The 234,552-nt window shown below is 39.5% G+C and overlaps 2 protein-coding genes and 1 long non-coding RNA gene across 5 annotated transcripts; 1 reads left to right on the forward strand and 2 right to left on the reverse strand.

Annotated features, from left to right (window-relative positions):
- The first annotated feature begins 39,508 nt into the window (after positions 1-39,508).
- LOC149312222 (protein phosphatase 1H) lies at positions 39,509-139,718 on the forward strand. Its single transcript, XM_089524216.1, has 10 exons — positions 39,509-39,768; positions 89,661-89,829; positions 90,645-90,989; positions 96,173-96,285; positions 105,073-105,157; positions 111,925-112,043; positions 127,216-127,279; positions 129,125-129,232; positions 132,454-132,605; positions 134,207-139,718. The coding sequence occupies exons 1-10, from the start codon at positions 39,521-39,523 to the stop codon at positions 134,352-134,354; spliced, it is 1,551 nt and encodes a 516-aa protein (XP_089380342.1). The 5' UTR covers positions 39,509-39,520; the 3' UTR covers positions 134,355-139,718.
- An 8,926-nt stretch (positions 139,719-148,644) lies between these two features.
- Positions 148,645-152,501, reverse strand: LOC149312223 (uncharacterized). Its single transcript, XR_016281233.1, has 2 exons — positions 152,256-152,501; positions 148,645-151,388 (listed from the first exon to the last, which is right to left on the reverse strand). It is a non-coding gene; the product is annotated as an uncharacterized LOC149312223 (long non-coding RNA).
- A 7,516-nt stretch (positions 152,502-160,017) lies between these two features.
- Positions 160,018-226,326, reverse strand: MON2 (MON2 regulator of endosome-to-Golgi trafficking). Of its 3 annotated transcripts, XM_089524218.1 has the most exons (35): positions 226,067-226,326; positions 214,285-214,348; positions 208,785-208,912; positions 204,890-205,021; positions 201,934-202,063; positions 200,370-200,467; positions 198,601-198,726; positions 198,121-198,315; positions 195,555-195,679; positions 195,180-195,319; positions 193,463-193,616; positions 192,254-192,489; positions 190,500-190,581; positions 189,496-189,677; positions 188,487-188,599; positions 185,145-185,249; positions 184,111-184,191; positions 183,943-184,016; positions 183,763-183,853; positions 181,888-181,989; positions 179,745-179,855; positions 178,339-178,514; positions 177,228-177,390; positions 174,791-175,084; positions 173,615-173,813; positions 172,710-173,338; positions 170,741-170,884; positions 170,225-170,242; positions 169,662-169,790; positions 168,244-168,434; positions 166,303-166,363; positions 165,241-165,364; positions 163,850-164,057; positions 163,095-163,177; positions 160,018-161,834 (listed from the first exon to the last, which is right to left on the reverse strand). In XM_089524218.1, exons 1-35 carry the CDS (start codon positions 226,175-226,177, stop codon positions 161,671-161,673), a joined length of 5,163 nt encoding a protein of 1,720 aa, XP_089380344.1. In that variant the 5' UTR covers positions 226,178-226,326; the 3' UTR covers positions 160,018-161,670. The 3 variants fall into 3 exon arrangements, with proteins under 3 accessions (XP_089380344.1, XP_089380345.1, XP_089380346.1); XM_089524219.1 differs by lacking the exon at positions 170,225-170,242; XM_089524220.1 differs by lacking the exons at positions 214,285-214,348; positions 226,067-226,326 and adding an exon at positions 210,673-210,689 and having other exon boundaries at positions 160,019-161,834.
- Between the last annotated feature and the right edge of the window lie 8,226 nt (positions 226,327-234,552).

Here is a 234,552-nt window from a genome sequence, read left to right on the forward strand (position 1 = left end):
GCAGTAGGCAGCCTGTATCCAACCTGAGCTTCACCAACAGCTCCAGGCAGTACGATAAGATCTGTTCCAGATAGTTACAACCTGTGTCTATCCCAGCGTGGATTTTTCATGCAATGATCTCCTGTATCTTTGTGTATGAACTGGCTTGGGTCACCAGGAGAGGCCCTTCTCTCAGGCTCACCACTATCGTAAGCATGGTTGCTGGGAACAAGAAGAAGAGCCTTTTTGGTGACTGCCTGTGAACTCCAGAACTCCCTTCCAAGGGAGGCCAAAATGGTTCTCTCTTTGTTGTCCTTCTGTTGGCAAGCTAAAGCCTTTTTATTCAGACAGACCATTAAAACAGAAAGTTTTTTTAAAATCATTACAATATTATGCTCTGACATCAAGGGCAGGAGTTATACTATGATGATATTGTGACAGTACTGCTCAGTGCTTTTAATTTTAGAATGGAAGCACACTACAGTAGTGTGAGAGATAAAATACATGCAAGAAGATGTGCATGGTGCCCTCAGTACTACTCCATATCCACAGACATCTGTAACACTCCCCAAATGGCTTCTGAATCAGATAACTTCAAGGGGGTAATGACCTAAAAAGCTTTTTTCATTCAGAAATTAAGCACTGTGTGTAAGTACGTGGCACCCCTGACTCCTTTGCAACATATGTGAATGTGGGGATGACAAATGAGATAATCTCAATCAATGTGACTCTTATTCGGTGCCAAGCAATCATGATTGCATGAAAGAAAGATTTCATCTCTTTGAGAGCTTATAGAAAATGCAATAATAAGAAAGAGGGCATGGTGTTCTTTTTCAGGAACTGAAATGTTAAAGGGTGAGATTAAGAGTGTATTATCTTGATGGAGGATTATGGAAAAAATCCACTTACACAGCTGCTGCACTTTATGTGAGGAAGAGATCTGAGCTGTTGTTCAACATTCATGGTATGATCATGCTAGTTCACATACTCTGGCGTAAATGGTGGGATAAATCTTTCTCTTATTGCTCTGCTCAAGTCACCTGTCAAGGCAACCCATGAATTACATAGGGCTTTCTAAATCAAGGAGTACTCAGAGGTGGTTTTGCCAGTTCCTCCCTCTGAAATACAGCCTACATCACCAGGTATTCATTTGCAGTTTTTCATCCAAGTACTAAGCAGAGCTTACCCTGCTTAGCTTCCAAAATCAGATGGGATCTGGTGTCTTTAGGATATATAGACAAATTGTTGTTATCAAGTGCCCTTGAATCATCCTCAACTCAAGACCTCCTGACTTTAACTGCTCTGCCCAGGTCCTGCAGCCTTAAGGTCTCGTTAATTGAGTCTGTCCATCTTGTATGTGTCTTTTCTGGTGAGTCATCTCTTCTCACGATGTGGCCAGCCTCAATTTAGTCATCTTGGCTTCCAGGAAGAGTTCAGGATTGATCTGTTTTAGGACCCACTTGTTTGTCTTTGCAGCCATCCATGGGGGTTTTTAGCACTCTTCTCCAGCACCACATCTTAAATGAGTTGAGTTTCTTTCTATCAGTTTTCTTCACTGTTCAGCTCTCACATCCATACATGAGAAATATGATGGCTTGGGCAATCCTAACTTTGGTGTTCAGTTTAATATCTTTGTACCTTAAGATCTTGTCTAGTTCTTTCATAGCTGCCCTTCCCAATTCTAATCTTCTAAATTTTTTTTACTACAATCCCCATTCTGATCAATGATTGATCCAAGGTGTGGGGAATCTTTATCTACTTCAATTTCTTCTTTGTCCATATTCCTGTAGCTCTTCTGTAGTCATTATTTTTGTTTTCTTAATGTTCAACAGCAAGTCTGCCTTAGCACTTTTCTCTCTGACTTTCTTTAGTAATTGTTTCCAAGTCTTTGATGTCTTCTGGTCCTCTGGGAGGAATCTATTGCAGCCTTTAAAAACCAGACTAACTGCTACCTCCCAGAGGGCCTTCTCTGCAATTGCTCCCAAACTATGGAACGGTCTGCCAGACGAGATCCGTCAAATTGCCAGCTTAGACAGCTTTAAAAAAGCTGTCAAGATGGATCTCTTCCGGCAGGCCTTTCCTGAATAAAAGTGCCCGGCCACAGAATGACTGCCCCCCACATCACGTATCAGCCCACCGTTCTGTCCTTGCTGTATTTTATTGTGTTTTTAATAGATGTTTTAATTGTAATTTGTTTACTCCTGTTTTAAGGGGGGGATTTGGGACATAAATTTGTAAATGTGGATTTTAACATGTTGTAGCCGCTTTGATTGTCCTGTCACAGAAAAGCGGGATATAAATAAAAGTTTTATTTTTTATTATTTATTCTGCTAGTAGTATGGTGTCATAATCATAATTTAGATTGCTGATATTCTTCCTCTGATCTTCACACCTCCTTCTTCCATGTCTAGACCTGCTCTGCATATGATATTTTCTACATAAAAAGCATATTTAAGCATACTTGCTACTTATAATAGAGGTATAAGATAGCCTAAACTCTATCACCTCCTGATATCCAGCTCTCATTAGGTTGTTAGGGTAGGTCAGTACACCCGATTTCCACAGACCACACTTGTGCACATACCAAGCAGAACATGAGCCACAGTGCCTAGGACTTAATATACTAACTTAAGGGCTAAACATGCCGCCCCTTTCAGTGCCAGATCGGGCCATGGCAACTACATGCTGTGGCCCAGATCTGGCCTTTCCATGGCGCAAAAAGGAGCTGCAAAAAAGAGGCTCCTTTTTGTGCTGCGGAAAGGGCGCCATAGCCATCGGCACTTCAGCTTTTCAGCACTCCTTTGGTGATGTGTCATCTTGATTCAGCACCAGAGGAGTGCCATGATGCTGCCCACCATGTGACACATGGTGTGACAGCAGCATCAGGACAGCGTTGAGGTGTGTGTCATCTGTTGAGGCCCTTAGTAACTAAAAACTATTCATCATATGTTTAGATATGCATGTGTTCCTCTGTCGTACAATACAATGTCTGTTTAAAATGGGATCTAATAAGGAGTCAGGATGTCAGGAGAGCCAGTGTAGTGTAGTGGTTTGGGCATTAGACTACAGCCCTGGAAATCAGGGTTCAATTCCTTGCTTGGCCATGGAAACCCACTGGGTGACCTTTGGTGAGTCACACACTCAGCCCTAGAAAACCTTGTGATAGATTTGTTGTTGTTGATGATGATGATGATGTTAATAAGTATATACAAAACTAGCAGGGTACAGGGACAGAAACAACCAATGAAAAACCAAAAAACCTTATTTGGACTATCAACTTCCATTCAAAATAAATATATGAATTAGGAGTGGGTCTTCACTGATGTTGCACATGCAACTGTCCTAGAGTTGCAATAAGTTGGAAATGACCTGAAGGCACACAACAACAACATCATCATCATCATCAACAACAACAACAACAGATGTCAAAGATTACAGGCTAACTGTGCAACGCTGTTTCTGTTTCCTAGGTTTCAAGGGCCTCAAACGGATGGCCCAAAGGGCCGCAGTCAGCCTGATCTGGGGATGGGGTGTGCACAGGACACCCCCCCCCCCCAGATCACAATGCCGGGGCTGCCAATCATGACCCAAAACCAACTGTAAAAGAGCAGTTTCTTACCACTCCTTTGTACAACCATGATAATGGGCACCCTCAGGACTGCGGTGTCTGGTTGCCATAGTCCTATGGTGGTTCCAGAGCGATCGAGGTGGGAGCAGTCTCCAGCTGCTCCTTTAGCCCCATCTGCTTGAGTCCAATGTTATTATAAACTAACATGTCTGTCTGTCTGTCTGATTGGCATGGTAAACAGTTGATTATTATGCTGGAATGAACCTAGCTTCCTGGCAAACTCATACTCTCCAATCTTTATCTAACATATGAGAGAAAGACTGGAATATTTTGCTTTTTCTTTCAGTCACTCACCATTTAGTGTGACCTGAGAATCGTAAATAATGGTTTATTCAAACATACTCACTTCATAAACTATGGTTTCATAAAAACCATAGTTAAGATTAGGCAGAATATGTTGGGTTCAGACAATACAGGATGTTGTGCAAATTTTCCCAAACATCTGGCATCCATACTGTAAAAGGAGGAGGAAAGGTCATAATAAGTGAATGGAGAAGTCTAGGTTCATGTTTGTCATGATAAACCACATGATAAACTGCAATGTTCAAGTTCAGTTACTCTGTTGAATAGGTCTGTAGCCTTAGAGTGATTGCTGAAACCTAAATGTGTTAGGGCTGTAACTCTACTCTTTGCTTGGTGTAAGTCTGATTGAATCAGTATGATTTACTTGTAAAAAACACGCACAAGATTGTACTATAAAGCTCTTTTGTATTATACTGCTTAATTTGCTTAAACCTTCAAAAAATTTGTGGAACCCTACCAAGGATTACTACTTATTCACTGGATTTTCTGAGGGAGAAATATACATAATTATGAATGAGATCTTAGCTGCTTTCTCAGATAGATTATTCTAATATGCATACTGACTTGTTTGATTTTGAGTTGCAGTTGCTTCTACAAATATTGTGTAAAATGAAAAGTGATGGAACAAAAAGGATATTTGAACTAAACTGATGCTTGGAGCATAAGTGTTTAGAAGATATGTGACATTACATATCTGTGTATATTTTAAACATCCTGCAACTATGTATAACCTTTGGTGATTGCCACATTATCATTCACCAGCTTGTAGATTTCCAGCAAAATCCATTTCGATGTCTAGGTACCCATGAAAAATTATTGATTGAATCTGGAAAGCATACAGCATTCATTCCTATAATGTGTGTAAAATCAAATGCTATGATTTTATGGGCAGCATCCATGTGGGAATCATTCATAGGAAGTATTTCCACACAGAAAAAATAGCATACATATTAAACTGGTTTCAGTGATGAAATAAACAACAGGAATTAATGGTTAATCGTTATTTTGTCAATTCCAGAGCTCTGCTACCACAACTGAAGTCTAAAGAAAAAAAGAAGACATCAGGGGGGAAAATTAAAGGAACTAAAGGTAATCTCAAATAGCGAGGGGCAGGGGAAGAAGAGAACACTGACACCACATGACTTAAAATTGTGCAACTGCCCCAAGAGTGATGTTTTGCACCTGGGGACTTACAGATTTCCAGGGCATTGATGGGTTTTCCCTGTTAATGGAAAGGTAAGGGGACAGCACAGTTACAGTTCGGAGGTGGTGGCATGTAATGATGGTCAGTGCTGCTTCTTTCAAATGAAAGGCAGTGTGTATTAATGTAACTAAACTGAGGTGGAGAAAGATGAGCCTGTGAACTATATGTGGACCATGGAGGCCACATTTTTCATTCTTTGAACACCAAATAAACTGAAGAGGACTGTACTGCTGTACTGCCTAGCCAGGTTTTTGTTTTTATCTGTTGTTTCATAGAATCATAGACTCATAGAGAAGAGACCAGAAAGGCCATGAAGTCTAACCCCCTGCCATGCAGGAAGTCATAATCAGATGGCCATCCAGCCTCTGTTTAAAGACCTCCAAAGAAGGAGACTCCACCACTCTCCAAGGGAGTATGTTCCACTGTCAAACAGCTCTCACTGTCAGGAACTTCCTCCTAATGTTGAGGTGGAATTTCTTTTTCCTAATGTTGAGGTGGAATCTCTTTTCCTGTAGCTTGCAATTGTTAAGTTTTTTGGTTTTTTTTAAAAATGGTTTCAATTTTATGGCTAGTTAATTTTGGTCCAAACCACACTGCAGAAATAATCCAGTTTGAGACAACTTTAACTACCCTGGCTCAGTGCTAAGGAATTCTAGGACCTGTAGTTTTCTGAGGCATTTAGCCTTCTTTGTCAGAGAGCTTTGGTGCCACAATAAACTACAATACTCAGGATTCCCTAACACTGAGCCAGGGCAGTTAAAGCAGTCACAAAATGAATTATTTCTGCAGTGTGTTCTGGACCTATTATTATTATTATTATTATTATTATTATTATTATTATTCTATGACTCCTATAACATTTTGTAAGTCTCTTTGAGTCTGAAACTGGGAAAAGACTGGGTTATAAATAAATAGAGGAAGAGATTAAAATAATTTTATCTTCTTGCATACTTTCTTTTTATTAGCCATGTTCTGGCATTAACACCTCCATAGTAAAGTTTTATTCATTAATATGAAGTTCATATCACCTAAGAGTTCCCAGAAAGGGTATATAATAAAGAAGGCATCAGTGAAGAAACAATAGCTGGATGAAGTCATATATATATATATATATATATATAGAGAGAGAGAGAGAGAGAGAGAGAAAGAGTTCTTTGACATCATAATGGATCATGATTTAAGGCATTCAGAAGAAGGTGTCACATAATACATTCTTGTCAGAACCCTTGAGTAACCATCATGAATGCCAAAATGACAGCTGTGAAATACTTAATGTGACTATTGCTAAGACACAGACACACATACCCTTCCATGTCACAAGAAACATGTTGCCTCCTTGTTAAATTCTTGTTGTACACTGTAATTGTAGTGGCAGCTCATAGATGTGCTAAGCATTGCTCTCACTGTGTATCCCCCAAGATATAGCTGTCATCCTTAATGCAGTTTCCAATTAAGACTCAGTGCTCCCTTCCACTTTTCTCCCCTGATCAAGCAAGTTCATTATTTTTATGAGCTTAGCTTGTTTTGTAACTGAAATTAAATTAACGAGGAAATGAGCTGATGAGTCACAGCTCTGGAGGAGCAGTTCATATTCATATTTGATATCTGACAGGTGAAAAAAATCCTTTTGCCAAGAGTTTGCAAATGGAACCTCACATATAAACTGTGTGATGCTCTTTCCTGGGTACTATGGCCTCTCTTTGAAATGATGGGTCATTTTTGTCATTCTTTCCAGAGGAAAAAGAAAAAGAGAAAATGTGGGCCCAATGGAAGAATCGGAGGTCATCTTCAGTGCCTTCTGAACTTTGAGATGCGGTACCACCTTTTTTTTTCAGAACTAGATACTAATACTAATATTAGTATTACTAGTATTAGTGTTTCAGGAACTGAAAGTGACTTCCAGATGATCACTTTTCACTTGTTTCAGGGCAGATCTCTAGAAACAGAACTAAAATGCAAAATGGCATCCCCTAGATGCAAAGGGATCTTGTAGCACATTTAAGACTAATTGTACAATCTAAGGTATTCTGTAAAAAGGACGGAAGAAAAAACTGTATGGCCCAGCTATAATCTTGCATTTATCCTGTTCTAGTATCTGGCTGTTGGATGAGATTGCCGCAGAACTCTGTTCCACAAAATTGTGTATTACTGTTTCCACTGAATTCCATGACAGATAAATTTTCAGTATGATGGACATGGAAATTCAACATAGCTAAGATGTCTTCCCATTCATTATTCCATTCAGTAATCTCAGAAGAGCACTTAGCATTTCCCCCCCTTTCACTGTAACATATGTGGGTCTTCACTAGGATTCTGCCAGTTCTGAAAGGAAACAGAGTATAACAAGGCATTGATAAGTTTTACCTTGCTTTGCAATTCAAATTATTCTCTTTATTTATTTGCAATTCAAAATCAACAAAAAATAATATAATTTTTAATTTAAGTTGGGTTGCAACTTGGGATTTCTGAATGTCAAGTATTCTCCCTCTCTTCTCTTATGATTTCTCTACTTTTATTTACATTTATTTTCCATACATCCAATACGTTTAAATTAAGAAATTATCTTCTGTTCTATTTCACTCACTTCTAAAGCTAGTTTCTTTTTCTAAAAATGAAAACCCACATGGTGTAGTGGTCTGAATGCTGAATTATGAATGCAGGACAACATGTTTCAAATACCAGGTCAGCCATGGAAGCCCATTGAACAAGTCACAGTCTGAGAGGAAGGCAATGATAAATCTCCTCTAAATAAATCTTGCCAAGAAAACTCTATGCTAGGGCCAGCATAAGTCAGAGTCAATTTGAAGGCACTTAACACATTCTGACTCAGAGTTGGAAAGTTACTTTGAGAAAGAATGAATGTACTGTCCTGATGGTGCCCTCCATAAGTAGTGGTAGAATGATGTTGCAGGTTTCAGAATGTCATCCTGCCACTCCTCAGCTATGGAGGACTTTGACATGCCTGTCATGCAGCCCTGAATAACAGAGCTGTAAAAGACTTGTAGAAGACTATCCTTCACAATTCAGAATTATTGCAAAGTATAAACTATTGTGTGTGGACACTTTGCAAAGTACAGTATAAAGGAAAGATCCCTGCACAAAAGGAGCTAAATGGCCAACGTAGCTCCCCCTGCATGTTTTCCAGAAGTCTATATATTTATGTTTGCACTTATCTCATCAATGCTCTTTCTATATCATAGAATACAGATGTGGAGCCTTCCAATTTCTGATTATGACAATTCACTTGTCTACCAGATCACTCAAGGCTATTTGAGTAGCACTCCCTTTTAGTGAAAAGTCTAATAATTAAAATCACTTAAGAAGATACACAGGTCATTTGACCAATCATGGTTTGACCAGCATTTCACCGAATTCTTTTAATTTTCCTTTTCTCCACACACTGGAATGACTATGTAAAGGCACCACACAGAGAAGATGGGAAACCAGCAAATGAAGAGTATTTGCTGATAAAAGAGAAGGGTGGGCAGAGAAGAGAGTTATGTGAGCTCAGTCTACCCTACCCTCTACTAACTCCACTTTAATTTCTTCTTGGCCAGCAACAATTGTTCATTTTGCCCGGGGTAAATGAAGGGGCTCAGATGAGACCTCAGCTTCATGCCTCCAGTATGTGGACGCACTGGATGGTGACCCTAGTTATTTACTTTGTTCTTCAGTTTTAGTAATACTCCAACTTTGGAAGAGAGCCAGCATGGTGTAATGGTTGGAGTATTGGAGTAGGGTCTGGCTCACCAGGGTTTGAATCACTGCTCAGCCATGGAAAGTCATTGGGTGACCATGGGCAAATCACACTCCCTCAGCCTTAGAAGAAGCCAATGGCAAACCACCTCTGAATAAATCTTGCCAAGAAATCCCTTTTATGGATTTCCCTTAGGGTCTGTATAAGTTGGTAGTGACTTGAATGCACACAATGACTTTAGAACTAGCAGTGTGGTTGGGAGGCATTTCAATCTGGTTGTTTAATGTCTCACATTTTCCATGAAGAGAAGGGAAAAAAATGAGATTAAGATTTATTGGTACTCTCCTTGTGTTCATCTAGATGTCTAGATCTATTCATTGTAACCTTTAAAATGTACACCCAGGTGTAAGATATATGAGATTTGTGTGCTGCTCTTGCAGCTTCAAAACAGGTACTAGAGCACTGTGATGTCAAAATTCCCTTTTTAGTTAACCTGTGTAAGGAGAGATAGTACTCACTTGTACTCCCCGGTGAACCCTTTATACAAAGTTTTGTTAGTATCTGAAATTTTTCAAAGAAGAAAACTATTTCCTGAACAGGAAAGTTTTGACTGACAAATAATGACTTTCCCTCGGGTTTCAGCTCTTCTTGATCTTTGTTTTACATGGTGAGCCAGACATTTGGGTGATAGAAGCTATAAATAATTCATACACATACTCTTCACCATTCAGGTTAGCAAGAAACCTCTGAAGTAGTCTCAAACCCTGTTTCCCTTGGGGCACCCCCCACAATTAACTAGAAGATAGACACATACAACCATACGTAAACTAACCTGAGAGTATGTCTATAGTGCTTGTTTCCTAACACAGTAAACTCTTATTGAATTACTTGGGAAGAGAATATACTTCTTATCTTTTAAAAATACTCCTTTATCCATTTTATTTATTTATTTATTATTTAATAATTTTTAATACAGACAGTCTAATTTACAACCAAAGTAAGAAGAAAAGAAAAAAGAGGAAAATGAGAAAAGGTATACATATATACAGATATAGATGCACATACACACACACACAGATACTAAAACTAAACTAAAATAGTAAACACAAACTAATACACTAAATACTAACCAGCAAAAACACAAAAGGGCTCTGACCCACCTACTCTGCATCCAAACTATAATTAAAGAAAAAATCTGAAAGAAGAAATGTATTATTCTACTATTAGATCTAACAAAATAAAGTTATTAAAGTTACTAGTAACTGTAACCACAGGTTATTACATTGTTAGATTTATTATTGCTCAAAAATCCTTAATTGTTTTCCAGTTTTTCAGTCTTCATTATTCATTTACCCATTTTAGAAGCCTTCTAGACTACTTCTCTTATATGTACAGTGCCTGGTTTATTTTGATTATGTATTCTACAGTGGTTTTCTTGACAAGTAAAACAGCACGAAGCAGCTTAGCCTTAGATCCAACTTGTCATTAAGGAGCCAAACAAAACTTTCTGTTTCTCATATCAAAACAGCTTGCAGCTGATAATTACTAGCTGCAACAGGGTACTCTCAATAATAATATTTTGCTTCATTTATTGATGGAGTGTTAACGTCTCACATGGTGAAGACTACAGTTACAGAAAGGGTAACATTGGTCCAAAACACACTGCAGAAATAATCCAATTTGAGACCGCTTTAACTGCCCTGGCTCAGTGCTAGGGAATCCTGGGAATTGTACTTTATTGTGACATCAGAGTTCACTGACAGAGAAGGCTAAATGTCTCACAGAACTACAGTTCCCAGAATTCTCTAGCATTGAGTGAGGACAGTTCAAGAAGTCTCAAACTGAATCATTTCTGCAATGTGTTTTGAACCATTTTTTCAGATACAAAGGGCCAGAATAGTTCTCCTGAAAAGGGCAGATTGGGGCTACTTGAGTGCTGCGGCAACCACAAGCCATGGCCACAATCTGCCCTGGAGCCAGCCCAAATTGGAACAGAAAAGATCAGCTCCTATTTGGGCTAGTAAAAAGCTGCCTTAGGGAGCCTGGCCGCAAACCAAGGGCAGCTTCCAGCTGCTCCAGCGGGCATTCAGTGTCTTGAAGCCACCCACATCTGGTCAGCCAGGGCAGCTTCCAGACATCTTGGAGGCGTGCTGCATCTAAATGCCATGCCTCCAAGCCATACAGAAGCTGGCTTTTCAGGGCTGTCTGTTCAGCCCCAGAGTTATTCAAAATACCTCAGAGCCATTTTTACATCTAAAGACAGGATGAATTACAAAGAGTCACATTATGTGCTAATAAACTGTCAAAACATTTTTTTATTCTCAAGACAAAATACAACCATAGGAAAAAAATACAATAATTAGCTAAGAGCTATCAGATTTATTTGGCTTTTTAAACACAACAGGTGAGGCAGAAGTAGGCATGTATTAGGTAAATTATTACTTCCCCTTGTATGAAAGGTCTTTATTTGAAAGGAATCAATATTAGAGTCCAAATGTAGTGAAAGGAGGTAGCATTTTGTTCCAAATAAGTACTTAGTCTTAACTGAGAGCATTTGAACTAATCTTTGAATTGTATGTGAGCATTAGTATTCATTGTTCGTTTCTAGTAATTTGTAGTAATAAACCTTATCGACTGTAGCAGCTTTCTCTTTATGTCCTTGAATGGTATCAGGTACATAAAAATGATCTACCAGATAGGTACAGACTTTTTGGCTTTAGAAATCTGATTGGTTGGGAAAGTGGTGCTTGTCTGTATGGCGAAACCAAACCACCTCATACTACAGAGAGGACTGTGGTCTCCTCACAAAGAGCATCAGTAGTGAAAAGGTGACTTGGCCAGCATGCACCAACAAATAAAAGTACAATATCAAGAGTGTGTTCCAATATTTGGAGCACTCCAGTCTTAGAGGCCCTGTTCCATCCAAAGGTCTGCTGAGCTTTTGTCATCAGAGTAGAACTATCAATTGAGCCAACAGGAAACTGACATCCTCTCCCTCTCTGTTCAATCACTAAACCCCAAACACACCCCTTTTTGTCCATTTTATAAGGTTGGCAGATTCAGCCACAGACATATGGCTGAATCAGGAAACGTCCACAATGTTTGAAAGGAGATTTCTAAATCACGTGAAAGGCAAGGGGCACAACCCTGGGATTATACGCAACCTTTTAAAATGTGCTAATTCAATAGAAAATAAATTTTCTCAAGAAGGGATAGGTCTGGCTGTACAGAAAAAGTGATCCCTTTAATCCCATAAAATAATTTGTGAGTTTTCTAAGAGCATAATTTATAAGTGCCATCTGCCTGAATTTAAAATTATGCAATCATAATGGCACATTCTTAATGCTTGCTTACTGTTATACACAGAAACCTTTGCATTGATGGTATTAACACATTGTCTGGAAAGGCCCACAAATAATTATAGTAAGAACCCGTAACTGTATTACACCATCCATAACCTCCACAAAACCAGAGAGCATTCTATATATGCTTAGGCTGTTTCATCACATTTGATTTAAGGCAGGTGTTTTGTTTTTTTGCATAGATTAGATTTCCCATCCCTTCACACTGAAGGCTTGAAGTAAAACTTTAGCCTGTCTAAGCCTGTCAGTCATGAAAATGTTTATTTTATTACTGGAAATACATTTTAGTAAGCTAGTAGACATTGTGTTTCATAAAACACCAGTCAAAGAAAATAGATATTAAGGGGGGAAAGCTGAACATTATGGCTGGCAGGCATATATTTTGACAGTGTATGCAGAAATTGTGAAAGGCTATTATAGACTGAAATATCAGTAGTTCTGCTCTCCTTAGTGTCCCTTGCCCCGTCATTTCAAGATATAATATAGCTGGAAAATGGGTTGTACAAAGCCTCTTCTCAGCATGCTTCAAAAGGTAAGTATACTTTCATAGATTCATCCTGCAAGTTGTGATTCCACAAACTGCGACAACCTTACACAATGGAGACGCACTGAAAAGTAGCTGTAATGCTTGGCAATTTGAACTATTTATACAAATAAATGGTGCAATTGGAAAGCCACTTTCATAGGCTGGCTGGTGCCTACCTCATATTTCTTGACAACTATCATAATGGAAGTAGCGGCAGCTGGTGATTCCCATGCCACTGGGACAGTGAATCCACTCTGGGTTTTATTTGGAGCATGGAATTCAGCACCTTGGATAACTCCTTTACAATATGTAGAGAGATCTTGTAGCACCTTTGAGACTAACTGAAATAAAGAAGTTGCCAGCATGAGCTTTCTTAGACTTCAGTCTACTTTCTCAGATGCATATAGAGGAAGTAGACTGAAGTCTATGAAAGCTCATGCTGCCTACTTCTTTATTTCAGTTAGTCACAAACGTGCTACAAGATCTCACTACGTACTGATTCTACTAACTAACACAGCTATATCTTTGAATTCCACCACTATGGAAAGCTCCTTTACAATATAGACTAAACCCCTGACCAGATTCATTGTCTCACTCTCATGAAAGACATTGGCTGCCACTGATAGGAAGTGTAATCAATCCCCATCTAGAATATGTCCTTTCATGCACATTTTCCAGACAGAGACAGATATAAATGTATTATCTATGTTGAAGATACAGGTATCTTTACCCTCTTATATATCCATATTATTCTGCAGCAGCAGCATATCTGATATTACTCTCTTTCAGAAAGAAAAGGATGAGTATATAGTTATTCCATTATGTTCCTTTTCAGGAGAGAGGCAAGAGGATTAACACTGCTTCTCTTCCTCCCAAGATGCTTTAAAATTAACTTTAGAGTCACAAGACATATATTGACTCCTCTCAGAGGGATGCATTTGCATCGGGCCTCCATGGAAGCTGGCAGTGGGGGGGGGGGGTAGGGGTTGTTGCTATTGCAAGTGGATGCTTGGAGTAATGAGGCTGAAGTCTTGCAATGGCCCCCAACCATTGTGAGACTTTGTGGGAGATCGGAGCAAAAGTTCACTCCAGATCTAGCTCAGATCTTGGGACTTCAAGATCCTGGGAGATTTGATGTGAGACTGAGCAGACCTATATAGGAAACCTGTGGAGCAATTAGTTTGTTGTCATCCGAAGGTCAGGGTTTCTTACAATGACATTATTCCACTGAATTGCTTGGAGGCAATGGTGGTAAAGAGGCTGACTGGTCCAAACAAATCACTGGTGGAGAAAAAGTCACCCAGCTGTGCAGAGAAAACTTGAGGCCAGATGTTCCTCTGTGGGGAAAGAGCATTTCTTATCCCACCACGGGATGTAGATTTTATAAAAACTTCTCATGTTGGGTTGTCTTCACCATCCTCACTGCTTGAGATAGTGGGCATTTTTCGGTTGCTTCAGGCTTCAAAGCAGCCCCATGAATCCCAGAAAAGAAGAGAGTCCTGTAAGAGCCAACATGTTGTAGTGGTATGAATGTTGGACTGGGACTCAGTTAAGTTCGCCAATTGCCTAAGAGGTAGTAGTGTCTCCTTCTCTGGATGTCTTCAAAACAAACTACTGGAGATCTGGAGCTGGAGATCCTGTACTGAGCAATGGGCTGGAATTGATAGCTCATTAGGCCACTTCCAACTTATGACTCCAGAAGAGTAGAGGTCACATCCCTGCTCAGCCACAGAGTGACCCTGGGAAGCCACACTGTAATCCTTTTCTGCATAAAATTCACCAGGAAAACTCTATGATAGTGTTGTCATATGTTGGAGTTGACTTGAAGGCACACATAAAAAGAAGTGATTACTGTGCTGCACTGGGCTGGGCTCCTCTGCAATCCTGGACCTCCAAATCTTGGTAACATGTACCCTCTCCCCCATTTGGGGACTCTGGTGGGTTCTTTGGCTACTGCTATGGCTGGTGCTACTTGATTGCTACATAGCAATAGCAAGTACATTTCTATACTTCTCATCGATGCACTTAAGCACTCCCTAAGTGGTTTACAATGTGTACGCTAATCCCTAAGTGGTTTACAATGTGTACGCTAATTGTCCGCAACAAGCTGAGTAGTCAGTTTAGTGACCTATGGAAGGATGCAAGGCTGAGTTGACCCAGGAGCCCTGCCTGGGATCAAACTCACAACCTTGTGATTGTGAATGGCTGCAGTACAGGCATTGAAACACTGCACCACTAGTCATTAAAACAAATGACCCCACTCATCTACTCATAGATCTCTTAGCATGAAATTTATAGCATGAAACAACAGCACATCACTTTTTTCCCCAGGGCACAGAAAAATGTATGTATGTATGTATGTTTTTACAACAGCTCCCACAATCCCTCAGACACTGACCATGCCTGCTGTAAGATTCTGTGAACTGTCACCCTCAAAAGTAACCTTTCCACTCTGATATTCTTTGGTCTAAAACTGTGGGGGGCAGGGGTCCCAGCATATCTTTTCATGGGTGTATCTACACTAGAAATATCGCAGTTTGACACCACTTTAATTGCCACGGTCCCATCCTACAGAATCCTGGGATTTGTAGTTCTGTGAGGCACCAGCACTCTTTGGCAGAGAGGGCTAAAACCTTATAGAGCTACAAATCCCAAGATTCAATGGGATGGAGCTACAGCACTTAAAGTGCTGACAAAGTGCATTATTTCTATAATGCAGATGCACTCCATGACATAGGTTAACCCTGTCCTTCAGCCTTCAGCTGGTTTGGATAGGTGAATGTGCAATGGATGTGCTGTTTTTTAAATATGTGTTTATGTCTTTTTAACTGTTTTAAATGAATGCCTTCAAAGTTATGTTCTAATTGGATTGATTGTTTAATGCTTTAGCTACTATGTTTCACTGTGCACCTCCCATTTTGTGAGAAAAATAGCATGTAAATCAAATGAAATCAAAACAATTGATCAGTCAAACAAACAGCCCTCAGAACTACCTGATCTACGAATGAATAAGCTTCCCATTATGCAGCTTTACATCTTCTCCCAAAATTAATGGGGAATGAACATCACTTCATGGGAATGATATACTGTTTGGACAACCTTTTGAATACTCAGTGAAGAATAGTCAAAAGAGTACTGAGACAGATGTACAAACCCTGAGTATCAATTCATACATACATAAAACAACTTAATGGTAAATAAAAATGAAACTGATTTGATTGTTTCCTTGCTTGTGGAACAGAGCTTTAGACCTTCACTTAATTATAAACATGATGGTACAAAGTCCATCCAGGAGGACAACCATCCATTGCAATTTATGTAATCTAAATGGGTTTGGATTCAGAAAATTGGATTGTAATTGCTCTCAGGAAACTGCTTATTATGAGCTGCAGAGTTTTAAAAAACATGAAAAGTATAAATAGATTCAGTTAATGCAGCCAGCTTGAGGCCAGCCTTCAGAAGAAAGCAGAGACTGAACTTGTCCTTGCAAGCTACATCTATTGAGAGGCACTATACATATATAAGAGCCAGCATGGCGTAATGGTTTCAGTGTTGGACTGTGTCTCTGGAGACCAGGGTTCAATTTCCAGCTTGGCCATGTAAATCCACTGGCTGACCTTGGGCAGGTCACACTCTCTCAGCCTCAGGAGAAGGCAATGGCAAACCTCCTCTGAACAAATCTTGCCAAGAAAACCCCATGATAAGTTTGCCTTAGGATTGCCATAAGTCAGAAATGACTTGAAGGTACACAACACACACACACACACACACACACACACACGACCAACAATCCAATAAAGAAATAACATTGGACTTCATTCATTAATTGGTGGCATGGAAGCCAACATACATATAGCTGAACAAGTACATTCATGTACATTTACCTACTGTGTGTAAAACATTTCATATACCTTAGGTTTTCCAATTTCCCTTGTGAAGAATTTAATAGAAAAAATAAGCCATAGGCTTAACTGTGGAAAAAAAATGAGAGGAACTGAGGGTAAAATGGATGGAATGAAAATATATATTCTCATTAGACACAGTGAAAATAATAATAAAAAAAGGATATTATTCATTATTATACAGCCCCATCTGTTTTTACCAAGAGAGCAACTGGACCGATTATAGCTTAATGCAGTGGTAATCAAACTTTTTACCCTTGGGACCCCCATTACTTCTACATACAGGTGTTGTGTCCATCCTTGATGCAGTATATGAATAAAATATTTTATTTAGTGTGTGTATTTTCATTTGCATGTTCATTTATATTCCTAGTTTAACTTTTTATAAGGAAATAACATCATTCAAATTAGAACACATTTAAGTAAATTCAATATTTAAATCAATGCATGTGTAAATTTTAGACATTAAAGAAGAATAAGAGCCCTCCCTCCAGTCCATCTGCCTTGGTCCAGGCCTCAGAGGGAGAGAATAACCACTGGACCTCATCCCTTTTCCCACCACCATTCCCTTCTCCTTTTGTGTCATGTCTTTTAGATTGTAAGCCTGAGGACAGGGAACCATCTAATTAAAAATAATAATTGTAAGCCGCTCTGATAGCCTTTAGGGCTGAAGGGTGGGGTATAAATACCATAAATAAATAAATAAATAAATACATACATACATACATACATACATACATACATACTTGGGAGGAGGAGGAGGAATCAGAACCTCCAAGTCTCATGCTCCCCCTTGAGCGATTCTTGCACCTCTCCTGGGGGTCCACCCCATCATTTGTGAGCCACTGGTTTAATGGTACCATTTAAGAGGTTAATCACATTGTAAAAATAATCCAGGATGAATCTGGATTTGATCTCCATTGTTCACACACATCCTGAATACACCCAATTAAGTTGGGGGGACTGATAGAAAACCCACTTAATCCAAGATAATCGATAACGGGTTTTCCCCTGAATTTTTTGAAAAAGATCTGCATCATTGGTAGTGTGAACAACTGGTGCAAACAGACCAAAATAGACTCAGGATTAAAAGCTGTATGCCTTGAATGTGTTCCAAATGCATTCGCATCATCGTCTCCATGTTTATTAGAATGCTTGCACATATGAGCATCCAAACTGGCAGAGATGCACATTGATGTGGATCAATGCAGTTCCATAGTGTGAATAACAAATCCAGAATGCGTGAGTGAGATGATTTGCATCATCACCCTTAAAAAAAAAGTCCGAATGAGCCCTAAGCATTTCAGCACCAGTCAGTTAATTTCTACGAAACTAATTTGACATCAGAGGATTAAGTTCTATTTTAAAACATTTAAAAGGTGCCCTTGCATAATTTAGAATTAAAAAGAGCAATAAGTACAAATTTCTTCCAGAGGTATATAAATAAATAAAAATTAAAAAGGTATCTCAGTCCTTTACATGAATGATATAGTTTAATGAAATGTGACATTTTGTTTCATAACAATAATCTGAAAACAGATGGCATGATAAAGATAATGAATGAGAGTTTCCACATCAGCTTTATCTATATAATACAATATAGAAGCTAATCAGTGTTACTCTTGAGAGGTGATACTATAATGTCAACCAGTATTTTGGAATGAAGTGTTTCTTCTTACTGGCACATAAAGTGTCCATAAAAAGATATCTGCATTAATTTTATTCCATAGTATCAGAGTGATAATAGAATGATAGAATCTTAGAGCTGAAAGAGACCACAAGGGCCCTGCAGGTATACACAATTGAATCATCCCTGAAAGAAGCCCATCCAACCTCTGTTAGATAACCTCCAAAGATGGAAAGTCCAACAGTCTCTGAAGCAATCTATTCCGCTGCTGGACAGCTCTCCCAGTAAAACAGTTATTTCCAATGTTTAGGTGGAATCTCTTTTCTTGTTATTTGGTCTTGAAAATAAGTCCAATGGGATCTCCTCCAAGAAGCATGCTTTGGTTGAATTATGAACTGCAGACTGAACTGGGCAGATTTGGGCAGATTCAGAAGATGTATGAATCATTTGTGTCTGTGTATCTTCAAGATATCACAGGATTTTCTTAAGCAAAGAATACTCAGAGGTGGTTTTGCCAGTTCCTTCCTCTGAAATATAGCCAATAGCACCTGGAATTCATTGGTGGTCTCCCATCCAAATACTAACCAGGGCTAAAATCATGAAATCATCTTCATGAGTCTTTTTATTTTTTTCAAGACAACCTCAGATTAGATCTCCAAAACCCTGCCATCCAAGACCACCCCTACTGCTAGGGAATGGGCAAAACGACACCAAACATGTCCTTATAATATAAGTTTCCCTGCAAAGAAAAGAACAACTTTCTCCTTTTTTAAATCCCAGGAGTGTAATAGATCGATGCAGGGCAGAAGAGTATGACAATGCAGATTGGAATTTTGCAGGCTCTGTGCCATGGCTCTGTTCCCAAAGCAACCTTTTTAAAGTACTTTTGGAAGAAAAGGAGGAAGAGGACAAAGTGCTCTGAGACTGTCAGTATAATGCATAAATATCAGATTTTTTGTCTGAACCCATTTGTTTTTATAAGATTTCTGGGTCATGAGATTGATGGGCCTTGTGTACATGGAACTGTGGAAAGGAGGGGGGTTGTACACCTCTACCACACTGGCTCCCACATAAACAGAAAATGATGGGCATTTTCACCATGTTTTGGGGTCTTCCTGGGCTATATTAGGCCCAGGAGAGGCCTTTTTTAACAACAGGAAATGATCAGAAATCACCTCCTGTTCAATTCCCGATTCAAAGGAGGATTCTCTTGGGATTAAATTGGTGGCAAAACATGGTGGGACATTTGGAGGCAAAAAAAATTGTTTGAAAAAATGTGCACAAATTGTTTTTGACCCCCTAGGGAGTCAGGGAGCTTCCAGTCAAGGTGGAATTGCACTCCATGCCCCCAAGCAAGCATTTGGGAGCAATTTATTTTTATCCTAGGGGGGCTCGAGATCACTTTGCACTATACACAGCAGGAAGGTTGGTCACTTCCATGTCACAAAGCAGCTATCCAAGCTGCTGACCTCTACCCCCCAAATAAGTTTCTGCGAACTGATAACCACATGCTAAAATAAACCAGTTAGTCTCTACAGTGCTACTGGATTCCTTTATGACCTTCGTATTTTAAAATATGGAATAAATCTTGAAAGAGTTTCACTGTGCCCCTCACTTGGAAGTCTTCTGGCCACCCTGAGATAACAGTGGACAGCTGATGATCCTCCAGATATTGCTGGGCTGTAGCTTCCATTGGCCTAAGCCATCTTGGCCAATGGGTCGAACCACATCTAGAAAGCTAAGAGGTTTCCAATCTTGTGCTAGAGTCTAAAGTCAATTTAGTTTTTGCATACTGTACACATAGTGCTACAAATTAGACATACACAGTCATCAATGAAGTAAATGAAGGGTCTACTTTAGTTTTTAACTCCTTGGTATCATGGGAAATTTCTTTCAATAATATCAATATAAAATAGTCTAATCATTGATTAAAATATATATTTTGATTTTGTAAAAATAAGGAAAGGACCTTAGTGCTGTACTGAGCAGGGTGTTGGACCCAGTGGCCTATGATGCCACTTCCAATTCTATGTGTCTATGCTTTCAGTTTCATATTTCTCGTTGCTTTCTAAATTTTTGGAAATGCTAATGCAAGTGTGTGTTTTTTAAAACCCAGTTATTTCCAGTCAGCTATGTTGTATTGCTACAAATTTCACTTAGGTTTTTCTATAAATATGTAACCTGAAGGAGACAGATAAAACATTTAAAAGCATGGTGAAGCAATCATCAAGGTTTGCTACTGTTATGTACAGTATACATTGTACAGATAATAGCTTTCCTGGCAACAAAACCTGGTCTTAGGCTTCCATGGTGGTTTAATTTTATTTCCGTGTACAGTATTCAAAACATACTAATCCAAAATTCAATCCTGCCAGTATTTCAAAGAAATGTTACTATTTTAATGTAATAAAATGCACTCAGCATCTACCTTGCTGTATCTGATTTCATGAGTAACTAGAGACTGATATCCTTTCCAGACACTTGTTTTCTTCCTGTTCTGCTGTCTTAGCAGCTACATGGTCAGTAACAGACAGTCAGTGCTGATAGATAGGATTCAACAGATCTTGTTTCAGTAATAGCAGCATTACTTGAGACAGGTTTCCCCTGCTCATATTTTCAATGGATCATTTCCCCCACAAGTAATATTTAGGAGATGCATGTGTACAAATGCCCAATCTAATGCGACCTAATGCTTTGTCTAGTCTTGGATATGTAAATTTATGAGGAACCAATTCTGAGTTATCACATCTCTGGGGCTCATATGCTGTGTTTACTCAACACCAATGACAATGTCTATGCATTGCTATCTGCTCGCCTCTTCCCCAAATACATTCCACATAATTGGGAGGTAGGTAGGATATTAAATATAGACATATGTAGGTTTTCTTAAGGAGAAGATATCACTGAGAAAGTGTGAGTCATCATCGTCGTCATCGTCATCCTGTCTTTTCCTAGTTAGCTTACAAATGTTTAAACAGATACAGCTAAAGAATTTGCATCATACAAAAGTTAAAAATATAATTAAACTATCAATAACATTTAAAGCAGCTACAAGAATAACCACTGAAAAGAAGAAAAACAAAAGGTAAACAGTGCAGCACATAAAAGTCCTGTTCTGCCTGATCAGTCAGAGCTCAAAGGCCCACTGAAACAAAAAAGGTCTTTATTTGCCTATGAAAGGATAGCAAGAAAGATGCCATCCTAAATTCCCCAGGGAGGGAGTTCCTAACTGTGAGAGCAGCCACCAAGAAGGCCCTCTTCTGCATTCTCACCAGGTGTATCTATGAAGGTGATGGGACAGTGAGATGGGTCTCCCTAGAAGATCTTAACACATGAACAAGTCATATGTATAGGGAGATAATGGTCCTCTAGATAACATGTAGATCATAACCAACAAATTGAAATGCGCCCACAAATGAAGTACCGACCACTTTTGCAACAAGAGAGCCATATGCTCTCCGAGCCTACCTGAGTTAATAATCTTGCTGCAGCTATATGCATCAATTGAAATTTCCAAATACACTGCAAAGGTGCTGTGTGCTGCCAGAGAGGGCAGTTCCCTCACTCTGTTGCTTGACCATCTCCTCATCCATGGCTTCTGGGGGGCAGCTGGGCAAGTGCAACAGCAGAAGAGGACAGAAGGGTCTCTTTTGCCTCTACCAGCCTTCTTCCTGAGCAGAGAGCCTGGCTGTTGAAGTCAGGAGGGGTGCACTTGCCCCTTCTCCTTCACCACTGCCAGCCTGCCTCCCGAGAAAGGAGCATGGTGGGGACAAAACTAGGAGAGACATGCTCGCCCCTTCTCCCTCATTGCTGCTGGTCTTCCTTCTGGAGAAGGAGTCTGCCAGGGGTGAAATCAGAAGGGGCACAAATATGGGTTTTTCTGCCTTTGTAGACATGCAGTCAGTTTACAGCAACTGAACTAAGCTGAGGACAAAGTGGGAATGTAGGAAAAGGCAAGAGAAACTGGAAGATGGTAAATGCAGTTGCAGATACTGTAAATGCAAGAAGTCCTTTGTATCCCTCCTTTTTCAGTATCAGATTGGTATCAAAAATATGTTTTAGACATGTAGCTGTATCCCTAGTGCAGAAAACTAGCCATGCCCTATATGGACATCTCTGTCAATATAAGGAGATCTGACTGGCTCAGCAAAGGGGAAGCTCAAGAGCACATGGCCAGGATAGTTCAATCAAGATCAGAATCTTTATAATCCCTTCATTGATAGGAGTGATGGTGGATGATAGACTTGGAGTTTGCAAAAAATCCAAAAATCTGTGTATAATAACCTCTGGATGTCCAGAGACATTTGCACTGATTGTTCAGTCATTTACAAGTTCCCTTCTCATTCTTTTCTCCTGTAAATGTCATTTTAATCCTAAAATCTGCCCCAAGATACATTTTGCCCAATAAATATGCCTGCCAAGGCACTCCCAATTTGGTTTTGCCTGAGATTCAGATGCACACTGTTGGTATCTTGCTTGACTTCTCAGCATTGCTGGCATATGTTGAGCCATTTCACTTTACAGTGTTTGACTGGAGCCCCACTTCTGGAATCAGTACAGTATTATGCTCTGCAATCCCTAAAGCCACTATCTGCTACACCTTTTATATTGTCAGTTCTTGTGAATGTGTGAGCGTGCTTTTGTGTGAGTGGTGATTCCCTGGAGTTCTGTTTCTTGAAATCAGTAAATATAGGCTTGATTCATGATTTTAGTTGCCCAGGTCCTCCCAACAGTTTTAATTAGGTTAATACTGGCCCCATATAGACAGGCCAAAATAAACCTGCTTCAGATCACTTTGGACATATGCTGTTTAAATGATGCATGTGTCCAAAGAGGCCGGAAGCCATGCCAAAGCCACGATCCAGTCCTAAGGACTGGAATGCAGCTTTGGTGCAACTTCCGGACTCTTAGAACACATGCATCATTTAAACAGCATACCTCCAAAGTGACTTGAAGCAGCTTTATTTTGGCCTGTCTGTATGGGGCGACTATTTCCTTATTGAATATTGATTGTGGGTGCCATCATGGGACCCTGGCATTTCAGGTAACACAGCTGAAAAATCAGATGACATAAGGTTAAGTGGGACCATCTCTGCCACATCAGGACAGTTGGAAAGTATGCTATATTGCTTGTTTCTTTTTGTGACTCTTGTATTTGTCTTTGGGTGGCTATGTTTCACTCAGAGAGTTGGGAAGATACTTTTTTGGAATACAACTCAGAAAATCCCTCTGCTAACCACTGGATTTGTTTATTTTATTTTATTTTGAAATTGTAGTAAAAAGAGAGAAACTTCAAAACTCTTATTTTGTGTGTGTGTGTGTGTGTGTGCGTGCGCGCGCATGTGTGTGTGTGCTGGAGCATTTGATTGTATAGTTCTGTGAGCACCACCATTTTACGTTTAGTGAAATGAGCATTTTGTTCTGCGTTGAGGTAATAAATATTTGTCATATGTGGTTTGACCTGTTCTCTGCCTTGCATTCAGTTTCTTTGTAAAATTATTTGGATCTGAGCTTTATCAGATTTCCATCTGTGAAATAACTATTGGAACAAAAGAATTGGTAGGTTCAAATATTGGGTTTTTGTTTGTTTGTTTGTTTGTTTTTTGCTGAGATTCAATTTCTTATTTGTATTTAAGTGTTTTGGGACATTACTTTCTTTTAACCTCACTGGTTTAACTTCTCGGATTTTTTTTAACCCTGACCATTCTCACCACAGCAGGCATTTTGTGAATAAACAAGCCTCTTTCCCCTACCAGCTATTTTTAAAACATTCTCCCCAAATTCCAGATTTGCTTATTGGCCCCAATGGGTTAGGGACCCGGGCTTCGATACAACCATTTTGTATGATGGTCTGTATGCAGTTACAATTCTCTCTTCAAAATCTCCAGATCCCTGTCTTTGGGTAAAATGGGCCATCATCATCAAGGACAGGCAAGTGAGGGAAAGCTTTCCACACTGGGTGGATGAGTGTGATGACATTTAAAAACCGAAAGGCATAATTTGTCAACAGTGGTAATAGCAGAGATTATTACTTAAGCAGCCAATTATTCCTGAAGCAAGGCCAAAGTGATCATTAAAGAGCTTGAAAACATGGGTGTGATTTCACTCTACAAAATTCCCTGCAAAGCTGTCTGGATCTTTTGATAGGCCATAATTAACTACGTTGAGACTGAAAAAGTCAATGGGAAAGACAGTGACCTACACTTTGATTTCCTATATGTGACACCAAAAGCATATACTTTTGCTTATTTTAAATCTTAGAATGATCAATCTAGCAAAGAAACATTAATAATCAGAACAAGTATAGCCGTACTTTGTCACTTATAAAAGATAGGCAAAAGAGGTTGAATCCACCTCAGACCACATTCTAGAGGATGTTATACACATACTATGCAATTTCCACAAAGGCATACTCTCCAACATTTCACAGATGAAAATCCAAGACCTCTGTGGCCAAACAACACCAGAGTGTGGTCAAGATGCTAAAATCATTAATGAAAAAGAACATTATTTATATTTATTTCATTTTTATCCTGCCTTTCTCCCAAAAAGGGACCCAATGCGGCTACCAGTAATGAAAGGCTGAAGCAGTTTGTTTTGCTGTAAGCCTACTTGGAAGGCCAGATTCTAACCCCTTCTCTCCTCTGCTACCACTGAGTTAATGGAGTGCAAACAATTTTTGAACTCGGTTTTCAGCAACTGAAAGTAAGCTGAGGGGGGAAAGTGAGAGGAGGAGAGATAGATGGCAATATTTTTAAAGTTGAGCAACAGATAATTAACTGGAACTGTCCCTGCCAATTTCGGACAATTGGAGGGTATGGAAAGGTCATATGACTGTAATATCAAAGTTTGAAAAATGGCCTCATATATCAATCACCTGATGAGGCTTGTTATATTACTGGATTTTTAAAAAAAAGAACCATTATTTACACACAGATAATCAATACTTAAAGTAGCAATAGGTTGTCAGCAGCATAACTGCTTTTAATAATTACCTTTAAGAAGCATAAACTATAAGTACTCTCAAAGACTTTTTTTTATAATTAATCAGATTGCCAACTTGATGTATGGGGATTTAAACACTATCCTGCCCTTGCTGCTGTCAAAAGTTACAGAAATGTATTAATTATCTTGAACATTGAAAGTAAAGCAGTCTTTTCCACCTGACTATTTTATGATTCCATTTTCTTTTTGCCTGCTAAGATATATGATCATCATTATGCCCTAATGATAAATGGAATAGAGAGATTTTTGCATGCATAGTTAGGGATCCACCTTTATTTTTCTGGGTGTTTTCAACAGAACTGCTCTTTACCTTTCATTATATATCTTTTGAAATAACAAGCCCTTCAACTTCTTCAGTATATTTTCCTGTTTTGCTGACATTCATTAAAGATGACCTGAACATGTTTTGTCTTGAAGAAAACTAAATAAACACTTGTCCATGGAAAATTAGATGGAGGAGGATTAAATCATGCAGCTGTTTTTTTTAAAAAAAAGAAGCTAAGGGTGTCTTTTTACGAACTTAACTCTCTAAAGTATGTATGCAAAGGGATCTTGTAGCACCTTTGAGACTAAGGGGCTAAACAGACTGGCATTATATGCCAGCATGGGGGCAGCATGGGGGCATGGCATATGCACGCTGTCTGCCTCCATGCCGCCCTCACCCCAATGTTACACCACACACCCAACTACATGGTGGGGGGGGGGGGGTGTCACGGTGCTCCATTGGTGCAGAGTTTAGACATGCTGTGCCAAAGGAGCACCAAAAAGCTGCGGCAGCAAAGGTGCCTTTTCACCAGTGCTAAAAGGAGTGGCATGTACCGTTCCTTTTAGCGTCAGCAAAGCTCTGGATCGGGGCCACAGCATGCGGTTGCTGTGGCCCAAATCCAGTGCTGAAAGAGGCAGCAGGGCACCATTCCAACGGGCAGTCTGTCGAGCCCCTGACTGAAAGAAAAAAGTTGCATGCATCTGAGGAAATAGACTCAAGTATATGAAAGCTCATGCTGCCAGCTTTTCTTTTTGTCTCAAAGGTGCTTCAAATCCCTTTGCATTCTAATTTTCTAGAATAACACAGCTATGTCTTTGAAGTCTCATGTGGGCATAGTGTACATGTAACCCTATAGAGCCTTCTTTCAGTCCATTAAATAAAAAACTGAAACCCTGAAATTTTGGCAGCAAATGACACCACAAAATTTTAACAGCAAACCTCCAAAACCCATTAAAGCAAGCTGGAAATGTGCAGTTGGCCTCACCAAACTTCCCCATCTTTGCTTTTAAATTCACCCTTGCTTCAAACTTGAGGATCTTGAAATATAAGGTTAGTGTTTCTGCCCTAAAGTGAGTGAACTATGTAAGTCAAAGAGGAGTGCTGCTTAATTTGGGCAAGCAAACCGGTGGCTATGCCAGCAATATATTATGATGTGCTAACTGCTTGACAACCCCTTGTCTTGCTGTTCTATGCCAGCTGGTTTATTCAGTGTCTAAATGGCTGCCAGAGATGGCCAAGGGATGGCTAGTAAACTAGCTTTAATTTAGCTAGTTGTGCATAGGCTGGGAAGGCCTGCCCAACACCACCAACACATTGGCACATGTAATCTCTCTTGCAAAAGTCCAGTTAACAACAAGAAGATACATATTAGTTGTCCAAGAAGTGTACTTAAGGGTAGCTATGTTGGCCATGAAGCAAAATACAACAAAATTCACCTGCAGAAGAGTGATACCTTTATTGGCCAAAATGCATCAGGCAAGCTTTTGAAGCTTCACCCTCACCAGGCAAAGATGTTAAAAATCATACGAGAAGAAAATTTGCTTCCGATGTTACTCTCTGCAGAGCCCTACCTCACCACTTGGTCTTCTGTACCACTTCCTCCACTAACTCTGTTTGCTTCTTGCACACAACTCTTTCATCTCTCTGTCTGCTGCCACCATCACTCTGTCCACAAAGCCACTCCAGCTCCAACTGATGGAGCACCTCTTTGGAGGCTAGCTCTATTCTCACCAGGCAGACCTGACTGAAAACTACTTGGTGAAACTGCTTTAGCCAAATTCTTTACTGATTGGCCAACCATTCCTGCTGACTCCAAGTTTCCATTTATTCAATAGGGATGCAGTGACTCAGTGGTTATAATGCTGACTCTGGCAAGGTCAGTGGTTCAAGGCCCAAGCACCAAATAACAGAGTGAGCTCCCATCACTAATCCTACCTTCTGCCAATTTAGCAGTTTGAAAACATGTAAAAGTGCAAGTAGATAAATACGTACCACTTCAGTGGGAAGGTAACAGCGTTCTGTACAATCATTCTGACCACAGAGTCATCTGTGACAGTGTTGGCTCTTCGGCTTAGTAACAGAGATGAGCACCGCCCGCTACAGTCAATCACAAGACAAACCTTTACTTTAAACCTTTAACCTTTATTAATTCATGGGGTGATCATAAGGCACATGCACATGCACACTAGTTGGGACTAGCAATTGGATTTAGCCTTTGTCACTCAGCAATTCATGTTATTAATCAGCTTTGTAATAGGCCAGTTATTCACCTCTCCTGTACTGCAGTGGATTGGATGAGAATCATTGGGCCCACCAAAGCCATGCTCCAGTCCTAAGGACTGGACCACAGTTTTGGCACAGCTTCTGGCTTCTTAGGGCACATGCATAATTTAAACAGCATACCTTCAAAGTGACCCGAAGCATCTTTATTTTGGCTTGTCTCTACTGGCCCATAGCCAAGGAACAATAAAGATACTCTTAAAGAGCAATTAGTTACAGTCCCAAGGCTCCATAAAGTAGCTACCATTATAATTAAAATTTTAAAAATATCTCTTTATGTTTATGTTATCTACAAATGAAGGGAATTCACTTTTTAGTTACCTTTTAAAAATATCAGAGTGCTGGAAGTGTACACACAATACAAAGCATACTGAACTAGTGGGGCTATTCTCTATAAAAAGTAACTTTACAGCACAATATGTTTTGTTTGTTTGTGTCATTAAAGAATTTATGTCATCTCTCGCTATATTACAATTATAAACTAATTTAGCTAAGATACACCCTAGAATGTATCCCTATTGCACCACTACAGCAGTTGGTACCATCCTATGAAATTCTGGGTCCTATTATGTAATTATAGCACTATCATTCTTCTTTAACTGCTCTGGTTTTATCCTATTAAATCCTGGGAGTGGAAGTCCAGTGAGGCACTGGAGAACTCTGGCTGAGAATTCTCTCCCAGGAGTCCACAAGACAGAACCCTGGCAATTACAGAGGCAAAAGAGTACTATAATTCTTAAGCATGAATGAGCCCCAGGGAGTTTAATGATGTAGTCAGAATTCCCTGCCTGAGAATTCTCCACCAAACTACAGATCCCAGGATTCCAAAGGATGGAACCATAATAACTGAAGTGGAATTAAAGTGCTGTAATTATGTAATATGAATATTATTGTAAAAGGAATCTAATCTGTAGTAACTTGTTATTTATAAGGAGTTGCTTCCAAGCTTTTATCATGGTGTATTAGCTTAATCATTAAAGCATAGAATCATTCCTTGCTTGTGACAATAGGAACAAATGAATTATTGTAAAGAATGGAAGTTTTTGAGCCAGGTATTACATGGTAGTTTGTGGCCATTAAAAAAAATGCTAAGAGGAAATATGACCTATTTTAGCTTGTTTTCAAATGAAAGCCTTCATTGTGTTATGTTGCAATTAGCAATTTGATATGCAGCTCATGTCCATATTCTTCTAAACAAAGACACTTATATCATGCAATGAAACATTATACGCTTTGAGGAAAAACAGCTAAAAACAGCTCAGGGTATTGGAGAAAAGAAGAAACAATATTTTGGCACTCATTACATTTATGACGCCTACTGCTTAGTACAGTCTTTTTAATGTAGTATTGGGCATGTGAAAGCCAAGTTAAATTTTCAAATGATACAACACTTGCTCTGGAATATGTATGGGAAGCAACCAGCTTTTAGAAAATTATGATGCACTTCAGTCTGTTGCTTCATATGTTGCACATTCTGCCTGCTTTTCTCCCACTTATTCCCACTTGTATCATAAATGGTCTTTCTCTAGCATGAAATGTAGCTGAATTACATTTGCAATTGTCCCAAAGCACCCTAACTGTGAGGCTGCATCTTAAATCTGTGTGGAGTTTTCCATCTAAATGTTTTTTTCCCCCTTTACCGGAACTACTCTAAGATTTTAATATTTTTCCCCTAAGTGAGAGTCAGCATGGTGTAGTGGTTTGAGTGTTTGACAACAGCTCTGGAGACCAGGGTTCAAAGCCCCCACTTGACCATGGAAATTCACTGGGTGAATTTGGGCAAGTCACACTCTCTCAGCCTCAGAGAAATGGAAAGGCAAACCCCCTCTGAAGAAATCTTACCAAGAAAACTCTGTGATAGGTTTACTTTGGCATTGCCATACATTGGAAATGACTTGAAGGCACACAACAATGTCAAATACACCCTCGTGAGAGTTATAGGGTCTCTCCTAGCCCTGTTTATTCAGAGATCAGCTCCACTGTGTACAAAATTGCAAAGGGCATTGAGACACACAATGGTGGAGGTTTGCAAGGGAACTGTTTCTGCATGTTCCAGCTTGGTATATGAAAGCCTTTGCATTTTAATTTTGTTGCGTTTCTCTGAATCCCACTTTCATTTTATTCCTGTCTTTGTTTCATAGCAGATTGCAAGATGTATGTGTATAGGGGAGAGTTTTCACTGAAGTTCATGCACATTTTAAACATATTTTGCCCCCAATGATTAAAGCATTTTGTGTGTATGCTTTTTCACTTCTGTGCATTTTACCTGTCCCTATTTTGAACAGTGCTCATTGCTTCCTGTGTACTTCATTTCTCCCCCAAACCCCATAAGCCTTTGCAAATGTGAAGATTACTAAACAAGGTTTATTCCCCCTTGCAATGAGTCCTGAAAAGAGCAAAAAGATTTTCATCAAGACTGAGGAATCCAACAAAAGTAATTTCCGTCTGTAGTTACAGCCAGACAGGGATTCTCCTGGCACTATCTGCCTCTGGGAAAGTTTTCACTCTTTCAAAAGGCCTGTGGCACTCTTGTCTTGATTGTGCAGACAGCCTTCTCTTCAACATCTGCCAAGACTAATGTGTCTAAGATAACCCTTATGTTTTTAGAAGGGCCATAGGGCATCCTCTGAGCATAATCTTAGAAAGAACTTCCACCATCACAGTACCCTGGGAAGTATGATGAATCACATTTCTTATAGTATCACATTATCCTCACAGGCAGCAGCTGGACAGACCTTTTGTGGATTGTTTTATGAGATGTGGCATGTTGCAGCTTAGGGACATATTGTCAGATCTCTTTTATAAATATAGAGAACCCTATTTTTAAAAAATTTAAATGGAGGGAAGGGGAGGGGGGAAGGGAAGGGAAGATGGATTTTTTCTTCTTCTGGTGCTTCTAAATTTTGCAATAGTATATTCGTTTTCGGCAGCACCTACAAGCAATGTGTGTTATCATCTCTTTTTAGAACAGAAAAAAATAGTTTTAGTTTTGTTACTCCCATGCCAGCAAGCTGGTGAATCTATTCTAGGTTTTACAGCAGACTTTAAAGAAACCGTTCAAAGTGCTGAACCCTATTGTGACCACAATAAGTTCAGTACCTTGGATAGCACCTTTACAGTTGAGACTAAAATGAGGAGTGGATTCAACGCCCCACTGACACAGAAACTACAAGCTACCACTGTTCCAGAGTATATTACAAGGTATTTTTAAACAAAATCATATACAGTGTATATGAATGGGTTATTTAAAACATTAGCACTATGCCTTTTGGTTGCCTACTGTGGTCCTTGGCTCTGCTGTTCTTGAAAAGAGCAGCTTGCTCAGCCTTGTATGTGTAATGTGCATAAGAGACAGGTTCAGGGAATGACATTTAGAAACCCCATTTGCCTAGAATTCAGAATTATCAAGCAAAAAGTAGAATGATAGAATCTTAGAGCTGAAAGGGACCACAGGAGTCATCAAGTTCAACTCTTTGCCAAGCAGGAATATCCAACTAAGATGACCCTGAAGATGCCCATTCAACCTCTGTTTAAAGACCTCTAAGGATCAAGAATTCAACACCCTCCAAGGCATTATCTAGCAAAAATATTTATCTCTACATTATGATGGATTAAAAATATTAGATTAACAGATGCATAGATCTATTAATTAACTCATAGATCTATTAACTTGTAGATATACAGATAGATAGATCAGGATTTATTTATCAAACATTTGAAATCACTTGACTAACATTGCCATTAGATCGTATCTGGCTGTTATTAAAAATTACAATGCAACCAACATGAATCCTGTTCTGGGTTGGGGGGATACACAGCTGAGTTGAGGTGTACTTTGTTGTGTGTGTAGAGTGTATATAGAACCAGAAATATGAACAGGAGAGCAGACCCAGACTGTTGGGGGCAAATTAGCTTACTTGCTAATTAGCTTACTTGCTGTTCACCGCTATGATCTTTGGAATAGCGGTATATAAATAAAACAAATTATTATTATTATTATTATTATTATTATCAAAAGCTTGATGTTTGTTTCTGCTATAATAATAAACTTTAGTCCAGTTTTCAGTTGTGAGCCTCATATAAAAATTGTTGGCCATTTGGGAAAAGTGGGGGTATGGTTGGCATCAGGTGAAAATAATTTTTTGTTTTTAATTACTGTCAAGCTGGATCCAGCCTCTGGCGATGCTATAGGCGAGAAACCTCCAAGACATCCTGTTATTAAGTGCCCTGCTAAGGTGTTGCAAACTCAAGACTGTAGCTTCCTTGATTGTGTCAATCTGCATATAATGTAGACTTCCTTTTTTTCCTACTGCCTCCCACTTTATCAAGCATTGTAATCTTTTCTAATGAGTCATGCCAACTGATGATATTGCCAAAGTGTGATAGCTTCATTTGGGTCACTCTAGCTTCTAGTAAGAATCAATTTAATCAAGGACCCATTTATTTGACTTTTTGGTAGTCCTTGGTACCTTTACAACTCTCCTGCAACACCACATTTCAAATGAGCTGATTCTCTTTCTGTCAGCTTCACTGGCTAACATTCCCAATCATACATAGAAACCAGAAATGCTACCGCATGAACGATTGTGGTATTGAATGGCAGATTTTTACACTTGAGGATCTTATCGAGTTCTTTCATACTATTCTTCCAACTACTACGGTTTAATTTCAATTTATCTATCTGCTGGCTCTTTCCTGTTTACAATCCATGCAGTGACTTATCAAGCATTGCAATAGATGTATTTGAATCCTACATGCCATGGGTCTTTGTTACCTGAGGGAACATATCTACCTGTATTATTATTATTATTATTATTATTATTATTATTAACTTTTATTTATAAAGCACTGTAAATTTACACAGCACTGTACATACAATCTTTTAGTTAGATGGTTCCCTGCCCTCAGGCTTACAATCTAAGAAGACACGACACAAAAGGAGAGGGGAGTGGTGGTAGGGAATGGGATCAGGTCCAGCAGTTCTTCTCCACCTCCGAGGCCTGGACCAAGGCAGATGGACTGGAGGAAGGGCTTGGCTTCTTAATGGATGCCTGTACTTGCCTATAGGGCTGCCAGGAGACCTCCCAATGTTGGGAGTACTACAATGTGTGGACAGCAGAGTTAAGAGTAGACCTTCTTGACTATGACTTCAGCATGTCCCTCTCTGGAGTACTGACTATGGCCTCAGTGCAATGCCAAGTTACATGGCTGGGTACCCATGGTTTTCATGATCAATGGTCATAGCTTGGTCCTGGCTTACTTGATTATGAGTATTATTCTGATGATGTTGAACTTTTTAAAACAATTTAAATGGTTTTAAATTTGTTTTACATTGACTGTAAACATTTTATTAATTCCAAAATCAATAAAACATATCCTTGGAATATGAATGAATTTGTGAGCTAGATCAAACTTTAATTTCTGTAACCTAGACTGATTTCATAAATGTTTTATGTAATCCTTCCAGGCTGCAGTCTTGCACAAACACTGTTGTAAAATGTCCATTTGACTAAATGCTTTGGTGAGGTAAAATGCTAATGACAGACACCTGGGACTGGAAGACACCAACAAGGGACATGTTTTCCAAAGACACTGGGCATTTATTTATACCTCTGTAACACACAATAATCATAGGTAACATTACTCTGTTGGGCTACTTTTTAAAATATATATGTGTGTATATTTTATGGTATTGGAATGCTTTTACTGGAATCAAGTAACATTTTGGAAAAGTTGTGAGCAAGATTTATAGTATTCTAGAAGTTACATGGCCACCTCTGTCTTGAGGCAAATTAAGGCTTTTGGGAGAGGTGGTGCATTTGGAGATGTCCTGTTACCTGGTGTTGCCTCTCCATTCCTACAAGTGGCCATTATGGTGCTATTGAGAAGGCTTAGTTATGTCTGAACATACCAACCATCATCAATTGCCACTGCCTATGAATGCTACTATCACTTGCCATGGTTAAATAACCCTTTAAAAAGCTGCTCTTCCCTTGAACCTTTGTGGATTGATAAAGAGGTGTGATAAGAATTACAGAGTAATTCAGGATTCCAGATACAGAGGGAATTATAAATCACAGCTAAAGGAATCACATTTTGTCAATCAGTTTCATACCATGGCTTCAAATTGGAAGTTGTTGGTCCAAAACTCACTGCAGAAATAATCAAGTTTGAGACTGCTTTAACTGCCCTGGTTCAGGAATTCTGGGAATTGTGGTTTATTGTGACACCAGAGCTCTCTGACAGGGAAGGCTAAATGTCTTGCAAAACTACAGTTCCCAGAATTCCCTAGCATTGAGCCAGGGCAGTTAAAGCTGTCTCAAATTGGCTTGTTTCTGCAGTATATTTTGGAACTAAGGCTGCAGTCCAAACATATGCCTATCTATCCATTCATCCTGTTCATAATGTTTACTCCATGGCTGCCTCTTGGCAATAAAAAGCAAGTTGATGTTCACTACCCTTCACCTGTGGTACTTTAAGAATATGTAGAAAGCCTACATGTGTACAAGCTGTGCCCAGATAAGCCTTATGAATGAAGTTCCTTCCCATGAGGTTAACAGACCTGGCATTTTGCAAGGAACATACTGTGCATGCAGAGCCCACTTATGTACAGCTTGCAAGGGAGCATCTGATCGACAGATGGAGACTGTGGGAGGGGGCCAGTGGATGCACAGACCCACTCCATCTCCATCAACTACTTATCCACAGACTTATTATCCACACAGGTGCCTTTGATTCAGTAACAGCAAACCACAATGAATCAAAGGAGAAAGAATGAATGCAGAATTTTTTTGCAATAAAAATGATCTTTTGGGTTTGTTGATTTAACCAATGATGAATGAATGAATGAATGAAAGAAAGTTTATTTCTAGACTGCTATTCCTTAGAGATCATAGCGGTTTACAAAATTTAACATCAAAAGACAATACAAAGTGAAAGGAATGATATATGACTAAATACATTTGAGTTACTTCCAAGGTCTGTTTTTCCAGCAATCCTAACAGTCCCTCCAGACATATGGAAGGGTATTTATTCCATGTGCTCAGTGACAAGACTATCCTTTTTATTGAACCTTTATTGCTCAAAAGTAATTATCAGCTCTTCCACACTGCAGAAATAAAGCCATTTGACACCACTTTAACAGTTTTGGCTTCATCCTGTGTAATCCTGGGATTTGTAGTTTGGTGAGATATGCAAGCTGGCCTGCCAGAGCAGTCTGATGCCTTACCAAATTATAAATCCCAGGAACACACACTGGGGAATCTGAAGAATTAGGAGATCTCAAAATATCTAGTTTCAAAAGTTGTTTCAGCTAATCTCAAAACAGAACTTGGCACATGTTTTCTGGAGTTCCCAGTAGCTCCAGTCCCTGATGTACTGCATTAGTGTGGTGACTCTGCAAAACTGGTTTTACTCCAAATTAAAAAAAGAGAGCTTTCCAAGGGGCTGATCCTATTTTAGGGATAGAGCTCAACAACATCGATAACTTCTTTGAAGATCAAATCAAAGCCCAGAGGAGATTCATATAGACAGAGGAATTAATTTCTGTGGCTCTGCCTGCTATAATTCACAGTCTGTTCCCCATCTGCGAGAAATATTTCCTGTACAGGAAACTGAATTTGCCCACTTTTAGTTCAACAGACTGTTTGTGCCTGTGGTTTTTAATGTACATATGTGTGCAGGGAAGAGGACACAAAAATATGGAACTGGTCAGGTTAAGTTGTCTGAGCTTTCAAAATGTAGATAATTGCCATCATAGATGTTGCTTCTCAATATGTTAGCCACAAACTTAAGAAAAATAAATTAATATTTTTATAAACAAGGAAAAAATCCCCTAGAACAAAACATTAATATTTCAGTCCCCAGTAAGGGGCCTGTGTGGGGCAGTAGTTTGAGTTTTGGACTGTATCTCTGGAGACCAAGGTTCAAATCCCCACTCAGCCATGGAAGCCCACTGGGCAACCTTGGCCAAGTCACAATCTCTCATCCTCAGAGGATGGCAATGGCAACCCCATTCTCAAGAAAATTACCAAGGAAACACCATGATAGGTTTGCCATAAGATTGCCCTAAATCGGAAATGACTTGAAGGCACACAACAATAAACCCAGTAAGATCCCATTTTTAAAAATCCAGTGGCTTTTCTAAACTCAAATACTTTCTGAAGCCCATGACTTTCTAAGACTTTCTAAGACCACCCCCAAAGCCTGTTCAAAATGAACCCCCCATTTTGTGTGTGTGTGTGAAAAATATTGCCACCTGTCAGGATCATAGGTCCCGCCATGCTTTCTAGTCATATAATATGGATATGCTTTGTATTACTGGATAATGAGTTGTGTGTTACAATAGTGATGCTGGGTGGAAGGAACGGTATCTGTTGAGGTTGGCTAATGGACAGAGGTGAGGGGGAAAGAATGTCCTTTAAACTGTCAAGGTTGGGTCGATGGGCAGGCTTGGTATGAAGGGGGAAAGTTAGGGCACCCCAGGAACAAGATTGTTTTGATCTTAAGACAAACGGGGTACAAGCACACAAAACAGTTTGAATTGCAATAAGCATTTAATATACTTTGTAAGCAAATATGCTTCTGTCCTGTCAATCACACCATGCTGTGAACACCTTTAAGTTCATGAATCAAGCTTTCTGTTTTACTGAAACTTTTATCTCTGGACTTGACATTGTCCCTAGGTTGGACTATGCCATATGAGCTCCAACATAAAGTCCCAGAGGGCTGCAACACATCATCCCAGCCACCATTTTGAATGATCAGAAGTAATGCCACACCACTCCTGGCCAGTTTGCTGAAGGTTGAAGGCAGTGGTGTGAGTTTTTTTTGGGGGGGTTGCTTTTAAAATGTTTGGTGATGAAGCAGAAAACAGCTGTAATTATTGTAGGCTACATATAAGTGAATTTTCCACTAAAAAACTTTTTAGGTGGTGCTGGAGAGGTGGTCAAGGAAGAAAGCGCAAAGGCGGGCTTACTACTGAACATAAGGAAAACAAAAATAATGACCATGGAAGATCTACACAAATTCAGCCTAGAGAATGAAGAAAAGAAATAGTAAGAGTTCCCATACCTTGGGTTAAACATTGATCAGAATAGGGACTACAGTTCAGAAATCAAAAGACTGGGAATGGGGAGGGCAGCTATGAAAGAACTAAAGATCCTAAAGATATACAACTGAGCATGAATGTAGGAACTGTACAAGGTAGTGTATTTCCTATTACCATGTACAAATGTGAGCGCTGGACAGTGAAGAAAGCAGATAAGAAAAAACTCAGTTCTTTTGAGATGTGGTGCTGGAAAAGAGTGCTAAGGGCATTGTGGATAGCCAAAAAGACAAACAAATGGGTCCTAGAACAGATCAAGACAGAAGGCTCTCTGGAAGGCAAGGTGATTAAACTGAGGCTGTCATACTTTGGCCACATCATGAGAAGGCATGATTAACTGGAAAAGACAATGATGCTGGAGAAGGTAGAGGGAAGTAGAAAGAAAGGAAGACCACATGCCAGATGGATGGACTCTATTAAAGAGGCCATGGGTATGAATTTATAGGACAGGGGGTCTTGGAGATGTCTCATCCACAGGGTCGCCATGAGTCAAGATTGACTCAATGTCACTTAACAACAACGAGAGGTTGTGGGACTGTCAAGGGCTGGCCTAGGGAGTGTACAGCCTGAACACACAGGTCTGTCCTTCAGTTCAACTTGCTGCTGCTTCTCAACTCCAAGCCCCCTCTGAATCTGCTTGTCACCTCATACTTCTTGAGGGATTTGAGCAACTCCTACGCATGCAGCACAGAAGACACTCAGTAGGCAGCATCAGAAAGAGCTATTCCTAACTCCACTCCATGGTTTCCAAGCAGTTTTACTGTACAGAACTGTACTAGAAATAATCTGGGGAAGATCCAACCCAGGTTTTATTAAGGACTCTGGCTATCTCTGTACAGGTTAAAAGAGCAGCCATGAGAGAGGCCTCTGTTTACTGGTATCAAGCAGGGCATGCTCTTATGATTTGGTATTATTTATTACAGTGTATTTTTTACTATTATTAAAAGGATATGGTCTGCTCAGACCATTCCTCTGCATTTTTCCCTTGAATCCCTCACAAGTCTTAAGAGGAATTTGAAAGGTGGGATACACTATATATACATACAATTGAGCACGATATATAGATCGTGCTCAATTGTATGTGTGTATGTGTGTATATATATATATATATATATATATATATAATTACAGATGCTTTGCCTGCCCAAAGGCTCTGGCACCTCCATTTGAAAAAGGTCAGTGGATGGGGATAAGAAAGCCCTTGGTTAAATTTTTTAAAGGAAGAAAAAGGTTACTTTGTATTACTTTTGGTTGAAAGGGAGGAGAATGATCTATATAGTAACTATATATGATACGCAGAGACAATCCTGAGGTAGAGGGACATAGAGGCTGCATCCACACTGGAGAAATAGCACAGTTTGGCACCGCTTTGGCTCCACAACAAACTCCAGCTCCCAGAATTCCATAGCCTTTAGACAGGGCAGTTAAAGCGGGGCCAAACTAGGTTATTTCTCCAATGTGGATGCAGCCTAAGTATATAAAGGAGAGGGATTTTTCAAAAGCCCCAGGACAACTGCTCCTCAAGGGAGAGATTTTAGAGCAAAACCAAAAGCTCGCCTGATCTCTCTGGAAGCCTGAAGGGAAAGGTCAGGGAGGAAGAGCCAAGAGGGGCCTCAGAGCAGGAGCCCCAAGGGCCAAAGAAGCTCCTGGGGACTGCTAGGGAGGGAGAGAGAGAGAGAGAGAGAGAGAGAGAGAGAGAGAGAGAGACTACCCCAGCTGGGCCATGATGGCCTTGGGCAGGTCACACTCTCTCGGCCTCAGGGCGAAGGCAGGGTCAAACCTCCCCAGGAGAGTTGCACACAACAACAAGAAGAAGAAGAAGAAGAAGAAGAAGAACCCCAACAGCAAAGCCTGCTGGGCTGAAGAGGGGGCTCGTCTCCTTATGGGCAGCCATTGGGGAGAGGGGAGAGGGAGAAGCCTGTCCCGCCCCCCTGAAGCCAACCTGTGTCCCTCCTCCACCTGGGCGAAGGGAGGGAGGGAGGGAAGAGGCCCCTGTCTGGCCGGTGCCCGCTCCCTCCTGCTCTCCGGCCCCTTCCTCTCGTGGGCACGATCTTGCAGCAGCAGGAGGCGGAGGAGGAGAGAGGAGGGCCGGTGCCCGGCTGGGGCGGTTGGCATCCTCCTCCTCCTCCTCCTGGTCGTCACATGACGCAGGAGGAGGCCAGGGCCAGCAGGGCCCGGCCCAGGCGCCCCGCTTGAGTCCGGCTGGGGAAGAAGGAGGCAGCCAGGCAGCGCCCTCCTCCTCCTCCTCCTGCTGCTGCCCCACACTGAGCTCTAGCTCCAAATCCAGCTGCAGCTCTCGACTCCAGCTCCATCGCCATCTCTAAGCCTAGCTCCAGCTCTAGCTCCGTCTCTGACTCCAGCTCCAGCTGCCTTTCCTCCTGGCAATCTCCCTCTGAGTCTAGTCCTGGCTCCACCTCCAGCGTCGCCTTTCAGCTCCAGCTCCAGCTCTCCTGCTCGGCTGCCTTGGTCCTGGGGCCCCGGGGACCGTCGCCCTGCGCGCCTGCCTGCCCTCCCTCCGCCCCAGCCCCAGCCCCAGCCCCCTGGATGCTGCCGCCTCGCCCTCCGGAGCCCCGGCAGCAGCAGCAGCAGCGGCGGCGGCAGCAGGAGGAGGAGGCGGAGGACGGCGGAGGAATAGCATGCTGACGCGGGTCAAGTCTGCGGTGGCCAATTTCATGGGCGGCATCATGGCTGGAGGCTCAGGGATGGAGCCCGGAGGAGGAGGAGGGGGCTCCCTGGAGCTGCCCCTGCGCTTCCCCTACGGCCGCCCGGCCTTCCTGGGCCTCTCCCCGGACGAGGTGGAGTGCTCCGCCGACCACATCGCCCGCCCCATCCTCATCCTGGGCAAGGAGAGCCACCGCCTGCCCTGGAGCACCGGATACGCCGAGTGAGTGGCTGCAGGGGCCCTGGGGATGCCAGGCAGGGAGGGCGCCCTCCATTTCCCGGACTCAAGGCTAGGGAATTCTGGGAGTTGGAGCTCTGCTCCGCTCTGGGCCCCACAACCAACTCCAGCTCCCAGAATTCCCTAGCCTTGAGCCAGGAAGACAGCTAAAGGTCTGAACATGCTCAGAAGTGGTACCCAAACCAGTGCCCTTTAAAGCAGTTTAGGACTTCTGCTCCCAGAATCCCTGACTATTGGCCCACGTGGCTGAGGCTTCTGGGAGATGAAGTCCAAAAGCTCTTCTGAAAAGGCACGGTTTGGGGAACCACTGCTCTAGTCCTCTCCAGATATTCAAGCAAAATCTTGGTTCAAGTCAGTGATATTTGTTCAGATTTTTTAGTCCAAGCCTCTACTTTCAAGTCCTTGCAAGATACCTTCAGGTCAAGCCAAGTTCAAGTCTGGGAACCAAGTTGTAACAGATAAACCGGAGGCCGGGTGCATTTCTTGGCGGGAGCCACCATGTGAGGCAATGGGTCTGAGGCATTGGTCAGCAGCCTGTCCCTGCTGCGCTTCAGAGGAGCCTTGTAAAGCGTTTCCAAAGCTTCAGAAGGAGCCTTTCCCTCTCAGGCCCATTGCCCAACACATTTGCTGTTCCCTCCCAAGAAATGCAGCCCACACTTTGGGGCCAGGCCTTGCCCACTGCACAAAACGAACGGCAACAGCAAGGCAGTCACTAAAAAGATACAAGTCTCAAGCCAAGTCAGGGGCTCATTTTTTGCCAAGTTCAGTCACAGGAGCGATTTGAGTCCAACTTAAGTCTGAGTCTGTCGACTCAAGTCTTGTTCAGGGTACATCTCCCCAGCGGCCTCCTTGAATAGTTGGGTGCAGGCTCCCTTTCGTGTTTACCCTCGTAGTCCCTTTCCCTAAATAGGAAGCCCTAAATGAGTTTCTAAGGGCCCAAACAGACAAGCCAAAATAAACCTGCTTTGGGTGACTTTGGAAGTATGCTGTTTAAATGCTGCATGCATCCTAAGAGGCCAGAAGCCACGCCAAAGCCATGCTCCAGAGTGCAGCTTTGGCGCAGCTTCTGGCCTCTTAAGATGCATGTGTCATTTAAACAGCACACCTCCAAAGTGACCCAAAGCAGCTTTATTTTGGCTTGTCTGTTCAGGCCCTGAGTCTGTCCTGAATGTGTGCAAAGTTTCAGCAGTTTTTAAGTCATTTCTCTCTTGGGGGTGGGGGTCTGGGGAGGTTTGTTACACCCTCCTTGAATTCCTCTTGAACTCTTTGAGTTTCCCCCTCCCCATGGAGCATGCTCAAGTTTGCAGCCTTACAACCTGACCCCTATATACGAGTGTATGTAGAAGAAATGCCCTTGGATTTAAAGCAACCTCTTGTCAAGTGACTGCACCTAATATTGAAGCCATAACCTGCTTACATTTGGCAGTAGGTTTTTGCAATGTCCCTCAGTGCCAAGCCAGTCAAGTTTTCAAATCTAGTTCTGCAAATGGTGTTTTAAAAGGGGAGGTCACACTCATGCAAGGAGGAGAAGAAACCAAAGTGAACACCCCCTCTACCAATGGGCTATGTTGCATTTCTTCTTGCTGAGTGGTATTTAGGAGAGTGGCTGTTTGAGTCCAAGCCTTTGGCTTGTGCCTTGTTACTGATGGATAAGGGCTTAAGGAGGTGCTGCCTGTGTATGGGGATGGGAATTGAGAGATCTAAAATAGACTTCTTGTAGAGGTTTCAGTAATGGAAGAACGACATTTCGCTAAGAGGCAAACTGGCACACACGCCCCCCTTTCAGGCCTGTGCTGCAAAAATGATGATGGGAGTGTTTGCGGGTGATCCATTCATTCTCAAAATTTTCCATCCTCCTTGCCTGCAGTCGCTCTCTTGCCACAGAAACAGGGCTCAGAAGGTGGAATGAAGGAGACTACAGTAGTTTTCATGCATCTCTGCCTGTACCCTTCCTTTCTTTTTAATGCCACGTTGTATTTCATCATGCTTTTCTTTATGTTTTGATTTCACTACAGGCTTTTAGAGCCGAGTGGTTGGAACTGGCAAAAGTGCTTCCCTGCATCAAATCCCTGTTAATTTGTGGCACGTATCAGTGTTTGGATACGATGGGAGTGATGTGTCCCTTTTGAACTGATAGCAAAATGCTTTTTTACCTGCAGGGTTTCTGGATGGATTAAGTTGCTGCAGCTCAGGAAACATTTTGAACAGATTAAAAAGAGAGAGAGAGAACAACCAGAGATCAGTGATAAAGCTTTTGCAAGTGAAGAGAAGGCGATAAGGGAGACATCTTTGTCACTCTTGTTCAACTCCCTCCTGGTCTAGTCTAGCTTATACTCTCAATGAGAACTACTGTATATGCTCATGTATAAGTCTAGAAATTTAGTTTAAAATTGACCCAAAAACCTGAGTCAGCTTAGTCAATACACACACACACACACACACACACACACACACACACATATATATATATGGAAAGGCAAGAGTTTAATCTGCCTTGGAAGCACTGACCCCCCTTCTACTCTCTCATCCATCCAGCCTTTAGTATGTTATGCCTGCTGGAATCTTGTAAGTTCTTTGGCATTGTTTTCCTTTACTTCATCATTACATGCCTCTAAGTTTTACCCTCAACTTATCCATGGGTCATATCAAAATTCATAACTTTGGCCCCAAAACTTGCCCTTATATATGAGGTTGACTTATAGTCAAGTATATAAGGTAAACTGAATCTGCCTGATATGTGTGTGTGTGGTTTCTCTTCATAATGCATATGAGCAGATTTAAGGCTTTTGAATGGTAAACTAGTAGAAAGAAAACATACCCTGAAGATCCAGTGGTCAAATTGAGACAAATACAGTGTTTCATAAAGTTAGTAGCAAATCTCTTTTTCTGCTTGTAATGAGACCTGATAAAACTCCCAAGAACTTTCTGGTTACTCAGCAGTTGCTTGCAGGTTTATTACCTTGTATCATGCCATGGAGGGGGCGGGGGGGGGGGTAGCTTAAAATATAGTGGTGATGATGTCCAAAAATACCATCTTCAGCATCTATGGAATAAAGAACCACATAAGTGCTCTTCCGCATATGTATATTTAAATATGTGGTTTATTTCACTGGAATGTCATGTGACAGTTCTGTTTAAGCATGGAATCAAAACTCCTTGTTTCTCCTCACAAAGGAACTATGTTGATGAGGATATTTGAAAAGCTCAGAGAATATTTATCAAGATGGGAGTTGTTGTGGAGATGGGAAGCATCATTATACTCTCTCTGGAGAATTCCTTGGTCCATGTTCTTGAATGCATTTACTGATTCACTTTATCTACTGAAAAATATATTCAGTGCACCTATTCAGCTCAATGTGTTTGTATGTGTGCATCTGTCACACTACTGCTTTTGTTAATATTGGTGTATATGAAAGTAGGAACTGTTCATTTATGGCAAAGTTTTAGAAGTGTTGCCCAAGGGACTTATCTTTATGGTTGCCAGCCCACTGTCTCAATTTTTAAATACTGAGGTGAAGTTTGCCTCAAAACTGTGTCAACCTCCCTAACACTGGAAAGTGTGCAACAACACTCTCCTCCCCAGAAGCCTCCAGGGAGGCCCCAGTCAAAATGGCAACAAGAAGGAATGTGAGGACATTTCTGGTCACTATTTTGACCAGGAGACTGTTGCATGCTGTCAGGGGAATTGATCCATGATCTCACATTTTTAATCCTTTCTGATTTATAGTCTAGATAAGATTGATTGGGATTGGTATGACGTCTTAAGGGGAAGTGAAAACTAGCCCCGGAAGCATTTAGGAAGTGTTTTTCTCCTCACTTTTTCATTGCAGACTGGGAATAAATAGAACGGCAGTTGGAACCTAATGTATGCTTACACAGAAGTAAGTTACCACTCATTTAAGTGGAATGAACTTCTTTGTAGATGCATATATAGGATTGCAATACAGTCTAACTGTATGGAAAGGACTGTTGTCAGTTCTTGAAAAAATGCTCATACCAATGTTATTATGAACAACGCTGCATAGTTGGTACACGCAGCCTTTTCATTCCCTCTTTGCTCTTTCTTGTAAGTGCAGCCACTAAATAACCTCCCCATATTGTCTGCAAAGCATAAGTCCTCCCACCAAGATGAGTGCCTCTTTCTTATGTTGAGCTTTTCTACAACCACTTTAACCTCACAGTTTCCTATTCTCTTATGCATTCATGAACTGTTAATAGCTCTCCATAGTTTATTTCGTTCTGACTATAGTTAATCACAAATATAAATACACTTTATATAATTTTTATATAAATGAGTTGGAATGTACTGTATTCCTTTGAATAAGTGCTTGTATTCTGAAAGCTAGTTCCTTGACAGTTGGAAATGTGAAATGTTTTTGCATAGCTTTTTGATAAATCTTTGCAGATTAAGCCCAAAGATTTCTCAGTGATTTTATCTGACTGAACTGTTCTTCTCTGTAATTTTTTTGAGTCTGCTGTCTTTCATATTCTGTTTAAAACTGAAATCCCTTGTCTTCAGATTTTTTTTTTTTAAAAAAAGACTATTGTACAGGAGCCTTTGTTTCTCTTATCAGTATGAGATCTGAGAAGGTTCTTGCTGCACATGTGACTTTATTATGCAGAATACTTTTTCCTTGGTGACCAACTTCTCTTGTAGTTATTCTGTCAGCTGATAGAATTGAGTGAGTTGAGCTTTGGCAGTCTGTCCGCCCCTTCCAGTATAGTAACAAAAAGGGATTGTTATTTACTTGCCGTTAGACATTCTGTTTTATTTCAAAGGTGACTTGGTGACTTGTAATATTCATTCAGTTTTATAGCCCAGAACAGTAAACTCTTTGTTCCATATCTTATCTGTTCTGCAGAAAAATAACCTTTTCCTATATGTATCCTAGAAGTATTATTGAAGGCAAGAAACTAATATTTCCCTGCAGAATCACTTTGTAGTGTATGTTTGTCTTTATAAGTTTTCCTAGTACATTTTTGTCCCATATCTTAAGGTAACACTGCTCTTCATGTTGCTTCATGCATTCAAGTAATTTCTGACTTATGGTGACCCTAAGGCGAACCTATCAAAGGGATCTTTTGGTAAGATTTATTCAGTGGGGGTGTGCCTGGGCTTCCCTGAGGCTGAGAGGGTGTGACTTGGCAAAGGTCACTCAGGTGGCTGAGCAGGAATTTGAATGCTAGTTTCCTGGAGTCCTAGTCCAGTGCTCAAACAGCTTCATACAACTCTCCAAAGATACAACAATTAGTAAACAGATTACAGTCTGAAGCATGACAGCCCATTGCTCAGTTTCATTAAAACCAGCAACACATGAGAGCGACTGCTATGGCTGGGACAAAGGCCTACTACTTCCTAGTTTCACACTTACTTTTCTCAGAGCTTGGGAGAAGTTGCTTTTGTAAAAACTACAGTGAGTCCAAAAAGGTAACACCTGCTTTCCCTACAGGTGGAATTTCTGTATCCCACCTGTCTTCCTGAAAATTGAAAGCCTTCAAGGTATTCAGCAAAGGAAAAATATGTATTTTAAAAAAAATCTCCCAGGAAAACTTTTTTCCCTCGTTTAGTATGCAAACCATAATTTTTCTATTCTTTCAAATTTGGTATGTTCTTTGAAAGCCCTCTATTTATATAAAGCCACACACACACACAATATCAGCAGTTTTTCTGTTGTCTGGTGTAGCTCGACAACATGGGGTTTCTGGTATTTGAGAAAGTTCACTTATCCTTCATGCTTTATATTGTACATAGTCCTATTGTAGATGAAGTAAACATCCTTTCTGCATCAAGGGAAAATGGACCTTGAGAAACTGATTTTCTCATACTTTCCTTGTACCTGGTAATAAACAAGAAAGCTAATTCTAGGCCTAAAACTCTATGTAATTTCTTCTGTATATCCACTCTTTGAAAAACACCACCTCCGTGCGTCTGTTCAAATGTACAGAATTTCAGATCTAGCTGTTGGAAGGACCATCCCTATTATTATAGACAGCTAAATGCCTCAGGCAGCAGGTCATAAAAGGACAGCAAATTCTTATCTTATTTATTATGACTGACTTCTTTACTTTTAAGAAGGGAGAGAATGTTTTAAAGGTTTTTCTGTCTGATGAGTAAAAGTTATCTTGCCAGGTTTAAGGAAGTGTGCCCCTTGATGCTGAAAGATGGAAGCAGCATTTTCTTCTTTGATTTAGCTGGTAAAATAATATAGTGTGGTCTTGGGTTATGCGAAGATGACTGAATAATGCAGATCCATACAGTTGCAATATGGGATTATTCTTGGATTCAGCCCTAAGCCTGGTGACTTGGGTTTCAGCAGTGATCAAGGAGTACATTTGCACAATTAAAGCATATGCACCAGCTGTGTCTGTTTCTAGAGATATCTGCTCTGGCCAGATTGACTTGGTTACTTCTCATTTGGATTACTGTAATGTGTTCTCTATAGGGCTGCCTTTGAAAAGTGGTCAGAACTTCAATGCAGCCAGATTGTTCAGATTGCTACAGGAACACACAAGCCCCTTGTTACAACAGCTCCATTTGCTGCTGCTCCATTTCTGTGTGTAATTCAAAGCCATATATCTAAAGGACTGTCCCTTGCTGTTTGAGCCTGCATGAGTTTTAGGATGATCAGGGGAGGTCCTTCTCTTAGACCAGTGGTTCCCAACCTGTGGGTCGGGACCCCTTTGGGGGTCAAATGACCATTTCATGGGGGTCGCCTAAGCCCATTAGAAAACACCTATTTAATTACAGTTATGAAGAAGCAACAAAAATAATTTCATGGGTTTGGGTCACTACAATATGAAGAACTGTATTAAAGGGTCACGGCATTAGGAAGGTTGGGAACCACTGTCTTAGACCCATCTTCCTGGGTATGATTGGTAGGAGCAAAACAGAGGGCCTTCTTGGTGGTTGCTCCTAGACTTTGGAACTCTTTCCCTAAGTAGGGTAGGATAGCTCCCTCTTTGCTATCCTTCCACTGGTAATTGAAAGCTTTCCTAATCCAATGAGTTTACAGGAATTTACTGCAATAGGAGTAACATTCTGGGTTTAATATTCTGTATACCACATTGAGTTCCAGTATTTAGGGAAAAGAGGGATATAAATGAATAATGTCATCATCATCATCATCATCATCATCATCATCACCACCACCACAAATGAGTCCTATACATCAACATTTTCTATTCCTAAAGGCACTGAATGTTGATGAGTAACTGAGAGAGAAATATTCTGTTAGAGGTACAAAAACAAAAGTGTAATTTTTGCTAACTCTAAAAATAAAAAAATCCATGGCATTCAAGCAACCATCATTACTAATTTGTTTAGAAATGACAGGTGCTTGAACACACATAAACACACTCACACAAACATAGCAACCAAAACCAGTGGGGGGTATCAATTTCCATTTCCCTCTAACAGTGACATTTGGGTTGATGCTAATAAAGGTATTGCCTACGTGTGATTCTGGATTCCCACCTCCCAATTATGGAATTTTTTAAACACATGGAGCAGTGTAGGTTTTTTTTCTTCAAAAAGTGATCTCAGAATTAATAACTAAGCAGTACGATGCTTTAGAAGCCTACAGTTATGCAATTCCTCACCTACAGATCTGCATCCATTAAAAACTGACAGTTGTCACGCTCCAAGGCCACAGTTGGAAAAAAAATATTTTCCAGACATCTGTTGTATACATGGCACTGAAAGCCGAAAATTCAGTTTAAACCACGGTCAATACAGTATTTAATTCCCCATATAACTTCAAAAGAAGAAACAAGGGCTACAGTATTTCAACTATCCAAAGCCATCCTAGAATGAAGAGTTACAACATAGGCACATGCTTGGAACATCCCAAATGCTCAGAAAATGCTAATAAAATTATCATCATTTTCCCAGTCTACCAGGTGTTACCTACTGGAGTTTTGGACCATCAGTGATTCAGATTCTATCCAAGAGTCTATGAATCAGTGAGGTATCATCAGATAATGTGGCACATTCCAAGCAGTTTTACTTTTGAAAAAGTTGTACTATTGTGATCCTATCTATGGCAATTTCATTCAAATGTTTGTCAGCCCATTTGGAACCACAGTGATTTTCTATTCCTATTCCAGTGGAGGTTTGACTTGTGCTGCCCTTCAAGTGACCTTGTGATGTTGCAGCATTCTGCATCACTAAATGATGTCATCCTGGTTACTGCATGAATCTGCCTGGGTAGAGCCATATAGTCTCATACTTGTGCAAGATAAAGTGGCACCATGTGGGCAAAAAGGGTTGCATGTGTTCCATGGGAAGTGCTATGGAAAAGAGAGATTCAATTTCTTTCAAGCAAAACCTATTTTAAAGCACTATTTAACTCCCTTTTCAGTTAAAGTACCATACTATCCAGATTTCAGTTTCTCTACAAATGTGGAGAAAACCAGAAAGTTGAGTTTAGACACACGGAAACCCACTAATTTGAACAGCGCCTAGTATTTAAACAGGCTTATTATGGTTTTCAAATAAGAAATCAATTAATACTTTCCTCTACAGTCACCACACTCCAGGCAAACATGTGGAAAACAGACATATATAATTCAGGCAGATTACATTTATGAGTCTCCGGGTTCTGTATTTGCAGATATAATTGGTCTTTTTCTCCATAATGATTTTATGAATTTTAGAACGTTAGACCACTAGCCCTTAATACAGATATATAAAGTACTGTATCAGTTTTGATGAATAATGTTTATCAAAACTTAGCTGTTAAGGATGCAGTCCTGTGCCCATGTACCTGGGAGTAATGAGGCTTAGACATGTATAGGATTGTACCCTAAATGTGATCCTTCTGCTGGGCATGCTGGGGACAGCCTCTCTCCTCTTTTTGTAATTTTTTTTCTAGCCTCAAGATCAGGGTTATTATGCACCAAAGCACTTCTAATCTTCCACTTTTATTTTAAATTGGTTCACTTTTGTGGCAGTTTGCCACCTGAAACCACGAAGAGCTGCCCAAAACTGTTTATGGGAATGGGGGTAGTCATTGTATTCTTCAAAAGCCAATTGGCTTGTTTTGTTTTTGGGGTTTTTTTGGCAGACAGTGATGGCTGGAAGTTATATTTCTGGTGCACTGGGATATGCTGGTGTGGCCTGTAGGGTGGAATTGGCCCCTGGATCTGCTTTAGACCAGCATTTTCCAACATTTGTCAGATGTGACAGGGTGATAACTGATACCTTCCTTCACCATTGGCCACACTGGTAGGGATGAGATCAACCCAAAGTCTTATGACAGCTGTTTTTCCTGTCAATCACATAAATTGCAAATCAGTAATTTCATTGTCATTCATATTGTGAAGTCAAAAGCTTTCATGGCTGGTATCCATAGTTTGTTGTGGGTTTTTCGGTCTATGTGGCCATGTTCTAGAAGAGTTTATTCCTGATGTTTCACCTGCAGTTGAAACATCAGGAATAACTTCTTCTAGAACATGGCCACATAGACCGAAAAACCCACAACAAACTATGTCATTCATATTATTTCATTCAAAGGTCAGTTTTAGTAATCAAAATAAAATATATATATGAGACATAGTAGCCAGATATTAACTTTGATCTTCAACCATTTGAATACACATAAACGACTGCATTTGATTTACATTGTAAGAGACAATGAATTCCTCACATTGTACTCAGCCAATCTCTTGGCTGTGGTGAGCAATGTTTCTTGATTTCTTTTTCAAGCAAAGACTCATTGTGATCATAGATTTACTCAGGAGGGTGGAAGTGTATGTGTGTGTGAGACAGACAGAGTGGGAAACACAGACAATAAAAAGTTAAAGCTGTAGAATATAACTTCTAACATAATTTATAGCTGTGATACATTGCCACTTCTCACTATATATTCTTCAGTCAAGACTATAAGCCAATGATATAATTCACCTGTTTTTTCTTCATTTTTTAAAAATATGTTTCAATTTTATCACTGAGAATTGCTATGTTAACTGAAATTGGTATCATTACTTATGCTTAAACAAAAGGGAATGTTGATATTAATGTGATGCTGGAGATGTTAGATTGGAACTTCTATTTATTTGATCTCCATCATGTCTTTCAGATAAATCTCCAAAGTAGCTTGCATAAAATAACTGCAAAGCAACTACACTGGGGAGCCTGTTTCCTTCCCAACTCTCCCTCACAGAAGGCTGCCCAATTTCTAATATTCACTGTTGTTATTCTATCAACTTGCATCCTTTTGTACTCTTCCACGAGTTGACAATTAGCTCTCCTACTTGGGTTTAGAAGGGATAGTCAATCAGTGTTGGACACAGCTCTGCAAAGCCCATTAGAGAAAATTCCTTTTTTGGCCATACTTCTTCCTCTTTATGCATTGTTCAGATGAAGGAGCTCCACAAAGTTAAAAGGATAGTAGGATGCCTAAAGGAACCAGATGCCTTTAGTTTTACATTTATCTATAAAATCAGTATTTTTCTAGGGGATCTGGGATCACAGAATCATAAAGGCACCAGTTCCCATCTGATCTTGAAAGCTAAGCATAATCTGACTGACTGTTTAGCTTACAAGATCAGATGGGATATGGTGCCTTTAGGGTAGGTAGGTCCTAAAGATATAGTCTATTAAGATATACTTTATTGTATATCTTTGCATTTTAAGACCTTTTCTAGTTCTTTCACAGCCTCCCTCCCCATTCTTAATCTTCTGGTTTCCTGGCTGCAGTCCCCATTCCTATTAAGACTATGTTTATTGTTGTTATTGATAACTGCCCTTGAGTCGATCTCAGCTCGTGGCGACTCTGGATAAGACATCTCCAAGACTCTCTGTCCTCCACTGCTATACTTAGTTCCTCTAAACTCATACTCGTGACCTCCTCCTTAATTGAGTTCATCCATCTAGCATGTATCCTTCCTCTTTTTCTGCTTTCCTTCACCTTTCCTAGCATTATTGTTTTTTCTAATGAGTTGTGCCTCCTCATGATGTGTCTGAATTACAACAGCCTCAGTTTGGTCATCTTGGCTTCCAGGGAAGTTTCTGGCTTGATCTGCTCTAGGACCCATCTGTTTGTCCTTTTGGCTGTCCATGGGATCCTCAGTACTCTTCTTCAGCACTACATCTCAAATGAATTTTCTTCCTATCTTCCTTCTTGACTGTCTAGCTCTCTCATCCATACATGGTAATAGGGAATACAATGGCTTGTATGATTCTAACTTTTGTGCTGAGTTGTATATCTTTGCATTTTATGATCTTTTCTAGTTCTTTCATAGGTGCCCTCCCCATTCTTAATCTTCTTCTGATTTCCTGGCTGCAGTCCCTGTTCCTATCAATGTTTGATCCCAGGTACAAGAATTCTTTTACTATTTCTATTTTCTCATTGTCTAGGTTGAATTTGTGTAGATTCTCTGTGGCCATTATTTTTTTAAATGTTCAACAGTAAGCTTGCCTTTGCATTTTCTTCCTTAGTAATTGATCCAGCTAGTATTATATACTATTTACAAAATTATGAACAGTATTTTAAATCATTGCAATTGCTGGTCTTGGTTTCCTTTCCTCACTTTTTTTTATGAGAGCAATGCATTATATCTGTTTGGCACTATGGAGGACTAAAGGAGGCAAAATAATTTTATTTTCTTTATTAATATTGATGGTCTCATTTGTTTTTGTTGGGCTGATGTTTTGTTTTATTTTTTGGCCTACTCCTCTTAAACTGTCATAACTAAAGAGATTGTTCATTGTTCAGATGTTCCTTACAGCTGAGGTCCTCATAGCTCCATAGCTCCAATAACATAAAGTAAAATAAAATATATAAAAAATTCAATTTGTAATTATTTCCTAAATAAATCATACTTTTATGATATCAATCAAAATATTATTATTTGCCAAGCCAAGTTTTAAGTAATGAATTTTATATTCTTAAAGTAACAAGGGACTTTCAGTCTGGGCTAATACTGCATTTTTCAATTTTTCCAAAAAATTCTCAGCTCCCCCCCTTCTCCCCACAACTTCAAAATTTCCAGAAATTTTACATCTCTAGGTATGTCAGTAGGTACATGGAACTGGCTTACACTCTCCACAGAGTAATCTGCCTGATGTAGGAAACACTTTCCTGTGATAGTGGTCATAATACTCCTAAGTGATTTAACATTTCCTAACTAACTGGGTAACACTCTGGCAGAGGATTGGAGACTTCTGCTGCCACAAGATGGACACTGTTGCACTCCGTGGATTTGATTATTGGATTACATTCACATACAATTAAAGAAGACTTCCACAATTTAGAGGAGGGATGGCCAACTTATGGCCCTCCTGATTTGGTGCACTATAGTTCCCATCAGCTCTCAATCATTGATCGTGCTGTCTTGGGCTGATGAGAGTTACAGTCCAGTCATTTCTGGGGGAGAGCCGGCGTGGCAAAGTGATTTGAGTGTTGGACTATGACTCTGGAAACTAGGGTTCGATTCCCATCTTGGCCATGAAACCCTCAGTTTCAGGGCAAGGCAAAGGCAAACCTCTGAACAAATCTTGCCAAGAAAACCCCATGACAGATTTGCATTATGATTGCCACAACTTGAAGGCACACAATCACAACAACAAGAACTTCTGGGGGAGTGAGTGCAAATTACTCAGCCTTGCTTTAGGCTTAGATGGACAGATTTTTTTTTCTTGTTAAATTTCAATAATTAAAGCTCCAGGCAGATTCCAATACAGACACCGTTTGTTTGTTTGTTTACATATTTCTCTCTCCCCCAATATCATAAGATCTCTGGGTGGCTTATAATAAATTTAATTGGAACAGTTTTAAATGTATCCTGTCCTTAATTAGATTCCAAAAACACCCGGGTTCCAAATTTCAAATTAGCCTCCATTTGAATTCCAAATACTGTATCTTCTGTACAAAGAACAGAGAAATTCCTTGTGTGGATTTTTGAATGTTATGGTACTAGAATGACTGGAGAGAATTCATCCTAATGATAAACTGAGATGGTTTTGTACCAACATGAATGGAACTAAAATTAAGCTATTGAGCAAGTGATGTTTTGGTGAACTCCTTGGTGAGCATGAATTAGCCAGCATCAGGTCCTTGCTGCTGTTGCTGCTGCTGCTGTATGTCCTCAAGTCATTTCCAACTTACAGCAACCCTAATGTGAACCTATTGCAAAGTTTTCTTGATAAATTTCTTGAGAGCGGATTTGCCATTGCCATCCTCTGAGGCCAAGAGTGTGGCTCACCCAAGGTCACCCAGTGGGTGTTTATGGCTAAACAGGGATTCAACCCCTGGTCTTCAGAGTTATAGTCCACACTCAATCCACTACACCATGCTGGCTCTCCATTGCATTAGTTTCTTACAACTTTATAATATTCTGGATCTGGAAGATAGTGTAGTTGGCAGGAACTTTAAACAGAGCCATTTCTGGGGAGTGGGAATAAGTGCCAAGAATATATTGCAACAGCTTCTTCTAGCAAAAACAGCCAAGACAGAGTTTTGATGGCATCCACAAAAGCTGATGCAAATAAAATTTATTAATCTTTAAGGTATCACAAAACATTTTCTTTTAGCTGCAACAAGCTAACATGACTGCATTTTTCCTGCTCCCCAGGTTTGTTGCAGGTTCACATGTTATTTATTTGGGTTAATATTTAAATATGATGGAAAACATGAGTAACAATGCCAGTATCTTTTCTGTTTACATTTAATACAGGGGCCTTCATCCATGTCTGTACATTATAAAATAGTAAAAATGGAAATACTGTTACGGAGCATCAGACAAAGACACAAAGGCTAATGGGGTCAATTAAAGTTCCTATAAAAAGCTGAAAGTGTTTGCGCAGTGGCTTTGGTGGGCAGAAAATGCTTCTTCAATCAGTGCCAGTGGTTGTTAAAAGCTTCAGACAAAAAACAACAACAACTGCTTTTAAAGGTGTAGCTGGAAAATTATGCCTACCTTTCCTTTCTCAATAGGAAGTGTAAGGCCTGTGTCTGGACTGACACCCTAGCAAGGGAATGGCAGGCAGGTGGGATGGGGCTTTTAACCTTTTGTCTCCTGTCATGGCCCCAATGTGGATCAGGGGCCTGCTGCTGCAGTTTGGATGACCAAAATATGGATCCCATCCATTTTAGTGGATCATTTCGGGGCAATGCAGATTGCAGGCCCATCATCGTAGTACAGACTAGAACTGTGGTGGGAAAGGAAAGGATTTAAAACCCTGTTCTAACTCCACAGTTGGATCCCAGTCCAGAACCCCTTCCTGAAATTATTTTGGAATATTGGGAGAAAGGATTTGACTACTAGCTATATTTTAGAAGTAATGTGTGGTTTGACTCTTGCATGGGAGATTAGAAAGCAGTTGGGATTTGCAATGTAGGAGTTTATCAAACGGGAGGAATTTCTCTTAAATTCAAATGAAAAGAAAGTGGGGCCAGAACGCATTCACTTAAAGTCGCTAGTTTCGTGCAATTATGTGAATGCGCATTGCGTTCGGACTGGTTCCCCATTGCCCGAAAATAGCATGCCATTGCCCGAATTTGCATGTGGCAGTCTATCATGCAATAACGTGAAACCACATGATTGCGTTTGGACTGACTTCCCATTGCCTGAATTTGCGTGTGGCGGTCAATTACGCAATAACCTTAAACCCCATGATTGCGTTCAGATTGCCGTCGGATTTTACTTCCAATTCCCCTTGTCTGATAAATTCCATAGTCTCAGAGAGAATGGCTAAACTAAAGGCTGTTAAAGTAAGGGGGTGCTGTACCTATTGTCTTCTGTAAGGGTGCTGTTTTATGTACTCCCTTAATGCTTGCCTGCTCATCTGTGGTGAAGATGTATTTACCAGTATAAACAAACTGATACCACCCAAGAGCTAGACATCCTCAGTGTGTTCATCTCACAAGGAAGTGGATTCTGTGAAACACTGTTATCTCTGATCTTCCTACCACTCAAGGAAATGATGATCTATAGTAAGGATACAGTGGGAAGACTGGCTGATGCATAATACAGTATAGGTAGTCATAGGTCTCTTTCTATATGACCCATTTACCATATACCTCACGTATCTTTATCTGTAAAAATCAGGGCTGGGGAGTAGTGGTGATTTGGGGGTTACTCTTTGTCCTACTCTACAATAAGATATTTTTTCTTAATGTTACTCCTACTCCTGTAAAAACCTCTTACTCCTTACTCCTACTCCTATGCCCCAGCCCTGGGGAAAAGCCCCGGTTGCTTTGCCAGGCTGGTTGGTGTGTGTGTGTGTGTGTGTGTGTGTGTGTAAGTAAATAAGTAAATAAGTAAGTGTCTCTCTTTTCCTCCCAGTCCCTTCTCCAGTCCAATATAATAAAATTGTTTTTGGTGTTTGCATGTACAATAACAGGATTAAGGAGTTACAAATATATACTCCTATGCCTGTAAACCCTCTTACTCCTTTACTCATACTCCCCAGTCCTGGTAAAAACAAAGCAACTAAAGAGAAGGGATTCTCTAATGGTTTTACCTAATTATCCAAAGAGTCCTACTCTTAAAAAAAATAGAGAAAGCTGCAGGGAGAAAATTTTGTCCTTCATTCGAAGTTCAGCAAACCCTTCAACATGTCAATATTTCTATAGATTTCTAGCCAATACTGTACAAAAATTTTCAAGGAATCATCTGAAGTCCATGATGGCTATTAGTCTATAGAAGAGATTGCTAGATATGCATAACTTGACTTGTGGCACATTTCATGGCAACATTTGTGATGATCTTTCATCAGTGAGGATTATGTTTGGGCCAGTCACACACTCAGTCTGATCTGTCTCATGGGACTGCTGTGAAGACAAAGGTGGAAGGAGGAAATCTATGTCCCTCTTACCTTAAGCAAGGTGGAAGCAAGGTGATGTTGTTGTGTACTGTACCTTCAAGTCATTTTCTACTTCTGGTGACCCTAAGGCAACCCCACTACAAGATTTTCTTGGAAAGATTTGTTCAGAGGGGGTTTACCTTTGCCTTCCTCTGAAACTGAGAGGTGTGACTTGCCCAAGATGGGTCTCCATAGTTGTGTGGCGATTTGAACCCTGATCTCCGGTGTCTTACTGCAGCACTCTTAACACCTACTCCATGCTAGTATAGGTGATATGTAAATGTAATAAATCAGATGTGAAATGTGTAACCTCCAGAGGCTGTTTGTGAAAGTGATATGCTAATGAAATATTGGCTTTAGTTGTGTGTGTGTGTGTGTGTGTGTGTGTGTGTGTGTGTGTGTGTTTATCATTAACACAATAAGATGTTAAAATATACTCTGCCTTGCTGCTTCATTTGGAAATGAGTTGTTCAGCAATTCATTGAGGGGGATGAAGTTGGTTGCCAGCTATCCTGCTGAGTCACTCGCTCACTTTGCAGTGCACTGTGAGTTGCTCACAAGGGGATAGCATTTCCATCTGTCAGATGGAGGAGGTTATATAAGTGTGGTTGTGGAACTTGGCCCACCAAGAAAGGTCTTTAATTGAGTTCTGTTTTCTGAAAATGCAGAGGAGACCAATTTAATGCTGCATTGCTAGGGGTAAGAGAAGAAGTAATCAGTATAAATTGCAAGAAGATAGATGTAGGCTCTTTTCAAAACAGTGTGTTGTAGGATTGGATTGCCAGATATCATAGCTATATAATACAATATTTATATAAATTGTCACTTTCAGCAGACCATTATCTGCCAAGAACTTGTTTGACAGAACAGCATAATGCTTAGTAAGGGTTGTGCATAGTTTTGCCAACAAACTCTTGTTTGGGTTTTAAAGAAGGCTTGGGACAGATAAGCAACAAACAACTCTGAAGAACCTTTAAAAAGCTGCTGCTGTTTGGAAATTTTTACTTTTGTGGAGAGAGAAATAAGTGGCAAAATCCACACATTGACGTACACTTCTCTGGCCTGTGAATTCTCCCATTTTTTTAAAAAATGTATCACTCGGTTTGATTTTAAACCATAGTAGCAGTTCACATCATTTCTTGAAGAAGTTCCCCTTGTTGCCAGTACTTCAGTTTCACACGTCTTTAAATTATTCTGGTCCTTGGTGAGCAATTAAATGTGCCATTATTACACTGGATGTGCCACTATCAGGTTTGCTCAAATCCTTTCTCCCCAGATTGTCATTACATCCAATCTGCACAATGCCTGACTAGTTTGATACAGTCTTTCATATTTAGAATAAAAACCCACTTTCCTCCATTTCACTATTAAGTGCTTTTAAAAAAAATGAACCCTAGTCTTCTAAAGCTTTAAACAATCCAATAGCAGTCTCCTCAGAAGCTAACCTTACTTACTTTCATTTTTCAGCGCTCCTGGAGAAGTGTAGGTCTAAGAAGAGTTCCTGGATTGGGACAGGAAAAAAAGTTTCCTTTCCTTTGTCTCATTCTTCAATGCTTTGGAGACAAAACCCAATGGGTCTACTCAGAAGTAAATGTCTCCAATATCTATATGAACATATTCCACATCTACATGAAACAATTAGGAGAGGTTATCTGGAATGTTGGCTTTTGTGTCACCCATATCCTGATGACAACCAACTCTTATCTCTCCTTTCCATATGTCTCAAAGGAAGTTGTTTCACTACTTAACCAGTGTCAATTGTCAGTAATGGACTGAATGAGGGCAAACAAATTGAAGCTTAATCAAGGCAAGGCAAAGCTGAAAGGCATATTGTGGAGTAAGGATATAGCCTGTGGATGGTGTCCCAATCCTACTGGAACTCAGGTCTATACCTTGGGCGTACTCTTGGACTCATCCTTGAGTCTGGAGACCCAAGTCACAGCAATGAGCAGAAGTGCATTTGCAGTTAAAGCTAGTGCCCCAGAAGCTCCCATTGCCTAAGATGTCAGATCTGGCCATGGTGACACATGCCTTGATTATCTACCATTTGGATTACTGCAATGCACTCTTTGTGGAGCTGCCTTTGGGAACTATTCTGAAATTCTGCAGAGAGGCTGCTGATTGGGACCCACACAGGGAACAAACAACTTTCCTGTTGAAACAGCTTCACTGGTTACAACTGTGGCTATGGCTACAGCTTTTTTCTTGGCACAATTCGGAATGTGGGTTGTGACCCATAAAGCTCTACATGGGTTGGGTTTGGACTATCTGAAAGACGGTATTTCCAAGTATGAGCCTCCTTGAGTTTTAAGATCTCCAAGGATGGGCTTACTCTTGGTCCTATTGACATTACAGACACTTTTGCTGAGGATGTTGGAGAAAGCTTTCTTGATGGCTGTTCCCAGACTCAGGAATCCTCTCCCATGTGTAGCTACATTGGCTCCCTCTCTGTTTGCTTTTTGCCAACAGTTTGCCCAGGCCTTTGAGTGTGTCCACTATCTTTTTCAGAAGCTCTTTTAATTGGGATGTTGTATTTTTGACATAGGCTGTTGCCATACTGCAGAATTAATGCAGTATGACACTCTTTTTAACTATCATGGCTCTATCCTATGGAATCCTGGGATTTGTAGTTTATTGTTGCACTAGAGCTCTCTGACAGAGAATAATAATAATAATAATAATAATAATAATAGGATTTATTTATATGCCGCCCAATCACTGGGAATCTGGGCGGCTTACAACAGAAGGGATAATAGATGGTTCCCTGCCCTCAGGCTTACAATCTAAAAAGACACGACACAAAAGGAGAAGGGAATGGTGGGAGCGGAAGGGATCAGGTCCAGCATTCTTCTCTCCCTCTGAGGCCTGGACCAAGGCAGATGGACAGGAGGGAGGGCTCTTCTTCTTCAGGCTAGCCCTGATGGAGCTGGGCCTGCCTGGTCATCTCCCTCGCAGGCCGGAAGATGAAGAGAAAACTAAATTTCTCACAAAACCACAAGTTGTGCAGTGTGGTAGCAGCCTTAAACTAATATGCAAACTGGAACGAATAACTTTATCTGTATTTTTAAGCAAACGGACCTAACACATTCTTCTCAGACTAATATGTACACTGGAATGCAATTAACCTTTGGATCACACATTTCCCAGAATTTTAGAATTCAAATATGCATACTAGGAGCATACAACAATGCTTAGAACAGGAACAGATGTATACAAAAGAGAAATACAAATTTTATGTGTGTTTTTTAAAATTGGGAACTAATGATACAGAAGCAGAATCAAATTGACTTATCACTGAATGTATAAAAAGGCAGGGTTTGTCCCTAGCTGTTGGTAAATGATGAAGTGAAAATAAGATTTGGCCTCAGACATGCAGAAATGACACAAATTGCAAAGAGACAAATCCATCCACACCCGCCTAGTTGTGCTTTTGCATGAAACAAATAGGTCACATCCAGAAAAGAATGAGTTCTTGCTCAAATGCAAATTTTATGTGGATGCAAATGTTACAATATCACATCCATTTTGTACTTAGGAATTAGCCTCCAGTACATATTGTGACTTACTATGTGGGAGGCATGGAATTCAGTTCAAAGCACACAATGACAACATAAACCCCAGTTCACTGTGACCAGGTAACAATGTTACAGTCATATGCAAACAAAGCTAAATGGTAGAAGACACCAGCCAAAATTGATGTTTTAGAATTTTTAAAGAAGCCAGCAGTTCCTATCTTTTCTAATAAGTCAATGCAGTTTGGAAAGATAACCCATCCAAGCAGCTTATATAGAACTATCTACTTTGATGATTCAAAATAAATATAATTTTCTGAATGTTGTTCAACCCTAGAGAAAATGTCATAGTATTGAGATATTTCCAAATTCCTCAAAGACTATGTTAGGTCATCCAAAAAGCAGAAATGATTCACATGATAGCTACAGGAATCTTTCAGCATTTAAATACTAAAAGCCAACAGCTAAGGCTGGATCTGAACTAAAAGCCAAGGCTGGATCTGAACTGCAGAGATAATCAGTTTGACACCACTTTAACTGTGATGGCTCACTGCTATGGAATTCTGGGATTTGTAGTTTGTTTTGGCACCAGAGCTCTCTGACAGAGGTGGTCAAACATCTCACAAAACTACAGATTCCAGAATTCCACAGCACTGAGCCATGGCAGTTGTAGTGCTGTCAAACGGCATGATTTCTGCAATGCAAATGTAACTTATTACAGCCTCCCCTGACCTGATGTCCAGATGTGCTGCACTACAACTCCCATCTTCCTCAATCAATCTAAGAAGATGCAAATAAGAGAAGACTGTTTCTGATACATGACTAGACTAAGTGGAGTCAAACTGCATTAATTCTGCAGTGTAGATGCAGACTAATATGGAGCAAGGAATCTCACATAGCAGTGGCAGGAAAGTGGTAGGGGTCAAATTTTCTTCTTCCAGGATCCTCTGGGTTGCATCTTCCCATAAAACCCATGCAGTTGCTTGAAAACCATAGGGGAGAGAACAAGAGACAAGGGCCTGCATCTTTTAAAGAATAATCATATTTCTCTGGAAGCTTCCATTACAGACCTTTTCTAATGAAGAAATAATTTTGGGTGGCTGTGGTAAAGTCTGGAGGCAGAAAATTCAAACTGGGACCCATGTGTGACTGAGGGCTGTGTGTTTCCAACCCCATAATACAGGAGTTCACAAAGACTGAATTCCTCAAGCTTCCTTACAATCTACAATAGTAGAATATTAACACACTAACTGTGGAAATGTTCTGAATTTTCAATGGGATCTCAATGTGTGCTTCAAATTGCTCCAGATGGGGTTATAATTTGGAAGCTGTCTAAATAAAAATAATGACATTTCATGCCTTTCCTGAAAAAAGGGAGTAAACAAATATGATGATGGCAGTTTTTAACAAACACACATTGAAACAGCAGTCATCAACTAGGTGTCATTAAAAAGGGAGGTGATTACTGCAGTCCTTAAAATACATTCACTCTCCCCAGCTTGCCAAAATGAATATGTGCTGTTGAAGAGAAAATCACTATTCTTTGCCTTTTCCATTTTAGACAGTGAAGAAACTGTCATTCTAAACAATTAGGGAAAGTTTTAAAAGTCATATGCATTTTTGCCTCAGTTTATAAATGAGAAAAGATTTGGATGTTCAACCTGCTTTCAAGGTCTATTCAGTCCTTGAGCTGATAAACTTGAGATGCCTGGTTCCAGGTGATGACCTGAAGACCTCTTCATGCATTCCTTCAAGGTGTACATCTGTAAAATTTAAAGCATAGAGTCTTGGAACATTTATTTATTTGATTTATATCCCATTTGTCTCCCCAGGTGGAATATGTGGTACAAAAGTTTTAAAAGAATTGAACAATAAAATTATAATACTACTTTTAAGACATTAATTTAAAACAATAACACATAAAGCATGTTGGATATTTTTTAAAAATAACTATGTGTGTTCCATTGTTATTAAAAAATAATTAGTATTAACGTCTTTTTACAAGCATATTTGTTGTGCAAGTAGAGCTTGGAAAAGTTTGAATTATAGTTCCCAGAATCCCCAAGATAGCATGGGGATTCTGGGAATTACAATTCAAAAAAGTAAATTTTCTGGATAAGTACACTTCAGATGTCAGGATTGAGATGGTATGGGCAAAGATCCTTACAGAATTAAACAAAAGATGTGTCATCCCAGCACCCTCTTTTCTATCAGATGTCTATGGAAAGCACATGAGCAGGATGTCAAAGCAGTTACCTCCTTTCAGTGTTGTTTCTCACCAATTATATTTAGAAAGAAGTTGCCTCTGATCAGAGGTGTAGCTGTGGGATGTAGGCATTGTTCCCCCAAATAGGAACTTGTTCCCCAAAATGAAAATTTCCTCCATTTCCAAAATTTCTTGCATTTTAGAGAGTGGGACCTTGAAAATTCTTCACCCCTAGAACTCTTCTGTTTGCTGTTTTCACACACCCTTGGTAATGTTGCCTTTTTTCTTTGGATGCCTAAACTGTATTTCATAGAATCATAGAATCGTAGAGTTGGAAGAGACCACAAGGTTTCAGTCTAACCCCCTGCCATGCAGGAAATCACAAAGCATCCCCGACAGATGGCCATCCAGCCTCTGTTTGAAGACCTCTAAGGAAGAAGACTCCACTACACTCCGAGGGAGTTTGTTCCACTGTCGAACAGCCCTTACTGTCAGGAAGTTCCTCCTAATGTTGAGGTGGAATCTCTTTTCCTGTAGCTTGCATCCATTGCTCCGGGTCCTAAGCTCTGGAGCAGCAGAAAACAAGCTTGCTTCCTCCTCAATATGATATCCCTTCAAGTATTTAAACAGGGCTATCATATCACCCCTTAACCTGCTCTTCTCCAGGCTAAACATCCCCAGCTCCCTAAGTCGTTCCTCATAGGACATGGTTTTCAGAACCTTCACCTAAATGGTCAACCAAAATTTTAAGCCACTGCTATGTTAAATATTGGGAAAATGAAGAAAGATTGTATCTGGGAGACAGAATTCTTATTTAGAGAGGTAATATCCTTATTTTGCCTCTTTCCTGAGCTGGACTCTTGCCTCTGATCCTGGAGGTAGCATATACCCACTGCATCTAGTAGACATTGGTAGCCTTAACCCACATGAATCTGTCTAATCCATCTTAATGCCATCCATACTGATAGCCATCACTACATTTTAGGGTAGCAAATTCCACACTTAGAACTATGTTCTTTTATCTGTCATGTATTGTCCACTGTTCACCTTCACAGTGTAAACCCAGTTCAGATATTGCATATGATAAAAGAAAAATATTACTCACTTGCTCCACATCTGATTATCTACATTTCTGTCATGTTCTTTTCTGTCCCTACCATTATCTAACAGAATAATAAAAATATTGTAACCTTTCTCCATAGGGGTATTTTGTCATTCCATCAATCATTTGGCTTCCCCTTTCTGCACCTTTTTGAAATCTACTGGGCCTTTTGTAGCACATAGGAACTTTGCAGACTTTTTACACTTCCTGTATTTTCCATGTTCCTGCTTAATTTATATTTTAAATGTTAAAAGTGCTATTTTTTCTTTAAAATGTTCTACAGAAATACAGGCCATATGTTCTGTTATATCAGTATTTGCATATATCTTTGAGCTATTTGCCGTTAGTAGTACATTTGTTCTCTTTCCCTCCCTCCTCTTCATCTTGCACACAATAAAAATAGACTGCTCACTTTCACACATGAAGGAAAGCTTTCGTACTTCAAGTTTTGTTAATATGTAGTTCAGTTCTTAGTTCTGTGTCCATCTTGTTTATGTCCTTGTGAGGTTTCCTAGGTAAAAAAATAGCAATGTGGAACAACTCCATGGGCCTCAAACTTTGGTCCACCAGATATTTGGGGCATCAGTTCCCAGATTCCTGACCATTGATCATGCAAGTCCAAAACGTCTGGAAGACCAATGTTTGGGAACCATTGGAATAAATGAAGATAGGATAAGACTGGTGACAATGGAAAGTAACTTGTCTAAGAAAACCTTTTTGCTGTGTGTCTTCAAGTCATTTCTGACCCTTTGGTAACCCTGTCATGGGGTTTTCTTGGCAAGATTTGTTCAGAGGATGTTTTGCCATTACCTTCCTCAGAGGCTGAGAGCATGTAACTTGCCCAAGTGAGAAAAACAACTTAGTGGGACGTATTTTTGAGTAGACATGTACATGACTGCACTGTCAATCCTGCACAATGGTCAGGCACCTAAGTGGGTCCCAACATTAGGCCAAAATAGCCTAAAGGCACTAGATCCTGTCTGATCTTTGAAGTTAAGCAGAGTCAGCTCTGGTTACTACTTGAATAGGAGACCACCAACAAATACCATGTACAATGGGCTATATTTCAGATGAGGGAACTGTCAAAACCACCTCTGAGTATTCTTTGCTTAAGAAAATCCTGTGAAATTCATGGGCTCACTGTAGATCAACTGGCAATTTGAAGGCACATACACAAGTGGGGTCTAAATAGGCAACAAGAGATGCATCTGTGCTATAGAAATGATACAGTTTGACACCATTTTAACTGCTATGGTTCCATTCTACAGAAATCTGCAGTGTGTATAGTATCAGTTACAATGTCCAAATGTATTCATTGTCTTCCAACCCAACAGTGTTCCTGTAGAAAATGAAAGCCACAGTACAGTGGGAGTGAGGAGATAAACCGGTTCCTTTAAAAGCTCATGTGACAAAGCCTCCAAAAGAAAGCAAGTCATCAGCTTGTGACTAGTTTATGTGAGTACATATTTAGAGATTCCAGGTCTTCAGTTTTTCAGCCAGTTAGCAAGATAGGCCTTTAGTTTAAACCAACATTGTTTTTCTTGTGTTGTTACTGTGGAATTTTGAAAATTGATGCAAAATCTATGAATGTCTTATTCTTCTTAGTCGTGTTAATTGTTCCATGGAATCATGCTTCTCTGACCTTGGCCACAGAGTTCATCATATTTGTTTCTAAGAAATGTATTGTTTTTGTTGTTTTTAAATTTATTTGTATCTTGCCTTTTTCCCAGTTGGGGACTCAAGGTAAAGCAAACTTAGTTGAAAATTAACAAAAATTAAAAAGCGATTGAACCAGCATAAAATTTGAAACTATTTAAAACAAATTACAGCAACAAATAGTTAACAGTAGTTGAAACAAATTACAATGATGACAAATAAAAATTCAGTACATTATACAATACAAATCCTGTTTCTCCTAAAAAAAAATCAACTCTCAAAGGCCTGCTGGAGTAAAATGGGTTTTACCTACTTGTGGAAAGAAAGTAAGGAGGATGCCAGTCTAGCCTCTCTGGGAAGAGAGTTCCAAAGTCTGGGCAGCAGCGATTGAAAAGGCCCTCTCCCACATTCCTAAGAAATATACTTGTGAGGGTGGTGGCACAGAGAGCAGGGCCTCCCCAGAGGATCTCAAAACCCAGGCAGGTAGAAGGAAGTATGTTTTATATAGATCAGCAGTTAGCAAACTTTAGGCAAAAAAACCAACAACAACAACAGTCGTCTTTTTATCAAAATAGCAATAAGAGGCAGTCAAAATTTATGACATGCATGTTTGACAATCAGGAAGTATCTATTAATAAGTGTTTGTTCTACCTAAATACCAAATGCAAGTACGGATGTCAGTAACTTAGCCATGTGTTTCTCTGGGGCTGAGCAGATGGGCTAAGTCTATGCTATTCTGGTCCAGGTGCTCATGGATTGCTTACACACCTGTCTCTGCATCACCCAAGGACCCACTACTGGCGTACACTCCTTACCTTGTCTTGCCTTGCCTTGCCATGCCATTGTTCCTACTGAGAAGCCCTCATATCTCCAAATCTGATGTGGAAAGGGGCACCTGGTGGCACCCACATGGCCAGGCACCCTGTTTCCACATCAAACTTGGTGATGGGAAATTTCTCAATAGGAGTGATGATACAGCAATGTAAGGAGTGTGGGGAGAGGGGCATTTAAACAGCCAGAGTTTCCAGGAAACTCCATGGCAAACCAGTGGTCAAATTGACTGAGGTAAAAGCTGTTTACCCAGGATTGGGCAAGATCCACCAGATCCATGTCCAGTCTGCCAGGATTAGGCCTGATCGTGGCCCCAGGGTTTGGGCCTGCATCATCTAAACAGGACAATGCAGGGCCAGGGGGAACATGGGCCTTTTGGTCTGTCCAGACAACCCCTAAGTTAAATTAACATATTGCCCACATCCATAAATTATATGATGTACACAAATTTCTGTCTTTCTGAAGCGATCCCCCCCAACTCAGAACACAAGATTTTTGTGGCATCTTGTGCAGTCAGTATAAAGGAAAAGGTTGTCCAGCCCCCAGATAGGGTATGGCCTTTATAATAAGAAAAAACTGTGAGTCTGTAAGGGGTAAGCTTTCTGACCTTCAAATAAGAGGTGTCCTTTACAGTGAGGGACACCTGGCAGCCTTAATTTTTGTTATGTGCTTTAAAGTTGTTTTTGACTTATGATGACCCTAAAATGGACCTCTCATTGAGCTTCCTTGGTATTAATTTGTTCAGAGATGTTTGCCGTTTTATTGCTCTAAGGCTGAAAGAGTGTGAATTGCCCAAGGTCAGCCAGTTGTTTCCATGGGCAAACAGGGATTAAACACTGAGCCCACTAAACCACATTGGCTCCCAGCCTAAATTGAAAGATCCTCTGCAAGTAATTACAATCGTTCAAATCTTTGGTACGAGCAATTTATCCTTCCCTAAACATCCCACCAGACAAAGAAGAAGAGGGAGGTTATGCGGAGGGGGCTAATTTGGCTTTCTCTTTTCCACCCCACCTGGTGTGTTTCTGATCAGTGACATCACTACGGTGGTGTGTGGGGGGATCGCACCAGGTGACACCATAAGGGGGGTTTGACACCACTTTTCCTCAAACATCTACTTTTGGGCAGAAATGAGCTATGGCATTCACCGGCAAGTTCAGTGGGAGGAGAAAGGATAGGCCCCAGAATGCAAAAAAGCATTACTAAGGATTCTGTATGGTGTGAAATGGGAGAAGATCAGGGGGGCGGGGGGTGACACCATGAGTTACTGTACCAGGCGACATCAATCCCAGTGATGCCACTGTTACTAATGAGTGTCCCCCTAACAGATTACTGACTAGTGGATATGCACCCCAACCGAAAAAAGCTCACCATCAATGATCCTGTAGTCTTTTAAGTATGGGGTGAAAATACTTTTTTGGAGTAGAGTAGCCAGAATCCTCCTAACCAGTATGACCAGAGCATGGGGATTATGAGGTTGTAGTTTAAAAGATAGGCATCCAGGGAATGCTCTGGCTGCAGGGCATAGCTGTATGCTTTTGAATAACATTCCACAGAGTCTTTTAAAGAACATTACAACAATATTAATCTATAAAAATGGGTTATGAACTCTCTGAAATGCAGAGTTACTGTGCTGGCAGATCAAACTCTTAATAGGCTGGTTCCCTGGATCTCTGAATCAGGAAGATCTGTTGTTGTTTTTCTTCAGTGACATTTTTTGGGTGGTGTGGATATATATGAACACACATGTTGGAAAAGGTTTTTTAAAAAGACAATGAAGAGGATTCAAATGCATTAATTTAGAAAATTATTTAGTAGGAGAAATTATCCAGTAGGACATTAGATTAACAAAACAGAAGTAGAAGACAAATCTCAAGCCCTCTCTTCTTACAATGATTTATTTTTTCTTCTTGCACAGCATATTAAGTTTTCATGGTTCAGTGGTTGCTCATCCCATTTTCTATCCCATGGCTACCAATGCCAAACCTTTTCTCATAAAGCAAATTCACGCTACTGGCAATTCACTACGGAGATGGAAAAAGAACTTCAAAGCATTTAGTGGGGAGCAGTGAAAATTAATAAATTGCATGGAATTATGTAAATTGACTAGAAAAAGTAGCACATATGATTAAAGCTGAACTTCAGATTAATAGGAGGGTTGCTGTAGATTCAGATTCATAATTTGATGTATATAGACAGTCTTTACAATTGGATTTTACATATTATTATTTTTTAAAAATTCTTGCTGAATTCACAGTTCGAACATATTATATCTGGCCACAGGAATAACTTGTTCTATCGTCTTAGCAGTTATTCTGTGTTCTCCCATGCTACATGCACACTTTTTTTTGTTAGTCTGCATATTTCTGTAAAGAGAGTAGGCATTGAAGTCCATGTTTACCTTGCCTGATTATGCATTTACTGAAGCTTGCTTGTGGAAACTGAGAAAGGATGCTGGGTTTGGGTAGGACTGAGAGGCATGTTATTAGTAATTGAAACTGGTTGTGGAGGCCATCCAGAGGTGATGCTGATGATGATACTGCTACCACTGTTTTCACCTGCAAATCCCAGGGAGCCTATAGGATGTTGGACCCTTCTGGATGCACTTTTGGGTATGCATAAGTGATGAGAGAGGGTATAGACTTGCAGATGCTGTACAAACCAAATTATGTAGCAGAACCATGTTGCAGAGAAGTTCATGCTGTTGATTATGGTCTTTAAAGCTCTGCATTGTCTGGGGCCAAGTATGCTTACTTGTGTTTTAAGATTAGCCCAATATATACCATAGATGTGCTTACCTTTAAGAGAAATAGGATGGGTAGGCACTTTTCTTTTGTAAAAGTTGAATAGAAAGTGATGGGGAAATGTGGGGTGGGAAAACCATCAACTGTAGAACCTTTAAAAATTAAAAACTCTATGATTTTAGGATTTTAGTTGTGAGTAAATAGGTTGACATTGTTTTATTTTATTGTTACTATTTTTAATATTATTTATATGATACCTTTTCCCCAATACTGGGATTCAAGTCTAATTAAATTTATCTTAATTAGTGTTATTCATAAATTAGACCCATAACTTCATAAATCATTCTCACATAATACTGGTAATTTTTGTTAACATGATTGTTGTCAAAGCTGTTGTAACCAAGTTTGCAAAACAGTTTCTGGAACCTTTCATATATGTCTGTCATAAAAGTTCTGTCTGTTCTTTTTACTCACTGCATTCTCTGACCCACCCCTCATACATGTTTCAAGTAGAGACAACTTGACTTTCTAGTTTTTTCTTGGGTGTCTTTGTTTCTTTTGTTCCATTAATTCCTATTGCCAGAAATAAGATTAGTGTCCCCCTTCTCCCAAAGTGACCTTTCATTTAATTTTTGCTTCTTTGCATATTTATCTCTGACAAGAACATCTAGATCTACAAAGTGGGAGTGTTAACTATCACCACTGCAAGGCCATTTCTTAACCTGAGGAGTTTTATTTTCTTTTAAGGAAACACTATACTCTGTAGTAAGGGAGAAGGTGTAGCCTGTCAGATGTATTTCCTGCCAGAATGACTTATCTTCATATGGCCTTCAAATTCTTGATAGGACCAGTCCAAAAGTGCATTAACATTGTAGAAATAATGCAGTTCGACACCACTTTAAGTCCTGAAATTTGTAGTTTTACAAGGTCTTTAGCCTTCTCTGCCAAAAAAAAAATTGCTACAAATCCCAGGCTTCTGTAGGCTGGATCCATGACAGTTAAAATGGTGTCACCTTGCATTGTAGGTTGACACCATGTAGATCTTCCCAAAAATATTTTGCTTCCTGGGACAAAAATCCCTCCATATACTGAAGCCAAGTGGATTGATAGCTGCTTATTCCTTCAACATTCAGTCATCAGAGAGCCTCTACCACCATACTTGGGACAGTATTCCAGTCTAAGGGTACAAGGCAAACTGCTGTGTTTATAGCTCTCTTTTCTCCATAACCTTGCAACTGCCTCCCACTGTATACTGACTGAACTTGCCCCTTATAATGTAGGCCAAGCCCTAATTTCTCCTAATTCTGAAGAACAATTTTCCATGTCAAATTATCTTTGTAGGAGGCATCTTGTAGGAGGCACTTGAGGCCTTGTTGCTGTTGGCAAGTGGAGATTATCTGTAGGTGAGCAAGAAATGAATTGGAGAACTCAATGATGTTATCATTTCATCTTCTTGGGTTATTAGAATTTCAAAAATGAGTAATATAGGTATCTGTATTACAGTAGTGGCTTTCAAGGGCAGAGAATCCACTCCCTTTTATAGTCATAATTTCAGAGGAGCTGTCCATGGTGTTTCTGGTGGAATAGGCTCAATACCTTGCATAGTTGCTATAAAGTTATAGCTAAAACCTGGACCAGATTGATCACCACAGTGACATGGGAGCCATCAGTTATCCCTGTGCTGTAAACTTCATATTGAACATTTTGATGGGATACAAAGAATTTTCATTGCTTGACATTCATCTTTCTTCATGCCTTAATTTCTTAATATTTCTTACAGTCATGCCTAACTCTTCACGGTTGCTGCATCTGTAGCCTATCTCCTGCTATCACCAGCACTTAAAGTCAAGGCAGTCAAATTGGTACACCAGACCTTCAACTCCAACTGCTCTGTTTTTATACTATCTGGCTATGGCACCTTCTTAGCCTCACAGCATTTGCCTTCATCTGGGTCCTGTGTCATACACTGACACACAAACTGTTTTCTATCTTACAGCTGCTTTCACGGGAAGCATCTTTGACATTGTGAATATATATGAAAGTCAGTGAAAATGATATACTCTTGCAATATTATAAATTTATATTTTGAAAGTGGAGTCAAAGTCAATACATTTCTGCAACACTGACTCGAACCCAAACTGCTTCCAACTCCATGTGCTCCACAGCCCTGCTTACAGTGGTGTTCTTACTGCAATGCACCAAGAGGATTCCAACCCCGACAAAGAGTGTATCCACATTGGAGAAATAAAGCAGTTTGGTGCCACTTTGTCATAGCTCCATCTTGTAGCATCCTGAGATTTGTAGTTCAGTAAAATACCAAAGCTCTCTGACAAACCAGGCTGAATACCTCACCAAGCTACAAACGCCAGGATTTCACAGGAGCCTTGACAGTAAAGTGGTGTCAGACTGCTTTATTTCTGCAGTGTGGCAATAGTCTGAGGTCCAAAACACACTGCAGAAATAATCCAGTTTGAGACCGCTTTAATTGCCCTGGCTCAGTGCTAGGGAATCCTGGGATCTGTAGTTTATTGTGGCACCAGAGCTCTCCAACAGAGAAGGCTAATTGTCTCACAAAACTACCATTCCAGAATTCCCTATCATTGAGCCAGGGCAGTTAAAGCGGTCTGAAACTGGATTACTTCTGCAGTGTGTTTTGGACCTAAGATAGCTAATGGTGATAAACCAATAAGTCCAAAAGACATAGAGGGCATCAGGTTTGGGAAGTTTGGTTTAGCATAAGCAAACATTATTTTTTATTTTGAACCTGAAAATTCTTCGTTAAAGTGCAGGGAAGTGAAACAAATAATGGGGTAATTAATTCAGAAATTAACAGTTTCTTCTTGCAGTAAGAAAAATCTGGAATCACTTGTCAATTGAAGCTTGGAGAAAAAAATCTCACCCTCCCACATCCAAAAAGGGCTTTTGACCAAAGCCTGGAAATAAGGAAACTCTGCCAAGCTTCATGAAATACATAGCATGAAGTTCTCCATATGGTTTTTATTTACTCACTTGAGTCCAGCATTGATTGGAATGACAGTGCACAGTGGGAAAGTTCAGTCCTCCTCTCAGCTGTGAATCTCTGAAATCACCTCTCCCAACACACATGTGAATACCAAGCAAGGGCATGCTTGTTGTTGTTGTTGTTGTTGTTGTTGTTGTTGTTGTGTGCTTTCAACTTGTTTCCAATTTATGGCGACTCCATGGTGAACCTACCTTTGCCATTGTCATCCTCTGAGGATGAGAGAGTGAGACTTGCCAAAGGTCACCCAGTGGATTTATATGGTTGAATTGGAACTCAAACCCTGTTCTCCAAAATCCTAGTCCAACGCTCAAACCACTACACCAGTCTGGTTCCTAAGGAAAAGCATGCTCTCCAAGATTTCCCAGATGAAAACCAGGACATTTGCAACCAAGCAACATCAGAGTGTGATCAAGATGACAAAAGTATTTAATAAAGAACAAACAAGTTAGGAGAAGCTGCAGCAGTGTACTTTTGCTTGAGCCTGTTGGGAAGGGGGAGATTCCTCCTTTCTCTCCCTTGACTGAGTTACTTGGGGACAAACGACTTTTGCCCTTGAGTTCATTTTGCAATATTTGAAGTAAACTGAAGATGGCAGTTAAAGTAGGAGGGGGACATTTTAAAAACAACTGGAAAAAAAGGGATGATGAGAAATTAGACATTACTGTCTCTGCAAAACTAAAATAGTTGGAGGGGATGTTCCCCCCCCCCCGCCCCGTTATCCTCAGGTAATGTCTTTTGGGGGACACTTGCTACCCACCACTGGATAGAGAGGTCCAGAGCCATCTCTGTCTCTGCCAGTCTCTCCCCCAGCCACATAAAGGGTAAGCAACCAGTAGCCTAGAACTGCTTGTGATTATTAAAGCTCAGAGCTTGAAATGTTACTTTTAACATTAACACATTAGTGTTATTTGGCAGGAATAATTAGTTGACATTGTGAGCTTTTCTTTTCAGGAGTAACACATTACATCATTTGTTAATAACACAGTAGTATATATATATATATTTAAAAACCCCAAACTATTAACCCTCCCCAAATCCCTAAATAATGTGTTAAAGTAATGAGTGCACTCATTAAAGTTTATAGAGATTGTGTCTTATTTGTTTGTAAGGAGTCATTTTAATAAATTATCTGCAAGTTTGATCACATGTGCCCTTTGGGCCTACTTTAAAAAGTCCTCTGCAAATGACTTGAAGGCACATAACAGCAACAACACAAAATAACATTTTAAAAAAGAGCACTACACACCACCGTGATTCTTGCTTTTTCTTCCCATCCTTTCATCTAGTTGCTCCCTCACTCATTTGTGCACTTTCAGTTATGGCTGTCCTTCCTTTCTGTGTCTACTTGTGTCGTTTTTACCTTCATTCTTTGTGCCAGGGTTTGGAATGGGGATTTGGATGCTCTCCTCTGTCTTTTCCCTCTTTCATTGTTTTTATGGGATTGCTGTGAGCATAATGAGGAAACAAGCAAGCTGGAGACAGGCAAGTATCTGCATGAGCTTGGAAGATGAACCACAGAGAGAGGCAGGTAGAGCACCTTGTGAAAAAGGTAGACAACATTGGACTGGATGGACAATGAATCTGAGGTAGTAGATGGCAATCTCCTATATTCAAATAAACTCTGGTGTTTCAAAGGCATAGCTGGAAATTACCATTGTTAAAATCTGACAGTTTTGCATAAGGAGCACTGGAAAAGTATTTCTTACTCCCCACCCACTTTCCTGTTTTGAAAGCCTTGTAGTCCACACTATCCCTCAATGAGATACCTTACAGGTAGATTAGACTACAGATCCCATTGACATTTACTATACTTTCTGAAACTGGTGGGTTTAGCAGTCCATAACACTTATAGGACACTAGATGATTGTTCAGATTTAAATGGGTCATATTAAGTCCCAAAATGGCGTGTGTGAGAGAGGGGCGGGGGAGAGCTGTTTCAGACACAGAGTGAGGGTAGTCATTTATTTTCAGTGAATTACTCTCTGTCATTGAGGAGCTACTAGAAGCTGCTTTTTCTCGGAGGCATAAATTCTATCAATGTCTTGTTGTTATGTGCCTTCAAGTCTTCTCTAATTTATGTCAACCCTAAGGTGAAGTTATCACAGGGTTTTCTTGGCAACGTTTCCTCAGACAAGGTTTGCCCTTACCTTTATTTTAGGCTAAGAGAGTGTGACCCAGGGTCACCCAGTGGGTTTCCATGGCCATGCGGAGATTCAAACCCTGGTCTCCAGAGTCATAGTCCAACACTAAAACCACAAAACCACATTGGCTCACCAGTGTCTGAGTTTTATCCCAGAGATCCAGGGTCTACTCAGCCTGGCATCCTTCCTTAGGTGGCTAAAATGAGTACCCAGTTTGTTGGGAGCAATTAGCTTACACATTGTAAACCAGTTAGGGAGTACTTAAGTGCACTGATATGCATTATAGAAATATACTTGCCATTACTATTAGTTCATAATATCCCTATTCAGACATTCAGAGTGCAAATAAAGTAAACATGCAGAGGTACCGAATGACAGTAGATGGTGACATATGTCACTGTGTTTACATGGAGGGTGACTTTTATAAAATAAAATAGGGGAGTGTACTGCCTGTGGAGGATCTACACTTTTCAAACTCTACATTTTAATAGGACTCAGTTCATAGTCAAAAATATTGGTGGTGGAGTCTAACCATAAAATTTGAAGTCTATTGATATAGTTGTGCTGCAGCTCAAAATACTTTGCCTTATATAGAATCTGCATGAGTAACTATGTAGAACTATGTAGAAATCTTTGAATTTATTGTGCTGGGATTTAATTTATACATAACTGTTCGCCGCTTTGATCAAATTTTGGAAAACCAGGTTACAAATAAAATTATATTATTATTATTATTATTATTATTATTATTATTATTATTTATACTAACAGTTTAACTCATCAGACAATGAAGCCATAGAGCCAAAATAATTATATTATTAAATAAAAAAATTATGGTAGTTTCAACATCTTGTTTTTCCTGCCAGTTGCATGCAGTTCACTAGAGCAAACTAACATGAGAACACTGGTTTCTAATTTGAAATCTTCCCTCCAGTTGGAAAGGTAATAAATCTAGTTGGTTGTAATAGCACTTAGGCTTGAATTGAAGGCATCTTTAGGATTGGTTTGTTTAGGTGAGTGCAGGAATATGGAAGGGAAGTTGTATTAGAGTTGGAATACTTTAAATGTCAAGAATTGATCCTGTATTCTTATAAAGAGAATGAAAAGTAATGGTAGGGAAAAGCTATCTTTGCTCATTAAAAGCCTTTCTTGGAGCAATGTGCATTTTTAGACTGTCCTGTCGTCATGATTACCATGCTGCCCTGCAGAGCTCAGTGAGCAATTCTAAGCATGCTTTTCTTTTCTTTCTTTTTTTTCTGCCAGAAGTCTCAGACTTCTGAAATGAGGCTGGGTATGTTTCTCTTTTTAAGCAGCCTAAGCTTGCAAGTATTATTGGAGAGGACTGCTCCTTTTGTCAACAGAGGCTTCCAGTCAGAGACACATGAAGGCTTTGTTTCCTTTACCATTTCATTTACCGAAGATGTAAATGAACACAATAATACCAATTCAAAACAGTTGTGCATGTGCGCCTGACATTAAATGTGACTGACCACCATGACACTGTAAAAATTTTATTGTGCATGACTGGAATTGTATTTGTATTGTTTTTTCCCCTTGGTGCCATCCTCTTGCTTTATGTGGAAGTCAACTTTTTATCCAGTGCTTCTCCCTACTGCCCCCATTCTGCGATCCAGTGTATATTTTTAATGTTATGCTGCATGAACAAGGTTTTTACTGTGCACATAGGGTGATTGCTAGTTCTGGGTGAATATTATGAAGATCAATACAACAGATAGGTGATATAAGACACACTAAGAAAAAAGTAAGTGCAGAATTTGGCAGGCGTTGTCCTGGTACTGTGAAACCAACCTGATGTTGGAGTCTCAGGTAATTCCCCTTTTCATTATATAGTTACATTGTTTTTAAGAAGTGCCTTTTCCTATATGAATACCCACATTTTTAAAGATTAGTAGCAAATTATGGGTCATTCCTAGCCATGCTGAATTAAAATTAATTTAGCATCTTGCTTTGAAATGTGTAACAGTTATCAAGTTAAAACTGCAATGTCTGTCATCTTGTATCTAAGTGTGTTACAGGTGTACCTCAAGTACATATGATCCTGGGCATTATTTTTTAACAGAAACTTTGGTACCACAGAGAGAAATTACATGGAAAGAATAAGAATAGGTTCTTGCAGGAAGGAAAAGAAGAGCTGTTCAATATGCTTCAACAACTATTTTATTCAACATTAACTATATGCACATGTGAAAGATCAGGTAGGCCTTTCATAAGTAAACAAAAACATTCTGAACCTTCTAGAGTCCACTCATTACCTGCTCTCCTTTTCTCTCTGTTTTGTTGCTCACACATGCTCAGTAACGGTTTCTGGAAGCATCTGTTATTTATTTCGACCCTTGTAGGAAAGCACATATAGCTACAGTAGGATCAGCTAGCATAGAATCCCATTCTTTCCCAGCTCAAGTTTATTGCACTGTTTACTGCAGACATGCTGCTGCACGCTGAAAGTCTGGTGTTTCTCCTGCCTTCCTTCACAATCCTCAATGCTGATGCTGCTAATAAACTTCCAACTATACAGAGGGCAAGATGGGAAAGAGAGTTGGCTGGGTATAAAAAGACTTTGTAATAAGGAGTTTCTTTGTCAGAGATTTTGTTAACAGTAGTGTGCCTTGTGGGGAATCTCCATCCACTGCTGCCTCACTTTCTATTCCACCACCACGTATCCCACCACTATGTATAGGTGTGGAGCATTCCATTCAGGTAATCACTCTAGTTCCACCTACTGAGAATTCCTAGGCAGTCTGTGGCCAAGTATAGGTATATTTAAACCACCAAATGTGAAGCCTTCTAGCCTTCACTACAAACAGCACAAAATCTTTTCCTTCTCTCTATCTCTGGTACCCATAAGGACTTCTTCCTGTCCCCCTTGTGGGTCATCAGTTGTGGGTCATTCGAAATGTTGTCAAGGTTCCTGCAATGGTTTATACAGTTGGCCCTCCTTATCCACAGATTTTTTTATCCACTGATTCAAGCATCCATGCCTTGAAAATATTCCCCAAAATATATAAATTCTAATAAGCAAACCTGGATTTTGCTATTTTATATAAAAGACACCATTTTACTGTGCTATTGTATATAATGGGACTTGAGCATTCACCAATTTTGTTATCCATGGGGGATCCTGGAACCAAACCCCAGTGGATACCAAGGACCCACTGTACCACTTTTATCCCTAACAGGACCCCACCACTTCAACTTCTGTTCTGCCACCATAGATAGCCTGTCTGAAACCCAGCTCTCACAAAGATAGAGCCCTGGTGGCGCAGTGGTTAAATGCCTGTTCTGCAGCCATTCACTCAGAACCACAAGGTTGCGAGTTCAAGACCAGCAAAAGGGCCCAAGCTCGACTCAGGTTTGCATCCTTCCAAGGTCGCTAAAATGAGTACCCAGACTGTTGGGGGCAAATTAGCTTACCTGCTCATTAGCTTACTTGCTGTTCACCGCTATGATCTTTGGAATAGCGGTATATAAATAAAACAAATTATTAAATTATTATAGTGATTTCGTAGGCCAAAAGTGTATAAAAGCAAAAATGACACTTTATTTACCGAAGTTAAACAGCAGATTATTTGTATGTAGCACTGAAACACCACACTTTCTTCTCTCAAATTAAATGAGGCCCTTGCCAGTAAATATCCACGCCCCATTGATTTGAATGGTAGCGTGCCTGTGCATGTGCCAATTTGTCCTTCCCCACTTGCAGACTTCAGGTCCTTGAATCAGGAGGGACGACTGTACTTACCTCAGACTCATACAATAAATCAAACAACATTTTTATATGCAAATCATTATGTGTCTGTACATGAAAATATACTCCATGACAACTCTTCCACTTTTGCCTAAAACAAACAAGTTCAAAATCGCTCAAAGTAATATAACAGGTGTGGAGACTACCCACATGTTGGACTGAAGCTCCCATCAACCCTACCTAGCATAGTCAGTGATTAGGGATGATGGAAATGATAGCTCAATAACGTTTGTAGAGCCAGTAATTTCACATCACTTTATTATAGAAACATTCAGGGGTAGCCATGTTGGCAATATAGACTGAATATACTATAGACATTTTGTATTCTTGATTGTGTTTTTACAACTTTTTGTGAGTTTTTAGTTAGTCCAGCACAGAAAAAGAAATAATGGAATTTCTAACCTTTCCTGGAAAAAAAAGAAGCAATTTGATTTTGAACATTACCTAATGTAGAGGCTAAGTAAATTATATTTTTCTTTCAGACTATTAGCCAGCTAATGAACTTAATTAAATATCATAGAGTAGGGGAAAGAATGTGTAGCCGTGTAATGTATTAGTCTCCAATAATGCACATGTGCCATTTGTAAAAGAAATAATGAAGTGATTTGGGTTTGATTCTTATCAATGTGGAAGCCATTTGGAGGTAGCTCCAGTAATACTTTTAAAATAGTGCATGATTTGTATGACTGACCTGGTATACATCCATGCTATTCAATTACATCTCCCTTATCTGAAATGCTTGGCACCAGAAGCATTTGGGATTTTTATTATTATTTTGGAATACCTGCATTTGCATATATATACATAATGAGATATCTTGGAGATGGGATCCAAGTCTAAACATGAAACGAAGTTTGTGTATATTGAACCATCAGACTGCAAGAGTGCCACTGTCTCAGCCACCCATTTTTGGAATATTTTGGAATTCTGGATAAGGGGGACTCAACCTTCTAATTAAAAAGATTGTAGGTACAGCGCTGTGTAAATTTACAGCACTATATAAATAAAGCTTAATAATAATAATAATAATAATAATAATAATAATAATAATAATAATAGCTTTTATACTACTTTAACAACAGTAGTGATGTCCTGTGAATTATTATAATTGGAACTTTAGAGAGCAGAATTTAGGATTCTATAGTGCCTCAACAGACTGTAAACCCTAGGATTCCATGCAGTGGAACCATGGCAGTTAAAACAGAATAAAAAATGCAGTAATTATGTAATATGAATGGGCTTTGGGTTCCTTTCATTGTAGCAGATATGCCTTCTCACAGGTCAGGAGTCTCTGGTTTGCAGTGGGTTGAGGAGCCACATCAGTCTCTTGACTGATATATTTTTGGGAAAGTATAGGTCCAACCACATCAGAGTAACTCCCAGGCTTCTCTGTGAACATGTGAGTTTTGATTCAAGTTGCAACAAAGGTATGTGGAGCCATGTTCTCATAGGCTTGGGACACTAGAGAGACCATTAGTAGAAACGTTGACACAATCTTCCGTCTTCCCTATCCAACTTCCCTAATTCTTGTAATAGCTTGGAGAATGTTTCCCAGCAACAGTATATTGTCATGAGCGTTCGCATTGTGAAGTATTTTGAGTTAGTTTGATCTTGAATGTGCAGTTGAGTACCAATAATTTTAAAGAACATCTACTAGTAGTAGTGGAGCTAGAACTAGTTTGTTGATATGAGTCGATATAGCCATCTTCATATTCTGCCTGGCTGTGGAGTTTGATGAGTCGCTGCACTCCAAAATTTGCCACTGGGGGACAGTACCTCATGTCATAATTCCTTGTCTGTGCCAGAGAATATTTTGTAACCCACAGGCTGGGCAGAAAGGAAGATATCTGTGGGGATTCGTTAATACTAGTTTCCTGATTTAAGGGAAAGGGGAGAGCCTGACTTTTAAAGAACCATTGAAGACTTGATAGTATGCAATTCCTTAGAATATAAATGAAAAAAAGGATAACACCTTCCCTAAAGCTACTAATCCAATTAGCTCCAATTGGATTAATTCAGGTTCTTAGAGGTACTTGCACAGCACTGTTGTATACAAACAGAAGCTGGGACATCTGTACCTTAAACTGCTTTAATCCATTTGAAATATGACACTGAAGACAGGCAAAGAACTGGTTGAGTACTGCTGCTTCAGGAATAAGATTGCAAAGTATGATGTTGTTTAGACATGGACATAGTGCCCAGGGTTGGCTCCTGGAGATTCCATGAGTAGGCATTTGCTGAGGCTTATCTGGGAGCCCACCATCTCTGTGTTACTATTCTATTACTGTTTTCAAAGGGGCAGACTTAGGGGATGGACAGACCACCCCTTTTAGTGTTGGAGCGGAGTTGCGGCAACTACATGCCGTGGGCCTGATCTGATCTTTCCATGGCTCCTTTTTGCACTGCAGAAAGGGTGCTATGGCCTTTCGGTGCTTCTTTGGTGCCACGTCATCTGGATGCAGCGTCAGAGGAGCACTGTGACGCTGCCCACCATGTGGTGCGGTGTGTGGTGTCACACCAGCATGGGGCAGGGTCAGGGCATGCAGCGTGCAGATGCCACACCCCCACTCCACCCTCAGGCCAGACTTTATTGCTGGTCTGTACTCCCGGGTGTTTTTCTTTTAACTGCTGCTTTTCCAGTGTTTTGGAATACATTTACGCCTTATACTAACAATAGCAATAGCAGCTTCATTTATATGCTGCTTCATTCTGTCTAAGCAGTCTCTAAGCGGTTTACAACTGTAAGCTAATTGCCCCCAACAAACTGGGTATTCATTTTACCAACCTTGGAAGGATGCAAGCCTGAGTCGAGCTCAAGCTCTGGCTAGTATTGAACTCACAACCTTATGGTGAGTGAGTGACTGCAGTACAGGTATTTAACCACTGCACTATCAGGGCTCCTAAACATAAAACAGCAGATTTATTCCATTTCATTCTAAGTTCCTTTTGCGTATCATTATGGGTCCATGGTTTGGAGATGTTTTCCTTCTTGGGATGTACTGTTACCTGCTGTTCCTACTTTTCATCCATTGCATGCATTTTTACCTTTGTAGAGGTGGGACAAACCTATATCAGTTCATGCTGCCCCATTTCTTCTCCTCCTCTTCCTAAGCAGATATTCCTTTTTAACCAATCCCATGTTCAGTTCTCTGTCATTTCCCCCCCACTGTTGCCAAGCAACAAGCCCTTTTCGTTCATGATGGCACTTTCAAGAACAAAACTGAAAGCGAAAAAGAATCTCATTAACACCCTAAAAATGTCTATACATGTCCTATGTCCTGCTTTGTTATCATGAGCCTTTTAGCCTTCTACAGCACTGGCCTTTTTTAATTTAAGAATGAACTTCCATGGATTAAAAACCATATCCGTTATGTATTGAGGGTTTCAGTGAAGCAGACTCATAGGGCTCTGTCTTGGAAGTCAGGACTATGAAATACAAATCAACAGAATGTATGTTGATCTCTTTCTGGTGGTCATCATCCAGGAGTTTTGGACAGAGTACCACCACGAGGAGGGGATAAGCATACCACACTCTGTACCTGTTTTTCCACAAGTACAGATAAACTGAAAATCAATCAGAAAAGTCAGAAAATGGGGGAGTGGATACCAGAGGGAGAAGTTATTCTTGAGAAACACAGCCATGTTTCTCTTATCATTAATGTGATACCAGAAGCAACATGTCCATGAAGAAAGCAACAATTTATGGTATGAAGAGACTCACAGAGAAAAGTAACCATATAAAACTGCTGTAGCTTTAATTTTTGGAGTTGATGTGGAATTAAATTTTGTTTGGAAGTTGATATGTGCACTTTAAATTCTGAATAAGAAGCTGGGGATGAACAACCATTTGAAAGACAATTCAGCTTTTTGCATTCTCCCAAAGAATTCACAAGATGAGAACATGAAGCATAAGAGAATTCTTGGCTTTCAAGCCATACCTCTGCTTCCAGTTAGAGGCATCCTAAGAATGTCATGTCCCAGGGCCCTCCAAACTCCTGGACCAAGTATGTTCATGTTGCAAGATAAATGGACCACTTACAGTACAAACTGGAGTGGACAGGACAAAATGAATAACTTATGCATGAATGGATCTGTGACATCACAGCCATGTCAGCACATACATTGAACTGGAGGACCAAAGTTGATAGTTATTTATGGATCATTTAGCCACTCCTTGAAAACTTTATTGCTTTTTATATTCCCCCTAAACCTCTCTGAATAATATAAATAGGCCACGATATATGCAGTAGAAGCATGAAGCATAAATATCTAGGGGCTATAATTATGCTGTGGGGCTTTGAAAATGTTAATTGGAAGCTGGTACTTGCCTTCAGAGCACATTCCTTCAAATTGTTTTAGGTATTCACATTGCATGAGGACTTGTAGGGAAACTAGTGACTAGTAGTAGCTGTGGCATTGAGTCAATAAGTATAGAAAAAGCTTGTATATAAAAATGTATGATGTCTGTGTAAGTGTAGTTCATCTTGTACAGATTGAGTATATCTTATCCAAAATTAAGAAATCTGAAATACTCCAAAATCCAAAACTTTTTGAGCTATGTACCTGTATTGTATTTGATAGGTTGGAGAGAGATGTGAAATGGCAGGAGGCATGGATATGTGCCAAACACAATGTTTGGATCAGGGATAGGCAACCTTTTTGAGCCAGGGGCCGGGTTGCTGTCCCTCAGACAACTGGGGGGCCGAAGCCAAAAAATAAATAATTAAATAATTTTGTAAATAAATAAATAAACAAACAAACAAACAAACAAACAAACCGGGACAAATGTAGGGCAAAAATTTCAAATGGAGGACACTTTTATAAAAAAATGGAGGGCATCTAAAAAATTTGATTTTTAAAAAAATGTTAATATAAATGCATGTTTCGGAGGCTTCTATAGACAATTGCCCCCCTTGCCCGCCGCTTGCCCCCCTTGCCCGCCTCCTCCTGATAGGCCAAAGGCCCCACGCCCTCACGCAACAGGCCAAAGGCTCCGGCGGCAATCGGCGGCAGGACCGGGCTGGGGCCGGTCCCAAGGCCTTGCCGGGCCGCATCCGGCCCGCGGGCCGCAGGTTGCCTACCCCTGGTTTGGATTCTCACCATTTCACAGATCTTCTGTCTCTCTCCACCCTCATTTATATGCAAACACAGATACTTCAAACTAAAAAAAAAAAATCTGGAATACGGAACACTTCTGGTTCCAAGCATTTTGGATAAGGGATACTCAACCTATACTTATAGGCATATCCCCTTACCCAATACATTGTTCTAAGGAAGCAAACAAGGGTGAACTTAACAAAATGCTCTTGGTCCCAGTTCTGTAGCCCAGAGCTGTTCTGGATAAATTTAATGCAGACTGTATCCAGTACATTCATGGTCACAGTGTCTTAATAGCAAGCGGTGCTGTGTGAGCCTGTAGTCTTTGGGTCAGGGGGAACCTGCTTACTCCATCAAACCATTGACCTCTTGTGAAGTCAAAGGTTTTCATGGTCGGCATCCATAGATTTTTGTGGATTTTTCGGGCTATGTGACCATGTTCTAGAAGATTTTATTCCTGATGTTTCACCAGCATCTGTGGCTGGCATCTTCAGAGAATGCTGGCATGGAAGTGAGTGGGGTATGTATATACTGTGTGACACTAGGTTGGGAGGAGTAATTTACATATTAGTCTGTGTATTATTCTGTTGTTGAATGGCAAGACCTCAGGGTGGGAGGATATGCAAGGAGGATTGGTGTCTGCTTACTTAGTGGTCCATTGTCTTCTTGGAAAAAACTCTGATCCTGGATGGTTTTCATTTGCATTTTGCTAGGTCTTAATTTTGGTGTTTTTCATGACTGGCAGCCAAAATTTGTTTACTTTAAGGGTTTCTTCTTTCCTGTTGAAGTTGTCCAGGTGTTTGTGGATTTCAGTGGTTTCCCTGTGCATTCTGACCTGATAGCTGTTGGCATGGTCCAGAATTTCAGTGTTTTCAAACAGCACTTTATGCCTGGGATGGTTTATAACATGTTCTGCTACGGCTGATTTTTCTGGCTGAGACACTGAAGACTGAGTCAGCCAGTAAGATTCTGTGGTCAACTTCCAGCGCAAGCATACCCTATAGAAGTGTTCTCTCTTGGACTGGAAGTTGCTTGTTTCATTGAAAATAATAGGGTTTCCTGTTATCCACAATTTCAGGTATCCGTGGCTGGTGTCTTGGAACGTAACCTCCATGGATATAGAAGTCATGCTGTATTCTGCTTTTGATGCCACTTGCATTCTATCCTGGTATCCTAGGATGAAGGAGAGGTTAGGGAAAATTTATAATAAACAAACAAGATACACTGTGTGTTTGCTGGTTTTGCTGCATTAATTTCCAGTGAGAGCATGCAAAATTTAAGCCCGTGGTGGCTATAGAAAAGTATTTTGAGAAGGGAACAAATCTATACCTGCAGGCAAAGTGTGAAGTGCTCTGGTCATATGATGAGCTGTGTGCTAATCGAAGTTGACAACTGTCTCAAAAGGGATTAGCACTATCATTGCCAAACTCTAGAGTTTAACTTTCCACATATGTTAAATATAAAAGAAAATTTTAAAATCAGTAAGTGCTTTTATAAGTCATTTAAGCTGTTCCCCTTGAATCTGGGGAGACCCAAGTCTACAGTTTTCCCATATTTGTGGAATGTTTTTATCATTATGAGATTTAGATTGCAACCCTGTACACATATGCCTAGAAGTAGAATTTATTTGTGTAGGGAATTTATTTGTGAATAAACATGTCTGTGGTTGTGCTCCATACTGGGGCCAATTTCAGAGAGGAAGAGTAAGGAAATGGAGTGACTGGAAGAATACTCTTGTCCATATAACTAAACACTGAGAAATAAATTTGAAATTATACAAGCACAAGATGACTCATGTCCCAACTCCACCCCCAGGGCATCATGGTGCTCCTTCGGCGCTGTGTCCATATGACACAGCGCCGAAGAAGCACCATATAGCCATGCCACCACAGCTATGGTGCCCTCTCAAGGGCACAAAAAGGAGCCCCTTTCTGTGGCTCCTTTTTGCACCCTCAAAAGGCTGGATTGGGGCTGTGGCATGTGGCTGCTGCGGCCACGATCCAGCTAGGAAAGGGGTGACATACTGCTGCCCTTTAGGGGCTGTATGTACAGCCCCTAAGTCTGCAAGGTATCAAGGAAAATGAAATGAAAAGTTAATGACCCCTCTCATGTGTCATCATTGAGTGTGTGGTCTCAAGGTGTATGAGTCATCCTATTGATTAGGACCCTAATTGTGTAGTGCAACATCTCTACCATGGGCCAATGTATGCAGTGTAGCCAGAATAAATTACTTTTTTTGGAATACAACTTCCAGAATCTTCCAGATTTTCCCATGGTATACCATAGTTGGCCCACAAATTCAGCCACCCATGGTTTGATTTTTTTTTAAAGAAAAGGTAAAGAAATTCCAAATAGTAAACCTTGATTTTGCCATTTTATATGTAGGGTTGCCATAATTGTCCACTATTACCAGGGACAAAATGTGGAACAAATTCTAGACCAAACTGTAGGACAACTGCAGGACAAAACTCAGCCCAAAATGTAGGACATTTAAGAAAAATGGAGGACCTTAAATGTCTTACATTTTGGGCTGAATTTTGTCCTGCAGTTGTCCTACAGTTTGGTCTCGAAGTTGTCCTACATTTATAATACAGGACACCATTTTACTACACAATTGTATATAATGTCCACAGATTTAGGTATCCACAGGAAGTCCTAGAACCAAATCCCAGGAGATACTAAGAGCCCACTGTATATGGATGCCCCAGTCTATATGATTGCACAGGGTTTGGAAGGGTCAATATGCAGTGATCAGTGCTGAGCCCTTACTTAGATGACTTCAATTTTGGATGTTCAAAGAGATAAAATAGAATTCATTAATCTTACTGTTACTGAATGTTGAGATATATGGATTTCTGAACAGGATACATGAAGTGTTTTATTCCTTAAAAAAGACATGGCCCTCCAGATGTAGTTGGATCACAACTTCCATCAGTCCTGGCTAGCATTGCCAGTGGTGAGGAATGTTGGCGGGTGTATTCCAAAGAGCCTGAAAAGGTCTCTATGGCCTGTTACAGACTGCCAAAATAAAGCTGCTTCGGGTCTCTTTGGAGGTATGCTGTTTAAATAATGCATGCATCCTAAGAACCTGGAAGCTGCACTCCAGTGCTTAGGAATGGAGTGTGGCTTTGGCACGACCTCTGGACTCTTAGGACCCATGCATCATTTAAATAGCATACCTCCAAAGAGACCCGAAGCAGCTTTATTTTGGCAGTCTGTAACAGGCCATAGTCTCCATTCCTAGTATAAACGTCTGAAAGTGTGCACACTAAGGGACCACTTCATATGTTTTGCTTTAAATAGCTCAGAGATCTCATTCTGTTGGCGTAAGTAGTCTTTCCACTAATGCAGGTTGCAACTATTTCAGAGCACAATTGTGTCTTAATTTCTCATACTATTTTGTCATCTGGTGGCTAACCATCTCACAACGAGTCTCACTGTACTTAGCTAAGTTAGTCTTTAGACAGCAGCCATGTAGTCCATCATTGGGACTGTACTTAAACTAAAGTATTAATGGCTTGGCAGAGCTTGTACTGTGCTGGCTAGGGTCAAATCCATGCCACAGTGGGCTGCCAGAGTAGGTCTTTGTAGAGTTTCACATGTTATACTACTGTAAACTGATGTGATCATTCTGGAATGTGATTCAAAATCATATTAATTGTTGTTGTTTTTAAAGGTATGTACATTTTGAATATGTGGTATTCAATGATGCAAGGATCAGAAGATTAACCACTGTGGCAAAAAGATGAATCATGAGTGCGCAAATTGGATGTTACCTTTATTTTTGGATAGCACAATAATGTAATTTAACAAAAACACTTTTCTGTATTTTGAAGAGAAAGGGCAAAGAAGAAGCTGTTGATGCTGTTTGGAACCAATTTGTAGAAAACTTCCTAAAGATAACAACAGGATGATGTCTTTATTCGTACCAACTGAAATGTCACAAAATAGTTCGGTCAGTTCCTCCTGTGAACATTGGCGCGTTACAGACTGCCCAAAATGGCCGGTCTGCCACCGCCATCATTTGCAGTGCGCACTCGCAACATCATTAGCGCTGCGTGACGTCCAGACGCTATGCGTCCATGACGTCAAAATGGCGCCCCCCGTGTGGACGGGCACTGCCATTTTGTACGTACCCAGTACGTACTAGGGTTAGGGGCGTCAGGAAGTGACGCCCCTTCCTAACCCTAGTACGTCCTGAGGACGTACTATATTCCCATCCGGAACTGGCCTTGGAGACTATAGTCAGTCTTGCTTATTGTATTCTGTAAAGCCATTTTGTGACACAGTGGCCATGTCTGTATGTAATGATAGTCCTGGATTTCTGAGATCTTTGGCTCACTGTTCACAAACAGTGTACTAGAACCCATTGGCTTCCTTTTGGCTCTTTATGTCAGTAGGAACAGTTGATGTAACCAAAAACTAATCAAGAATTTAAAGCTTAGTGGTATGTCTGAAACAGATTCCTAGTTTCTTAATCATTTGACCAAGCCAGAACCTGGTCAGGGTTTGTAGTTGGTTTTTGATTCCTGGCTTAGTTAGTAGTGATAACAGCTTGTATTTAACTCTTAGGATTTCAGTTCCTGACTACTGGTTATTTTGGCTGTTGCCACTAGTGGGAGGAGCAAAGCAGGAGTAGTTGGCCTGTAAAGTATTCATGCATATCCTACTGTTCAGTGCCAAATAAGAACTCTCCAGAATTCTGGTTTATTGTTACATGTGAATATGGCCAACATAGGCAAAGTAGATTAACACAGAAGCAAGCTCTGTTAAAACTAATTGTTTTTATGTGTTGCTCTGTGTGAGAGGCAAGGGTCATATAGCCTTCCAGAGGTTCTTTGACTGCAGCTCCAAGTATTCCTCACCATGGGCTACTCTGGCGAGGGCTGCTGGAAATTGCAGACCAGCAACATCTGGAGGGCCGCATGGTTCTCATCCTTGCTCTATAGTGAAATTATTTGAGAAGGATTAATATTTAATGTTAGGTAAAGAAAAAAAATAAAAAGGTATGTGTTATCAAACTAAAACCAACAAGCAAAACACCAAGAGCTAAGCTCTTATCATTTAGGGACAAAGCAAAATAGTGGTGATAAAGTTTTTTCATATTGACAAGGCAAAAGCAGAGAAGATAGATATGAAACAATGGTAGCGGTCAGGCATTATAATGCAACTTCTAATTGAGACTGTACCACTTACAGAATACAAGCAGAGCATGGATATAAAAAAGCCTTATACATGACTCCAGTATCTGCTCCTATCACAGCAAGTGTTTTACATAGAGGTATCTTTGTAAACAGGTAGATTAGATGAATATATGAATACATCTTTTGGTGTCTGCTAGGCTTGATAGACGAAATGTAACCCCAGTTTTCATAGATAAGTTATCTCTGCCTACCATATGTTGAGGATTAAGTTAAGAGCTGGATTATGTCCTGCTTGTGAGCTTCCATGAAACAAATGTGCAGTCATTGTTGGACAGGTTGCTGAGCTAATCCAGCACAGATTTCTTGCTTTAATACTGGTGTGCACTCCCTCTCTCACTGTGAGATTTGTACCTTGCAAAGTTTTCTCACAATCTGCTCCCTATCCCCTCCAGGTCAAAATATGATAACCCCAGGTTCATCTTTATAAACTTTGGTTGAAAATTAAAAGTTCTGTTTCAGGCCTTACTTCTAGCACCACTTGCTGAGGCCAGAGCCTATGTGAATACACGTATCTCCTTTGCTTCTTCTTGGGTGAACTGTGAGTCTGCTACTTTTCAGAACTACTCTTTTGTATTCCATAGCCTACTAAGACAAACAATGGTTTGCATGACAGATCCCCTTTCCAGGCTGGCTCCACATTTCCAAACCTTTGAGCTCTTGTCACTTACCTTGCCCCTAAAGATCCCTCCATTGATTTGGTACTTGCACCTAAAGGTAATTCCTAGATGGACCATTGGCTGTGTTGTTCTGTGGGTTCACTGTGGTAAGCTTGGCAAAACGTAACAGGAATAGCCAGACACAGTTGTAAAAACGAACAAACAAGTAGAAGTTTATTAATAGACAATTAAATCACTCATTAACCCCTGAACTATTTAGTTATTTGTAGCTCCCCATATCCCTCTTCAGTCTTTTCCGATGGCTTACTGTTCTAACTTTATTATAGTTTTTCCCTGTCTCAATGCCATCTTTCCCCTATATATCCCTGCCATCTTTTCCTTACCTCTGTGCCATCTTTCTCCTATATCTCTGCAGTCTTTTCCCTCTGTCTAGGCCATCCTTTCCCCTGTCTGCCTTCTGTCAGAGATAAGCCTCAGTTTGCTATCCTTTCTCCTCTATGGGCCTCCTTTCACAGCATTCTCTGGGCTCTGTTTGACTGGCACCAACCAGGGTTGCTCGACCCCTCCCTTCATAGTTGGCTTCTACTACAGAGACAAAAAGGATACTGTAGAAATAGAAAATGTGCAGAACAGGGTAACCAAAATGATCAAGCACAATTCCTCTAGGAGGAAAAATTCCAACACTGGGGGTTCTCCATTTGTTTTTGTTTACTTAACATTTGTGCCACAGTACAAATACTTTGTACAAAGTACCTTCACCATGTTGTGTACATCACATGGCAGCAATGCCAATTAAGTTCATTTCAGTTCCAGGTTGTAACAAAACAAATATGTGGAAAAGTCAAGGGTGCGTGTGAATACTTCTGCAAGGCACTAGTAACATCCAGTCTCAATGAGGGTGTACTTCTTAATATCATTCGTTTGGGAAACAGAAGGATGTTTCACGTTGTGTTTGTGGACTTTCAAATGGCCATCAGGTTGGCCACTGTGGGGTGAATGCTGGACCAGGCCAGCTTTGGGGGCCAGTGCAGTCAGGTTCTTCTTGGGTTTTATCTGCAACCTTAGCTTTGCTCATTTCTTCAAACTAGGTTAATCTGACTTTTTTTCCCTTTCTGGGTTTTGTCTAACCAGAGCTGGTCAGTTCTTCCACCTGGAAGAGCAGGGATATCCAAGTTGGTGGAAGGAGCCCAATCCTTTCCTCCCTAACCCTGTTTTTCTTCCTATCTCAGCTTCCATTGTGATTTTAGAATTACCAGTACCTAGAAATATTTATACTATGCTACTATTACTTGCAACTACTGATTATATGTCCATTGATAGCTATAACACTAAACTAGATGGATATGAATTTGGCTGTTTCTTTTACTGATATCTGAAAAATCAGTAAGCAGAACAATGGGCAAGAAACATGACAAAATTCTAGTTTAAGGTTATAGCTAGTAGTTCTTAGAATTGGCATTCCTAATTCTCATATTGCTAGAGCCAGCATGGTGTAGCAGTTTGAGGTTTGACTCTGGAGACCAGGATTCGAATCCCTGCTGGGCCATGGAAACCCACTGAGTGACCTTGGGCAAGTCACACTTTTCCAGCCCCTCCTATGAACAAATCTTGCTAAGAAGACACTATGTTAGGTTCGTCTTAGGGTTGACATGTCAGAAATGACTTGAAGACACACAACAATAACTGTTCCTATAACAAATCTACCTTTTAACCTGTCAAAAATGGTTTAAGTATCCTCTGTGGCCTGTCTGCTCCACAAGCTGGTATTGTACTAGGAGCATATTTTTGTTGTTGTTGTTGACCTGAATTCAGGGATTGCAGTGAACTATTTGTGGCTAACCAGGTCCTAGTTCTGAATTTTCTAAACACCTAGCAGCTATTTCTACCTGCAGCTTTTAGCCAAACCACAGCCACTCAGAGAAGAGTTTGAACATTTGCTCAATTAGTCAGATTTCATATTTTGTCCAGGAACATATCTCTTTTAACTCAGTGTGTTGATTTAAAAATACATTTTCGAGGAATACTTGCAGGTTTTTAAGATTTTTATTTTGTAAGATTCCGACAGATTTTGGAAATTTCATAAAGGGTCGTGCTTAAAATTCACAAGCAAACATGTGAACAACATATGTTTCTTTTTTAAAAAAAACTTTGTTTGGTTTCTTTCTTGATAGGGTGATCAATGCTGGGAAAAGTACACACAATGAAGACCAGGCCAGTTGTGAAGTACTTACTGTAAAGAAAAAAGTGGGAACAAATAATTCCACACCAAACAAAAACTCTTCTAGCAAACGGAGATCTTCATTGCCAAATGGCGAAGGCTTACAGCTGAAAGAGAACTCAGTAAGTTGTCACTTCCTCTCTTAACAGACCATAGAAATGATTGGGTTTCTCATAGACTGCTTGGTGTATATGTGATCAGTCTCTGCTTGAAAAAGTAATTTTTTACAAACTACAAAATTAAAAATCAAACTTAGTAGGCCAAAACTATTGAACAAAAATAATCCACATTACTATTGCACAATTTCCTCACACTCCATGTGGGCCACAACTGTCTGGTTATGTACCGTTTGTAAGTACTATTAAGGATGGAGAGCTAAATATCCTGAAGACATCCATTTTGGAAGCTGAGACAGATCAGGCAACATTAGTACTTGGCTGGAGGACCTCCAAGGAATGCCAGATGCTGTAAGCTATATTTTCAGAGTAAGGCAATGGCAAACCACCTGAATATTCCTCACCACAAGTTGACAGGTGACTTCATGATACATGTACATGGAAGGTAGATATATTTCTACTTGGTTAGTTTATTACTTGTTTTATTACTTGTTTTCCAGCTGTCTTTGTGAATGTCATCATGTTGAAACATAGAATCTTTTTTCCCCAGAAAAAAAATGTTGTTAATGAAACATTCACTACTAGAGGGCACTGTTACTCAAGAAGTCATTTAATCCAGTGTATCAGGCTGTGAAACTGGGTAAAATGTTAAACACTTTTGTGTAAAATGTATACTAACCCAGGGGACAGCATATTAGCATTGAAGATGCTACAGATAACTTATACTTTTTTCCTCCCTTAATTTTTTTCTTTAATCAAAATTAATGGCTGAGCCTCTATTGAAACTTACACTGTCTTTTTATGCTTCCTTTCTCAACCAGGAATCAGATGGCATCTCTTTCCATTACTGGTCATTATTTGATGGGCATGCTGGTTCGGGGGCAGCCGTTGTTGCTTCGAAGCTGCTTCAGCATCACATTGTGGAGGAGTTACAGGAGATTGTAGACATCCTGAGAAACTGTGCTGTCCCTCCCCCTACCTGCCTGGGGGAGGATCCGGAAAGCATGAATGCCAACAGCCGAACTCTGACTAGGGCAGCCTCCTTACGTGGGAGCACTGGAGCCCCAGGATCACCTGGCACTCCTCCAACTCGCTTCTTTACTGAGAAGAAGATTTCTCATGAGTGCCTCATTATAGGGGCAATTGAGACAGCATTCAGGGAAATGGTAGGTATACTATTTGTTGTTCAGGGTGACCTTTAAATAGGACTCTTACCTGTGTTCATGGACAGCCTGTTCCCAAGGGAAAAATGACTACACAAATGTCACATGAACAAATGTAAGAAAGCAACCTTCTCAAAATTAAACACATGCTTGGCTACCCAGTAGTAGCATCATTTTTTTCTTTGGCAAAAGGAAATTGACAAAGCAAATGATTTGCAGGAATATGTAGAGAATTTCCTAGTTGTTGAGTGCATTTCGTCAAAACATGGAAAAGTTACTTTTTTGGAATGTAGCTCTCAAAATGTCCCAATTTGGAAGCTGCAGTCCAAAAAAAGAAATTCTTCCAAGCTCTGTGCAAAAAGCCTTTTTACCTGTAATGACAAAGGAAAGAGAGCCCCAATAATTGCCCTAAGGAGTTTGCAGAACACTGCTTTGAGATTAGATGGATTTGTGCTCCAAATGGCTGTGAAAGGTGTGTGGCTTGTTGCAGTTGCAGCGGGGAAGCCAAGAAGCTGTGGCTTGAACCACCAATCTGTTTACCTTTTCTTTATGTGCTTCTAATGGGCCTCATCTGCAGATTCTTCCAGTTCAACTGAACATAACCAGAGTTCATGGCTTCTATCTAGCCCATTGACTTTTCTGTCCAAATCCAGGTGTATCGATAGTTCACTAAAATCCCAGTCTATAAATCAGATGGTTTTGTGAAAGACTGTAGCTACACTTATTTCTTCTTATTTCTTTCCAGTGTTAACAGTGCCCTTATGCTATACATGAGCTAATGAGAATCACAAGTTTCTTTGTAAGCTCTGGGTTGACGTAGGCATGCAAACTATGATTAGGATGGAAGTCTCATTTTTAAAATAAAGGTTTTTAAAAATGAAAAGAACAGCACCAATAAGTTTTTGCTGTGGAATTCCTCTCTTTGCAAAGAGATGCATTTTTTTTTAAAAAAAAGAGGGGGGGCTTACAATAGAATATTGCAGTGTAGTATGTGGCATCCTAGTCAGTCAACCATGTGTTTTTCAGGATACTCTATTGGGCATTGCTTTTTAACAGTATTTTAGGGTGGGGGGGAGAGATAGGGGAACTAAGATCTAATATGTCCTGTTATGCTTTTATCTATTGATACTCATGTTTGATTTTATTGTTCTTGTTTGCTGTTACCTGCCTTGATCAAATACAGGGAGAGGTGGGATACAAATTATTATTATTATTATTATTATTATTATTATTATTATTATTCTATTCTGTCCCATGCCCTCTTCTCCTTCTTCCCTCCTCCTCCAACAGTCAGCCAGCACTGTGTGGTTACTAAGTGTGCTAGTCCTCATTGAGCTATTTTGGCCCCTTGCTTTTTTCTAAAGATTGACTTAGAACTTTATCAGACATGGGCAAAACGTCATCAAAATGTTCCAGAAACGTTGCAGAAGCACTGGGATGTGATCATTCATGGTGCTTCTAAAGTGTGATTGAGGCTTCCCGCTATGTTCCTGTCATGGAATCGTTCACGGCAAAGCCAGGAGGAGCTATTTTCTGAATAACGGGATAATCCTAGATTATTCCGTGAAAGAGATCCACGTGACAAAACAGGCTTATCACACATGTAAATTTGTCTGGTGTGCACATGCCCTTTAGCAAAACTGGAGATAGTGGTTTGAGAAATGGACTATGACTCTGGAGACCAGGGTTTGATTCCCAGTTTGGCCACAAAACCCACTGGGTGACCTCGGGAAACTCACATGCTCTCAGCCTCAATGAAAGTCAATGGCAAACTTCCTTTGAACAAATCTTGCCAAGAAAACTCCATTATAGGTTCCCCTTATGGTCAGCATAAGTTGGAAATGACTTGAAGACACACAACAACAACAGATTGTGACTAAGGGTGAAAATCTGAACCCAAGCAAGAGGTTAATATCCCGTTACTTTGAATTTTATGTGGAGAGCAGTGTGTATTTGAATATTTATCCATACTCCTAGTCCATTAGTCTCTCATGTTGGCATCTTGTCTGTGCAGAGCTAGAACTGGGCTGAGCCAGTGTTTGTAAAACCACCCTTTATGAGTCTATTTGAGCTCTAAGAGCTTCTGAAGAGGCTCTTTCTCTGTCCCACCACCTTCTCAAGGAACACGGGAAAGGGCTTTCTTGGTGGCTGTCCCAGACTTTGGAACTCTTTCTGTAGGGAGGCCATCAGTACCTTAGAATTTTTTTAAGCCATTAGGCTTCCAGACAGGGTGTTGTGGTGCTGTTTTTAAGGTTTCTGTGTTGTTTTGTAATGTTTGCCTGAATTTTTAATATTTAATGTTTTAAACGTTATAAAATGTTTAATTCTTTTTTTAAAAAAAATAACTTTTATATTTATACTTTTATTAAAGGCTTTGAATAGTTTTGATCTGTATTGTTTTAAATGTGCTGTTAGCTGCATTGAGTCTCATTACTAAGAGAAAGTCGGGATGTAAATGTATAAAATAATAATTAATATAATGATAAATTCTTGGCTACTTGTCACCACCAACTCAACTCTCCCATGCCAGTACCACAGCTCTAATAACTTGTCACTGCTCTTCAGATATTTTCTTTAAAAATCATATACATATACAATTTGTTTGTTATCTGTAGTGCCTGCAAACTTCACTTTTAATCATATGTATTCAGCAAACCACATTTACATATTATTTCCCATTTTCTTGTTTCTGGCCAGTTTTAAGGAGTTTAGATGTTAAAACATTTTTTATTGTTTGATCTTTTATTTATACTGTTGGAATCCACTTTGATTCCTTTGTGAAAAAGCGGAATACAAATTATTATTATTAATATTATTATTATCATCATCATCATGTAGGAAAATGTTGCATCCAGACAGTATTCTGTCTTTTACTAGGATAATGACTGACAAAGAGAGCTCTGTATGTGGCATCTTGACATGCTTATGTATGAAAAGCCAAACCTAAGTCCCACGGAGACGAAAATGCATGGTGTGTGACTTAATCCTTCTTGGGGATCATAACCTAATGTTTCTTTACAAGACAAAGGGAAGTCTTAAGATCTTGGGCTAATAATGTACTCACCATTTGATGACTCATCTTTAGGGTGTGTTTCACTGTTGTATTTAACAAGAGCAATAAAAAATTAATAGGGAGAAAATTAGGACCTTTGTAATTATGTTATAAGCTCTTCATATGAATGTTTAAGGGCTTGGGCTTTTAAACCTTGGCCTTGATTGATCACAGATTGATCACAGTGCAGTTTACGTATGAGCCACAAGGTGGCCTCATTGGGCAATTCAGTATTAGCTTGAGCTATGCCTGCTGCAAAACCAGCCACCGATTATTCATAAAACTAATGAGGTTGAGCCCTCTGTTTTGAATTGCAAAAAATATGGATTGTGGCAGATGTTAACATTACAGTCCATACTCTTCTTCAGTCCATGTGAGGAATCCTGCCAAGTCATATAGAAATATTGAGCAATGATTCTACCTCTCAGGTGGCCAAAATAACTTTCCTATTCCTCCATCTTCATCTGCACTGCAGTGACACCACTTTAATGGCCATGACTCAGTGCTATGGAATTCTTGGATCTGTAGTTCTCTGACAAAGGAGACTAAATTAAGAAAAGCATAAGAAGGCAAAACTTAGCCTGGTATTCATATTGCATTTATAGGGTATTCATGTAGGATGTATTCTAAAGCAGGGTTGTCAATACAAATAGTGTCTCTTACATCTAATGTTACGTCTCGGATGTTTGCTATGGCTACTATTTGCTATAGTGCTTTGCCTCTGATAATTTCTCCCCATTTGGAATGAGAAGCATTAGCATGGTTAGTAGAATATGTAGAAGGTAAAGCAAATCTCTTGTAAGGGGGGGGGAGCATTAGAATAGTGTAAAATGACCATGAGTGGAAATCAAGAGGTCTTGGGGATGGTTCCTTGTGGATTTTCAACTAGTTGTAGATACTTCAGGATTTGGTCAGAATAACAGATGGCCAGACCTTGGGAAATTTACTTTTGGAGGACTATGCAACTATTTTTTACCTAACAAATAAAATGTGTATTAATTATGTTGTCCCAGAATATAACTGCATCCACAGTGTACCTCAAGCAAATACTATAACAGTCACTTGCTTGGGGAATAAAGATCTGTGTGCATCAGATGGTGTATATTGGAGTCCAGGAAAGGTTATGCTAGAAATTGCTTTTTCTTAGCATCAAAGGTATTACAGAATTCCTATATATCATTTAAAGATCACAGTGTTTTACTGACTTAACTTTTCTTGAAACAGCTGTAGTGCTAAATATGGGCTTGCTTTCCAGCTTTTCCAAACTTTTTCTAGACCCTAAGAATATGATCTGGATTAAAAGTTCCCATTTATATATTTTTAAACTACTCTTCATACCTTTGTAATGCTTCCCTGCTGTAATAGACTTCTAAAACTAGATTCTTCTCATAATGCAAATATGCACAAAGCCCTCTGTTTACTCTATACACACATGAGAAATTAGGTGGTATAATCGGTTGCACCACTTTGTTCTGTGAGTCTAGGAAATTACATTTTCTGGTTGTTCTATCTATTTAAAAATCAAAACAAAGCACAGCAAACTTCTGCAGAAAACTATTGGAACAAAATGAAAGTGATATTAGAATCCTTTCTTTTTACTCTCAGGGAGTCCTTCTTGCATGGCACCTCCTATCTGCTATCTAAATTAGTTAGTCCAGTGTATCACTTCAATCACGCTGTAGTTTTGTCAGATATTTAGCCTTCTCTGTCAGAGAGCCTGGTGCCACAACGAACTACAAATACCAGGATTCCATAGGATGTTGCCATGGCAGTTAAAGTAGTATCAAAGTGCTATAACTGTGTAATGTGAAAGGGCCCCAAATGAGTGAGATGGTTGTTCTTCTGCTTTTCCTCTTGCTACTTTCTCATGTCAGATGTTATTTATTTATTTGATCAATTTATAGTGCACTTGCCATATCTAAATAATATCTTTAAAGTTTTCTGCAAAGTGGCAAACAGTTGTCTGACTTTATAATCTTGAACCCTGTCGATGCAGCTGGAATAAGAAATCCCATGTTAACTGGCTTCTGATACAAGTTTGTTTCAGACCACTTTCTCTCTCAAAAAGCAATTATGAATCTGTTGTTTAAATTTTCATGGAATTCATCATCTTTCCCTTTCCCCCCTTCTTCAGGATTTGCAGATAGAGCGAGAAAGGACTGTGTACAATATATCTGGTGGTTGTACAGCTCTTGTTGTGGTGTGTTTACTAGGAAAGCTCTATGTGGCAAATGCTGGCGATAGCAGGTAAGCCTTTGTGTATACAATGCCCTTTGTGTGTTTTTGGTTGAGCTGAGGATGTGTTCCCATGAAACATTTTTCTTTTCTTTCCATATATACTAGGAATCCCTTAATAGGAGTGTGACTGATCACCCCTGATCAGGTTGTTCATGTAGACACCAATCCTGTGCTCCTATTACCCACTCTTCAGCTAAAAAAACTAAACCATACCATGGGTTTATTGTTTGCAGAACCTAAGCTGAACCAGTGAAAGTGTTCTATTTTGGGTTCAGGTTTTTCATATGCATGTCTGATTTAGCAATAGCAACAGAACTTACATTTCTATACCACTTCATAGTGAACTAAACACTCTCTAAGCTATTTACAGTGTGTTAGCCAATTGTCCCCAACAAGTTGGGTACTCATTTTACTGACGTATGAAAAGATGGATGGCTAAGTCAACCTGGAGCCCTGTGTGATCAAACTCAAAATGTTGTGGCTGCAGTGCCAGCATTTAACCATTGCACCACCAGTGTTCCTTTCAGCTCAAAACACTCAGTTAAATGTTACTCAGGGAGAGATATAAAGATTAACTGTGTTTTCAGGATAGCTGTGTTGGCCATACAGCCAAAAACAAGAAAATCCACAATCCATCCTGTAGCATTTTACCTTTATTGGGCCAACGAAAGGCCCAAAATGCATCCCACTAGTTCTTGAAGCTTCACTGGCTTCTTCGTCAAGTGAAATATAGGTAGTATAAAGCATGCAAAAGAAAGTGTGGGACACTGTGACTATAGCATCTACTTTTTAGGCCATGATGATATCTGAAGCAGTGGTGTCACTGAGTTTGGTGTCACCTGGTATGGGTGCCCAGGAAGGGCTGTGGGGGGGGCACTTCCTCCCTCTCATTACTTTGCTTGCCTGTCTGCCAGCTGCCCAGCCAAGCTACTCCTGGGGGGGGGGCAGTGCTATGGCCTCTGGAGGACACGTTTAGGATCTGGTGCAGCTTCTGGGTGAGCTAGAAATGCTCCCAGTCAATTAGACTTGATAGTGCAAAACTATTTTTCATTTTTTAATCTTTAAATTCTACAGGTATTTTTTTTCAGTTTGTATTTTTGGCACGATAATTGGTTTAGTCGTCTTCTTTCATTTCACTCTTAATTTTTGGTATTTGTCCTCTTCTCTGCCTGAGTAGCTTATTGAGTGCCATCCGACCAGGGTGTTTCATCTTCTGGCACTACCTCTTTTTTCATTTTGGATTGTTTCATTTGGGTTTTGTGGTAAAATACATTCAAAAGCAATTTACTGTAGCTCCTTCTGTGCAATACTAGCATTTATTGGCTATGATGCCATTGCCTCTGAGAGTTCCTCTGTCCATGTCAGCCCTCACTACTGCTGCTGCCCAGTAGCTTTACCTGGATATGACTCAGTTCTCTCTGGGTCCTCTCTGGCCCAGTAACAAAACCTCTTGACTCCCTCTCTTCTTGCCACTTAAGAAAAGTGGGCTTATTAAAAATGGATGCCAAATTCCAGATCCATTTTCCTGTGACTTAAGATTTATTGGATTCAATAGGACTTCCTTTCAAGCAGACACGTTGATTTTCCAAAGAAGAAGACAACAAAGGCATGGGAGGGCACATGTTTAGCTAGCTGTATATTTCGGCTCCAAATGAATAGTGGAAAAATGGGAAGAGAAGCAGAGAGGTTCAAATGTGAGATGGTTTTAAGGAAAGGTTTGTTCTTAATTATCTGAATACCTAGCCCTGTGGGAGCAATTAGTACATTAAGGGAGCATAAAGGAGTTAATTGCAGTTCACCCCAAATAATAATATACAGCAGAAACAGGAAAATAAAATGAATAAAAATTAGAGAAGTGAAGAGAGTCACTACATTTCACCACTATCGAGAAAGATTTTGATACAGCTCAGAAAATGAGGAACGGGAAACACTAACCTTCAGCTTTAAGGTCCTTGGCTGCCTTTAGAGCCTCATGCCAAGAAAGCAAATGCCTTCACCCCTTTCCGTTCTTCCATTCCTTTCTCCTCCTGTCTTGTTCTTCAATTATAATTGCTTTGCACCTCTTCTTTATTTTCATCTTCTGCTCCTGGGGTTTAATGACAACTTCTCTGTGGCTTCCTAAAGGCAGCAGGCAGATCAATCCATGCAGCAGAAAAATAATCCAGCCAACAGAAAGACATGCATTGCATTTCCTGCAGTCCTAAACTTCTTCTTCCTTTTGTCTTGTTTTATTGTATCTGGCAAAGAGAAAGAGGGAGAGACAGAACATCATTCACACACTAACAAATCTCAGTGATATTAATAATTTGTTAAGTATGAGAATAATTTATCAAGAAGTCTCTGAGTCCAGTCACAGTGGTAATGAGGAATCGAACAAATCTATTTAATGGTTTTCCCAAGCTCTAGTCCTTGAAACATGCATGCACATGTCAGAGAAAAGGACAGGCGGCCCACCCGTTACGTGGGCTTGCCTTACACGGACTTGAGCTCCTGCAGATGGCAAGCCTGGGCAGATAAAATGGTGTGTGCACTGCAGGAGCACACATGACACCGCTAATGGGAGCATGCGCCCATAGATTTTAATGGGACTTGACCATAGGCAATTTTTCTCATATACGGGGGGGGGGGGGGGAACAGAACAGATCCCTCGCATATACAAAGGGTCCACTGTATACAGAATAATGTGCATGCAAAGGAATCTTATAGCACCTTTCAGACTAAGGTCTAAAACACACTGCATAAATAATCCAGTTTGGCATTGCTTTAACTGCCCTGGGTCAGTGCTAGGGAATTCTGGGAACTGTAGTTTTGTGAGACATTTAGCCTTCTCTGTTAGAGAGCTGTGATGTCACAATAAAATACATTTCCCAGTATTCCCTAGCACTGAGCCAGGGCAGTTAAATCAGTCTCAAACTGGATTATTTCTTCATTGCGTTTTGGACCTAACTGTGTGAAAGAAACTTTCGTAGACTTGGTCCATTTCCTCAGATGCATGGAGTACATCTTAGACCCTGCATCTGAGGAAGCAGACCAAGTCTATGAAAGCTTATGCTATGACTTCTTTTGTACAATTAGTCACAATAGTGCTACTAGATCCCATTGCATATTGATATTCCACACTAACATGACTATGTCTCTGAATTGTACCCCCACAAAAATGTACATGTTAGTGGGGGGACATATGGGAAGGATTTCATAAGAAATTCACAAATTGCTTTTAAACATGCATACAAAAATGTATATGTTAGGATAAACATACTAAAATGGAGGTGCTTCATTATAAGCAGATAAAGAGAATGAAGACCTTGTTTTAATTTGCAATTAGATAGTCTGATCATTCTCGCCTTTTGACGTATAAGTACTTCACTTATACATTCACTGAATCTAATCCAAAGTGTTGTTTATACAATGTATAAACAAAAGTGTTGTTTATACAAATAAATATTGTTGTTGTTGTTGTTGTTGTTGCACCATAAGAATACTTGGCAAAGACTCCCTCTCCAGTGCAGTTCTTTTTAACGGTGTTGATCTCAAGGTCAAACTATTGATTTTCTGTCATTTAGAAATTGTGCAAAGACATGAAAGCGTCAACCTCAGCAGTGTTCCCAGAACTTTATCTTCCTCCCATAGTGAGGTATTATGGACTGATATTCTGCTTATGTTTCAACAGTGCATTACATTGCAGGGGACAATGTATGTACAGTGTGTGGATTGACATTGAACTGCATATACATTACACTCTGTTCCAGTGAGGAATTTACAGTTCTGTTCTAACAGCTACTACAGTGCTGCAAGCAAAAAGTTCTCATTTTGGATTTGGATCAATATTTAAAATTCAGGCCTTGTTTCCTCTTGTAAAAAATTAATTTAAAGGCTAGTTGTGTGCACTAACCCCAAGATCCATGAATTGCCAGTTCAACATTCGTCCTATTCAGAACTCCAGATCTTGGTGCTTTAATTGACTACCATTGGAAATCAATAAATGACTGAAATATCAGAAATATTTGCAAGGTGTCATATCTACCATATTTCACAAAATGCTATGCAAAAGAAAAAGTTTGAGTTCTGGGCCTTCTCTTATTGTCAGTTTATTGTAAAGAAAACACTTGTCTGAAACATCGTAAGCTTATCATATTTCTCATCTCAGCAGCCAGGAATATATAATTGCAAGAAGTTGGAAAATAGGGAAGCGACTGGTGGAAAATAGTTTGCGAAGTTTAGTTATTGGAAAAGCTTTCTTACACTTTTCGACTCAGTAATGGACAAAAGAAACCGCACACCTTTTTTTAGAACTGGTCAGTTTGCTTAATCTCTGCTTAATCTTAATCTCTTTAGGACCATGATAAGAATGTGTACATAGAAGTGACATTGGAGCATCCATTTCTGTTACAAAAATTTATTTTTATAATATGTGGGGCTTAGGTGTTTTCTTTTGCTTACCTAAACAAAATTATTTTTCTTGATGGCCAAATGCTCCAGTGTTTGTGTTGTGTGTGTGTGTGTGTGTGTGTGTGTGTGTGTGTGTGTGTGTGTGGTGAGGAGATGAGATAATACTGCTACTTGCTTCAAACAGCACATAACACTTGGGCTTAGAAATGCTTATTTTTTTTCAATTCACCTAAAAGCGATTCTAGGAGATGGTTGCTACAGAATAAGCCCTGAGAATCTTTGTGACCCTTGACAGCTGGGTACTTGATTTGCAAGCTGCTCATGCTTGAGTTCAGAACAAATTGATTTTAGCATTACTTGAACTGCTTGACAGGTATGGCCCAGTCAAGCAGACTGTTTGCTACCTTGCATGCTCATTTGCTTATCTGGACTCGTCGTAGCCCAATGTAGCTTTTTGAGATTTTAAAGTAAGGAAAATAACTAGAGGCTTCTTTGATAGACAGCCTGGCTTCAATCTGTCCCTCTTGCCATTTTTTTTTACTTGCTACTTGCCACTGTAACACCTTTCAGACTGAGATTCTCAAAAAAGTAAAACCATATCTGAGGCATTCTTATTTTTAAAAAAATCCTTATATAGAACTAGTTCGTGCAAAAGAAACTGTGCCTATTTTAGCATATGATGAGGGTAAGGAAAAAGGCCTTCCAAAAAAGATGTTGGGCGAAATTTCAATCCTAGACAGCACAGAAACTGAGCAGGGATTATGGCAATTAAAGTCTACAAACATCTGGAGGGGGGGCACACATTCCCTATTCCTATGGACTCAGATAAACTTTTTAAAGTAAATTGATTCTACTTACTGAGACTGCCTCATCCATTTTTCAACCGTTTGATTGCCTTTTTCCAAGAAACAACACCTTAAATATGCTTTTACTTTGTCCTCTTACATAAGTCACTTGGAGTGAATATATACAACACAATTCTAGCAATTTGATAACACTTTAATTCCTGTGATTTAATTTAATTCTGAGGACTGATAGATTGGTGAGGTACACATAATTCTCTGTTATGTTATAGTTACTTCTTAACTATAGCACTAGAGTTCTGTAGCAGAGAATTTTAAGTACCTAAGCACACTTCATTTCCCAGGATTCCAAAGTACAAAGGTGTGACAGTTCAAGTAATATGTAACTGATATAATCATGAGGTATGGAACTCTGGTTCACGTGAAATTTCATCTACATAGTTACCAGTCTGACATATAAAGAAAGACATTCCATGTTCCCTGTGTGAAATGGGCCTGAACCTTCATATATTTGCATATTACAAATCTAAAGCAGTTCTTCTTGTGTATTGGATAGAACAAGTATTATTTTTTAAATTTTCTGTAGACAAGAAATGGACAAATTCCAGGCACTTAATAACTATAGTAAGCAAATAGGGAGAGGGAAAAATACTTGTTTTCACAGATTTCCCTGTCCTTTGACAGTTTCCTGATGCAGATAATCAAAATCTACTTGAGTGGGTTCCTTCTGAATGTAGTTTAAAAAAAAACCTCCCTTACTTGTTCTGTCAGTCCAGTTTCCTCTTTTCCTTTAACACATTTCAAATACCTCTTCAGACAAATCTGTTGTTTCTGCCTCACCTGTATGGAATTCACAATGTGCAGTGCCTTCTGACAAAGTGAACGCATCTTCCCTGTGGCTTGGAATTCATAACACACTGTCAGAAAGGGTTTTCCAAATGGTTTATCTTTGTCGTTTCTCACCAGATTTTAGCATCTCTTATAGAAATGTTCACTGTTTTGTTTCAAATCTTTTCTGGCTGGAAACATGTAGAATAGAATAAGGACGTCCATTGAATACTCTTAACTGGAGTAGAGGGTGATTGTTTTCTTTTCCTTTTTTTTCTTTCTTTCTTGTTTTGAACATTAGAAAATCAAATGACCAGCAAGGAAAATGAAATTACCCTTCTGACTTTATACACAGTATGATAGTATTTTCTCTTTGTGGCTTGGCCAGCATGATATTTTCCCACACTTCTTGCTTTGACTCTTATTTGCTAGCAAAGATCCATATACTTTATAGGCACACACAAAGCCATATGCATGCATAGAAAAGTCATTTTTAAGAACACATAGCAATTACTGTAGCAAGATGGGTTCTCTTTAAATTAGTTCACTTCAGTTTTATTTATTTTAGTCATAAGCTATAAAGGGTATCAAAAGGGGACACAGAATAGGGCAAAATAATGTTTAAAATAATTCCTTTTAGCTCCCCCCCAATGTACTAGTGACACAGAAAAAATTCTTGGAGCCTAAATATGAACCATTTTTATTGCTACCCCTTTTTGACCTACTTTAAGAAGAGAATATTATTCCAGTTCCCACACATGTCTTCCTTTGCAGCATCCTGTATGAGCAGGACTAACAAGATATACATGCTGAAAGATGCACCAATATGAATATCATGTCAGTGCATTTTGATAGAGTTGTTTGTCTCTTCGGTTAGGGTGGACCAAGTCATCTCACAGGCTTTATAAAACTCAATTCTATCTTAGTAAAACAAATTAATCCAAATAATACATATGACAGAGCAAGTGATGTGGGCAATTAAAATCCAGGAGCATCCCTATCTAGATATTCTCTTTGAGCAAATGTTCCCAGGAGACTGTTTTGAAGTGCATAGTTTTGTGAGTCTGTTCTGCCATAAAAGGAAAGTGTTGTATTTCTGCATTAATTTAGGACATTACACTTCTGGAGGCAATTTTTTCTTTTTTAAAACATAGGCCCGTTACAGTCCGCCCAAAAGGGGCGGTCTCAGGCCACTGCCGGTTGCAGCGTGGAGGAGCCGCAGCAGCCAAACCACGCGACTCCTCCGCGCTGCAAAAAAGGAGCGCGAAAATCGCTCTCCTTCCAGCAACCCGGAAGAGACGTCGCAAGTGCCAAAGCGCACACTCGCGACGTCTCTTCTGGGTTGGGACGTGCGGACGCAGAGTGTCCGCTACGTCAAGATGGCAGCGCCCATCTGTATAGGGCGCCGCTATCTTGACGTATCGGTTACGTGTGAGGGGCAAGGCGCATCCGGAAGCGCCGCCCCTCGCGCATAATCGCGGTGCAAGGACGGCGCCTCTTAGGCCCGTCTGTAACGCGCCATAGTCTCCATACTGGTGGGTCAAGGGTAGATGGTGGCCACATGCAGTCCTCCCCCAGATGTGGTGTGTTCCCTGTTCCTCCATCCTTGCAAAATATTATTACATGTACAGTCAGACCTCCATCTCCATGGATTCAAGCATCCATAGCTTGGAAAATATTTTTAAAATATATAAAATCCAAAAAGCAAGCCTTGATTTTGCCATTTTATATAAGGGACACCATTTTACTGTATTTACTGGGACGTAAGCATCCACAGATTTTGATATCCATGGGGGCTCCAGGAACCAAATCTCAGTGGATACCAAGGGCCCACTGTAGATAAGTGTATTCTAGCAGAGGATCTCATGCTTAGCATTCACAATCTTTTTGGGGTAACATTTTGAGAACAAATGATTTAATAATAAATGCCAATTTTAACAAGGTTTTATGGGAAACCTTGGGAAAGTTGATACATTAGGCGATATGTAAATTATCTAGCTGTTTCTTCCTGTCTCTTTCGTCTTGGTTTCCTTTTTCCTTCTCTTTCTGAGCATCATATAAGAGGGCCAAAGGTCAAAAATACTAAAGAAATTAACTGCAAATATAAAGAGATATAACTAAAACAAGGGGCACATGATGAACATCCTGATTCTACTGTTGGGTCAAGCCCTCCTCAAGGTCACATATGATTAAGTTACATCCTATCCACTTTTTTGTTTCCCATCACCTTTGTAAGAATTTGTATGACCTTTATGTAATTGAAATGGCAGGAAAATTTTAGGTTTTTGTTTTTTTTCCATTTTCCCATGGGGGTAAGTAGCAGAGGATGTGTGTGATGGAAGGAGAGTCTCAAGAACATCAATCATCCCATCTGTTGTCTCTCTTTGTTGCCTTAGTTACATTTGTCTTTAAAGTATATTTGCTTTGCCGTGTCCATTTGCTGCTAAAGCAGATGTGTTCTGACATGACATATGACCAGTCGGTGAGTAGAAAGTAGTTTGCATTGAATCATCTGAAGCCAGAGGGTTAGAACACATCAGCCCAACAGAGGTCAGAGCCGCAAAGGACTATTTGAGAATGCCAATGGACTTTTCCTGGTTTTCTGTTTAAGCAAAACAGACAAATGTTCTGTTCTCTCAGTAGTGAAAGAAGAAGTGAAATGTGTTTTCTCTGCTTTGCCAAAATAGAATGAGAAGCTGCTCTGAGTTTTTAAAATAGCTACATTACCCAATGATACTGTGCACCATTCCTTCATTGTGTCTTCTGGACATTACAGGGCTATAATAGTCAGAAATGGAGAAGTCATTCCGATGTCATCAGAGTTCACTCCAGAAACAGAACGCCAACGTCTTCAGTATCTGGTAAGAGGCCAAGGAACATATATTAGTGATTGGTATTGGGTTTTTATCTTCTCAGTTCTTACTGAAAATGAAAATTTGTATTGTCCCACTGAAACTATTTTAAATGTACAGCGGCGCGTCCATCACGTCAAAATGGTGGCACCCATGTAGACAGGGCGCCGTCATTTTGACGTACAGAGTATGTCCTAGTGTTGCACCGGTCTGGATACCGTCTTTCCTACTTTAAATAACCAACCCCATTATACTATACTATTGCATATAATGAGACTTACACATTCACAGATTTTGGCATCTATGGGGGGTCCTGGAACCAAACCTCAGTGGATACCAAGGGCCCACTGTATTGAAACTGATAATGCAGAGCAATAGGGCAGATCATCTTTACAGTACAGTATTTGATAAATTGTATACAGATGCACAGTCATCTAAAAGATGTGGATTAATAAATAGTTCAATTCATATATGGTGAGAAACCATGACATCCCACTACATTGGGGCAAATAATGTGTGGCTCCCCAGAAGTTGCTGGACAGCAGTATCCATGTTCCCTCACCACTGGCTAGGCTACGTAAGGCTGATGGGAGTTTCAGTCCATCAGCATATGGAGGACCAAGAATTTTTGGCTTTTCCTCTACATAAACAGGCTGCAGAAGACTAAAAGCATCCTCTTTTGATTTTAAAGGAACCACAGTTTCCATGGCATCTGAAGTCCAGTGAAATGTGGTTTGTTTACATTTTGCCCACACCTGGCTTAAGTCATGGTTAATGATAACAAACCAAGATCAGGTTCCAGTTTCAGGCCCTGACAATCTGAAACTTTAGGTTAAACTAGACTTCACTAACCAAGTCTCACCATATGTGTTAAACTACATTTCCCACAATCATTGAACATTAACCATGCTGGCTGTGGTTGGTGAGAGTCATGGCCCAAATAATCTGAGAAAGCTGGTTTAAGTAAACAGCACTTAAGACACTCTGCATAATCCGAAAGCAAAAGGTGAAGCTTTCTATCTTATTCTTTTCCACATAATAAAGGAAGAGCAGTGTGATGTCATTGTTTGAGCATTGGACTACAACTCTGGGGACTGGAGTTTTGAACCCAGTTGGCCTTGGAAACCCAATTGGTGAACTTGGGCAAGTCACACTCTCTCACCCTCCGAGGAAAGCAAAGGCAAACTCCTCCTGAACAAATCTTGCCAAGAAAACGTCATGATAGGGTTGCCATAAGTTGGTAACAGCTTGACGTTACACAGGAACAACAACGACTGTTGTTGAAGAACAGTTAGGACATGAGTCCCAAATCCTTGCATGTTTTTTCACTGAGTGGAAAATCATAGTTTCATGTTCATGTTCATGTTTTGAAAGCAAAAAAGTCTAGGGGAAAAAAACTTTAAAAACACAGTAGTTTTATTAGGACAAAATGAAGCAAGAGGATGCGGGAAGAATTAAAAAAAATAAAATGTATTCAATTGTACAGACAGACTTGCTTTGGTCTTTGTGTAAAGCCCAAATGTAAATAATGGCCTTTTTGTCCTAATAAAACTACTGTGCTTTTAAAGTTTTTTCCCCCCTAGACTGTTTTGCTTTCAAACCTGTTGTTTTTGGGTTTAGAGTATCACCTTTTTGCTCTCTTCATGTTCCATCTGTGAAATGTGAAAATAGTAATTTATGGAGGGACTGATCTAGATGTTCAGGACCCTCAATTCCAGCCTGATTGTCATTTATTCATTATTTATCTATATCTGTATGTATTCTGTTATCTGTTTATGTTATTTGTCTATATATTTAGTGTGGGGTGAAGAGTGAGCGGTCTTAGATAAATAAATAAATAAATAAATAAATTGCAACATATTTGACCTATTTTGAGAGCAAATGCTTTGAATAAGCCAGAATGGACAAAAAGCCCCATTTACTATGCTTTCTAGACTTGGCAGTTGTTTCAGGTCCCACATGTTAATGGTTATTTCTGTCCTTTTAACTTTCATTTGGAGAATGTTTTTTGAAAAATTAAAGACAAAAAACCCACACATACGCACATGCCCCCTTAATCTCCTTGTCCAGTGGTGACATCTGGCAGGCCTGGCCAGTACTTTAAATTCCACCACAGATGGCTTGTGGCACCTCAGGCAGATGCTTCAAAGTATTCCACTTTTTCTGTCTGTCCAGTTTAAAACTAGCACATCAAATGGTGGTGCTTTCTCCCAATTTGTCCAGAGGCTTATTGAGGCAAGGCTTATAAAGACCAGATGACTTTTCTTTTCTAAGAAATGCTTGCTCTGAGTAGAACATTGCTTGTTTGGCTGTAAATGCAGAAAATGTTGCTGCATAGCAAGAAACCATGTTTGTCTCCACTCAGATTTTATTGCTGTTAAGTTACATTGCCAGAGTACAAAATGTTTCAGAGGAAGGGACTACTTTAGGGGGATTCATATTCACAGCCATGAATACAAAGCAACTGCAATAAATATTTATGCTGCCTACTAGTTCTACATTTATGCTGCCTATATTTAAAATAATTTGTTTGCCTTTTAAATTGAAGTGATCTGTATCATCTTGGGAGTAGAGTGTTACTTGAAGAAAGATAAAACATCGCCTGTGAGGGTCTCCCTTCCCGCCCCAGTTTCTCTTTTGAAGTTCTTTCAGCTTGGATCAAAATCACAGCAGCCAATTTGAAAAACACTTTTGCTGTTTCCCCAAACTTTTTCTTTACCTTTGTTTGTTTACTTCATCTCCATATGTAGCAAATGTGCTTGAGCCATGGATATCATGTTCAAAGAAAATATGGGGAAGATACCAGAAGCGTGAAACCACATTAGAGAAACACTTCCAATACATTTAGAGCTAACACATAGTCACCTCTCAGTACTGGAGAAACAAAGTGCCCTTTAGGGTTGTAAAGCTTAAAATGATCCACGTTTTAATATGTGCCACATCCTCAAAGCTTGTTCTGTGTGTTTGTTCCTTCAAGTCGCCTGTTGACTTATGGCATCCCCTGAAATTCATAGGGTTTTCTTAGGCAAGGAATACTTACAGGTTGTTTTGCGACTTCCCTCCTCTGAAATATAGTCTTCAGCACATGGTATACATTGGTGGCCTGCCATTCAAGTACTAACCAGGACTGACCCTGCTTAGCATGCAAGATCAGACAGCATCTGGTGCCTTTAGAATATTTAAGCCCATAAAAGGGTACTGTACTATGTGATTTAAATGCATGTGCTTTTGCCCCATTTCTTTAAATTAAAAATATAGTGATAAGGTCCACCACCCTGAAAAGAGATAACAAAACTTGCAATACCTTAATGTATCTGGCAGGATGTAACTTACACCAGTAACTAATGTTATTTGTTTGCAACACAACACACCTCTTCAGAATAATAATAATAATAATAATAATAATAATAATAATTACTTATAACACGCTCTTCAGCCAGGCTACCAGATCATGGATCTCTTGTGGACATCTGTTTAAATACCTCTTTGCTATCTTGACATAAAAAAAAAGAGGGAAGCTATGGCAGGATACATACCTCCATTTTGTAGCATGGCGGCGGCAGCAGTAGGGTTAGGGAGTGCACACCATTCACACGCTCCCTAACCCTAGTACATACTAGGCTAACCCTAGTATGTACTGGGAGCAAAAAATGGCGGCCCCCTGTCTACATGGGCCCCTCCATTTTGACGTGATGGACGCCTAGCGTCCACACGTCCTGCCGCGCTTGTGACGCCACAAGTGCGCCATTGGCGCATTGCGGCATCACAAGCACACCGCAAGAAGAACCCGCTTTTTGCAGGTTCTTTTTGTTCCGCGACGGAGCCATGTGGTTTGGCTGCTGCGGCTCCCTTGCAGAGCAAACCAGGGCGGTGGGAGACCGCCCTTTTGGATCGGTCTGTATCCTGCCAACGTTTCCTTAAATGGATCACTCTCTGCTACTCCTCTTTTCAGTCTATGCTGATGGGTTATTTTTCTCCCTGACAATGCTGTTTTCCATACTTTTAATACCTGTGCCAAATTGTGGTCATTTCGATATATCATTCACTTAAAACAAAGTTTTGTTTATTTATTTTACTATGCTCTTGATCCAAGAAGGATCTCTAAGTAGTTCAAGAGATCAGAATGATAAAAAATGTAGAGGTGGAAGGGACCACAAAGGGCCATCTAATTCAACTCCCTGCCACACAGGAGTACACATCTGAAAGATCCATCAGGAAGGATATGTTAAGTTAGTCCTTGCCCACAGGCATACACTTTAAAAGACACAATGCAAAGGAATTGCTAGGGAGGAGGAAAGCAGCAAATCCAGGTCATTTGGTTCTCAGTTGCAGGTCTTAGAGCTAGATCTAAGCTTCTGTTCCCCTTTATGGAAAGCAGTAGTAAGGAATGGTTGCTTCTCTGATTCTCTTGCTTGGTGTTTTGCAGACTAGCCCTATAGAAATCAGGATGCTACACTTGATGTCCATTTGGTCCAACCAAATGGGCTTTAATATTCTTTGGGAAATGTTTTCTTTTATTCAGTACATGTTCTGTTTTGCTTGGTTGAATGGTTGACAGCATGACGTCAAGACCGTTTCAAGTACTGACACACATTAAAAAAGAGTTGCTATCTCTCTTAATTCATGCTATTGCAACTGTCCTTTCACATTTGCAGGTTAAGCATTGATGGATTTGTTTAATTGTAGATTACTATATTTGTCACCTTCACCATGGCTGCCCTATTCACAACAGAAAAAATACGTTCTTTCTAAGTATTTTTAGAACCTCCACCAGTTCTGGTCGATGTTAACCATAGAATTATGCTGGAAGATCTACCAATGTCTACCAAAGTATTCTCTCTGTTAGGAAAAAAAATAATATCCTGATAACCCCATGGCCTTGGGGGCAATATAAGGAAGAAATGACTGGAAGGCACACAACAACAACAGCAGCATAGGAGGAAAGGCACCAACTATCGCTTTGTAATTGTTATTTTTAAGTGTAGGGCATTATATCTTCCAGCAGGCAGCTTCATGTGATAAATATCTTTTGATTTGTATGCATGAAATTTTGAGTGAATAACATTAAACTGGCCTTTTTCTCTTCCTGTTCTGCTGGATAATTCCTGTCCTCTTTTCCATGAGCATTGGTGTCCCTTGTTTTACTGTGTCTTCAGGACTCTGTCCCTTTCTTTCCTTTCTTTCCATATCTACTTTACATTGGGGTGCAGAATGTCTGTTTCACTAGGTATCTTTCACTGCAGTTCCTGCCAGCACTAACCTCCGTAGTTTAGGGTGGGAGATGATGGAATTGAAATCTGATATAATTTAGAGGGCCACGTGTTCACTGCATCTTCATGTATCTTCTCTTGGACGCCCTCTCCACAAACCTCTGACAACAGAGAGGTTCAGCAAAATAAAGCCAGTGCTTCCTTAAACAACATCATTTCCATATTATCATATATGTGCCTATAACATAGACTGTTTCAGTTCAATCTTACACATTTGTTGAACACTAAAAAGATATTGTGCATTTTAAATTTTTTATTTCTTTTTGTTCCCATCTTGGAAACTTTGCTTAGCTGTCACTAATTACAATCACCAATTAGAGCTATTCAGTAAACTAGTAAACTTGCTTTAGTGGTTGACAGGTCTGAGCCACATTGTGATAGATCTAGAGGCTGAGAACATGCGACTTGCCCAAGATCACCCAGTGGGTTTCATGGCCAAGCTGGGTATCAAATCCTGGTCTCCAGAGTCATAGTCCAACACTCAAACCACTATACCACACTGGCTTTCTGTGCCACACTGGCTCTCATTATATTCAGTGGTAATAACACTGAATTTGTAGAAGTAAACACCAATTATTTATTTTGGACAAAACCACATCACAGAATTCATATGTAAATACAATACCTATAAGGTGTCATTGTTTACCTCAGCAGCAATCAAAATTCGGGCTAGAGTCATAGAAGACATTGCAGTTGATTGCCATGGGGACGATCTTATCTAATCCATCAAGTTGTTTTTAATGATGTTTTAGTTAATCGTTTGGATTTTTTTTTAAAAGCTAAAGTATAAAATTTGGATGTTAATTATTTAATTAACTGATGTAGTATTTTGTAATACTGAAATTTTGTGATTGGTTTTAAATATATGTTATGCGAATGGCCTTTGGCTTAAGCATTAATAAACTTATATATATATATATAATACAATACCCATGCATAATTAAAATCCACACAAAATATGCATCCAGGAAGGAATGCATGGAAGACTCAAATCTAGAACAAGTTCATGTACATAGTTTGGCTGAAATTATTGACTGTGTCTCTTATTTGTAAGAAGGTGGGATATGTAGGATAGGATCCATGCATCACTTGTTCCCCAAGAATGTAGTCAGCATTGCCTAGAAAAGCAGTAACATTGTCAGTTTGCACAGCTGATGCATAGTCAGTAGTGTTAGACCAACTTGATGAAATGTTCGTTAAGGCAAAGGGATTTTCACCAGGTCAGCACAGTACAAATTATAAAAGCAGGCTGTTTTGAGTTGCAAATAACAAAAGAAGCTGAGTGGTTGTGCAAGGCAAGGACTGCAGAAAAAGTAAAATATGCTTCCAAATGGGTAGAGAGAACTATGACTTATAATTATAGACTTCTGGGATTTTGTTCATTGCCATTTGTATATTGTAAGTACCTTTTTTTTTTTAGCGTTAAGAGAAAAAAAGTTCAGGAGTCTCAAGGATGATTGTTTTGTCACTGTACTTTTCTCTCTCCCTTTTTAAAATCCCTTGTAGGCATATATGCAGCCCCACTTGCTGGGAAATGAGTTTACACACTTGGAGTTTCCAAGGAGGGTTCAGCGTAAGGAGGTTGGAAAAAGAATGCTCTACAGAGACTTCAACATGACTGGCTGGTAAGACTATGTCCCCTTTTAGAGCACTGGAAAGTATCCTTAAAAAAAAATAACAGCCACAGATGAGGCTATTCATTACCATCAAGTAACTATGCCATTTCCAAAACAAGGTTTTTATTCATACACCAAGGGTGGATAAACCAGGCCTGCCCCTCCCATGCCACAATGGTGATAGTGCAGTAGTAGTGACAAAATAGCCATGTCTCCTACAAATAAGGCATTGCCAAAATTGTGCATATGTCAAGCTGCCAAATTTTGGTAGTGCAGTGATTTTTTGTTAGACAGAAATGGTTTCTTTTTGCATCTTTCTGTAAATAATTTGTGTTAATCCATCTGCCAGAGAATGTTCTGGCTGGCTTTGTCATAACTGTATAAGATGTTCTAGAAATCCAAGGATAATTTTTCTTCTCCATGACCCAACAGCAGACAACATTGGCTTGAAAATGGAAAAACAGCAACAAAACCAAATCGTCAGATATCCTCCTTCTGGTTCCATTTTGATACACTAAACAAGGAGGTCTCTTGGAGACTTCCAGGAGCAGAAATTCATTTTTGGAGGTTATTTTTTTGGTGTGGGGGCACTCTGAGTCACAAACACCTCCCCCCTGCCTTTGGAGTGTGTGTCTGTGCAGTCACAGAGGCCACTCCAGCTGCAATTGACCTGCTTCTGAAATGGGCCACTGCCACGGTCCTAAACTGCTACTGCCAGAAGTCGGATTTAATCTGCACCTTTTTGAGCTGGTCCAAAAAGACTTGATTTCAGTACCAGAGTGGTTTCTGGTTGCTTTGGGGTCATGTGGTTTCTGGTTGCTTTGGGGAGAAGGGGGATAACATCGGCATGAGCGGAGCTCCCATTGAGGTAGTGTGGGGCAAGGGGAGGTATGGCGGTGGGAGAAGGGACTTGCGTTACAGAGGAAGGCGAGATCGATGCGTCATATCTATCTCCCCTTCCTGTCCCCCTCCCAACCAAAGGGACCTGAGGGTTACTCCAACCGTGCCACAACCCCTGTCGCTGCTCCTGTGCAATGCCAGGTCGATTAGCAACAAGTCCCACATAATCTATGACTTACTGGATGACAGCAAGTGCGACCTGGCTTGCATTACCGAGACCTGGCTTGGGCCTGAGGGAGATGCTGTGTGGGCACAGGCCCTTCCTGCCGGGTTCTCGGTGAAGGACCAGCCCAGGTTAGGTGGGCGGGGGGGTGTGTGGCCTTGATATATAAGAACACCTTGTCTCTTACTAGGAACCACATCCGGCAGACTTCCTTTATCGAGTGTATTTACCTGACCCTAAAAGCTAGGGATAGTCTAGGGATTCTGTTAGTGTATCGGCCACCCCGTGCGCTATTGGACTCCCTTAACGAGCTGACACAGCTGGTCGCGGAGCTGATGCTGGAGACGCCCAGGCTACTTGTCCTGGGCGACTTCAACATCTCCCTCACGGCCAGCTATGTTCCATCCGGTGCGGCTCGGGAATTCATGGATACCATGACGGCCATGGGCCTGTCCCAGCTGATTACGGGTCCAACGCATTTTGCGGGTAATACACTAGATTTGGTCTTTTGTTCGGATGCGGAAAATCCGTGGGCGGAAATAACCAGTATTTCCCCCCTGTCATGGACGGATCATTTCCTTGTGGAGGCAAAAATCAAGGTCTCTACCCAGATCCCCCCCAGGGGTGGTGGACCTATTAGGATGGTCCACCCTCGAAGGCTGATGGAACCCAAAAGGTTCCAGGAAGCCCTAGAGGGACACATGGTTGGAAGTGACGGCGACTCTGTTGATGCCCTGACTGGTATCTGGAATACCGGTCTCTCTAGGGCTATACACAGTATCGCTCCCAAGCGCCCTCTCAGACCTGCTTCCAAACGTAAGCTTGGTACATGGAAGATCTCCGGGCGAGGAAGCGGGACCTGCGACGGCTAGAGCACCGCTGGCGGAAACACCTACGCTTAGCCGACAAGGCTCTCCTAGACCACCTGTTGGAGGACTATGGAGAAGCGATACAAGCAGCTAAGAACTCGTTCTATGGTGCTCGTGTCGCGATCGCGTAGTCGCGTCCAGCAGAGTTGTTCAGGGTGGTCAGGGAGCTAACTCAGCTCCCTCCCGCCCCGAACCAGATCCTTGAACCTTCTAAGGCCTGCTGTGACCAATTTAACAACTTCTTCGTGGATAAAACCTCTCGGATAAGCGAAGGTCTTAACGCCGGCATTAGAGCAGAACCTAGGGTAGAGGCATCCAGAGCCTCCGTGGACTCTATTAAACTGGATCAGTTTGAGTTGGTAAGTACCGATGATGTGGACAAGATCCTTGGAAGTGTTCGGAAGACAACCTGTTCTCTCGATCCCTGTCCCTCATGGCTAGCGGCTCAGGGGGGACCGGCTGTAATCTTGTTGTTACACCTGATTATAAATACATCAATGAGGGATGGGCAATTTCCAACCAGCTTGAAATTGGCCACCATAAAACCGCTGCTAAAAAAGCCCTCCCTCGACCCCCTGGTACATAGTAATTATCGGCCAGTCTCGCTGCTGCCATTTTTGGGGAAGGTGATCGAGAAGGCGGTTGCAATCCAGCTTCGATCGATCTTGGATGAAACGGATTATCTGGACCCATTTCAAACTGGCTTTCGGGCGGGCTACGGGGTTGAGACGGCCATGGTCGCCTTGGTCGATGATCTCCGTCTGGGCATCGACAGGGGAAGTGTGTCCCTGTTGGTGCTCTTGGACATCTCAGCGGCTTTCGATACCATAGACCATGGTATCCTTCTGGAGCGCCTGGCAGAGGTGGGAATCGGGGGCACTGCGCTCCAGTGGTTCCGCTTCTACCTCTCTGGGAGGTTCCAGATGGTGCAGCTGGGAGACGTGTGCTCCGATAAGAGGGCCCTCACAACTGGGGTCCCTCAAGGAGCCATTCTGTCTCCCATGCTATTTAACATTTACATGAAACCGCTGGGAGAGATCATCCGGAGACATGGGGCGCGGGGTTATCAGTATGCTGATGACACCCAAATAGTTTTCTCTATGTCTCCGACTGATGCAGTGACTGAGGATGGCGTCTCTCCTCTCGTGGCCTGTCTGGATTCGGTAATGGGCTGGATGAGGGAAAACCGACTCAGTCTGAATCCAGAGAAAACGGAGGTACTTGTGATAGGTTCCCCTGGTCCAGGAATGGCGGTGGTTCCACCTGTCCTGAACGGGATCACGCTTCCTGTGAAGGACTCCGTGCGCAGTCTGGGGGTGCTTCTTGATTCGTCGCTTCACCTTACAGCTCAGGTGAATGCGACGGTCAAGAGCACCTGTTATCAGCTTCGGCTTATTCGCCAGCTGCGCCCATACCTGGCCCAGAGAGACCTTGAAACGGTGGTACATGCTCTGGTAACCTCTCGATTGGATTTCTGCAATGCGCTCTACATGGGGCAACCCTTATACCATACCCGGAAGCTACAGATGGTACAGAATATGGCAGCCAGACTGGTCACTGGTACTTCCAGGGCCAGTCATATTACACCTATACTCAAAGATCTGCATTGGCTGCCCATCCGCTTCCGGGCACAGTACAAGGTGTTGGTGATAACCTATAAAGCCCTATATGGCTTGGCCCCAGGATACCTGAAGGACCGCCTCTCTCCATACATTCCGCCCCGCACCCTCAGAACTTCCGGGCAGCAACTACTGAGGGTCCCAGGGGCTAGACTAACCTCCACAACGAGGAGGTCATATTCCATCGTCGCCCCGGCCCTCTGGAATACGCTGCCCATAGAGCTCCGCTCGGCCACCTCCCTGGCCCAGTTTAAGAAGGAACTAAAAACCTTCTTATTTCAATCTGCATTTCCCGAATGAAGTTCCAGCTGGTCTCCCCCCCCCCCCCCCCCCGATGACAATGGTGATCGGCTGATGGTGTTTTAATTTTGTTTTTAATATGACTGTATTGTATTTTTATGGTGTTTCTGTATTGTTATTGTGTTGTTCACCGCCCTGATCGATGGAAGGGCGGTATACAAATAAAATTTTTATTTATTATTATTATGTGTCACTTGAACACACTTCCAAAGCAGCTGGAAGCTACCTTATTTGGCCCATGCATTTCAGGCCACAGTCTACAGTTTAGGTGTACTTCTAGATTTAGAACTAACTGGCAAGTTTCAGATGGCAGAAGTAGCCAGGATTATATTCTATTGCCTTAGCTGGTTTTCCAGTTTTAACGCTTTCTGTAAAGGATGAATCTTGTTTCAGTTATATGAGGTCTAATGATGCTACGGCTATAATGGAGCCTTTGTGGGATTGCACAAGGTAGTTGAAAAATGTCAACTGCTACAAAATTTGGCCGCTCAGGAATTGTTAAGTGCTAGATGGTTGGATCATATGACATACATATTGTATCTGCTGCAGTGGTTGCCACTGTGTTTCTGGCTTTAACTAAAAGTGCTTTTATTGGCATTGAAATGCCTAAATATTTGGAGTACTGATTAATTAAACTTTCACTGAAACCAAGCCACCCTCAGTTTGAGTACATGACTTGAACTCCTGCTTTTGTGTTTTCCAGTAAGTGACATTGAGCTGAAAGTCACAAGGGATAAAACTTTTCTGGCAGTGGTCCAATTGCTTATGGAATTCTGTTCCAGTTGATGTTCCCTAAGACACCACATTACATATCTTAAAAATGTCCTAAAGGCTTATCTTTCCACTTTGGCATATAAATGAGTGAGGCGACTGGATGGAGAATGCTAACTGGTTTCACTGCTACATTGTGATAATTTGTTCTTACTGTTTTATTGTGTTTTGCAATTTTAATTTTGTATGCTGCACAATTACTGTAAATGGGAAAGGTTTCTTACAAAGGCAGTAGTGCACCTTTTAAATAAATGAATGTATACATTTCTTGTGTTGTTTTAGTCACATTATTTTAAATGTATGGGCAATACAGACCACCCCTTTCAGGGCGGTCTGTAAGTGCCCATTTTTGGTCCGCAGTGTTGCCGCAGCAACCAAACCACCCAGCAACACTGCGGACCAAAAAAGGAGCCGCCTAGAGCAGCTCCTTTTTGGGACATCACAAGGACTGTGGCCCCTTACAACATCTCTTCCTGTGCATGACATGTGAGCGCTGGGATGCCCACACATCATGCACACGCCCCCATGTGGGTGGGGCAGCGCTGTAATGGCACTGCCTGCATGTAGTAGGGCTCAGGACCGTGCTGTTGGTGTGTGGTCCCGAATCCTACTATCGCCGCCTGTATTCTAATCATTGTTTTTGATTTTGTATGTCTATGTTTTAACACATTGTCTGAGCTGACCTTTACTTTTCTCTTTCAGCTAGTTTCAAATAAGTTTTTAAAATTCTGGTTAACAAATACACACAGAGAGAAAGAGAGAGAGAGAGAGAGAGAGATTCATTCATTGTTTGGGGCTCCCCACTAAACGTGGCAGCTCATGTGAACTTTGCTTTGTCTAACTTGCAAGTTGTGTTCAAGAAATATTGTAGCTGTGAGCGCTCTCTTCTTCTTTATTGTTCTGTTCAATGTCCATTGACAAGCCCAGCCAGTCAGTCTGACAGGGAAAGGGATAAGTAGATTGAGAAATGCCACAGAATGTTTTATGAGGCCAACGCCAGACTCGCATGGCCTGCTCCCCTCCCCTTTAATACAAATTGATTGATTGAATTGAGCACAGAAACCCTGTTCCAGAAACCTTAGGCTTTATTCTCCAGAGGGTCCTGCTCCCCAATAATAAAAAAGAGACCCAACTGACAGTCCTCATTAGCTTAGCCACAGATCCCAAGGCAGTACTTAAAATGACAGTCTCCCTTTCCCAGACCTGGATTTATCTGCCAGCCAATGCCAGTGGGGCTAATTAACTTACTCTTATTAGTCGTACTCAGATAAGTGGTTTTCCTTGATAGTTTGACTCTGGGGTACAAAAAGCAGCTTTATGTTTTCACCTGCTCCTTTGCACCTTGCTTCCAAACCCCAAATGAAAATTCTGTCTGCTGATGCTGGTTTTCACAGGTCTGCAAGGGAATGGGATCACTTCCTCATTTACAGGAAAAGCAACCTTTTTCTTGATTTTCTTGAAAGAGAAAGAGAGAGATTTCATCCAAGTAATTTATTTCTCCAAAAATATAATAATTTGTGGAGACAATTTAAAACTCCTTTTCAGACTAAATACAGATACAAAGTATGATTGTTGAGTGCCGACACCAGTTATCTGTAGCTAATGACAAATGGTCAGAAAGAGACTGAAAATAGAAGGTGAGTCAGGTTTAACCCAAGTCCTTTTGTTTGATTGTTTCCCAACTTCATGCATGCAGACAAAATGTGTACAGTTCCACGTATTCCATCTAGAGTACAGTTCAGTGACGATAAATGTCTGTTCACAATATGCATGTTCTGCATCTTTCCCGGATTTGCAAGCTGTAGCTGCAGGAACAGCAGGGGGAAGAGATCTAACCTGCTGTGTACAGCATATCTCCTGGCAATGACAAATGGCTCTTCTTTCTCTTAAGAGCTTGCATGTCAGAGGAACAAAGACAGAGTTGCAGGGCTGGGTTGAGCTGGATGAAGGCAACCTGGAGAAGCCTAATAGCCATCCTGCCCCCTTCCACCATTACTGCAAAGGAAGGAGTAGTGATATAAATTTTACCTTGGCCATGGGGTTCCTTCTGTGAATTTTTGTGTTGCCATTTCACACTGATCATAGCTTCTTTTCTTTACTGGCAAATGCATTTCTTGGCACGTAATGTTGTATTTCATTTTATTTGGGTTTCCACATCTAAACAGACTGGAGAGACACTGAAATCCCTGCTTCTAAGTTATATCTGAATACTAGACTTCTATTCTACATTTTTTTAACTCTTTAATATTCTGGATGTCACTCTTCTGGTATGGCTAAGCTGGAAACTTGGGAAATTCTGGTTCAAATTCCTATTCAGCTGTGAAGCCAGCTGGGTGGTCTTATATCCTGGCTTTCCAAGTACACAATCTAATCTATCTCATTAAAATAATGCTTACGGTAGGTTTGTACTGTGTTCTAGACAGAAGCTGTACTTTTTCCTCCTCCCAGCTACTGTCTTAACTCCTTCTCATACCTCACTGGAGTCTTTTTTTTTTAAACAGAAATATGCCTGTCCACCAATTCAACATTTACACATTTTTAATTGTCAGTTGACAAAATTAACCCTCCATTTTTACTTTTTATGTTTGAATTTGAAGTTATTTTACTGTACGGAATTTTTATATATGCCTCTCTTTAGGAGTGGTACATGTATTCCTGTAATAAATATATCTAGAGATTTGGGAATATAATCTGCTACCTTGTTTTGTCAGAAGCTATCATCTTGCTTTCAGATGTTAGTTTCAGGTATTCTGGTATCGTGATTCAAGTCTCTCTCTCTCTCTCTCTCTCTCCCCATCTTTTTAATTTGATAAAGTGGAATAAATGAGGTGGTGAGAGGAAGTGCAAACATTTGCAAATTCTGGGTTAATTAAGAGGACAAAACCTATTAAATCTGAGAGGAGAAAGTGCATATGCAAAGAATTGATCCAAGACTATATGGAGCTGAACTGAGCTGAACTGAAGCAGACATGAGAAGCTTGGATTGGGATCCATCTTGAGAACATTTTGTACGTCAAATAAAAGATGGAAGATTGTATATAATTTCTAACCAAACGTTCATCTTTTGCACAGGCCTGACTCACATGACTGTTTCATGTAAAATGATAGGTGTTCATGTATGGCAGTCTCTATAACATTGGTAAGGATTCTGCAGTATACACTCCCAGAGTATATGCTCCCTGAAAATTTCCAATGCTTGAGTGGTTTGAACAATTAGGATTCTATTTCCTTGTCCTGCTTGTTAAGTATACTTTTGGGGGTCATAATCAAGCTGAAGGAAGAGTATGGAGAACAGCTTGCCCTGCCCTGCACTTAGCATGTTACTTTGTTGGCTTGTTCTTAGCTTTGCTTTCTTGTTCTACATACATAGCTGAACGGAGATCCTGTCTAGTTGGGAATCGAAGCAGGTATGGGGAACCTTTGGTCCTCCAAAACTTTTTAACTACAGTGACCCACATGTTCTTAACATTGGGCATGCTAGTTGAGCTTTAGTGAGTTGAAGAATCAAACATCTGGAGAGCAAAAGTTTCCTTGCCCTTCTCATATACAATGCATATTGTTATGCTTGTTATTTAGATTGTATATTGTTACAAACTAGAATTATGGTTCTTACAGCCCAAAAGAAAAGGATACTGCCAGACCATGTATGTTCTTGAAAGGGATAGCCTTACTCACATAAAATTATATATGAAACCTCTTTTGTTCTTTCTTATGTATTCTATTTCTCTTTTTTTGTATGAAGTATTTGAAAAGTATAACATTCTGCCAAACTTGTTTTTCCTTTTGTACAGCTCCTTCTCAAGAAATGTGTGCAATTTTACTTTTCCCCCTCGTATATTATCACTGTCCTAAAATCTACCATTATGAAAGTAACCCAGTTCCTTCATATTTATATATCAGCTGCAGTTATTTAGTTCCTTCATCGTTGCAGGTTCCTGGCTGATTTGTAAGACATACTGTGCCTTGGCTTGCCTGGCTTCCTTTCTCTCTGCAGTTCTTTTATTCTAAGAAATGGCATGTGGATTCTAATGAGATGCATAAACAAGGGAGGGTCTTAAAGGATGAAAGTCTTTGGAGGATGAAGGTGACACAGCCTAACTTTAGAATAGTTTACATGTAGCAACCTGCAGACAGATTACAACAGAAGTAAATTAAAAATAAATGCTTGGGAACTTTCTAGCATTGTTATGCTAGGCAAGTATTGGACTAGGCAGACCTTTAGGCCTAGTCAAATTCAGCAGTTCTAATTGTAAAAGTAAATAATTCTGCAATCTTTCACTTGGCATCAGATGTTATAGGGGGAAATGTCATAATATTTGCAGGATTCTCAGGAGTGAAGAAAAAGGAACATTGGGTCTTACCTGTGAGATGTTCGTTTTCAGCGATGTAGGTGGAAATATCCTATAACGTGGGTTGATTCCATCTCTTGCTCCGAAATAGGCAGGAAAAACAGACTTGAAGGAGTCGCCACCAGAGGGAGCAACCCCCTCCATCCCTCAGTCAATATTACAGCCGAGGATAGAAAACAAACTCAGAGAGCATTTAATGTAAATCTAAGTATAATCAATGGAAACTATCATAAAGTCAAACTAAAAATAACTAACAACCACCCTTGCAAAGTCAAGGGAAAACAGCCTCCTCAGTTCTGGGTGGGGAGGATATTTCCACCTACATCGCTGAAAACGAACATCTCACAGGTAAGACCCAATGTTCCTTTTTCCAGCGATGGAGGTGGAAACATCCTATAATGTGAGACTTACCAAAGCTCCCCAAACCAATGGGTGGGTGAACTGAGGCATATTACTTATGTGAGAACCACCAGATGTGTCTTCCAAAGGAAGCCTCTTCTTGATTCAAGGCAACTCAACAGAGGTGGCATTTAAATGTGGAAGATGAAGGCCATGTCATGTCCTACATTTATCTTAGATGGATGTGTTTGTTGGTAGTGCAGAGGAAGTAGCTGCACTGTAAATGGAGTGATCAGCAACTGATCACAACAGAGATATCTCAGTCTTCTTGTAGCATGTTAAAATGCATCCAAGACAAGCCACAATTTAATTGTGACAAAAAGATGTTGAAATCATTTCTTGAATCAAGTTATTAGAAATGTTGATTTTGTCATCAGTGACCTGGACTGGGTCAGTCATTTGGTGTATATGAACCCTTAATGTAAACTTGTCAATTTGAATCAGAATTGAGCTGTTAGTAGTTGTAGTTGAAAACAAACACTATTGGTTTTAATTGAAGCCAATTTATATTGTGGAGTAGAGATTGTTGGTCGTATTCATTTTGCTTATTGGGAGTAACAAAATGATTTGCATCGCCCTAAGCTGGCATCCACCATTATTTGGAACTCCATCAGGGGCCAAATCAGACAATCCTTCTCGATTGGCAGCACCACCACCTTTCAAAGGGATTTGAACTTATTTGGGATATGTCAGAACAAGTGATTTATCTGTGACATTTATTGTTGAAATAGCTAGAGGAACCACTCTAGGCTCCTCGTGTTCATGACAAACTATTAATTGAAGCAGATCGGGTACTGTAGGTGCGCCAGTAACACTAGGTCAGATAACTGAGAACAACCTACCTGCCTGAAGGTGTTTTTCGTGGATCTTATCCTTTGTTTGGTCAGGTAGACTCTGGTCAGCAACGCATCTACAACCACTCCAAAGTATTGTACCTTCTGAAATGGAACTAGGTTGTCCTTTTCATGAGTTAGCAGAAAACCTTTTCTGGATAGGAAGGAAAGCACAACTCGACATCTGTTACATCTTATGGAAGAGAAACAGATCTGATCAGGCCATTGTGAAGTAATGGGTATACATGAAGATCTCACTGTTTTAATGTGTCCCTATCAGTGTAGTGAGTGTCACTGAATAAAACAACAGAGTGAATGGTAGCGCCTTGTATGGAAAAAGCTTTCCCTGGTAAGCAGTGTGTAGATAATTGTGATGAGGTAGGTGGATTGGGATGCAAAAACAACTACAACTAAGAACAGGGACACACAAAATCATGGAGCTGAAGTGCCTCCAGGGTTTTCTGGAGAATCTCCAGTCTGACCCTGTTTTTTTTTTTTTTTTTGCTTGTTTTTGTTTATTTGTTTTGTTTTTTAATAAACCAATTGACCCATTTTTTAGCTCTAGCACCACACTCTAAATTTGTTTTTGATTGTTTTAAATGTAGAATTAAAGAAGATTGGAACAAGCCTCTTTGTTTTTATAGTTTTTTAATTGTCCCAATATTGATCAGACGTCTTGTGGCTTTTGGTATCAGCCAATGAATCTTTGCTTTCCTGTATCTTGAGGAAGCAATGAAATAGTGATGAGAATGGTGTATGTATATGTGAGCAAATTTTTAGAGTTGGGAGGACCCATAGGTTTGGCTGAATTTGTTATGAAAGATGAAAGAAAGACTGCAGTCTTCCTCTCACCCTTTAGCACCAGTCAGCCAGGACTGAGGCTATTTGTGTCATTGTTTGACAAGAATTGTCACTGAACATTGTTGTTGTAGGTTCAGGTGAAGCAGCGCCTGGGACTGATGGTAAGGTTGATAACTAAGCTCAGACCACTGTCTGCCAAACCTATTGTCTCTTGTAAAATAAGTATCTATGGGGGGAAAGGGAGGATTGTCCCTGATGAAGGGACCTCATTTTTTATTTTTATGTGAAAAAGCAAATGATTTCCCCTTATTAATTTTTTATCAATATTGGATCCAGTGATTGTTGAAAGAGTATATCACCAATCAATTATCAAATTTTGTTTAGAACAGGCATCCATATGACCGCGGTTTTGTTTATTTGTTTGATTTTATTTAAAATCTGCCTCTTGACCAATATAGAGGCTGCCTGTGGCCTTTTCCTGTATCACTCCAGGATTTCTTGAATATCAGCTGCTAGAATGCTTCTTCTTTTTTTTTTAATTTGGAGCATGCCTTTGAAATTTAAGAACTTTTTCAAACTGCTGGATGTTGCCATTTTTACATCTCAAATGCAAATTTGCCCATACATTTATCCTTTAATGAGCACTTCACAAATGCTGGACATGGATGGCAGCAGGAGAAGAAAACAGCAGCTTCACAAAGCATGCCATTAACTATCTGGGTTTGCTTTTTTCCTGCATGATATGATGCTGACAGAGTTTAAGAGGACTCAAGATTATAAGTGGTGCTATACCTTCATCTTTACTGTGTATGGTTTCTGTCATGCATTGGGTGGGCACTATTTTTTTTTCAGAGGAAGAAGGTTAGGAAAATAAGGCAAAACTGGAAAGCTGCCGCTTAGCTGTGATTTTATTGTTTGTTGCTTCTGGATTAAATTGCTCTCTTGAGGGGTGTCATGCTGATCTACTTGAAAACGCTCTTCCTCTTCTGTGTGTTTGGGTTTATGGGATGACAGCAGTAGCACAATACATATTTTATGCACCATGTTCTTCCTATAAATGACATAGACAGCATAAACACGATTTTATTGTTTAAAAGCCAGTGAAATAGTCTACCAGACTGTAGCTGTGTAAAAGAAACCAAGGGAAGAATGTGTGGGTGTGGGTTTGTGTGTGGGGGGTGGTGGTGGTCATGCTACAGGGCAAGTTTAGCAACTAATGGTTCACAGCTTATTCTGCTTCCCTTTCTGAACTCCCAGACCTGTAGGCTGGAAAAATAATAAATGCTGTGTGTTTTATGACAGCTTCTCCCAAGCTGGTGTCCTCCAGCTACTCCCATTCTACCCCCAGACAGCCATGCTGTGTTGGCTGGGGGGATTATGAGAGTTGCAGTCCAGTGAATATATCTGAAAAACTGCAGGTGGAAGAAGGCTCTCTTAGGTTACATCTACACTGTAGAAATTATGCAGTTTAATGAGGTACTTTGAATAGCTCTAGTTGGCTCTTTTAAACTTCAGCATTAAAATACTCTGTCAGAGAATTTTTACTTTGTTAATTTGAAATATCTTGTGAAACTACATATCCTGGGAATTCATAAATCAGAAATTGGGCAGAGAAAGTGATATCAAAGCGTGTGGATACACCCAGGGTTGGAGAAACAAATGCAGCTTTCCAGATGACAAAAATGTTAATTGAAGCTTCCCAAATGACATAAATGTAGCAAAATACATGCCGGGAAGATCATCAAGGAAGACCAGTCCATAAATATTGTGGTTGCATGCTAATTCCTACAGCTGATATATCTTCATGTAGGAATGTTGTAGGCATTTGGAAGCAACAAGAAACCTGACAGAGAATTTCTGGCTGAATAACCTGATTGATGCTATCTATAGTTTGAAGCTTTCCTTAATATATTTCACTTCTGAATGAATTTTCCTTTTTTTTTTTTCCTTTTTTTAAAAATAGCTGATTCATGCATTATCTTAAAATCTTGCTGTTTCTCAATACTACCCATGTATAATATAATCCCATTCTTTTTTGCAATATTACTGCTATTTGGTATCCAATTGCTAGTCCAAACTACAGTGGGCCTGTTGAAGCAATGGGATTGAAGTGTGAGTTACTATCCAGCATTTGATTTAATGAATCCATCCAGATTGAGGAAGGGCAGTTGGATTAATGTGCCTGTAAACTTGCTTCTTGTTCTGTGCATTAATGTTTTCTTCTTGCTGTTCAAATAGTACAGATTGTACAGGAAAGGGATTGGTCAGAATCCTGTTAGGGATATATACATACATAAGCATCCTTTACATGTGCAAGTGGCCTTTTTTTGGTGCTGTGGTGCTTAGTATTCTCTCCCTTTGCAGTGCTGATATCAAATCTAAGATCCATCAGGTTACTCAGGGACTCTCAATATTGTTCCAATATTTTGTGTCAAGCTATGGGGATGTATATTTACACTACGCTGATGGATATTGAATTGAGGCCTTTGGATGGGAAAGAGTTAACAGTGTAACTTTTTTATGCAAAGGGATCTTGTAGCACCTTTGAGACTAGGGGGCTATACAGATGGGCAGCTAAATGCCACCCCTGTTTGCCCTGGATTGTTGCTGCAGCAATCACACGCCACGGCAATGATCCGCTCCCTCTCAGGAGCAAAAAGAAGCTGCTCAAAACAGTTTCCTGCAAGGGGCACCATAGTGGTGCTCACGCACCATGATGATGCCCCTTCCGCAGAGCGTGCTCCACTGCCCATGCGTCATAATGGTGTGCCCCATGTGAATGGGTGCACGCCATAATGGTGCACTGGCAGTGGAACAAGGGCTGGGAGCATTTGGATGCCCATCCCTAGTTCACTCCTACTCCGTAGTCAGGCCGGCACAAAGTGCCATTCTGTACCACCCCTAACTTTGTGAAGAAGCAGTAGCAAAAGCTTTCATAGACTTGGTCTACTTTACCCAGTGCATGGTGTGAACTGGTGCCCAGGAAGGACCTTTATAATAAGACGTCATGAAGAGCCATAAAAATGCAAAACTTGTGGGTATGGTGATGAGGTGACATGTTCAGTTTTAACTATGGTAGTTGAGGGACAAAGGCAGGAGGAATGATGTTGCCTAAGGCCAGGGTGGGCGGTAGACTATATGAATGGTGGAGTTTTGGAATGTGGTGTGGACAGGCTGGGAACCAGAAAGGAGATATGATTAATTGGCTAAGAGCACCTTTGGGAGGCTGAGGTGTTAACCAGTGTTACAATATGTGTAGTGTGTCAGGAACCCATTGTCGCTTTCAGTTGATAGATTGGCATTTGTGGATATATTCTAATTCAGCTGTTTCTCTTTCCAGCCTTGTACGGTTTGTTGTTGTTGTTGTTGTTGTTCAAGGACAGCTGTTCTGAGGTAACATGACTGTCTTTAAACATTTTATTATGAGATATATTTCTGTGATTAGTCCATGTGGTGTAATGATTTGTGTTGGACTAGAACTCTGAGAGACCAGGGTTCATATTCAGACTCAGATATGGAAACCCATTGGTTAACCTTGGACAAGTCACACATTTTCAGCCTAAAAGGAAAACAGTGGCAAACCTCTGAATAAATGTTTACTTGAAAATCCTATTGTAGGGTCGTCATAAGTCGGAGTTGACTTGAAGAGAGATGATAACATATTTTTGTGAATTGCATCTCATTTCTTCCAGGGTATAACCCCCCTCCTCCATATCTGTTGAACTGGGATATAGGCTGTGAATGTTCGCCAAAGTACCCTTGATTATTCTTTAAAGTACCACAATACTGTGTTGTTGTTTTATTGAGCAGACTTGAGCTGATACCCACCTAGAATTGTTATTATGGTGCAAAGTACAGTTGGCCCTCCATTTTGGTGGGGACTCATTGCAGATCTCCCCCCCCCCCCCCCGCAAAAATGGAGGCTCATGCATATTCAAGCCCCATAGGCTTGAATGAGGTGTACCTTCATGTGCACACCCCTCCAAGGATTTTCGAGGTGGTGGATCTTAGATCCGCAAGTTAGGAGGGGTGACTGTACTGAGATTGGGGGGAAATGGAATGCTTTGTAAAGATGGAGCACAGACAGACTCAAAGAAATAATACTGCCAACTAGTGTCAGTCCACTGCCTCAGTAATTGAGTCTGAGCTTTATAAAATATTGTTTATTCTCCCACAGGGCATACAAAACCATTGAAGAGGATGACTTGAAGTTTCCCCTTATATATGGTGAAGGCAAGAAGGTGGGAATAAGCATTTTGTCATTTCAAAGGAATATGGGGCTGTTTTTTTCTGTTTACCACTCTGTTTAGCCCCAAGCTGTGCAATGTTTTCCTCTGTCTCTGTCTCTTTATTTCATCATTCTGTCAGCTTGAAAAGAATATTATGTCTGTCATAAATCACCTCACCCAGTCTGTAAAGTGGGTGAGGGGGAAGAGAATGTAGTCTCTTTGATCAAAGGCAGTTTAGGAACATTTACTGCCGAATTTTCTGATTTCACCCACTTAATTGTTTTGTTTGTGTTTTGAACAATCAGAACAGGGAGCTGGTTTGAAAAGACATGCTTTATTTGTTTCATTTTTATAGAGTTTACTGCAGTTTGAATGCAGAGTTGCATGTACCTTGGTAACCTAGGGAAAGACTGCTTTGAGCACAATTTTCATAAGACTGATTTACATTGGTGAGACAGTACATAGAACCATCTATTGTACTTTTGTTTTTTGAGCTGCACCCACTGCTCAGTTAATTTCAGTACAATTTCATTTCAAGAATATGAAGAGAAGACTGAGAATTCTATTGAAGTAGCAACATGTTACCAAAAGCATAATTAGGAACAGCCAGATTATTAGTGCTAACCCCAGCAAGCCAAATAGGCAAGGCTGTGAGATCAATAAAAGGACATTGAGTTCTCAAGGCTGCTAGCATTTGGTATGCATGCTCTGTTTCTCCGCAGTTCTTCTCAAGTTTGACTGCTTGCTTGAAATTTATATTTTAAAACCCCTATCTTCAAAATTAATCTATGCAAGGTTCGGATCTGTTGTAGCTTATCTATATGGTCTAACTGGGTTTTGTGTGTGTGTTCAAATGTGTTTTCACACCTGCAGCTTTTGAAATTTATTTTTCTTTGTTTCTGTGTGCCTACTGTTGCTGTATTTTAATTCCTGTTGTATTTCAGAGGCAGTATTGGAAGTATTTAGCATTTTTATAAGTTGACACAAGAAGTGTTCTATGAATTTTACTGCAGGTGGTTTGCACTGATTGTGTCTTAACGCATAGGCTTGTAAATTCTACTTTGGTTTTGACTTGAACCCTGAGAATGATTATCAGGAGTCAGGAGCAAAGTAGGGGATCAGGCGTGAATGACCAGGAAAGCAGTTACACCAAGAAGGAATGAACCAGGTGCTTCAGACGACATGCTTGCCCCAGAATTTTCTACAGCTTCACAAAACATATTCTCCCATATTTGTTCTCAACCTAAATGAGGAGAGAGAGGATCAAATGTTCAAACCAGTTTTAGCTGCTGCTTCTGTGAAACAGTTGGGAGTTCAAAAATGCCTATCAGTCTATTCATTTAATTATGAAAATATTTAAGCCCCACCCTCTGTGAAAAGAACTCAGAGTAGCTTACAAATAACATTAAAGCAAATTAAACAGTTTAAAACAATAGATCATTTAAACAAGCTAAGAACACATTAAACAAAATACTGAATTAAAAACAGATTTAGAAGGTTTAAAAAGAGTCTGCTGTAAATCACCCAAATATCCAAATGTGGATGCTGGTCCATCTTCTGCCCATCTGTTTCTGACAGCTGTGCCAACTTCCCCTTCAGTTCTCTGCACCCCAACCCACCACCTTCACTGTCTGAATACCATATTACGGGGGCTTAGAAAGCTCCCAAAATGGTGGGGATGAGGAAGTTAGCTTCTTGATATTTACTTTTACCAGCACAGCATTGGATTAGAAAAGGAGTCCAGAAAATCAGCTTCCCTAAGCTCTTCATTGGATAAGAAAGGAAGAAGCCTTTTGAGGGAGTTCTTGGTGTTACTTACTGTTCTTTGTTACTTATGGCATGTTTCATTATTCTTAGGCTCGTGTTATGGCAACAATTGGGGTTACGAGAGGACTTGGAGACCACGACCTGAAGGTGCATGACTCAAACATCTACATCAAACCATTTTTGTCCTCATCACCTGAGGTAGAGCATTCACGTCTTTCTAATGGAGACAGGATGAAGGCACTAAACAAAAAATAATTGTTTGTTTAAATCTCTGAACAAGATATTTTAATGTCTGTGCTTGGGAAAAGTTTAGACAGTATTCCACATGAAAAATGGCAAGACCAGTCCTGCTACTTAGACAAACAACCACCTTAGGCAGCAGATACTAGAGGATTGTAATAACAGTCCTTTGGCTGTTCCTCCTGAACCTCCAGCCATTCCTCTCTTGCATAGATGGAGCTCTGTGTGCCCATGGCCTGTTTGCTTCCCTAATTTAGCCTTCTCTGTCATCTGGTGGAAGATGCCGTTCCATTACTAGTGAGTGTCTATATGTGGAATGAGTTAGGGGTTAATTTCCACACCTTGTCATTTGGCACAGGCAACATTTGTCTTGGGTGTCCCACAAAATGACTGTTGGGTGGCCTGAATAACAAACAAATTTAGTAAAGGTCAAGAAAGAAATGGTCAAATCTCAGTTTGTACACTTAGAAGTAAGCATTTGTGCATATTTGCTTGGCAGTAAATAGTATTGTATTCATCTCTAGTAAATAGCTTGAGAATTGCAACCTAAGGTTGTTAATTTAATGGCTGTCTAGAGGTATTTAGAAAGCCTATAAAAAAAAAAAAAGAACCATAAAGTGGTCAGCTGGCACTGTACTGGAAGCTGGCTACAAGGCAAAAACCAAGAGTGGTTGTTCACTGTCTTCTAAATTAAAAATTTAAAAACCCAGAAAGGGTGCTAATTGATAAGTTCTGCACATAATAGTGCTGAGGACCATTTTGTTTTGTTTTGTATATGCATTCAAATTACTTGGGTGATATTGAAAGTTGCTTGCATGCTTGTTCATGAAAACTGAGTTAGCTAATGTTTCACATAAAAAAGAACAAGGCAATTAGGAGGAGACTTGTTTCAATAAAGTATGGTAGGTTCTTTGATGAGTAGCAAAGTAGATAGTAAGGGCCAGCATGGACTAGGACACTGGGAGACAAGGGTTCAGATCCTGGCTCAACCATGTAAACTCACTGGGTGACCTTGAGCAAGTTACAGTCTCTCAGCCTCAGAGGATGTCGATGGCAAACCTCTCTGAAGAAACATGCTAAGAACACCACATGATAGGGTTGCCTTAGGGTTGCCACAAATCAGAAACAACTTGAAGGCATTCAACAACAATAAAAGTAACTAGTGCAGAGCTTTGTTTATGTCAACTATTTTCTTAAATTCCATAGAACAGAACAGGCTATTTCAAAATAGAAGAATTACAAATCCCTCACATTGCAGACAGCTTCATTGTCCAGAAGGTAGAAGAGGCAATAATGGGATCAGCTGTTTTAGATCTGATCCTAACCAACAATGATGACTTGATTAATGGGGTGACAGGATCCTTAGGTGGGAGTGATCGCTTTGTCCTGGAGTTTGTTAAATAGTGGAAATGGAAAGCCAAGCGTAGTCAGACACCCACTCAAGACTTTAAGAAATCTTATTTCAGTAAACATAGGGAAATATTGGTGTGATCTCATGGTTAGGAATACTAAAAGAGAAGGGAGTTCATGATGCTGGGAATTTCCTAAAAGTGAAATATTGAGGGCAACATTTTAAACAATTTCACTGAGGAGAAAAAAGAAACCAAGATGGATGTCTAAAGAACTTTCAACTGAGGTACTATTTAAAAGAGACATGCACAAGAAATGGGAAAAGAGGGAAAGCACAAAGAGAAATTCAAACAAATAGCCAGCACATGTAGGGAGAAAGTCAGAAAAGCTAAAACACAGAACAAGCTCAAGCTTGGTGGGGATAAATGATAGGACCATTGCATGGAGAAGTTGATGAAATACTAACAGCAGACAGAGAAAAGGCAGAACTACTCAACATGTTTTTCGCCTCAGCGCTCAACCTAGGGAAAATGGAGTAGATTATGAAGTAAGGGAGATTCAGCACAGGATAGGTGTGGTATAAGAATACCTGACCAGTCTAAATGAAGTCCCCAGGGCCAGATGAACTACATCCAAGAGTATTGAAAGAACCAGCAGAAGTAATCGCATAACCACTGGCAATATTCATGGAGAATATTCTGCAAAAACTCTTGTAATATTTCCCAGTGATGACAAAAGTGTTGAAATGCATGATTTTTGATTGTGAAAGAAAAATGAGTTTAGATTTATATTGCTACACCAGCTGTCTTTTCTTTTGTTAAGATTCTGGGAGTTGTAGTTCAGCACGTTTGGAAGTACCAGGTTAGAGAAAGTTTCTATAAGCTTTTCCTGTTCAATGATTTCTAAGATTAATGCAGCACAACAAGATGATGAATTACTCTCAAAGCCATGCCAAATATGTTTCCCAGCACATCAGTGGCGGACTGACCCTGTCAACTACAAGGACAATGCAGCATTGCTGCTCAGGTGCTTCCAAATCCAAGTCCAGATAATAATTTCTCCTTGTCTTCTATGGCAAGGTTACTTCACTTCCTTGAAAACACAAACATTGCTGGGATAATGAAAGTGCTCAATTAGTAGTTCAGATCAACTCCATTTTTGGAATTCAAGAAGACAGTTAGACAGTGTGGAGTACTAGGCAGGCAGTTACAATACCTGTGTCTAATAGCAGACACACTTGGAAAAAACAGAAAATGGCCTTTCTTTTCATGCTGGTTTAGTGACATCTGGCAACTCACTCAAGGAGTTTATTATAGAGTATACTGCATAGGATGCTAGAGATTACCTTTTTTGTATAGCTGAGTACAGGTCTGTGAGAAATGTTCTAGTACAAGAGGAAATCTTTTGCAAATTGTGTGAATGCTTCAAACTTTGCATACTTTGGATGCTTCTGGTTGATCAGCCAGGACACAAGCTGATAGCTGCTCTTGATTTTCATGCAGATGATTCCTTCTTATTTCTGGAACAGGGAGCTGAACAAAACATCACTGCCAGAAACAAAAATGGACTGGAATGAATGGCCTGTAATTCTATTCCTATCTAACATACTGGCAGATAGAATTTTGTTCTAGCAAATCCCATCTGCGCAATCCTTCAGAAGGGGAGGGTTTCCAAGTAGCCTAAGACTTAGGGGAGAGCCTTATGTATCTGTCCTTTATATTACCTGCTAGAGGGATTAAGTTGCTTTCTTGGTTGGGGGGGCATAATTCTTATTCAGTAAAATCTCTTGATTTTCCATCCCTTCATGTGTGCATTTATTTTTCTTTTAGGTGCGAGTATATGATCTTCTCCATTATGAACATGGCCCAGATGATGTGCTGATTTTAGCTACAGATGGACTCTGGGATGTACTATTAAATGAAGAAGTGGCAGAAGCTGTGACTAACTTCCTGCCAAACTGTGACCCCGATGATCCCCACAGGTTTGTAATCTCTTTATATAGCTTTAGCAAATTATTATTCAGTCAGTCAGTCAGTCAGTCAGTCATTTGGATACCCCCTTTCCTCCAATACTGGGACTTTTGCTTCTAAATGGTACTTCTTATGGAGTGCAGGATAAAGGTGTAAAAAGAATCTATGGAAAGGAAGGATAGTAAATAAAGCATGGCTAATATGAGTTTTTAAAGTAACTTTGGAGTGAATTAAACTCTGTTTGAGTAACAGGATTTTAACTCAGTGGTAAAACGCCCCTTTGCTTACAGTATCTTCAGGATAGTCTGGGAAACTTTCTGCCTGTGAACTTGAGAATTAGGTAGGTAGATGGACCAATGGTCTGGTTCAATTTAAAGCAGTTTTCTGTATTCCTAACTATTAATCTTAATTTGGATACTTAGGAAATATGAAATGTAAAAGAGGCTTTCATTTAACAGGTTACAAGTTAAACAGATGGTTGACAAGATGCAGGAAAATATCATTTTTACCTTCCTAAGCTTTGCTAGTATAGAGTATAGTATAGAGTACAGAACAGTTGTGGCTAAGTGACTATTCTGTATTCACAATCACTATTTAGTATTGATTGTACCATGATCACACACACACACAATTTTACTTGACATCACAGCTGCATAGAGAAAAGGAGATCCATTTTATTGCCATTCAGAGCACGGGTACATTATGTTTGATGTAAGACCAGCTAAGTTGCTGATACAGAATACTTGCTATCATTTTTATTTCTTCCATTGACTACTTAAAAGTATTCCATAGTGAAATCCATGACTGGGTTTTATTAATCGATCTAAAAAGTGTTTGATTTTCTACATCACCAGATGAATGTTAGGTGCTATTAAACAGGAAGTTACCAACACCAGCTGGCACCTGAGTGAGTATGTAGTCTGTAAGTGCAGATGGCAAACATACACTGACATTTAAGTATATGCTTGTTACCAAAATATACACATCTATCTGCAAAGTAATTTTTGAATCCTTAATACACTATACATCATAATCATCATCATATACTCTGGTTTCTCTTCAATTCATATAAATCTTTCACATTTTACTAAATATCTTACTAGTCAACTTCTGGTAAAATTAAATAAAAAAAATTCTAAGCAAGTAACATGAACAAAGTGTGTATACTCATCTGTCTAAGCAGTCTACCATGGAATATTTATCACAGGATTACCTTCAATTTGCCCATGCTCCATCTGCCAGGTGCATATGATTGTAGCCTAAAAGAACCCTCATACCGTTGGAGGCAAAGTCTTTGAATAACACACGAAATGTTTTTACCTTTATTGAGTGCATAATAATAATAATAATAATAATAATAATAATAATAATTCCTAGCAAGTGAAAAGAACATTCACAGTGCATGATTCTTCCCTGTGCTTAGGTGTGCTGCTGTTTTCTCGTAAACTATGTTGTCCACACTGAGGGTTGGTAATCTGCATAATACAACTGCTGAGTTTTATTTCAGGACAGGATTGTTTGGATTGCTTCACCTGCCCTGCAAGTAATGAAGCTTTCATTTTCTCCAACCTGTAATATCTGGGTTTTCGTCCCTCTTTTTCTTTACCTACAGGTACACATTAGCAGCTCAGGATTTAGTAATGCGAGCCAGAGGAGTGCTGAAGGACCGAGGCTGGAGGATATCCAATGATAGACTGGGTTCAGGAGATGACATTTCTGTCTACGTCATTCCTTTAATACATGGAAACAAACTCTTGTAAAACAAGCACCAATACTAGTAATAGGGAAAGCTTGCTTTTTAGTAACAATCTGTGGAAGAGAAAAGCTATCAAGAAATGAGAATATAGTGTTTCTAACATATATATTCTGAACTGAGTTTGATTGAACTTGGTTATTTTTACTTGAAATGTAGGGGCTGAATTGTACACAATTTAAAGGCATCTCTTAGAAGTTGAAGCTTCCCTATGTTTATGTTTCTGGTACATAACAGGATCAGAAATTTATGCTGCTAGTGTATTAGTAATTTCTTTTTAATGTCCCTCCTGGTGAGGACCCAATTGTGATCAGATAGAAGAATTTATCTTTCCCAGTTTGATGTAGCCTGAAATGCCACTGGAGATGTGAATTGGGAATACCATAGTTGAAAATGGTAAGGCAGCCACTATTTCCACAAGTCTCAGCTGATTTTACTTTAGAATGACTTAAATTTCTATGATATTAAGGTAAATTGAGACTTATACATTTAATTATTGTTTGTTCAAAAGTTCTTGATGTTTCATTGGAGAAAATCTTAAGGGTTTTATTTATATACATGTGTTCAACCTTTTTGCTCCTTTACACTGTCATCAAAATCTTGGTATATCACAGATCCCTTTATGTCTTTAGGCAATAAAACCAACTTTTTCTCCAGACTTAGTCCAGCACATGTTGGTAAAGTTGCCTAAGAGAACAGTGAGATTGATTGAGAAATGTATTCTTGTGTTACTTTTTGTCAAAATTTGTGTATGTGTATAACTATGATGTAGCAGATTGGGAGGATTCTTATTTTAGAAAGATGTCCCTGGAAATCAAAAAATTCCATTGACACCAGATATTTTTCATTCATTGAATGCTTCTGTCTCCTCAACTTACATCCTGTTGAAAGGATTGTTATTCAAGTACTGTTTTGTTTGTTGTTCTCGGTAAACTTTTGTCTTCTTAGTAACTATCTAATACTCAGTTTTCCTCCAGAAGAATACCTTTTCCTCTTTCCTGTCAGTTCCAACATTGCTTCCTTAAACAGCTTCTGTGACATTATATCAAGAGGTAGCAATATTTCTAACTGTAAATCCAAATGGGAAAGAAATGGCTGTTGCTTTTCAGTACCTAAATTGTCTGTACATTAGTGTAGTATCAGAATAGATTGCAGCAAATATCTCAGTAAGAAACATGTTCAAGGTCTTTAAGTTTACTTGTACATGCATACAAATCACTTCTTTTAGGGTGGGATTTATGAAAACCATATTTTCCCCCTTCCTAAACCACCATTTGATTGGTTGCCAGTGACTAACAATTTGGTGACTCAGGTGTTACTTTCCAAGCTGGAAACTACTGAAACCTATTCTTGCATGTCATTTTTTAAAAGTCATTTTGGCTAGCTGGGAAGACAATGAACTGACAGAAATAGTCGACAAACAATGAATGATCTCAAAAGTGGTAAGATCTTCCCAAAATTGAAGCTGCCAACTGACAAGAGACACTCACTACATGGTCTCATAAGTCTCGTCATAATAGAATTAGCCTGCAAAGAAACACATCATGTCCTGCATACTATTGTTAGACCCAACTAGAGCAGATTGATTCAGTCGGTGGACTTTTGTGTTGTGTCATTACTATCAGTTGATTCAGTGGATTGGGATTTATTACTAAGAATAAAGGAATAGTATTTTACTGAAACAGGCATATCATTTACTCCACTAAACTTCACATACAACCTTTGCATCAGATAAGAAAGGTCTCTTTCAAAAAGCTGTTACCACAGTAAATAAAATTTCAATCTAAAATGGAACCAGCCAAAAGATAATTATGAGCTTCAGACATGATATAAATCAGAATGCAATAACATGCTTTTGTAACAAGATATCCTGAAATCTGCATTTCCATAAAAAGAAATGCTTCATCATTCAAAATCTTTTTACAAATCAATAGTACTTCTGACATTTATTTCCAATAAGGTTTCTACTATAAGCTGAGAGCATGTTACTTCCTTTTACCTTTGTCGCCCACCCCCAAATAATCTGGTGTGGATTTGGTAATACACATTTCTGTTCTTTATTTCAGACGAAATTCTAAACTGAGCTCCCATTAAGCTTCAGTCTCATTTCATTACTTTTTATAAAGTAAATCTTATGGTTATGGATTGTATCAGTGTCACTTTGTAATACAGTCTGGGAAAGGCAGTATTGTCTTTGTTCATTTTGTTTCATGACCACATGATTACCAAAGTACATTCTTTTAGTAAAGTATTTTGTAATGCATTTGCCTCTTGAAATGTAAAAAAAGAAAGTCCTTAGTGGCTAACTATGCTATCGGTACTAGCCAAAATAAGATCATTTTTGCCAGCAAAAAAGCACTGTAGATTAAATTGCCATTGTTCTTTACTCTGAAGACATAGGCAAAACCGCCAGGGGTGTGTGTGTATGAGAATTGCTCAAGGGGTGTGTGAGACTTGGAGGCTCTGATCCCTCCTACTACTCTTCTTCCTAAACTTTATGTGTAAAATTTACACATGTGTTGAGTTCAAATACTGAATTTACTTAAATAAAACTGTTCTAATTTGAATGTTATTCCCTTATAAAATGTTAAAATATGGATATACATGAATGTGCAAATGAAAATATGCACATTAAATAAGCAAGATATTTTTATTCATATATTACATGTAGATGTAAAGGGAAGGGATCCTAAGGGTAAAAGGTCTGAGTACCATTTCTCTATTTGATTACAACTCTGCAACATGTTCGTCTGAACATCAATATCATTCAAAAAGTCCAACAGCTGGAATTCAATCCATTTGGCACCAATAGATCTCACAAATAGAATGTTCCTTTTTAATTATAAGTAATCAAAAAAGGTACTTATCTTAAGCATTTAAATAAAACGGTATTCTCTGTGAGTCTGTGTTGATCCATCCAGATTTGGGGGCACAGTTCAAATGCTACTTTATTTGCATAATGTCCAACAGAAGGTAATATTCACCAAAATATTGTATTTTAAGGTGTAGCTATGGAAGACTGAAATTTTTTAAAATAACATTTTCAAAAGGAACATATTAATGCTCAGGCATAGGATTTAACCTATTTTAAAAAGCAATACACCTGGAACTTCTTGTTTTACATCTCCAAATTACCAGACCAAATCACCTTATTCCTTTCAATGGCTTTGTCTAAGTAATGCTGCATTGACTGCAGAGCACTTTTAGAAGAGTGTCAAACCCTACTCAGGATACCTAAAGAAAATGTAGACATTTTGTGTTTTGATGCATGCAAAATGAAACTTCATCCCCTTATCCTGAATGAAATCAGAAATGTAAGTGGCAGTGTTTGCTTTTGTCCCTCTCTGAAAGGTGCAGTCAGTCATCATTTTTTATTCAGTCAGAGTTCCTTTGTTCATAAATACTTCTTTATATAAAATATTTCAGTTCCTGTCTAAAAGAAATGCATTTGAAACAGCCATGCACTTTCCAGCTGAGAGTATTTTAAGAGCCTGTGGCCAGGGTCTAAAGAAGCATGAATGGTCCTACACCCCTCAAACTCTTGTTCCAAATTTGGGAGTTGCATCCTGTGAACTGCAATTGGCTCTCTTTAATTTTTTGCCCCACATCTATAGCTTGTGCTCTGAGTCGCTGTGGGGAGTTGGACTTCATGCCAAATGCTCTGTTACTAGGCTGTGACATGAAGCATTTACCAAGCCCAGCAGAAGGCTATGCAAATCGTTATTTCCAGTTTTGATTTTGGAAAAGGCAGGTTCCACAGAATGACAAAATTCTGGTCACACTCCCATATGAAACCTTTGTAACTGTGTACCACTGAGTAGTAATATTTAAAAAAATAATTTCTCCTCTGACATGAAATAATTTAGTAGTGTCCAGAAATAACCGAAGTGCATTCACTGTGCTGCTGCTTCGACAGTTGCATAAACTTCCTTTGATAATCAAGTTTAAAAAGTAACCAGGTTACAGAGCAAAAATTCATGGTAAAAAGTTATTGGATATTAAGAACTCATCAATATAGTTGAGAAAAATGAGAGGATTGAATGAATTATCATTGGGCCATGATACATGCCAGCAGTGTTGGTAATTGATCTTTGAAATAACCAATCTAAAAGAGAATTGTCAAAAACTCACTTTTCATGGTTTCTGTCTCTCAAAATTAGAATTTGAAGGGCTTTTAGGCAAAGATTAATGAGAGATAGAAGAAACATGTTTGTTATGGATCAGTTTCAGATAGACATATGATCAGTGATAAGATCTCAGAGTGCAAAATCTGTGTGTGATAACACTGATCAAATCAATGAAGAACTACAGACCAACTGCATGGTTGTTTTTCTTCCATCCCTCATTTTTTAAAGGGAACAAACTTCCAGTCATTCATCTCCTTTCTACTATTTCCATTCCAAAGAAATAGTTCAGTTTATGCAAAATTTCCCTTTGCAAGCCAATATTTCTGTTACCAAGTTCATCAGCCTTTGAATGAATTACACCTTCTTTCTAATCCTGACAATGATTAGGTTTGTTTTGTTTAAAGTCCAAATAATCCAAGAAAGGTCCCTTTCAATACAGTAGTCACAAAATACCTATGGGGAAAAAGGCATCAATTAAAAATCAGAAATCCCATAAGGCTTTTGGAATAAGTGGTCTTAGTCAATAAACTTTTCAAAGATTTCGTGACGAGAAGGTTCCTTAAAATTTTCTGGAATGGTGTCCCAAACATTACAGGTTGAGCTTTGATTCTTGACTTTCTATACACTACACCCCCTCCCAAAACCCATTTCAGTTTGCTTGCCCATGGCATATGTACTCTTGTTGTTTGCTTCTTATATTGTGAGCTATGAAAAATTGCACTCTCTTCCAAGCCTGCTTTTAACAGTTTCCTTTCCTGTTGTTTGGAAATGATGCTCTGGAAATGATGTAGATAGTGGCCAAATACCTCTTCAATAATTCTGCCAAATTCTACCTAATATTATACTTGAAGGAGGCTTTTCCCTGTCAACCTCCATTTTGTTTTGCCATTCCATTGTATTCCATTTTAATTCAGCAGCCGAGATTTTCTTCATTCCTTTGTTTGGCACAGTGACTGTACTTAAGGAATGTACCGTTTTCTAGGCTCAGCATTCCAAACGAAGAAAAGAGTCTGTTGGATTTAAAAGGGAAAAAGTGGAGGGAGGATCAATGTACTTAAGCGTTGTGACTGTGAAATGTCAAAACTTTTTGTAACCTGAGAACAAAAATGTTTAGTAAAGGGATATATTTTATGTGTTTTGAAACTTTTCAGTGAGATGTAATAAAGAAGGGAGCTGGAAAAAATGTATGCGCAACCAATGTTTTAAAATGAAATTGTATAAAAATAATAAACATAAAAACCTATTTTGGCTCTTTATTTTGGAACGTGTTACTGTGAGCTTCTTTTCAAGGAATGATTGCTGATTGGCAAAAGCACTGAAATCTTCCAGTGAAAATATGAATACAAGTCCAGAATTCTACACTCAGATTTCTTGTGAGCTTTTCATAGACCGAATATAATATCCAGTTCTGTGGATTCTTTGGGGCTAAACAGACTGGCACTAAATGCCGGCATTGAGCTGGAGTGGGGGGTGTGGTGACAACACACCAGCTGCCTCAACTACTCCCCAGTGCCAGCATCACACCGCACACCTGACCGCACAGCAGGCGGTGTCATGCCATTTCTTTGGCATGGCCTTTAGATGCACTGCACCAAAGAGCCAGTAAAAAGCCGCCACCGCCATGGCAGCAATGGCAGCTTTTTGCTGGCTCTAAAAGGAGCTGCATTTTGCCATTTCTTTTAGAGCCAGCAAAGCGCCGGATTGGGGCAATGGTGTGGGGTTGCCACAGCCCTGATCCGGCCGTGAAAGGAGCAGCAGGACACCAGTCCTTTGGGTCTGTTTGTACAGCCACTTTGTTTCCTTTTTCAATGTTCCCATTTTGTCAAATCCTGCTGTAGACAGAGAAAGGTGTCTTGTGCTGAGTAAGACCACTGGACCATCTGCCTAGTATTGTCAGAGGATCTCTGGTCTGGTACGGGCATTTCAGGATTTCAAGCAGGCAGAATTCATTCCTAGCAGGGTCCCCAGTATTTCTTTTGTATCACCTCTCCAAGTACAAAACCAGGTCTGAAACCCCTTAGCTTGCAAAATCAGATGAAATCATCTGTGTTCAGGGTGATATGGTGCAAACTAGGGCTATGTGTGCAGTCCCTGATTTGGAATCCAGTCTGATCTGGCAGGACCCTCAATCTGATTCAAAATTTGGGCATCCAGATTGTAGCAATCTTGTACTGGGAAACCCAAAGAGCTATAACCCCCCCCCCCCCCCCGGCCAACTGCATTAGTTCTGAAATACAAGTTCCACTCCTCCCACTCATTATGCTATGTTTGCTGGGGTTGGTGGGAAATGGAGTCCAACTCATGAAAGGTACTAGGTGTGCAATGGCTGTGAAAAAATAATATACCATATATATACTCAACTTATGTAAAAAAAAATTGTGCCCAAATTTTGACCCTAATATCCTGGGTCAACTTAAATGTGGGTCAATATGGCAATACTACTAAGAAAGGTCCTGAAAAAGTACCGCCTCCATGCCTCACTTTCTGTGCCTCAGCAGTGATTTCTGAAAGATCTGCCATGTCAGGGAGGGAGTGAAAGTGTGTGTGTGTGCGAGAGAGAGGCGATTCCCTTCTCAACATGATGTTAAAAGCCTTCCCCCTAATCTTCCTTCTCTTCGGATCTCTCTGACCACAGAACACACCATTTCCCTTCCACTTTTCTCCTCAATCTGATGTCAAAACCTTCTCTCACCATCCTCTTTTTCTAGATCTCTCTGACCATGGAACAACCAATTTCCGTCCACTTTCTTCCCTTTTCAATCCAATCTTAAAACCTCCTCATCTAGCAACAGGGAAGTGGTGTTGGGTGGTCAGGAAAGGTCCAGAGAGTGAGCAGGAGGGAGGGAAGTGGTGTTTTCAATTTGTTTTGTCCTTTACATCCCTTGTTACATGTCACTAAATTTTACTCTACTTATCCATGGGCCACATCAAAATACATGATTTTGGCCCTAAAACCCTCCCTCGACTTATACACGAGGTCGACTTGTACATGAGTATATACAGTAATCACTTTTGAGTAACTAGCCAGAAGTGCTTAGGTATAAAGCTTAGTGAAAGTTATACTCAGACTTTGTCTCATGAACCAAATTCAGAATCATAATTGTTACTAATTCTATTCTACATGCATACCATAAAGGCCACAGCATACTCAGGGTTGCCTTAAAGGGTTTTTAAAAATTAACTGAAAAGCTAAAAATTGGTTAGAGGCATTACACCTTTAGCATTGTACTCAGTACATAACGCAGTTAGAACACATAACATCAGTTTAAAAGAACAAGACAATTTTTTTAATTTATAAAAGTACTGGATGCCTTTTCAGTCTTAAAAGGATGCTCAACATGATCCATCGCTTTAAGGATGATGTAGGTATTGTGACAGGAGAACACACCTTTGTCAGCCACAGCAACTGTTTCCCCATAAGTGGAGACTGGGACAGGATTCTCTACACAGCACCATAACTAAAGTATTTATGCATACATACATCTGCTATGGGATTCTGGCTAATGTTTTAACAAGATCCGGATCAGGAGATAAAAATCTTCAGATTTATTTAAAATAATTTAAAGGTCAAGTAGACTGGAAACATTTTAAGTGTGCCTAAAACGTATGCTGGAAACATCAACGGCTTCCCTTGTAAAGGGGTCCAATGTATGTGTTGCCACAGAAAATGCCGCCTTGTATCATGTGGGCAGATTCATTCATACGAAATAAATTTTTGTTATAGCCTGGTCCCAAAATATGATACGAGGGCCAGAATGGTGTGGTGGTCGGACTATGACTCAGGAGATCAGGGTTTGATTCCGTTTGGCCCTGGCAACCTACTTGATGTTGAGCAAGTCATGCTCTGAGCTCCAGGAAACCTCATGATAGGTTCACCATAAGATAGAAAACCTGTAAGGATGTTCCCTGTATTACACAGATATATGGCAGAGACACACTGCCCAGTAGACTGCAAATGCTAACAAGAAGCTCATTGCCTAACATGTTTGCTGGACAGTGATACCTGTGAGCAAATTCCTGAAATACAGAGTACAATGACATTTTGACAAAGATGGTGTCTCTTCCTTTTCTAGTGCAATACCACAACTAGGTATTACACTAAAAAAAGGATTAGTCACCACCTTTGTCACATTTAAGGATGCCTCATGTTGCTTGTATAAAATCTAAAACAGGATCATCTTTTGTATCTTTTATACACCCTATGCAGCCTAGGCAATATTGGCACCACTGCTTCACACTGAAATAATTTCTAATACTAATTAAGGGTAATTACACACTAACAAAGCAATAGCTTGTTTCCAGATTGGTGGCACATTATAGATTTTCTTTGGCAAGCTTGCTTACCAAGCCTTGTCTTACTCCTTTGTCCCTCTATCTTGTTCAATAATCGCTCTTCTTCATGCAAATGTAGATGGAAAGGAGAGAACAGTGAAAGGTTAAAATGGAAGCAGGCTATCTTTCATCAACATGGTAATTTTGCTGCTTGGCTTGGCGCCAAATGCTGACTGCAGCCACTAGCTGCCATTCCAACGTGAGTGAAAGGCTCTTTAATAAGAGTGTAAATAAAAGCTAGGCTGAGAAATGAGTTTTCCATCCCAGCAATCACTGGCCTAACCTCTGCTGTAAATAGTCTTTCAGAGCAGCACAGATGGAATACCTGCACCTGGGGATCAAGGCAATCTCTGAGCAGTGCAATTTAAGCAGCTGGGTACCACTGAAATGTGAATTAGCTGGGATAGGATGAAGAAGTCCCATGTGTGTAGCCTTATATACAAACAAATGCTAAACTCTAAATTTTCCTATCATAATGGTATTGCTTTTCCCCCCACCCCAGCCATGCCTCTTATGGCAGCACCAGCATCATTTGTAATAATTAAACCATGAGATTTTCCATAAGTTTTACAGTGGGTATTCATCATTGATTTAACAGCTAAAGATGATTTTGCTGATCATGGTGTAAGTAACCATGATACCACAAGGAACCAGGTAATGCTAAATTGTATGGGTCGTTAAGCAGCTTCACTGGTTCTGAACTGGTGTGGACAACGATAGTGGATCCAAGAGCCAGTCCACATGGGTGTCTAAAAATGTCAAAAACAAACAAAACCCCACCCACTCCCCAGTGACCAGACATTGGTTCATTTGAAAAACTTTTATTTTAAATGTTAATTGGTGCAGGAGACATCTGCAATCTATTTAAAAGGTGAACAGCTACATCTGGGTTTCTAGGAGATACTTCTTTCCTCGCCACCAGCAGATTACTCCTCTTCTAAACAAACACCCTGGACATACTGATAACATTTATGTTATCTTCTGGACAATCAGAAACCAAGTGATGTTCACAATGTAGCAAAGTTTTGTTACATCATATGTAAAATATGCTCCCAATTGGTTGGTGAAAACTGATATGTGTATAACATGACCTTGAATTTATATCTGAAATTGTTTTTAGCAATTATTAAGAACTATATTTTGCAATTATTATTTTATCAAGTTATTTTGTATACTGGTCAACAACCGGATAAATCATACTACTCCTTTCCTCTTTGAGGGTGTGTGGGGGAACAGTGTGTGTGTATGCAGTACATGTGGCCCCGAGACCACACTTTTCTAATCCCTGGACTAAACATGCTTTGAAATTTAATTTGCTGCTCAGGTATACCTGTCAACTGGACTCTTTAAAATACTTTTTAAATACCCTTATAACACGTCAGTAATCAATTTTATTTGCCAAGTATTCCTCTAAGCAACCTCAAACACAAATGTTCAGATCAATAGATCTGCTTACAAATATTGTGCTACATGTGTAAATCTTTTAAGAAAAATTATGTTAAAAGTACAGTATGTCTCAGCCTCACTGGAAGGCAAAGACAAAACCCCTCTGAACAAATCTTACCCAGAAAAACCCATGATAGGCTTTCCTTAGAGTCATCATATGTTGGAAACAAATTGGAATAACACACACATTTTTTTTTTTAAAAAAAGTAGGTACATGGAAAACCTTAAAATTAAGGCTATTCTCTCAATACAGATGTGCCTATCACCCTTCACTGTCCCACAGCAACTACACAGAACGTAGCTCTTACAAATCTCTCCATGCCTATGCAAACCCAAAGAATAAATATTAGGATTGTGTGAAACCTCAGTGGCTCTTCTTGCTATATAGAAGGGGTATATAGAATCAATTTCTATGTCAGAGCTCCTAAGAGGCCTACTCTATGTCTTACAATTTTATGGTGTTTAGGAGTATTGTTATTGGGGGGGGGGGGGGGGTTGGGATTGATTATAAGGGGAAAGAAAGTAAAGAGATATCTAAACCTAAAGAAACAGTTGTGCAATGTCCTTGCAATGAAATTATATTTTTAAAAACTTTGAAATTTACCATATTTCAATTCATTCTACTACCAATACACATGATATTGTCAAAACTTGCCCATACATAAAAGTTGTTCCAAAATTCAATAAATCAAACCATTTGCATTACAGTAGATTTTACATTACTGGTGAGAGCAAGAATAAGGCCATCCATACAATAAACTCAGTTCCTCCAATTTAATCATTACACCCAATTCAACTCAAATACAATAATATACATATTCATTCATTAGGCCTACTTGTTGTTTGAAATTTTTATTATTCATTATAAAAGACAATTATTTAATTTTACTAACTACAGTTCACTATAGTGAAACAAGTCTAAATTAAGATATAACATAAAATGTTTTGCAGTTTTAATAATTTAGATTAAACTGATGATAATTGCAGGTGAATGTCTGGTTCTGCATTTAAATGGCTTCTGTATTTTGTTTTGGTAGCTGTATACGCGGAGAATCCTGCTTCACAAAGATATATAGTTGAGAAATGTTGTAATACTAATTTTGCTTTCTTGTTCAAGATTTTGAATTCATCTTGTAAATGTAGCCAAAACTCCAGTATACTTTGGTTTTGAAGCATGATTTTTAGTTCGTTGCGATATGTCAAATCTATGAGGATCTTATATTCCACTGAGTTTAAGATAGGTGGCTTTTTGTTCACACTGAACACATACTGTACCCATTTAAAGCCATCAAGCACCTTCTCTTGAGCTGTCAGAAAATAATGTTCAAACAAGTCTTTCTAAGATTCAAGAAGTGTCTGAATATTTTTTCCTGAAGCCTGATGTTATTTGTAAGAGGGAAACAATATCTTCCTTTTCGACACACTCCAACCAATACAGGTTTCCTCATAAAAGACACTTGTGTTTGCATAAAAACTGTGGTAGTTTTACCTTGCAATGATAGATTCACGTCGTTCATTTTGCTAAAAATGTCGGCCAAAGACACCAGTTTGCACACCCAGTCCTCACCATTTAAAACAGTTGCCAATGGAGTGTTATGGTCCAGAAAAGAAGCTTCTATATCTGCACACAGTTCTATAAAATGTGTCAAGGCTTTTCCTCGAGACGACCACCTTCAGTGTGCAGCAGGAGGGACTGATGGTGGCTTCCCATATCTTCACACATTACTTTGAAGAGCCTGCTTCTAATTAAGAGGTCACAATTTTATATAGTTTATTATTTTCATGGCATCATTCAACACTGCCATAAGTTCAGAAGGTATTTTTCTTGCGTCTAGTGTCTATGATGAACGTAATGGCTGTTGCTACAGTTCTTTGCCTTATATTTAATTCTGGCAATGGCTCCAGCATTGTGACCCATCACTGCCTTTGCCAGATTGGGACTGCGGCAACCTTATGCCACGGCCCTAATCTGGCCTTTCCACGGGGCAAAAAAGGTGCAATAGCCACCGGTGCCACAGCTTTTCTGCACTCGTTTTTTGCTGCGTCATCTGGACATTGTGCCAGAGGAGTTCCATGACACCATGTGCCGTGCGGGGGGACACACAGCATCTTGCTGGCATGGGGGTGAAGTCGGTGTGTCATCCAGATGCCATGCCTCCAATCCGATGCCAGTCTGTACAGCCTCTTAACAGCTTGTTCAAGCAAACACTTGACAATATTGATTGTAGTTTTATGAGTCTCTGCAATATGAACCTCAAGGTAATTATGTAGGAAGCTTCCAGTACCTTTTCATTATTTATATTTCCACAAATAACAGAGGCCCACCATCATTTGTTTCTGTGAATCACAGATTCAAATAACTATCTTCATATTTTCATTTTTTATCTGTCACATCTTTGCCCCACTGCTCCACTTCTGTCACATTTTGCAAACAATGATTGAGGTGGCATAGTTGATCAGAAAGTTTCATTTCTGGAAAGTTCTGACAAACAAATACTGGGGTGCATTGCTTGGTTATTATTTCTTTTGCCATTGGTTCATCTGGCGAATTAATAGTCAGTTGATGGTTTGTCCTACTTTTCAAATATAACATCTTTGTTCTTCAAAGTACCTGGTTTAAGCCAGCAATTCATGTCTAAAAGAAAATCGCACAGGAATATGAGAATTACCGACTTTGGGCTGAAACAGACAGCCCTGAAGGAGTGGCATCATGCCACCCCTTTGATTGCTGGGTTGGGGCTATAGCAACCACCCGCCATGCACCCAACCCTGCGTTTTCTGGCTCAAAAAGAAAGCCTCTCCTTTTTGACCTGGGAGAAAGGCGTCAACTTGTGTTGCTACACAGGTGATTTGCCCCCTCTGTCCTCCCAGAATTGCTTGGCTCCAGCTTGCATTTAAAGCAATAGCCAGGCTCCACCTTGCCCTGCCTCCTCCTCTCTTGATAGCATGCAAGTGGAAGGAGAGGTGCTGTTGCTGCTGCCAGTCTCCTCCTCTGTCTCCTTCCATGGCAAGATGGGCAGATCGGTAGATGTGTGTGCATATTAATGGGGAGAGCAACAGGACAGCAGCCAGGAGGCACTGTGGGAGGTTTTCACCATGGTCCTGATCGAAAATTCTGTACTGAGCATTTATTCACATTAATCTACCTTTATTTGTACATTTGTCAAAAAGCAACTGTAGCTTTGGGCAGTGATTCCAAAGTACAGTTGCCCCTCCATTTTCGCTGACTTGAAGTCCACGGTCTCAATTATTCAAGGAGGGGTGAGTCCCATTGGCTAAAATGGTGCACAGCCATTCAAGGCAATGGGGCTTGAATATATGTGAGTTTCCGTTTTTGCGGGGGGGGGGGGGGTCTGGAACAGAGGGGCAATTGTACATATTTCCATAAATATTCTCTTCATATTTTTGATAGCAGAGGGAATCACTATTTTAGATCCGTTCTTAACTTGATTCTTTTTTTACAGGACTTGCAATCAGGGCTGCAATAGCTTAATCCATCTATACTCCAGTTAAATACATTACTGTGAACATTTGGAATAACAGGAGAAAAAAAGTTAAAGTTAAGCAAACATTTTAATACCAGTAAAACTTTAATACAATCATTGCCAAAAACGTTCTAGACACCTGCGTTTAGTGACTGCTCACTTGTAAACCAGTCTAATTACCATATTAATTTACTCCCTTTTCAATATTCTACAATGTATATATCATTTATATATGAATAGCTAGAAGGAAATATAATACCTTGGATTCAAAGCCTCCTTCCACCAACAGAATGGGTTTTTTGTCTTTGAAAAGGCAATTTCCAACTACTATGTAAGGAGATCTCAAAACCAGAGATCTTCTGTGTGTAGAAACATTCCCTGAAACCTTTTCTATAGTTCAGTAGCTTGTATGTTACAGCATGAACTTGCCTTATTCACCTTCTCTCATATAAATCTATTGTGGCACTGTATGGTGTTGTAAATCCTAGTCCATGAACTCTTGCACAAGGTAATGTATTTTCTGTTTCCCAGTTATTGGATTCAAGCCATAATTTCTGCTTGAATAAGGTCAGTGTAATACTGACTTCACTATCAAAGAAGTATCCATTTACAGATCGTAATGAAGCACGATTGCTAAGATGTACTGAGCACTATATCTATTTACATTCCTTTTATTTGTTGGAAAAAAATATTTATATACAAAATTCATAGGAATTAAAAGAATTAACTGACGTCTTTTAAGGAAAGTTCTATTTGTATCCATTTAATTATTATGGGATTCTTTCTCATTGTTTCATGAGCTCTGCTGTGTTGCTATACATTACTTATGCCAGATCTTAGAATCAACCTGTAAGTGGTAAGATGGGAATGACAGAAAAGGCATTCTGCTGGAGAGTGTACACTTGGATAATTTAAAATAATCTTTTATTGCTTTGTGAATTGTAAAAACCAGACCAACAGCCTTCTGGGCCATGGAAGTCGCCCAAGAGAAAAAATTACACTCAGTACTTATTTTATGCATGCAGTAGTTGCCTTCCTAATATTCTGCTTTTAGACAATTTTGTCCCAACAATCATTCTGCACTGCAAAAGATCCAATGATATTCTTTAGTGTGGTCACCAACAATTGAGCTAAACTGAAAGAACTACTAATGAAACACAAACATTGAATTTCTTTCAATAAAAAAAAAGTTAGGGTGTCTTCAGTTAAATTGAACTAGTTTGAGAAAATCTGTGCAGATTCTTTGTTCATCTGTGAAAAACAAAACAAAACTGCCAAGTGTTTAAACTGATACATTCCAATATTCTAAGATTAGTTTTAGAAAGCTTCAATATTAATTATACATTATAATTCTGAATACATGTTCTACAAAAAACAAACCCTATGCATGTTAGGAAACACAGTTATCCCACACCTTTCTCCTTCCACAACTGTTTGAGTTGCTCTAAAACTGATTATTTATTAGGATCGGACTCCAGTAAAATCTGTTTCAATTGTGTTCCAATATCCTTTTCCATTACATCTTCTTTAAAGGTATCATCCTGCAGTTCATAAATTTAAGGCACCAGGACTCTAAATTTGAAACATGTGCTTAATTAGACAGCTTTTAAAGTTAACTAGTCCTACTATTTTTAATGCCCAAGCAATATTAAATTTTATTATGATAATCCAACAATGAATTTCAAATATATGCAAGGCAGCTGTTTAAACAACATCCCCAATAAGTTTCACAAAAAAGACAACTTACTTATTGCCTTCTAATCCATAACTTAATATGTTTATTTTTTGCAAAGCAAGTTGCAGGTTAACAAATGACAACTTCTATAGTATAACACGATCTGATCATTTCAGTTCTGGAATTTCCATTACATCTTGCATGAAACAGTAACCATACTGAAACTCTTTAAGAGATCTGGGACACACACAACACACAGAGCTTCTTTTACTTTTTACAGATTAACTGAAAACCAGAAAGTTTTAAAGCTCTAGGTCCCTAAAAGGTGGAATCTTCCTCCAAACAAACAAGATATATTCTTCGGAAGGTATTTTTCTTTTGTGACTTAAATAGAGTTTTGTTATAGTTTTAATATCCTTTTTATTATTCTATTGGATAGAATCTATCCCATGCTTTTGCACTACAGTACTGTACAGAGATACAGGATTTCGTTAAATATTAGACACTTCTACGCTTAGACACACTAGTTAATACAAGTCAAATATAATTTTATTCTGTTAAAAACTACACACTAATTCATAGCACCTCTCACTAGGAAGAAAGCTTTATAGGATTTAAGACATATTTTTGAAACCTCAAGTATTTAACAAAGGTACTCCTTACATGCAGCAGAACAGCTTAAAGAAACACAGTACACAAAGGGTACTTAACATTTATTAAAACTAACCTTAAAATTAGTTATTAAAACTAAACCCAAAATGTCAATGGCAATCACTATGTTAAACAACACAAACCCAATCCACTTGCCTCATGGTAAGGTGTATCAAAACCTAATCACAAATACATTGATGTTCATCTAAAGATTTGACATCTGTCCTGTGTGACAATAAGATCCCAAATCAACAAAAACAGTGATATTTTGATCGTTGTTTGCTGTTGTGTGCCTTCAAGGCTTTTCAGACTTAAAGTGACCCTAAGGTTGGGCCAACCAAATTTTGGGCATTTTGGGTGACTCAATAGAGGTATCACTGTTTCGTGGATTTTGGATGTTATTATACTTTGCTACATAGCCATCACAGCTACCCCTGGATATGTGCGTCCTGTGAGATGCTATCCAATGCTCAGGCAAAGGTATACCATCAAATACCGGCTTTGTACAAAAGACCAGTGATGTCAACATGCAGCAGTTTTATGAAACGAATCTGAAATCAAACTTAATGTCTTAATGGTGGTAAAATTTAGTTATTTGTTTAAAGCTTCTGTTATCGGTGTTTGAGTTCTGTCTTTTTAAATTACTGTAACCTGCCTTGAATCCCAGGATATAAATCCTTGAAATAAATAGCAATAAATAAATAAATTAGCATTGTTCAACCTGCCACTCAGAAACTGAGCGTGCAAAACCTACACAACATATATGTCCTATAATAATAATATGGGGCATTTGCTGAGAGACTAACCCAGGTGCTTCAAGGTGGAAACCGTTGAAGTCTGGCTTCCTAAAACAATGTTATCTTTTCACAACCAGCCTGAGAAAACAGGGCACCCTGAGAGTAAGTGACTTGCCTGGCTCCTCCAATGCCCCAAAACATTGTCCATTTTGTCCAATAAAGGTATTGTTTTGTAGATTTGGGGTGTTATTGTACTTTGCTACACGGCCAACACAGCTACCCTTGAATGTGTGTGTCCTGTGAGATGCTAAGGGAAAAGATATAGTACAACCAAACACTAGCTTTATACAAAGGCCCAGTGATGTCAATCAACGCGCAGCAGTTTTATGAAACGATCTGAAATAAAGCAGCATTGGTCAGACTGAGGCTCAGAAACAGGGCATGCAAAACCCCACACAACACTCATCCCCTCAGTTACAAAATCAGCAAAGCGGGGGACATTTGCTGAGAGACCATCTTAGTAAAAATCCAGGCAGAAACTCTTCCAAGTCTGTCTTCCTAAATAAACGCCATCCTTCCACAAGACGCCTGAGGAAAAAAGGACACACTGAGAGTAAGCAACCAAGGCTTGCCTGGCTCCTCCACCGCCCCCCCCCCCCATTTTTATTTCGGCATGTAAACTCCCATAGGAAGCAGAGGGTCTCTTCCTGGAAGGCAGCTGATCATCACCAGCACTAGCAAGGCAGTAGCTTGCGCAGTTATCTCCACAGCGGGCAATGTCACAACCCGACCAACAGCACAAACTACTACCTCAGCCAGGGCCAGGGCGCGCCCCAGACCCATCATCCTGCAAGGGAAAGGCATTGAGGAGGAAGGAAACACAACAAGGGGGCTCACCCCCCTCAACCAGAAGGAGATGCAGAAGGGGTTGGTGCCTCAAAGTAATCAAAGAGGGATGCGAGGGCAAGACACATTTGGCCCCTCAGCCAAAGGGACTCTTAGAAAAAGGGGTTTCCTCAAAACAACAAAAGGGGGGGGGGGGTTGTGAGGGGGGCCACACTTGGCCCCTCAGCCAAAAGGGCCCTTAGAAAAAGGGGGTTGTGAGGGGGAAAGACTTGCCCCCTGAAAGCAATGAAAAGGGGGCTGTGAGGGGGAGGCAGACGGGGCTCCTCAGCCAAAAGGGCCTCAGAAGAAGGGCTTCGGGCTCCTCGGAAGGAATCTCCTTGATCTGCGGGAGGCATCGCCGGGACTCCCTCCTTCGCCTCTCCAAGAAAGAAACCCCGCTGGCCTCCATCCTTCCTTTCTTCTCCCTGGCGCGACCCGCGGCGGAGGCAGGCGACGCGCTCCCTTCTCCCTCCGAGGCGCTGCAGAGGAGGAGGAACCCTCCAAGCCCGAAGAGAGGGAAGGAAGGAAGGAAGGAAGGAGGAGGAGGGGAGACGGCGCCTAGGTGGATGCCTCCGCCGGGAATGGCCGCCATCGTCTTCCCGTGTTCTTCCTCCGCGGGGCCACGGGGAGCGCGAGGGAGAAAAGGTCCCTCGACGGCCTTCCTCCTCCTCCTCAGCCTTTTCCTTTCTTGCGAGGAAGGAAGGAGCCTCCCCGTTGCCTTCGCAATGGTTTCTTCCTTCTTTCAGGAGCTGAACCATATTCATGCCGGGGGAGGGAGAAGAGAAAGGGCTCGCCCCCCCCGCCTCCATCGCAATGGTTTCTTCCTTCCTTCAGGAGTGATTGGAAACTCGAGCTGAACCATAGAGATGCCGGGGGGAGGGAAGAGAGAAGAGAAAGGGCTCGCTCGCCCTCCCGCCTTTTCTTTTCTCGCCCCTCCCCCCCCCCGCCGTCTTCGCAATGGTTTCTTCCTTCCTTCAAGAGTGATTGGAAACTCGAGCTGAACCATAGAGATGCCGGGGGGAGGGAAGAGAGAAGAGAAAGGGCTCGCTCGCCCTCCCGCCTTTTCTTTTCTCGCCCCTCCCCCCCGCCGACATCGCAATGGTTTCTTCCTTCCTTCAGGAGTGATGAGAAAAGTACTCGCTCGTCTGGAGCTAAACCATAGAGATGCCGAAGGGGAGGGAGAAGAGGAAGGGCTCCCGCTTTAGCCACGTGACCACGCCATAGGCGCCATTTTGTGCCAGAAGGGAAAAAAATAGGGGGCGGGGCAGACAGGGTCTCTCCTCTGCTCTCTGCTCCTCTAAGTTCTTAGTTGCTTGTTGGGATTGGCCCTGAGCTTCCTTGGCTTCAATAACGGCCTTTCATCCACCATTTAAAAAAGAGGGGGAAATAGGCGGGAAGAATACTTTAAAAGGGCGTGGGGCATCGAAGAAGGTGCGAATGGATTCTGGGAAATGTAGTCCAGGGCATTCTCAATAATAGCAATTATATGCAGGGTGGCCAGATGTCCTGTATCTCAGCCCTGGAGGAATTGCAAAACGTCCCCCCATTTTGAGCAGGACTAAGAAGCATGGATACTTAAGAGAGGTCTAACCTTTGAGACTGACTGAAAGAAATTGGCAGCATGAGCTTTCCTGGACTTCAGTACTGTACTTCCTCAGATGCATTAAGAGGAAGTAGACTGCAGTCTAGGAAAGCTCATGCTCCAATTTCTTTCAGTCTCAAAGGTGCTACAAGACCTCTCTACATCATCATCATCTTCGTTATACCCAAATGCATCTGAGGAAGCAGACTGAAGTCTAGGAAAGCTCATGCTGCCTTCTTTCAGTTAGTCTTAAAGGTGCTATGAGATCTCTCTACGTACTGAATCTACAGAGTAACACCGCTATATCTAAGAAGCATGGATTTACATTTATATCGGTGCTTTTAGGCTTTTATCTTGTAATATATTTCCCAAATGTCCTACATTTTGTGATGCCATGTCCTCCTTTGTGGTTAGGACAACTGGTCAGCCTGAATTGTTTGTGTCTTATTGTATATGCACCTTGTTCGCAAACCTGGATCGATTTGCACTAATTTGACTTTGGTCCTATGTATAGTCAGCCTTCCATATCCACGGATTTTAGCAAACCTTGATCTTGCCATTTTATATAAGGGACACCATTTCACTACACCATTGTATTTAATGGGACTTGAGCCACCAAAAAAATCATGAGGATTTGAGGTCGAAGGCTTTCATGGCCGGCATCCATAATTTTTTGTGGGCAAACATTCTCTGAAGATGCCAGTCACAGATGCTGGCGAAACATCAGGAATAAACTCTTATAGAACATGGCCACATAGCCTGAAAAACCCACAAAACACTAATCATGAGGATTTCTTGGCAGACATTTTTTGGGGTGGGGGGGATGTCATTGCCATTCTCCGAGGCTGAGATAGTGTGACTTGCCCAAGGTCACCCTGGTTTCCATGGCTGAACCAGGATTCAAACCCAATGCTCAAACCACTACACCAGGCTGGCCTCTTTTTTTCATGAACAGAGCTAGGTTTGCCAACTGCCACTTTAGCTGTGTTTTTTTCTCATGGCCTAGGAAGCAGTGTAAAAAAGAGGGTGCATCCATACTGTAGAAATAATGCAGTTTGAAACCACTTTAACTGCCATGGGGCACCAGCCCTCTTTGGCAGAGAAGGCTGAAGTAGATCATGGAAAAACTACAGAGCCTAGGATTCCCATAGTACAGAACTGCAGCACTTAAAGTGATGCCAAATTGCATTATTTTTGCAGCGTAAACCTCATTGAACAGGGAGATTTCCGAACAAATAGACACAGGATCACCGTCACTTAACACATCGTCCAGAAAAAGGCATATCTGCAAAAAATTGACCAAGCTAGATATACAATAGAAACGTACATATAATTACTGTAATTGCCGGGAACAGTTCCTACTGACAGAGCTTTCAATGGTGTTGTGGTAGTTTCAATGGCTATGTTTTAAATAGCTGTTAAATTATTAATTCTGTAGCTTGTTTACATGTTAACATCAATCAACTGTATACTTTACCTACATATATGTTTGTTTTTTGTGTAAGGAAACTTGAATTCCACTTCTGTGGGCAGGTAAGTTGGGTTAAAATACTTATTTGAAACAGAAACATACTATCTTGGGGCAGGCAGACTGGAAGCAAATAACCTGTACTTGATTAGATTCCTCTGTATTTACTAACAGTAGGTGGGCATCTTTGAGGTCACTTCTTTCCCTTAAGAATATAATAATTTATAAAGAAATATAAAGTCTCGCAATAATAAATGTGCTCGTTTCTAGGATGTCCCATGACTCGTTTCCTCTTCTTATGATTTTTGTTTTTAAAAAATCTTTAAAAGGCTTGGACTGAGCAGCCCTTCAGTTGTCCTCTGTAAAATGACTCTGTTGCAACTCATCTATAGAGCCTGGAACAAATTAAATCAAACCAAAATTTAATGGATATCTGCTCTTTTTCATATTTTCTATCCTATGCAAAACGAGGGGAAAAGACATTTGAGGTGATTTACAATTACACAACCAAAAAGCATTTATTATAATTTGTGTTATAGTTTTTAAAAATGATTTAAATCAAATGTATGGAAAGGGTCTAAGCTTAAATCACAAGATAGAAGTGTAGCTACTAACCATAGTCATTATATTAGTGTTAGCACCAATAACACCCTGTTTGCTAGCTCTTTTTCTAACAGCAATAGTAATAGGCCTAGCTCATTTACCTTATTAGTTACACTTGCTGTTGCTGTGTGTCATCAAGTCATTTCCAGTTTATCATGGCGTTTTGTTGTCAAGGTTTGATTGAGGGGGTTTGCCTTTGCCTTCCTCTGAGGCTGAGAGAGAATGACTTGCCCAAGGTCATCCAGTGGATTTCCATGGCTGAGTCATGATTCGAATCCTGTTCTTCAAAGTCATAGTCCACTGTCCAAATCACTATGCCACACTGCCTCCCATAATTTATATGCTGTCTTTTCTTTAATAAATTTAATCTAGTGTACACAGATGTTCTCTCTATTTTATCTTCATAAGGTGTTACATAAAAGATTCATGTGGGACAATGTTTTCACTAGGCTCAAACTGTACAGGGCTTTAAAGTCAATAATCAACACTTTGAATACTTGAGCAGCCAGGATCATGTCTTGATTTCAAAATGCCATTTACTACTGCTCACTACTTTGTAACTGGATGGCTTTCATTGACAGTGTTAGACCTCAACCCTGGAGTCATCCATTTGCTCGAACAGATGCGGAATTTGTGAAAGTGAAGCTTCAATTACATAAATATTCAACTGACAACAGGAAAGCCCATAATGTAAAACTGAAAGCCAGAATCCTTTATGGATGTTGCTTCTTCATAACTGGATTTATGTATGCAGGAATAGAAGTACTGTAGGCAATTTCATAACATCTGCATCCAGTAGAGAGCTACTGTTACATTACTATGTAGCATAGCCGTCAAAGTGACTGTTGTGCAGTGGGACCGCTGCTCATCGGGCACCGATCTGAATACATTTTGATGCGCATCAGGCATGGGGTACTCTTGCTGGTATCCTGATATGCATCTTGGCAGGTCACTAAAAGAGTTTCTTAGCGTCTCTCCTACTTAGCTAAGAATATGCAAAATTACATTGAGTAAAAGGTTGAAACAGAAGTTTGGCATTTTTAGCAAAATGAACATTAACGCACTAACATAAATGGGGAGTGGCGGGCCTTGAAGTTTATTATGGCTCCCTGAATTTTTAATTAATTAATTTTTAAAAAATTTATACCCCACCTTTCTCTCAGTACAGGACCAAGAGCAGAGTGCAACACCTTAAAAATACAGTATGCGTTTAAAAACAGCTCTTAATACAAAAGTCAACATACTATTAAATTAACTTTGACTTTTTTTTTAAAACAGCATCAAAAAGATATTTGAAACATAATAAAAATACCACACCTCTTCCTAATAAAATCACTACATTCTCTCCCTGTTAAAAACAACTGTCATCACGAAATGCCTCCTTAAATGAAAAGGTCTTTACCTGCCAGTGGAAAGACAACAATCTTTATTGCCAATTGGGTCTCCTGATGAAGGGAATATCACAACTTGGGAGAAGCAACCAATAAGGCTTGCTGTCGTGTCCTCACCAGGTGTGCCAGGGACAGTGGTGGGACCAAGGGAAAGCCTTCCCCTGCAGATCTTAGAGCATGAGCAGGCATATGTAGGGTGACACAGTTTTTCAAATAGCCTGGATTAAAGACATGTAGGGCTTTTAAGGCAAAAATCAGCATTTTGAATTCTGCTGAGAAACAAAATGGCGGCCATTGGGAACTGTTTCTGCAAGGGGGTTATGTATTGCCTGTAACCTTTCCCAGTCAGCAACCTGGCTGCATAATTTTGGATCTGCTGAAATCTCTGCATAGTTTTCAAAGGCAGTACTATGTAGACTGCATTACTGTAATCCAAATGGGATATGATTAAGGCACGTGTCACTGTAGCCAGATCTGACATCCCAAGGAACAAGCACAGCCAGCACAACAGTTTTAGCTGTTCAAACACACTCCTGGCCACCACTGACACCTGGGCATTTAGGAAATTACCGCACTACACTCCTATAGTGTTGCTATTCCACTTTTAACAGCTCTGGGTGCCTCCTGTTGCATCTGGGATTTGCAGTTTAGGGAGGGAGCATTTAGAATTCTCAACCAGAGAGCTCTTAGACTTCACTGAATTACAAACCCAGAATGTAACTGGAGGCAGCCAGAGCAGCTAAAATGGAATAGCAGCAGAGATTGTGTGTGTGTGTGTGTGTGTGTAAAGCCACATCCACTGCAGGTGGAATGCCTATTCCTTGATTTGCCTTGTGACTGACCAGGAGCACCTCTATCTTGTTTGGGCCATGAGGTCGAACAGGAATCCCCCAGCATCTCTCCAAACAAGTGCCTCCAAGTCCAATCACAGAAAGGTGGCTCAAAAGGATATAATGGTTGACGGTAATGAAAGCTGCTAAACGATCCAGAAGAATGAACAGGGACACACTTCCCCATCCAATTTCCTGCATAGGTCGTCCACCAAGGCAACTAAAACTGTTTCTAGACAACATAGGATTCAGCCTAACCCACTCAGCCAGTCCCCCCTCCCCCAACTGCTTTTTACAAGCCAAGAAGGGTCTAGTGCACATGTGGTGGCTCTAGCCTCTCCAAAGATCCTGTCCACATCCTCAGGCTGAACATATCAATTAACCTGGGACAAGCAGGAGCCAAGATTATATTCACCAGACCTCTATCAACAACAGCATCCATGTTGGTGCAGATCCTAGCAATTCTCTCTGCCATGTGCCATGCAAACTCTTCACAGTGGGCTACCAAGTGATCTGATGCTCCTGTGGGGCAGAACATACAAACGGCCCCTGACCACTTAAGACAGCACTGGAGGACAATACTGTGGAAATGCAATGGTGACAGAAAAATTATTTCTTTGCTGCCACCACTGGAGTAGGCTGTCCAATGGGCTCTAGCCCGTGTTCATTTCACTCCCAATTTTGTAATGTCACCCAGTGCCCAGAGCTTGCTACCTTGGGCAGAGCTGGTTTAACTGGAGACTCAGGCAGGCCCTCAAGACTTGGAAACTTCATGACACCATCACTTGGTTGTCTCCCAACTTTTCCCCTAAGCAGTAAGAAGTTTAAACAAAATTATGCTATTATTGTTGATCCCACCCATTTGCATTTGGCTTCATGCACCACAGGAATACAACCCATGAAACTGAAACCCTATAGGACTGAAAGACTGGCACCATATTTGTGCCCACTGACTATAACTGTTTCTTTCTTTTCTGGTAACTTCTATTGATTGACAGCCAATGGTGTACAGAGAGGACTGGGAGTTAGTTCTCTTGGACTTCAGTTCATTCTGATACAACTGACTATGGCAGTGATGATGAACCTTTTAGGGGCTGAGTGCCCAAACTGCAACCCCAAAACCACTTATTTATTGCAAAGTGCCATGTCCCACTGGCTTTGTAGTAACAAACTCTGTGCTAAGGTGATGGTGTATGTGCCCACAGAGAGGGCTCTGAGTGCCACCTCTGGCACGTGTGCCATAGGTTCTCCATCACTGGACTATGGGATATTTAGTTGGGAGGATTGTTCTACGATTGTTGTTTCACTTTGAGTAGCCATTCTAGGTGGTGTGTGGGGGGGTTACTGCTCTGTTTTGTGGTACTTTTAGTAATGGGATTCCACAGCACTTGATTTTATCCCCTATGCTATTTAAAAGACAATCAGCATGGTGTAGTGGTTTGAGTTTTGGACTATAACTCTGAAGATTAGGGTTCGAATCCAAGTTCATAAATGGAAACCCACTGGGTAACCTTGGCCAAGTCACATTCTCTCAGCATCAGAGGAAGGTAAAAGCAAACCCCCTCTGAACAACTTTTGCCAAGAAAACACCATGATAGGTATACTGTAGGATCACCATAAGTCAGAAATGATTTGAAGGCACACAACAACAGCAACAAGCTATTTAAAAATCTATTTGAATCCACTGAGGGAGGTTATCAGAAATTTTGACTAAGATGTTTTAAATGTACAAATGACCCCCAACTCTGCTTCTCTGTTTCTTGTCATTCAACTGTGGTAGTGGAGGTCATGAATTGGTGCCTGAGTTGTCAGACCATATGAAGGCTGGAATACAGACAAATAGAAGTACTGTTAGTGGAGTGGTTTCTTTGCCCAGCTGACTCAAGACTGTGCTGGAGGAAACCACACTCCTTATGAAAGAACAAGTTTGTAGTTTGGGGGTGGTCATGAATCCATCACTATCACTTGAAGAACGGGGTGCCTTGATGGCAAACAACTCCTTTTATCAACTTAGGCTGATATATCAGTTCTGACCATACCTTAGAGAGGTACTTTCTATCTTGCTGTTAGATTACTGCAGCACACTGTGAGGATACTTTTGAAAATGGTTTGGAACCTTCCAGGAGCCTGAACAAAGCTGCTAAGCTACTAATTGGGACTGGCTGATAAGATCGTAAGAGGCTTTGCTTTATTAGTTACATGTCTTCCACTTCTTCTTCAGCCCAATACAAAATGTTGGTGTTTATCTTTAACTCCTTATCACTGTTTGGGATAAGAGAACATAAAATATCTTGTCCCATATACATCTGAGCATTTCCTTATGTTACCTTTGGAGAACCTTCTCCAGTTAGCTGTCCTGAATGAAATTACATGGGTGAGTATAAGAAAGAGTAGCTACAAGTGATTATTATTATTCTTATAAAAATAACATTTTAAATAAAGGCTTATAGAAATAAAAATCTAATTTTAATAGATTTTCTGTATACATCTTTGCCTTTTAGTTATTGTCTCAATAGGCAAAAAGTGCAGGTCAACAAAACACAACAAACAGTCATTGTTGTCATGGAGGCTTTGAGAAAAAGAGAAGAAAACAACCCATCTGTGTCACATTAGAGTAGCTAATGAAATGTGCAATATTTGTGATAATATTTACTTTGTCCCCATGGCTAGTTGTAAGTCTGTAAAATGTGGTCTCTACCTGGTAAGTTACTATTTTACCAAGGATCTCTCTCATAGAAGGTAACATAAATGAAGAAATATACATCTGGTCAACATGTTGCAGTGTTATCAAGGTCTAAATATAAAATCATTATAGTGTGCTTAGCTTTGACAATTTTTGCAGCAATTAAAAAAGGTCTTACAGGAAATACCTATTCTATGACACTACATGATATAGTAAAGGGAAACAAACAATTGTGTTTCATGACAGTTTACTGTATCTCTAAACTATCTTCAAAAATACATTTCTTGGGGTTTTTTTAACACAGAGATTATACTCAAAGGGTAGAACAGTTATTCTTCAGATTGAAAAGACATTACAAAACAAAGCATTTAAGATTATTCAAAGAATGGCATGAAATACAAGTAAAATATTGCTGATATATGAAATCATCTTGCTTTAGTTGTAATTCAACAGCAGTGACCAATGCCATTTGGGGTCAAAACAAAACAATTACATATACATTTCAAATGGGTAGCTTAAAAAAGAAAAACATCAAAAAAGGGATGACAATAAAACAATTATTTAGCAAACTGAGGTATGGTAGTGTTTGAGTGCTACACAGCAATTTTTTGCCTATTTATTTCAAAATGGCAGCTCACACACTGTTTGCCACTATCTTTATTCATATGACCTGTTAGTAGCACTATTATTCATTGGCCACAGGTAAGATACATTCAAATATGCCAAAAAGGAGAGGGTGGGGGGGGAGGGGAATCAATTGCATGATCAGATATGAATGAGCATATCTGCCAACAAAGAAGGCAAATATTAAGTAAAAATGCAAGCATACAACTTAGTATTCATATAATAAATACATTTTCAAGCGTTTAACAGTATCAATATTTAAAAAGAATTTAAATAATAAATGCAACTTTTTTTTACAGAACTATATGATTTATTATACAAGCAAGTACATTTTCCCTTTGTTTACAAAGGCTGGTTATGGATAATGTGGAATGTTACAGTACCATCTTGCATAAAATTGTAGTACAAGTCTGTACTTGAAAAAACTGGTGCAAAACACTTGCTTAATAAATCCAGATGAATCAAAGTTTCTTCTTAATTACATCATTAATACACACACAACAAGCTGTACATAAGCCCACTTTTCAATCACCACTTCAAATTACTGTAGCAAGTACTGTACTTTAAAATGGATTCCACTCAGTCAGTCAAAGGCTTGCACTGCCGCTCACCCAGAAATGTTTTAGATGCAAGCTTAAAGTGATATGAATCACAGAGTTCTGGTTAGTACAGTTTAAAGGCAGCCCACACTGCTTGCCAAGTATAAGTCACATGAGATTTCCTCAGAGGTGTCTCACATCATAACAAAACAATCTTTTAATGGATGCATTTTTCCCCTCAAAAAAGTTTTAAAAAACTTTTTGGTCAGGACTCTCCATTCTGTACCTTGGATGCTGGTGGGTGCATGAAGTCCTTAAAAGGAACTAAAGCCTCTTTGAGTGCAGAACAGACCTCTGAAGATGAACAGGTGATACATTCAACCAATGTTGGGTATAAAGCAATAACTTGTGCCCATGTGTTAGCATCAACTGCAACAAAATATACAAATTATACAATTTTCTTGTGCTCCATTTTTTAATCATCCCCTCCCAGATAAGACCCTCATAATGTGTACTCTAAATGTGGAGATTAAGTTGGACATCATTTGATATCCAGACTCAGGTTTGATCAGGAGAGGATTAATTAAATTAGTAGGACTGCAGGAAATGCTTTTGGTTGATGGACAGGGTGGCCAATCACTGGACTTTTGTTAATAAATATTTCTCAATGCATAGGCATCTTTGAAAGGAAAAGGCCATTTGGCAATCAGGGCTTAGGTTTCCCAACTGCCAGAAGTTTGCATGGAAAATAAAACATTTCCGGAAGTGTGCCTAAAAAGTTCTAATTAAGTTCTAATTTGCTCTCTGTGGAATCACACTGAGGTCAGCAGAGAAATCGAATGAGGTAAGTGAACTTCAGGGTTGTGAATCCCTGTCTTATGCTCAGACTGCATACCTATGCACAGAAACCTTATATTACAGAACACCATTAAGTCTCCAGTGACTAGATTATGAACTGCCAGTCAGTGCTATGGTTCTGATAAAGGAGGGAGGCAGAAGCTGTGGGGAATTAAGACCTAATATTATCATGTTCCCCTTGTGGAAACTAAATCACTGTTCATATTCTCAAAAAGTAACTCAATTTTGAATGGATATTTGTCACAGCAATCTCTTTCAAATCTCACTGTTGGTTGAGCTGCCTTTTCCAAGACAATTAAGGGACTCTACAAAAACTGCATTCGGTAGTGGTGGAGGCATGGGGTTGTTTAGTGCTCTGCAACCTGGGAGGCTGCTAAATAGTGTGTAGACTCCAGGAGGTCAGCAATTAATTTTGCCCTGCCAAGCCCCCCCGCCCCTGGCAACCACGGACATGCAGAGGATTGAGATATTTATCCCCATTTACCACAAATCCAGAAATGTTTTTTTCTGGCTTTGAATCTCTAATTCTCCCTCAATTGCAGATGAGATGTGGAAGACTGTCACCCATCGAATTGCCCAGTTACCAAATACAAGAGCATTTATTTATGATGGATTTTTCGGGGCAAAAATAAAACCTTAGCAAAAAATCTTCAGATCTATATTATAAAAGCTATATTAGAAGAACATTTTATTTAGAATTTCATTGTATCAATGAAAACAAATAGAAATACTAAGGCTATGTAATAAAGAGAATGAATGGTAGTAGTATAATAAACTGTCTCTCATGAGAACATACTACATACACACAGCTGTTCTGTCTGTTTTACTTACCATTTTCCGGCTGCGTCTTTTTAAGAGAATCTATGAGGGTACTGACAGCTTTTAACACAAATATTATTTCTGTGACTTGTTGGCTAAAAAGGATGGAACAAAATAAGGTGTGAATTTATGGTTCCAAAATGTTTTATAGAATCTGATTACCTTTTTTATTTTATATTATTTCATATTTATATATTTCTGTAATGCCTTTTACCACAGTTCAAAACTACACTTGGAGAAAAAACAACAACCACCCCACTATTCTAACTTGTTTGTTCTACTCCCAACTCTGAAAATATAAAATAATTTATCGTGTCCCAATAGCCCATGGAGTAGCTTCCAACCTGGGAGTGTCACACTTTCTGCCACTGTCTGTGGCTTCATTTTGGATTGTCTCATCATAGGTTTTTATGATAAAAGACACCCCAAACGGTTTTATTGTGCCTCCTTCTGAGCACTACTAACAAGTGTTAGCTATGATGCCACTGCTATTGCCTCTGAGAGAGCCTTTGCCAGTCTTACCCTCCATTGTTACCAACTGTTACTGCCCATTTGGCACATTTAGTCCGGCACCTCAGCAAAAGCCTGTCTGACACGGGAGACCCTATAGCAATACTACTGCCATCAGCATAGCCTCTTGCCTCACAGGGGGAGAAAGTTAGTCCCACTAAATGGGTAATATCAGTACTTATCAAATCCTTTTTTCAAGGCAATAAATATACTGTACATAAAATGAAAACAGACATTTGCAAAACTGGTGTACATACCGTGGAAGGGGACATTTGCCACTCAGTCTTTCATCTTCTATGTAGCGATACAGCACATCTTGAGATCTCTTTAAGAGAACAGAAAGTGCCATTCTTGAAATGTAGCCTTCTTGAGGAGTAGTTACTTTATTACTGAATGAAAACTGAAGTAATGTTTCAAAACACATTTTAGAAAATTCCTCTCTCATACGAATATCTATTTCTGCTTCTGTAAAATAAAAAAATAAAAAATATTTTAACATCCTTATCCAAATATGTTATTTTTAAAAGAATTATTGGAAAGAACAGCCAAGTATTTAAGGAAGGATAATGACCGCACAAGTAAAGTTTATCAGAGATAGTATAAAGATATATTGAAATATACTGTGTGTGTGTGTAGTCATCTATAACTATAATTGTGACTGCATACAATGGCCAGTATTCTCTATAAACTACTCTGGGCCCAGCCAGACTGGCTGGAAAAGTTGGCTTCCAGGAGGCATGGGGGTGTGGCATATTGACAACACACGCCCCTGGATTACACTGAAGCTGCCCAGGGGTTGCGCCAAAACCAGAACAAAAGGAACAGATCTTTTCCATTTCTATCTGGGCCAGTGGTGGAGGGCACCTTCAGGCCTGCAGCATATGTTTGCTGTGGTCATGAGGTTTCTTTGGTGGGGGTGGCTTCAAGCTGCCCCTTTGTGGCCATCTCTTTCGGACCTTAGTTAAGCATACTAAGCATAACTATGGTAGGTAACTTTTCTTGGTCTGACCCCCACTCCCTGGCTGAAGATGTTAGAAGAGTGAACGCTCCCTCCCCAAGCCTCTTCCCAACCCAGTTCCCTCTGAAGAGGGCAGCTGGGCTGGGAAGACGCAAGAAGCACAAGTGCTCCCTCCCCGAGCCTGTTCCTAGCCTGGCTGCTTCTGGAGGGGACAGCCAGGCTGGGAAGATACAAGAAAAGCGAGCAGGACATCCTTTATATCCTTGGTTACATGCCCTTCAGTTTTACCCTTGACTTATCCATGGGTCATATTAAAATCCAGACTTTTGGCCCCAAAACCTACCCTCAACTTTTACATGAGTATATATGGTAGACAAATGGAAAAGATGAATATTTCTAAGTCTTCATTTTTTAAAAGCAAGTATTTATTATATTAAGCAGAAGCTACCAAGATTGTTCAGACTGCAACTGGGATTTTTTTAAACAACTTATACAGTACACAGAACCTTTATGCCTTGATTCTAGCAACTAATGAAAGGCCCTCCCTCCATACAGCTGCCATTGCTTTGGCCTCGGAGGGAGAGAACAGCAAACAGCATTTGCTGGACTTAATCCCCTACCCCACTGGTTACCATAGGAGTAATATTTCTATGTGTCTCACAACCCCAGTTTATCATTTGATTAACATACCTGTAAATGAAGAAGACTGAGAATGTATGGAGCCTCTGTTGAGCATAGTCATAATCTGGCCAACAAATTCCTTGGGAATAAAATTAGCATATGGCAGTATTTCTGTGCTGATGAGCTGCACCACCTATAAATAGATCAAGCACAGACATGCACACACACAGGAAATTTTTAAAAATCATAAATACCTAGTAGATTTAGATATTATTACAAAATTAGATAAAAGTTACTAAAGGGCCAATCTCAGCAAACATGTTCACAAGGCCAAAGAATAAAAGTATATAGACCATACATGAAGTGCAAATATGAAGCAATGGTCTCATATACCCTCCATCCATGTGAATGAACTGACACACACACTTATACATTCCTATGTGTATATGTTCTACAACATCTACTATTTTTAAAATTGTAGATGGCATTTATGAATGGGAATGTTTGCTTAGCTCCATTTCACTGAGTGGACAATGCCTGGTCAAGACCAAGATTTGTGCCTGTGTTTTTATTCATGTATAGACTATTTTGTTGTTGTTATGTGCCTTCAAGTCATTTCCAACTTATGGCAACCCTAAGGCGAGCTTCTCATGGGGTTTTCTTGGCAAGATTTGTTCAGAGGAGGTTTGCCATTGCTTTCCCCTGAGGCTGAGAGAGTGTGATTTGCCTAAGGTCATCAGTGGGTTTCATGGCCAAGTGGGAAATTGAACCCTGGTCTCCAGAGTCATAGCGCAACATGCACACCACTATGACAAGCTGTCTCCTAAACTACACCAGTGATTTCATCAAGACTGATGAAGAGTATTCTGAAGCAAGATTTTGTGTGCTATTACGTACAGATTGTGTTTGAAAATAGGTATTTTGCAAAGAGGCTCACCAAAATATAATGTATAATTAAATTTGCATATACATATACATAATTTACATTCATTACCAATAGAAGCTAAATTATTTGAGAAAAATATATTAAACATAGCAAATAAATTAATGAAGTTAAATTTCTGATTTACTGATTTATTATGAATCATTGTGTTAGCAAATCTTTGCAGCTGATTGAAAATACACACTTACTTCAACATCAATGCTTTCATTTCTTTGAAACTCTTGTATAGAAAGATTATCTGGAGGTGAACTGAAAGAAAATGGAGAATAGTCCTAATGTAAGCCATAGGAAGGACAATCTGAGGAGCCACTGAAGGACACAATATTTGGATACACATACAATGACAATCTGGAAGTCTAATGAATTCTGCCTTGTTGATGTTGAGCCAACATACAGGCTCAATCAATGCTAATTGCAGCAAAATGGTAAGACAAACATGTTTAATATGACATCTCAAATACAGTGGGCCCTTAGTATCCACTGAGGTTTGGTTCCAGGACACATATACCTCTCCCCCCAGGATACCAAAATCCATGGATGCTCAAGTCTCATTAAGTACAATGGCATAGTAAAATGGTGTCCCTTTTATAAAATGGTAAAATCAAGATTTTATTTTTAGATTTTTTAAAAAATAATGGTGAATAGTTGAATCTGTGGATAAAGAATCCATGGATATGAAGGGCTGACTGTGAAGTCATTTTTCTGGCTGGTTTCTCACTCACCAACCAACCATGGTTTGTTTTTAAAAAAAACATCCAGGGGTAGCCATGTTAGCCATATAGCAAATCCAATAACATCCAAACAATGATACATTTATTGGGCCAAACAATATGCACAATTACATGTTGCAAGATTTCAAAGTCACACTGGGTTCATCACCAGGCAAGATGTTAAAACAAAGAGGAGAAAACTATGAAAATGTTAGTCACAGGCAGGCCTATGACTTCTGGGATTTGTAGTTTCATGAGATATTTAACCTTCTCTGCAGAGAGCCCTGATGCCACAACAAATTACAATTCCCAGGATTTTCTTATTGCTATGTTGTGCCACAATTCAACTCTGTCTTTTGGTGATCCTATCCTAAGGATTTCTTGGCAAGATTTATTCAGAGGAGGTTTGCCACTGCCTTCCAGTCATCATCATCATTATCTCCCCATGAATCAAGGCAAGGAACAACAAGTTAACAAAAACACAACATCAGTTAAAAACACTGTATCAGTTTAAAAGAACAAATAAGACGCATACATATTAAAACAATCAGCATTTTAAAATTCATCAATTAAAACACAATTAAAAAATAATCTGGACAGGCCTTCAGGGAGAGACTGCTGTTTAACTGTGTTATAAATTCAGATAGCGTATTGAGCTGTAAAATCTGTTCCACTAGGTCGTTTCACAGTCTAAGACTGAGACAGTGGGTTTGCACAGCTAAACAGTGATTCAAACCCCGTTTTCTCAAGAGTCCTAGTCCAACACTCAAACAATGTTCACACTGGCTCAGTTAAGAGCACCACTAACCACAATTTACTTGTATGCTTATTTACTCCTCCCTCCATAACTGCCATCCTCTGGCCTGCGAGGGAGTTGACCAGGCAGACCCAGCTCCATCAGGGCTAGTCTGAAAGAAGAGACTCCTCCCTCTATAACTGTCATCTTCTGGCCTGCGAGGGAGTTGACCAGGCAGGCCCAGCTCCATCAGGGCTAGTCTGAAGAATCCTCCAGTCCATCTGCCTTGGTCCAGGCCTCAGAGGGAGAGAAGAATGCTGGACCTCATCCCCTCCCCCTCCCCATTCCCTTCTCCTTTTGTGTCGTGTCTTTTTAGACTGTAAGCCTCCCCTCTGTTGTAAGCCGCCCGGATTCCCAGTGATTGGGCAGCATATAAATAAATCCTATTATGTAGTGTTTTTCTAACCACGGAATCGTTCAATTGCTGTATAACTTTTGAGACAGAATCAAGAATGAATGAATAAAGAATTAGTGATCTAATAATCTTTTTCTTTCTACCAAGTCAAAAGCATGAAGAAAAATGTGAGAAAGTATTTCAAATCATAAGGCCACATTCACAAATAATAAATTAAATCTTTTCCTTTCAAGTTTATATTCCCCCAAAATATGAAGTTGAACTTTACCTTTTAGTAAATAAAAAGTTTTCAAAAGTGTTTGCCAACTCTGGCCACATGCTATCAAATTTTCCAGAGGAAGCATGCTGCCTTGCAACAGGAAGCCCAATGGACAGAACTTTCAGAAGAGAAGAAACTGCTAGTTTCCATGTGCTTTCTGAAGGACAAGCATATTTCAGACTAAGTGGCATCCTCAAGGTCTGCAAAAATAATTATGCATATGTTAGTCAAACAGTAAGAGAACTGTGTGGTGAAAAAAGTATGGGTAGTTTGTCCAGTTTTCCAATTTGCTTTATTGTTTTTAAAAAATTAAATTCTATTTAAGTGTTGGTTAAACAGAGAATTGGAAAATGAATGTGCCAGAAAGCAAAAAAGAAAGCAAACCCAGAAAAGCCATCACTTAGTTTTTGCAACATTACATTTAATGTTTACAGAATGACAAAGTTTTGGAAAGGTTATTTTTTTAGTGGACTACAACTTCTAGAACCTTCAATTGCTGGTCATTATGGCTATGGGACTTAGGGAGTTATAATCCAAAAAAGTAACTTTTTCAAGATCTACAGAACCAACAATGCTCATAAGGAAGGACTAATGGGGAGAGGACAGTTCTATAAGATATGCAAAAGTTCCTTTTAGTCTACACTGTCAATTAAGATTAGTATTAATTAAATGAATGTACATGCTCATCAAAACATGGGCCATTTCATTTGATTTGCACATCTGGGAACTTTAAACATTATTCTTCAAGCTGATTCACACTAAGAGGCAGACAAGCTGCCAATTGTTCACTGAATCCCTCTTGTGTACACTAAAGTTTGGAGGGATGATCCATGTCTACAAACACCCAAGACACACATCAAGAAGCCACAGTCAGTTACAGTACCCCAGTGTTTGTCTATCATCTCACTGGCTGTTTACACATAATACTCTCACCCCTTAAATATAATGGTGCTCAGAGGAAGATGTTTAGTAGACATGCAGCAAACATGTCAGCTTCATACTATGTGAGCCAACAAACTAATGAAGAAAACTAGCTAAAACTGAGCAGTACATTATGAAATACAACACAAAGATTATTCATTATATGGCAGCAGATTATAAGCTTGATTCATTCATAAGGGAAGACAGAAGCAAACATTTCATTATTAACAATTTCACAAGTGGAAATTTCACATTACTTTCCAGTTTGTAGAACTGGAAACAAATATTTAATGACCTGTTCAGACTGATGTACAGCTATGCCCAAAAAGCTGGTTCACATGTCTGTAGACTATGGCTGTGGGCAACAATTCTTGAAGCACATTTCATTACTGCTAGTATCAAAGGAGATTCAGACTTATTCCACTGGAGATCCACGATGCAATCTCAGATTTACTAGACAAATTAAATTTAAAGGATCATCTTAAAATTTGGAAAAAAATATTTACCTTGATAATATTTTGAAGAACTCTTTCATTTACAACAGCTTTATGACAAGCTGTTTTTTGGTACAGGTCTACAACAACTTCTAAAGATCTTTCAGCAAATGGTACATAATTCAATGCTACCCATTCCGCCTAGAAAAACAACATGGTGATATTACTGCATGAAGAAATGGAAACGGTGTGAAAGAAATGAAATCCTGTAATGGATTTGTGGCAAGTTGTTTTTTGGTACAGGTCTACAACAACTTCTAAAGATCTTTCAGCATAGGTACACAACTCAATGCTACCCATTCCACCTAGAAAAACAACAGGGGGATATTACTGCATGAAGAAATGGAAACAGTGTGAAAGAAAAGAAATCCTGTAATGGACCTTTTTTGAGTAGCATGCAAAATTTTGAAAGAATTTCACAAGAACAAAAATATCTGACCGAGGCAAAGAAAACTCCCAGATCCCCACATCTAATGTACTATTTTGAACAAGAGTGGGTGATTGAGTTAAGGCAGGTTTAAGCAAGGGAAATGTTGCAATTTGTGCAGCAAGAACACTAAGGAATTTTAACTCACCGGTGCAAACAGTTGTATCTATTGTGATTCCATTGTGTTGCATAATAAACAGAATAAGGAAAAATTAATACATATGTATATACTGCCTATCAAAATTTTGACTCATTCTCCTGTTTGAGTATGATTAGTATTGCAAACACATTCAAAGCAATGGTATCATGTTTCATTCTCATAAACAGAAGAACGAAAATGAAAAGAAAGCTGAACATGAGATTTCCTAATGCAAAAATGAATGCAAGTTGATTAAGGCAATTTTGTTAGACTAATATACAGATAGATATTCAGACAGTCATCACAAATTCATTGTTTTTTTAAAATACTAGAATGAAATTACTGAAGTGTGAGGTCAGAGAGGGGGGAAAGACAAACAATCAGAAATGCATCTTTATTGTGTTTATTGCACTGATGACAAAAATATTATCAAAGCTAAGAAGAAAGGTGGTATTTAAATAACTCATGCAAAGCTAACTTTATCTGGGAGCCAGTGAACTTTTGAAAACAGTTAAAACATCTCACCTGATTGTATTTTGCATTTGCAATGTTCTTAGTTTCTAGTTGTCCATATTGTGGTGGCTTACAAGAAAATTCAACAAATGCTAATAACTGATCGAAGATAGCAGGATACATTATTTGCATGCTTTCTGAACCTACACATATGGCCTAGAGAAAGCAAGAAATTTTTACCAATATTTACAAAAAAACAACAAGCAAAAATGCATTTTGAGATGGTCTGGGCAATAATTTTCCGAAACACGAAGAAAGGACCAGTAAACAGTACTAACGTGCATGTTAGTAACTAGCATGTGCTGTGAAACAATCTTGTACATTGATTAGCTAGCACATAGCTGTTCAACTAGAAACTTATAGCAAACAATATAGATCATCTACTGAGGTAACTGATCTACATCTAACAGTAAGAAATTAAGAAATAAGATCAGATAAGAACACAATACAGTCAGCCCTCGGTATCTGCAGGGGATCTGTTCTGGACCCCCTCCCCTGCCGATACCAAAATTTACAGATGCTCAAGCCCACGTTGTCCTCAATAGTGGCGCATGCATATGGCCGTGCCACTATTAGGGACAGCCCCTGTTGTTGTGTGGTGGCATGTGCATGTAGTCGCACCGCCATTGGGAACAATATAACTTAATGGTGGTGTAGGCGCATGCATGAGCTGCCACAGGACAACAGCACTCCCTATTGGAGGCACAGCAACATGCACATACCACCACTGGGAACAATGCGGGCTTGCCATCTGCTGCTGTTTCGATCCATGGATGACAAGCCCATGGATACTGAGGGCTGACTGTACAATCTTGTCCTTGCATTAAATCCCATCACACTGGTAGAACACAATGTTACAGAATGTTTTGCAGTGCTGCTGGTATGCAATAACCGATGATGCAGACTTGAGTAGATTGACTCAGACTCAAGTCAGGCTCAAGTCCTTTCAATGACTTGACTTGGACTTGACACTACATAAATGATGTAGTGAATTGACTCAATTTGCAACCTGTATTTTTTTAGTTACTGACTTGATATTCCAGGGTTCGAAAGCTGGTATTGCAGTCTGCTGAGCAGTGTGCATTTGCTGTAAATAGGAGGATAAGTTGGATTCTTTTTTCCTAGGAGTAGCAGCAGATAAGACTTTCCCCCAGAACTTGGGGTGCATTCGTTTCTTGGAGAGGAAAATTGCTTTAGGTGAACTACTTGAGGTGGAAAAATGATCCCTCTAAAGCTAGTTTTCAGGGCTACTCTGACATGCAGCAGAGACAGGTTGCTAGTAGACCTCAAGAAGCCCATTACTTAACACGTTTGAAGTCCTTTTCCCTCTGACAAACAAACATGCCCCAAGCTCTGGGGCAAATCTTGTCTGCTACTGCTCCTAGAAAAAAAGAATTTTAGAAGGAACCATCCTATTACCCTATTTGCAGTGAGGACGGGCTATCAAGTGGGTGCAGCATTTCTCAAAGGGCAACAACAAACGGCCTACTCAGTTGGAACAATCACAGTTAAAGTAGTGTCAAACTGCTTTATTTCTGCATTGTGGATACACCTAGTCTAGTGTTGTCAGCACTACTGGCAACTGCATGTTCCATTAATTTCAATGGAATCCAGTTAGACTGGAGTTAGCTCTTTGAAGGTTTGTGGAGTAATTTAAGGTATGTATTAATGCCATGATTCTTACTATAATAATTCAACTTCATGGTTCTCACTATAAAAAGTCAATCGCCACAACTTTTTATTTTAAACTATTCTTGAGCATAGTATTTTATAAATCTGAAAAAAATTAATGATTTTTATCTAACTGCAACAGATGATAGACCTGAAGCTGGCTCTCTTTCAAAAAGTGGCAAAACCATATACAATTATTCTCTCAGCTAATTATATCTACTAATATTTAACTTATTCATTATAGAAAGAAATACAAAAGATGAGGTTCAGTGAATATCTTTCAGAAAGTATTTAAAACCTACATTGTTACCTTTTGTAAGACATCTAAAGCTGTAAGAACTGCTTCCTGCAAACTTGTTAGAACTGCCTCTGTGTATGATGGAAGGATGAAAGGGGATGCATCTGAACTGATTGGAACAGAGACAGAACCATGTAGAATGACACCCAGTTTTTGGAGATCATCCATGCTGAAACCTGTTTTGATGTGCTGATAAAGGGCTGGAAAAATCTGTATTAACGCTGTAAGAAAAGGCTGGCTGGGAATAAAAGTCATTTTATCACAAGAAGCTGGAGGCTTTGTACTTTCTGAGCCAATCCTGAACCAGCTGTTCCAGGCAGCCCACCAAAGATTCAAGTCTTCTATTTCATCTGTTACTACAGGAGGCTCGGTTGCATTATACCTTCCAATCTTTTCTCCTATAGAATCAGTTCTCATAAAAGACCTTCCAAGACCAGTGGCAGTGACTGTTCCGATGAGGACAGGCACAGGTACATTAATAGCAGGTGGTGTATCAGGCTTCTCCATTTCTCTAACAGGTGACACAATTTGTAAGATTTCCTGAAAACTTTTCAAAGCAGCCAGAGAAACTTCATTGTTTTTGCTGAGTGCGGCTGACTGAATGTGATCAAGAAGAACATCCCAAGCTTGAGAAAAATCTCCTATAGAGAAAAAAGACAGATTAGCAAGAGACTGGCTTTATTAGCATACCGTATGTGCTGCCCTCACTTTTAAAATGCTATTAAACAAACAGAATCAGCATATGTTGGAAGATTTTTGCATTTTCTTTCCCTCTCCTTAGATAGGGATTTCCTGCATGCAGACTCCTCCCTCTCTCTCATTTAAACTAACCATGTGATCCCCCTATAAAACTGTAGAGCCAGCTTTTGTCAATACAAATCACAAGCAGCTTTATTAAACATGAAAATTCATTATACCTAAGGATTGCAACAAGTATCTCCTTGTGTTGAATATTCTAGCTACTCCAGCCAATGTTAACACCCATGTCTCAGCCCACTGTTTCTCTGCTGTATCTCTTGAGTGGTGAATGAGGATATTACCACCACCAGACTCAATCTTTTCTTTATCAGCAGTTGTAGAAGACTCCCGCACTCGATCCAGCAAATGAAAGAGAACCTATAATATGAAAATATCAAAAGTTGATATTCTAGTCTTGTCTAGCAACTGAAATTTATACACACAAAAATTAAATCATTGGCAAATACATTTTGGTTCTTTAGATGAAGAAGGTGTAAGATTTCAGTTTGTTTCAACTTACCATCAACTTTAAATTTAACTGCCATTAATGAAGGCTATAATGCAAAGTTGCTTTAGGAACTTTATTGCAAAGTAGCAGAGAGGATTAAGAAACTGTAATAAATAAAACTCATGAATATGAGATAATAAGGACTGTGACTAATAATGGCCCCTTCTGGTTTCATTTAACTGAATTCCATATTGCATGAAGACCTTCAATAGCAGAAAAGAGGTCTTGACCACATGTATAAACTGCTGACTACGGCCTGAAACAGACGGGCAGACAGGAACAGCCTATGGCCACTCCAGGGATAAGGTGTTTAGACAGTGCATGCTCCTGGAGTGCCCAGAAGCCATGCTAGGGTTGCACCGGGGCTGCTTAAGGTGAACCCAAAACGAAATCATAAGGAGCAGATCTTTTCAGCTTCTTTCCGCGGTCCATTTGGGACCATGGCAGGAGGCGCCCTTGGGGCCACGGCATGTGTTCCCTGTGGCCCCAAGCTGCTACTTCCTGCCCATCTGTTTCGCCCCTTAGTCAAACAGTAGCTTCAGGTTTTATCCAAAGAACCAGAAACGAAAGGGAAACACTGCTGTGTATGCATTTTTCATAATATATTACTAAGAAAGAGTTGACATTTCCTTATAGGCAACTTTTTTACCCATATCTGAGTCAAGAGAAGCATCACAACATTCAGAGAAGTGAGACAGCTATAGATAACTGTATTCCGATCCACAATATTAGAGGTGAGTGCTTAAAAATGCAGTTCACACAAAAGTATCTTCTATTCTTACACCAAACTTAACAGGAACTAAGAAAATAAAACAAATATTTTTGTTGTAAATTACAGATTTAATACCTTCCATATAACTGTGTGCCATGTTGAATGCTGAAGTAAAGTTCCATGAGCACCAATTGTAGAGAATAACGTTTGTCCAGCACTCTTTCTAACTGCAGGTCGAGGATCTACACAGAGCTCCCCCAATTTGGCATACAAACATAACCAGAGACAGTCAAATGGTGGTGCTGGATGGAAAGGACGGTTCAGTGTTATTCCCTTTTCTTCAGCTTGTTTCTGTTGCATTGCTTCCTCTTTGTTCAACTCCTTTTCAATAATTTCACCTCTTTGGAAGAAATAGTCTGAAATATTCCACTAAAAGAGAAAGAAAATTCATTTAGTTGAACACATTTTGATAAAAAGTATGATAGCCTATATGAGTATTATATTTGCAAACTAGGTATAATGTTTATATGCAGAAAAGATTTTCTGCAACATTGCTTGAATACCAATTTGAGATATCTTCAGAATGTTTTTATTTATTTTTTTGTAAAAAAAATTATTGCAATTTTTATCATCTTCATTGCTATTTTTACACACTAAACAGGAAAAACACAGCATAGAATCAGCAACACAATAATAATAATAAACACAAAAGCAAGAAATTTTGAAAAGGTATCCAAGAAAAACATAGGTATTGTTGGAATCAGCAGAATAAAGCGGAAAAAGGTTTTCCAAAATAACTGAACCAATTTTCTGTAAACAATAATACAGTAAAAGAGAAGATTTCTAGAATATGAAGGCTTATGAGGAGGGCCATATGGGGATCCACTATCATTTGAATAAACAATTAAAGGGGTACTAGAGTTCTTTGAAAGTGTCATGTCTAGTTTGCGATGTTTTATTTGAGGTATTTCAAAGTGGATGCTTCTAATTACTGTTGTTAACAGGTATGTTCTCTTAATTTTTTGTTTTATTATATATTACTTACCATTTAATCGACAGAAATAGCATGTTTAATAAAGAGATACATTTTCTATGTTGTTTTTGCAGTATCTTGCTCAAGCAAGAATGTTGTAAAACAAAACACCCAAACTAGTGCATTATAGATGAGCTGGCTACAAACTGGATCCAACTGCATACTCAGTATGGTGAATTATATTTTACAAAATGTAAAATAACCATCAAATGGCACACTGTTCCTGCTTATACATTTCCAGCTGTATACAGCATGACCATCCAATACGTGGGCTTGCCATCCGTAGCTTTAACCTTACACAGACAGAAAGCCTTGGGTATTACAATGGTGCGTGTGCATGAGCGCACAGCCATTGAAACAACATTTTTTTGCCATGCGCAGGGGTGAGGGTGGTGGTCCGGAACAGATCCCCGCATATACAAAGGGCCCACTGTATGAAGTAGTGACAACTTTAGCTTTCATCACAATGAAGTTGCAACTACTACATATACTATTATTTCTCAGCAAATTTTTATTTCAAGGAATGTAAGCCCATCTGATTTTAGAAGCAATGCCAGGTCAGCCCTGGTTAGTACTTAGATTGGAGAGTAGCAACAAATGCTAGCTCCTGTAGGTTGTATTTAAGAGGAAGGAACTGGCAAAAATCCCTTTGAGTGCTTAAGAAAATACTCTGAAAGGTGTCTTCAGGGTGTCAACAGACAATTTAAAAGCACATGTATACACACAGGCAAGCCTTTCTGACTGGAATTCTAATCAATTGGTAGAATTCAGGCAGCATAAAAACTTGTTTAAATCAATATCCATAACATTTGACTCTTTTCATAACTATGCTCCATGTGTTCAAAATATTTAAAGACTGCAGATTAGATTACTGTGAACATAATTTCATTCTACATGATCACATATACAGTTGTCCCTCCATATTCACTAGGGTTAGGGGAACAAGACCCCCTTGAATATGGAAAAACCACAAATAACAAAAACACCATGTTTTTACCTAAAGGACACCTCTCTAGGAATTTCTAGGTCCTCCAGTGCAACTTTTAGTTAAAGATGACCACAGAGTTGCACTGGAGGATCTAGAAAGTCCTAGAGAGAACATATTAATGAAATCCGTGAATAATCAAATCCGCAAATATCAAAGCCACAAATATGGAGGGATGACTGTAATACAAATGTGATTATAAATAAAATATTGAAATAAAATACTGAAAATATTTTTAAAAACTTAAAAGTAACTTATGTAATAATAAAAAGGCAATTTTTACAATGTAATTCTATATGTTTACTCAGAAGCAATGTTTGGGAATAATGTAGCTCTCCAGATGTTGTGGGATTGCTAGGTCCAGGAGCTATAGGCAGCCTAGGCAATGTTGTGAAATAGCGGCAGCTCCGTTCAACAACTGGAAGACCATATGATTCCCATCTCTACTGTAGTACAATGGGATATAATGAACACAGTATAGGATTTCAGTCTATACCTTCATGAAATAAATTTCAAATGTTCGGAAGTGAAGGCATTATATTAATAATACTCACCAGGAGACCAATTGATGTTAAACTAATGTTTAATTCTTGATTGTGAAGGCCAAAACTTCCAGCAACATCTACAACAATCTGTAGACAAGTACATGGCATCGTTGGCAAAAAGTCAGTCACTACCAACTGTAGACACTGGAATGCAGTCCGTATTAGAGACTCTCTATTAACAAAATCAAAATAACTTATTTCTTATTTTATCAAGTACTTATGAATCATCATAGTAACAAACAGGCTCTGTCTAAACATATGAGTAGATATGTTTCTCGGAAGATGCCAGCCACAGCTGTTGGTGAAATGTCAGGATTAAACTCTTCCAGAACATGGCCACATAGCCCCAAAAACCAACAAAAAACTATGGATGCTGGCCATGAAAGCCTTTAACTTCACATATGAGTAGATAACATGTTAGTTCTGAATCTGCAAACTACTCGTATTTAGCTGCTTACTACACAGAGATGCCTATTTTACCTGAAGCCAACAAAGCTGCAGGGAAACACTGGCAGAGCTACATAGTGAGTGACTACACAAGACTGGTTTTTGCATGAAAAATGTCCATGCTGTGTTAATTTGGCTACATTGCTTATGTGCGCTGAGAGAGAATAAAACTGCAATATACTGATTTTATTGAAACTTAGGGAACTGAAAACATTCACTAAAATGTCTTGCATGGGCATGAAACTAGGGAAGTTTTTGTTTTTAACACACTCTAGGTATGATGAAGAAGAAATCTGAAGGTTAGCAGAAGACTGAAAGTAAGATCAGGATTACTCAGTCTAGTGCTCACCAGATATGTTGGACTAGAAATTCTATAATCGCCAGTCAGAACACTAATGGAACACACTGACATGGGATAATGGAAGTCACAGTCCAACTCATCTAGAAAACATTGTGCTGGAGGAGGCTGAGCTTGAGTTACAATAATGTATGTTACTCTGAGAAAGGCCTTCTGATCTTTCTTGAATAATTAGCCCAATATATGATGTAAAAAATTTAAAAATATGACTATTCAGAACCCTATTACAAAGTTACCCAGAATACAACAATGAAAGACAGTAATGAAGATTATTAGCAAGAGTAAAGTTATGCATTTTAATTTCATGAAACTTACCCTTGATCACTTCTGATTGCTCCCATCACTCCAAGGACTAAAGGCCACCCAGGTCCTAGACTGTCACCCTGGTTCTGCAAAATCTGTAGCACACATTCTAGCTGCTTAAGTCTAATATCAGGATGATTAATGTTGGATAGTTCTTTCAATGGGTTTAGCAGCAGTAACTGAAGTCTCTAGGGGAAAATGCAATACTTATTTAGGAAAGGAAAATATCTTGGTACAAAATGAAATTCTGCAATCATACACAAATGAGACAAACTCATGGGAGCAACCAAAATCTACTGAATAGCTCCAGTAACAGTGGCGGGGCAGACAGTGAATACACAGAAATTCTACACTAGCATGCCAAAGAGGAACAGGCACTCTCTGCACTAAATCCAGACTAAGAAATGCTGTCAGGTGGCCTGAATTCAGGTAATGCCTAAAATCAAGTAATGACAATAGATCATGTCTAACAGCTATTTCTTCAGGATGCCATCAATACTGCTGAACTGTGAAGCCAAGTCCACACTAGCAGATTAAAGCAGGAGAGACTAGAGAAATGAAATATAAATAGGTGGTGAGGTAGCTACTAGTCTCTGTTTCTCTTGTAGCTTACCAATAAAATAAAAAGCAACATTAAATGCTTGTGTTTTACTTTTACTGATGCTCAATACAGTTGTCTTATTTCCACACTCACTGCCCTGTAGTTGCCACTGTGTACAGCAGCTTGTAAAAGAAGACAGGCAGCTAGGCAAAGAATCAAAAGCCATTCTCCCAATTTCATGCTTGGAGAGGTTGCCAAGAAGCTGTTCTGGTTTGGGTAAAACTCTGAAGGTAAAAGGGGCCTAGCTGGAAAGTCAGTCTGCTAGTCTGACCTTGGACAATCTTGTGGATGACCAGCCATTCTACATTAAATCTAGAAACATATTTTATAGTTACTTTATGAATGAGGAACAGCTGATCTAATACGTAACTTGGAAGATCATCAATTCCCCAGATAGCTAATTTGAATGCCCAGCAGTAGGACACTTATTTCAAAATAATGGGCCACCATATATACTATATTTTAAATACTTCTATCTGTTAATCTACTAGATTTTAAATACAATGGGTGTACTAACATTCCCCTCTACTGAATGACCCATATTTTAACAGCAAATTTAGGCTGCATTCCTATACAGATTCCATGGGATTTACTTTGGGTAGACATGCAAGAAGTATAACATTCATTAGTCAAACAAGCACTAAAGTGGGATATACCGGGACATTCTATCTATATCCACTCATAACCCAGTAGTGAATAGAAATGTGGAACATAACCTTCACTGATTCATACTGAAAAGCAGTGTCAATTATCCTGTTGATTTCAACTGGTCATTATCCCTTCAACCGTTTTTTTATATTTCAAAATGTTATGTTACCTGGTTTTGGGAGAGTGGAGGCTCATGGTTAAATGTCAGCCCAGCTTTGATGAGAGATGTTAAAGCTTCTGCTCCCCATTCCCTCATCCGTGAGTTTGGATGTTGGCAAACCTGAACACAGATTGCAGATTAGTAACAGTTAAGCATTAAAAAGGAGCATTCAATCGATAGAATTGTGTATTATAACTGATAAGCACAGGCCAATGTGGTATATACATATAGCATTTGCTGTTTCATTTTATTAGTAGTAATTTCTGTGCTCTTTTCAGCAAAATAAGTGCTTTGTACTTCTTATTTTCAGAGACCAATCAAGATGTGAATTGTATGCCAGAAGCATACCGTTTGTGGGGACCAACTAGTTCATGTAATATTTACTTATTTCATATCTTAATATGAATGATATTCTAATGATAATAAGATTGCAGATTTGCGAATTGTGTTAACTGGCATTATGTTAAAAAATACCCATTCCTTATATATCAAAATCCATCCTTTATCTGCTTTTGTAATATGATTTATTATTGTCAAACAGCAAAATTGGAAGATTGACATCTTACGCCACAAAGTAAATAGGCTAAGCAAACTTACAGGATAAGCTTACCTTCTGAACAAAAAAAGAGAGGAAGCAATAAGGGAGAAGGAAGAAATGAGATATATGAAAACCAAGACAGCTCAAGCAAGATGTATTAGTGATCATCACTGATTTTTACACCATGAGTAGTTTACATGTATTAATACAATGTCTTTGTAGGAACCAGTGTCCTAGCATATTAAATTATGCAGATTGCACAGAACTTAACAGTAATGATAACTCTGAAGCTGCTACAGTAGGCCCTTGGTATCTGTGGACGTGCCACATTGGGGGGGGGGGGGTAGAGGAGGCAGTGGCCTGTTGATGCTCATGGGGGTGAGAGCAGCAAGGTGGACTTTGGGTGGTCAAGGCCGCAATGTTCGGTTGTCTCTAATGGTGGTGTGGCCATGGTCTTTATAGCCATGTTTTCTGTTTTTCTATAAGAAAGCTTCTCTACAGTCTTTCTAGAGAAATCACACTGGCTTTCTTACTTTTCCACATCAAACTTTATTTTTTGATTGTTATCTATACCTTCTTTTTCTCTGATTCAATATTAACTGATTTGTTTTCTACTGGAGTTATGGTGGTCTTACACCCAACCCCTCACTTTTATTTGTGTGTGTGTCTGTGTGTGTGTGTAGTATCAGTAGGGAACACCTTCTACCTTCTACCAGGAATATATTATGTCTTTGTGGCTGCAAAAATCGCAGGCCTCCCCTATGTATCCTTTTCTTCTTTACAGAATGACCTTTCTTTTCTCAATAGAGGAAAAGACAAGGGGGGAGTCAAACAAAAGGGAGATAAGCAGAAAAGAGGGCTAATAGACAAAAGATAATCAGGAAAGACAGAAAAAACAGTGAAGCAATTGCACCTAATTTAAATAATGGGGAAAAAAAGAGAACAAAATTTAGGTCTGGTTATGGCAAAGGCAAGCAATTATCACTGAAGGGAGAGTAGAGTCATATGACTCCTGCCTCTGGATTGAACAGTGCAGGGCTATTTCACACTGATAGTTCACTCTTCTGTAGCTGTCACAGAATGAAATGGAGATTAGTGACTAGGAAGAGTGGCTTGTTTAAAGCACTTTAATACCTCAGTCCTATGCACATACACTTAGAAATAAGCTCCGCTGATAAGCACTGGTACTTACTTCAAAGTAAACATGCATAGGATTGCATGGCAAATTTTATGTAACTTTTCTTGTAAGAGTGGCTAAGACTATTTTTTTGAACATTTGTGACTGTATGTGCTAGTGTGTGTCTCTCTCAGTGTGTATATATACACACACTATGTATATATACAAACTATGCAATGTGCTTTGACATCTTGGCGTTTTGTGCTTCACAAACACTAAAAATAAAAACAAACCGTTAAAAAAATCTACAGCCTATAGCTAATAAATATTTTACTTTATATTCAGTTATGCAGAGCACACATAAATGGCAAAATGATACATTTTTATTCTTAGTTCCTCTATTACAATCTAAAATAGTTTACCCTTTAACACTGAGAAAAGAATAACAGTTTTTCAAATACAAAGGTTAATATTATGTTTACTCAAAAATTAGGTACCTCTAAGAGATGACCAGTCAGTGGTCTCCACAAAATTTCAATTCGATGCATGTTAACTAGTCCTGTTTCCAGCAATTTAGCAACAGCAAACAGGGATGGCTCCTAAACACAAATGAATCAGAATAATAATTAAAAAAAAAATCAGTTGATATAACAACCTATTTATTGTTACTTTATTTACATTTTCCAGCCCATCTTTATACCTTACAAGAGGGCCTTCCAGGATGGTTGAAAGCAAGAAGGTTATCTTTAAAAAAATAACACATAATTAGGTGTTTATTCAGAAAAAACAGCAATGCTGACTGAGGAAGGCCAAATTATGCAAAAAATCAATTCCCAGGGCCTTTAATGTTACTGCTGATGTGGTAGCTTAACATCAGTTTCTCATCTCAAGCCTTGAGCTACAGTCCTAACATCAGTGGTACTTACTTCATGCACAGGATGCTGCTCTTTATATTTTATCTAAAAATTCCAATGTATCTTCTCCTCATTCTAGCCCATATCAAACACACTTCTTCCATTTGCTGTGCTATATTTGCTACTGAATATTATTCTCAAACCAACCCACTGAATTTCATGGTGTTATAAGCATAGTCCAAAACAGCAATAACCAGCACAAAACAAATGTGTGGTAACGACTAGTGGATTGCCTTTTTTAAAAAAAAGAAAAAAGGAAAAGAAAATCAGAAATGAACTGCTCACTAATCGTTTGTGTGTCTTTCTTCTAAGGATTTCAGTATTAATTTAAAATTGCTCTTAAGATCATCTGAATGCAGTCTCTGCCTACAATTGGATAATTTTGAGGAATAAATTGGGTATTAAATACATTCAAGAATTGTAGTAGTGATCAGATCTTCCTGTACAAGTAGATCAAAGGCTACTAGCTTGGCCCTCTTCACTAAAATGAAAGGTATTTAAGAACATCCATAGGATTACAGTTTTAGAATTTAACCTTTTGCTTAAAGGTTTTAAATATTTCATTGTACAGTGGACCCTTCCCACCTACCATGAATGGAAAAAATGGACAGTTGGGCCCCATATTATTCAATGGGTGGTGGCATGTACATGCTCGCATCAGCGCATCTGTGTGCATGCAATTATATTGAGTAATATGGGGCATGGGAAACCACAGATGCTCCAGTCCATGGATCACTAGCTTGCTGATGCATTGAGCCTACTACAGTCGGCCCTCGCCTTACGCGGGGATCCATTCCGGATCCCTCCGCGTAAGGCGAATTCTGCCTATGCTCAAGTCCCATTGGAAACAATGGGGCTTGTGCACGGCAGCGCGGCGGCGCGCAGGGCGCAACGGGCGCACACACCCATTCAATTGAATGGGAGGTGGCGCCCCTTCTGCCCTGCGCACGCCCCGTGGCTTGAGCACGTAAGCTCAAGTCTGCATAAAGCGCGCCCGCGTATGACGCGGGCGCGCTGTACTTCATTTATCACACACCACTGAAGTAATGCACATTCTGAGTGATTAGTTCTTCCATGAGCATGCTTATTTTACTGATTTTGATACTGTGTATTTCCATTCTAAACACAATCAAGCTGTACTGTATCTTATTGTAAATCTCACCCAGCATCCTGTTTTTATATTTCTTCTCTTTTATTTCATACACCAGAAACTGAATATAGAATTCCTAAATACAGATTTCCATCCCATCAACATGTATTTTAAATGATACCTCAGTTTAAGGTCTAGAGTATTCAAGAACTCAATTGTACAGTACTCAGTTATACAATACTCAAAAATCATTCTAATTTTTGTTGACAAAACAAACATTCAACTGCCAGAAAGTACATATCAAATATAGGAGCTAGGTAGTGAATTTATAAAAGTGTATCTGAAAAGAAAGATGAAATATTCCATACCTTATTATTTCCATAGGCCATGTCCATGGCTTCCAGAGATAATGAACAAAGAGCATTTATTAAATGATGCAATGAAACATCATCGAGATATCTGTGAGACAGGGGGAGAACATAATTATCATAACTTTTGTCAAGATTTATTAGGAGCAAACATTTGGATGATAGAGTAATTTTTCTTACTGTGAGCTTTCAAATAGCCTGGAAAGTATGTTGGAAATAACTGGTAAATCAGTCATAACAGCTGTAGTCAAAACCTATGGAGACATTTAAGTCATACTCTGTAAATAAATGCCTTACAATGGCTTATATAATGTGTTCATTCCATAATAACAATAAATAAATTCTTACTGTGCTAGGTCCTTCTACTGCTCTTCCAGGCTTTAAAGCACCTCCCACACCTGGTTTTAGACCCAGAATCCATACAAGGTGCTGAAATGCAAAAATACATTTAAAAAACTTAAACCAGTGTGCATGTGTGTGTATGTATATGTATGCAGACTGTTAAAAAGGTAATTATATCATATCTTTTTTTTAAAAAAAAACTTATTTAGATGTTTACTTCTACAGAAAATAATGTAAGTAGATCATATTTCAAATGATGAAGCATGCAGCTACATCCATGGTGCTGTCATTTTGGAATATTCAATGTTTAAAGAAGCTGTAAGAATTTAATAAGTACACTTGATTGGACTTATTGTCTTTTTTGGGGAGGGGAATATTTTTTATTAAATCTAAACACAACCACAGATAAATTTAATACATATATCTAAAACAAATATAAACAAACAACAAAAACTAACAAAACTTAACTAAATTACTGAACATACATACCAAACATACCTTACTGACCCCTACCCAATTGATGTATATATACCACTATTACTATACTTCCTTATATATTAAACTACATTTATAACATACAAATTTATGTGGTAAACAAGTCTGATTTATTGGCTGCTTGAACAACTGCAATCATCCATCTCTAGGCTATGTCTTCACACACAACAGCATTGTTGAGACACAACACAGTAAGATCTGTTCGGCCACTCCTGCTACAACTGTGGATGCACCAGCAAGTATTTCTCAAAGGAGAGTCCTTTACAAAGGGAAAAATGTTTGGGGCTTCAACTCTCAAAATTCCTTATCGTTAGCCATGGTGGCAGGGTTGTTTGGGAGCTGAAGTCCAAAATGTCTGGAGGATCAAAGATTGAGAAATACTGCACTAGTACACTGCTCATACTCAATAAGGAATAGTCTCCAATGGTTCTCTGGCTTGTCATGTCTTTTCAGTGTATCTACCTAAAGACACACATTAACCTTTACAAGTATTTTTACATGGTGCTAGCCAATGAAATATAATGCAAGGATATTTTACTACTCACCTGGAGAGTAGCCAAGACAAGCTGCCATGATGTACCAAGAACAGCTCCATGGCAATGAGCCAAGCTAAGTAGAGTCCTCATGCACTGTATATTCTTAGAAGTAAGCTAAGAAAACATTTTTTAAACAATGAGTATTGTAGAAAATTTGAAAAGTAACATTTAAAGAAATGTTGACCTTCAACATTGTTAATAGAGAAATATGGTAGTATTACAAAATCCTACAGTTCATTACTTAATTTCTCCTAAATCTAATCCTGCATGTAATGTTTGAATCATTTAATCTGAATGGTTTAGTGGTTTACATAACAGTGGTTTATATAATAATTAGGCACAGAAAGGGCTCATACCTATCATATGATGTGCTTCACTGAACAAAATCATTATGGTGGCTGGTCTATTCATATTATCACCATTAAATACTTTAATAAACAATGGTACACAAAAGAAACACTTCAACATATACACACATGCTGGATTAGAAAGTTAGTTTAAGTATGTTTAAAAACCCAGGCACACATGCCATTTTGTCCCTCCCCATTTGCCATTTGCAAATGATTGAGACCACCAACTCCAAGTCCATGAATCAGGAGGGACAACTGTATATTCCAGCTAGTGAACGAGAACTTCCGTAATCTTAACCTAGTATCTTAAACAAACTATTCATCTCCCACAAAAGAAGATTTGTTTCACCATATCCACCAATTAATAGTGAAACAAATATTTGTTTAACTATACCCACCAATTAACATTAGCGTTAGCTTCTAAGATTTTGGGATAGAAGGTAGAAACCTGTTCCTAACTTGGTTTGATGAAAAATAATGCTAATATTAAATGGCATTTCTAACTTTCAAAAGCAACATGGCACACTTTACTATTTGTTGCAGGATAATTGGTCCTCAAGATTACAGCAACAAATAGAATAGCATGGAATCATACAAGAGATGACACAAAGCAACACATAAAAAGAGATTACTGATACAACATAGAAATAGTAAGTATCAGTCTAATAAGCAAGATATCAATGCAGAATAGCTTTCCATTTCATCAGCAAAAGCACTGTTAGGAGGAAAATTCACAATTTAAATCAGAATCAAGGGGAAGCTGGAATAGTGATTGAGCCCACCATGAGTAAGAACTCTACAGGTTAGGACAAACAATTCCATTGCCAAGATAAAGCTTTACCCAAAGCAGAGAAAACAAAATGTATACAGGCAGTTACTTCTAAGAATATTTGAAAGCAGAACAAACAAACAAGCAAAAAAAGTAGCAGAACTAGTCTTATGTGAAAGAGGGGGGAAAGTGTAGTCCATCCAAAGAGCTTACAAAGGAAACCTGCTACGAGGCACCTGAGTCTTGGTTTGAGAAGAAAGTATGGATTTGATTGGAGGCTTTCCTTTTTGTCCCCAGGTAGAGATGAGTCATAACAATAATCTATTATAATAGACTGGCACTCTGGTTGCCAATTGCTAATTCAAAATGGCTGGTGGCAAGATACCTGAAGATCTGAGTGTGTAGATGGGCTATCCCTTCTTTGCATGCAGGAAACAGATTAATAATCTTATGTTTGTTGATTCAAAAATTAAGTTGAGTTCAATGGGATAAATACACTTGGGACTGCAATCTTAATATGCATTTACCACAACGATATGAAAGCTACTGAATGATATTTATAAGAAAAAGGATTCAAAGATATTCCATCATTGTTCATAAAAGTTGTTATTAACCCTTGCAATTATTTTAGCTGCTGTTTTTACACTGGATGCTTTTTAAAATCTGGATAAAGTATAAATATTTAAAATATATTTTAAACAAGTGGCATAAACAACATTCTTAAATGTGGATAAACAAAGCTGAACATAGTGGCCTAAATTCAATCACTAGTTTCTGCTACACAAGAATAATTGAATCAGTGGAATAATTGAACTCCTTCCTGTATTATTATGTATTATTTATATATATTATGCTATTATTTCTTAGAATGTATGCCATGGGCAGGTTTATTTTTATGTATTTTATTGCTTTTATGTACAGTGCTGTGTAAATCTACAGCACTATATAAATAAAGCATAATAATAATAACTTACCATCCAGCAATTGGTTCGCTTCCTAGCTGAAGTAGCAAGTAGGTTTAGGGTAATAACTATCAACTGAAGTCAATGAGACTTTTTGCTCACGCATATGGATGGTCTGATATTTAAGGGCCTTTATATTAAAAAATCCTCACATCAAACTCCTAGTTCTTTCCTCTACCTATTGGGCTGGAGGGGTACTCCCAAAATTGATATCCTCAATGTGTTTTAGGCTACAATACCCATCAACCTGGCCAACTGGCCACAATGGCTGGGGCTGGTGAAAGCTGTAGTCTAACATCTGAGAAAATCAAGTTGGGGAAGACTTTAAAATTTAAAATATTTAAATATTTGTAGCAAACTCCCTTGTCACAGTAACTATTTTAGAAATATGCATAAAAATGGGTGAGGGAGGAGGTGCATATTTTAATTCTATATGATATTCATTTGTCGCTCAGTACATTATTCCAGTCTTTTGTGCATACACAGAGCTACACTCACAACAGGCAAATATATGAAAACCTCCAATTTGTAGACCTCATTTTGTTTTCAAGGACATCAACATTTTTCATGTGTCACTTCAGCCATAGCACTATAATATCTATGGAAATTCATTTTCCATGTTTAAGAGCAGTCATTATTAAAACTATTGTCACTCAAAGGTCAAGCAAAAGGAGAAAGCAGTTTATGAACAGAATTTGTGTAACTCCAAATTTTGTTACTACTACTGCACGTTTAAAAATAAAAATCTTTATTTATATTTCCCGCCTCTCCCCATGGATTGAGGCAGGAGGACAACAGCTAAAATCAACATTACAGTACGTAGATTCACAAACTCACAAATTCGTGCACTATATTAATTGACAGTCAATTATAAAACAGTATAAAATTTATCATTATAGTCTATGTGCACATCATCCCTAGGAGGTAAGCATTTTCAGGGTTCAATTCATAATAGATCAGGCAGGTATGCCCGCCGGAAGAGATCCGTCTTGAGTGCTTTCTTAAAAGCACTTCTCTCCCTTCATCTGTCTAAACAGAGATCTTCAAAGCAGCTAATGACTGAATGTGATTCCATCATTTTTGCACAGATGTACTATATAAAATATTAACAACCAGCAAAACATGAAATGAAATAGCTTTCTAGTCTGCCAAAATATTAGTGGGATAATGTTAGGCATGGCTGAATTATGGGAGGAAAAAATATAAGCAAACATTTATAGGAAAAGTAAATAGCAAAATAGGAAAAGCTTGTTTATAAACAGTATTTTACCATTACTGTTCCCTGTGGTTGAAGAGCAAGTGGCTGTCCTACTGCTACAACTTGTTGATGAGACTCACTTGATGGACTGATCATCTGTACATTCTGCCCTTGGATGGAATATGCTTAAAAACAAAAGAATTTTTCAATTTTAAATAGAATAAAGATTATACTAAAAAGTGCATGAACACTACAAATATGCATATTTAAGTATACCTACTTATTGGCACTTTATATTTATTTCTAAAGGGCTAAATAAATAATGAGCCACTGACATAAAAACCACCACTATATATTTCTCATTAAAATTTGAAAAAACACAGCAGTACAATCCCTAATAAACCAATAACAGATAGGCAAAGATCTCTAACATCCTAAAAAATGTCAATTTCATGTAGTTTTAAATAACAATATTCCAGTTTTGCTCCTGCATTTTATTTACCTCTCTGAAGGAAATATGTGTGAAAAACACAAGTTATATTAAAAAAAAAAAAGAAAAATTGTGATTGTACTAGGAGGTAAACTACTCCAAAACAGATTTCTAGTGCTGAGTGCATTCAGTTCCCACTGGGAGCCTTTTACTGACATGAATGCTATGTTGCATTTAAACTGGAATGTTCATTTTAACATCTTCTATAATAGAAATACCAATAGGTGACAGGTCTACAGAGCACTCAACTTACTACTTACTTGACCTCTGAATGCTCAGTAGCCAAACAGTTAGAGGAACAATTGGCACTGAGTCACCTAAGATTCAGTAGTAATAAGAATACAGATGAAAGACTTTACAAAATTGTGTGGGCTGTTAATAATGTTCTGCATATGAAGGATCAGTGTACCAAGCAGCTCTGCTCAAGCATACTAGATTTATTTTACATTGGGGTAATTCACTGCTTTATATAACATTCTAACACAAACTTCTCTATCAAATATGTATCCAGTAAAATTAAGTGTCACAGCTGTTGATTAACAATATGTTTGAGCTTAAAAGAGGGGAAATGAAACAAAATAGTATCCTTACATTTACTGGAAAGAGCAGCAGTAGTAGTATTCAGCACTGTTAGGGCATAATGAGGAGGCAAGGAGCCTTTGCAAATGGCAGTAATAAAAGCATCTCTTGATGTTACAAGACCTAATTTTCCACACAGAGCAGCCATGGTCAGCTCTGCTTTTAAAATATTTTCTGTAGCCGCTTCATCGGTGCTGAGGTAGTACAAAGAAACAGTTAGTCCATACATACTAGGAGCTGCTGACAACAAACAAAAAGTATACATACATCAAAATTGTATGAACAATTCTACAAAAATGCTGAAAAGGGAATAATTGCCCAGTTGATCTGTTGGGCAAACTCTCTTGTCACTAAGTTCATAGTAGGGGAATACGTCCATTATTTTCCAAATTGTTTCTACCATCACATAAGCAGGTTTAAGAGAGCAAGTGCATAACATTGAAATAACAAATCCTCCTGACATGGCTGTGACTATTTTATTTTTATAATGGAAAAAAAAAGATAAATTCATACAGTGGACCCTTGTTATACGCTGGGGTTTGGTTCCAAGATCCCCCGTGTATAACAAAATCCGTGTATGCTCAAGTCCCATTAAATATAATGACATAGCAAAATGGTGTCCCTTATAAAAAATGGAAAATCAAGGTAAATTTATACTTTTTTGGAACATTTTCAAACCGTGTATGCTTGAATCCGTGTATAAAAAATCCGTGTATAAGAAGGGCCGACTGTATTTGTAGCATTTTAATGCATAGTAACTATTTTAAAAATATACATAAAATGGGTGAGGTGGAGGAGGTGGATATTAGACTTTATAGCATCTGGTTAAATGACTCCAGAGTGATGGCCAACCTTTTATATGTATTTTTTTCTAGTAAAAAAGCACATGTTCTCACTAATTAACTCTTTCCTAGCTTTTGGAAAATATGCACAAGAATGCAGTTGTTTTATAGAGTCCAGTCACAAATGAGAACACAAGTTCTTAAGAATGAAACAATTATAAACAGACTAAATACCTTGCATCCAGAAGTAAAGACAGTGCAGCAAGAAGACCACACCAACATGCATTCACCATTTCTTCCCAAACAGCTCTGCTAACTTGGGAAAAAGTTTATGGTATTATTAAAATATTTAGCAATTATATAAAATAAAGAATTTCCAAACAATAAAAGTTCACATTCCAGAACATAGCTCTTTACGTATTCAGTTTGCAGCCAATTGGTGTTTAACCACTGAATTCAATACATAATTTAAACTCATATTAAATATTTAAATTATGTTCTCTTTAGGCACAGGTACACTAATATAGAGCATATTGAAAGAAGGGGATATTCCCAGTTAAGATACACAAGACAGGCTGAATTACCTGGACTCTCACTTCATCAGTTAGTTTTAGTAATATAATGGCAATGGAAGTGGGCAAATTTTATACACTAGGATACAGTTTTTCTACCAGAGCATGCTTCCAATACAAAAGCCAGAATACAAAAATCTACTTTAGACCTTGAGCATATGCTGTGGATTTTTTCCAATTGAAATAGAGTCCATATATGCTTGTGACACACATCACAAACTACATATGAAAGTACCCATTGTTTCATAAATATATGTATTTGTATGTAGTTCATGAATACGAGAAAGTAAGCCCAAGGCCCACTTGCTGCATGGAACTATTTCTATGGTTCTTTCGTATGAAGCTGTACACTCGGATTCAAAGAGAAAACCATGAGCCTGAGAAGTCATATTAAAAATTCATTTGAGTACTTGCCCTTCTCCCTTCTGATTATATGCATATATGACAGTTTCAATGAAGTATATTTTAAGGTGAAGATTAGAGTAATGTCCTAGTATTTTAAGGGGCTAATGCTTTAAATTTTCTAGACAACTGCAAGACATGATTGATATGGATTACATCATAGAATATTTTTCTAATTCTTGAATACCACTTTCCAAAATCTTTTAAAATGTAAGTTTCAATCACAAAAAAATCTAACTAAAATTTTAGAACATTCATAAACCAGATGACATGGAAACATGTAGTTTTTTAAAGCAAATTAGTCTTCTTCCCTAGCATGAGCACTACATAAATATGGTTTTATATTTATAAAGTTGGGGGTCGTTTTAAAAGCCGGAAAATACGATATTTTCTATGTATGGATGTGAAAGGTGGACAGTGAAGAAAATGGATAGGAAGAAAATCAAATCATTTGAAAATTGGTGCTGAACAAGAGTTCTATAGATACCATGCATAGATAGCTAAAAAGACAAATGGGTTCTAGAGCATGTAAGACCTGAACTATTCTTAGAAGCCAAGATGACTAAACTGAGACTGTTGTACTTTGGCCATATCATGAGAAGACATGACTCACTAGAAAAGATATTAATGCTTGAAAAGATGCAGGCTGGCAGGAAAAAGGAAGACTGCATTCCAGATGGATAGACTTGATGAAGGAAGCTTTGGCTATACGTCTGCAAGACCTGAGCAGGGAGACTTGGAAGCCTCTCATTCATAGGGTCGGTATGGATCAAAGTCAACTTAGTGGCAATTAACAACAATAAACACTGCACACATTAATAATAATAATAATAATAATAATAATAATAATAATAATAATAAATTTTATTTATATATCGCCCTGTGGCGAACCAATCCGGGCGGTTTACAACATTAAAATATCTATAGCAACTACTCTTTGGCTATTATCTGTACACAATTATATATATCTTTCCTGCTATTAATCTTGATCCAGTTTCAGTTCCCATCACGTACCTGTTTCTTTATCAGTTTGGTCAGACACTGAACGAAAATCTTGCAAGTCAGAAGACTGTGTTGGTGAAGACTGTGCATCAGATGTTGCTACTTGACTGTCTGTTTCAACCTGTCCCAATTCTTCTTCAATCATGTTAGTGATGCCACGTACAAGATCCAGTAAACAATGGAATGCTACTGACATGGCATAGCCTTCAGGAATTGTAGGTGGCTCAACTTTGTCCAACATTTCTAAACTAAGAAATAAAAACAACAATATAATTAAATAAAAGTGGAATACTTGCTATTCATTGTTTATTTATTTATTTGCTGTACTGGAAATAAGCATAATAAAAATTAATATTCAAAAGAGACCTGACATATTTCAGTACAATCCAAGTTACCATAACTATAAGGTTGTCTAGTGTATTTTCTCCAAGTTAGAATACCAAACTACTGTACTATCATAGCTCAATGTTCCAAACTCCACTGTTCAAACTAGGTGTCACTTTCTGAATCTTTCAGGTCTTTTCCTCATTCCTCATGAAAACATTTGCTAGAATATTTTTTAAAATTTAAAATTTTATTTATTTTACTACTTTTTTGCATTTCCATAAATTGTGTCTAGTTAAAGCACCATGTAGCAAAATTCAGGTTAAAATATAGTTACCTACATCCAATACTGAGTTATGTTCAAACCCAGTTAAATCTGCATGCTTAAGCACATGTAACCCTTCACTGGATTTATGCTAGAATAGTAGAGAAAACAAATCAACTCTATATGTTAAACACCTATTTAAACCATACTTTTTTTTCTTCTCCCAGTGAAAGACTATCAACGAGGGAGAAAGATAAGAAAAGAAACAAAATGCTTCTATTGATGTCCAAAGGTATTATCAGTCACTCAGACTGGAACTGCAACTGTTTCCTGCTTCCTTTCCTAGTTTCCAAACCTAAGGTCACAGCTATCTCTTTATATTTACATGCATATGCTTATGTCAGTAATTTTAAAAATTATGTTTTGAATTTGACTGTAGATAATTTTATTATTATCTTGGTTTTTATCTTCTTTTAAATATAAATGCAGAATAATATGCATCCCACCCCATTTTGCACTGCCTTGAGACAGAATATCTGTGTCATCTGTAAGTAAAAGCAAATGGATCTTGATATGAATATCTACACACCCAATAAGATGTAACCAAGTAATTGGTTTATTATTTTACTTACTAAGTAGCTTTAGCACTGCCTTGTGCTGATATACTGAGGATAGGTATCCAGGTACCTCTATATTCAAAAGCAGGTAATACGGTTACACCTCCACCCATTCCTAGCATTCCTGGATTGGTTTGTGCTGAGGCTGTACCAACAGGTGCACTACCTCCTGTACAGTGAATCAAGGAAATAAAAATAACCACATATTTAATCCTACTGTTTTTAGCAGAAAGAATTGACGACCACATCACTCCTGCCCCTAAACTGGCATAAGGGGAGATAATGTAGATTGCTGTGGATTGTTCCTCTTCTAACCAGCAAAATATTCTTTTTTGGTATCATAAAACAACATGCTTATAATGAGGGATACTCAAATGATTTAGTTCAATCTATTTTGAATCCCTTAATCCTTGTTATAGGTCCAAAACACACTGCAGAAATAATCCAGTTTGAGACCACTTTAACTGGCCTGACTCAATGCTAGGGAATTCCAGGAAACATAGGCCCTTTACAAACAGGCCTTTGCAGCGCCCCCATCACGTGTTAGGGGTTGGCCGAGGACCTAGCGTCCATATCGGCCTTACCCCTAGCACGTGACGGGGGCGTAATAATGGTGATGCCCTATAAACACGGGCGCCACCATTTTGACGCATCGGATGCATAGTGTCCGCACACCGCGCCCAGATGTGACACCGCGAGTGCGCAAGTAGCGCCTCGCGGCATGCCATCCGGGGCGCAAGAAGAAGCACCATTTTGGCACTTCTTCTTCGCTGCGTCCGGGAACTGCGGTTTGGCTGCTGCGGTTCCCAGATGCAGCAACCGGCGGCAGTGGCAGAACGCCACTTTTCGGCAGTCTCTAACCCACCATAGTTTTGTGAGACATTTAGTCTTCTCTGTCTGAGTGCTCTGGTACCACAACAAACTACAATTCCCATGATTCCTTAGCACTGAGCCAGGGCAGTTAAAGTGGTGTCAAATTGGATGATTTCTGCATTGTGTTTTGGACTACAGTGTATCTGTGTTTGGTCTAACATATGCAAAGAGAGTTTGCATTTGAATTTGCATTCTCACACACAATTGGCTTATATAGTCTGCCTCTGGACTCTTTACTCCAAACATGCATCTGAAGAAGTAGGCTCAAGTCTATAAAAGTTCACGCTACCAGCTTCTTTCTTTCAGTTATTCTCAAAGTTGCTAAACTATCCCTTTTTTCAGACTAAGATGGGTTTTCCAGACAAACATGGCTATGTCGTTGGTCTAAAGTGTGCTCAATCGGTCTGAATTGCATAAAACAAAACAAAAACAAATCAACAAAACCACCACAAAGAGCTCAGAAATTTTAAATATTAAAACCCACAATAAATTTGCAATGTAACACATGCTAAAGATTTTGAGAGGTCTATCTAATTGAAATGGGCACTAACACTAAATGTTGGTGTAGTGATTTACAATGTGACAATTTTAATTGCTTCATGTGACAAGTTTTAACAACCCTTCATTCAGATTATAAAACTATAAAGTTTCTTCTAAAGTAGTTCTAAAAAGCTTCATCCTTATCAACATAAATTTCCAAGCACAAATGTCCCAGGGAATTATCCTTGCTAATAAATTTATTGTTCTCATAAAAAGTAACATAGAAATATTAACAAAAATAAAATCATGATTATAAACAGAACAGGTTTCTAAGAAAAAAGGTAAATTACTTAGGACAATGTATGAATCCATAGTTTACCTGTTTGGCTTGCTGCAGTTGATGGATTCCCTATGTTTGGTACAAGAAAGAGTGATTGAATAAATGACCCCAGAGCATTCACAATGTCACGGAATACCTTGGTAGAATGCTGCTTCATATCATAAGACTGGCAGAATGACCTATCAAATTTTAGAAGTAAAAATGTTTATTTACAAAACACTCAAGCGAATCAACAAACATAGTTTGTACCTGTTAAGAAATAGTGTTCCTATATTTAATGCAAATTTTTTCCTAATCACAGACTTCATGTTCAATACTACCACGTATAAGTGCAAACACTAAAACAAAGTGAAACATATCTAACAGAAATCCTATAAATTGTAATTTTTAAAATAAAAGACTTGACTTCAGTACCTTAAAAGCTGAGGTTGTACGCAAAGCCTGTGTATAGATTCTACTGCAACAGCTCTTAGCCACTGAGGTTTGTCTGCATCCAGAAACTTCACAAGCAATGATAAAAAGATCTCACACTCAGTTACCTGAAGAAATATAATTCAACAATCAAAGAAAATAACAACCAATTCCAAAAGTTTACATCCATTAAAACAAACGTTCTTGTATGCCTTCAAGTCGTTTCTCACTTATGCTGACTGGGTTTTCTTAACAAGATATGTTCAGAGTGGGTTTGCTTAGAATTTACCTAATTATAACATGGTTGCCATTCTACAAAAAACATTGAGCCTGCAATACTGTATCCCGTCTCCATTGAACTCTGTGAATCTAACTATTGAACACACACATGCAAAAGGATCTTGTAGGACCTCTGAGACTGATAGAATGAAGTTGGCAGCATAAGCTTTTGAATATTAAATCTAGTTCAATAGATACAATTAAGCAGACAGGTAAAGAATTGTACAATGGGCCCTGGCCATACATGGGGATCCATTCCAAACTCACCCATCTCTGGTGTATGGGGAAAAATGCGTATGCTCAAACCCCATTAGTTTCAATGGGGAGCATTCCCACGTTTGGTGCAGCATGCACCATTCATTTCCTGGCAACTTAACCTTCTGCGTAAGGTTAAAGCGGGCACGCTGTACTGTTATTCACTACTATTGCTATTCACTACTGTTTGAAATATACATCTACTTATTATTACAATAAAAAAGAATAATAACATTCTACCATATATACTCGACTATAAGTCAAGAAATTTATACTCCAAAATTGACCCTAAAATCCTGTGTCAACTTATATACAGGTCAATAACTAGTACTGCTTAGAAAGGTCCTAAAACAAGCAAGCCTGATGCACCACTCTTGGTGCTTCAAGACACGTGTTTTTCTGTCTCTCTCTCTCTCTCTCTCTGTGTGTGTGTGTGTGTGAAAGAAATTCCCAGTCCATTTTGCAAGCCTCCTCTTCCCATGGAAAAAACAACTCATTTAACACCACTTGCTTCCCTCTCCAGTCTGATTTGCAAGCCTCCTCTTCCTTTGGAAAAAACAACTCATTTAACACCACTGCTTCCCTCCCCAGTCCGATGCAAGCCTCCTCTTTCCATAGAAAAACCAACTCATTTAACACCACTTCCTTCCCTCTCCAGTCTGATTTGCAAGTTTCCTCTTCCCATGGAAGACTCTCCCCATTTAATACCACTTGCTTCCCTCCCCATTCTGATTTGCAAGCCTCCTCCTCCCATGGAAAAAATCCATCTCATTTAACACCACTTCTCTTCTCAATCCGACATTAAAACCTCTCATCCAGCACCTGGGAATTAGTATTAGTGGTTGGGAGAGGTCCACATAAGAAGGAGAGATGGAAGTGGTATTTCTCCCTTTCCATCCTTTATTATAGCCTCCTAAGTTTTACCCTCAACTTATCCATGGGTCATATAAAAATTCATGATTTTGACGGTGAAACCTTCCCTTGATCTATACAATGCACCCGCGTTATACGCAAGGGGTGGCACGTCCCATTCAAATGAATGGGGCTCGAGCATAGGCGGGATTCACCTTACGTGGGGGGGGGGGGGCGGAACAGATCCCCCGCATAAGGCAAGGGTCCACTGCACATGAAGTCAACTTGTACACAAGTATATACGGTAGTTTGTCCTGTAGCAGTAGTAGCAACAGTAGCAGTAGTACCACTAGTAGTAGTTATATTTGTAATAATAATAAAATGTTCCCAGGTGCATGGTGTAATATGTAGGATAGTATAAGAGGATCTCATAATCTGAAAGTAGACATAAGAGAAACAAAAGATGGAGGGGAGCAGGAAGAATACAGAATTGGTATCTGGTTGTTTCAGTTACATGTGTTTATTCTGTCAAAAGCTTTACCAAAAAAGCTTTGGAGGAGCACTGAAGGAAGTAAAAAGATGAGCATAAATACATATCTTTATAATAGGTTCTTGATATTTCACGATCTAGAAGCCCCATCTTTTGAGATATATTGATTTGGATCAAATTACTTTTCAACAGACATGCAAAGAATGAGGTGTTGATACCTACCAAAAATGATAATTCTAGGAAAACTGAAGAAACCTTTGGGTATTCTCATGCACTCACTGATCAAGGCAGGAAAGCAGAATTGCAAAACTATCTGTTGCCTCTCCTCTCTCTCCTTTAGTTTTTCCTGCCCTGCCAGCTGGAATTTCTCTCTCTCTCTCTCTCTCTCTCATTCTCTCTCTCTCTCTCTCTCACACACACACACACACACACAGAGAGAGAGAGAGAGAGAGAGAGAGAGACATACAAATATAAATTATTCTGCTACCAGGTAGATATAGGGTGATATAGGGTGTTAGTTATTAGAATATTGTACCTACAGGAGATTTGTTGAGGGCTTCTCCAGCTCTCCTGAGCATGTATGTCACCTGACTTTCAATATATAAAATAAACACAGTGCACATGTTGCACTTTGATGTACAAGGTATTAAATACATCAAATGCATAACAGTGATATTAAGATTTCAGTCTTACCAGTAAACTATAAAACTGTTTGATCAATACAGAAACAACTCTCAAAAGGCGCATGCAGATAGGAAAATAAGGTTTTTCTACTGGTGCTGGTGAAGATGAAGTACTGGAACCTTGTCTGAATTTGATATTTGGTGAGAAGAGTTTTATCACAAGTGGACAAACCCTTTCTTTAAGGAGGAAACTGAACTCTTGATGCTGGAAAAGAAAAAAAAGCAACAAAGAATACTATGTAATAGGAATACACTCAAGTGCTCTGATTTGAATCCAGGCTTAATCATAGTTATACCATAAATTACTTATAACCTATGTTACTTATGACTGAAACTACAAATAAGTTCAGTGGATCTACTCTATGACTATCCAATCCAATGTTAATGCATCCAATCTTGTGCTATTTTATAAACAGAACACTATTTCTAAAATTGTCATATCAGAAAGTCCCTTCTTTTTCTGCAATTAAAAATAAGCAAAAGTGTTCACCTGTAAAAATACTTGGGGGAAATCATTGAGGACAGACTCAAGTAGTTCCAGGCCAAATGTCCGGGTCATTTCTGTCATGCCTACAAGCCAGTATGGAGCATCAGCATTAACCAGCTGACAAAGATCCTAAAAAAATAAAAATAAATTCAAAACAAATTTTTGAAATCTTATTCAGTAGAATCAGCCAGGAAAATCATTTTTATGCCTTTTATATATTTCCAACATAAAAATGTTCCTGAATTTTCACATTAAAATGTTCCTACATTTTTACATTAAAATCTATAACCATAAAGCAGAAACAGGCCCAAGTCTTCAGGGCTAGTATAATTCATAGTCTTCCAGTTCAGGTGAAATGTCAAGCTATGATTTGCATCAAATAAGAGAAGGATGAAAATGCTTCATGAATAGAGAAGAGAAGAAATATGCCCAATGATTCACCAGAACCAGTCCCTTGTTAACAATTTTATTCAAATTAATGTGTTTGTACATTAATATTAAACTACCAATTCGCTTGTACTGTTTACAGCTGATATGGCTGAGCAGTTGTTTTCTGAGATCCTTTCAAGCAGGTATAGCAAGTTTGGGATTACTCCTTGTCTTACTCCGGAGTAAGATATTTTTTCTTAATGTTACTCCTACTTCTATAAAAATCTCTTACTCTTTTACTCCTACTCCCCAGCCCTGGGGGAAAGCCCTGGTTGCTTTGCAAGGCTGGGGTGTGTGGGTGTGTCTTTGCCTCCCAGTCTCTTCCACAGTGCAATATAATAAAATTGGTTTTTGGTCTTCACATGTACAATACAATAACAGGAATAAGGAGTAACAAATATACTCCTACTTCTGTAAAAACCTCTTACTCCTTATTCCTACTCCCCAGCCCTACTTTCAGGTATATGAAAGATATTCAGAATGTCCGGTTAGTTTTTAAAGCTAAACATAACCAGGTTCTTTAGTGTTGCAAACTGTCTACTAGCTGTTCTAACATCCCTGTATAAGTCTTTCTAATTTGTTAACAAACTTACTAAAATATGGTACTTTAGCCAGAACATGAAGGAGATTACCATACTACACTCGTATAGTGACAATATGCCACTTTTACTGCTCTGGCTGCCTCCTGTGGCATTCTGGGATTTGCAATTTAGGGAGAGGCATTTACAATTCTCAGTCAGAGAGTTCTTAGGACTCAATGAACTACAAACCCCAGAATGCTACAGAAGGGAGCCAGAGCAGTAAAAGTAGAACAGCAGCACTATGAAAATGTAGTGCAGGAATCTCCAGTGTCTAAAGCTGAGATATCTATAGCTGAGATATAGAGCATGGTTCCCAACCTTGCTTCGAGGAGTCCTTAGGGCTCCGTGTGCACTGCCCAGGTGCTCTGCAGCCACTCCAGGAAAATGAAAGAAATAAAAATTGAATGAAATTAAAGAATAAGAATATGTTCTTATTCGTACTCCTAAACATTATTGACTTGTAAGACACAGGGTAGGCCTCTTAGGGGTTCCACCATAAAAATAAGGGCTCTGCGAGTCAAAAAAATTGGGAACCCCTGATGTAGAGTAAGTCCTGAATGCTGCACTTCCCATCCATGATATTAAGAAAGTCCTGCATACTGCATCCTAACATGTTTTCAAAACGTTGTGTAGACCAATCTCCTTCACCAGATGCAAACACTGGAGTGGTGACTGCCTGTTCTCACAAACTGGTCTATGTATAAGTTATACAGCATATTAAAAAAAAAGCCTAATAATAAAAATTCAAATGTCAATCATTACCTGAAAAAGCATGTATGCATCTTTAGCACATGGCTTCAAAGTACTGACAGATCTTCTATTGCTATTTCCTTGAACTCCTATTGGTTGTTCAACAACATCTGCATACAATCCAGAATATAACATATCAGAAATTGAACAGCTATACATTCTTTCATTTACTTTAACTAATGCATTGTAATTAAATGACCTGACATAAGATCTTTAAGACCTCACTTTTGCTAACTAGGGAGGTCTAGCGGATGAACTTCCACCAGGACTGTGGAGACCTACGATGAAATCCCACTTAGCTGTGAAACTCACTGGATGGTCTTGTTTTTCTTAGATCTGTTGAGGATAAACTAGGATAACCCTTAAAAGGGGGGGGGGGGGAGCGAGGTGAAGAAGCAAATGTGGCAGCATCTTTAAAACTAACTGGTTTTTATTTTCACATGAGATTTCATGGATATAAACTCACTCATTCTGATGCAGTATCAAGTGATATTAAGACCTCAGGAAGGTATTAATGTCCCTAGTGGTCATCTACAATTTCTGCTGAAACCATTCAAATGCATCAACAAGCTAAAACCAATTCTGTAGAATAACATAGCCCTCTCATAAGCTCTGAGATGCAGGCCTTTATTGGTCTACAGACAGCCTCCAAATCTTAAACAACTACTCACTAACAAAAGGATCCATAACAAGGGTGATAATACAAGAGTAAGCTCCTGCAACAAATCCAGATGCCAACTCTGTCCTCAAATCTGCTCTGGGAGCAATATTACAGAAGAGCAATATTTACTTGATCTTCCTCCAATGTGACATATGCCATCCTATGCCAACAATTCCCCTCTACATGCTACATTAGACAAACAGGACACTATGCAAGAGGGTTAATTATGTGGCATTAGAAATGGTAGTTCCCCAAAACCAACTTTAGATCATTTAAAACATTCTGGATATATAGTAAGAGTTTTACAGTAAATAAATTATAAAGGATGACTAGAAAGATAAAACAGCTGAACTGAACTATATTCATAAATTGCAGTCCATATCAGTGACATGAACAAGGACAATGGCTTCATGGCACACTATGTATATTAATAAAAGTTTTCGTAAATCAAAAAGAATCTTCTCAGAGGGAGTTCTGAATCCTGGGAAACTAAATTTTAGTAAGCAGATGATTGATTTCACACATCAACACTACTTGACCACTGTAAAGATCTGAAAGACACTACCTTTGAAAATTTACAAGACTTGCAGCCTTCTGAATGCTATTATATTCTATCCCACTCCCACACTGTATAAATATGCTTTATGTCTGAAGCCTTAATACCACTTGGTATGCATTCGAAGAAGTAGATTTATATTCATACTTCCTTCCCCCCCCCCCAATCTTCCTGCTTGCTTTTTATCCTGAAATAAATTAATAGGGGTACATCTTTAAAAACTAGAATAACTGTGTATGGACCTCTCAGCTCTCTGGAAAAAATTGACAGATATTATTTTAGAGATTATAAAAATTAATTTACTGTAAGCAACAAATATAATTTATTATGTTTTCATTATAATATAAGAACATACCTACCTTTATAGCGTTCATCTTCTGCAACCACTCTTTCAAAAACAACAGTAACTACTTGCCGTACTGTAGCTGCTGCAGTATTATTTGTGATATTATCTTTTGTGAAGTGCAGCCGAAAACAGAGCACAATTGCCTTAAAAAAAGTTTAAAAAATTAACAATTCTAACTATACAAGTCAACTCTTCTTAAAAGTTATACATATAACAATAAAAATAATATATAATGTTAATTTCTGTAATTTTTCTACAAGAACTAAGCCATGAACATTGTCAGATTCCAAAACCTCAAATTAATTTGAATTTAATTATAAAGTCATAGAAATCTTCCTCACCCTCAAACCAGATTGAAAAACATTCTAAATGAGGTTTCTTTTGGTAATGCAGTGCGCCTGTGTTTTATGTGGGCACACCACACACAGCTTTCAGCATACACTGAAAGCCACCCTGGAAGAGCCCATCGTGCACCCAGGAAGAACTAATGGGGTGCGTGCCTGTGGCGCACATGCACCACCGTGTGCAAGCCCCATTAGTTCCTATGGGGCTCCAGCATACGCTGATTTCCCCTTACAAGGAGGGATCCGGAACGGATCCCTGTGTAAGGGGAGGGCCCACCGTGGTTTGAAAATTTCAGCTGGTATGGGAAATGACACTGTATTTTCTACCTACAGGGTAGCAAATTTGCCAAAAGTTCCAGATTTTCTCCACTGGCCCTGCATTATCTTCATACATACTTCAAGACTGTTGTTGTTGTTATTATTATTATTATATTAAAATATTAAATGGTTTAGTCCCTGCATATCTAAGAAAGAGCCCTGGTGGAGCAGTGGTTAAATGCCTGTAGTGCAGCCACTCACTGACAAACCATAGGTTTCTGAGTTCAATACTAGCCAGAGGCTCAGATTCGACTCAGGCTTGCATCCTTCTGAGGTCACTAAAATGAGTACCCGCCTTGTAAACTGCTTAGGGAGTGCTTAAGTGCACAGCTAAGCGGTATAGAAATGTACTTGATATTGCTAAGAAACTGCTCCCTCCTTTATGCTCCATTAAAACTTCTTCACAAGTGAATAAAAAATAAGATCATATGACTCACACAATTGTTCAACATATCCATATCATGTATGCCTCTTGATTAGAACTTTATGTGATAAGTTGATACAGAAAAAATACACAGAAAGAATTAATTCTGTTAACTGTTTCACAACTGTGGAACTCAGTTTGCTTGAAAATTTGACCAAAGCTGAACACGCTCTTGAAGCAGTCTAATATTTCATTGATTTCAATATATTTTCAAGTATATTTTCAATAGATGAGGTTAGTTATTACTAGTTATGAGGAAATTTTAATCCATTTGCATTTTAAATGGAAATTTGAGGGGCTGCACACACCGGCCATAAAGGCCAGCCTGGGGACGGAGTCAGGGCGTGGTGTCCACGTGACACACACCTCAACTCCAACCCCATTGTGGCATGAGGCTGTGCGTTGCTCCACACACCATCATGGCACTCCTCTGGTGTTGCATCCACACGATGCAGTGCTAAAGGAGCACATTAAAGCCGTGGCTTTTTGCAGCTCCTTTCTGCACCCTGGAAAGGCCAGATTGGGGCTGCAGCATGTAGTTGCCGCAGCCCCATCTGGTGCAGCTGAAGGAAGCAGTCTGCACAGCCCCTTATTTTCCTGGCTTTAAGAGGCTTTACTTATTCTGACTAGAATTTAATCAAGTTAAACCTGATATAAATTTATTTCTAATTTTTGGTTTAGGAGGATTTACAGGTGTTAATCTGATCTTGTACCAAAAATGAACTAAGGGGTAAAACAGATGGCCCCTTTGCAGTGGCTTCTTGGTGGCTTCGGGGAGTTTAGTTTAGACAATGCATGCCCCTAAGCCAGTAGGAAGCTGGTGTGAAGCTGCCTGCCCGACCACACGGTAGGCAGCTTTGCAGCACTCTGGAGGTGCAGGTCTTAGATGCCGCACACCACAGGAGTGTTTCAAAGCTGTGGTGATGGCAAAAAACTGGCTTTATGCCACTTCTTTTTGGGCTGGCAAACAGCCAGGTTGGGGGCATGGTATGCGGTTGCCATGGCCCCAACATGGCGTCCAAAGGGGGGCATCAAGCCATCCCTTTCGGGCCATCTGTTTTGGCTCTAAGTTTCTGTAATACTCACTGACCCAAGATGTCCACCTACTACAAAGTCGCTCTTCTTTTTCCTAGGGATGTTATTTTGGCAACATTCTAGTTTGTGGTATCAAATGCAGAGGGCCTTTTGCACTGAGCTCAATAATCCAACAGAAAATATAAACAGGGTCTAAAAATGTAAAAAGTCAACACCATACATCTGTAGGTAATCTAATTTATTTTTGATATTCCATTTATTCAAGATTCTAATGGGTTGAAAAAACCCTCAAAAATTGTTTGACTCAAACTATCATAATGGTTAATTATCTAAGGTCCACAACACACTGCAGAAATAATCTAGTTTGAGACTGGTTTAACTGTCTTGCTCAGTGCTAGGGAATTATAGTTTATTTTGGCACAAGAGCTCTCTGACAGAAGTGGTTAAATGTCCCACAAAACTACAGTTCCCAGAATTCCCTAGCATTGAGCCAGGGTAGTTAAAGCAGTCTCAAACTGGATTATTTCTGTAGTGTGTTTTGGACCTTAGCAATCCTTTTACTAATATTGCTTTTTTCAGTAAAGTAAAACATGGAACAATGGTTCACCATCTCTCTGAACAGAATTCCAGAATCAAATAGTATTTGAAGTCCAAAAGCAGTGATAGTATAAACCATCAGAAAAAAAAGAAGCAAGACTAGGTTGCAGAGGTCTATGTGTGTCGAAGAATGGTCTAGAAAACATACTTAAGATTCAATGAAAAACCTGAAAAACCAGGTCACTCCAGTTTGTTAACCAAACATTATTTTTGTTGTTGTTGTTGCAATTTAAATTAGACTGAACTCTTACCTTAGAAAGTGCTTCATCATGGACAACTGTATTGGTTGTTAATAATACAAGAACAGTTTGAAGAAGCTTGAGCTCTTCAAGGCTATTCTCCATCAATTGCCACAGCATATTAATAACATTTCCAGCTGCAACCTTGGAATAAATTATGGGAGATTATTCAAATGCCAAATAGTTTGTGCAGAAAATGGCTAAAGAAGTTTGTGTCAATAATCAGTTCCAGCAGACCTAATATACTATTGGTTGAAAATGTTTTCTGTCCATGGTTTTGTGTCTGTTTTGTTTTCACATTTCTATTCAGGAATGTTAATGCAATGTTAGCATCCATAATAAACAGACAAACAAATAAATCTGGATGAGATATTAACATGAGTATGAAATCTATGTATTCAGTCTCTAGATTCCAATAAAATGAGCATGTGCCATTTGAGATGGAAATACCTTTTCTTAAATATATACTGTTAAAATTGGTTCATTTAAAATATTGAACTGGCAGAGAAGCATGATGGCTTTATTAGTTTATTTATTTTATTTATATCTTACAAGGAGATTCAAACAATGTAAACCACGATTTATAGGCATACCAGAGTTAAAGCCTTTGACCGTGAAGCTCACTTTTCCAAAGGTTTTGTGCTCTCCAGGCCCCCCCCTTCCCACTTTCTCATTCAGCCTCTGTTTAGCTGGAAGATTCTTTTAACAGGACAGTGAGACCTCAGTATACACAGGGGATCGATTCCATACTCCTTGTGGATACCCAAACCCTCAGATGTTCGAGTCCTGTTGTTCCCAATGTTGGCATATGCACGTGGCCACACTACCATTAGGGACAATGGAACTTCATGAAGTAGAAGCTGAGGAACTTGACAGGAGAATGAGGAGCTGAAGTCTTCCTCCTCCCAGGACTCTTCCTCTTCTTGCTCTGGGAGCTGGGCGGTGGCAGCAAACAATTTTGCTGTTCACACATGCTCAGTAAGGAGTTCTGGAGACACTGCTATTTATCTAAGAAAGCACACATAGTTACAGCAGAATAGTCAGGAATAAAATCCCTCTCATTCCCAGCTCACACTTTATTGCATTTTTTAATGCAGACTTGCTGCTGCAAGCCAACATCAAAGGCATCCTCTAAATGTCAATACAGTGGGGTCTCGTTATCCATGGGCTTGCCATCCACATATTTCAGCATCCATCAATGGCAAGCCCCTGTTGTCCCCAACGGCAGTGCACACATGGGGCTGTGCTGCCATTAACTACCAATCATGCAGGGACGTAGCTAGGATTTTAGGAAGGGGGGGGTCCAGACTATGTGCCACCATTATAATGGGGCTTGGGTGCGGCGGCGCAGCAGCACACACCATTCATTTTTCTAATGGAAGGGGGGGGTCTGGACCCCAAGAACCCCCCCCCTCCCGGCTACATCCCTGAATCATGCCTGTGGGAGTCCCAGCTCCATCGCTATCCCCTTGGATGGCTGAGGGAGCTCCCGCCGGGCTGGGATGCGGCTGACCAAGTACAGGGAGTCCACTTCATAGAAAGACAAGTCCTACCTGGTGCTGTCGCAGCTGCCGCCACTACACCATTTGTCCTAGCAGTCCTCCTCGTTGTCATTCTCTTCCTCCTGCTCCTCCTTGCAATTGCTCCCGCTGCCCAAAAAGAGCAGTTTCTCACAGTCCCATGGGCAACCATCCCAATCCAGCAGAAGCTGCTCTTCTCAGGTGGCCAGAATAATTGCAAGGAGGAGGAAGACGACAATGAGGAGAACTGCTAAGAGGAAGAGGAGGAGGAGGCCAGTAGTGGCGGCAGCTGCAACAGTACTGTATAGGACTTGGCTTTCTAGGAAGGTGATTGCTGCTCTTGGTCCGCCTCTCAACAGGTAAGGTAAATAGCAATGTCTCCAGAACTGCTTACTGAGCATGTATGAACAGCAAAACAGAGAAAAAAGAGGAGACCAGATAAGACTGCCTCACCAGCTACCTACAGCATTTAAAGAAAAGAAGACGCATACAGTGGGCCCTTGCTATCCACAGGAATTTGGTTCCAGGATCCCCCGTTGATAACAAAATCTGTGGATGCTCAAGTCCCATTAAATACAATGGCATAGCAAAATGGTGTCCCTTATATAAAATGGCAACATCAAGTGTTGCTATTTGGAATTTATACTTTTAAAAAATATTTTCAAGCCGTGGATGCTTGAATCTGTAGATAAAAAATCTGTGGTTAAGGGGGAGGGGCAACTGTATATCAATACAGTGGAGCCTCCGCATACGCGATCTTTTTATAGGCGGCTTTGAGCATAGGCGCTCAAAGCCGCCGGCGCGCGCGGGGCGGAAGGGGCGGCGCGTCCCATTCAATTGAATGGGCGCGCGCGCACGAGCCCCATTGGAAACAATGGGGCTTGAGCATAGGCGGATTTTTTTTATACGCGGTGGGATCCGGAACGGATCCCCCGCGTATAATAAGGTTCCACTGTATATACATATGTGTATGTATGTATACACACACACACACACACACACACACAATATATATACAGCTGGCCTCAAGAGACAGTGCCCTCCCCCCGTAACTGTCATCCTTGGGCCTGTGAGGGAGAGAACAGGCTAGCCTGAAGACACAGTATTCTTGACTGTATATTATATTGTAACATGTTTAAAATGTATATTCCTTTTGAACTTGGAAACCGCTTTGATCTCACAGGAAAAGCGGTATAGAAATAAATATATTATTATTATTATTATTATTATTATTATTATTATTAATAAATTTGGCCACCAAACTGGAGATAATAACAAAAGTGAAGAGGCTGATAAAAGAAAAGTCTTTTCTGAAGCATTTTGGAAGAATCTTCAAGTGGTCTCTAAAAGGCTCAATATGTTTTTGTTTAACTTATGCAATGCTAATCAAACTTGTTTTATTTCAACTTTGCTAAAACATGTTGAACTTCTCTTCTTTTTTGTAACATTCCTATTCTTTCTACCAGTATGTGATTTCTGTTTCTGTTACCAAATTTTCTGTTTTCCAGGAACAGTTAACTTTATTAACTGAGGGTTAGCAGTGCTGTGAATTAGTATTTTTTTTTTTTGGGGGGGGAGGGGGCATTGTAATCCTAACTGCAAGTTTGGTGCAAATACTCTCCAATGGAACAACATACTCCTGGCTTTCTCCTTATTTTTTGAGCAACATTTGTATCAATGTTAATGCTAAACACAGTCAGATCAACTGTTTGCACACCTATTTATATTCATGGATAGTCCCTATGGCTCAGTGATATTTACTACATATTTATATCATCCTTCAAGGAGTTCAAGACAGCCTACTTGATGTTCTGCCCCAATCTTATTCTTGTTACAAGCCTGTAAAATAGAATAAGCTAAAAGGCAGAGACCGGCTCTAGATTACTAGTGAGCTTCATGACTGAAGTTGGTCCACTGGACCCTTAGCTCAATACTAAAAATATTATACAGTGGACCCTTGTTATACACTGGGATTTGGTTCCAAGATCCCCAGTGTATAACAAAATCCATGTATGCTCAAGTCCCATTAAATATAATGACATAGCAAAATGGTGTCCCTGATAAAAAATGGAAAATCATGGTTTGATATTTGAAATTTATACTTTTTTTGAACATTTTCAAACCATGCATACTTGAATTCGTGTATTAAAAATCTGTGTATAAGAAGGGCCGACTGTATCACCATAGCTTTCAAGATACTACCTGTATTTGGCTGAAATTGAAAGTTAAAAGAATACCGGACCAATACTGCTAATAAATGCTCCAACGTAGCATTATATCTGTATCAAACCACAGTTACCTATTAATTTACACTCAGTTTTTATTATTAATTATTTAACTATGTATAATGATAGTTACAGTATTCACATAGGTCAGCCCAGTCTTACCTCTGAAACAACTTCATGAGACATGAGCCTCTGTATAGCTGCTAAACATAACTGAGTGATCTTTGGTTCCTTTGTTCCACAGCCCATCAGAAAAGGCTGGACTACCTCTGAGCTGTTCTCTTTCAAAGCTTTGAAACATAGACAGAAAGAGAGAGACAGAGAGAAGATTAGAAGATCTTGAACTTCATTAATAATGTAAAAAATAATAGAATGTAAGAAAATCACTACTCTGTCACTCTACACCAAAATATTCATGAATAGAAATCGTTTTTATCTTGGAACTCCTACCTCAAATTTATATGTAAGGTAAGAACTATTTTGGAGAAGTCAAGAGAATTTTAGCAGGAACAAGGGGTTGAATTTTCTTTTACCTGCCAGTTAGCACATTATTTCTCCACATTCTTCAGTCACACAAGTTCCCCACCACTTTTTATTACCCCACTCAGATTCTCATGTACTATTCATTTCACTGCTTCTCTCATGTGTCCAATTTACTAGGTATGAACTAGAGTAGCAGAGGACTGAAAGACCTCTAGCTGAATTCTTCTAGAACCACATTCCTATTAGTCAGGATAGCTAATACGTACTGTAGCTAGATGCAGTCTAAAACCATGATTTTATAAAATTAATATTCTTGGATTACCCAACAGAAGTACAATTCTTTCACGCTATTTTCCATCTAAAGTCTTACAGCCTATGAGATTCATTTATATTTTTTGTACATCATTCTTACCTAATCTCATACCCTATGGGTATGATGAAATAAAACTCCCATTTTCCCAGCCAGTGGCCATGGTTGGGCAATAGTTTGGGGAAGGTTGCTCAACATAAATATGTTATTTATGTATTTATTTACTGAATTTATATGGCATCATTCTCCCAAGAGGGGAGAAAGCTGCTTGCATAGCACCATCATATTTACTGAGTTAGTCTGTTGTGTAAGTCAGATGTGCATGTCATGTGCAAGCTGATGTAGACATATGTTTAAAACTAAATGGGTGACTCGGGCATAAAGCCTGTATCCCCAACTTTAAACCCAGTTCAAGAACTACAAAGACATAACTGCACAATAACCACAACTATTATTATCTCCTTAATAGACAACTGTAAAATAGTCTTCATGAGACTGCCCCTGAAAAGAGTTTCCTGTGTGCTATCCTAATCTGTTTTATAACCAGTTTTCAATTATTCTATAGATTAATTGTTTTTAAATGACATATATGTATATATTGTTTTGTATTAATGCTTTTGTATGTTTTCAATCTACATTAGTTTTAGTAATTTGTAAGCCTCCTTGAGTTCCAGTACTGCACTGGGAAAAGCAGGTGATATAAATTAATTGTAGAAGCAGCAGTAGCAGCATACTAGAGCTTCTCAAGCTGCCTGAGGTGACAGACCAGCATTTCCGTCCCTGTGTGAATGGGACCAGTACCACATTAGTGCCACTGGATATGACTCTTTCTTTCTACATGGAAATTCACCATGGATAAACAGCTGATGGGTCATGGACTGGCACCAAGCTGTGGATGACTACTTTGAGTAATACTACACTAGAGGTCACATAGTATCATTCCTAACTTAACTGCATTGCCTTCTGAACTCAGTTCAAGATTCTGGTTTTTACCTATAAGGATCAAACTTAAAAATTAGAGCCAGAATATTTGCAAGACCTCCTCTTTCCACATGAACCTGAAAGAATTTGTGATCTTCAGTGGAGGCTCTGTTGAATGATTCACCATCTTGAGAGGATAGATTATTAAGTACACAAGACAGTTTTCTCCATCTTTCCAGGAATGTATCCCTCCCAAAGGTGGATTGGCTACATCCTTGCTTAACTTCCAGGAGACAATCGATTCTACTGTGAATCTGGATGTATAGCTGACATTACCTGTTAAGCTTTCCCGCTTATGTCAGCATTCATGACAGCAATGAAAACAAAAGAAACAATAAATAAAATAGAAGCATTATAGTAAAGAAAGAGGGGAAGGACTACTAATCTAATATATATTGCAGCAAATAAGTAGGTTTTTTTATAACAGAAAAATAATTCTTCAAAATCTAGAAAACTAAAAAAATGAAGACTGTGAAATTCTTTGTGGTATCATTTTTGAAGCAACAGACTAAGATAACTAGCCCTCTGATAGTAATCTAGTGTATGTGGAAGCCATTATAAACCTTTCTACTGGCAATACCAAAGCTCAAGACAGTGAATCATTCATCTACAATAGATTTTTTCCCCAAACACTTTCCCACTAGTTCCTAACATTCACCATCACCATCACCATTATATCCTCATAATTAATGAATGTAACATCAGTCAAATGGGCAACAGGAATTGTTACAATGGCCCAAAACACACTGCAGAAATAATCCAGTGTGAGACCACTTTAATTGCCCTGGCTCAGTACTAGGGAATTCTGGGAATTGTACTTTATTGTGCACCAGAGATCTCTGACAGAAGACTAAATGTCTCACTAAACTACAGTTCCCAGAATTTCTTAGTATTGAACCAGGGCAGTTAAAGTGGTCTCATACTGGATTATTTCTCTGGTATGGATGCAGCCCATATCAGTTAAACCTAAAATAAAAAGATGTAATTATTTTTCCATGTGAAAACATATGAGAAGCAAAGCTGTTCAAATATACTAGAATGTGCAGTGTACAACAATAATAACACATACTGAAAACAGAGTACGAAGACCACAAAGAAGGAACTATTTTCCTGATCCTTGAAAGAGAAGATAGATCAGACTAAGCAATAAGGCATGCATAAAATGGTAGGTTTTCAACAAGCATCTAAAAGTAGAAGAGGAGGAGGAGGGTGGGAAAGAGGAAGACGTTTTCCAGGTAATGGTGCCACAATATTACCTGCCCTGCTTTGAACAGGAGAGCATCTCCAAATTTCTAATAGGGAAAATGTACTCTCTTACGTGGGGGGGGGGGGGGGGGTTGTCAACAGTACAAATGATGTGTGGTGGGGTGTACAGGAAAATGAAGAGGTGCTTGCCAGCTAGGGCAGCAACTGCTGCATGCAACTGTTACTGAATGGAGGCATCCCTTGGTTATCTCATTCTCTCATCCATCCACCTCTCAATCAAGCAATCTGGATACTTGAAAAGCAATGGCAGCAGTACATCAGGTGGATACAGATTTTTCAAGAGGTGAAGGTTAAGATAAAAGGCTGTGAAAATCTCTACATTTTTTTGGCAATGCTTGCTCTGGCTCTTGGCACATTTTTTTTCTTTTCACAAAGCCAGTATGTGTGTTCAGCATGAGCAACAGTAGTACTGCCACAATTTTCCCAACCTTTGCTGCCTTGCCATTTCTGTTTGGGCTCTAAGTGGCACCTGACCATCGAAGGCTGACCAACTTTGAGGAAAGAGAGAAAAAAAATTCCTCTAGCCTAGGTGAACAAAAAGTAGACTGTTCCACACGCAAAGAGGGAAAATAGAGAAGGAAGGAAATGTGTAGTCTGTGCAATAAGAAATTCCACAGCCTAAATGTAAAGTATATTTTTTACAAAATTAAAAACTGTCAGATGGATATTTGTTAAGGGCAAATTAGAGGCTTGTGCTGACCTCAGTGCTTCTTTTGAGTCTCACCCCTTGCATGCTACTCAGATGTCAACTCCTAAGCTCTTGGATGCCAAAAGTCATGAGATGCCTCCAGGATTGTGTTGTATGGATTTTCCCCTCTCTCAAGCAAGTCTGATTTCTAAGATCTACCAAAAATGTTCTTTGAAATAACAATTTTCAAATGCCCAAATGTAAAAAGCAATCCCATCTTTTTCATATGCAGGTATGCAGAATATTTACATGCACCGGGGTGGGTGGGTAAATTTTTGGTGCTTTGCATTCTATTCTATTCTATTCTATTCTATTCTATTCTATTCTATTCTATTCTATTCTATTCTATGACACTGTGGGGAGCCAGTGGGGCTATATATATATAGGACAGGTCACCGTGAGTCAGAAATTACTTGAAGGCACACAAGAACAACAAACTCTTCTAACAGCTCACACATATGTGCGAAGAGGGCCCCATTTTTTAAACTACTCCAAGCCCCCAACCACCTTAATCCAGACCTTGTTCTCACAGCACAACAGGACACAACTGTACATTTCCACTCAGTTCCACTGAGTTTAACAGGGATCCATTCCAGGTAAGGTATCATAGGAAGAAAGTCAACCCATTTGAAATGTGGTGCTAGCGATGGGTTCTGTGGATACCATGGGCTGTCAAAAAATAAATGGGTCTTAGACCAAATCAAGACTGAAGTCTCCCTAGAAGCCAAGATGACTAAACTGAGACTGTCGTACTTTGGACATAACATGAAAGACATGCCTCAGTAGTCAGAAAAAACAGTGGCAAAAATCTGCTCCTTGCCAGTGGCGTGTTTGCAACCATGGTGGTGGTCCACTTTCAGAGTGGGCCATCCAGTCACTGAGGTCACTGGCTAATCATAGGGCAATCACAGTTGGACTGGCCACTCCAAGCCACCAGTCCATTTCACCCCTTACACTACTTGTTTTCACAGGTTTCTCAACAGAATCATATCAGAGCAAGCAATATCTATTTGACATATCTGGTAGCAAACACCAAAGAAAGGGATTTGGGATGATCACAACATGTTTCTTCTTTTTCGCTCACTAGAAACTACTGTGACCCACAATCAAATTTTGTTGCAGAACTAGATCTAACATTTAGATTCTAGACTATTTGTCTGCTAAAATCTGAACAGCTATAATTTCCTGAAATTTCTACAACTTTTTTTTAACAAACAAAACAAACACCCTCTCAAGAAATCTTTGGAGTATGGTTCCCCCCCCAGCTAATGTGGCATAGCAGGACAAACAACATGCCATGCTTTCTTGTTCTGTCATTTTGGGAACAATTATGCAATTTGACTTAATTTGGGGAAATAAAAATTTCTTCCATTAGGGAGGACACTCAAATTTTTATTGAGAATCTTAAAGCTGACCTGGATCTCAGCCCCAAACAACCATAAAACTCTAAATGCAATAGAAATCTCATCTGGTTCAGAAAATAACCAATGAATCAAAGAATGAAAGGGTTTTTTTCCATGTTGATGTGTGAAAGATAACTTATTGTAAACTATCCCAATCTATTGGGTATAAGATTTCTTCCAAATATTATAGTTTCTACTTTCAAAAGAATTTTAATTTATGATACCTGGAAGTTAGGAATGCTTTATACAGGATATTGATTATTATCCCTGAGTTTAATTAACTTAACTCACTCCTGAGGTACTCACATTGTTTTGCATTAGAAGAGGAAGTTAAGCAACTCCTACCTGCTTTAACTAGAAACAAGGTTAATGTGCAAAGTTTCAACTTCAACTGAGTCAAATGGCTGAAACCTACAATCTCATTTCCACTTTCTAAAGGCAATATACATATGCAAAGACAACCACATTCGAAAGACTTGATTTAAACAGCTTTAACATAAACTGATTTTTATTCTTTTTATAAATAATTACCTGCCAAAATGTCAGTGTTTCGTGCTGCTATTGTTTTTACTTTTATTATTCCTGATTCAGCAGCCTGTAAAAGAAAAGACAATAATAAGGTAAACCATTTCTTCGGATAGGCAGAATAAAAGAAACAACTTGTTTAATGGAAATTAAATTAATCTTTATACATATATTTAAAGCATTTATAGTTTACTCTTTATCCCAAGGCTCTTAGGGAAGAATATATAGCTATAAAAAAAAGGAAAAAAGAATTTGAGGTATATTATCTAAAAAGACAAAAGAAAAAGAGATGGACAGGCAAAATGAAAACAAGAAAATTTAGGCAGACATTTTTAAACTTACAAGGTCTGGTGGTGCAGTGGTTAAATGCCTGTACTGCAGCCACCCACTCAAACCATAAGGTTGTGAGTTCAATACCAGCAAAAGGGCTCAAGCTCGACTCAGGCTCCCATCCTTCCGAGGTCGCTAAAATGAGTATCCAGATTGTTGGGGGCAATTAGCTTACAGTTGTAAACAGCTTAGACACTGCTAGTTCGGTATGAAGCAGTATATAAATGAAGCTGGGTTTTTCTGTTTGTTTGTTTAAACAATGACCAGACTTAATGTAGTTATATGTTAATATGATTCTGGAAAGCAATATTTGAATCCCTGCTTGGCCATGAAATTCCACTGGGTGACTTTGGGCAGTCTCTCAGCCTGAGATTATGGCAATGCCAAACCCCCTCTGAAGAAACTTCCCAAGAAAACCCTGTGATAGGGTTACCATAAGTCAGAAACAACTTGGAGGCAAACAACACACAATGTAGTTCTAATGCAGCCACACACTAAGCTTCCTCAGACTGTGGAAAAACAATGAATGACAGCTTGTATGAGGCAAAGCCTGATTAAGCTGGCTTCTCAAGAGGACAGATGAAGTAAGTCCCTGCTTTCTTTGTCCCCCTTTTTCCATAGAAAATGTGTTTCCTTAGAGGAAGGAGTGATGAAATGAACCATGTGTTTTTCATTTGTTTCAAGCTGTTGTGCATATAATAACATTGTTCTAGTGCTGCAGAAATTGCTTGCCATAATGAAATTTCATTTATATCATCTTAATCATGAAACAGAAGATATACTCAAAAAAAGTTATCACTAATGTTAAAAATGAGTTTTGGAGGAACTAGTACAAAAGTTGTTTTAAGTTGTCAGAGACACTTACTGCATGTTCAGTTCCTGTTTAAGGAAATTCCACACAACCCCAACCCCCTTTTTGAAGCTCATATAAGGTTAATACAAAGTTTTACAGTTCATAAAGGAGACACATACAGGTTGAGTATCCCCTATCCAAAATGCTTGGGATAAGAAGTGTTTTGGATTTTGGTGGGGTTTTTTTATTCTGGAATATTTGAATATACATAATAAGATACCTTGGAAATGGGTCCCAAGTCCAGACATTATGTTCATTTATATTTCATATATACCTTATACAGTTGGCCTTTGTTATACACTGATTTTTTATACACGGATTCAAGCACCCACGGTTTGAAAATGTTCAAAAAAGTATAAATTTCAAATATCAAACCTTAATTTTACGTTTTTTATATGGGACACCATTTTGCTATGTCACTATATTTAATGGGACTTGAGCATACACGGATTTTGTTATACACGGGGGATCTTGGAACCAAACCCCAGCATATAACAAGGGTCCACTGTACTGTACTTTAACTCTTATTTAAAAAAGGAACTATCCCCTGGTGAAAGACAACAGCGTAATCTGTCCTGGAAGCACTGACTCCCATCTATTCTCTCATCCATCCAGCCTTTAGTATGAGCACAAACAGTTATGCCTGCTGGAATTTTGCAAGTTCTTTGGCATTGTTTTCATCTGCTTCATCCTTTAAAACCTTTGTTACATTCCGCTAAGTTTTACCCTCGACTTATCCTCGGATCATATCAAAATCCATAATTTTGGTCCCCAAACCTGTCCTCAATTTATACATGAGGTCAATTTATAGTCAAGTATATAGAGTATATACTCCTTACAACTTTAAAATAGTGAGATTACCTCTACTAATTTTTCACAGAAAAGGGGCTCTAACAAGGCTTCCTTAGTATCACCATTTATTACGATTTATTATGATGGCAAAAATGTCTAGCCTAGCCTCCTGCAGAAGGGAACTCCAGAAGGTGGGAGCAGCCAGTTGCACACATTACCAAGCAAGCCTGTGGTGGTGGTGGAATTGAGAGAAAGCCTTCCCTTGTATATCTTAGGACTTTGGCATGTTCATATGGGGAGATAGTCTTGACCTAAGCCACATAGGGTTTTATAGGTCATTACCAACACTCTGAATTGTGCCCAGAAATGAACTGGTACTCAGTGAAGCTGTTTTAACAAGGGATTTATATGCTCCCTATAATTGGCTCCACTCAGCATTTCCAAAGCCAGCCCCATGTAGAGGATGTTACAGTAGTCCAAAACAGGATGTAATCAAGGCACGTGTCACCAGATCTGACTCAAGGAACAGGCACAGCTGGCGAAATAGTTTAAGCTGTGAAGATGCACTGCTGGCCACTGCTGAAACCTGGGAATCCAAGCTCAGAGTTGAATCTAGGAGAACACCAAAGCTGCGAGCCTGAGATATCCAGAGTATAACTCCATCTAGCATAGGCAGAGTTCCTATTCCCTGATATGCCTTTCGACTGACGAGGAGCACATTTCTCTTGTCTGAATTAAATTTCAGTTTGTTTGCCCTCATCCAGTTCATTACTGACAACAGGCATTGGTTCAGTGCATAAACAGCTTCCTCAGAATCAGATGGAAATGAGAGGTAGAGTTGGGTGTCATCAGCATATTGATGATACAGTGATGACCCCAAAACACTGGATGAACATGTTAATTAGCTTAATTGTGATTTGTAGATGATAATTCCAGCTAGAATATTGTTTAAAAGTGTCAGGTACCTTGGTTCCTTCAGTCATTTGGAATACTTTGTTGTTAAAGTAAACTTTTGAATATTTATGGCATTCATAGCCTACTGGGAGTTTTTCCATAGGCAATTGATTGGCCACTGTATGAACAGAATGTTGGATTAGATAGACCTTTGTCTAATCCATCCTGGCTCTTCCTATGCTCTTAAAAATAGTTGCTGAACTAAGTAACAAAATGCAAGACAGGTAAATAAGACATTAGAAAGAAAAGTTATCAGTTAAAGCTTAAAGTTGTGTTAAACAAAGAGTAAGAATGGAGCTCTTTGAAACTGCATCTGTCTGAAATGAGGATAGGACATTGCTCATGATTCTCCATGGGCCCCTCTCCATTTTACATGAACTGCATGATGGGCAGTAGGAAGACTGAATACTTATCAATAGTCGCACAGCATACTTATACTTAAGTTAATTATGTGCAAATTAATTTAACATTCAAACTCAATATTTGTCAATTAGCAACAACACTTTAGTTTTCAAAGATATTCAGTACAATCCGCATGGTTTCCTTTAACAAAGCTATCTGTATAGAATTCACCAGTGAGTTAAAATAATTAGTTAATGCTCCTTGTGCAATGAGTACCATTCAGTTCAATCCTAATTAAGAAACCAGACATGTGCTACAGGCTAACAAAGAACAAAGACTACTCTATATTCCCTACCTCAAATGATTTTTTTCCCAAAAATCCAAGTCTTTAACACTCTAAATAAAAAAAAAAGAACAGAGAACAATGGGACTAACATTTAGCATTTTGAACATATATATTAAGCACTACTGCTTCCTGTTGATCCCATAATATCATGCCTTAATATGCAGGCCCTAAATCCAACTGCTAGTCCCAACTAGAATATACTCTTTGAATCAACTGCTATTCCCATTACTTCAATAGATGTACTCTAGTTTGCAGTAGAAATTTGATTTAGCGTATATACTCGTGTACAAGTTGACCTCATGTATAAGTCAAGGGAAGGTTTCATGGTAAAAATCATGGATTTTGATATGACCCATGGATAAGTCAAGGATAAAACTTAGGGGGCTTTAACAAACAATGGAAAGGGGAAAACACCACTTCCGTCTCTCTTCCTTTTCTGGACCTCTCCTGACCACCTAACACCACTTCCCTGCTGCTGGAAGAGAGGTTTTAACATCAGATTGGGAAGGGACAGAAGTGGAGCTAAATTGGGGGGGAGGATTTCTTCGATGGGAAGAAAAGTCTTTCAAATCAGACTGGGAAGAGAAAGAAGTGGAGCTAAAGGGGGGTTTCTTTGTTGGGAAAAGAAGGCTTTCACTCTGGACTGGGGTGCAGCAGACATGGAGCTAAATGGGGGGGTTTCTTTGATGGGAAGAGAAGGCTTTCACATCGGACTGGGGAGGAACAGAAGTGGAGCTAAAAGTGTGTTTCTGTGATGGGAAGAAAAGGCTTTCAAATCAGATTGGGAACCTCTTACACACACACACACACACACACACACACACACACACACACACTCTCCTGCCTCCAGGCACAAAAAGTGGGGCATCAGGCAGTGCTTGTTTCAGGACCTTTCTAAGCAGTATTAGTGTACTGACCCATATACAAGTAGACCCAGGATTTTAGGGTCAATTTTGGGGCATACATTTCTCAACTTATAGTCAAGTCTATACAGTTGTTTAAAATCTGTACTATTTTATAAAAAGTACAGGAAATTTGGTAGAACAGTGATCCCTAAGTTTCGTTTTTAAAATAAGGACACAAACCACTGAAGTTTGTCTTAAGATATGATTTTTCCCACTGTTTCATCAGGCTACCATTCCACTTCTACCAACCTCCTTCTGCCATTTCTAAGACAATGGTCAAAACATCCACAGCCACCAGTCAGGCAAACACACAAAGCTGATGCATGACTGAGCAATGGGTCCCAGCTGATTTTTTTTTGAGAATTGTTTATATAGAAGATTATATGTCCCATTCTTAACTTTAACGTAATGCTGTTTCTCTGGAGTCTTAAAATGTTCCCAATGCCACTGTCATTCTTGCCCCACAAAGGCATAAACATAAATACAAAAAAGCCAACCCTTTTACATAAATTATCAATTTATGATTTATAGATTTTAAAAAGTTCAATTTCAGGTTGTGTCACTCAATAGTGGAGCCTGGATGTAGAGTGTTGAAGAAACTGGGCTATATGAGAAACTGTGGTGAAGACACCATCTGCCACCCCATTCAGACTTCTCTGATCTTAACTGCAACTCTCACAATAGCTGTGAAGAGTATGTGTGTCCCCAGTAACAGCAACTCGAGAAGTGACTGTATATATGGACATCATCTGATGGCCAAGCAGAAATCAAATACACTACATAACTGAAAGCAGAAGATAGAGAAGCTCCATTTTCTCTACAAAAACAAGACCAGGAAGCAGATTGTGACATAGATAGCAAACTACTAACATCAAAAATTGGAATACAGCTAAGGAGGAACCTTCAACCAATCATCAACCAATCCTTAAGACTGGAGCGTGGCTTTGGCGCAGCTTCCGGCCTCTTAGGACGCATGCGTAATTTAAACAGCATACCTCCAAAGTGATCTGAAGCATCTTTATTTTGGGCTGTCTATTTGGGCCCACAGATCACCTAAAAAGGGGAGAAACGTCAATAGATAACAGCTGAAACTCTTCAAGCAGTTAAAGGCAGACCAGAAGCAAAGGTAAAAGATGACAGAAATAAATTCATAATCTCTAATGCTACTGTTCAATGACCTGTGCACAGCAACAAGAAGAACTACTATAACAATCGATGTAGAGCAATAGAAGGTGACAACAAAAAGATAGAATAAGAGATCTATTCCACAAGATCTAAAAAAAATCGAAGGGAAATTTAAACCAAGAGTGGGGATGCCATATGACCAGCAGATGAACACATTACAAGACCAAGTAGAAATAAAAAGACATGGAAACAATATGCAGAAGAACTACATAAGAGATGAAAGGGTGACAGAGGAAAAATTACACGAGGATAAATTTTCACTTTCAGAAAGTGAAGTGGAAGCTGCACTCTGATCAGTTGAAAGAAATCAGTCACCAGAAATAAACTGCAAACCAATAAAGTTGCGTCAATCTAGTTCTAATTAAAATCTGTCAACAAATATGGAAAACAAAGTAATGGCAGATTGGAAACACTCAATATACGTTCCAGTATCCAAGAAAAGGAGAGGGGACACTAGGGATTGCAGTAACCATAGGACCACTGCATTAATTTTCCAGATAAGCCAAGTGATGCTCAAACCTCAACAAGAAAAGACTTTTACCATATAGGGAGAAAGAAATATCATATGTCCAAGCTGGGTTCAGGAATGGAAGAGGCAACTGGGATCATACTGCAAACATATAATGGTTAATGGAGCACATATAAGAATTTCAAAAGAAAATCATCCAGTGCTTTGCTGATTACGGTGAAGCATTTGAGTGTGTAGATCATAAACTTTGGATTGCTCTTAAATAAGGTGTGTCACAATATCTGACTGTCCTGATGCATAACTTGCACTCAGGACAAGAGGTTACTGCAAGTACAGAATACAGAGAAAAAGAATGGTTTTCAATTGGTAAGGGGTCAGGCAATACTGCATTTTATCACCCAATCTGTTTAACTTGTAAGCATGAAAATTTTGAGAAAGGAACATCAACAATTTGAAATTTGCAGATGACATCATACTATTAGCAGAAAATAGAAAAGTTTTGGAACAATTACAGAAGGAAGGCATGGAAGAAAGTGCAAAGGAAGATTTACAGTTGAACACTAAGAAAACAAAAATAATGTCCTGAGATTATTTAATTTTAAAACAGATAATGAACACATTGAAACAGTTCAAGCTTTTTCATACCTTGGATCAGCCACTAATAAGAATGAAGAATGCAGTCAAGAAATCAGAAGAAAACTAGAATTTGGAAGGGCAACTATGAATAAACTAGACAAAATCTTGAAGTGTAAAAGGATATTATTGATTAATAAAGTTAGGATTGCCTATGTCATCGTATTTACCATTTCTATGTACGATTGTGAAACCTGAATAGTGAAGAAAGTGGATAAGAAGAAAATCAACTAATTTAAAAAATAGTGCTAGGGAAGAATTCTGCAGAAACCGTTGATTGTTAAAAAGTCAAATAAATGGGACATAGAGCAAATCAAACTTGAACTCTTCCTAGAAGCCAAGATGACTAAATGAAGACTGGCCATATGATGAGAAGACATGACTCACCAGAAAAGACAACAATGTTTGGTAAAGGGGAGGGGGGATTTGACAAATTTTCAGTTGATGGTCTGAATCTGTTCAGGCACACTCTGAGTCCCTTTCTTTCCCTTTTCATACAATCTCAGGTTTCCCTGGCCGTTTGCCCTTTATCATCTCACTTTTAATACAGCCACTATATATTGCTGGTTTTGGTGAATGAATACATAATACACATAACACAAAACTATAAAAGATAGGAATCAAGCCAGTTGTCTGCATTATTGTACTTTCTTGGTGGGTATGGCTATGGAACTGTAATAATTAGTGCCTGCACTTCAAAATCCATCAGTACAACCCAAAGGGGGGTCTCTCAACTGGGAGCAGAGACTCTCTTCCTACCCAACTCAAATATGCAGTGCACAGAGGTAAAAAACTGCAGGGAAAGCCAAAAACATGGGTATGCAACTCGGTGCATGTTTACTCAAAACTGAGTTTAATGAGATTTAATCCCAACTAATGCACAAAGATAGTAGCCTCCCATGCTGCAGTCTGGAATCCAGGCTCAACATGCAAGAAGATTGAGAAATGGGATACATCTTCCACACTAATTAACAAGGCATCTAATTACTGTATATTTTGTTTCATAACACACTGTGGCTCCGTATACGTACATGGCATGATTTATCTACAGTACTCCGATACTTAAATTATATTTTTAAAAATATGAAACTAGGATTTAAATGGCTTATGTGAACATGAAGGACACCTCTAGATATATACTTAGTCTAAATTGTGGATTTAGGATGTAGCCAGGATGAGTCACAAAGGGGGAAATTGGTAAGGTTATATTGCAATATAATGGATCTTGTAAACAAAACCAAGAGGTTCGTAGTATTAGCATTATGACAGTCACCCCAAAAATTATACATTTCACTCTGTAGAAGATTTACATTTCTAAAGTATACATTTGTGAAGAAAAATGGAAACATTTGGTTAATACAACTTGACTGAAGTTGTGAGTGAAAGGCAAATCAATACTATCTGGGATGGTATTTGCTTCAAACAGTGATTTCTATAGCATTGAATCAACCTCCTAGTAGTCTAAGAATAACAAGCCTCAGTGCGAGAGAGAAGAGAGTAAATTCAGTGCATAAAGTCACAAAAAACATATATTTACTACATCCATACTGAAGCTGTATTCCTATACAACTTTAAATATTATTCAAGTCTACATAAACAAAGAAGATTATTCAAACAATCCAACTAATACAACAAAGATTATAGGAGAAGGATATTGATAAATTGCCCTACTTCTTATAGTGTCTTCAAGTATTGTTTGTATTGTCACAAGGATCATTATCATGAGTTATCACATGACATGCAGAGGTGATCAGTGATTACTATTTATTGCTTCACATCATCTCAGGTTTGCTCCTAACCTCTCAGGTTAGTCAAGTACAGTGTGTCCTTCCCTTACGCGGGGGATCCATTCCGGACCCCCACGCATAAAGGAAATACCACGTCTGCTCGAGTCCCGCTGAAAACAATAGGGGCGCATGTATGTGGTGTAGTGCACACACCATTGCCTCTTCCAGTACACGGCTTTCAGTGTAAGCTGAAAGACGCGTGTGCAGTGGTCGCAATATACGTACTTTATACATAAAAACTCAGCACAGAAAATATAGATTCATATAAATACAAAATATATGGAATTCTTAAGTCTTATCAAAGATCAATATACATCCTCATCCATAAAAAAGTTGACACAAAAGACTGCAGCAACTATAGAACCATACCATTAATTTCCCACACAAACAAAATTATGCTTAAAGTTCTACAACAAATCCAATGATACATGGAGAGAGAAATCCCAGAGATGCAAGTGGGGTTCAGGAAAGGAAGAGGCACTAGGGTCCACATTGCAAACATATGATGACTAATGGAGAACACAAAGGAATTTCAGGGGAAAAAATCAGAATGTGTTTTATAGACTGTATCAAAGTGTTTGAATGCATAATCACTAAAAGCTATGGATGGCTGTTAAGGGCAAGGGAGTGCCTCCACATTCAATAGTCCTGATCTGTATAGAGAACAAGAGGCTACTGTTAGAACAGAATATGGAGAAAGAAGCTTGTTCCCAATTAGCAATGGGGTCAGGCAAGGAAGGCTACATACTACCAGCCTACTTGTTCAATTTGTATGCAGAAAATACAATACAATACAAAGTGCAGGTTTAGACTCATAAGAAGGAAGAGTGAAGATAGGAAGAAGTAACATCAGCAATCTAATATATGTGGATAATAACATGCTACTAGTAGAAAACTTCACATATTTGGAAGGCTTGGAAAAAATTACTAAGAAAGCTCAAAGAAAAAAGGCAGGTTTAACACTGTACATGAAGGAAAACAAAAATAATGGCCACAGAGGATCTACATAAATTTAATCTAGAAATAAAGAAATCAAAACAGTTAAAGAGTTCTCATACCTTGGATCAAACATTATTCAGAATGGAGACTCCAGTCAAAAACTAAGAAGAAAACTAGGATTGGGAAGGACAGCTATGAAAGAATTAGACAAGATCCTCAAGTGTAAAGATATACAACTGAGCACTAAAGTCAGAATCATCCAAGCCATTATATTCCCCATCACTTGCAAAAGATATCCTCCCCACCATACCATCTTTACTAAGGACTGAAACAACATGCAGGCACCTGACTAACATCATTGAGTGCGCTATAAATAAATAAATAAATAAATAAATAAATAAATAAATAATATTATTATTATCTCCAATTGTTTTTCCCCCTCCTGTTTGGTTTGTAACATCTCGCCTGATGAAGAAGCCCATGGAGCTTCGAAAGCTTGCAGTAAGTACATTGTGCATTTTGGTTGACCAATAAAGGTATCACTGATGGGTTTTTCTTTGTATTTGTTAAATGACCAACACAACTATCCCTGCATGTTTACCACATAGGGATATGAAAGCTGGACAGTGAAGAAAGCCGACAGAAGGAAAATCAACTAATTTGAGATGTGATGCTGCAGAAGCGTGCTGAGGATATTATGGATGGCCAAAAAGGTCAGGCCTGGACTCTCCCTGGAAGCCAAGAAGATAAACTGAGGCTGTTGTACTTTGGCCAGATCATGAGAAGGCATGGCTCACTGGAAAAGATAACAATGCTTGGAAAGACAGAGACTAGCAGAAAGAGAGGAAGACCACGTTGGGGAAGTCATGGGCCTGAATCTGCAGGACCTGAGCAGACCAATAAAGGACAGGGGTCTTGGAGATGCCTCATCCACAGAGTCACCATGAATCAAGACTGACTTGAGGGCAGCTAATAACAACAAAATGACTACCCATTCTCTAGTAACCATTTCCCAAGCTGGACAAATAGCAATCTATTTAGCTAGCACAATATAATTAACAACCTGTCTTCAATATAAATTTGTAAACAAGCTGGGGAAGAAACTGAAGTATTGTTGTACTTCCAAGTTGTTTCTGACTTATGGTGGATCCTATCATGGCCTTTTCTTGGCAAGAATTGTTCAGGAAGGGTCCGTCTTCCTCTGGTGCCACAACAAACTGCAGTCCTTAGAGTTCCACAGCTCTGAGCCATGTCTGTTAAAGTGGTGTCAAACCAGATTATTTCTGCAGTGTGGAGACAGCCTGAGGTCCAAAACACACTGCAGAAATCATCCAGTTTGAGACTGCTTTAACTGCCCTGGGTCAATGCTAGGGAACTGTAGTTTTGAGACACATTCAGCCTTCTCTGTGGGTGCCACAACACAGGATTCCCTAGCACTGAGCCAGGGCAGTCAAAGCGGTCTCAAACTGGGTTATTGCTGCAATATGTTTTGGATCTAAGAAACAGTCTTTTAAGAGGGTTTACTGTCCAGTGGGACCAGCTTCCTCCTGCTCCATTTCAAGTTCCTCTGACAGTTTCTGCAGTGTGTTTTGTACACTGACTGTCCTTTAATGGTTTTGCAGCATTGTATTTTAACAGTTGGTTTTGTGTGTGTTTTTCTTTTCTAATTGTGTTTTTCTATTCTAAGATGCTTTAACCCCTCCCCCTCAAGAAGCCTTCAGAAGAAGCATAGTTATCACCACCATCAATCTCTGCTACTGCTTCACAGCCACTAAAGGTCCAAAACATACTGCAGAAACGATCAAATTACTAGAGCCTAAAACACACTGCAGAAATCATTCACACTGTTTGAAACAAACCAGCATCGTGGTTAATCCTCTCAGGTCCAAAACACACTGCAGGTTAAGTAACCCAGTTTGAGACCGCTTTAGCTGCCCTGGCTCAATGCTGGGGAATCCTGGGAATGGTAGTTCGTTCTGGCACCAGAGAGGTCTGTCTCCCAAAAACTACAGCTCCCAGGATTCCCTAGGGCAGTTAAAGCGGTCTCAAACTGGGTTATTTCTGCAGTGTGTCTTTCACCCTGAGTTCCAGCGTGAAGAAGGGAAGGGAAGGAACATTAACTTAAAGACCGTTGGTGGGCGGAGAAGGAACGGAAAAGGAAGGGAGAATCCCCGCCCGCCCGCCCCCCCAATTACAACCGGAGGCACCATCCATGCCTGCCCTGGAGCTGCCCCTGCTGCCCCAGCCTCCTACCTCCTTGACGGGAGGGAACTTCTTCCGGCACTCCAGGCTCAGGGCCCTGAGGTCGCCCTGCATGTTCTCCAGCAGCTTCTTCACGGCCTCGGGGCTGCTGGTGCCGGCCATGGCCAAGGCAGGAAGGGCCAGAGCAAGAGCAGGACCAGGACCCAGCAGGAGGAGGCCTGCTGCTGCAAGGCCCAGGCGCCCCAAGGCCCAGCCAGGGATCCCGGGGCCTCGCCTCTCCTCCTAGGCCGGCCCTGCCGCCTCCACGTCGGCTCCCGCTCCCACAATGCCCCGCCGCCACTGCCGCCACACGTCAGCCGGGCTTCCGCGCGCAGGGAGCCGGAGGAGGGGCGGAGCAGGCCCGGCTTGGGCTCGGCAGGAGGAGGAGGAGGGCTAGGCCTTCACGCGCCCTCCTTCCCACTGACTAGGGCGGCCCTGAGGGGACCCTGTCCTTCTGGTCAAGGCTTTGGTTCAGAGGGCTACTTCGTACAGAGGTCTCCTTGGAGCACCTTTGAGGCTGACTGAAAGGAAGGAATTGGCAGCAGGAGCTTCCCTAGGCTTCATTCTGCTTCCTCAGATGCATTGGGATAGAATAATAATAATAATAATAATGTATAGAGAGGTCTTGTAGCACCTTTGAGACTGACTGGAAGAAAGAAGTTGGCAGCATGAGCTTCCCTAGGCTTCAGTCTGCTTCCTCAGATGCATTGGGATATAATAATAATAATAATAATGTATAGAGAGGTCTTGTAGCACCTTTGAGACTGACTGGAAGAAAGAAGTTGGCAGCATGAGCTTCCCTAGGCTTCAGTCCGCTTCCTCAGAGGCCCTGGTTCAGAGGGGGTTTGCTTCCATCTGAGGCTGAACCCAGGGTCGCCCAGTGGGTTTCCATCATGCCCAAGCCGCTAATCCAACCCTGGTCTCCAGAGTCATAGATCCAAAACACACTGCAGGAGTAATCCACTTTGAGACTACTTTGACTGCCCCGGCTCAATGCTAGGGAATCGAGGGAATTGTAGTTTGTTGTTTCTCTGACAGAGAAAGCTTCATTTCTCACAAAACTACACTTCTCAGAATTCACTAGAACTGAGGAGCCAGGGCAGTTAAAGTAGTCTCAGACTGGATTGTTTCTACAGTGTGTTTGGGGCCATAGTCCAATGCTCAGGCCATGGTGGCTCTCGTCAGGCCAGCACTAAAAGCCTCCTGAGGTGCCAAAGTAAAGGTGTGAAGGGCTGTGGAAAATATGGAATATTTTATTTTGGCGTGATTCAGGAAAAACATGGACAAAAATGTTTTCTTCTTCTTAATTTTTCCACATATCTCTAAGTCGAAGTGTGCCTTGGCTCTGAGAGTGGCGAGATATTGGGCTATATTTGGGACATGGTTCCAATCCTGCGTGCCAAGGAAGGCTTCAGGGAGTGCAGTACATACCAAAGATGGTTTCTTTAGTGCAGATGCCATCTGCCGCTGCCTTGGAAGGAAATGTCACCTCACAGAGGTCTCGGCACCTTCTTGGACATTATGGACATGGGATCTCATGTGACAACATTCAGTTTTAAGGTCTCTTTAGCCAAGTCGCCTTAGGCTCGTCATAGGTCAGAAGCAACTTGAAGGCACACAACAACAACTAAAGGCAATATGGTTTGGGTGTTGGGGACTCTGGAGACCTTGGTTTGAATCCTCACTCGGCCATGAAAACTCACTGGGTGGTCTTGGGCGAGTCACGCTCTCTTAGCCTTAGAGGGAGGCAAGGGCAAACCCCTCTGAAGAAATCTTGCCAAGAAAACCCCATGAGAGGACGGCCATAAGTTGAAAATGACTTGAAGACACACTACAAGAAACTAGAGCTCTGTTATTTATCTTCTTAGAGTCAATTGTGGAATAAGGAACTTTGGCAATGTTACAAAGTGGCAGATCTCTGAATAACTGGCAGCAAGCCACAAGGGAGCTTCCTGTTAGATTTTAGGACAGTTTGCAATCCTCAAGTTGTTGTGTACCTTCAAGTTAGTTCTGACTTATGACAACCCCAAGGTTAAGCTATCACAGGGACTTTTTGGAAAGATTTATTCAGAAGGCATCTACCTCAGCCTTACCTAAGGTCACTCACTGGATTTCTGCAGCTGAGCAGGGATTCAAACGCTGGTCTCCATAGTCCAATGTTCAAACCACTAAACATGCTATCTCTCATAATCCTCAAGACTCTTTTCATTTATGCACTGTTCAACCTGTGTCACTTTTCAGTATGTGCAATGAATGTCATCTTCCACATGTTGAGGTACACACTTCAGCATTTGGGTACGTCCTAAAGTGTGTTCATGGAAGGCATTTTAAAATGCATCACCAGCTCTCTAGATGACTTGCAGCAGATTGGCAAGGTTTTCTGATTGTATAGCATCAACAAACAAGGTCCTGTTTGCTAAATTTAGGTTTTGTAATGGAAACCCCCTGGAGGCAGAACTGCATTACTTTCAGAACATAACAAGATCAGTTTTGTACTCGGCATAAAGAAAAACATGTACTCAAAATATGCCCTTAATTGTAATTCTGTGTCTATTTCCCTGAACTATCATTTTGCTGGAAGACTTCAGTGTTCTAGTGAAAAGGTAAATCAACACCCACATACCTGAAATTTACATGTCAGAAATACATATTTCAATACACGCACCAAACTGCTAGATGCATCAGAGGTCTGGAGTTAGCTGACTTTCCTGCTTAGTGCACATTAGGTTTCAAACCTTCCTAGTGTATGTAGAGATGCTGTCAGCACCTGCAAATATGAATATATTTTATTTATTAGTTATACTATAACCTATCTTTCCTCCATAGAAGAGAGCCAGTGTGGCATAGTAGTTTGAGTGTTGAACTACAACTTTGAGGACCAAGATTCGATTCCCAGCTCAGCCATGAAACCCACTGGGTGACCTTGGGCAGATCACATTTTCTCTGCCTCAGGGGAAGGCAATGGCAAACCTCTGAACAAATCTTGCCAAGAAAACCCCATGACAGGTTCACCTTAGGGTCACCATAAGTTGGAAAATATTGAAAGCACACAACAATAAACAGCAAACCTTTATTTCAATGATTGAAAGTCAGCAATTTTGCTTTCCTCCTCCTCACTTTATCCCCTATCAACTTTTTCAGATACATCACTCTGAGATAAGAGTGTCTGGCTTGAGGTTACTCTGATCCAAAACACACTGCAGAAATAATCCATCTTGAGATACATTTAACTGCTCTGATTCAATGTTAGGGAATTCTGGGAACAGTTTTGTCAAACATTTAGCTTTCTCTGTCAGAGAGCTCTGGTGCCACAATAAATTGCAGTTCTCAGGATTCCCTAGCACTGAGACAGGGCAGTTAAAGCAGTGTCGAACTGGATTATTTCTGCAGTGTGTTTTGGACCTCTGAGTTTCAAGACAGGTTCATAAATAAACCAGAAGGACCCAAGACAAAGAACTCTGCCTTTCATATCAGGCCATCCATCAATGAATACTGGTAGAGCAATGGGTGTTTTCCGTCTTTGTTCTGCTCATGATTCTTAAAAATAAGTGGCCTGACTGACAACAGTGCCATGTGAGGTAAATAACTTCAGTAAAAAGACTAAGGAGAACCATCACGTCACTGCAGAAGTGCTGCAAGGCAAGTACGTCATTTGGATTTCATTTATGTGTATCATTTATGCACATGATTGATTAATATTTTTAGTCTTTAGTATGGCCACTCAAAGTAACAACCAAAATATTTTAATTATATCCTGCCACATAGACTTTAATTGTATCTTGCAATCTTAAATATATGCTGAGGTAAGAACACACAACTACTCATAAAAGTACAATTCTAATTTAGAGAAATGCAGATGATAGTGATGCAGGATGGAATACTGATTCCTAATTTTTGCTTTCAGTTTAAAAATGCTGCTTACTTCTGATACTACAAACAAATTACTTTTAATAGAGAAGTACAAATGGCTCTTTACATCAATTCACTATTGCTTTGTTAAAGGTAGAGAGGGAGTTATATAGGAATGAGCAATATTTCCCTCGGAGTGTGGTGGAGTCTCCTTTTGAGGTTTTTAAACAGAGGCCGGATGGCCATCTGTTGGGGATACTTTGATTGTGAGTTTCTGCATGGCCAAATGGGGTTGGACTGGATGGCCCTTGAGGTATCTTCCAACTCTATTAAATGAGGCTAGGGAACATGTTACTATAATAGATTTTATTGGTGGTTGATGAGTCGGTGTTCAAAAAGGCTTACTAATTATTCAAAAAAGCTTAGTAATTATTAGTCCTTAGCCTAATGCTAACATCTTTATAAATGGCTCTGATGAAGGAATACAGTGGATGAATCTGCAGATGACACCAAGCTGGGAAGGGTAGCTAATACAGTTCCTATCAGAAATATTAATCTCCTCCCTCTACACTTTGATCTCCATTTCAATTCTGGTGGTACAAAATGTGGAAAATGCTCCTCCTCCTCCATTTATATAGTACCATCAGTGTACATGGCACTTTGCACAAGCAGTTTACAACTGTTAATCTGACAGTTCCCTGCCCTCAGGCTTACAATTTAAAAAAGGAAAAGGGGGTGGGAGTGGGAAAGGGAATAAATCCAGCGAATGCTGGCTACTGTTTTCTTCCTCTGAGACCACAGCAGTGTCAGCTGGATGGAGGGAGGACCTTTCCTCAGCTGCCGGAGCCTAGGCAGAGGGAGCCTAGGGATCTGCAGGATCCCTAAAGATTTGTGCATGTACTGAGTAATCTGTAAGAAAATTCACAAAAATGAACACAAAAGAATCTCAGTTCACACGCACTTGTTCCTGATTATCTATGCTTGGAGGCCAGGGGAGACATTATATGCTGATGAGAATGACAAGAAACTAGATGGTAAAGCACAGACAGGATTGCCTCAAGAAAATAAGCCCTGTTCAAACCAATCTACTGGATCAGGGGGCCTAACTAGTCCAGCATTCTGTTCCTATGATGGCTAATGCTGAAACCGAAAGCTCACCAAGAGGACAGGGTACCACTGCACTCTCCATTTCACATTCTTCAGCAACTGATAACTGTCTTTGGGCCTGAACAGACTGGGAAAAATAAACCTGCTTCAGGTGATTTTGGAGGTATGCTGTTTAAATGACACACACATTTTAAGAGGCCAGAAGCTGCACCAAACTTGTGATCCAGTCCTTACTCCAATCCAGTCCCAATTCACATCCTTAGGACTGAAGCATAGCTTTGGCGCAGCTTCTGGCCTCTTAAGACACATGCATCATTTAAACAGCATACTTCCAAAGTGACCCGAAGCAGCTTTATTTTGGCCTGTCTCTTCAGGCCCTTTGAGACTGGAAGTGGTAGACAGCCATCTTTTCTGACTGGTTCCCATTGTTGGTCCTAATTTGCTTGAATATAAGTCCCCTTTCAAAGTTTTCTAAATCAAAGTCAAATTTTCTAAATCAAAGTCAAGGGGATGACTATTTCTGCAAGACACAGTGCCTCAGAAGAGAAAATTGGGTTTCCAATTGACTTTAACTGGAGGACTGAACTGAAATACATAAAAGAACAGTAATTCATGTAAAGTTCTGCATTTACATGGCAAAAAAAAAAAAAACATCAGATGTGCAAATATAAGGGGGCTTGGAAGTTGTATGTGTAAAATAGTATATGTGAAAATTAACTGAAGGTCTTAGTTGATTACAAACAAAACTTGAGCTAATGTGAAAAAGAGAAAAACCAGAAACAACCCCTCCCAGCCAATTTATAGACAAATCTATATTCCACTTATTCTTTTTTCTAAAAAGTTCAATTACCTTTTCCATTAAAAAATTCTTTACTCTCTGTAAATTTCCAAATGGTTTATCTTAGCACAATACAATAACAAATTATTCTTACACCCTAAATCTGTTTCATATATGCTTATATTCCTGGTGTATAACAATACTGCAGTATAATACTTCCTCACCTGAAACACAAACTAGAAAGCATATTCAGGGGATAGCCGTGTTTGCCATGCAGCAAAGTACAGTAACATCCAAAATCCACAAAACAGTGATACCTTTGTACAAGCAAAATCACAAGTATATGATGCAAGCTTTCAAAGCTAAACTGGTTTCTTCATCAGGCAAAGTTCTTAATCAAACAGAAGAAAAAAATGGTGTTGGAGTGAAATGCCTACATTTTATTGAGATGTTGTTATAGTTGCTGTTATAGTTGTTGTTAAGATGTTACAGAGGGATATCCGTGTAGGCAGAAGCCATTACTCTTCCTTGGCCATGCAGGCTCTGAGAAACGAAGAGTAAGCTCCAGGAAGTAAACTGAAGTCCTTGTTTCTTCTTCTTCTTTTTATTTAGTATTTTTGAAATTTTACAAAACAAAACAGATTTAATATTCTTTCCATACACGTACTTTTGCATCTTATTCATTAAAAAAAAACAAAACCTAAATATCACCTCAGTGCACCCCACCCCTGGAGCCATTCCCTTCTTTATACTCCATCCAAAATTTTAATTCCTCCTGTGGAGGTAATTTCCCATCTTCTTTTCTTAATACATTTTTAATTAAAAAAATTCATATTTCATCAAAGTCATTTCTTTTCCATAATCCTTTTTTTTACTTTCAAGTCCATGCTTCTTCAAGTAGATCAAAAGGATGTAACAGACTTGAATAACCTGTTGGATTACAATTTACATTCACCCACAAAGATTCTGGATTCCAATTTACATCAGGCCTAGCTAACTAGCTGGATGGTGAGGAATGATGGGAGATGCTGCCCAGCAAGCTCTGGAGGGCCACAGGTTCCCCACTCCTGTTTCAATGAATACCTATTACAGTTAACTTATTCTCCATTTTAGTATTTTGTAGTATGAACATGCTGCTTTGGCATCCTTTCTAAAATATTTCTGTCAGGATCTACTTCTTGAGACTGGAGTTGTTATTTGCAACCAGGTTGACTTCACTTTATGGTGATGCTATGAATGAGTGGCCTCCAAAAACCTTGGTCAACTGCCCTGCTCAAGTTATGCAAACTCAGGGCTGTGGCTTCCTCAAACTGCCTGTAATGCAACCTTCCTCTTTTCCTAGTGTTCTCTTTTGCTGAGCATTATCGTCTTTTCCAGGGAATCATGTCGTTTCATGGTATGTCCAAAGTACATATCTACTAAGAATTCAAGCCTGGACAATTCTATTTCAGCATATAAGATATGAACAAACTATCTTGTCTGTGCACATTCAGTTTCTTTCATTCTCTCATCTTTATATGCTTAAGTGGAATGCAGAAAGTTCCCAGTTAATCTTGGGAGTTTTTCAATTTGTCTCAACTGGAAAACTATTCTTACTAGTTTTGAAACACATTTTAGGTAGTTTAAATACTGACTTGTTCAGAAGTTAGTAAGCAGAGTTTGATATTTTGGACAAAATGATCTTTAATACAGATTTCTGCATTGTGTTTGGACCCCCAGCAAAGTGGAAAGAAAAGAGGAGTGACGTATAGACAAAAGGCTTAACCAAGAGATGATTAAAACTAATCCACTATGTGTTCCTCCAGCACAATTACTGGATGTTCAAGAAAATTTACTTGTGAAGATTTCCCCTCCCCCCTCATGGACACTAGATTCTTCTTCAGTTAGGAAAAGGCAAATATAGAGAACACTATGATGGCATCTCTCAGTAAAATTATTATTTCTTCCTCTGGTTTAGACACAATGAAACACTGCAACTAGCTTTCAGCATAGTCTAGTTCTCATGCTGTCTTGCATTACAACTTTTCTTTATTTCAGGAACATAATCATAAATGTATTCTCAGAAATTGGTGAACGTAAACCCAAAATTAATTTTAATATCTATTAACCTGGAGCCAGCATGGTGTAGTGGTTGAGTATTGAACTACAACTGGAGATCAGGTTCAATTCCTATTCAGGCATGGAAACCTTAGGCTGGGTGACTTCAGGTGAGTCACATACACTCAGCCCGAGAAAACCTTGTGGTCACCTTAGGGTTGCCATAAGTCAAAAACAACTTGAAAGCACACAACAACAAAAATTCAATAAACAGCTAATATTCAGAGAAGATAGCTTATCTTGTTTTTCAAGCCCGACATAATTTGGCTATGCCAAGTGAAATGGGAAACAGGATTGCAGTGAGGAATTCCTAATTTGTGCAGACTTCATCAGGTGTCATCTCAGAGACTTATGGGCAACAATGTCAAGATTGACCTCTCCTGTTTGAAGACTTCAAGGATTGTTTGATAAGAACAGGAGACAAGGTCAACCACCTAAACAATCTCTTTCCATCTTTTGTGCGCCTTATAATACAGATGTTCAGCTTTCATCACCATCTGGGTAGAGAGAGCATTTTATTATGAAAGAGCAATACTCTCTCTCCATTTTTAAAAAACGAATATACTGGTTGTGTTTTTTGTGGCTGAATTTGGCCAGAGGAAACATTCAATACTACCACCACCCCTCCAATTTTATGGATACTCCTCTCAATCCACAGAACTACTTT

The sequence above is a fragment of the Sceloporus occidentalis genome, unplaced genomic scaffold (assembly GCF_023333645.1).
Source record: "Sceloporus occidentalis isolate IW3139 unplaced genomic scaffold, rSceOcc1.0.p SCAF_5, whole genome shotgun sequence".
NCBI lineage: Eukaryota > Metazoa > Chordata > Lepidosauria > Squamata > Phrynosomatidae > Sceloporus > Sceloporus occidentalis.

Bases quoted from the DNA above. Each gene is read 5' to 3' on its own strand.
- LOC149312222 (XM_089524216.1), top strand. From the start codon at position 39,521: ATGCTGACGCGGGTCAAGTCTGCGGTGGCCAATTTCATGGGCGGCATC. The intron at 129,233-132,453 runs GTAGAGCATTCA...TTTTTCTTTTAG, and splicing joins TTTTGTCCTCATCACCTGAG to GTGCGAGTATATGATCTTCT. The intron at 132,606-134,206 runs GTTTGTAATCTC...CTTTACCTACAG, and splicing joins GACCCCGATGATCCCCACAG to GTACACATTAGCAGCTCAGG.
- MON2 (XM_089524218.1), bottom strand. From the start codon at position 226,177: ATGGCCGGCACCAGCAGCCCCGAGGCCGTGAAGAAGCTGCTGGAGAAC. The intron at 208,913-214,284 runs GTAATTATTTAT...TATGTTTCAAAG, and splicing joins AAACACTGACATTTTGGCAG to CTTTGAAAGAGAACAGCTCA. The intron at 193,617-195,179 runs GTAAACTATGGA...TTCACTGTACAG, and splicing joins AACTGCAGCAAGCCAAACAG to GAGGTAGTGCACCTGTTGGT.